The sequence below is a fragment of the Oncorhynchus nerka genome, linkage group LG22, assembly GCF_034236695.1.
Source record: "Oncorhynchus nerka isolate Pitt River linkage group LG22, Oner_Uvic_2.0, whole genome shotgun sequence".
NCBI lineage: Eukaryota > Metazoa > Chordata > Actinopteri > Salmoniformes > Salmonidae > Oncorhynchus > Oncorhynchus nerka.
This window is the reverse complement of record NC_088417.1, coordinates 96,841,563-97,057,489: the sequence shown is the minus strand read 5'-3', so window position 1 is coordinate 97,057,489 and position 215,927 is coordinate 96,841,563. Positions and strand designations below refer to the sequence as shown.

At 44.5% G+C, this 215,927-nt stretch overlaps 5 protein-coding genes across 8 annotated transcripts in view; 2 read left to right on the top strand and 3 right to left on the bottom strand.

Moving 5' to 3' along the window:
• Nucleotides 1-42,259, bottom strand: part of LOC115122490 (protein Shroom3-like) — a 166,312-nt gene extending 124,053 nt beyond the window's left edge. The window contains exons 1-3 of the mRNA XM_065007629.1: nucleotides 42,209-42,259; nucleotides 41,410-41,617; nucleotides 3,284-3,438 (exon numbers count right to left, since the gene is read on the bottom strand). Coding sequence (XP_064863701.1) covers nucleotides 3,284-3,438; nucleotides 41,410-41,553 — 299 coding nt within the window. The 5' untranslated portion in view covers nucleotides 41,554-41,617; nucleotides 42,209-42,259. The remainder of the gene's footprint in view (nucleotides 1-3,283; nucleotides 3,439-41,409; nucleotides 41,618-42,208) is intronic.
• A 15,997-nt stretch (nucleotides 42,260-58,256) lies between these two features.
• Nucleotides 58,257-68,380, bottom strand: stbd1 (starch binding domain 1). Of its 2 annotated transcripts, none has more exons than XM_029651904.2 (2): nucleotides 67,860-68,380; nucleotides 58,257-60,928 (listed from the first exon to the last, which is right to left on the bottom strand). In XM_029651904.2, the coding sequence occupies exons 1-2, from the start codon at nucleotides 68,287-68,289 to the stop codon at nucleotides 59,283-59,285; spliced, it is 2,076 nt and encodes a 691-aa protein (XP_029507764.1). In that variant the 5' UTR covers nucleotides 68,290-68,380; the 3' UTR covers nucleotides 58,257-59,282. The 2 variants fall into 2 exon arrangements, with proteins under 2 accessions (XP_029507764.1, XP_064863700.1); XM_065007628.1 differs by lacking the exon at nucleotides 67,860-68,380 and adding an exon at nucleotides 67,583-67,659.
• An 18,586-nt stretch (nucleotides 68,381-86,966) lies between these two features.
• On the top strand, nucleotides 86,967-124,344 carry scarb2c (scavenger receptor class B, member 2c). Its single transcript, XM_029651906.2, has 12 exons — nucleotides 86,967-87,183; nucleotides 89,243-89,400; nucleotides 90,036-90,180; nucleotides 94,048-94,239; nucleotides 94,569-94,660; nucleotides 97,139-97,258; nucleotides 98,824-98,993; nucleotides 99,263-99,381; nucleotides 106,020-106,093; nucleotides 116,143-116,194; nucleotides 122,190-122,342; nucleotides 123,319-124,344. Exons 1-12 carry the CDS (start codon nucleotides 87,061-87,063, stop codon nucleotides 123,355-123,357), a joined length of 1,437 nt encoding a protein of 478 aa, XP_029507766.2. The 5' UTR covers nucleotides 86,967-87,060; the 3' UTR covers nucleotides 123,358-124,344.
• Nucleotides 124,345-124,785: 441 nt separating this feature from the next.
• On the bottom strand, nucleotides 124,786-159,929 carry LOC115122673 (liver-expressed antimicrobial peptide 2). 3 transcript variants are annotated; one of them, XM_065007626.1, is made up of 3 exons: nucleotides 159,828-159,929; nucleotides 126,759-126,898; nucleotides 124,786-126,612 (listed from the first exon to the last, which is right to left on the bottom strand). In XM_065007626.1, the coding sequence occupies exons 1-3, from the start codon at nucleotides 159,888-159,890 to the stop codon at nucleotides 126,576-126,578; spliced, it is 240 nt and encodes a 79-aa protein (XP_064863698.1). In that variant the 5' UTR covers nucleotides 159,891-159,929; the 3' UTR covers nucleotides 124,786-126,575. The 3 variants fall into 3 exon arrangements, with proteins under 3 accessions (XP_064863698.1, XP_064863699.1, XP_029507765.1); XM_065007627.1 differs by lacking the exon at nucleotides 159,828-159,929 and adding an exon at nucleotides 127,309-127,423 and having other exon boundaries at nucleotides 126,759-126,892; XM_029651905.2 differs by lacking the exon at nucleotides 159,828-159,929 and adding an exon at nucleotides 127,309-127,418.
• A 1,747-nt stretch (nucleotides 159,930-161,676) lies between these two features.
• Nucleotides 161,677-214,690, top strand: LOC115106038 (lysosome membrane protein 2-like). The gene is made up of 12 exons (XM_029628636.2): nucleotides 161,677-162,236; nucleotides 180,342-180,499; nucleotides 187,746-187,893; nucleotides 187,978-188,169; nucleotides 188,632-188,723; nucleotides 192,883-193,002; nucleotides 196,680-196,858; nucleotides 205,533-205,651; nucleotides 206,312-206,385; nucleotides 206,760-206,811; nucleotides 206,934-207,086; nucleotides 213,884-214,690. Exons 1-12 carry the CDS (start codon nucleotides 162,114-162,116, stop codon nucleotides 213,989-213,991), a joined length of 1,518 nt encoding a protein of 505 aa, XP_029484496.2. The 5' UTR covers nucleotides 161,677-162,113; the 3' UTR covers nucleotides 213,992-214,690.
• The last annotated feature ends 1,237 nt before the right edge of the window (nucleotides 214,691-215,927 follow it).

Below are 215,927 nucleotides of genomic sequence, written 5' to 3'. Positions count from 1 at the left end.
GTACAGAAGGTTAGATGTACCTGTGACAGACAGCTCTAGTCTAGTGGGTACAGAAGGCCAGCATGAGTTCCTATTTTTACCCTCTGCAGGGTGTCAATCATATCACAGAGCTGCTGTTGTGGAGATAACTTAAGAGCCTGGGAGTTTATCCATGATCCCTTCATCCAGCGCACGCACGCACGCACGCACGCACGCACGCACACCAGACCCCAGCAACACCCCCTGGCCTGTTATCGTTAGTGCTGAAGCATGACCACTTTTGACATCAGGGCAATATGAGACTAAGGAGCTGAGGGGGGTGAGGTCATTATAGACATCAGGACAATATGAGATGAAGGAGTACTGTCAAAGGGAACTGTTGTATGGTACTGTTGTATGGTACTGTTATATGGTACTGTTGTATGGTACTGTTATATGGTACTGTCGTATGGTACTGTTGTATGGTACTGTTGTATGGTACTGTTATATGGTACTGTTATATGGTACTGTTATATGGTACTGTTGTATGGTACTGTTATATGGTACTGTTGTATGGTACTGTTATATGGTACTGTTGTATGGTACTGTTATATGGTACTGTTGTATGGTACTGTTATATGGTACTGTTGTATGGTACTGTTATATGGTACTGTTGTATGGTACTGTTGTATGGTACTGTTATATGGTACTGTTGTATGGAACTGTTATATGGTACTGTTGTATGGTACTGTTATATGGTACTGTTGTATGGTACTGTTATATGGTACTGTTGTATGGTACTGTTATATGGTACTGTTGTATGGTACTGTTATATGGTACTGTTGTATGGTACTGTTATATGGTACTGTTGTATGGTACTGTTATATGGTACTGTTGTATGGTACTGTTATGGGTACTGTTGTATGGTACTGTTATATGGTACTGTTGTATGGTACTGTTATATGGTACTGTTGTATGGTACTGTTATATGGTACTGTTGTATGGTACTGTTATATGGTACTGTTATATGGTACTGTTATATGGTACTGTTGTATGGTACTGTTATATGGTACTGTTGTATGGTACTGTTATATGGTACTGTTGTATGGTACTGTTATATGGTACTGTTATATGATACTGTTATATGGTACTGTTATATGGTACTGTTATATGGTACTGTTGTATGGTACTGTTATATGGTACTGTTATATGATACTGTTATATGGTACTGTTATATGGTACTGTTATATGGTACTGTTGTATGGTACTGTTATATGGTACTGTTGTATGGTACTGTTGTATGGTACTGTTATATGGTACTGTTGTATGGTACTGTTATATGGTACTGTTGTATGGTACTGTTATATGGTACTGTTGTATGGTACTGTTGTATGGTACTGTTGTATGGTACTGTTATATGGTACTGTTGTATGGTACTGTTGTATGGTACTGTTATATGGTACTGTTGTATGGTACTGTTGTATGGTACTGTTGTATGGGGACTGTTGTATGATACTGTTATAGAGGGACTGTTATATGGTACTGTTGGATGAGGGACAGACGTTGTATGGTACTGTTGTATGGTACTGTTGTATGGTACTGTTGCATGGTACTGTTGTATGGTACTGTTGTATGGTACTGTTATATGGTACTGTTGTATGGTACTGTTGTATGGTACTGTCGTATGGTACTGTTGTATGGTACTGTTGTATGGTACTGTTATATGGTACTGTTGTATGGTACTGTTATATGGTACTGTTGTATGGTACTGTTGTATGGTACTGTTGTATGGTACTGTTATATGGTACTGTTGTATGGTACTGTTATATGGTACTGTCGTATGGTACTGTTGTATAGTACTGTTGTATGGTACTGTTATATGGTACTGTTGTATGGTACTGTTATATGGTACTGTTGTATGGTACTGTTGTATGGTACTGTTGTATGGTACTGTACAGACAGAGAGGGACAGATGGAGAGGGACAGAAGGAGAGGGACAGATGGAGAGGGACAGACAGAGAGGGACAGGCGGAGAGGGACAGACGGAGAGAGACAGGCGGAGAGGGACAGACAGAGAGGGACAGATGGAGAGGGACAGACAGAGAGGGACAGATGGAGAGGGACAGACAGAGAGGGGCAGAAGGAGAGGGACAGATGGAGAGAGACAGGCGGAGAGGGACAGACAGAGAGGGACAGATGGAGAGGGACAGACGGAGAGGGACAGACGGAGAAGGACAGATGGAGAGGGACAGACGGAGAGGGACAGATGGAGAGGGACAGACGGAGAGGGACAGATGGAGAGGGACAGATGGAGAGGGGCAGAAGGAGAGGGACAGATGGAGAGAGACAGGCGGAGAGGGACAGACGGAGAGGGACTGAAGGAGAGGGACAGACGGAGAGGGACTTGATGGAGAGGGACAGACAGAGAGGGACAGACAGAGAGGGACAGACAGAGAGGGACAGACGGAGAGGGACAGATGGAGAGGGACAGACAGAGAGGGACAGACGGAGAGGGACAGACGGAGAGGGACAGACAAAGAGGGACTGATGGAGAGGGACAGACAGAGAGGGACAGACGGAGAGGGACAGACGGAGAGGGACAGACAGAGAGGGACTGATGGAGAGGGACAGACGGAGAGGGACAGACAGAGAGGGACTGATGGAGAGGGACAGACGGAGAGGGACAGACAGAGAGGGACTGATGGAGAGGGACAGACAGAGAGGGACTGATGGAGAGGGAGGAGAGGGACAGAGAGAGGGACAGACAGAGAGGGACTGATGGAGAGGGACAGACGGAGAGGGACAGACGGAGAGGGACAGACGGAGAGGGACTGATGGAGAGGGACAGACGGAGAGGGACAGACAGAGAGGGACTGATGGAGAGGGACAGACGGAGAGGGACTGATGGAGAGGGACAGACAGAGAGGGACAGACAGAGAGGGACTGATGGAGAGGGACAGACAGAGAGGGACTGATGGAGAGGGACAGACAGAGAGGGACTGATGGAGAGGGACAGACAGAGAGGGACTGATGGAGAGGGACAGACAGAGAGGGACTGATGGAGAGGGACAGACAGAGAGGGACTGATGGAGAGGGACAGACAGAGAGGGACTGATGGAGAGGGACAGACAGAGAGGGACTGATGGAGAGGGACAGACAGAGAGGGACTGATGGAGAGGGACAGACAGAGATGGACTGAAGGAGAGGGACAGACAGAGAGGGACAGAAGGAGAAGGACAGACGGAGAGGGACAGAAGGAGAAGGACAGACGGAGAGGGACAGATGACCCCGGCATGAAAGAGGTATGGTGGTTTGTGTTATTTACCTGCGGACAGTGAGTCGGAGAGTCTTGTAGGATCCTTTGACCAATGAGACGGCTTCCTGCCTGAATCCACTGAGTTCCACGTCGTTAATGACAACCACCTGGTCCCCTGGCAACAGGGGGTGTTCCAACAGATCTGCCTTCCCACCTCCCTCAACCTGGAGAAGAAAGAAGAATACATTTTCACTATACACATCTAGTCATCTCCATGAAGCTGTCACTCATAAAGCTGTTTACACTGTATAAATTAGTCATCACTATAATACACACCATCCATACAGCCATCCATACAGCCATCCATACAGCCATCCATACAGCCATCCATACAGTATGGTATTTACATGGTTTTGGTGAAACTGAACTAACAGACGCTCAGTTGGTGGACATGTTTTCATTCTCCAGTCATTTCAGATAGTTTACATAGTGTACATGCTCCAGTCATTTCAGATAGTTTACATAGTTTATATGCTCCAGTCATTTCAGATATTTTACATAGCTTACATGCTCCAGTCATTTCAGATAGCTTACATGCACCAGTCATTTCAGATAGTTTACATGCTCCAGTCATTTCAGATAGTTTACATGCTCCAGTCATTTCAGATAGTTTACATAGTTTATATGCTCCAGTCATTTCAGATAGTTTACATGCTCCAGTCATTTCAGAGAGTTTACATAGTTTACATGCTCCAGTCATTTCAGATAGTTTACATGCTCCAGTCATTTCAGAGAGTTTACATAGTTTACATGCTCCAGTCATTTCAGATAGTTTACATAGTTTATATGCTCCAGTCATTTCAGATAGTTTACATGCTCCAGTCATTTCAGATAGTTTACATAGTGTACATGCTCCAGTCATTTCAGATAGTTTACATAGTTTATATGCTCCAGTCATTTCAGATATTTTACATAGCTTACATGCTCCAGTCATTTCAGATAGCTTATGCTCCAGATAGTTTACATGCTCCAGTCATTTCAGATAGTTTACATGCTCCAGTCATTTCAGATAGTTTACATAGTTTATATGCTCCAGTCATTTCAGATAGTTTACATGCTCCAGTCATTTCAGAGAGTTTACATAGTTTACATGCTCCAGTCATTTCAGATAGTTTACATGCTCCAGTCATTTCAGAGAGTTTACATAGTTTACATGCTCCAGTCATTTCAGATAGTTTACATAGTTTATATGCTCCAGTCATTTCAGATAGTTTACATAGTTTATATGCTCCAGTCATTTCAGATAGTTTACATGCTCCAGTCATTTCAGATAGTTTACATAGTTTACATGCTCCAGTCATTTCAGAGAGTTTACATGCTCCAGTCATTTCAGAGAGTTTACATGCTCCAGTCATTTCAGATAGTTTACATGCTCCAGTCATTTCAGATAGTTTACATAGTTTACATGCTCCAGTCATTTCAGAGAGTTTACATGCTCCAGTCATTTCAGAGAGTTTACATGCTCCAGTCATTTCAGATAGTTTACATGCTCCAGTCATTTCAGAGAGTTTACATAGTTTACATGCTCCAGTCATTTCAGATAGTTTACATGCTCCAGTCATTTCAGATAGTTTACATGCTCCAGTCATTTCAGATAGTTTATATGCTCCAGTCATTTCAGAGAGTTTACATGCTCCAGTCATTTCAGATAGTTTATATGCTCCAGTCATTTGTAAACTGTCATCTAACACCCAAGCTGAATTGACCTTCAGACAGAATATAACTGGAGCATGCATTATAGCTATTTCGAAGTTACAGTTCATATCAGGAAATCAGTCAATTGAAATAAATTCATTAGGCCCTAATCTACGGATTTCACATCAGTGGGAATACAGAGAAGCATCACAGATGCATTAAAAAAATGTTTGGGTGTGGATCAGAAAACCAGTCCGTATCTAGTGTGACCACCATTTGCCCAACACTCCTTCACATAGAGTTGATCAGGGAGGTTTTTTTTAACCTTTATTTAACTAGTAAAGAACAAATTCTTATTTTCAATGACGGCCTAGAAACAGTGGGTTAACTGCCTTGTTCAGGGGTAGAACGACATATTTTTTCCTTGTCAGCTCAGGGATTTGATCTTGCAACCTTTCGGTTACTAGTCCAACGCTCTAACCACTAGACTACCTGCCGCCCTTCATTTTTGTGTGTGGAATGTTGTCCCACTCCTCTTCAATGGCTGTGCAAAGTTGCTGGACATGGGCTGGAACTGGAACACGCTGTCGTACACGTCGATCCAGAGCATCCCAAACATGCTCAATGGGTGACATGTCTGGTGTGTATGCAGGCCATGGAAGAACTGGGACATTTTCAGCTTCCAGGAATTGTGTACAGATCCTTGCGACATGGGGCTGTGCATTATCATGCTGAAACATGAGATGATGGCAGCAAATGAGTGACAAGACAATGGGCCTCAGGATCTTGTCATGGTATCTTTGTGCATTTAAACCGCCATCAATAAAATGCAATTGTGTGGTTGTCCGTAGCGTATGCCTGCCCATACCATAACCCCACCGCCACCATGGGGCACTCTGTTCACAACGTTGACATCAGCAAGCCACTCGCCCACACGACACCATACACACTGTCTGCCATCTGCCCGGTACAGTTGAAACCAGGATTCATCCACGAAGAGCCCACGATTACGACGGCGAATTCAGGTCAAGGCCCGGTGAGGACGATGAGCACTTTGAGGTTGACGAGCACTGTGAGGATGATGAGCACTGTGAGGATGATGAGCACGCAGATGAGCTTCCCTGAGACGGTTTCTGACAGTTTGTGCAGAAATTCTTCAGTTGTGCAAACCTAGTTTCATCAGCTGTCCGGGTGGCTGGTCTCAGACGATCCCGGAGGTGAAGAAGTCGGATGTGGAGGTCCTGGGCTGGCGTGGTTACACTTGGTCTGCGGTTGTGAGGCCGGTTGGACGTACTGCCAAATTCTCTAAAACGACGTTGGTGGTGGCTTATGGTAGAGAAATTAACATGTAATTATCTGACAAGAGCTCTGGTGGACATTCCTGCAGTCAGCATGCTCCCTCAACACTTGAGACATCTGTGACATTGTGTTGTGTGACAAAACTGCACATTTTAGAGTGGCCTTATACTGTCCCCAGCACAAGTTGCACCTGTGTAATGATCATGCTGTTTAATCAGCTTCTTGATATGCCACACCTGTCAGGTGGATGGATTATTTTGGCAAAGGAGAAAAGTTCACTAACAGGGATGTAAACAAATTTGTGCACAACATTTTAGACAAATAAGCTTTTTGTGCCTATGGAACATTTCTGGGATCTTTTATTTCAGCTCATGAAACATGGGGCCAACACTTTACATGTTGTGTTTATATTTTTGTTCAGTGTACATAATTGGCGTTTTGACAGAATATTGCAATTGAAAACATGGAATATTTTGAATAATCAGAGAAGCAGGCATATTTTATTTATTTAACTAGACAAGTCAGTTAAGAATAACTTCTTATTTTTAATGTCGGCCGAGGAACAACACTTCCTTCGTGGTAAATAGAGAAAAGGCCAGGGGGGATTTTCTGAACTTAAAAGTGTCTTAAAAGACTACAGATGCTGCCAAGGTTCTGACAATGAACCTATCAATATGGTCTTCCTCCCAAAGGGCACCCTATTCCCTATATAGTGCACTACTTTTCACCAGGGCCCATAAGGCTTTGGTCAAAAGTAGTGCTCTATATAGGAAAGAGGGGTGCCCTTTGGGAGGCTACCATGGACATGAACAAAAATACTCATTCTCTTAACCTTTCCTGAGCCCTCTTCTTCTATCAGTCCCAGGTTAGGCGAGACAGCATGTCTGAGTGCCAATACACTGTCCACAGTACACTGTCCACAGTACACTGTCCACAGTACACTGTCAACAGTAATGGCCTTCAGTAACAACCACATAAAATATAAACTTGCTGTATTGGGTATCTATTATCTTTAAGTCTGTATTGGGTATATTTTCTCCTTCAGTCTGGATTGGGTATCTATTCTCATTCAGTCTAGATTGGGTATCTATTCTCCTTCAGTCTGGATTGGGTATCTATTCTCCTTCAGTCTGGATTGGGTATCTATTCTCCTTCAGTCTGTATTGGGTATCTATTCTCCTTCAGTCTGGATTAGGTATCTATTCTCCTTCAGTCTGTATTGGGTATCTATTCTCCTTCAGTCTAGATTGGGTATCTATTCTCCTTCAGTCTGGATTAGGTATCTATTCTCCTTCAGTCTGGATTGGGTATCTATTCTCCTTCAGTCTGGATTGGGTATCTATTCTCCTTCAGTCTGGATTGGGTATCTATTCTCCTTCAGTCTGGATTAGGTATCTATTCTCCTTCAGTCTGGATTGGGTATCTATTCTCCTTCAGTCTGGATTGGGTATCTATTCTCCTTCAGTCTGGATTGGGTATCTATTCTCCTTCAGTCTGGATTAGGTATCTATTCTCCTTCAGTCTGGATTGGGTATCTATTCTCCTTCAGTCTGGATTGGGTATCTATTCTCCTTCAGTCTAGATTGGGTATCTATTCTCCTTCAGTCTGATTGGTATCTATTCTCCTTCAGTCTGGATTGGGTATCTATTCTCCTTCAGTCTAGATTGGGTATCTATTCTCCTTCAGTCTGGATTGGGTATCTATTCTCCTTCAGTCTGGATTGGGTATCTATTCTCCTTCAGTCTGGATTGGGTATCTATTCTCCTTCAGTCTGGATTGGGTATCTATTCTCCTTCAGTCTGGATTAGGTATCTATTCTCCTTCAGTCTGGATTGGGTATCTATTCTCATTCAGTCTGGATTGGGTATCTATTCTCCTTCAGGCTGGATTGGGTAAGTCTGTCTGGATTGGGTATCTATTCTCCTTCAGTCTGGATTGGGTATCTATTCTCCTTCAGTCTGGATTGGGTATCTATTCTCTTTAGTCTGGATTGGGTATCTATTCTCCTTCAGTCTGGATTGGGTATCTATTCTCCTTTAGTCTGGATTGGGTATCTATTTCTTTTAGTCTGATTGGGTATCTATTCTCCTTCAGTCTGGATTGGGTATCTATTCTCCTTCAGTCTGGATTGGGTATCTATTCTCTTTTAGTCTGGATTGGGTATCTATTCTCCTTCAATCTGGATTAGGTATCTATTCTCCTTCAGTCTGGATTGGGTATCTATTCTCCTTCAGTCTGGATTGGGTATCTATTCTCTTTAAGTCTGGATTGGGTATCTATTCTCCTTCAGTCTGGATTGGGTATCTATTCTCCTTTAGTCTGGATTGGGTATCTATTCTCCTTCAGTCTGGATTGGGTATCTATTCTCCTTCAGTCTGGATTGGGTATCTATTCTCTTTTAGTCTGGATTGGGTATCTATTCTCCTTCAGTCTGGATTGGGTATCTATTCTCCTTCAGTCTGGATTGGGTATCTATTCTCTTTTAGTCTGGATTGGGTATCTATTCTCCTTCAGTCTGGATTGGGTATCTATTCTCTTTTAGTCTGGATTGGGTATCTATTCTCCTTCAGTCTGGATTGGGTATCTATTCTATTTTAGTCTGGATTGGGTATCTATTCTCCTTCAGTCTGGATTGGGTATCTATTCTCCTTCAGTCTGGATTGGGTATCTATTCTCCTTCAGTCTGGATTGGGTATCTATTCTCCTTCAGTCTGGATTGGGTATCTATTCTATTTTAGTCTGGATTGGGTATCTATTCTCCTTCAGTCTGGATTGGGTATCTATTCTCTTTTAGTGTGGATTGGGTATCTATTCTCCTTCAGTCTGGATTGGGTATCTATTCTCCTTCAGTCTGGATTGGGTATCTATTCTCTTTTAGTGTGGATTGGGTATCTATTCTCCTTCAGTCTGGATTGGGTATCTATTCTCCTTCAGTCTGGATTGGGTATCTATTCTCCTTTAGTCTGGATTGGGTATCTATTCTCCTTCAGTCTGGATTGGGTATCTATTCACTTTCTTCCCTCTCTCCATTTGTTGCTTTTCAGACTAGCCGAGCTTTTGGTGCTGACATTCCTCTCTTTCTCACTCTTATTCTCTCTCTCTCTCAGTCTGCTTCTCTCTCTCTCTCTGGATTGGGTATCTCTTCTCCTTCAGTCTGGATCTCTCCCTCTCTCTCTCTTCCCTCTCTCCATTTCTTTTCAGACTCTCAGTCTTTTTCTCTTCTCTCTCTTTCTCTCTCTCTCTTCTCTCTCTCTCTCTTTCTCTCTCTCTCTCGGTCTCTCTCTCTCAGTCTCTCTCTCTCCCTCTCTCTCTCTCTCTCTCTCTCTCTCTCTCTCTCTCCCTCTCTCTCCCTCTCTCTTTCAGTCTCTCTCTCTCTCTCTCGGTCTCTCTCTCTCTCTCTCTCAGTTGCTCTCTCCCTCTCTCTCTCCCTCTCTCTCTCTCTCTCTGTCTCTCACCCTGCCTCTCACTTTCTCCCTCTCTCTCTTGTACTCTAGCCAGAAACCTGGGCTACATTCTAGATTGCACTCTTGCCCGGCTTTATAAGAGGTTGTGTGGGGGCTGTGGGCACAGAACAGCAAGGGGCCTGGATAGAGAGGCTTGATGTCTTGGCACATTCAAATCTGATGAACAAAGCCTACCAAGAAGGGGCATCACAATAGCTGGACACACAGTACAGCACCAGCAGGCAGCTAGCCATTTCTGACCTATACCACACAAGACTAGTATGCCTAGCTCTCTGACCTATACCACACAAGACTAGCATGCCTAGCTCTCTGATCTATACCACACAAGACTAGTATGCCTAGCTCTCTGACCTATACCACACAAGACTAGCATGCCTAGCTCTCTGATCTATACCACACAAGACTAGCATGCCTAGCTCTCTGATCTATACCACACAAGACTAGCATGCCTAGCTCTCTGATCTATACCACACAAGACTAGCATGCCTAGCTCTCTGATCTATACCACACAAGACTAGCATGCCTAGCTCTCTGATCTATACCACACAAGACTAGCATGCCTAGCTCTCTGATCTATACCACACAAGACTAGCATGCCTAGCTCTCTGATCTATACCACACAAGACTAGTATGCCTAGCTGTCTGATCTATACCACACAAGACTAGCATGCCTAGCTCTCTGATCAATACCACACAAGACTAGCATGCCTAGCTCTCTGTTCTATACCACACAAGACTAGCATGCCTAGCTCTCTGATCAATACCACACAAGACTAGCATGCCTAGCTCTCTGATCAATACCACACAAGACTAGCATGCCTAGCTCTCTGATCTATACCACACAAGACTAGCATGCCTAGCTCTCTGATCTATACCACACAAGACTAGCATGCCTAGCTCTCTGATCTATACCACACAAGACTAGCATGCCTAGCTCTCTGATCTATACCACACAAGACTAGCATGCCTATCTATACCACACAAGACTAGCATGCCTCTGATCTATACCACACAAGACTAGCATGCCTAGCTCTCGGATCTATACCACACAAGACTAGCATGCCTAGCTCTCTGATCTATACCACACAAGACTAGCATGCCTAGCTGTCGGATCTATACCACACAAGACTAGCATGCCTAGCTGTCGGATCTATACCACACAAGACTAGCATGCCTAGCTCTCTGATCTATACCACACAAGACTAGCATGCCTAGCTGTCGGATCTATACCACACAAGACTAGCTCTCTGATCTATACCACACAAGACTAGCATGCCTAGCTCTCTGATCTATACCACACAAGACTAGCATGCCTAGCTGTCGGATCTATACCACACAAGACTAGCATGCCTAGCTCTCTGATCTATACCACACAAGACTAGCATGCCTAGCTGTCGGATCTATACCACACAAGACTAGCATGCCTAGCTGTCGGATCTATACCACACAAGACTAGCATGCCTAGCTCTCTGATCTATACCACACAAGACTAGCATGCCTAGCTCTCTGATCTATACCACACAAGACTAGCATGCCTAGCTGTCGGATCTATACCACACAAGACTAGCATGCCTAGCTCTCTGATCTATACCACACAAGACTAGCATGCCTAGCTGTCGGATCTATACCACACAAGACTAGCATGCCTAGCTGTCGGATCTATACCACACAAGACTAGCATGCCTAGCTCTCTGATCTATACCACACAAGACTAGCATGCCTAGCTGTCGGATCTATACCACACAAGACTAGCTCTCTGATCTATACCACACAAGACTAGCATGCCTAGCTCTCTGATCTATACCACACAAGACTAGCATGCCTAGCTCTCTGATCTATACCACACAAGACTAGCATGCCTAGCTCTCTGATCTATACCACACAAGACTAGCCTAGCTCTGATCTATACCACACAAGACTAGCATGCCTAGCTCTCTGATCTATACCACACAAGACTAGTATGCCTAGCTCTCTGATCTATACCACACAAGACTAGCATGCCTAGCTGTCGGATCTATACCACACAAGACTAGCATGCCTAGCTCTCTGATCTATACCACACAAGACTAGCATGCCTAGCTGTCGGATCTATACCACACAAGACTAGCATGCCTAGCTGTCGGATCTATACCACACAAGACTAGCATGCCTAGCTCTCTGATCTATACCACACAAGACTAGCATGCCTAGCTGTCGGATCTATACCACACAAGACTAGCTCTCTGATCTATACCACACAAGACTAGCATGCCTAGCTCTCTGATCTATACCACACAAGACTAGCATGCCTAGCTGTCGGATCTATACCACACAAGACTAGCATGCCTAGCTCTCTGATCTATACCACACAAGACTAGCATGCCTAGCTGTCGGATCTATACCACACAAGACTAGCATGCCTAGCTGTCGGATCTATACCACACAAGACTAGCATGCCTAGCTCTCTGATCTATACCACACAAGACTAGCATGCCTAGCTCTCTGATCTATACCACACAAGACTAGCATGCCTAGCTGTCGGATCTATACCACACAAGACTAGCATGCCTAGCTCTCTGATCTATACCACACAAGACTAGCATGCCTAGCTGTCGGATCTATACCACACAAGACTAGCATGCCTAGCTGTCGGATCTATACCACACAAGACTAGCATGCCTAGCTCTCTGATCTATACCACACAAGACTAGCATGCCTAGCTGTCGGATCTATACCACACAAGACTAGCTCTCTGATCTATACCACACAAGACTAGCATGCCTAGCTCTCTGATCTATACCACACAAGACTAGCATGCCTAGCTCTCTGATCTATACCACACAAGACTAGCATGCCTAGCTCTCTGATCTATACCACACAAGACTAGTATGCCTAGCTCTCTGATCTATACCACACAAGACTAGCATGCCTAGCTCTCTGATCTATACCACACAAGACTAGTATGCCTAGCTCTCTGATCTATACCACACAAGACTAGCATGCCTAGCTCTCTGATCTATACCACACAAGACTAGCTCTCTGATCTATACCACACAAGACTAGCTCTCTGATCTATACCACACAAGACTAGCATGCCTAGCTCTCTGATCTATACCACACAAGACTAGCATGCCTAGCTGTCGGATCTATACCACACAAGACTAGCATGCCTAGCTCTCTGATCTATACCACACAAGACTAGCATGCCTAGCTGTCGGATCTATACCACACAAGACTAGCATGCCTAGCTGTCGGATCTATACCACACAAGACTAGCATGCCTAGCTCTCTGATCTATACCACACAAGACTAGCATGCCTAGCTGTCGGATCTATACCACACAAGACTAGCTCTCTGATCTATACCACACAAGACAGCATGCCTAGCTCTCTGATCTATACCACACAAGACTAGCATGCCTAGCTGTCGGATCTATACCACACAAGACTAGCATGCCTAGCTCTGATCTATACCACACAAGACTAGCATGCCTAGCTGTCGGATCTATACCACACAAGACTAGCATGCCTAGCTGTCGGATCTATACCACACAAGACTAGCATGCCTAGCTCTCTGATCTATACCACACAAGACTAGCATGCCTAGCTCTCTGATCTATACCACACAAGACTAGCATGCCTAGCTGTCGGATCTATACCACACAAGACTAGCATGCCTAGCTCTCTGATCTATACCACACAAGACTAGCATGCCTAGCTGTCGGATCTATACCACACAAGACTAGCATGCCTAGCTGTCGGATCTATACCACACAAGACTAGCATGCCTAGCTCTCTGATCTATACCACACAAGACTAGCATGCCTAGCTGTCGGATCTATACCACACAAGACTAGCTCTCTGATCTATACCACACAAGACTAGCATGCCTAGCTCTCTGATCTATACCACACAAGACTAGCATGCCTAGCTCTCTGATCTATACCACACAAGACTAGCATGCCTAGCTCTCTGATCTATACCACACAAGACTAGTATGCCTAGCTCTCTGATCTATACCACACAAGACTAGCATGCCTAGCTCTCTGATCTATACCACACAAGACTAGTATGCCTAGCTCTCTGATCTATACCACACAAGACTAGCATGCCTAGCTCTCTGATCTATACCACACAAGACTAGTATGCCTAGCTCTCTGATCTATACCACACAAGACTAGCATGCCTAGCTCTCTGATCTATACCACACAAGACTAGCATGCCTAGCTCTCTGATCTATACCACACAAGACTAGCATGCCTAGCTCTCTGATCTATACCACACAAGACTAGCATGCCTAGCTCTCTGATCTATACCACACAAGACTAGCATGCCTAGCTCTCTGATCTATACCACACAAGACTAGCATGCCTAGCTGTCTGACCTATACCACACAAGACTAGCATGCCTAGCTCTCTGATCTATACCAAATCAAATCAAATCCAATTGTATTTGTCACATACACATGGTTAGCAGATGTTAATGTGAGTGTAGCGAAATGCTTGTGCTTCTAGTTCCGACAATGCAGTAATAACCAACAAGTAATCTAACTAACAATTCCAAAACTACTGTCTTATACACAGTGTAAGGGGATAAAGAATATGTACATAAGGATATATGAATGAGTGATGGTACAGAGCAGCATAGGCAAGATACAGTAGATGGTATCGAGTACAGTATATACATATGAGATGAGTATGTAAACAAAGTGGCATAGTTAAAGTGGCTAGTGATACATGTATTACATAAGGATGCAGTCGATGATATAGAGTACAGTATATACGTATGCATATGAGATGAATAATGTAGGGTAAGTAACATTATATAAGGTAGCATTGTTTAAAGTGGCTAGTGATATATTTACATAATTTCCCATCAATTCCCATTATTAAAGTGGCTGGAGTTGAGTCAGTGTCAGTGTCAGTGTGTTGGCAGCAGCCACTCAATGTTAGTGGTGGCTGTTTAACAGTCTGATGGCCTTGAGATAGAAGCTGTTTTTCATTCTCTCTGTCCCAGCTTTGACGCACCTGTACTGACCTCGCCTTCTGGATGATAGCGGGGTGAACAGGCAGTGGCTCGGGTGGTTGATGTCCTTGATGATCTTTATGGCCTTCCTGTAACATCGGGTGGTGTAGGTGTCCTGGAGGGCAGGTAGTTTGCCCCCGGTGATGCGTTGTGCAGACCTCACTACCCTCTGGAGAGCCTTACGGTTGAGGGCGGAGCAGTTGCCGTACCAGGCGGTGATACAGCCCGCCAGGATGCTCTCGATTGTGCATCTGTAGAAGTTTGTGAGTGCTTTTGGTGACAAGCCGAATTTCTTCAGCCTCCTGAGGTTGAAGAGGCGCTGCTGCGCCTTCTTCACGATGCTGTCTGTGTGAGTGGACCAATTCAGTTTGTCTGTGATGTGTATGCCGAGGAACTTAAAACTTGCTACCCTCTCCACTACTGTTCCATCGATGTGGATAGGGGGGTGTTCCCTCTGCTGTTTCCTGAAGTCCACAATAATCTCCTTAGTTTTGTTGACGTTGAGTGTGAGGTTATTTTCCTGACACCACACTCCGAGGGCCCTCACCTCCTCCCTGTAGGCCGCCTCGTCGTTGTTGGTAATCAAGCCTACCACTGTTGTGTCGTCCGCAAACTTGATGATTGAGTTGGAGGCGTGCGTGGCCACGCAGTCGTGGGTGAACAGGGAGTACAGGAGAGGGCTCAGAACGCACCCTGTGGGGCCCCGTGTTGAGGATCAGCGGGGAGGAGATGTTGTTGCCTACCCTCACCACCTGGGGCGGCCCGTCAGGAAGTCCAGTACCCAGTTGCACAGGGCGGGGTCGAGACCCAGGGTCTCGAGCTTGATGACGAGCTTGGAGGGTACTATGGTGTTGAATGCCGAGCTGTAGTCGATGAACAGCATTCTCACATAGGTATTCCTCTTGTCCAGATGGGTTAGGGCAGTGTGCAGTGTGGTTGAGATTGCATCGTCTGTGGACCTATTTGGGCGGTAAGCAAATTGGAGTGGGTCTAGGGTGTCAGGTAGGGTGGAGGTGATATGGTCCTTGACTAGTCTCTCAAAGCACTTCATGATGACGGAAGTGAGTGCTACGGGGTGGTAGTCGTTTATCTCAGTTACCTTAGCTTTCTTGGGAACAGGAACAATGGTGGCCCTCTTGAAGCATGTGGGAACAGCAGACTGGTATAGGGATTGATTGAATATGTCCGTAAACACACCGGCCAGCTGGTCTGCGCATGCTCTGAGGGCGCGGCTGGGGATGCCGTCTGGGCCTGCAGCCTTGCGGGGGTTAACACGTTTAAATGTCTTACTCACCTCGGCTGCAGTGAAGGAGAGACCGCATGTTTTCGTTGCAGGCCGTGTCAGTGGCACTGTATTGTCCTCAAAGCGGGCAAAAAAGTTATTTAGTCTGCCTGGAAGCAAGACATCCTGGTCCGTGACTGGGCTGGATTACTTCTTGTAGTCCGTGATTGACTGTAGACCCTGCCACATGCCTCTTGTGTCTGAGCCGTTGAATTGAGATTCTACTTTGTCTCTGTACTGACGCTTAGCTTGTTTGATAGCCTTGCGGAGGGAATAGCTGCACTGTTTGTATTCGGTCATGTTACCAGACACCTTGCCCTGATTAAAAGCAGTGGTTCGCGCTTTCAGTTTCACGCGAATGCTGCCATCAATCCTTGGTTTCTGGTTAGGGAATGTTTTAATCGTTGCTATGGGAACGACATCTTCAACGCACGTTCTAATGAACTCGCACGTTCAGAACTACTTCCGGCGCCGACAGAGATGGCCGACTCGCTTCGCGTTCCTAGGAAACTATGCAGTTTTTTGTTTTTTTACGTGTTATTTCTTACATTAGTACCCCAGGTCATCTTAGGTTTCATTACATACAGTCGAGAAGAACTACTGAATATAAGATCAGCGTCAACTCACCATCAGTAAGACCAAGAATATGTTTTTCGCGACGCGGATCCTGTGTTCTGCCTTTCATACAGGACAACGGAATGGATCCCATGCAGCGACCCAAAAAGAAAATACCACACAAGACTAGCATGCCTAGCTGTCGGATCTATATCACACAAGACTAGCTCTCTGATCTATACCACACAAGACTAGCATGCCTAGCTCTCTGACCTATACCACACAAGACTAGCATGCCTAGCTCTCTGATCTATACCACACAAGACTAGCATGCCTAGCTGTCGGATCTATACCACACAAGACTAGCTCTCTGATCTATACCACACAAGACTAGCATGCCTAGCTCTCTGATCTATACCACACAAGACTAGCATGCCTAGCTGTCGGATCTATACCACACAAGACTAGCTCTCTGACATATACCACACAAGACTAGCATGCCTAGCTCTCTGATCTATACCACACAAGACTAGCATGCCTAGCTCTCTGATCTATACCACACAAGACTAGCATGCCTAGCTCTCTGATCAATACCACACAAGACTAGCATGCCTAGCTCTCTGATCTATACCACACAAGACTAGCATGCCTAGCTCTCTGATCTATACCACACAAGACTAGCATGCCTAGCTCTCTGATCTATACCACACAAGACTAGCATGCCTAGCTGTCGGATCTATACCACACAAGACTAGCTCTCTGACATATACCACACAAGACTAGCATGCCTAGCTCTCTGATCTATACCACACAAGACTAGCATGCCTAGCTCTCTGATCTATACCACACAAGACTAGCATGCCTAGCTCTCTGATCAATACCACACAAGACTAGCATGCCTAGCTCTCTGATCTATACCACACAAGACTAGCATGCCTAGCTCTCTGATCTATACCACACAAGACTAGCATGCCTAGCTCTCTGATCAATACCACACAAGACTAGCATGCCTAGCTCTCTGATCTATACCACACAAGACTAGCATGCCTAGCTCTCTGATCTATACCACACAAGACTAGCATGCCTAGCTCTCTGATCTATACCACACAAGACTAGCATGCCTAGCTCTCTGATCTATACCACACAAGACTAGCATGCCTAGCTCTCTGATCTATACCACACAAGACTAGCATGCCTAGCTCTCTGATCTATACCACACAAGACTAGCATGCCTAGCTCTCTGATCTATACCACACAAGACTAGCTCTCTGGCCTATACCACACAAGACTAGTATGCCTAGCTCTCTGATCTATACCACACAAGACTAGCATGCCTAGCTCTCTGATCTATACCACACAAGACTAGCATGCCTAGCTCTCTGATCTATACCACACAAGACTAGCTCTCTGATCTATACCACACAAGACTAGTATGCCTAGCTCTCTGATCTATACCACACAAGACTAGCATGCCTAGCTCTCTGATCTATACCACACAAGACTAGCATGCCTAGCTCTCTGACCTATACCACACAAGAATAGCATGCCTAGCTCTCTGATCTATACCACACAAGACTAGCATGCCTAGCTCTCTGATCTATACCACACAAGACTAGCTCTCTGATCTATACCACACAAGACTAGCATGCCTAGCTCTCTGATCTATACCACACAAGACTAGCTCTCTGATCTATACCACACAAGACTTGTATGCCTAGCTCTCTGATCTATACCACACAAGACTAGCATGCCTAGCTCTCTGATCTATACCACACAAGACTAGCATGCCTAGCTCTCTGATCTATACCACACAAGACTAGCATGCCTAGCTGTCTGACCTATACCACACAAGACTAGCATGCCTAGCTCTCTGATCTATACCACACAAGACTAGCATGCCTAGCTCTCTGATCTATACCACACAAGACTAGCATGCCTAGCTCTCTGATCTATACCACACAAGACTAGCATGCCTAGCTCTCTGATCTATACCACACAAGACTAGCTCTCTGATCTATACCACACAAGACTTGTATGCCTAGCTCTCTGATCTATACCACCCTGTCATGGTTCTGTCTCTGGCCCTGTCATGGTTCTGTCTCTGGCCCTGCTCTCTGGCCCTGTCATGGTTCTGTCTCTGGCCCTGTCATGGTTCTGTCTCTAGCCCTGCTCTCCGGCCCTGTCATGGTTCTGTCTCTGGCCCTGTCATGGTTCTGTCTCTAGCCCTGCTCTCCGGCCCTATCATGGTTCTGTCTGTGGCCCTGCTCTCTGGCCCTGTCATGGTTCTGTCTCTGGCCCTGTCATGGTTCTGTCTCTAGCCCTGCTCTCTGGCCCTGCCATAGTTCTGTCTCTGGCCCTGTCATGGCCCTGCTCTCTGGCCCTGTCATGGTTCTGCCTCTGGCCCTGTCATGGTTCTGTCTCTAGCCCTGCTCTCTAGCCCTGTCATGGTTCTGTCTCTGGCCCTGCTCTCTGGCCCTGTCATGGTTCTGTCTCTGGCCCTGTCATGGTTCTGTCTCTGGCCCTGTCATGGCTCTGTCTCTGGCCCTGTCAGGGTTCTGTCTCTGGCCCTGCTCTCTGGCCCTGTCATGGTTCTGTCTCTGGCCCTGTCATGGTTCTGTCTCTGACCCGGCTCTCTGGCCCTGTCATGGTTCTGTCTCTGGCCCTGTCATGGTTCTGTCTCTGGCCCTGCTCTCTGGCCCTGTCATGGTTCTATCTGTGGCCCTGTCATGGTTCTGTCTCTGGCCCTGCTCTCTGGCCCTGTCATGGTTCTGTCTGTGGCCCTGCTCTCTGGCCCTGTCATGGTTCTGTCTCTGGCCCTGCTCTCTGGCCCTGTCATGGTTCTGTCTCTAGCCCTGTCATGGTTCTGTCTCTGGCCCTGCTCTCTGGCCCTGTCATGGTTCTGTCTCTAGCCCTGCTCTATGGCCCTGTCATGGTTCTGTCTCTGGCCCTGCTCTCCGGCCCTGTCATGGTTCTGTCTCTATCCCTGTCATGGTTCTGTCTCTGGCCCTGCTCTCTGGCCCTGTCGCGGTTCTGTTCTGGTCCTGCTCTCCGGCCCTGTCATGGTTCTGTCTCTGGCCCTGCGCTCTGGCGCGGTTCTGTTCTGGTCCTGCTCTCTGGCCCTGTCGCGGTTCTGTTCTGGTCCTGCTCTCCGGCCCTGTCATGGTTCTGTCTCTGGCCCTGCTCTCTGGCCCTGTTGCGGTTCTGTTCTGGTCCTGCTCTCCGGCTCTGTCATGGTTCTGTGTCTGGCCCTGCTCTCTAGCGCTGTCATGGTTCTGTCTCTGTAACTGTCATGGTTCTGTCTCTGGCCCTGCTCTCTGGCCCTGTCGCGATTCTGTTCTGGTCCTGCTCTCTGGCCCTGTCACGGTTCTGTCTCTGTGCTCCCCCGGGCTTCTCTGCTGTGTAGCCGCCTGGGGAAGCATGTCTCTGTGTGGCTGCCCTGACCCGGCAGAGCTGCTACTGCGGCTGGTGAGAATGGTAGTGCTGACACAGGAGGCCCCACAACCCCTCCTGCAGTAAAGCAGATTAGTAGTGCTGACACAGGAGGCCTCATACCCCTCCTGCAGTAAAGCAGATTAGTAGTGCTGACACAGGAGGCCCCACATTCCCTCCTGCAGTAAAGCAGATTACTAGTGCTGACTCAGGAGGCCCCACAACCCTCCTGCAGTAAATCAGATTAGTAGTGCTGACACAGACGACCCCACAACCCTCCTGCAGTAAAGCAGATTAGTAATGCTGACACAGAAGGCCCCACATTCCCTCCTGCAGTAAAGCAGATTACTAGTGCTGACTCAGGAGGCCCCACAACCCTCCTGCAGTAAATCAGATTAGTAGTGCTGACACAGGAGGCCCCACAGCCCTCCTGCAGTAAAGCAGATTAGTAGTGCTGACACAGGAGGCCCCACAGCCCTCCTGCAGTAAATCAGATTAGAAGTGCTGACTCAGGAGGCCCCACAGCCTAATCCACACCCTCTATCCCTCTACCACACAACCTCTATCCCTCTACCACACACCCTCTATCCCTCTACCACACAACCTCTATCCCTCTACCACACAACCTCTATCCCTCTACCACACAACCTCTATCCCTCTACCACACAACCTCTATCCCTCTACCACACAACCTCTATCCCTCTACCCCACACTCTCTACCCCACCCTCTAACCCTCTACCCCACCCTCTATCCCTCTACCCCACCCTCTAACCCTCTACCCCACCCTCTAACCCCACCCTCTACCCCACACCCTCTATCCCACAACCCCACACCCTCTCTATCCCTCTACCCCACACCAGCTATCCCATGACCCCACACCCTCTCTATCCCTCTACCCCACACCCGCTATCCCTCTACCCCACCCTCTAACCCTCTACCCCACACCCTCTAACCCACAACCCCACACCCTCTCTATTCCTCTAACCTCACCCTCTATCCCTCTACCCCACACCCCTATCTTTCTACCCCATACCCTCTAACCCTCTACCCCACACCAGCTATCCCATGACCCCACACCCTCTCTATCCCTCTACCCCACACCCTCTATCCCTCTACCCCACACCCTCTATCACTCTACCCCACACCTCTATCACTCTACCCCACACCCTCTATCACTCTACCCCACACCCCCTCTAACCCTCAATCACTCTACCCCACACCCTCTATCACTCTACCCCACACCCTCTATCACTCTACCCCACACCCCCTCTAACCCTCACCCTCTATCACTCTACCCCCCACACCCTCTATCACTCTACCCCACACCCCTCTAACCCTCACCCTCTATCACTCTACCCCACACCCTCTATCACTCTACCCCACACCCTCTAACCCTCTACCCCACACCCTCTATCACTCTACCCCTCACCCTCTATCACTCTACCCCACACCCTCTATCACTCTACCCCACACCCTCTATCACTCTACCCCACACCCCCTCTAACCCTCACCCTCTATCCCTCTACCCCACACCCCTATCTTTCTACCCCACACCCTCTAACCCTCTACCCCACACCAGCTATCCCATGACCCCACACCCTCTCTATCACTCTACCCCACACCCTCTATCACTCTACCCCACACCCCCTCTAACCCTCACCCTCTATCCCTCTACCCCACACCCCTATCTTTCTACCCCACACCCTATAACCCTCTACCCCACACCAGCTATCCCATGACCCCACACCCTCTCTATCACTCTACCCCACACCCCCCTATCACTCTACCCCACACCCCCCTAACCCTCAATCACTCTACCCCACACCCTATCTCTCTAACCCTCACCCTCTATCCCTCTACCCCACACCCCTATCTTTCTACCTCACACCCCTCTAACCCTCTACCCCACACCCTCTATCTCTCTGCCCCACACCCTCTACCCCCTCTATCCCTCTACCCCACACCCTCTATCTCTCTGCCCCACACCCTCTACCCCCTCTATCCCTCTACCCCACACCCCTATCTTTCTACCTCACACCTCTATCTCTCTGCCCCACATCCTCTACCCTCTCTCTCCCCTCTACCACGCACCCACCCTCTCTCTCTCTCTCTCCCTACCCCACACCCTCTCTCTCTACCCCACACCCCCTCTATCTCTCTACCCCACACCCCACACTATCTCTCTACCCCCCACACCCTCTACCCTCTCTCTCCCTCTCTACCACGCACCCACCCTCTCTCTCTCTCTCTCTCCCCACACCCCCTCTCTCTCTACCCCACACCCCTCTCCCCACACCCTCTCTCTCCCTCTACCACACCCCTCTCTCTCTCTCTACCACACCCCCCTCTCTACCACCCCCCTCTCTCTCTACCACACCCCTCTCTCTCTCTACCACACCCCTCTCTCTACCACCCCCCTCTCTCTCCACCACCCCTCTCTCTAACCCACACTAGAGGTCGACCAATTAATCGGAATGGCCGATTAATTAGGGCCGATTTCAAGTTTTCATAACAATCGGTAATCAGCATTTTTGGACACCGATCACAGCCGATTACATTGCATTCCACGAGGAGACTTCCTGTTACTCCACGAGGAGACTTCCTGTTACTCCACGAGGAGACTGTGTGGCAGGCTGACTACCTGTTACTCCACGAGGACTGTGTGGCAGGCTGACTACCCGTTACTCCACGAGGACTGTGTGGCAGGCTGACTACCTGTTACTCCACGAGGACTCTGTGGCAGGCTGACTACCTGTTACTCCACGAGGACTGTGTGGCAGGCTGACTACCTGTTACTCCACGAGGAGACTGTGTGGCAGGCTGACTACCTGTTACTCCACGAGGAGACTGTGTGGCAGGCTGACTACCTGTTACTCCACGAGGACTTCCTGAGGCTGACTACCTGTTACTCCACGTGTGTGGCAGGCTGACTACCTGTTACTCCACGAGGAGACTGTGTGACTACCTGTTACTCCACGAGGAGACTGTGGCAGGCTGACTACCTGTTACTCCACGAGGAGACTGTGTGGCAGGCTGACTACCTGTTACTCCACGAGGAGACTGTGTGGCAGGCTGACTACCTGTTACTCCACGAGGAGACTGTGTGGCAGGCTGACTACCTGTTACTCCACGAGGAGACTGTGTGGCAGGCTGACTACCTGTTACTCCACGAGGAGACTGTGTGGCAGGCTGACTACCTGTTACTCCACGAGGAGACTGTGTGGCAGGCTGACTACCTGTTACTCCACGAGGAGACTGTGTGGCAGGCTGACTACCTGTTACTCCACGAGGAGACTGTGTGGCAGGCTGACTACCTGTTACTCCACGAGGAGACTGTGTGGCAGGCTGACTACCTGTTACTCCACGAGGAGACTGTGTGGCAGGCTGACTACCTGTTACTCCACGAGGAGACTGTGTGGCAGGCTGACTACCTGTTACTCCACGAGGAGACTGAGTGGCAGGCTGACTACCTGTTACTCCACGAGGAGACTGTGTGGCAGACTGACTACCTGTTACTCCACGAGGAGACTGTGTGGCAGGCTGACTACCTGTTACTCCACGAGGAGACTGTGTGGCAGGCTGACTACCTGTTACTCCACGAGGAGACTGTGTGGCAGACTGACTACCTGTTACTCCACGAGGAGACTGTGTGGCAGGCTGACTACCTGTTATGCGAGTGCAGCAAGGAGCCACGGTAAGTTGCTAGCTAGCATTAAACTTATCTTATAAAAAACAATCAATCTTCACATAATCGCTAGTTAACTACACATAGTTGATGATATTACTAGTTTATCTAGCTTGTCCTGCGTTGCATATAATCGATGTGGTGCCTATAATATTCTCATTGAATCACAGCCTACGTCGCCAAACGGGTGATGATGTAACAAGCGCATTCGCAAAAAAAGCACTGTCGTTGCACCAATGTGTACCTAACCATAAACATCAAAGCCTTTCTTTAAAATCAGTTAATATTGCCTGCTAACATGAATTTCTTTTAACTTGGGAAATTGTGTCACTTCTCTTGCGTTCAGTGCAAGCCTAGTCAGGGTATATGCAACAGTTTGGGCAGCCTGGCTCATTGCGAACTGTGTGAAGACCATTTCTTCCTAACAAAGACCGTAATTCATTTACCAGAATTGTACGTAATTATGACATAACATTGAAGGTTGTACAATGTAACAGCAATATTTAGACTTATGGATGCCACCCGTTAGATAAAATACGGAACGGTTTCGTATTTCACTGAAAGAATAAAACGTTTTGTTTTCGAAATGATAGTTTCCGGATTTGACCATATTAATGTCCTAAGGCTCCTATTTCTGTGTTTTATTATATTATAATTAAGTCTATGATTTGATAGAGCAGTCTGACTGAGCAGTGGTCGGCAGCAGCAGGCTCGTAAGCATTCATTCAAACAGCACTTTAATGCATTTGCCAGCAGCTCTTCACAATGCTTCAAGCATTGTGCTGTTTATGACTTCAAGCCTATCAACTCCCGAGATTATGCTGGCAATTAGAACACCTATTAGAACATCCAATAGGGTGGCAATTAGAACACATATTAGAACATCCAATAGGGTGGCAATTAGAACACCTATTAGAACATCCAATAGGGTGGCAATTAGAACACCTATTAGAACATCCAATAGGGTGGCAATACTATAGTGCCTATAAGAACATCCAGCCTAATGGCAGGTGTAACCGATGTGAAATGGCTAGCTAGTTAGCGGGGTGCGCGCTAATAGCGTTTTAATCAGTAACGTCACTCGCTCTGAGATTTGGAGTAGTTGTTCCCCTTGCTCTGCAAGACTGCAGCTTTTGTGGAGCGATGGGTAACGATGCTTTGAGGGTGGCTGTTGTCGTTGTGTCCCTGGTTCGAGCCCAGGTAGGTGCGAGGAGAGGGACGGAAGCTATACTGTTACACTGGCAATACTATAGTGCCTATAAGAACATCCAATAGTCAAAGGTATATGAAATACAAATGGCATAGAGAGAAATAGTCCTATAATTCCTATAATAACCTCAACCTAAAACTTCTTACCTGGGAATATTGAAGACTCATGTTAAAAGGAATCACCAGATTTCATATGTTCTCATGTTCTGAGCAAGGAACTGAAACGTCAGCTTTTTTACATGGCACATATTGCACTTTTACTTTCTTCTCCAACACCAAATTGAACATGTTTCATTATTTATTTGAGGCTAAATTGATTTTATTGGTGTATTATATTAAGTTAAAATAAAAGTGTTAATTCAGAATTGTTGTAATTGTCATTATATCGGCCGATTAATCGGTATCGGCTTTTTTTGGTCCTCCAATAATAGGTATCGGCGTTGAAAAATCATAATCGGTCGACCTCTACCCCTTCACCCTCTCTCTCTCTACCATGCACCCTCTCTCTCAACATCCCTGTAGTCTTACCATCACCCCTTCCCGTAGCCTTACCATCACCCCTTCCTGTAGTCTTACCATTACCCCTTCCTGTAGTCTTACCATCACCCCTTCCTGTTTCCTTACCATCACCCCTTCCTGTAGTCTTACCATCACCCCTTCCTGTAGTCTTACCATCACCCCTTCCTGTAGTCTTACCATCACCCCTTCCTGTAGTCTTACCATCACCCCTTCCTGTAGTCTTACCATCACCCCTTCCTGTTTCCTTACCATCACCCCTTCCTGTTGTCTTACCATCTCCCCTTCCTGTAGTCTTACCATCACCACTTCCTGTAGTCTTACCCTCACCACTTCCTGTAGTCTTACCATCACCACTTCCTGTAGTCTTACCATCACCACTTCCTGTTATCTTACATCACCACGTCCTGTAGTCTTACCATCACCACTTCCTGTTATCTTACCATCACCACTTCCTGTAGTCCTACCATCACCACTTCCTGTTATCTTACCATCACCACTTCCTGTAGTCTTACCATCACCACTTCCTGTAGTCTTACCATCACCACTTCCTGTAGTCTTACCATCACCACTTCCTGTAGTCTTACCATCACCACTTCAACTGTATGTCAGTCTTCTGTTGTTTGAAAAGATGAAATGACTTGCAAACAGAAAAGTGTTCTGTATTGAAACAACACGGACACTAGCAGAGCAAAACACTAGATAAGATTCACAAAGGAAAAATAGAAGACCCTCCATAGCCTCTCTGTGGAGTTCATACTCACGGAGGAGTTATCTTTGTAGGTCAACTGTCCTCATGTGCCAAAGAAGACAGTGCACAGTGTACAGTGCAGAAGGCAGTGCACAGTGTACAGTGCAGAAGGCAGTGCACAGTGTACAGTGCAGAAGGCAGTGCACAGTGTACAGTGCAGAAGGCAGTGCACAGTGTACAGTGTACAGTGCAGAAGGCAGTGCACAGTGTACAGTGTACAGTGCAGAAGGCAGTGCACAGTGTACAGTGTACAGTGCAGAAGGCAGTGCACAGTGTACAGTGTACAGTGCAGTCTCATGTCATATTTGAATGCTTTTCTAACAGAAATGTAAATGTGACTCCAGCCCTGCCTGTTATACTGTTCAAGCCTGATTTAAAATTAACAATAGAATGAGATCCTCAAAACCTACTGACAACTCAGATGACAAAGTGTTGTCCATCACATGCATTGTTGTGATAGCTCAGATCAGACACATACAGTATCCTCATTGTCCAGTATTAGATATGGGTCTATATCCTCATTGTCCAGTATTAGATATGGGTCTATATCCTCATTGTCCAGTATTAGATATGGGTCTATATCCTCATTGTCCAGTATTAGATATGGGTCTATATCCTCATTGTCCAGTATTAGATATGGGTCTATATCCTCATTGTCCAGTATTAGATATGGGTCTATATCCTCATTGTCCAGTATTAGATATGGGTCTATATCCTCATTGTCCAGTATTAGATATGGGTCTATATCCTCATTGTCCAGTATTAGATATGGGTCTATATCCTCATTGTCCAGTATTAGATATGGGTCTATATCCTCACTGTCCAGTATTAGATATGGGTCTATATCCTCATTGTCCATTATTAGATATGGGTCTATATCCTCATTGTCCATTACAGTATTAGATATGGGTCTATATCCTCATTGTCCAGTATTAGATATGGGTCTATATCCTCATTGTCCAGTATTAGATATGGGTCTATATCCTCATTGTCCATTACAGTATTAGATATGGGTCTATATCCTCACTGTCCAGTACAGTATTAGATATGGGTCTATATCCTCATTGTCCAGTATTAGATATGGGTCTATATCCTCATTGTCCAGTATTAGATATGGGTCTATATCCTCATTGTCCAGTACAGTATTAGATATGGGTCAGTATTAGATATGGGTCTATATCCTCATTGTCCAGTACAGTATTAGATATGGGTCTATATCCTCACTGTCCATTATTAGATATGGGTCTATATCCTCATTGTCCAGTATTAGATATGGGTCTATATCCTCATTGTCCAGTACAGTATTAGATATGGGTCTATATCCTCATTGTCCAGTACAGTATTAGATATGGGTCTATATCCTCACTGTCCATTATTAGATATGGGTCTATATCCTCATTGTCCAGTATTAGATATGGGTCTATATCCTCATTGTCCAGTACAGTATTAGATATGGGTCTATATCCTCATTGTCCAGTATTAGATATGGGTCTATATCCTCATTGTCCAGTACAGTATTAGATATGGGTCTATATCCTCATTGTCCAGTACAGTATTAGATATGGGTCTATATCCTCATTGTCCAGTATTAGATATGGGTCTATATCCTCATTGTCCATTTAGATATGGGTCAGTCCAGTATTAGATATGGGTCTATATCCTCATTGTCCAGTATTAGATATGGGTCTATATCCTCATTGTCCAGTATTAGATATGGGTCCAGTATTAGATATGGGTCCTCATTGTCCCTCATTACAGTATTAGATATGGGTCTATATCCTCATTGTCCAGTATTAGATATGGGTCTATATCCTCATTGTCCAGTATTAGATATGGGTCTATATCCTCATATATCCTCATTGTCCAGTATTAGATATGGGTCTATATCCCCATTGTCCAGTATTAGATATGGGTCTATATCCTCATTGTCCAGTATTAGATATGGGTCTATATCCTCATTGGGTCTATATCCTCATTGTCCAGTATTAGATATGGGTCTATATCCTCATTGTCCATTACAGTATTAGATATGGGTCTATATCCTCATTGTCCAGTATTAGATATGGGTCTATATCCTCATTGTCCAGTATTAGATATGGGTCTATATCCTCATTGTCCAGTATTAGATATGGGTCTATATCCTCATTGTCCAGTATTAGATATGGGTCTATATCCTCATTGTCCAGTACAGTATTAGATATGGGTCTATATCCTCATTGTCCAGTACAGTATTAGATATGGGTCTATATCCCCATTGTCCAGTATTAGATATGGGTCTATATCCTCATTGTCCAGTATTAGATATGGGTCTATATCCTCATTGTCCATTACAGTATTAGATATGGGTCTATATCCTCATTGTCCAGTATTAGATATGGGTCTATATCCTCATTGTCCAGTATTAGATATGGGTCTATATCCTCATTGTCCAGTATTAGATATGGGTCTATATCCTCATTGTCCAGTATTAGATATGGGTCTATATCCTCATTGTCCAGTATTAGATATGGGTCTATATCCTCATTGTCCAGTATTAGATATGGGTCTATATCCTCATTGTCCAGTATTAGATATGGGTCTATATCCTCATTGTCCATTACAGTATTAGATATGGGTCTATATCCTCATTGTCCAGTATTAGATATGGGTCTATATCCTCATTGTCCAGTATTAGATATGGGTCTATATCCTCATTGTCCAGTATTAGATATGGGTCTATATCCTCATTGTCCAGTATTAGATATGGGTCTATATCCTCATTGTCCAGTACAGTATTAGATATGGGTCTATATCCTCATTGTCCAGTATTAGATATGGGTCTATATCCTCATTGTCCAGTATTAGATATTAGGGTCTATCCTCATTGTCCTCATTGTCCTCATTGTCCATATATTAGATATGGGTCCATTACAGTATTAGATATGGTTCTATATCCTCATTGTCCAGTATTAGATATGGGTCTATATCCTCATTGTCCAGTATTAGATATGGGTCTATATCCTCATTGTCCAGTATTAGATATGGGTCTATATCCTCATTGTCCAGTACAGTATTAGATATGGCTCTGCATCTGTTTAGGAAGCTGAACTGACCAAGAAAGAGACAGAGGCTTTGTCCCAAAAGAGTACCCTATCCCCTACATAGTGCACTACTGTTGACCAGATCCCTATGGAACCCTATTCCTTATATAGTGCACTACTTTAGACCAGAGCCCTATGGAACCCTATTCCCTATGTAGTGCACTACTTTAGACCAGAGCCCTATGGAACCCTATTCCTTATATAGTGCACTACTTTAGACCAGAGCCCTGTGGGCTGTTGTCAAAAGTAGCATGCTAAATAGGGAATAGGGTGCCATTTGGGACGCAGTCCAAGGCATTTTCTCAGGGCATAAAGCCCTAATAAGGCTGGTGGAGAGAGAAGATGGTATGCTACGTATTTCCCTCTCAGTCTAGAGTCTGGCCTTTCAGATCAATTACATTATCCCATTATCTGGTGGGAATGAACTACACATCACCCATCTGGTGGGAATAAATTACACATCACCCATGTGGAGGAATAAACTACACATTGCCCATCTGGATGAATAAACTACACTACACATCATCCATCTGGAGGAATAAACTACACTACACATCACCCATCTGGAGGAATAAACTACACTACACATCACCCATCTGGAGGAATAAACTACACATCACCCATCTGGAGGAATAACCTACCCACCTAGAGGAATAAACTACACCATACCCATCTGGAGGAATAACCTACCCACCTGGAGGAATAAACTACACCATACCCATCTGGAGGAATAAACTACACATCACCCATCTGGAGGAATAAAGTAGTGTACATAATGTGAAATGCACTTGAAATAAAACTTGATTTGATTTTGATTTATACTCAGTCTGTCTGTTTGTCTGAATGAATAAATAAACAACACACTATCTTGATAAAGGGAAGTAGGAAAACTTGGGCTGAAGTAAGTTTGTGGTACGCTCAGCCCGAGTGAATAAACCATTCACGGGCAACAATGCACAGAACTCATAGAGGGAAGTAGGAACTAGGAAGAGTAATGTCATGTCATTATGGACTAAACACATCAATGCCCATAATCATTCCTTCTGCATCAAACACACAGTAGCATTGTCAATCAGCATGTTCTTCATGTGGGAAGGAATGTGGAAAGCCCAAACAGTACCCTATTCCCTATGTAGTGCACTACTTTCAACCAGGGCCCCATAGGGCTATAGTAATGGAGACGCAGGGCGTTAGGAAGCAGGTGTAGTTGGAGAGTTTCATATAAATGAACATGTAATGATACAAAAACAAGAGACACGTTTGGACATGAGAGTCTCTTCTTTCTGTAGAGGGGTCATAATATTTTTGATGGCCAAACCGTTTGAACGATACAGGCGATTCTGTGAGAAGACTGATTTTTGGGATGTCTCATGGTCTGACAAACACAGCTCTAGCTCTGTCACCTTTCACAGCAGATGGGTGGTCTCATGGTCTGACAAACACAGCTCTAGCTCTGTCACCTTTCACAGCAGATGGGGTGTCTCATGTGGTCTGACAAACACAGCTCTAGCTCTGTCACCTTTCACAGCAGATGCAGAAGTGCGAAATCGGGGGATGCGGTGGATTGAGACGTATCCAATGCAATAAGATACCTCCAATATAACTGATTGATTTTTATGGGGATTTTTTTATAATGCGAATTGAAATTTCCACTGGGGAGCAGACATCGACTCTAGGGGTTTTTAAAGATACTATAGTCGTCGCATTTCACATTGGTTTTTATCAACTACAAAAAGGTAAGATGTGTTTTTAAGTCTGGTTCCGCTCTGCACACACAAGCTTGTTAGCTAGCTAGCTCTGGTCTAGCTTTCGAAAACATTATGTGTAATGGAATGGAATGGAACTGAGAGTCATGATCAAGGGCTAGCTCTGGTCCAACGTTAGCTAGCTCTGGTCCACGTTAGTTAAGACAACTCTCTGAAGTTCAAAGACATTTAATGTTCCTTCATAGAAGCCGCTCCTCTGTAGGTATAATTCTGTGGGACTAATTCAGATAATGCATGTCATAACAACAAAATGCCGAGCGCTTCATGCCCAGTGTGTTTTTTTCTGGGTTTGAACCGGTTCAGAACTTAGTTTTTCTGGTCGGAACAGGGAACAGAAACAAAGAAAAATATTGGTTCTGTTCAGAATGAAACTATTGAGAGTTATTGGTAATAAGTGTTAGTGTTACCATGTTTGTGTAGCCAAACATTGACATGCCTCCAAGATGATCAAATTGAATCAGTTGCTCCACTGCAGAGCAGAATCCGTTCCACACCCTTCTGGAAGAGGTCTTACAGAGAACTCTGGATTGGAGCATCAAATTTCTGGTTTAATAACTATTCTCCAAACTTTGGCAACTCCCCTTAACTCACTGACCTCTATTCCCGAAATCAAAGAACATATCACACCCTTCGACAAATCAGATCTGCTCCTCCCCACCTATAGACAGAAATTAAAGCCAGAAGCAATCGTGGTATGTTCTGTTCAATGTTGGTCTGATCAATCGGAAATTCATGCCACACGACTGTTTTGATCACGTGGACTGGGATACGTTCCGGGTCGCCTGCACATTGACGACTACACTGACTGTTACATCAGAAAGTGCACTGAGGATGTTGTTCCTACAGTGATGATTAGAATAGATCCAAACCAGAAACCAAGATGGCAGAATTGGCTCAAAACTGAAAGCGTGAACCACCACATTGAACCACAGGACGGTGACTGGGAACATGGAGGAGTACAAACAGACCAGCAATGACCTCCGTAAGTCAATCAAAGATGCAAAAAGACATTACAGGGCCAAATGGAGTCACATTTCAATGGCTCAGAAATGAGATGCATGTGGCAGGGAATTCAGACAATCACAGATTATAAAGGGAAAACCAACCACCTCCCAATCTCTGTAGCCGACTTGAGTAGGTCTTTCAAGAGTGTTAACCTTTTTGGGATGGGGGCAGCATTTTCACTTTTGGATGAATAGCGTGCCCAGAGTGAACTGCCTCCCAGTCTGTCCCAGATGCTAATATATGCATATTATTATTAGAATTGGATAGAAAACACTCTGAAGTTTCTAAAACTGTTTGAATGATGTCTGTGAGTATAACAACTCATATGGCAGGTGAAAACCTGAGAAAAATCCAACCAGGAAGTGGGACATCTGAGGTTTGTAGTTTTTCAAAGCTTGGCATACCGAATACACATTGAGATATGGGTAAAGTTGCACTTCCTACGGCTTCCACTAGATGTCAACCGTCTTTAGAAACTTGAATGAGGACTCTACTATAAAGGAGGAGCTCATGGGACCTCTTTGAGTCAGTGGTCTGGCAGAGAGCCTTGGTCTCATGACGCGGGCTCCCGACAGAGTTACCTCTCGTTCCAGTGCTTTTCTTCAGACAAAGGAATCCTCTGGTTGGAACATTATTGATGTTTTATGTTAAAAAACATCCTAAAGATTGATTCCATACATCGTTTGACATGTTTCTAAAGGACTGTAAAGGAACTTTTTCAGTTTTTGTCTGGACAAAGTGCCTACGCCTCATGAAGATGGATTACTAGGCTGAACATGCTAACAACAAGTGGCTATTTGGACATAAACAATGGACTTTATGGAACAAATCAGTCATTTATTGTTGAACTGGGATTCCTGTGAGTGCCTTCTGATGAAGATCATCAAAGGTAAGTGAATATTTATGGTGTTATTTCTAACTTTGTTGACTCCAAAATGGCAGATATTCCACTGGCTGTTTTGGGTTCTGAGCGCGGTTCTCAGAATATGCTTTTTCCGTAAAGTTTTTTTTAAATCTGACACTGGCATTAAGGAGAAGTCTATCTTTAATTATGTGAATAACAGTTGTATCTTTTATCAATGTTTATTATGAGTATTTCTGCAAAATCACTAGATGTTTTGGAATCAAAACATTACTGCACGTAACGCGCCAATGTAAACTGAGACTTTTGCATATAAATATGCACATTATCGAATAAAACATACATAAATTGTGTAACATGATGTCCTATGAGTGTCATCTGATGAAGATCATCAAAGGTTAGTGATTAATTTGATCTATATTTCTGCTTTTTGTGACTCCTATCTTTGGCTGGAATAATGTCTGTGTTTTTTGGACTTGGCTATGAACTAACATGTTGTGCTTTCGCTGTAAAGCATTTTTGAAATCAGACACGATGGGTAGATTAACAAGATGTTTATCTTTCATTTGCTGTATTGAAAGTTACATGTTCCTAAAAAATCGCTTTTGAATTTCGCACGCTGCCTTTTCAGCGGAATGTTGTCGAGGGGTTCCGCTACCTGCCCTAGAAAGGTTAACACACCTATCTCCAGGCCATCAGACTGTTAAACAGCTTCTATCACCAGGCCATCAGACTGTTGAACAGCTTCTATCTCCAGGCCATCAGACTGCTGAAAGCTTCTATCCCCATTAAGACCGTGTCTGTGCCTCGTTCTAGGTTGGCCAAAACTAAACATGGCGGTGTTCGCTCTAGCAATCTCACTGGAATAAAGACCTCCTCCATTCCTGTCATTATTGAAAGAGATTGTGATATCTCACATCTCAAAATAGGGCTACTTAATGTTAGATCCCTCAAATCCAAGGCAGTTATAGTCAATGAACTAATCACTGATCATAATCTTGATGTGATTGGCCTGACTGAAACATGGCTTAAGCCTGATGAATTTACTGTGTTAAATGAGGCCTCTCCTCCTGGTTACACTAGTGACCATATCCCCCGCGCATCCCGCAAATGTTGCTAACATTAACGATAGCAAATGTAAATTTACAACAACAACAAAAAATACAGCATTTTCGTCTTTTGAGATCCTAGTCATGAAATCTATGCAGCCTACTCAATCACTTTTTACAGCTACTGTTAACAGGCCTCCTGGACCATATACAGTGTTCCTCACTAAATTCCTATCGGACCGTGTAGTCATGGCAGATAATATTCACTTTTTTTGTGACTTTAATATTCACATGGAAAAGCCCACAGACCCACTCCAAAAGGCTTTCGGAGCCATCATCGACTCAACATGTATCCGGACCTACACACTGCCACAGTCATACTCTCAACCTAGTTTTGTCCCGTGGAATAAATATTGTGGATCTTAATGTTTTTCCTCATAATCCTGGACTATCGGACCACCATTTTATTTACGTTTGCAATCGCAACAAATAATCTGCTGAGATCGCGCACCAGCGACTCCTGTGGCGGGCCGGGCGCAGTGCATGCTAACCAAGGTCGCCAGGTGCACGGTGTTTCCTCGGACACATTGGTGCGGCTGGCTTCCGGGTTGGATGCGCGCTGTGTTAAGAAGCAGTGCGGCTTGGTTGGGTTGTGTATCGGAAGGACGCATGACTTTCAACCTTCGTCTCTCCCGAGCCCGTATGGGAGTTGTAGCGACGAGACAAGATAGTAGCTACTAACAATTGGATACCACGAAATTGGGGAGAAAAAGGGGGTAAAAATTCGACAAAAAAAATAATAATAACAATCTGCTCAGACCCCAACCAAGGATCATCAAAAGTCATGCTATAAATTCTCAGACAACCCAAAGCTTTCTAGATGCCCTTCCAGACTCCCTCCACCTACCCAAGGACATCAGAGGACAAAAATCAGTTAACCACCTAACTGAGGAACTAAATTTAACCTTGCGTAATACCCTAGATGCAGTCGCACCCCTAAAAACAAAAAACGTTTGTCAGAAGAAACAAGCTTCCTGGTATACAGAAAATACCGAGCCCTAAAGCAAGCTTCCAGAAAATTGGAATGGAAATGGTGCTACACCAAACAGGAAGTCTTCTGATTAGCTTGGAAAGACAGTACCGTGCAGTATCGAAGAGCCCTCACTGCTGCTCGATCATCCTATTTTTCCAACTTAATTGAGGAGAAAAAGAACAATACAAAATATATTTTTGATACTGTCGCAAAGCTAACTAAAAAGCAGCATTCCCCAAGAGAGCATGGCTTTCACTTCAGCAGTGATAAATTCATGAACTTCTTTGACGAAAAGATAATGATCATTAGAAAGCAAATTACGGACTCCTCTTTAAATGTGTGTATTCCTCCAAAGCTCAGTTGTCCTGAGTCTGCACAAACTCCCAGGACCTAGGATCAACGGAGACACTCAAGTTTTTTAATAGTATATCTCTTGACACATTGATGGAAATAGTCATGGCCTCTAAACCTTCAAGCTGCCTACTGGACTATATTCCAACTAAACTACTGAAAGAGCTGCTTCCTGTGCTTGGCCCTCCTATGTTGAACATAATAAATGGCTCTCTATCCACCGGATGTGTACCAAACTCACTAAAAGTGGCAGTAATAAAGGCTCTCTTGAAAAAGCCAAACCATGACCCAGAAAATATTAAAAACTATCGGCCTATATCGAATCTCCCATTCCTCTCAAAGAAAATTGAAAAAGCTGTTGCGCAGCAACTCACTGGCGTCTTGAAGATAAACAATGTATACGAAACGCTTCAGTCTGGTTTTAGACCCATCATAGCACTGAGACTGCACTCGAAAAGGTGGTAAATTACCTTTAATGGCGTTATACCAAGGCTCTGCATCTGTCCTCGTGCTCCTAGACCTTAGTGCTGCTTTTGATACCATCGATCACCACATTCTTTTGGAAACCCAAATTGGTCTACACAGACAAGTTCTGGCCTGGTTTAGATCTTATCGGACAGAAAGATATCAGTTTGTCTCTGTGAATGGTTAGTCCTCTGACAAATTAACTGTAAATGTCGGTGTTCCTCAAGGTTCCGTTTTAGGACCACTATTGTTTTCACTATATATTTTACCTCTTGGTGATGTCATTGGGAGACACAATGTTAACTTTCACTACTATGTGGACGATACACAGCTGTACATTTCGATTAAACATGGTGAATCCCCAAAATTGCCCTCCCTGGAAGCCTGTGTTTCAGACATAAGGAAGAGGTTGACGGCAAATCTTTCACTTTTAAACTTGGACAAAACGGAGATGCTAGCTCTAGGTCCCAAGAAACAAAGAGCTCTTCTGTTGGATCTGACCATTCATTTCTGATGGTTGTACAGTTGTCTCAAAAAAAACTGTGAAGGACCTTGGCGTTACTCTGGACCCTGATCTCTCTTTTGACGAACATATCAAGACTGTTTCAAGGACAGCTTTTTTCCATCTACGTAACATTGCAAAAATCTGAAACTTTCTGTCCAAAAATGATGCAGAAAAATTTATCCATGCTTTTGTCACTTCTAGATTAGACTTCTGCAATGCTCTACTTTCCGGCTACCCGGATAAAGCACTAGATAAACTTCAGTTAGTGCTAAACATGACTGCTAGAATCTTGACTAGAACCAAAAAATGTTACCATATTACTCCAGTGCTAGCCTCTCTACACTGGCTTCCTGTTCAGGCTAGGGCTGATTTCAAGGTTTTCCTGATAACCTACAAAGCATTACATGGGCTTGCTCCTACCTACTGTATGTCTCCGATTGGTCCTGCTGTACATACCTACATGTACGCTACGGTCACAAGACGCAGGCCTCCTTATTGTCCCTAGAATTTCTAAGTAAACAGATGGAGGCATATAGCTACATTTTTATGGAACGGTCTGCCTATCCATGTGAGAGATGCAGACTTGGTCTCGACCTTTAAGTCTTTATTCAAGACTCATCTCTTCAGTAGGTCCTATGATTGAGTGTAGGCTGGCCCAGGGTTTTGAAGGTGAACAGAAAGGCACTGGAGTGACGAAAAACCCTTGCTGTCTCTGCCTGGCTGGTTCCCCTCTCTCCACTCTGACCCTGTTACGGGGCTGAGTCATTGGCTTACTGGTGTTCTTCCATGCCATCCCTAGGAGGGGTGCGTCACTTGAGTGGGTTGAGTCACTGACGTGATCTTCCTGTCCAGGTTGGCGCCCCCCTAAGGGTTCATGCCGTGGGGAGGTCTTTGTGGGCTATACTCGACCTTGTCTCAGGGTCGTAAGTTGGTGGTTTGAAGATATCCCTCTAGTGGTGTGGGGCTGTGCTTTGGCAAAGTGGGTGGGGTTATATCCTGCCTGGTTGGCCCTGTCCGGTATTGTCAGACGGGGCCACAGTGTCTCCTGACCCCTCCTGTCTCAGCCTCCAGTATTCATGCTGCAGTAGTTTATGTGTCAGGGGCTAGGATCAGTCTGTTATATCTGGAGTCTTATCTGGTGTCCTGTGTGAATTTAAGTATGCTCTCTCTAACTCTCTCTCTTTTTCTCTTCTCTCGGAGGACCTGAGCCCTAGGACCATGCCATGAAAAGCCAACTGACATTTACTCTTGAGGTGCTGACCCGTTGCACCCTCTACAACCACTGTGATTATTATTATTTGACCCTGCTGGTCATCTATGAACCTTTGAACATCTTGACCATGTACTGTTCTAATCTCCACCCGGCACAGCCAGAAGAGGACTGGCCACCCCTCAGAGCCTGGTTCCTCTCTAGGTTTCTTCCTAGGTTCCTGCCTTTCTAGGGAGTTTTTCCTAGCCACCGTGCTTCTACATCTGCAGTTCTTGCTGTTTTGTCATTTTAGACTGGGTTTCTGTACAGCACTTTGTGACATCAGTTGATGTTAAAAGGGCTTTATAAATACATTTGATTGATTGATTGATCTCCAGGCCATCAGACTGTTGAACAGATTCTATCTCCAGGCCATCAGACTGTTGAACAGATTCTATCTCCAGGCCATCAGACTGTTGAACAGATTCTATCTCCAGGCCATCAGACTGTTGAACAGCCATCAAGCTATCTTCTGTAGTAAGAGACAAAGCTCCTCACTTACACAAATCACACATCATACACACCTCATACACAAGCTGACTCCTGTACTCACATATATATATACACACACACACACACACACACACACACACACACACACACACACACACACACACACACACACACACACCCATACTCACATACACACTCACACACACACTCACCTAGCCAACACTGCTGTCCCATGTATACAGAGACATTAAACACTGGACACTTCCTGTTTCTTTTATGAGTTTTTTTTATAGCTGTGTATTTATTTACTGTATTCTCACATAGCTCATTCTAATATATCTAATATCTATCTATCTGCATATTGTTACACTGTTTATACACACTGTGTATATACTGGATTCTTGACATAGCCCCCCGACGCTATTATATAATAGCGCCGGAGGGGATGGAAAGGGAAAGGGGGATACCTAGTCAGTTCTACAACTGAATGCCTTCAACTGAAATGTGTCTTCCGCATTTAACCCAACCCCTCTGAATCAGAGAGGTGCGGGGGGGCTTCCTTAATCGACATCCACGTCTTCGGCGTTCGGGGAACAGTGGGTTAACTGCCTGGGGTGGGTTAAAGCGACAATACAGGACTAAGATTGAATCCTACTACCCCGGCTCTAATTTTACAGACTACAAAGGGAAACCCATCCGCGAGCTGCCCAGTGACCCGAGCCTACCAGACAAGCTAAATGCCTTTTATGCTCGCTCTGAGGCAAGCAACACTGAAGCATGCATGAGAGCACCAGCTGTTCCGGACGACTGTGTGATCACGCCCTCCGTAGCCGATGTGATCACGCTATCCGTAAGACCTTTAAACATGGGTCAGACGGATTACCAGGACGTGTACTCAGAGCATGCCCGGTACGGTACCAGAGCTCCAGGTCTAGGACCAAAAGTCTCCTTAACCGCTTCTACCCCCAGGCCATAAGACTGCTGAACAATTAATCAAATGGCCACCCGGACTATTTATATTGACCCCCCCCTCCCATAGATTACATTTGGACTAGTGAAACAGTGTTATTTTGGTTATTCATTGGATTCGTTCTAACATTGTTGATTTCTTGTTTTATTTATTTGTGTACTTGTTTGACAGGAGCTAGTAACATCAGCATTATACTGCCCTGTTAGGAGCTAGTAACATCAGCATTATACTGCCCTGTTAGGAGCTAGTAACATAAGCATTATACTGCCCTGTTGGGAGCTAGTAACATAAGCATTATACTGCCCTGTTAGGAGCTAGTAACATAAGCATTATACTGCCCTGTTGGGAGCTAGTAACATCAGCATTATACTGCCCTGTTAGGAGCTAGTAACATAAGCATTATACTGCCCTGTTAGGAGCTAGTAACATAAGCATTATACTGCCCTGTTAGGAGCTAGTAACATAAGCATTATACTGCCCTGTTAGGAGCTAGTAACATAAGCATTATACTGCCCTGTTAGGAGCTAGTAACATAAGCATTATACTGCCCTGTTAGGAGCTAGTAACATAAGCATTATACTGCCCTGTTAGGAGCTAGTAACATAAGCATTATACTGCCCTGTTAGGAGCTAGTAACATAAGCATTATTCTGCCCTGTTGGGAGCTAGTAACATCAGCATTATACTGCCCTGTTAGGAGCTAGTAACATAAGCATTATACTGCCCTGTTGGGAGCTAGTAACATCAGCATTATACTGCCCTGTTAGGAGCTAGTAACATAAGCATTATACTGCCCTGTTAGGAGCTAGTAACATAAGCATTATACTGCCCTGTTGGGAGCTAGTAACATAGTTATACTGCCCTGTTAGATAGTAACATATTATACTGCCCTGTTAGGAGCTAGTAACATAAGCATTATACTGCCCTGTTAGGAGCTAGTAACATAAGCATTAACACACTGCCCTGTTAGGAGCTAGTAACATAAGCATTATACTGCCCTGTTAGGAGCTAGTAACATAAGCATTATACTGCCCTGTTAGGAGGTAGTAACATAAGCATTATACTGCCCTGTTAGGAGCTAGTAACATAAGCATTATACTGCCCTGTTGGGAGGTAGTAACATAAGCATTATACTGCCCTGTTAGGAGCTAGTAACATAAGCATTATACTGCCCTGTTAGGAGCTAGTAACATAAGCATTATACTGCCCTGTTAGGAGCTAGTAACATAAGCATTATACTGCCCTGTTAGGAGCTAGTAACATAAGCATTATACTGCCCTGTTAGGAGCTAGTAACATAAGCATTATACTGCCCTGTTAGGAGCTAGTAACATAAGCATTATACTGCCCTGTTAGGAGGTAGTAACATAAGCATTATACTGCCCTGTTAGGAGCTAGTAACATAAGCATTATACTGCCCTGTTGGGAGGTAGTAACACAAGCATTATACTGCCCTGTTGGGAGGTAGTAACATAAGCATTATACTGCCCTGTTAGGAGCTAGTAACATAAGCATTATACTGCCCTGTTAGGAGCTAGTAACATAAGCATTATACTGCCCTGTTGGGAGGTAGTAACATAAGCATTATACTGCCCTGTTGGGAGGTAGTAACATAAGCATTATACTGCCCTGTTGGGAGCTAGTAACATAAGCATTATACTGCCCTGTTGGGAGGTAGTAACATAAGCATTATACTGCCCTGTTGGGAGGTAGTAACATAAGCATTATACTGCCCTGTTGGGAGCTAGTAACATAAGCATTATACTGCCCTGTTAGGAGCTAGTAACACAATAATTATACTGCACATCTGCTACAATTCTGCTATCACATCTGCTAAACTGTCTAAACGACCAATAAACTTTGATTTGATTTAGATTTAGTTGACATACTTTTGTCTGCACCAGCAAAGAGGTTTACCAGGGAACCATGCAGGCATGGTGAATGGCCCCATTCTTCAACACTGGGTCAGAATTAAATAATCAACTGTGTTTGGTTAAGATTTATTCACTGGATCGGTATTCAGTCTGCTACTAACTAAAAACATGAATCTACTCTTGATGAGGCAGATGTAAAAACACACATCAATATCTGACTTATCAAGGATAGCGTTCCCTGTTATGATTTTGTTGGTACAGGTATTTGTTGCAACATGTAGTGCGGATTTGAATACTATTTGAATCAAAATTGCTCAACCTTCTTCTAGGAAAAAGCACATTTTATCAGACATTGTAACACTGTCACAAGACACTCTCCTGGGGAAGTAACAATGTTGCCCTCGGGGACTCTTCATCAATATTATAGACAGCTGTGTTCTTCATCAATATTATAGACAGCTGTGTTCATAGCAATATTATAGACAGCTGTGTTCATCAATAGCTATGAGCCATAGGCCTGAATGCAATATAAAAACTTAGTTAGGACGGAGGTGGTAGGCAACACCTGACACACACACACACACACACACACACACACACACACACACACACATACACACACACACACACACACACCTTTCTTACCTTTGAGATGATTAACTCCTCTCCATGTTCCAGACCTCCTTTGAGCTGAAACCCCCAGGGTGCCCCACCCAGGAGCCGAGCCTCCAGAAGCAGCGTCTTTCCTCGGTGTATGACTGTGCTGTAGCTTGGGAGACTGCTATCCATAATCACTAGCACCGCCGAGGTAGCCTAGCCTGGTGGCTCGGTCCTATTCAGTCCAACAGACCCACTGCATAGGGGAAATGAAGCCGATAAGATGGAAGAACCGATTTGTATCTTCTCCTTTTCTTAAAGTCTTCCCGAAGAGCATAGCAAGAGGGGAAAGTCCACTCCTGAAGGATAAATCATTTCCTAGCATCACCGAATATTAAGTCAGCAAATGAAACATGGTTTGCCAATCTAACGGCAGTCTAGTTTAAACAAGTTCACTTTCGTTCCAACAGTCAGCAACAAGTGATGAAAATTAAACAGCCCACAAAATAACATTAAATGGATAGAACAAACGACAAAAAATAGTCACGTTTACTTGAACATGTAAATAGATTCACTTTTGATCGTTTGTCAGCCCCTCTTCCTCCTCCGACACTACTTTAGCATCACAATAGAATTTGCTACAATCCACTGGGCTGGGAGAAAGGGAGCGCTCTTCCCTCGCCAGCGAGCTGGTAGCATTGCGATCAGGTCAATTTGCCCTGTCAGAAAACAACGTTTTGCGCACCAGACTTCGACACTTGATTTGCCTACTCTCTAAAACTACCCCAAGTTGATTCTCAGCAACCTTTAAATATAGAAGTCTACTTGTTGCCTTGATGCGCATTACCTCTCCACTCCAGTTCCATGGATGCAAGTTTTGCCTCCCACTCCTCTCTCCTCTCACAGTCAATGGATGAAGTAGGGTAGTGCGCATGTGTGGAGAGGAACGCCCTTCAGCAGGCTACGCGGCCCGTTTCTTTAAAAAGTCAAGCTCTGTCGAGACTGTGGCGAAACCAAATGACATACGCGCTTTGGTTCATTTAACACCATGAAAGGTCTCTTTAATTTAGCCTGACACACATACTGTGAAACGCAAACACGGCATCCCACGCCACGGCCATTCCGTCATTGTGTATTGATTACTTTACCGAAATTCCAAGTCAAGCACGTCAGGGGGGGATAAAATAATAAGAAACAACAGCTTCTGTAGGACTTAATCTAAATAAATGTGACACCTGACCCGATGTTACCCAAAACTATTTTCATGACCTCCCGATGAAGAAGAGAACTAGATAAGATGTTTCCTCAGGTCATTTCTGTCTTATTAAGGTCAGTCAGACATGTATGATATCTTCAGATGACGACAATGCTGGTTAGGCTATCACAGTTCACACACATTGCACCAGATTTCTGATTTAGACCGAGTAGGCCCTAGGCTATGTTGACACTAATCTGCATTCCTTCATTACCGTGTCGAAATGGAAGTCGTGAATCAGCTACAGTATATACCAATTGCCTTGCATCTAATAGTAAGATGTAGATAACCAATCAATTTGACAACAAACAAATATTTTACTATTAGACACTTATAATTATATTATTCTTGGGTAGATGACCAACACAGACAGGGCTTGATACACCTCTCAGTGGCTCAGATAGCCTCTGTCTGCTTGTCAGTGTTACTGTGTTGACGCAATGAAACATGAAGATGCTAAAAATGGAAGGCTGTGGGATTATGCACCTTGGCGATAAATACTCATCTTCATCCACTGTTAATGACCACTGTTAGAGGGCCTCTACACTCCTGGCTCCTGTACACACAGGATGAGGTCCTTATGCAGTCAGGAATTGTTCCTCACTGTGAGGTGGTAGATCTGAAGTCGGAACTTACTTACATACTTACATACATACACTGGTTCTTAAGTGGCGACTTAGTTGTGACCCACACTGCAAAAACAATGATGGGTTTTCTATTAATGCTTCTGTCACACATAGGCCTGTGTCTGAACAACAAGTACCGCTAGCTATTGGTGCCAGCAAACAACTTTGGAGTTTCAAGTTACAAATGCTTACTTGCAAGTTCCTTCTCGACAAATCAAATCAAATGTTATTTGTCACATGCAACGAATACAACTGGTGTAGACTTTACCGTGAAAATGCGTTGCTTTACAAGCCTTTAACCAACAACGCAGAGTTTAAAAATAAAAATAAAAAAGTAACACAAGAAGAATAAAATAAAATACACAAAAATGGAGCTATAAACAGGAAGTACCAGATCAATGTGGAGCTATAAACAGGAAGTACCAGATCAATGTGGAGCTATATACAGGAAGTACCAGATCAATGTGGAGCTATATACAGGGAGTACCAGATCAATGTGGAGCTATATACAGGAAGTACCAGGTCAATGTGGAGCTATATACAGGGAGTACCAGATCAATGTGGAGCTATATACAGGAAGTACCAGATCAATGTGGAGCTATATACAGGGAGTACCAGATCAATGTGGAGCTATATACAGGAAGTACCAGATCAATGTGGAGCTATATACAGGGAGTACCAGATCAATGTGGAGCTATATACAGGGAGTACCAGATCAATGTGGAGCTATATACAGGAAGTACCAGTACCAGATCAATGTGGAGCTATATACAGGGAGTACCAGTACCAGATCAATGTGGAGCTATATACAGGAAGTACCAGATCAATGTGGAGCTATATACAGGAAGTACCAGATCAATGTGGAGCTATATACAGGAAGTACCAGATCAATGTGGAGCTATATACAGGAAGTACCAGATCAATGTGGAGCTATATACAGGAAGTACCAGATCAATGTGGAGCTATATACAGGAAGTACCAGATCAATGTGGAGCTATACACAGGAAGTACCAGACCAATGTGGAGCTATATACAGGGAGCACCAGTACCAGATCAATGTGGAGCTATATACAGGTAGCACCAGTACCAGATCAATGTGGAGCTATATACAGGAAGTACCAGTACCAGATCAATGTGGAGCTATATACAGGGAGTACCAGATCAATGTGGAGCTGGGTACCAGTACCAGATCAATGTGGAGCTATATACAGGGAGTACCAGATCAATGTGGAGCTATATACAGGGAGTACCAGATCAATGTGGAGCTATATACAGGGAGCACCAGTACCAGATCAATGTGGAGCTATATACAGTGAGTACCAGTACCAGATCAATGTGGAGCTATATACAGTGAGTACCAGTACCAGACCAATGTGGAGCTATATACAGGGAGTACCAGTACCAGACCAATGTGGAGCTATATACAGGGAGTACCAGTACCAGACCAATGTGGAGCTATATACAGGGAGCACCAGTACCAGACCAATGTGGAGCTATATACAGGCAGCACCAGTACCAGATCAATGTGGAGCTATATACAGGAAGTACCAGATCAATGTGGAGCTATATACAGGGAGTACCAGTACCAGACCAATGTGGAGCTATATACAGGGAGCACCAGTACCAGACCAATGTGGAGCTATATACAGGGAGTACCAGTACCAGACCAATGTGGAGCTATATACAGGAAGTAGTACCAGTACCAGATCAATGTGGAGCTATATACAGGAGTACAGATCCAATGTGTACCAGATCAGATCAAGTGGAGCTATATACAGGAGTACCAGTACCAGATCAATGTGGAGCTATATACAGGGAGATCAATGTGGAGCTATATACAGGAAGTACCAGATCAGTATCAGATCAATGTGGAGATATATACAAGTACCAGAAATGTACCAGTACCAGATCAATGTGGAGCTATATACAGGAAGTACCAGATCAAGGTGGAGCTATATACAGGAAGTACCAGATCAATGTGGAGCTATATACAGGGAGTACCAGTACCAGATCAATGTGGTGCTATATACAGGAAGTACCAGTACCAGATCAATGTGGAGCTCTATACAGGAAGTACCAGATCAATGTGGAGCTATATACAGGGAGCACCAGTACCAGACCAATGTGGAGCTATATACAGGGAGCACCAGTACCAGATCAATGTGGAGCTATATACAGGAAGTACCAGATCAAGGTGGAGCTATATACAGGAAGTACCAGATCAATGTGGAGCTATATACAGGAAGTACCAGATCAATGTGGAGCTATATACAGGGAGTACCAGATCAATGTGGAGCTATATACAGGAAGTACCAGATCAATGTGGAGCTATATACAGGAAGTACCAGATCAATGTGGAGCTATATACAGGAAGTACCAGATCAATGTGGAGCTATATACAGGAAGTACCAGATCAATGTGGAGCTATATACAAGGAGTACCAGTACCAGATCAATGTGGAGCTATATACAGGAAGTACCAGTACCAGATCAATGTGGAGCTATATACAGGGAGCATCAGTACCAGACCAATGTGGAGCTATATACAGGAAGTACCAGACCAATGTGGAGCTATATACAGGGAGCACCAGTACCAGACCAATGTGGAGCTATATACAGGGAGCACCAGTACCAGATCAATGTGGAGCTATATACAGGAAGTACCAGATCAATGTGGAGCTATATACAGGGAGTACCAGTACCAGATCAATGTGGAGCTATATACAGGGAGCACCAGATCAATGTGGAGCTATATACATGGAGCACCAGATCAATGTGGAGCTATATACAGGGAGTACCAGATCAATGTGGAGCTATATACAGGGAGTACCAGATCAATGTGGAGCTATATACAGGGAGCACCAGATCAATGTGGAGCTATATACAGGGAGTACCAGATCAATGTGGAGCTATATACAGGAAGTACCAGATCAATGTGGAGCTATATACAGGGAGCACCAGATCAATGTGGAGCTATATACAGGGAGCACCAGTACCAGACCAATGTACAGAGGTATATACAGGGAGCACCAGTACCAGATCAATGTGGAGCTATACACAGGGAGCACCAGTACCAGACCAAAGTACAGAGGTATGAGGTAACTAGGCATCAGGATAAATAATAAATAATAATAGATAATATGAGTAAAATAAAGAACAGACTAGCAGCAGAAAATGATGAGTGTAAAAATGTGTGTGTTGTGTGTGTGTGTGTGTGTGTGTGTGTGTGTGTGTGTGTGTGTGTGTGTGTGTGTGTGTGTGTGTGTGTGTGTGTGTGTGTGTGTGTGTGTGTGTTCATTAGTTGACTATTTAGCAGTCTTATTGATATTTATAAATGGTGTGTATATATATGGATAAAAAAAGTTGAGTAAATCACAGTTCCATGGGTGTTTTCGTAACTCTTCAACAATGCATTAGAAAAGTGGGGTATATAAGCTACTGCCTTCCACAAGAGGATGGGAAAATTTAAATTATATTTGAAATAAACTTTTTAGATCTTGGATCATGATATTTTCAGATGGGGTGAGGGGGCAAATCGAAAGAAGTACGGGTTTTAATCGTATTATATCTGTAAAGGTCCAGTGGACGGGGAAAATGAGAACAATGTTTTTAAAGTTAACGGAGCCATTTGTTATTGTGTCTGAACTACAGCTGGGCTGAATTAGCGAGGAGCAAAAAGTCATATTTGATTCTTTTCATGTCCAGGGCTAGATGAAAGACTTGTCTTAGAGAAGAAAATATAAGACATGGGCCGTACCGATACACTGTTTAAACAACGGACAGATGGAAGGTTTATAATATGCATCTCTGTGCCAAAATTGCAATATTGTAGAAATGGACAACTTCTTGGGTTCCGTTTGTACATCTACATTCTGTCAATGCGTGTCTTCATGATATCACTATGCAACAATTATGTAAATAAACAGAAATACGTTTGTCTATGTTTTACAAATCTTCATAGAAAAAAAATACATAAAATACTGTTGCTGTATTGAATATTTTTCTATAAATACGGTTTTCCTTAAACATGCTATTAATTATTACAACGCTACTACCATGTTATTATCACAATTGGTGAAACAAAATATATATATTAACTGTATCCTCCGCTCAATGATGGCCACAGGGTGGCGGTGTTGAGTTACGTAAAGGAATCTCATGATTCATTACAATACCAAACCAGGATTTAGCCAGGGTCTGGGAATGCTGAAAGCAGACTTAAATGAAGTTCTATTGAATTACACATGCCAACATACATTTCGCACTGTTAGTATCAATCTACTGATATTCCCAATAAATGCCATCTCTGGCTGGTGCAGGAATGAAGGAATTCATCAACATTTTATGTTTTAGTATTCTATTGAATGACTCTGCCTGCTTTACGAATCGTGATGGCATTTACTGCACATTTATGTATTTCTGACATTCCTATTCAAAATGTTTATGTGATCTCAGAGCAGAGCAGGCAGTCTCCATTAAGGTATGTGAGGTAATCTGGCCACCTGGCCGACCAGACCAATCAGTCTCCATTAAGGTATGTGAGGTAATATTTCCGACCAGACCAATCAGTCTCCATTAAGGTATTTGAGGTAATCTGGCCACCTGGCCGACCAGACCAATCAGTCCCCATTAAGGTATGTGAGGTAATCTGGCCACCTGGCCGACCAGACCAATCAGTCTCCATTCAGGTATGTGAGGTAATCTGGCCACCTGGCCGACCAGACCAATCAGTCCCCATTAAGGTATGTGAGGTAATCTGGCCACCTGGCCGACCAGACCAATCAGTCCCCATTAAGGTATGTGAGGTAATCTGGCCACCTGGCCGACCAGACCAATCAGTCTCCATTAAGGTATGTGAGGTAATCTGGCCACCTGGCCGACCAGACCAATCAGTCCCCAGTACGGTATGTGAGGTAATCTGCCCGACCGGACCAATCAGTCCCCAGTACGGTATGTGAGGTAATCTGTCCGACCGGACCAATCAGTCCCCAGTACGGTATGTGAGGTAATCTGGCCGACCAGACCAATCAGTCTCCAGTACGGTATGTGAGGTAATCTGGCCACCTGGCCGACCAGACCAATCAGTCCCCAGTACGGTATGTGAGGTAATCTGTCCGACCGGACCAATCAGTCCCCAGTACGGTATGTGAGGTAATCTGCCCGACCGGACCAATCAGTCCCCAGTACGGTATGTGAGGTAATCTGGCCGACCAGACCAATCAGTCTCCAGTACGGTATGTGAGGTAATCTGGCCACCTGGCCGACCAGACCAATCAGTCCCCATTAAGGTATGTGAGGTAATCTGGCCACCTGGCCGACCAGACCAATCAGTCCCCAGTACGGTATGTGAGGTAATCAGTCCGACCAGACCAATCAGTCCCCAGTACGGTATGTGAGGTAATCTGCCCGACCGGACCAATCAGTCCCCAGTACGGTATGTGAGGTAATCAGTCCGACCAGACCAATCAGTCCCCAGTACGGTATGTGAGGTAATCTGTCCGACCGGACCAATCAGGCTCCAGTATAGCCACCTCAGCTGCCTTCCATTAGCCTTCTTCTCTATGCAGCTGCAGGTACCAGGGACTGCTAGGACATTTACCTTGTTGGTGGTCATAAGTATTGGCAGTACTGACAATGTGCCAATAGAATGGAGTCTATCGCTCTGTTGATCCCCTGTAGTGTCTTCTTTACGTCTTTCAGTGAGCCTTGTGACATCAATGTCTCAACACCAACATATTGGCAGCTACTTTGTAGTTTAGACAGTGCTCCAAGATACTGAAATGGTTCAATTTTGTTCGTTGAATCTAACAGATACACTAGTCTGTGTCCTACAAACAAGAAACTGTTTCTGAATACAAAACACATTTTATTCTATAATGTTGTACTTTCTGTGTGTGTGTGTGAGAGAGAGAGAGAGGGGGGGGGGGGTCAGAGGGACTCCCAGACTGTCTCTGGTGCTAGGTTGTTCTCAGAATCACACATTTACCACTTTTAAACTGTACTTGTTGCTAAAACTGGCTATTTATAGCATTACATTAAAGGTAAGATATTAACATGGAATGGAATATGGAACCAATGGAATTGTTTGTGATTCTATTTCTGTGTTCTGGATTCCCTTCCTTACTTTCCAGAAAGGACCTTTTATAGACTGTCCCCACTGAAGGTCAGTGGTAGCCATAGCGACATCACAGACAGTAGGAGGAGTGGTATGTTTTATTAATAGCATGAGAGAGTCACAGGCAAACAGGCTCCACAGAGGTACACAAAGAGATAGGTTACTCTTAACAATGACAGACAGACGGTAACCTACGTGAATGGAATTATACCCGAGTGGTCTGTCATAGAGATATAGGGATGTGTTTTAACTTCCATTACATTGGGTCTGTCATTTTGTCATGTCAATTTAACTGTCATCTCCAACACTAGATACAAGAGTTTGGATATCCTTCCCACCTTGTGCCAGATAAGGGCCCCTTATGAAAACTGAGAAGGGGTCAGCATGGTGAGACGGGTCACATGGTCACATGCCTCATGCTTAAGATGAAGGCCACTGTCCTGTCAATCAAGCCATGTAGGAAACAGAGACACGATGTGTTGAAAGTCAGGGTCGTGTTTATTACTAAATGGGAAAACATGGACTGAAACAGGGAGGGAAACACTCATTATATTTTTTAAATATATTTTGTTAAAGTTTTGCTACAGTGCCCCCTACTGAACACAACCAGGGTTTCACTGTCCTCATGTGACAGTCACACGCTGTAGTCTGCCTGTCAAATAGAAAACAGTCAGTTACTCAGCGTTAAGACCTCTGCCTTAGCAAGGAATGAGCGCTGATCCCAGTGCAACTTACCTCTGTGTGAAGTCCTGTAAATAAAGGATTACTCTGAGCCTTGAGGAGGAAGTTAGAGCATAGACACTTTTCATTTTCACATTAACACTAAAGATTGGGATTTTTTTCCTGCAAATGATTAATAAGTACACACTGTACTTCGCAGTGTCTTATATATAGGAATTTTTGATTTGACAATTCAAAACAAATCAAATGTTACATCGGGCAAAAGATACCAAAATTGTGGATGGTACATACACAAAACATTCAAGAGATCTGTTTCCATTGAGGTCCTCTATAAAGCTGCAGGGAGAAATCAAGTGTCATGGGCACTCTGGTGTAGACTGATTCATTTGATGGTTATGCAATCATTTTCAGTATGTGATCCCAATGGAAATTAGGCCCACAACCTCTTCTGGAAACTGGAAACCACATATCCTGAGACCGCATTTATTGTAGCTGGGGATTTTAATAAAGGAAATCTGAGGAAAACGCTACCGACGTTCTATCAACACATTCATTGCTTGTAGCTTCAAAAACTCTCGACCATTGTTACTCTCCCTTCCGGGATGCCTACAAGGCCCTCCCCAGCCCTCTCTTTGGCAAAACAGATCACGACTCCATTCTGCTGCTCCCTTCCTATGGCCGGTGTGTTTACGGACATATTCAATCTCTCCCTATCCCAGTCTGCTGTCCCCACTTTCTTCAAGATGTCCACCATTGTTCCTGTACCCAAGAAAGCTAAGGTAACAGAACTAAAATGACTATCGCCCCGTAGCACTCACTTCTGTCATCATGAAGTGCTTTGACAGGCTAGTTAAGGATCATACCACCTCTACCTTACCTGACACCCTAGACCCACTTCACTTTGCTTACCACCCCAATAGATTCACAGATGATGCAATCGCTATTGCACTACACAATGCCCTATCTCATCTGGACAAGAGGAATACCTATGTAAGAATGCTGTTCATTGACAACAGCTCAGCATTCAACACCATAGTACCCTCCAAGCTCGGTGCCCTGGGTCTGAACCCTGCCCTGTGCAACTGGGTCCTGGATTTCCTGACGGGCCACCCCCACGTGGTGAATGTAGGAAACAACCCCTCCACTACGCTAATCCTCATGACAGGAGAAGTACTCCAGATATAACAAACTGACCCTAGCCCCCCGACACAACCTACTGCAGCATAAATACTGGAGGCTGAGACAGGAGGGGTCAGGAGACACTGTGGCCCCATCCGATGATACCCTGGACAGGGCCAAACAGGAAGGATATAACCCCACCCACTTTGCCAAAGCACAGCCCCCACACCACTAGAGGGATATCTTCAACTACCAACTTACCATGCTGAGACAAGGCTGAGTATAGCCCACAAAGATCTCCGCCATGACACAACCCAAGGGGGGGCATCAGTGACTCAACCCACTCAAGTGATGCACCCCTCCGAGGGACGGTATGAAAGAGCCCTAGTAAGCTAGTGACTCAGCCCCTGTAATAGGGTTAAAGTCATAGAATCCCAGTGGAAAGAGGGGAACTGGCCAGGCAGACAGCAAGGGCGGTTCGTTGCTCCAGAGCCTCTGTTCACCTTCACACTCCTGGGCCAGACTAGATTCAATCATATGATCCACTGAAGAGATGAGTCTTCAGTAAATAATTAAAGGTTGAGACAGAGTCTGCGTCTCTCACATGGGTAGGCAGACCATTCCATAAAAATGGAGCTCTATAGGAGAAAGCCCTGCCTCCAGCTGTTTGCTTAGAAATTCTAGGGACAATTAGGAGGCCTGCGTCTTGTGACCGTAGCGTACGTGTAGGTATGTACGGCAGGACCAAATCAGAGAGATAGGTAGGAACAAGCCTATGTAATGCTTTGCAGGTTAGCAGTAAAACCTTGAAATCAGCCCTTGCCTTAACAGGAAGCCAGTGTAGGGAGGCTAGCACTGGAGTAATATGATCAAATTTTGTGGTTCTAGTCAAGAGTCTAGCAGCCGTATTTAGCACTAACTGAAGTTTAGTTAGGGCTTTATCCGGGTAGCCGGAAAGTAGAGCATTGCAGTAGTCTAATCTAGAAGTAACAAAAGCATGGATACATTTTTCTGCATAATTTTTGGGCAGAAAGTTTCAGATTTTTGCAATGTTACTGTCACGGTCGTCCTCCTCTTCATCTGAAGAGGAGAGGCGAGAAGGATCGGAGGACCAAAATGCGGCGTGATATGTGTTCATCATGAATTTTAATAAAGAAAACACTGAAACACTACACAAAAACAGTAAACAAAATAACAACCGTGAAGCTAATGCGAGCTGCGCTGAAACAAGCCATCAACATAGACAATCACCCACAAACAAACAGTGCAACCCAGGCTACCTAAGTATGATTCTCAATCAGAGACAACTAATGACACCTGCCTCTGATTGAGAACCATACTAGGCCGAAACATAGAAATACCCAAATCATAGAAAAACAAACATAGACTGCCCACCCCAACTCACACCCTGACCATACTAAATAATGACAAAACAAAGGAAATAAAGGTCAGAACGTGACAGTTACGTAGATGGAAAAAAGCTGTCCTTGAAACAGTCTTGATATGTTCATCACAGTTTTATTTGAGACAACTGTACAACCATTAAGATTAATTGTCAGATTCAACAGAAGATCTCTTTGTTTCTTGGGACCTAGAACAAGCATCTCTGTTTTGTCCGAGTTTAAAAGTAGAACGTTTGCAGCCATCCACTTCCTCACTTGGGGAATGCTGCTTTTTAGTTAGCTTTGCGACGGTATCAAAAATACATTTGGGATTGTCCTTATTTTCCTCAATAAGTTGGAAAAACAGGATGATCGAGCAGCAGTGAGGGCTCTTCGATACTGCACGGTACTGTCTTCCCAAGCTAGTCGGAAGACTTCCAGTTTGGTGTAGCAGCAGTGAGGGCTCTTCGGTACTGCACGGTACTGTCTTTCCAAACTAGTCGGAAGACTTCCAGTTTGGTGTAGCAGCAGTGAGGGCTCTTCGGTACTGCACGGTACTGTCTTTCCAAGCTAATCGGAAGACTTCCAGTTTGGTGTAGCAGCAGTGAGGGCTCTTCGGTACTGCACGGTACTGTCTTTCCAAGCTAGTCGGAAGACTTCCAGTTTGGTGTAGCAGCAGTGAGGGCTCTTCGGTACTGCACGGTACTGTCTTCCCAAGCTAGTCGGAAGACTTCCAGTTTGGTGTAGCAGCAGTGAGGGCTCTTCGGTACTGCACGGTACTGTCTTTCTAAACTAGTCGGAAGACTTCCAGTTTGGTGTAGCAGCAGTGAGGGCTCTTCGGTACTGCACGGTACTGTCTTTCCAAGCTAGTCGGAAGACTTCCAGTTTGGTGTAGCAGCAGTGAGGGCTCTTCGGTACTGCACGGTACCGTCTTTCTAAACTAGTCGGAAGACTTCCAGTTTGGTGTAGCAGCAGTGAGGGCACTTCGGTACTGCACGGTACTGTCTTCCCAAGCTAGTCGGAAGACTTCCAGTTTGGTGTAGCAGCAGTGAGGGCTCTTCGGTACTGCACGGTACTGTCTTTCTAAACTAGTCGGAAGACTTCCAGTTTGGTGTAGCAGCAGTGAGGGCTCTTCGGTACTGCACGGTACTGTCTTTCCAAGCTAGTCGGAAGACTTCCAGTTTGGTGTAGCAGCAGTGAGGGCTCTTCGGTACTGCACGGTACCGTCTTTCTAAACTAGTCGGAAGACTTCCAGTTTGGTGTAGCAGCAGTGAGGGCACTTTTCGGAAGCTTGCTTCAGAGCTCGGGTACTGTCTTCCCAAGCTAGTCGGAAGACTTCCAGTTTTTAGGTGTCTGCAGCAGTGAGGGCTCTTCGGTGGTTACTGCACGGTACTGTCTTTCTAAACTAGTCGGAAGACTTCCAGTTTTGGTGTAGCAGCAGTGAGGGCACTTCGTTGGGGTCTGCACAGTACTGTCTTTCCAAGCTAGTCGGAAGTCTTCCAGTTTGGTGTTAAGATCGCCATTTCCGTTCCAATTTTCTGGGTCCAAGCTTGCTTCAGAGCTCGGTATTTTCTGTATACCAGGGAGCTAGTTTCTTATGAGAAATGTTTTTAGTTTTTAGGGGTCTGCAACTGCATCTAGGGTATTGTCACAAGGTTAAATTGAGTTCCAATAGTTAGGTGGTTAACTGATTTTTGTCCTCTGAGGTCCTTGGGTAGACAGAGGGAATCTGGAAGGACATCAAGGAATCTTTGTGTTGTCTGTGAATTTATAGGCCTGTAAACAGACTTTTGATGCTCCTTCGTTGGGGTCTGAAACAGAGCTTATTTGTTGCAATTGCCCAAAAACGTAGCTATAAAATGGTGGTCCTGATAGTCCAGGATTATGAGGAAAAACATTAAGATCCACAACATTTATTCCATGGGACAAAACTAGGTCCAGAAAGTATGACTGTGACAGTGAGTAGGTCCAGAGACATGTTGGACAAAACCCATTGAGTCTGCATGATGGCCCAGGAAGCCTTTTGGAGTGGGTCTGTGGACTTTTCCATGTGAATATTAAAGTCACCAAAAATTAGAATATGACTACAAGGTCCAATAGAAATTCAGGGAACTCATTGAGGAATGCTGTATATGGCCCAGGAGGCCTGTAAACAGTAGCTATAAAAAGTGATTGAGTAGGCTGCATAGATTTCATGACTAGAAGATCAAAAGAGGAAACGTTTAAAAAAAAAAATGGAAATTGAAATTTGCTGTCGTAAATGTTAGCAACACCTCCGCCTTTGCGGGATGCACGGGGGATATGGTCACTAGTGTAACCAGGCGGCGAGGCCTCATTTAACACAGTAAATTCATCAGGCTTAAGCCATGTTTCAGTCAGGCCAATCACATCAAGATTATGATCAGTGATTAGTTCATTGACTATAACTGCCTTTGAAGTAAGGGATCTTACATTAAGTAGCCCTATTTTGAGATGTGAGGTATCATGATCTCTTTTAATAATGGTAGGAATGGAGGTCTTTATCTTAGTGAGATTGCTAAGGCGAACACCACCATGTATAGTTTTGCCCAACCTAGGTCGAGGCACAGACACGGTCTCAATAGGGATAGCTGAGCTGACTACACTGACTGTGCTAGTGGCAGACTCCAATATGCTGGCAGGCTGGCTAACAGCCTGATGCCTGGCCTGCACCCTATTTCATGGCCTGCCCCCACCTGTACTCCCTGTTCACACAACAGTAGAAAGCCAGATTACTAGACAACCTACAGGGAGGAGGTGAACTTAGTCACTGTCACTAGTTGGCTACCGCTCGGTTACTCAACCCTGCACCTTAGAAGCTGCTGCCGTATGTACATAGACATGGAATCACTGGTTACTCAACCCTGCACCTTAGAGGCTGCTGCCCTATGTATATAGACATGGAATCACTGGTTACTTTAATGTTTACATACTGTTTTACTCATTTTATATTCTAGTCAAGGCCATCCTATTCAACTATTGCTATTATCTATACTATTCTATCCTACATATTCTACAGATACACTAAATATTCTATCCACATACTGACCATGTCTTTACATCACATATACATACATATATAAACAGTACCAGTCAAAAGTTGACACTTCTACTCATTCAAGGGTTTTCCCTTATTTTTACTATTTTCTAGATTGTATAATGATAGTGAAGACATCAAAACTATGAAATAACACAGTAACCAGAAAACCAGCCCATCTGTAAATAGCCCACCCAACTACCTCATCCCCATAGTGTTATATTTTTTGCTCCTTCGCACTCCAGTATCTCTACTTGCACATTCATCTTCTGCACATCTATCACTCCAGTGTTAATTGCTAAATTGTAATTATTTCACCACTATGGCCTATTATTTTGCCTTACCTCCCTAATTACATTTGTACACACTGTATATAGATTTTTCTATTGTGGTATAAACTGTACGTCTGTTTATCCGATGTGTAACTCTGTTGTTGTTTGTGTCGCACTGCTTTGCTTTATCTTGGCCAGGTCGCAGTTGTAAATGAGAACTTGTTCTCAACTAGCCTACCTGGTTAAATAAAGGTGGGAAAAAAAGTGTAATAAATATCTATACACCAGACTTTTAAATTGCTCGTACTAATATTTATATATTTCTTAATTCCAGACTGCTTTGTGATGTCATAGTCATAGGGAATGGACTGCATTGTGATGTCATAGTCATAGGGAATGGACTGCATTGTGATGTCATAGTCATAGGGAATGGACTGCATTGTGATGTCATAGTCATAGGGAATGGACTGCATTGTGATGTCATAGTCATAGGGAATGGAGTGCATTGTGATGTCATAGTCATACACATTTACATTTACATTTAAGTCATTTAGCAGACGCTCTTATCCAGAGCGACTTACAAATTGGTGCTTTCACCTTATGACATCCAGTGGAACAGCCACTTTACAATAGTACACCGGGCCAGCTGGTAATCACAGGTCTTGCCCCTGCACACCAACCTGAGGCACACTTGCTGCAGCCGGAGTGACAGCAGTCGCAGCAACTTTCTTTCTGAAAACTGGTGCATGCAGTTGGAGTAATTGCAAAATCCAGTTTTGCAGGATTCACAAGGATCCCTTTTCCAATTCTTGATCTCCCTTTATCCGAATGGACCGCAGTAGTTCGGCAGGGTCTCAGCGGTGTGTTGTCAGCTTTCATTCTTGATCTGTGTGTATTGTTGTGAATTGTTAGATATTACACCCACAATAACATCTGCTAAATATGTGTATGTTAATCAAATTTGATTTAAACTAGGCCAATGGGCACTAGGTCACTGAACTTCCGTTTTGAAAGTCACTGAAAACCTTTTGATCACACCAGCTGTGGCAATAGCTCTGCTTGACCACTGGACTATGGACAGACTTCTCAGTGCAATGAACGCTGAACCCTCTACGTCCCAGTCATGGGGGAGGGTTATTAGCTCACAGAACGTGACTGCAGCACATTAAAAAAAGTCTGTCCTTGGTTGCAACACTCACTGAGTTCCAAACTGCCTCGAAGCAACATCAGCACAATAATTGTTGGGAGTTTCATGAAATGGGTTTCCATGGCCGAGCAGTTGCACACAAGCCTAACATCACCATTTTTTATTTTACCTTTAACTAGGCAAGTCAGTTAACAATTTGTTATTTACAATGACAGCCTAAGAACAGTGGGTTAACTGGCTTGTTCAAGGGCAGAACGACACATTCGTACCTTTTACCAGTGTGATTCAATCTTGCAACCTTTCGGTTACTAGGCCAACGCTCTAACCACTAGGCTAGAGTGGTGTAACGCTTGCCGCCATTGGACTCTGAAGTAGTAGAAACGCGGTCTCTGGCGTGATGAAATCACACTTCACCATCTGGCTGTCAGATGGAAAATGTGGGTTTGGCGGATGCTCAATCGAACACTACCTGCCCCAATGCATAGCACCAACAAAAGTTAAGGAAGAGTTAATGGTCTGGGGGGTTCGTGCTTGGCTTAGTTCCAGTGAAGGAAAATCCTAATGCGTCAGCATTCAATGACTCTAGACAATTCTGTGCTTCCAACAACAGTTTGGGGAAGGCCCTTTCCTGTTTCAACATGACAATGCCCTCGTGCACAAAGCGAGGTCCAAACAGAAATGGTTTGTTGAGATTGGTGTGGAAGAACTTGACTGGTCTGCAGAGTCCTGACCTCAACCACATCAGGATGATGTAGAACAGACTGCGAGCCAGGTCTTAAATAAAAAAATGTCCAACAGTGCCCGACCTCACTAATGTGCTTGTATGGAAACAAGTCACAGCAATGTGCCAACATCTAGTGGAAAGCCTTGCCTGAAGAGTAGAGGCTGTTATAACAGCAAAGCAGGGGGGCAACCAGACCAATGAGCAGGATTTTGAAAGGAGACAGTCAACACACAAAAAAGTATATAATTAGGCAATAAAGCCCAAGGGGATGTCGAATGTTGGCCAATATAACTTGACCCCCCAGTCACTAATTTCTACTATGAACTTCCCAAAGTAAGTTTGCGTCATACTCTAGGTGTATTGTCTGATATTGGCAGAGGTGGCTTTTCAGCTGTGTATAACATCCAAGACCCAAACCACACAGTTTATAATGGCCTCAAATCCATTGTAACAGGCTTTGGGATGAGTCTGGAAATACTTTGGGATGCCTACAATAAGAATGAGTCTAGGAAGGACTGCATTCCAGGAGAATATGTTTATTGGGTAATAAGACAGAACACTACTTAAGCTAAATATAACAGAGGTACGTTAACCACATTGCAATCATAAGACATTTTATTATTAAAAGATTAGAACCAAGACGCCATCAATTGTGCTAAAATAAAATCTAAGTAAACCAAACCAAAGTGAATAAACATGTCAAAAACATTCATGAACACTGATAAATGTATTATCAAAAAGGTTAAGGGACCTGGTGAAGCTATATACAAATATAATTCAAGAAAGCTAAGATCTGATGTAGAGATATGACATTTAAAATTCCAGCATCACAGTATTTGCATAATAACAATTCACTGACCTATATCGGTTGACGGTTACGAGTACACTTCTATTTCTGGTAAATATAAACAGCCCATTTCACAATCACAAAAAGACAGCCTGAGTAACTGCAGTAAAACATGTAAAATACTTGGATAACACTTATTGCAGTGATTATTGCTATACTGCCACAGCACAAATAATGCTGGTGTCGAAGCCCAACGTAGTACAGAGCTGCTCTAGTCAAAGTAGTGAATCATCATCCTACATTGGACAATATCCAAGCGCCATACTAAATTGACATTCATCCAACTCTACCTTTGCATTACGCCATTGACTTAAGACGTGTCCACTTGATTAATAGTTGTGTTGCTATAATGCAGTACATAAAAGGACCAGAGAGAGCCCTGATTACACTTTTGGTAAAGTATCTACACTCAATTACTTCCCTGTGAAAAGGATCAGGGTATGGAATATGTTGGAAACTGCTTTTTAAAATGCAAAGAGAAAAAAAAAAAAAGTGAATTAGTGCACAGGGTGAAGGGTAAGAAATTGGGACGCAACCAAGTCCTCTATGATCGACCCCTTGCGCCAGTCAGTCCTCTTCCTATGCAAGAGCCACACACTGCTAACACCACTTAGAATAGATTACTAGTACACTTCTTAGAATGCTACGAAAGAGAATGACCACTAGTGCCATCCACTTCTCCTCCCACTGGTTGCTCACTCAGAGGATGCCCCACCACCTGTTGAGGTTCACCACGCCGCCGCCATGACCCGTTTCCAGGTGTCTATTCTCACTCTCCTCCCAGCGTTGGATTTCTCCATTCTCCACCAGAACGAACTTCCACTCCACCAGTTTCTCCGCAGGGAGGGCGACCCAGCTGGCCCAGAACCCGTCCTGGCCCCTCTCCAGCGGAACAAAGTCCTTCCAGCTCCCCAGCTCCGGTTGGTTCCCAGTCACAGCCAGTTCCTGCCGAGGAGACAGGGTGTGATAGTGGATACAGAACCTCACCTGTACTGCATGGGGTTCGTTAGGAAACACAGCTGCCATTTTATTCTCCTGCAGGTCTCCATCTAGTGATACAGGTGTGGTTTCAGCTTCTTTGACCTTTGATGTGGGCGTTTCAGTGATTGTTGAATCGTCTGCATTGTGCTGCGTTTCTGTGGGATGATGATGCTCCGCCTCGGCAGAGCAGTCGGAAGAGTGGCTTATCCTCACCCGGGTAGTGTCAGCGTTACCCTCTGCATCTGTGACACTTACAGTCATCCATTCATTGTAGTCCATAGTGGCTTCCATGATGTTTATTTCAACTTCCTGACAACTGCTCTCTACCCGTGTGTCCATGCTCTTATCAACCCCCTCTCCCTTCCGCTCAGAAATCACATGGGTGTCTCGAGCTTCCGTCGGCTCCCTGCTTAACCCTTCCATTGCGTTGTCACGAAGAACACAGTCTCTGTTGGGATCAGTGCAGAGACTGTCTGGCTGTTGGTCAAACAGTTCCTGGGGGTTGCTCGTCATCCTCGCTGTAGGGTCAATCCCTGTTGTATTCCAGCTTTGAGCCGGTTGTCGAGCGTTTTCACGGTCATGGAGATCGTCTCTTTTCGCCACCCATGCATTTGCCACGTCACAATATTCGAAACCTGCTGAACGATCGTCCACTTGCGGGAAGTGACTGTAGAGATCCTCAACCATCGCTTCCATGTCATCCTCCATGGTTCTAGACTTCTCATAGTCCGCCACATGGCTGGTCATCATGACAGCGCCTGGGCATTTCCCTTCCTGGATCTCCGTAACAGACAGTTGGTCAGGTTCTTGTAGACCAGAGTCAGTCAACATGTCAGGGAGAGTTTCATTGACTTGTGGAGCTTCCTGAGAGTTGTTGGCAAAGGTAAGTGGATGGCTAGCCACAGACTCCTCGGTGCGCTGACAATCATTCCTCAGTTCAACTTCCTTCAAACCCTCCTCTACCGGGTTATACAAGTCTGTAGCCTTCGTCTGTCCAGATTGACTGTTTATGTCACTGAGGGAATGGTGACTGGTAGCCTGTTCCTCCTCATCCAGGGTATTGTCAGTCCGAGACCGTGTGTCATCCTGACACGAACCTCCGCAGACCTGACATAGGCCTTCATAATGATGACATAAGCCTCTGTGGTCTTCAGGTGGAGAGCAGAGGTGAAACTCAGCATAAGGACCGTCGCTCTTCTTGTCCGTTCTTCTCCGTCTAAGGGTTTGTAGATCGTCATTGGTTGTTGGGATACCCTCAATGGGTTCTACATCCTCAACGATTGTTGGAATCCGTACCATGGGCTCCCTCTTCCATCCCTCGCCATCCCAGCTCTCCAGTGCCTCTGGAAACACCTCGGTCTCCTCTAGAATAGAAGCAGATGCAAAATGAGTGATCAGTCTACATCCTCACATTCTAAAAACACCCATCGAATTAGGAATACAATGACAGGAACCTTCAGGACAGTATTTAAAACATTTATTTTTATAAAGTCAGCCGTTTTGGTAAGGGAGTTGGTCAACATTTACATTTAACATTTAGCAGACGCTCTTATCCAGAGCGACTTACAAATTCTGGATGTATATAAAAATAACAAATTATTCAAACGTTGAACTCAATTGTTATGCATGAACGGTTATGATAACTGACTAGTTAATGCTAAGTACTAACCAACTGGAGACTAACCACCGATGTAGACCATTTGTCTTGCGCAAGGATTTAATGACGGAAACAAAACCTACGAAAAATGTAAAATGTTGGTTGTGAATTTCTTAAACTGCTGCATTGTCCAATTGGAATTAATATCATTCTAGTGGTGTCCTATTATATGAACATACTAGAATATAATTAATAAATTAATATGATACTAACATTGTACTATTATATTAACATTATACTTTGTATTTCTGTTCCTAGGCCGTCATTGAAAATAAGAATTTGTTCTTAACTGACTTGCTTAGTTAAATAAAGGTAACAAAATAAAAAATACATTTAATGTTATAATATTATACTCATTTATATGATTTACTCATCCGGGGTGAGGATAGTAGCCTAGTGGTTAGAGCGTTGGACTAGTAACCGGAAGGTTGCAAGTTCAAATCCCCGAGCTGACAAGGTACGAATCTGTCGTTCTGCCCCTGAACAGGCAGTTAACCCACTGTTCCCCGATAGGCCGTCATTGAAAATAAGAATTTGTTCTTAAATGACTTGCCTGGTTAAATAAATCAACCATGGTCAGCCAGTGCTGTGATAAGATCACGTCGAACAACAAAGTCAAAGATTATGTGCACTGTGTAGTAAGAGAACCAACCAGTGAGGAATGATCATTTTCAAAAACAACATTCCGTTCAAACAAGGCCATCAAACCAGTCATAGTGGATGAAAAAAATCAGATAAGACTTAGACAAGTTGTAAATGCAACAAGTACTTTATTGTATCTATACTGAACAAAAACTATTTCAGATTTGAAAGTGTTAGTTCTTAAGGAACTAAAATAAATGCATTAGGCCCTAATCTACAAAATGCACATGCCTGGGAATACAGATAGGCATCGGTTGGTCACAGATGCCTTTAATAAAAAAACAAAAAATAAATGTTTTAAAGGGACGTGGATCAGAAAACGAGTCAATATCTGGTGTAACCCACATGCAGGGAGACATCTCCTTCACAGAGTGGATCAGGCTGTTGATTGTGGCATGTGGAATGTTGTGGGATGTTAGTGGTAACTGGAACACGCTGTCGTAAACGTTGATCCAGAGCATCCCAAACATGCTCAATGGGTGACATGTCTGGTGAGTATGCAGGCCATGGAACTAGGATAGTCCGCTTCCAGGAATTGTGTACAGATCCTTGCGACATGGGGCCGTGCGTTATCATACTGAAACCCGACGGCGGTGGATGAGCGGCACGACAACAGGCCTCAGGCTCTCGTCACAGTATCTCCGCATTCAAAAAAATTGAAGTGTGTTGGTTGTCCATAGCTTATGCCTGCCCATACCATAACCCCCAGCATGGGGCACTGTTCACAACGCCCGGTTGGACGTACTGCCATATTCTCCAAAATGACGTTGGAGGCTTATGGTAGAGAAATTAACATGAAGTTCTAGCAACAGCTCTGGTGTACATTACTGCAGTTACCATGCCAACCGCACACGCCCTCAAATCTTGAGACATGTGGCATTTCAGAGTGGCCTTTTGTCCAACACAAGGCTTATGTGTGTAATGATCATGTTGTAATGACTTGTTGATATGCCACACCTGGTCAGCTGGATGGATTATCTTGGCAAAGGAGATATTATAACTAAAACATGGATGTACACAAATGTGCGCAAAATTGAATTAAGCTCTCTGAGAAAATCATATATCAGCTCATGAAACCAACACTTTACATTTTGAGTTTATATTTCAGTGTAATAACTCAGCTTCCAAGAGACGTTTATGGTCTGAGAGATTGCCACCAATAGATTATACTGCAGAAAAGTGGTATTAAACAAACTATAATTATAAGACAATTTTAGGCTGACAATTCTATTACACTTCTGATATGTAACATGCCTTTGTTTATAGCACCTGTCCAGGGATATTCACAAGTCAAAGCCTGGAGGGCCACAGTACCGCTGGTTTTCTATTCTAACCGGTGTCCCAGGTCTGAATTAGTCCCATTATAAACGCTATTAAGAAAGACAGAAATGAAACTGTCTACACGGGATTTGAATAACCCCGACCACGCCTCTGCCATTCACTCCAATTAGACTGGTTTGGAGCATGCGTCGATATAGCTGCGACCTAAAATACAATCTATTCTAGTAGAACGGGATAATTCTAAACTCAGCAAAAGAAACGTCCCTTTTTCAGGACCCCATCTTGCTAAGATAATTAATAAAAATCCAACTTCACAAATCTTCATTGTAAAGGGTTTAAACACAGTTTCCCATGCTTTTTCAATTAACCATAAACAATTAATGAACATGCACCTGTGGAACGGTCGTTAAGACACTAACAGCTTACAGACGGTAGGCAATTAAGGGCACAGTTATGAAAACTTAGGACACTAAAGAGGCCTTTCTACTGACTCTGAAAAACACAGAAAGATCCCCAGGGTCCCTGCTCATCTGCGTGAACATGCCTTATGCATGCTGCAAAGAGGCATGAGGACTACAGATGTGGCCAGGGCAATAAATTGCAATGTCCGTAGTGTGAGACGCCGACGGACAGCTGATCGTCCTCGCAGTGGCAGACCACGTGTAGCACCTGCACAGGATTGGTGCATCCGAACATCACACCTGCAGGACAGGTACAGGATGGCAACAACTGCCGAGTTACACCAGGAACGCATAATCCCGCATTCAGTGCTCAGACTGTCCGCAATAGGCTGGACTGAGGGCTTGAAGGCCTGTTGTAAGGCAGGTCCTCAGACATCACAGGCAACAACGTCGCCTATGGGCACAAACCCACCGTCGCTGGACCAGACAGGACTGGCAAAAGTGCTCTTCACTGACGAGTCGCGGTTGCGTCTCAGCAGGGTAATGGTCGGATTCGCGTTTATCGTCGAAGTAGTGAGCGTTACACCGAGGCCTGTACTCTGGAGCGGGATAGATTTAGAGGTGGAGGGTCTGTCATGGTCTGGGGCGGTGTGTCACATCATCGGACTGAGTTTGTCATTGCAGGCAATTCCAACACTGTGCTTTACAGGAAGACATCTTCCTCCCTCATGTGGTACCCTTCCTGCAGGCTCATCCTGACATGACCTTCCAGCATGACAACTCCACCAGCCATACTGCTCATTCTGTGTGTGATTTCCTGCAAGACAGGGCTGTCAGTGTTCTGCCATGGCCAGAGAAGAGCCTGGATCTCAATCCCATTGAGCACATCTGGGACCTGTTGGATCGGAGGGTGAGGGCTTGGGCCATTCCCCCCAGAAATGTCAGGAAACTTGCAGGTGCCTTGGTGGAAGAGTGGGGTAACATCTCACAACAAGAACTGACAAATCTGTCCATGAGGAGATGCACTGCAGTACTTAATGCAGCTGGTGGCCACACCAGATACTGACTTACTTTTGACCCCCCCTTTGTTCAGGGACACATTATTCCATTTCTGTTAGTCACAGGTCTGTGGAAGTTCAGTTTGTGCCTCAGTTGTTGAATCTTGTAATGTTCATACAAATATTTACACATGTTAAGTTTCCTGAAAATAAAACGCAGTTGACAGTAAGAGGTTGGTTTTTTTTTTGTTGCTGAGTTTAGTTGGGGGTCATTCTGGTGGCTAAACAGAGTCTTACACCCTAGTTTCCACTTCACCAACAAAAACAGTTAAATGAAAGTTTAAATATAATCTCTAGGAAAACTACTTGCCAGTCGTCGGGTAAAACGTGTCCATCGCTGTCAAATATACGTTGGAATCCAACTTGTCCACACCACACTCCTGCTGTGTTAGGCAATGGAATGACATTAGGAGGAGACTCCTGCGGCGCGTGGTCTACGACGTAATCTAGCACGAGCGACACAGCAAAAGGGTAAATCTATTTGAATTCAAATCACTGTTAGACAGCACCCCTTTCGACTTTTAGCAAAAACCTTCTGTATGTATTTGCCCGTTTTAGAAGTGCTCAGGAAGTGACTTTGGACCTGAATGCTCAAACAGTCATGGGATAAAAAAGGGGGCTCAAAGTTGACCTAACGTTTTGCATACCCCACCATACCATGAGTCACTGCCCACTTCATGTATGAAAAGTTGTTTAAATCAAAAGGGAGTCAAGTGATTGAATTCATATGGATTTACTCAGGAATGCAGTGTGGCTCAGACAAAATTTGGGAGTCAGACTTGTCTCTTGCTTTCAAATAAACATTTGACAGCCGATAGTGTTGAGATTATAGATATGAATTTGTTGACAGGAAAAACTAATTTACAGTTTAGGCAGACACTAATTCAGGGTTGTTTCGTTTGCCAGCCACCAGAACCACCCGCAACACTCAGCCGATTATGTTTTCCATTGATGAAGTCTCATGTCTATGTTGCTTTCCCAACCACAGTTGCTCAAAGACCCAACGCTTTGGTCAGGTCCAATAAGTTGTGATTTATACAAATATTTATGGATGGTTTTGTTCAAATCAAAAAACAGGTGCTGTCAAAGTGTGAATAAATTCAAATATATTTATTCCCCCAATTGAATGATCAAATTGATTTCAAGTGGACTATGTAGCCTATAATGTATTTGTCTTCATCCAATCTTGGTTATTTATTTGAAGCATATTTTTTAATCCTTTGATTGTGTAACAATTGCAGACACTGGCAACTTTGTATTTGTAGTCTACTTCAGAACGAAGTTATCTGCAGTCAGAGACCGAAATCTTGATACCGTTTAAAGTGAAGCAGAACGGCAAAAAAAAACGTACTCAATTAGCTGTTCACAAGTCGCCCGAGGAAAATCGGTAACTAAGCGTTTAAGTGCAACATTATTAAAGATGGTTTGGGGAAACAGCGTGGAGATTTAACGATACGCCTACAGTCTAACGATGATCTTTGCCTTAAAGATGCTGTCGGGAATCCGGGACCTGGTCAGTTTGCCAAATATTTAAAATGTATCCTACACTTTATTTTATTTAACTAGGCAAGTAGGTTATGAACAAATTCTTATTTTCAATCACGGCCTGCCTTGTCAAAATCTGTCATTCTGCCCCTGAACCTTGTCAGCTCGGGGATTCGATTTTTGCAACCGTTCGGTTACTAGTCCAACGCTCCAACCACTAGGCTACCTGCTGGTTACTAACTAGTCCAACGCTCCAACCACTAGGCTACCTGCTGGTTACTAACTAGTCCAACGCTCCAACCACTAGGCTACCTGCTGGTTACTAACTAGTCCAACGCTCTAACCACTAGGCTACCTGCTGGTTACTAACTAGTCCAACGCTCCAACCACTAGGCTACCTGCTGGTTACTAACTAGTCCAACGCTCTAACCACTAGGCTACCTGCTGGTTACTAACTAGTCCAACGCTCTAACCACTAGGCTACCTGCTGGTTACTAACTAGTCCAACGCTCTAACCACTAGGCTACCTGCTGGTTACTAACTAGTCCAACGCTCTAACCACTAGGCTACCTGCTGGTTACTAACTAGTCCAACGCTCTAACCACTAGGCTACCTGCTGGTTACTAACTAGTCCAATGCTCTAACCACTAGGCTACCTGCTGGTTACTAACTAGTCCAACCAACCACTAGGCTACCTGCTGGTTACTAACTAGTCCAACGCTCTAACCACTAGGCTACCTGCTGGTTACTAACTAGTCCAATGCTCTAACCACTAGGCTACCTGCGGCCAAAAGTTTGGTATAGAGATGCGTTTTTATACATTTTATTAATGACATGGTACAACCTTTGGTAGGTAGGCTGCTGGCAGGCTTCGGCACAACGAAGTAAATATTTTTGATTCTGATGGGGTACAATATTTGATATTTTTTATAAACAAAAAAGGTTTAGTTCACCCAGACTATACATTGGTTTAGGGTCAATGGACAGGGTAAAACATTACTTAATGCTTTGGCTTAGTTTCCCGGACACCGTTTCCACATGCTAACATTGTAGAATTTGTAGAGAATTATTAACACATACACACCTAACAATCCCATGTGGCACAAAGTCCATTCACGGTATGACCATTAGCATTTCCCCCCCACATGTCCAGTCCAAATCATCCAAAAGTATCTGAAATTGATTGAAGCTCAGTCACTTACAGATAAATTGTACATGATGCGAAAAATACTAATAACCAAACACAACATTAAATGGGATTTGTGCCACAAATGCTAAAAGTGCCAGGGACACTGAAGCAAAGCGTGGACTGTTATCATATCGTGTCCATGGACTCCTTACAAGGTAGTCTAGCGGTTAGAGCGTTGGGCCAGTAACCGAAAAGGTTGCTAGATACAATGTCCAAGCTGACAGGGTAAAAAAATAAATGAATCTATCGTCGTTCTCCCCCTGAACAAGGACGTCATTGTGAATAAGAATGTTTAACTGACTTACCTGGTTAAATAAAATGACTAAAAAGTAAAAAATGTAATTTGGGTGAACCATCCCGTTAGTTCAGTCTCATGCGCACTCAGTTGAAGGAGACCTGCGCACACGTGTGTTTGTAGGCATGGCTGTAGCAGGAATCTATAGCATCATGGAGGGTCTTTCAAATAACATACCGCAAAACAGAACGAGCAAGATAATCTTACTATACGAATGGTTGCTTATTTGTCTTAATTCAAATCATGACCGATCAGAAAATGGGAACACAAATAAAATGTTGATTTACCTGTTGACTCGACACAAGAGAGGGGTGCTTCTTCGGTTGTAGTCTCCTTTCCGTCCTTTTCAGTTTCATCTTCAACCTTTCTTCTCGGACCTTTCAGTGTCTGTATAGATCTGTATATGATCAGTGTAGCCCATACAGACATCATGGCAATAATAGCGAGAACCACTGCAATCATCCAATCACTCATACAATACAACGCAGTTAAATCCCCAGCACGGTTTTCAAACGCGACGGTTTTACTTTTCTTGATAGTCATTTCTGAAGCTTCGGTCATCGATAGGAGAGAGCCAGGTACAAGCAACGTGATCGCATATAAACACGCGTGTGTGTTCTTCTCCACTCGCGTTCCAAATGACCTCTTATTGCGGCACAAACACATCTCAGATCTGCAATCAGGTGAGCCCGCTGACAATTGGCTGATTCGAATCATGGGCTGCGTTTACACAGACGGACAAATTCTGATATTTTTTTGTTTTTGTTGAGTAATTTGACTTTTGACCAATAAGATTAGCTCTGAAAAATATCTGACGTAAAAAGATCTAATGTGATTTGTCAAAATACCAATTAGTGGGGGGGAAAAAATATCAGAACTGGGCTGACTGTGTAAACGCAGCCTAGGGTAGGGTTTCCCAAACTGGGTCCTGGGCGTTGATCAAGGGAGGCAATCCAATCAAAATATTGCACATTTCTTTCGCTCAAGCACCTCCTCAATTAGCCTGTATTTTAAACCAAAATGATACAACATAAATCAATCAATCAAACAACAACACAATTAATTGCAGACAGACACACCTTGAAAATAGTTCAAACAATATTTTAATGATTGTGTGTTGCATTGGTCATGTTGTATGGAAATTGATGCTTTGTGATATAAATTGATGCCTTTTTTTGTATTATAGTGGACCTGCTCACACGTATGTAAATATGCATTATTAGTGTGTGGGTGGTATGGGCCTTGATCATGAATAATCCAGTATAATCGGGATCTTATTGTTTGACATGACCATTTATTTCAATTACTCACAATTGAGAACTCGTTCCTTTCCAGCATGTCAACATTACTCATACTGTAAATGAAATGCACGAATCTCCTGCCATCTAGTGGAATAAAGGGGTAGGTTCCACAATCCGTGTATTTGGTTTTAATAGGTCTACTGAACTGTAAAACAAATATATACAAATGTATCAAGGATAAATCATTGACCAGAATCCAGTGTCGGACATTCATACGTGAATGCGTCATTTGTTTATCTGTATTATTGCGTCAGTATCATCATGTGATGAAAAGCCAATCGTTTTTCTGTTTACCGGTAGTTTTGTGTTTGATATCACTCTGGCATAATCCAAAGTAATCTCGATGGGTCATTATTGACGTTTAGCGTCGGCGGGGACAGAGTCCTCTGTTTTTTTTAAACAGACTGTTGTTGTAATCGACATTCTCTTCAAATTAGGACACTTTGTTATTACTCTTGAGTAAATTAGATACTTTAAATCGAATCTTATTTACCAGTCAATCGATGGTGGAGTCTGTGCATGCGCTGCAGTTGTACATCTCGTTCAGAGAAGTATTATTTGCAACTGTGTCAAACTAGCCACGATAGTTCAAGCTGGGGGCCAACACCCATTAACATCAGTGACGTGGACACCAAGGAATTTGGAAGTTCTTGACCCTCTCCACTGCAACCCCGTCGGTGTGGTGGGGGCGTTCTCCCGCTCTTTTCTTGCACTCCACGGTCAGCTCCTTGGTCTTGCTGACTTTGAGGGAGAGGTTGTTGTCCTTCCGCCACACTGCTAGTTCTCTGACCTCCTTGTAGGCTGTCTCGTCGCCGTTGGTGATCAGTCCTACCACTGTCCTATCGCCAGCAAACTTGACGATGGATTTGGAGTCCTGCGTGGCTTCACAGTGGTAAACACTAAACCCACTTTAAAACTGATCTAAATGACACAAATATTGGAATAATGCCATATGTGGACTACATAAAGTTAAACAATGTTGGAATGATGTTACATTACATTTACATTTACATTACATTTAAGTCATTTAGCAGACGCTCTTATCCAGAGCGACTTACAAATTGGTGCATTCACCTTATGACCTCCAGTGGAACAGTAGTGCATCTAAATCTTTTCAGGGGAGGGGGTGAGAGGGATTACTTTATCCTATCCTAGGTATTCCTTAAAGAGGTGGGGTTTCAGGTGTCTCCGGAAGGTGGATTGACTCCGCTGTCCTGGACGTGAGGGAGTTTGTTCCACCATTGGGGGGCCAGAGCAGCGAACAGTTTTGACTGGGCTGAGCGGGAACTGTACTTCCTCAGTGGTAGGGAGGTTAAAAATAGACTTTTCCTAGAGCAGGCCAGAGGTGGATGAACCAGTGCCCTTGTTTGGGTGTAGGGCCTGATCAGAGCCTGGAGGTACTGAGGTGCCCAGTTCCCCTCACAGCTCCGTAGGCAAACCATGGTCTTGTAGCGGATGCGAGCTTCAACTGGAAGCCAGTGGAGGGAGCGGAGGAGCGGGGTGACGTGAGAGAACTTGGGAAGGTTGAACACCAGACGGGCTGAATGAGTTGTAGGGGTTTAATGGCACAGGCAGGGAGCCCAGCCAACAGCGAGTTGCAGTAATCCAGACGGGAGATGACAAGTGCCTGGATTAGGACCTGCCTCCTTCCCTGTGTGAGGCAGGGTTTCCATGTGAAACAGGATGTTGTAGAGCATGAACCTGACAGGAACGGGCCACCGCCTTGATGTTAGTTGAGAACGACAGGGTGTTGTCCAGGATCACGCCAAGGTTCTTAGCGCTCTGGGAGGAGGACACAATGGAGTTGTCAACCGTGATGGCGAGATCATGGAACGGGCAGTCCTTCCCCGGGAGGAAGAGCAGTTCCGTCTTGCCGAGGTTCAGCTTGAGGTTTGAAAACATCCACACGGATATGTCTGCCAGACATGCAGAGATGCGACGCCACCTGGTCATCAGAAGGGGAAAGGAGAAGATTAATTGTGTGTCGTCTGCATAGCAATGATAGGAGAGACCATGTGAGGTTATGACAGAGCCAAGTGACTTGGTGTATAGCGAGAATAGGAGAGGGCCTAGAACAGAGCCCTGGGGGACACCAGTGGTGAGAGCACGTGGTGTGGAGACGGATTCTCGCCACGCCACCTGGTTAGGAGCGACCTGTCAGGTAGGACATTGAATCCAAAGCGTGGCGTAGATGATTAGATGCCCAACTCGGAGAGGGTGGAGAGGAGGATCTGATGGTTCACAGTATCGAAGGCAGCCGATAGGTCTAGAAGGATGAGAGCAGAGGAGAGAGAGTTAGCTTTAGCAGTGCGGAGCGCTCCGTGATACAGAGAAGAGCAGTCTCAGTTGAATGACTAGTCTTGAAACCTGACTGATTTGGATCAAGAAGGTCATTCTGAGAGAGATAGCGGGAGAGCTGGCCAAGGACGGCACGTTCAAGGGTTTTGGAGAGAAAAGAAAGAAGGGATACTGGTCTGTAGTTGTATGACATCGGAGGGATCGAAGTGTAGGTTTTTTCAGAAGGGGTGCAACTCTCCTCTCTTGAAGACGGAAGGGACGTAGAAGCTGTCAGGGATGAGTTGATGAGCGAGGTGAGGTAATAGGAGGTCTCCAGGAAATGGTCTGGAGAAGAGAGGAGGGGATAGGGTCAAGCGGGCAGGTTGTTAGGGCGGCCGAAGTCGTCCTCAAGACGAGATTTCATCTGGAGAGAGAGGGAGAAAGAGTCAGAGCACAGGGTGGGCTGGTGAAGTCAGAACCAGCCAGTGATCGTTTGACTTAGCAAACTGAATCGGATGTCTGTTCGACCTTCTATTAAAATGGTTGATAGAAGTCTGTCTGCAGAGAGGGAGGAGGGGGAATAGGAGGAGGATTCAGGAGGGAGGAGAAGGTTGCAAAGAGCTTCCCCCAGGTTAGAGGCAGATGCTTGGAATTTAGAGTGGTAGAAAGTGGCTTTAGCAGCAGAGAGAGAAGAGAAAATGTTCCCCCAGAGAGGAGGGAGTGAAAGGATGTCAGGTCCGCAGGGGAGATCTAGTTTTCTCCATTTCCGCTCGGCTGCCCGGTAGATCTGTTCTGTGAGCTGGAATGAGTCTGTTCGAGCCACGGAGAGGGGAGGACTGAGGCTGGAATAGGGGACATAGAGAGTCAAAGGATGCAGAAAGGGAGGAAGGAGGGTTGAGGAGGCAGAATCAGGAGATAGGTTGGAGAAGGTTTGAGCAGAGGGAAGAGATGATAGGATGGAAGAGGAGAGAGTTTCGGGGAGTAGATCTATTACTGGGACTGGAATAGATACCATCCGAGTAGGGGCAGTGTGGGCTGTGTTGGATGAGATCTATTACTGCGAGAGGGAAAAGGATACAAGGTAGTGGTCGGAGACTTGGAGGGGAGTTGCAACGAGGTTAGTGGAAGAACATTATTTATAAATACAATAATTTATTAATTTGACAATAAACAGTCAAATCCCAGGTCAGAGAGATAATATCAACATAATATTCAGTGCTCTCCACTTTCAGTACAATTGAAGCCTGTTTCTTTGTGATGTTTTCTGTCCTCATGGAAAGCTGTGAAAGTCTGTTTGCAGATGAAGATTCGACATGCTAATGAATGTCCCAAGAGACTAAGGGGCCGTTTTGCGGACACAGATTAAGCCCAATCCTAGACTAAATTGCACTTTTAAACGGGACACATTGAAATTGCATTACTCAGACATGGTTTAAAATAGACTCAGAATTTCCCTAGTCTAGATTTAAAAAGTCAGATTTCAGGACGAGTTAATTTAGATCTAAGTGAAGGATTGAATTAAACCTGGCCTGAGTCAGTTTTGACTTCAGATTAATAGATATAGGTCCCCAGGTTGACCTTGACCATGGAGGAAAATGGTTGACCTGGACTATTTCAATGACTATCAAAGAGCACCACCAAGGGCAGACAGAGGGGCGGTTATAGACAGGAGTAACCCACTGAATGATTTGGTTTATATCAATTTCCTTGACCATGTCCACATGTACAAAGAAAATGCAGCTGATATTTGTTTTCTTCAGCCAAGGCTTTGATCTGACATCCTCGGGGAAGGCCCATCCCTCCTTCCCTACTGATCACCTTGAGGTTTTTGGCATCTGGAACTTTCCATCGTGAAACAGGAGATTTGTGTGGTGTAAATGAACTGACTGTATGCAGAATAGTCCACAAGGTCTGCAATGCTATATACATGTATATATACACACAGTACCAGTCAACATTTTGGACATACTTACTCATTCCAGGGTTTTTCTTATTTTTTAAAACTATTTTCTACTTTGTAGAATAATAGTGAAGACATCAAAACTATGAAATAACACAAATGGAATCATGTCGTAACCAACAAAGTGTTAAGCAAATCAGAATATATTTTAGATTCTTCAAAGTAGCCACCCTTTGCCTTGATGACAGCTTTGAAAAGTCACTGAAATTCTTTGAATATTTTCTTTGACATCCGTCCGTTGTTTGGTTTAGGTGACTTGCTCCAAGCCCACAACAATGCTTATGTATTAGTGTCCTTAAAGTGGCTAGTGATACATGTATTACATAAAGATGGCAAGATGCAGTAGATGATATAGAGTACAGTATATACATATGAGATGAGTAATGTAGGGTATGTAAACATTATATTAAGTGGCACTCCCTAGTCTAGAACTAATTAATCTGAAGTTAAGGATCGTCTCAGAAAGGCATTTTTTAAAATCTGGATTAATTGAAGTAGAATTCGTCTCGCCTTCGTCCTGACTTGAATTAAACTCTGTCTGCGTAACCGCCCTTAAGGGTATATCCTATACGTCATGGGTTATATGTGTAGGCCTACCTATGTTAGCAAATGTATACAAAAATACAGTTAAACATCACACACAATGTATTAACCTATCACAATTGGAGCAGGATAACCCTGCTGGTAGTCTGCTGGGTGCAGGGTTCTGTTTCAGCCCAGCAATAACACACCTGATTCAACTTATCAAATCTAATTTATTTTATAATCAAGTGTGCTATTGCTGGGCTGGAATAGAAGTCTGTTCCTCCAGTAGATATATTACTGGGCTGGAATAGAAGTCTGTTCCTCCAGTAGATATATTACTGGGCTGGAATAGAAGTCTGTTCCCCCAGTAGATCTATTACTGGGCTGGAATAGAAGTCTGTTCCCCCAGTAGATCTATTACTGGGCTGGAATAGAAGTCTGTTCCTCCAGTAGATATATTACTGGGCTGGAATAGAAGTCTGTTCCCCCAGTAGATATATTACTGGGCTGGAATAGAAGTCTGTTCCTCCAGTAGATATATTACTGGGCTGGAATAGAAGTCTGTTCCCCAGTAGATCTATTACTGGGCTGGAATAGAAGTCTGTTCCTCCAGTAGATATATTACTGGGCTGGAATAGAAGTCTGTTCCCCCAGTAGATCTATTACTGGGCTGGAATAGAAGTCTGTTCCTCCAGTAGATATATTACTGGGCTGGAATAGAAGTCTGTTCCCCAGTAGATCTATTACTGGGCTGGAATAGAAGTCTGTTCCCCAGTAGATCTATTACTGGGCTGGAATAGAAACCTGTCCTCCAGTAGATTATTACCTGAATAGAAGTCTGTTCCCAGTAGATCTATTACTGGGCTGGAATAGAAGTCTGTTCCTCCAGTAGATATTACTACTGGAATGAGTCTGTTCCTTTACTGGATCTATTACTGGGCTGGAATAGAAGTCTGTTCCCCCAGTAGATCTATTACTGGGCTGGAATAGAAGTCTGTTCCTCCAGTAGATCTATTTCTGGGCTGGAATAGAAGTCTCTTCACCCAGTAGATCTATTACTGGGCTGGAATAGAAGTTTCTTCCCCCAGTAGATCTATTACTGGGCTGGAATAGAAGTCTCTTCCCCCAGTAGATCTATTACTGGGCTGGAATAGAAGTTTCTTCACCCAGTAGATCTATTACTGGGCTGGAATAGAAGTTTCTTCACCCAGTAGATCTATTGTTGGGCTGGAATAGAAGTCTGTTCCCCCAGTAGATCTATTACTGGGCTGGAATAGAAGTCTGCTCCTCCAGTATATCTATTACTGGGCTGGAATAGAAGTCTGTTCCTCCAGTAGATCTATTACTGGGCTGGAATAGAAGTCTGTTCCTCCAGTAGATCTATTACTGGGCTGGAATAGAAGTCTGTTCCTCCAGTAGATCTATTACTGGGCTGGAATAGAAGTCTGTTCCTCCAGTAGATCTATTGCTGGGCTGGAATAGAAGTCTGCTCCTCCAGTAGATCTATTACTGGGCTGGAATAGAAGTCTCACACCCAGTAGAACTATTACTTCAGTGGGCTGGAATAGAAGGTTATTTCTTCCCCCAGTAGATCTATTACTGGGCTGGAATAGAAGTCTGTTCCCCAGTAGATCTATTACTGGGCTGGGTCTAGAAGTCTGTTCCCCAGTAGATCTATTACTGGGCTGGAATAGAAGTCTCTTCACCCAGTAGATATATAACTGGGCTGGAATAGAGAGTCTGTTCCTCCAGTATATATATTACTGGGCTGGAATTCTTCTTCACCCAGAGATATATAACTGGGCTGGAATAGAAGTCTGTTCCTCCAGTAACATCTTTTGCTGGGCAGGAATAAATCTCAATCACCCAGTAGATATAAACTGGGCTGGAATAAAGTCTGTTCCCCCAGTAGATCTATTGCTGGGAGGGAATAGAAGTCTGCTCCTCCAGTATATCTATTGCTGGGCTGGAATAGAAGTCTGCTCCTCCAGTATATCTATTACTGGGCTGGAATAGAAGGACTGCTCCTCCAGCAAATCAATTACTGGGCTGGAATAGAAGTCTGAAACCCCAGTATATCTATTACTGGGCTGGAATAGAGAAGTCTGTTCCCCAGTAGATCTATTACTGGGCTGGAATAGAAGTCTGCTCCTCCAGTATATAATTGCTGGGCTGGAATAGAAGTCTGTTCCTCCAGTATATCTATTACTGGGCTGGAATAGAAGTCTGCTCCTCCAGTATATCTATTACTGGGCTGAATAGAAGTCTGTTCCCCCAGTAGATCTATTACTGGGCTGGAATAGAAGTCTGCTCCTCCAGTAGATCTATTACTGGGCTGGAATAGAAGTCTCTTCCCCAGTAGATCTATTACTGGGCTGGAATAGAAGTCTGTTCCCCCAGTAGATCTATTACTGGGCTGGAATAGAAGTCTGTTCCTCCAGTATATCTATTACTGGGCTGGAATAGAAGTCTCTTCACCCAGTAGATATATAACTGGGCTGGAATAGAAGTCTGTTCCTCCAGTATATCTATTGCTGGGCTGGAATAGAAGTCTCTTCACCCAGTAGATATATAACTGGGCTGGAATAGAAGTCTGTTCCCCCAGTAGATCTATTGCTGGGCTGGAATAGAAGTCTGCTCCTCCAGTATATCTATTGCTGGGCTGGAATAGAAGTCTGCTCCTCCAGTATATCTATTACTGGGCTGGAATAGAAGTCTGCTCCTCCAGTATATCTATTACTGGGCTGGAATAGAAGTCTGTTCCCCCAGTATATCTATTACTGGGCTGGAATAGAAGTCTGTTCCCCCAGTATATCTATTACTGGGCTGGAATAGAAGTCTGCTCCTCCAGTATATCTATTGCTGGGCTGGAATAGAAGTCTGCTCCTCCAGTATATCTATTACTGGGCTGGAATAGAAGTCTGCTCCTCCAGTATATCTATTACTGGGCTGGAATATATAACTGGGCTGAAGTCTGTTCCCCCAGTATATCTATTACTGGGCTGGAATAGAAGTCTGCTCCTCCAGTATATCTATTACTGGGCTGGAATAGAAGTCTGTTCCCCCAGTATATCTATTACTGGGCTGGAATAGAAGTCTGCTCCTCCAGTATATCTATTGCTGGGCTGGAATAGAAGTCTGTTCCTCCAGTATATCTATTACTGGGCTGGAATAGAAGTCTGTTCCCCCAGTATATCTATTACTGGGCTGGAATAGAAGTCTGCTCCTCCAGTATATCTATTGCTGGGCTGGAATAGAAGTCTGCTCCTCCAGTATATCTATTACTGGGCTGGAATAGAAGTCTGCTCCTCCAGTATATCTATTACTGGGCTGGAATAGAAGTCTGCTCCTCCAGTATATCTATTACTGGGCTGGAATAGAAGTTTCTTCCCCCAGTAGATATATAACTGGGCTGGAATAGAAGTCTGTTCCTCCAGTAGATCTATTACTGGGCTGGAATAGAAGTCTGCTCCTCCAGTATATCTATTACTGGGCTGGAATAGAAGTCTGTTCCCCCAGTAGATCTATTACTGGGCTGGAATAGAAGTCTGCTCCTCCAGTATATCTATTGCTGGGCTGGAATAGAAGTCTGCTCCTCCAGTATATCTATTACTGGGCTGGAATAGAAGTCTGTTCCCCCAGTAGATCTATTACTGGGCTGGAATAGAAGTCTCTTCACCCAGTAGATATATAACTGGGCTGGAATAGAAGTCTGTTCCCCCAGTAGATCTATTACTGGGCTGGAATAGAAGTTTCTTCCCCCAGTAGATATATAACTGGGCTGGAATAGAAGTCTGTTCCTCCAGTAGATCTATTACTGGGCTGGAATAGAAGTCTGCTCCTCCAGTATATCTATTACTGGGCTGGAATAGAAGTTTCTTCCCCCAGTAGATCTATTGTTGGGCTGGAATAGAAGTCTGTTCCCCCAGTAGATCTATTACTGGGCTGGAATAGAAGTTTCTTCCCCCAGTATATCTATTACTGGGCTGGAATAGAAGTTTCTTCCCCCAGTATATCTATTACTGGGCTGGAATAGAAGTCTGTTCCTCCAGTATATCTATTGCTGGGCTGGAATAGAAGTCTGCTCCTCCATTAGATCTATTACTGGGCTGGAATAGAAGTCTGTTCCCCCAGTAGATCAGGGATCAGTGGAGTAAGGTTGTCCATTGCTGTTATGGAGTTTTCTTTTGTTCACCTGAATTTATGCTTTAGTAATAATAGCCTACTTTGTTACTACTCAAATGATCTATTGTTGTTTAGACCAAGATGTCTTATCTTTACATACCAGTTAGCTTATTTGTACATTTGTTTAAAGTGATGAAGTGTTGATTCTTTGAAGGGAAGTGTTTAAACTGTTTTAATTGTTAAACTATTATTAGAAATGAACTAGTGTGAATGTTGATTTACATATCCCAGTCCTGCAATAAAGAGGGGGAGGAGTTATTCCGTCTGTAATGTGTCTGTGTTTCTGTGTTGTATTCTCAAATCAACAGTTCCTTTTTTTGCCTAGTTGTAAGATATTATATTTGCTTGTCTCTCTCTCTCTCTCTCTCAGTATATCAGCTATGTGAATCCATTTGGCAGTTTATCATATGGCATGCACCGCCAATGCAACCATAGATCTACAGTATGATGGCATTGCTAGCCTTGTGGGCATCTGTCACCTGAAGCGGAGAATAGCTAAGCTCACACGTCGTTTATATGTTGAGATATACCCTGAGTGTACAAAACATTAAGAACACCTGCTCTTTCCATGACATCGACTGACCAGGTGAAAGATATCATCCCTTATTGATGTCACTTGTTAAATCCACTTCGATCAGTGTAGATGAAGGGAAGGAGACAGGTTAAAGAAGGATTTTTAAGCCTTGAGACAATTGAAACATGGATTGTGTATGTGTGCCATTCAGAAGGTGAATGGGCAAGACAAAAAAATCTAAGTGTCCTTGAACGGGGTATGGTAGTAGGTGCCATGCGCACCGGTTTGAAATGCAACGCTGCTGGGGATTTCATGCCCAACAGTTTCCCGGGTGTATCAAGAATGGTCCACCACCCAAAGGACATTCAGCCAACTTGACACCTTGACAACTGTGTGAGGCATTGTAGTCAACATGGGCCAACATCCCTGTGGAACGCTTTTCGACACCTTGTGGAGTCCACGCCCAGACGACTTGAAGCTGTTCTGAGGGCAAAAGGTGGTGCAACTCAATATTAGGGAGGTGTTCCTAATGTTTTGTACACTCAGTGTATGTTCACAATTTAAAATAATACTTGTAGACAATGTATATGAGGCAATCCATTTACCAGATCTTGTACATGCCTTTTAAGTGTTGACATATCAAATTGTTTAATGCAAATCCAGCCCTTGTAATTTAGCTACTGTATTTTTTAAACATTTTATTTCACCTGTATTTAACCAGGTAGGCTAGTTGAGAACAAGTTCTCATTTACAACTGCGACCTGGCCAAGATAAAGCAAAGCAGTGAGCAGACAACAACACAGAGTTACACATGGAATAAACAAACATACAGTCAATAACACAATAGGGGGGGAAATAAATTCTATATACAGTGTGTGCAAATGGAATGAGGAGGTAAGGCAATAAATAGGCCATAGTAGCGAAGTAATTACAATTTAGCAAATTAATACTGGAGTGATAGATGAGCAGATGGTGATGTGCAAGTAGAAATACTGGTGTGCAAAAGAGCAGAAAAGTAAATAAAAACAATATGGGGATGAGGTAGGTAGATTGGGTGGGCTAATTACAGATGGGCTATGAAAATAAGGAGATGACAATTAAGTTACAGGATATTTTTTTTTTTTTTTTAATTTTACCTTTATTTAACCAGGCAAGTCAATTAAGAACACATTCTTATTTTCAATGACGGCCTGGGAACAGTGGGTTAACTGCCTGTTCAGGGGCAGAACGACAGATACCTTGTACCTTGTCAGCTCGGGGGTTTGAACTCGCAACCTTCCGGTTACTAGTCCAACGCTCTAACCACTAGGCTACCCTGCCGCCCCATGATGATCATTACAGGAAACATTTAGGCTACAGGAGATGATCATTACAGGAAACATTTAGGCTACAGGAGATGATCATTACAGGAAACATTTAGGCTACAGGAGATGATCATTACAGGAAACATTTAGGTTACAGGAGATGATCATTACAGGAAACATTTAGGCTACAGGAGATGATCATTACAGGAAACATTTAGGCTACAGGAGATGATCATTACAGGAAACATTTAGGCTACAGGAGATGATCATTACAGGAAACATTTAGGCTACAGGAGATGATCATTACAGGAAACATTTAGGCTACAGGAGATGATCATTACAGGTAACATTTAGGCTACAGGAGATGATCATTACAGGAAACATTTAGGCTACAGGAGATGATCATTACAGGAAACATTTAGGCTACAGGAGATGATCATTACAGGTAACATTTAGAGGTTCATTTAATTTAATTCATTTTAGCTATGTTGCTTGCAAAATGATTGCAGTTTTTCCCATAGAGAAACAGAACATGGTTGCTCTATGTACAGTATCGCTGACCCTGGATAAGTTAGCGACTGAGCTAACACAGCTAACCTTTTTAGGTCAATAATATTCCGTTTTTATTTTTAAAAAATTGTTGGCTTTATAATCGTGAGAGAAAGTGAACTAGTTAGTAACTAGCTATTTAGTTATACCTAGGTAGCTTAGCACGTTAGCTGACTTTTCTTAAAACAAACCTCATTGTGGCTAGCTACTTATCCCTCATGCTAGCCTTTACAGCCAAATATCACTTCAGAAACATCAACATTTGAAATATTGATACAGTCAGCATTGTAGACCATTTCCCCCCTCTTGCTGCAGCTTTAGTTCATTTAGAAACAACAAAGAAATGTTGTGAAAACCAGCGTGCTGCAAACGTTCTAAAATAGTTTGTCACCAGTGGTAGTTTTGTTTAGTCCTCTGTTGCTCCTACGGCACAAATCTGCTGAGCAATTTTGGAGCTCCGCCTAAGCAAGGCATTTCATTGGTTTGACGTGTTGCGAGGCGTGACTGATTTACACCAGGTTCCGACCGGTTTTTAGCTGATTTCTGCCATGGAACTTGTTCTTCTATGATATGCCGCAACCTACTGTGCTGTAGTGTGCAATCAATCATGGTCTTCCTAATTCTGTACCACTAAGAAAATTTAATTAAAAAAACTGGATAAATCCCTAACAGGACCAGCAGATGCACTACTAAACCCACTGTTCCCAGGTTGTCACGCCCTGACCTTAGAGATCCTTTTAATTCTCTATTTTGGTTAGGACAGGGTGTGACTAGGGTGGGCAATCTAGTTTTCCTATTTCTTTGTTTGGCCTGGTATGGTTCCCAATCAGAGGCAGCTGTCTATCCTTGTCTCTGATTGGTGATCATACTTAGGCAGCCCTTTTCCCACTTTAGTTTGTGGGATCTTGATTCTGTATAGTTGCTGTGTAGCCTGCAGAACTGTACGTTCCTTTTGTATTTTGTTGTTTTTCGGTGTTCATTTGAATAAAAGTAAGATGTTCGCCTACCATGCTGGTTGGTGGAGCCAGGTTTCAGACCAGAACCAACTCCCCGCACTCGCTTAAAGGAGCATGTGACCGTTCAGGCACCATGTTATGCGGTGATACGCACAGTCTCCAGTGCGCATTCACAGCCCGGTGCGCTTGGTGCCATCTCCCCGCACTTGCCGTGCGAAAATGAGCATCCAGCCAGGACGGGTTGTGCCGGCTCAGCGCTCGTGGTCTCCAGTACGCCTCCTCGGACCAGGATATCCTGTGCCGGCTCTACGCACTGTGTTTCCAGTGCATCTCCCCAGCCTTGTACGCCCTGTGCCAGCGCCATGCACTTGCCAGGCTAAAGTGAGCATCCAGTCAGGACGTGTTGTGCCAGCTCTACGCTCCAGACCTCCAGTGCGCCTCCACGGCCCAGTATATCCTTTGCCAGCTCCACGCACCAGGCCTCCAGTGCGCCTCCGCAGTCCGGAGCCTCCTGTGAGAGTTCCCAGTCCGAAGCCTCCAGTGATGAATCATGGGTCGAAGCCTCCAGTGATGATCCATGGCCCGAAGCCTCCAGCGATGATCCATGGCGCGGAGTCTCCGGCGTTGGTCCCCGACCCGGAGCCTCCGGCGACGATCCCCGGTCTGGAGTCCCCGGCGACGATCCCCAGTCCGGAGTCCCCGGCGACGATCCCCGGTCCGGAGTCCCCGGCGACGATCCACGGTTCGATTCCTCCGGTGATGATTCATGGTCCGGAGCTTCAGGCGACGATCTCCGCACCAGAGGCGCCACCGAAGTTGCCGGAGCCACGAGAGGAGCGGGGTCTGCGTACCGCACCGGAGCCACCACCGAGGGTAGATGGGGGGGTACTGTCACGCTCTGACCTTAGAGATCCTTTTAATTATCTATTTTGGTTAGGTCAGGGTGTGACTAGGGTGGGCATGACTAGGGTGGGCAATCTAGTTTTCCTATTTCTTTGCTTGGCCTGGTATGGTTCCCAATCAGAGTGTCCCGTCATCCCAGGATCAGATAGGGCCAAGTAGTGGAATAGTGGTGAGGTTTTAATGGGTGTAGGGTTAGTTGGTATCGTGTTGAGGTTTTAATGGGTGAAGGGTTAGTTGGTATAGTGTTGAAGTTTTAATGGGTGTAGGGTTAGTTGGTATAGTGTTGAGGTTTTAATGGGTGAAGGGTTAGTTGGTATAGTGTTGAAGTTTTAATGGGTGTAGGGTTAGTTGGTATAGTGGTGAGGTTTTAATGGGTGTAGGGTTAGTTGGTATAGTGTTGAGGTTTTAATGGGTGTAGGGTTAGTTGGTATAGTGGTGAGGATTTAATGGGTGTAGGGTTAGTTGGTATAGTGTTGAGGTTTTAATGGGTGTAGGGTTAGTTGGTATAGTGGTGAGGTTTTAATGGGTGTAGGGTTAGTTGGTATAGTGCTGAGGTTTTAATGGGTGTAGGGTTAGTTGGTATAGTGGTGAGGTTTTAATGGGTGTAGGGTTAGTTGGTATAGTGTTGAGGTTTAAATGGGTGTAGGGTTAGTTGGTATAGTGCTGAGGTTTTAATGGGTGTAGGGTTAGTTGGTATAGTGCTGAGTTTTAATGGGTGTAGGGTTAGTTGGTATAGTGTTGATGTTTTAATGGGTGTAGGGTTAGTTGATATAGTGCTGAGGTTTTAATGGGTGTAGGGTTAGTTGGTATAGTGCTGAGGTTTTAATGGGTGTAGGGTTAGTTGGTATAGTGGTGAGGTTTTAATGGGTGTAGGGTTAGTTGGTATAGTGTTGAGGTTTTAATGGGTGTAGGGTTAGTTGGTATAGTGCTGAGGTTTTAATGGGTGTAGGGTTAGTTGGTATAGTGTTGAGGTTTTAATGGGTGTAGGGTTAGTTGGTATAGCAGTGAGGTTTTAATGGGTGTAGGGTTAGTTGGTATAGTGTTGAGGTCTTAATGGGTGTTTAATGGGTGTTTAATGGGTGTAGGGTTAGTTGGTATAGTGGTGAGGTTTTAATGGGTGTAGGGTTAGTTGGTATAGTGGTGAGGTTTTAATGGGTGAAGGGTTAGTTGGTATAGTGGTGAGGTTTAATGGGTGAGGTTTTAATGGGTGGGTGTAGGGTTAGTTGGTATAGTGCTGAGGTTTTAATGGGTGTTTAATGGGTGAAGGGTTAGTTGGTATAGTGCTGAGGTTTTAATGGGTGTTTAATGGGTGTAGGGTTAGTTGGTATAGTGGTGAGGTTTTAATGGGTGTTTAATGGGTGTAGGGTTAGTTGGTATAGTGGTGAGGTTTTAATGGGTGTTTAATGGGTGAAGGGTTAGTTGGTATAGTGGTGAGGTTTTAATGGGTGTTTAATGGGTGTAGGGTTAGTTGGTATAGTGCTGAGGTTTTAATGGGTGAAGGGTTAGTTGGTATAGTGGTGAGGTTTTAATGGGTGTTTAATGGGTGTAGGGTTAGTTGGTATAGTGGTGAGGTTTTAATGGGTGTTTAATGGGTGTAGGGTTAGTTGGTATAGTGGTGAGGTTTTAATGGGTGTTTAATGGGTGAAGGGTTAGTTGGTATAGTGCTGAGGTTTTAATGGGTGTAGGGTTAGTTGGTAGAGAAATGTTTCTTCCCTTTTCTCCATCCTCTGTCCCTTTCCTTTTTATGTCAAGGTAATTTAGATTTTTAGATTTATTAAGATCCCCATGGCGACAGCTAGTCTTTCGTGGGGTTCGACACATAACAAAAAAGGCAATAGAGACAAAAGAAGATGTGGCAAAGAATTTACATACATTTAAAAACATGAATGTGTGTGTGTGTGTGTGTGTGTGTGTGTGTGTGTGTGTGCGTGCGTGCGTGCGTGCGTGCGTGCGTGCGTGCGTGCGTATATCAGTTACGCATAAATATCAGTACATACACACAACAAGTAGGTCACATAGGGGACAGGCAGTGTGCCGTGAGGTGTTGCTTTATTTGTTTTTTGATAGCAGGTTTGCTGTTCACTTGCACTATATAAGAGGGAAGGGAGTTCCTTGCACTCATGACTCTGAATAATACTGTACACTTCCTTGAATTTGTTCTGGACCTGGGGACTGTGAAAAGAGTTGACTACGCAAAAAATGTGGCATTTCTAACACAATGTTTAAAAAAAAATAAAAACAAGAAGTGACTCAGTCAGTCTTTCCTCAACTCTCAGCCAAGAGAGACTGGCGGCATAGTATTAATGTCAGCCCTCTGATTACAGTCAGTCTTTCCTCAACTCTTAGCCAAGAGAGACTGGCGGCATAGTATTAATATCAGCCCTCTGATTACAGTCAGTCTCTCCTCAACTCTTAGCCAAGAGAGACTGGCACGCGTAGTATTAATGTTAGCCCTCTGATTACAGTCAGTCTCTCCTCAACTCTCAGCCAAGAGAGACTGGCGGCATAGTATTAATGTCAGCCCTCTGATTACAGTCAGTCTCTCCTCAACTCTTAGCCAAGAGAGACTGGCGGCGTAGTATTAATGTTAGCCCTCTGATTACAGTCAGTCTCTCCTCAACTCTTAGCCAAGAGAGACTGGCACGCGTAGTATTAATGTCAGCCCTCTGATTACAGTCAGTCTCTCCTCAACTCTTAGCCAAGAGAGACTGGCGGCGTAGTATTAATGTTAGCCCTCTGATTACAGTCAGTCTCTCCTCAACTCTTAGCCAAGAGAGACTGGCGGCGTAGTATTAATGTTAGCCCTCTGATTACAGTCAGTCTCTCCTCAACTCTTAGCCAAGAGAGACTGGCGGCGTAGTATTAATGTTAGCCCTCTGATTACAGTCAGTCTCTCCTCAACTCTTAGCCAAGAGAGACTGGCGGCGTAGTATTAATGTTAGCCCTCTGATTACAGTCAGTCTCTCATTTACATTTACATTTAAGTCATTTAGCAGACGCTCTTATCCAGAGCGACTTACAAATTGGTGCTTTCACCTTATGACATCCAGTGGAACAGCCACTTTACAATAGTGCATCTAGGTCTTTTAAGGGGGGTAAGAAGGATTACTTTATCCTATCCTAGGTATTCCTTAAAGAGGTGGGGTTTCAGGTGTCTCCGGAAGGTGGTGATTGACTCCGCTGTCCTGGCGTCGTGAGGGAGTTTGTTCCACCATTGGGGGGCCAGGGCAGCGAACAGTTTTGACTGGGCTGAGCGGGAACTGTACTTCCTCAGTGGTAGGGAGGCGAGCAGGCCAGAGGTGGATGAACGCAGTGCCCTTGTTTGGGTGTAGGGCCTGATCAGAGCCTGGAGGTACTGAGGTGCCGTTCCCCTCACAGCTCCGTAGGCAAGCACCATGGTCTTGTAGCGGATGCGAGCTTCAACTGGAAGCCAGTGGAGAGAGCGGAGGAGCGGGGTGACGTGAGAGAACTTGGGAAGGTTGAACACCAGACGGGCTGCGGCGTTCTGGATGAGTTGTAGGGGTTTAATGGCACAGGCAGGGAGCCCAGCCAACAGCGAGTTGCAGTAATCCAGACGGGAGATGACAAGTGCCTGGATTAGGACCTGCGCCGCTTCCTGTGTGAGGCAGGGTCGTACTCTGCGGATGTTGTAGAGCATGAACCTACAGGAACGGGCCACCGCCTTGATGTTATTTGAGAACGACAGGGTGTTGTCCAGGATCACGCCAAGGTTCTTAGCGCTCTGGGACGAGGACACAATGGAGTTGTCAACCGTGATGGCGAGATCATGGAACGGGCAGTCCTTCCCCGGGAGGAAGAGCAGCTCCGTCTTGCCGAGGTTCAGCTTGAGGTGATGATCCGTCATCCACACTGATATGTCTGCCAGACATGCAGAGATGCGATTCGCCACCTGGTCGTCAGAAGGGGGAAAGGAGAAGATTAATTAACTCTCCTCAACTCTTAGCCAAGAGCCCTCTGATTACAGTCAGTCTTTCCTCAACTCTTAGCCAAGAGAGACTGGCACGCGTAGTATTAATATCAGCCCTCTGATTACAATGAAGAGCAAGATGTGTCGCTCTGTTCTGGACCAGCTGCAGCTTAACTAGGTCTTTCTTTGCAGCACTTCACAACATGGCTGGACACTAATCAAGATAAGATAAAACTAGAGCCTGCAGGACTTGCTTAGTGGAGTGTGGTGTCAAAAAAGCAGAACATCTCTTTATTACAGACAGACCTCTCCCCATCTTTACAACCACTCAATCTACAGTATACAGCAACACCTCCCCCATAAACATTCCTGTCTCTTCTATAGATGTTATAACCTTGTATTGCTACTGCTGTAGCAAAGTAATTATCTAGGTGAGATTCAGAAATGGCTAATGTATTAATGTTATCTTATGTTAGCAAGTTGTAGATTTCATTGACCTTATTTCCAAGGCTACATATATTAATATGGGCTATTTTCAACCCTTTCCTGGGCAGCTTCTCAGAGACAGACATATATGCGTTCAGCAGTCCATTAATCAGTTGGTGTGTGTGTGATGCGGGGGTTAAAGCTACAAACCCATAGGCAGTTGTTCCAAACCTTTTTTGGTTACTGTACCACCAACTGAATTTGTCTGTGCATTTTACCAGTAGGCATATAAACTCATGTCTTCTCAAGTACCCCTGTGGATATGCCCGGCACCCTCAGTGGTCTGCGTACCCCTGGTTGGGAACTACTGGTGTAATGAATTCACACTCCAGTACAGTAGGCAGAAACACTGGACGAGATAAGAGAAATATATTAAAAGGGGGAGCCTCACACTCCAGTACAGTAGGCAGAAACACTGGACGAGATAAGAGAAATAGATTAAATGGGGGGCCTCACACTCCAGTACAGTAGGTGGTGGTATATCCACCTTTCAGTTGGTTGCAATTCGACAATACACAGTTAAAGAAGAAGAAGTGGTTAGCAAGAGAAAGATATCTGGCTATCGTTGGACATATCGGTAACACTTGAAGTTGATCAATCATGTCAGTGAAATCGTGTTGTATTTACAGTACGGGAGTGATTTCTATTCTAACTTTAATAGCAGGCATAGTTCTGGTGCTTTCGCAGGTGTTTCAAAATATCCTCAACGCGAAGATAAAAAAGGTAACGTTAATGCTAGCCAGCGGCAAGCTAGTTAGCAGGCCAACTTGGTTGTCCAACCAACTAACTAAACAGAGGCTAATTGTATTTTAATTTTAACGTCCAGTAATCTAATCTAATGCAGCTAACAGTACCGTAGTTTGGCAGTTTAAGCTTGCTTGCTATTTAACTCGTTGTAGCCTACTAACGTTAAAATACTGTAACGACCCTGGGTAACCCTGGGTCGTTACAATACTTTGTTTACCATAAGCTTAGGCCGATTGTTTTTTTTTGTGTTGTTGTTTTTTAGTCACTGTGAACGTAACAAGCTATTATTTTTGTCTGAATTGGATGCATTGACATAAATATCCAGTCAAAATATGAATGTTGTTTCAATATACAGTACCAGTCAACATTTTGGACACACCTACTCCAGGGTTTTCCCTTTATTTGTACTATTTTCTACATTGTAGAATAATAGTGAAGACATCAAAACTATGAAATAACACATATGGAATCAAGAAGTAACCAACAAAGTGTTAAAAAAAAATCTAAATATATTTAATATCTGAGATTCTTCACAGTAGCCACCCTTTGTCTTGAGGACAGCTTTGCACACCAATGGCATTCTCTCAACCAGCTTCATGAGCCAGTCACCTGGAATGAATTTCTTTACGCCTTAATGTGTTTGAGCCAATCAGTTGTTGTGACAAGGTAGCAGTGGTATACAGAAGATGGCTCTATTTGGTAAAATACCAAGTTCATATTATGTCAAGAACAGCTCAAATAAACAGAGAGAAACGACAGTCCATCATTACTTTAAGACATGAAGGTCAGGCAATACGGAACATTTCAATAACTTTGAAAGTTTCTTCAATTGCAGTTGCAAAAACCATAAAGCGCTATGATGACACTGTCTCTCATGAGGACCGCCAGAGGAATGGAAGACCCAGAGTTAACTCTGCTGCAGATTATAAATTCATTAGAGTTACCAGACTCAGAAATTGCAGCCCAAATAAATGCTTTAGAGTTCAAGTAACAGACATCTCAACATCAACTGTTCAGAGGAGACTGTGAATCAGGCCTTCATGGTCAAATTGCTGCAAAGAAACCACTACTAAAGGACACCAATAAGAAGAGACTTGTGTGGGCAAAGAAACACAAGCAACGGACATTAGATTGGTGGAAATGTTGTCCTTTGCTCTGGAGCCCAAATTGGAGATTTTTGGATCCAACTGCTAGGTGAACGGATGATCTCTGCATATGTGGTTCTCACCGTGAAGCATGGAGGAGGAGATGTGATGGTGTGGGGGTGCTTTGCTGGTGACACTGATTAGTTTAGAATTCAATTCACACAGCATTCTGCAGTGATACGCCATCCTGTCTGGTTTGGGCTTAGTGGGACAATCACTTGTTTTTCAACAGGACAATGACCCAACACACCTCCAGGCTGTGTAAGGGCTATTTGACCGAGAAAGAGAGTAATGGAGTGCTGCATCAGATGACCTGGGCTCCACAATCATCCGATCTCAACCTAAATGAGATGGTTTGGGGTGAGTTGGACCGCAAAGTGAAGGAAAAGCAGCCAACAAGTGCTCAGCATATGTGGGAACTCCTTTAAAACTGTTGTAAAAGCAGAAACACTGGACGAGGTGAAGCTGGTTGAGAAAATACCAAGAATGTGAAAAGCTGTCATCAAGGCAAAGTGTGGTAACTTTGAAGAATCTGAAATATAAAATATATTTTGATTTAACGCTTTATTTTAGAAAAACATTTCTTTGGTTACTACATGATTCCATATGTATTATTTCATAGTCTTCACTATTATTTTACATTGTAGAAAATAGTAAAAAATAAAGAAAAACCCTTAAATGAGTAGGTGTCCAAGCTTTTGACTGGTACTGTATGCTATGTTGTAGTTAGGCGGACAAACAAATGTTTTAAGTTGACTACTACTACTGTTCACGGTAGCTACCTGGTTCAATCATCTGTCATGGGATTCAAGCTTTCATATTGGCTTTTGTGGTCACAAGTACTTGATCTAGCTATGTGTTTACTAACCAGTGCACGTTGCACCCTTCAGGAGAATGTGCTCAGGAATGGCACACATGCATTTGATGTGTGGGAAAACCCACCTCCTCCAGTCTACATGCAGTTCTACTTCTTTAATGTGACCAACCCGGCAGAGGTACTGAAGGGAGAGCGGCCTGCTGTTCTCGAGGTCGGACCTTACACGTACAGGTGAGATGTGGAGCAATTCATCGACAACGAGGAAAACTGTCACAGGCTATTAGATGAGATGCAATCGGAGGAAAAGATGACCACATCCTAAGCCATTTAAAAAATACAAAAAATCTGTTCTGACAGTTGTCATGTGATAGTTGTGTGATAGTCCTTGTCAATAAATAGGAAGGAACTCAGCTGATGTTGCCGTAACTGGTGACATCATGTCATGTCCTAACTTAACAGGATCAGGGGGTTTTGTTCTAAATGTGTTCCTCTGTGAATGAACCCAGCTTCGGATAGGAGGCTTTGTTGGCCTCTCTCTTGGCAGCATTGAACCCTAGCCCCGATAAGACGGTTATTACTGAGGCGATCGAGTCAGCACTAGGCCTTGGTCTCTATGGCTGTGTTTACACAGGCAGCCCAATTCTGATCTATTACCCTGTTATTTGTCTTTTTGACCAGTCAGATTAGATCTTTTGCCAACAACTGGCATGATAACACAAACAGATCTAGGACCAGGCTAATGTTTCCTTACACTTTTATCGTAACATCTTATCTGGCTTGCCCTCACCAGACATATCTTTGTCTTCAGCACATTCTTCACGGCTCTTGCCATCACTCACTGTGTTTTGTAATGTTTCCTTGCTCAGGGAGTTTCGTCCAATGGAGCGAGTGAATTTCCTGGAGAATGGAACCAAAGTGTCAGCTGTCAACACTAAGACCTATGTGTTTCAGTCTGACATGTCCAAAGGACCAGAGAGTGACCTGATCAGAACAGTCAACATCCCAGCTATGGTAGGCTACAACACAAACACACTTCCCTAGTCAGAAAAATCAAGGCCCTGGCTGTGGTAAGGTTAGCTATAATAAATCAAACTGCCTCTTTTGTGTATGGAACTTAGAGAGAGTGTTCTGATTGAAGAGAGTTGTAGCAGAGGCACCACGACGAGATTTACATAGTACAGTATATTCATCAACGTTTCAATTTACATTAGCAACGGAATGTCATGCGCTGAGAGAGGGTTCGTGGGCTTAGCTCAAATTTACCGTAAATATTCCAACGGAATGTCATGCGCTGAGAGAGGGTTCGTGGGCTTAGCTCATATTTACCGTAAATATTCCAACGGAATGTCATGCGCTGAGAGAGGGTTCGTGGGCTTAGCTCAAATTTACCGTAAATATTCCAACGGAATGTCATGCGCTGAGAGAGGGTTCGTGGGCTTAGCTCAAATTTACCGTAAATATTCCAACGGAATGTCATGCGCTGAGAGAGGGTTTGTGGGCTTAGCTCAAATTTACCGTAAATATTCCAACGGAATGTCATGCGCTGAGAGAGGGTTCGTGGGCTTAGCTCAAACTTACCGTAAAGATTCCAGTGTAGCCAGTAAAGCTCTCTGCAATGTCTCTCTGCAATGTCTACGCAAACGGATCCGCAACAGCTCGGACGGCGCTCCGTTTTCGTAGCTCTCTACGTAGTTCTACATACTTTTTTTGTGGCTTAATTTGTTTGGAACATGATACAAAGGGAGCTCCATTTGCGTAGACTGTGAAATCACTACGGAGAGCCCTTAAACATGCTTTTAACAAACTATTCAACTATGCAGCAAATATTCATCCTAACCATATTACACTTTTGAATAATGCAACGATTCACAGGCATGTGCAGATAATTAAAGGGTTTATTTTCTCGTCTGTACATTTCAGCTTCAGTATAAAAGCACAGAGCTAGCTAAAACTAACACGCTTCATCAAGTAACGTTAGTGATTTTTATTTATTTATTTTTGCAATTCGTTCCAATTATTGGCAGCAGAGAACTGGAAGGAAAGGTGGCCAAAGAAGGTGTTGGCTTTGCGGATGACCAGTGAAAGATACCTGCTGGAGCAGGTGCTACGGGTGGGTGTTGCTATGGTGACCAGTGAGCTGAGATAAGGCGGAGCTTTACTGAGCAAAGACTTATAGATGACCTGGAGCCAGTGGGTTTGGTGACGGCGATGTCATTTACAAAATTCAAAGTCTAGGATCGGTAGGATTGGTAGGAGCCAAGGATTGGAAGGAGCAGTCCAGAGTAGTGATGCTAGGCGGGCGGGCGGGTGCGGGCAGCGATCGGTTGAAGAGCATGCAGGATTTTGAGTCACGGAGTTGGTAGGTGTTCAGACTTCAAGTTGAAGTTTTATTGTCACATGCAGAAGTACAGTGAAATGCTTAACTTGCCTGTGCTACCCAGTAATCAATATAAGCATAGTATAACCAGGGCTCTAAAGATCGACAAAGTATTTCGCTGTGCGACCAGGAATTTTATTTTGGGAGCACTTGTCGATTTATGACAAAAATCTTCCAGATCATAATTGTTGTAATGATAAGGCTTCGTTGTTTTAGAGTGCCCCAGAGAAACAAGCGAGTGCATATTAGTTATCGTCATGGTTGCACCATGACCACAGCGAAAACGTCTTCCTTCATTCATTCATGCATTTATCTGCCGAAAAAGCAGAAAAAAATCATTTAATTTTAATTTTACCCCGTTTTCTCCCCAATTTCGTGGTATCCAATTGTTAGTACTTACTATCTTGTCTCATCGCTACAACTCCCGTACGGGCTCGGGAGAGACGAAGGTTGAAAGTCATGCGTCCTCCGATACACAACCCAACCAAGCCGCACTGCTTCTTAACACAGCGCGCATCCAACCCGGAAGCCAGCCGCACCAATGTGTCGGAGGAAACACCGTGCACCTGGCAACCTTGGTTAGCGCGCACTGCGCCCGGCCCGCCACAGGAGTCGCTGGTGCGTGATGAGACAAGGATATCCCTACCGGCCAATTCCTCCCTAACCCGGACAAAGCTATGCCAATTGTGCGTCGCCCCACGGACCTCCCGGTCGCGGCCGGTTACGACAGAGCCTGGGCACGAACCCAGAGTCTCTGGTGGCACAGCTGACTAAAACGTGTTTTTTAACCACTCCACAAATTTCTTGTTAAAACTATAGTTTTGGCAAGTCGGTTAGGACATCTACTTTGTGCATGACAGAAGTAATTTTTCCAGCAATTGTGTACAGACAGATTATTTCACATATAATTCACTGTATCACAATTCCAGTGGGTCAGAAGTTTACATACACTAAGTTGACTGTGCCTTTAAACAGCTTGAAAAGTCCAGAAAATGTCATGGCTTTAGAAGCTTCTGATAGGCTAATTGACATAATTTGACTCAATTGGAGGTGTACCTGTTGATGTGTTTCAAGGCCTACCTTCAAACTCAGTGCCTCTTTGCTTGACATCATGGGAAAACCAAAATAAATCAGCCAAGACCTCCACAAGTCTGGTTCATCCTTGTCAGCAATTTCCAAACGCCTGAAGGTACCATGTTCATCTGTACAAACAATAGTACGCAAGTATAAACACCATGGGACCACGCAGCTGTCATACAGCTCAGGAAGGAGACACTTTCTGTCTCCAAGAGATGAACATACTTTGGTGCGAGAAGTGCAAATCAATCCCTGAACAACAGCAAAGGACCTTGTGAAGATGTTGGAGGAAACGGGTACAAAAGTATCTATATCCACAGTAAAACAAGTCCTATATCAACATAACCTGAAATGCCGCTCAGCAAGGAAGAAGAAACTGCTCCAAAACTGCCATAAAAAAGCCAGACTACTTTTTGCAACTGCACATGGGGACAAAGATCGTACTTTTTGGAGAAATGTCCTCTGGTCTGATGAAACAAAAATAGAACTGTTTGGCCATAATGACCTTCGTTATGTTTGGAGGAAACAACATCTCAAGACCTTAGTCAGGAAGTTAAAGCTTGGTCGCAAATGGTTCTTCCAAATGGACAATGACCCAAAGCATACTTCCAAAGTTGTGACAAAATGGCTTAAGGACAACAAAGTCAAGGTAGTGGAGTGACCATCACAAAGCCCTGACCTCAGTCCTATAGAAAATTTGTGGGCAAAACTGAAAAAGTGTGTGCGAGCATGGAGGCCTACAAACCTGACTCACGTACACCAGCTCTGTCAGGAGGGATGGGCCAAAGTTCACCCAACTTATTGTTGGAAGCTTGTGGAAGGCTACCCAAAACGTTTGACCCAAGTTAAACAATTTAAAGGCGATGCTACCAAATACTAATTGAGTCTATGTAAACTTCTGACTCACTGGGAATGTGAAAGAAAGAAAAGTTGAAATAATTCATTCTTTACTGTTATTCTGACATTTCACATTCTGAAAATAAAGTGATGATCCTAACTTACCTAAGGCAGGGAATTTTTACTAGAATTAAATGTCAGCAATTGTGAAAAACTGAGTTAGCTAAGGTGTATGTAAACTTCCGACTTCAACTGTACATCAAATCAAATCAAATGTATTTATAAAGCCCTTCGTACATCAGCTGATATCTCAAAGTGCTGTACAGAAACCCAGCCTAAAACCCCAAACAGCAAACAATGCAGGTGTAAAAGCATACAGGGCTCCAGAGTGGCGCAGCGGTCTAAGGCACTGTATCTCAGTGCAAGAGGCGTCACTACAGTCCCTGGTTCGATTCCAGGCTGTATCACATCCGGTCGTGATTGGGAGTCCCATAGGGCGGTGCACAATTGGCCCAGCATCATCCGGGTTAGCTTGTGAATGATGAATCATTCTGTTCGGACTATTTTCTTTCTCTCTCTGTTCCCAGACGGTGATGGAAAAATTCAAGGATACGTCAGTTATTGCCAATATCATCTCATCTTACATGAAGTCGGTGAATGAAGGCCTGTTCACTACACACACTGTGGGAGAACTGCTTTGGGGCTATGAGGATGGCCTTCTCAAAGCTCTGAAAGTAGTGGACCCTACATTAGATGATGTGTTTGGACTCTTCTACAAGGTTTGATTCTCACTCACTACTCAATATGGACTGTATGATTGGTTGTAATATGTTGATTGATGTTAGATATTTGTAATTGTGCGTTTTTTAAAAAGTGGTTGGTTATTTAAGTGCTGTGGTAATGTTTTGTAAATAGTCACTTCCATAAATCAAGTATAGAATTAGTTCTATGAAAGCCTTGTCATGTAAATGTCTATAGAAAACATTGTTTCAGAGTCAACACACTGTTTTACATGTCAACGATTTTTGAGTCTCTAGATCAGTATTCTGTTTTTATGAACTCACGAAGGAGGTGGGCGTTTCATGGTGGTTCTGTTTTTGTATTTCAGCAAAATGCTACAGATGACGGAGAGTATGTGTTTCTGACTGGTCAGCAGAGTTATAAGGACTTTGCCGTTATAGATCAGTGGAAAGGTCGAAGGTAAGCCTTCTATAGAACATTCCACACCGTACTATGTTATAAACATATAAATACGAAAGTATTCGGCCTCCTATTGTCAAGGATGACCATAAACACAAACTCATTTCATCTGTAATCTAATTGTTCAGTTTGTGTACAGACCCCTTGACTTTTTCCACATTTTGTTACGTTACAGCCTTATTCTAAAATGGATTAAATATGATTCCCCCCCCCCCCCCTCAACAATCTACACACACTATCCCATAATGACAGCACAAACAGGTTTTGGGATTTTTAAAAACAAAAAACGGATACCTTATTAAATAGCCACCTGTTAAATAGCCATCACTAGCACAGAGTGGCTGCTGCCTAAACATACACTACTGGTCAAAAGTTTTAGAACACCTACTCATTCAAGTGTTTCTTTTTTTACTATTTTCTACTTTGTAGAATAATATTGAAGACATCAAAACTATGAAATAACACATGGAATCATGTAGTAACCAAAAAAGTGTTAAACAAATCCAAATATATTTGAGATTCTTCAAATAGCCAGCCTTTGCCTTGATGACAGCTTTGCACACTCTTGGTATTCTCTCAACCAGCTTGACCTGGAATGCTTTTCCAACTGTCTTGAAGGACTTCCCACATATGCTGTGCACTTCTTGGCTGCTTTTCCTTCACTCTTTTGGTACAACTGATCCCAAACCATCTCGATTTGGTTGAGGTCGGGGGATTGTGGATGCCAGGTCATCTGATGCAGCACTCCATCACTCTCCTTATTGGTCAAATAGTCCTTACACAGCCTGGAGGTGTGTTGGGTCATTGTCCTGTTGAACAACAAATTATAGTCCCACTAAGCCCAAACCAGATGGGATGGCATATTACTGCAGAATGCTGTGGTAATCATGTTGGTTAAGTGTGCCATGAATTGTAAATCATTCACCGACGGCGTCACCAGCAAACCACCCACACACCATAACACCACCACTTCCATGCTTCACAGTGGGAAATACACATGCGGAGATCATCCGCTCACCCACACCCTCACAAATACATGGCATTTGGGACCAAAAATCTCCAATTTGCTCTGGAGTCCAAACGACAGATTTCCACTGGTCTGATGTCCATTGCTCGTGTTTCTTGGCCCAAGCAAGTCTCTTCTTATTGGTGTCCTTTTAGTAGTGGTTTCTTTGCAGCAAATTGACCATGAAGGCCTGATTCACACAGTCTCCTCTGAACAGTTGATGTTGAGATGTCTTTTACTTGAACTCTAAAGCATTTATTTGGGCTGTAATTTCTGAGGCTGGTAACTCTAAAGAACGTATCCTCTGCAGCAGCGATAACTCTGGGTCTTCCATTCCTCTGGCGGTCCTCATGAAAGCCAGTTTCATCATAGCGATTGATGGGTTTTGCGACTGCAATTGAAGAAACTTTAAAAGTTCTTGAATTTTTCCGGATTGACTGACCTTCATGTCTTAAAGTTATGATGGACTGTCGTTTCTCTTTACTTATTTGAGCTGTTCTTGACATAATATGGACTTAGCTCTATTTGGTAAAATACCAGATTCTGTATACCACCCCTACCTTGTCACCACACAACTGATTGGCTCAAACACATTAAGTAGTAAAGAAATTACACAAATTAAGGTTAGTGCTGTCTAGGTTAGTGATGTCTAGGTTAGTGCTGTCTAGTTTAGTGATGTCTAGGTTAGTGCTGTCTAGGTTAGTGCTGTCTAGGTTAGTGATGTCTAGGTTAGTGATGTCTAGGTTAGTGATGTCTAGGTTAGTGATGTCTACACACAGGCTACTGTCTAGGTTAGTGATGTCTAGGTTAGTGATGTCTAGGTTAGTGATGTCTAGGTTAGTGCTGTCTAGGTTAGTGATGTCTAGGTTAGTGATGTCTAGGTTAGTGATGTCTAGGTTAGTGATGTCTAGGTTAGTGATGTCTACACACAGGCTACTGTCTATGTTAGTGATGTCTAGGTTAGTGATGTCTAGGTTAGTGATGTCTAGGTTAGTGATGTCTAGGTTAGTGATGTCTAGGTTAGTGATGTCTAGGTTAGTGCTGTCTAGGTTAGTGCTGTCTACACACAGAGGAGTTACTCATTCGGCGCATCTCATTATGAATGAAGACAGGGTGCCGAACTTAAATCAAAAGGAATATTTAGTCTCTAGTGTATTGTACCGCACCTGTTATCCACAGCTTCTGAGGTTGCCGTGGAGATTGGCTGAGTGCACTGTAATTAACTAATAACTGTCATTTTAGATGGCCGTTTCTTAGCCTCGTTAAACCTGATCTCACGTTTTTTTGTTTTTACTTCGGGTGAAACAATGTGAGTGTTCTGGTCAGTGTGGTTTCGCAAGGCTAAATGTGAGTGTTCTGGTCAGTGTGGTTTCTCAAGGCTAAATCTGATCTAGATTTCACAGAAGCCGAATACAGTCAGAATCCATTTGGAGTGATAACCCGTGATAACGATGTGTTCTCTCTGCGTGCAGCTCTCTGACTTGGTGGACCACAGATGAGTGTAACATGATCAATGGGACCAATGGGGCCTCCTTTCATCCAATCGTCACCAAGAACGAGACCCTCTACATGTTTTCCTCTGATCTCTGCAGGTTGGTTTTGGGTCTGAACTCTCATGTCTCCTGTCACGGGTGCTTCCTCTACGTTTACATTATTTTCAGAGTTTGTCATCACAAGTTACTATTATTCAGCCTGTTTGCTAATTAAATACATTGAACTAAAATGCATGAGTTGAGTATAGGCCTGTTACGGGGGTTTGTATTACCGCCACACCGGCGGTCACGTGTCATGGCCGCAGTCAATTTCCACGTGACCGTTTTAGTAACTAGACTTCTCCAAGCTCTGATGCTGCTGATGGTCATTAGTAGTCTACCAAACTAGCAAAGTCAGCACTCTATTGTCCCTCTAATCACTCGGACAGCTCATGTTGCGCAACATTTCTATAGGCTATGCAATTGAGTGAGAATCCAGTTTTGATGGCCTCTATTAAAAAGAAGAGGCTCCTATCAGCTTTCTATAGGCTAGGCCGACTATTTCTATTTCTCAACTTTCCTAATATTTAGCACATTGCTTCTCTTTACAACAGGAGTATAGCCTACCTGACTGGCATTAAAATTAACCACGGGCTATTTAAGTGCATAGATGACATGTATTTTTTGCCCCTGTTTCGAGAAAGGTGCATGATAATGGTCCATTCCAAATCAATACAAATTCACACATATAGTAGTATATGTACAGACAAGATGAAATCAAGAATCGTAGGGTGGGTGACAATATTAGCCTATCACTTGTGAATGATATATTATCGCTTTTGAACGATGCCCAGCTTGTGTGCAGTAAGGCAGGAAACGGCGCATGCCGGTTCCTCTAACATCAATATGCGCCCCGGAATTCAATAAGGTTGTGCACAGTTGCGTCTCCGACATGTCTGTCTTCACTTGTAGCCTGTGAGAAAGACCTGATCACTTGAAGGCTAATATGAGTTCCTGAGAGAGCCATGTGAGGTGAGATGTCCGCCGGAGCACGCAGTCCCGTGTGTCTCAGTTGGTAGAGCATGGCACTTGCAACGCCAGTGTTGTGGGTTCAATTCCCACGGGGGACCAGTGCGAAAACAAATATGAATATGAAGTCTAGTGGTTAGAGCGTAGAGGCGGCGGGTAGTCTAGTGGTTAGAGTGTAGAGGCGGCGGGTAGTCTAGTGGTTAGAGTGTAGAGGCGGCAGGTAGTCTAGTGGTTAGAGCGTAGAGGCGGCAGGTAGTCTAGTGGTTAGAGCGTTGGACTAGTAACTGAAAGGTTGCTAGATCGAATCCCCGAGCTGTCAAGGTAAAAATCTGTCCTTCTGCCCCTGAACAAGGCACTGTTCCTCGGTAGGCCGTCATTGACGATAAGAATTAACTGACTTGCCTGGTAAAATATCTATTTTTTAAATCAAGTTCTGGTTTCACAGGACAGTCTGTACAGAGTTGTCCCAACAAAGTTACTTCTCTCAATAGCTTTCATGTTTCAGAATGCTTTTAATGAGGTTTACATTCCACTAACACTCCTACAAAATCTTGCATGAGTTGGCTAGCTTGCTACTCCATGTGTTTGTAAACATTTATGTATCTCCTCTTTCACAGTAGATTAATCTGTTCTCTGTTCATTGTCCTCTTTGTCAGATCTATCTATGCCATCTATGAGGAGGAGAGCAGTGTGATGGGTGTCCCAGGCTACAGGTTCTCTCCACCCAGCAAGGTATTTGCCAACACAACAGAGAACGCTGGTTTCTGTTCCCCACCAGGGAACTGTCTGGGCTCTGGCGTGCTCCAAGTCAGTGCCTGCAAACAAGGTAATAATATACAATGTCTTTTCTGTGCCACTTGGCACTCAATTTTATACATTGAGTGCATATGTTTTTTATGTGATCCCTACAGGGGGTTGAACCCACAACCTTGTCGGTACTAGTCAATGCCACACTCTTATCAATTGAGCCACTCCTAGTCAGGACTGTAACCATATGGATTCAAAACAGCATCTGTCTGAGGTCCATTATTAATTAACCCAATGAGGTGGGGGAAAAAACGTCATCTCAATGTTGTGTCATATTTCCCATCCTAGATGCTCCGATCGTCATGTCCTCTCCACACTTCTACCAGGCAGATGAGAAGTTTGTCAAAGACATCTTCGGGATGAAACCAAACAAGGAGCAACACGAAACCATCATAGATATCAACCCGGTATGTAAACTGAACAAAAATATAAATGCAACATGTCACAATTTTTTAAAAGATTTTTTACTGAGTTACAGTTCATATAAGGAAATCAGTCAATTTAAATAATTGTGTTAGGTCCTAATCTATGGATTATCACATGAATGGGAATACAGATATGCATCTGTTGGTCACAGATACCTTTAAAAATAATACAAAATAAAAAAGTAGTGGTGTGGATCAGAAAACCAGTCAGTATCTGGTGTGACCACCATTTTGCTTCATGCAGCGTGAAACATCTCCTTCACACAGAGTTGATCAGGCTGTTGATTGTGGCCTGTGGAATGTTGTCCCACTCCTCTTCAGTGGCTGTGCAAAGTTGCTGGATATTGACGAGAACTGGAACACGCTGTCGTACACGTCGATCCAGAGCATCCCAAACATGCTCAATGGGTGACATGTCTGGTGAGTATTCAGGCCATTGGAGAACTGGGACATTTTCCGCTTCCAGGAATTGTGTACAGATCCTTACAACAGGGCTGTGCATTATCAGGCTGAAACATGAGGTGGCGGATGAATGGCACGACAATGGGCCTCAGGATCTCGTCACGGTATCTCTGTGCATTGAAAGTGCCATTGTGTTTGTTGTCTGTAGCTTATGCCTGCCCCATACCATAACCCCACCACCACCATGGGGCCCTCTGTTCACAACGTTGACATCAGTAAACACCATACCATAACCCCACCTCCACCATGGGGCCCTCTGTCCATACCATAACCCCACCACCACCATGGGGCCCTCTGTTCACAACGTTGACATCGGCAAACCGCTCGCCCACACGTCTGTCATCTGCCCGTACAGTTGAAACCTGGATTCATCCGTGAAGAGCACAGTTCTCCAGCGTGCCAGTGGCCAAAGGAATGTGAGCATTTGACCACTGAAGTCGGTTAAGACACCAGTGAGGACGACGAGCACACAGATGAGCTTCCCTGAGACGTTTTCTGTGCAGAAATTCATGTCCGGATGGCTGGACTCAGACAATTCCGTTGGAGAAGAAGCCGGATGTGGGGAGGACCTGGGCTGACGTGGTTACACGTGATCTGTGTGTGAGGCCAGTTGGATGTGCTGCCACATTGTCTAAAATAATCTTGGATGCGGCTTATGGTAGAGAAATGAACGTTCTCTGGCAACAGCTCTGGTGGACATTCCTGCAGTCTGCATACCATTTGCACACTCCCTCAAAACTTGAGACATCTGTGGCATTGCGTTGTGACACAACTGCACATTTTAGTGGCCTTTTATTGTCCCCGGCGCAAGGTGCACCTGTGTAATGCTGTTTAATCACCTTCATATGCCATACCTGTCAGGTGGATGGATTATCTTGGCAAAGGACAAATACTCACGAACAGGGATGTAAACACATTTGTGCACAGAATTTGATAGAAATAAGCTTTTTGTGCCTATGGAACATTTCTGGGATCTTTTATTTCAGCTCATGGAACATGGGACCAACACTTTACATATTGCGTTTTATATTTTTGTTTTGTGTATAACCTTTTGCCAAAAGTACCTTACCTCTGGCATCTGCATGTTTTCAGTTTGACCACTAGAGGGAACACTATTACCACTTCAGTAGAACACGTCATAATTTTCAGAGCATTTTATTCTGGGTGATACAAGGATCATTTTTATTTTATTTTTTACTACAGAAGGATAATCTCACTAATTCACACAAAGTGGACACACACATATACTATGATGCTCAGGAGACAAATTACAGTAACTACCTAAATCTAGCCAGTAAGAAAAGCTTGGTTTTTCATTGCAAAATGTTTTGCAACGGTGTGCCCTAATGAACACGACCCAGTGCTCTTCCTGAGCCAAGACCAGTCAGAGGCAGTGTGTATAAAGTCCTTCCTGTTGATAAGCTGTTGTTTATAGAGCTGTTTGTGGTGCAGTTGGAGTGGCTTAGTACCAGGCGTAGAGACACTAAAGATAAGAGACTAGGGTTGTGTCCCAAAATGGCACCATATTCCCTATATAGTGCACTACTTTAGACCAGAGCCCTATGGAACCCTATTCCATATATAGTGCACTACTTTAGACCAGAGCCCTATCAAACCCTATTCCCTATATAGTGCACTACTTTAGACCAGAGCCCTATGAAACCCTATTCCCTATATATTGCACTACTTTAGACCAGAGCCCTATGGAACCCTATTCCCTATATAGTGCACTACTTTAGACCAGAGCCCTATGGAACCCTATTCCCTATATAGTGCACTACTTTAGACCAGAGCCCTATCAAACCCTATTCCCTATATATTGCACTACTTTAGACCGGAGCCCTATGGAACCCTATTCCCTATATAGTGCACTACTTTAGACCAGAGCCCTATCAAACCCTATTCCCTATATAGTGCACTACTTTAGACCAGAGCCCTATCAAACCCTATTCCCTATATATTGCACTACTTTAGACCAGTGCTCTGCAGGGCAGACTACAGTTAGAGCTGGGTGGGTGTTGTTGGTTTCTTGTAATGTTCTGCTTGTGTCAGAAATGACACCCTGTGTGTGTGTGTGTGTGTGTGTGTGTGTGTGTGTGTGTGTGTGTGTGTGTGTGTGTGTGTGTGTACTACCTTTAAACAGAGCCCTATGTTTCTGGGAAACAGGCCCATAATGTATAAACACATTTTTGCCTAATATATCTTGTTTTAAAATAATATGTTTTATATATAACTAGGCAAGCCAGTTAAGAACTTTCTTATTTACAATGACGGTCTACACCGGTCAAACCCGGACGACGTTGGGCCAATTGTACGCCGCCCTATGGGACTCCCAATCACGGGCGGTTGTGATACAGCCCGGTATCAAATCAGGGTCTATAATGACGCCTCTAGCACTGAGATGCAGTGCCTTAGACCGCTGCGCCACTCAGGAGCCCAGATGAATACTAATACTAATCAGTGATTATTGTCTGAGTGGGTAGAGACCTGTGGATGGGCATAAAACATTTTGCCAGCTTGAGTTACCTGATTTGGAAGAGTTCCGTGTATATTTCTGTGTGTTTCCGAGCCTCTGTTATGGACTTAGGAACTGTGAAGAGACCCCTGGTGGAATGTCTTGTGGAGGGTATGTAGCTATATGTTAGCTGTTTGAACAGACAGTTCTGTGCTTTCAACACGTCAATACCTCTCACAAAGACAAATAGTGTTGCAGTCAATCTGTCCTCTACTTTGAGCCAGGAGAGATTAACACAGGAGGAAACGTCCTCTCACTGTTAACTGTGTTTATTTTCAGCAAACTTAACATGGGTGAATATTTGTATGAACATAACAAGATTCAACAACTGAGGCACAAACTGAACAACTTCCACAGACATGTGACTAACGGAAATGGAATAATGTGTCCCTGAACAAAGGGGGTGGTCAAAATCAAAAGTAACAGTCAGTATCTGGTGTGGCCACCAGCTGCATTAAGTACTGCAGAGCATCTCCTCCTCATGGACTGCACCAAATTTGCCAGTTCTTGCTGTGAGATGTTACCCACTCTTCCATCAAGGCACCTGCAAGTTACTGGACATTTCTGCGGGAAATGGCCCTAGCCCTCACCCTCCGATCCAACAGGTCCCAGACGTGCTCAATGGGATTGAGATCCGGGCTCTTCGCTGGCCATGGCAGAACATAGACATTCCTGTCTTGCAGGAAATCACGCACAGAACGAGCAGTATGGCTGGTGGCATCGTCATGCTGGAGGGTCATGTCAGGATGAGCCTGCAGGAAGGGTACCACATGAGGGAGGAGGATGTCGTCCCTGTAACGCACAGCATTGAGATTGACAGCAAGCTCAGTCCGATGATGCTATGACACACCGCCCCAGACCATGACGGACCCTCCACCTCCAGATCGATTCCGCTCCAGAGTACAGGCCTCGGTGTAACGCTCATTCCTTCGACAATAAATGCGAATCCAACCATCACCCCTGGTGAGACAAAACCGCGTCTCATCAGTGAAGAGCACTTTTTGCCAGTCCTGTCTGGTCCAGCGACGGTGGGTTTGTGCCCATAGGTGACGTTGTTGCCGGTGATGTCTGGTGAGGACCTACCTTACAACAGGCCTACAAGCCCTCAGTCCAGCCTCTCTCAGCCTATTGCGGACAGTCTGAGCATTGATGGAGGGATTGCGCGTTCCTGGTGTAACTCGGGCAGTTGTTGTTGCCATCCTGTACCTGTCCCGCATTTGTGAATTTCGGGTGTACTGATCCTGTGCAGGTGTTGTTACACGTGGTCTGCCACTGCAAAGACGATCAGCTGTCCGCCCTGTCTCCCTGTAGTGCTGTCTTAGGCGTCTTACAGTACAGACATAGCAATTTATTGTCCTGGCCACATCTGCAGTCCTCATGCCTCCTTGCAGCATGCCTAAGGCACGTTCACGCAGATGAGCAGGGACTGAGCATCTTTCTTTTGGTGTTTTTCAGTAGAAAGGCCTCTTTAGTGTCCTAAGTTTTCACAACTGTGACCCTAATTGCCTACCGTCTGTAAGCTGTTAGTGTCTTAACGACCCTTCCACAGGTGCATGTTCATTAATTGTTTATGGTTCATTGAACAAGCATGGGGAAACAGTGTTTAAACCCTTTACAATGAAGATCTGTGAAGTTATTTGGATTTTTTTTCGAATTATCTTTGAAAGACAGGGTCCTGAAAAAAGGGGATGTTTCTTTTGTTTCTGAGTTTATATGTTATTGATATTAGCCCTCCTTGTATATTTAATGACCAGCCGTACTGCTCTGTTCTGGGCCAACTGGAATTTGTTGTGTATTTCCCTCTTTGCTGCCCTTGACCATATAACTGGGCAGTAGTCCAGGTGTGATAAAACTAGGGCCTGTAGGACTTGTTTAGTTGATTGTGATGTCGAGAAAGCAGAGCAGCGCTTTATCACGGTCGGACTTATCCCCATCTTAGCAGGTCGGACCTATCCCCATCTTAGCAGGTCGGGCCTATCCCCATCTTAGCAGGTCGGGCCTATCCCCATCTTAGCAGGTCGGGCCTATCCCCATCTTAGCAGGTCGGGCCTATCCCCATCTTAGCAGGTCGGGCCTATCCCCATCTTAGCAGGTCGGGCCTATCCCCATCTTAGCAGGTCGGGCCTATCCCCATCTTAGCAGGTCGGGCCTATCCCCATCTTAGCAGGTCGGACCTATCCCCATCTTAGCAGGTCGGGCCTATCCCCATCTTAGCAGGTCGGACCTATCCCCATCTTAGCAGGTCGGACCTATCCCCATCTTAGCAGGTCGGACCTATCCCCATCTTAGCAGGTCGGACCTATCCCCATCTTAGCAGGTCGGGCCTATCCCCATCTTAGCAGGTCGGGCCTATCCCCATCTTAGCAGGTCGGACCTATCCCCTTCTTAGCAGCCGTTGCGTCATGTTTTGACCATGTCAGTTTCCAATCTAGGTTTACCAAGTTTAGTCTCTTAACTGCCACATTATTCATTACCAGATTTAGATGGGGTTTAGTGAGTGATTTTATTTTTCTCGCAAATATAATGCTTATAGTTTTGAAATACACTACATGACCAAAAGTATTTGGACACCAGCTCGTTGAACATCTCATTCCAAAATCATGGGCATTAATATGGAGTTGGTCCCCCCTTTGCTGCTATAACAGCCTCCACTCTTCTGGGAAGGCTTTCCACTAGATGTTGGAACATTGCTGCAAGGACTTGCTTCCATTCAGACACGAGCATAAAGTGAGGTCGGGCACTGATGTTGGGCGATTAGGCCTGGCTTGCAGTCGGTGTTCCAATTAATCCCAAAGGTGTTTGATGGGGTTGAGGTCAGGACTCTGTGCAGGCCAGTCAAGTTCTTCCACACCGATCTGGACAAACCATTTCTGCATGGACCTCGCTTTGTGCACTGGGGCAATGCCATGCTAAATCAGGAAAGGGTCTATTGCCACAAAGTTGGAAGCACGGAATCGTCTTGAATGTAATTTTACCGTTTCTTCTTTGGTTTATTCACACAAGTTCTCAATTTACAGTATGTTTGCCAGGAGTCTGTGCATCCAGACATATTTGTCATTCCTTTTTCCTCGTCCCTCGTCATAAATCCACAGGGATTTAGCAGTTCTAACAGACAGTTTCTTAACAGGTGCATGCTTATCAATAACTGGAAGAAGAATGTGCCATATGATTGCTCCTCACATGAATCACTACAGAACCTCTGGAATGATCTCTTACACTATATTAGGCCCAACCTTTGGAACTTTGGATTTCATACATATTGCTACCATGTTATGACCACTAGATCCGATGGGTGTGGATACTGCTTTAGAGGACATTTCTGCAGCGTTAGTAAAGATGTGATCAATACATGTGGATGATTTCATTCATGTGCTGTTTGTAAATCCCCTGGTAGGTTGACTGACAACCTGAACCAGGGGATTTCAAACTGAACTGGTTACAGTTTGAAGCTTCTTGATTGGACAGCGTGATGAAAACCAGTCAATATTTAGGTCACCCAGAAAATATACCTCTGTTGACATCACATACATTATCGAGCGTCTCACACACATTATTCAGATACTGACCGTTCGCGTTCAGTGGTCTAATAGAATAGGCAACCTGAGAAGTAGTATTAATTCATAACCCTGATTTGTTTCCACAGCTTACAGGCATCGTACTTCAGGCTGCTAAGAGACTTCAAGTGAATGTGTTCGTGGAGAAGATTCCTGTGTTTAGGTAAGCAAAGACTATCTCAAACCAAACCATTCCCTAACGGTTATATCTTCACATTTTACTCACGGCAGGGTAGCCTAGTGGTTAGAGCGTTGGACTAGTAACCGGAAGGTTTCAAGTTCAAATCCCCGAGTTGACAAGGTACAAATCTGTCGTTCTGCCCCTGAACAGGCAGTTAACCCACTGTTCCTAGGCCGTCATTGAAAATAAGAATTTGTTCTTAACTGACTTGCCTAGTTAAATAAAGGTAAAATAAAAAAATAAAAATAAAACACACTTTAATTTGAACAGGTACAATGTACACCAAAATCATAAGTCTCAGTACACTCGGTACACTTGGTAAAATATCTTTGTACCATATTTAGCCAACAGCTAATTTCCCAGGCAGGTGAACATACACAATACATTTGTAAAGTATTCAGACCCCTTGATTCTTTTCCCACATTTTGTTACGTTGCAGCCTTATTCTAAAATTGATTAAATAGTCCCCCCCCCCCCCCTAATCAATCTACACACAATACCCCATGATGACATCACAATACCCCATGATGACAAAGCAAAAACAGATTTGTATGAATGTATAATAGTTTGAAATGCACCAGTTAAGATTTTAATTTTGATTTCAACGTGAGCATAGACTCTCGTTCAGGGATCTACTAGATTCAGCAGCGGAACTATTTTTCTTGGGGGGGGGGGGGTCTGAACATAATTACAAATCATTTGTAAACAGCAAATTTACCGCAAGAAGCCCAAACGGATATATTTGACTAAAACACAATGTCAAACCTTGCTTACCTTTTTGTATACGATCACACACAGTATATCTCTCTCTGTCTCTCATGTGTGGGATTACTTTGGAACAGATTTCCAAAATGTAAAATCATTTGGAGCTGCTTTTATATCCAACAAATATATATATATTTTTTTAAGATATAGATTTTGTTAAATAAAATCACCCGCGGGTCGCTAGTTGGGGAATCCGGATGTAGTTGTTTTAACAGAATAGCTGAGCTCAGATTTACTCAAAAGGGCATAGGCCCTCAATGCAGTGTAGGCATAGGCTATAGGACTAGAGTTTTTTAAATATTTTCTTTAACTTTTTAAAAATGTATTCAATGGGGTTCACAGTGAGGACGGAACACCCCCTAGAAGCCTGCTATCTCCTTTCTCAGTGTTCTGTGATCCCTCCTGTTTCTCAGATATAATCGCCTGTAAGATATGATAAACACTTTAATGACATGGTCCGCTACTTTCGCAACTAAGTTTTATTGTTATAATATATATATATATATATATATTCTTTTTTTAAATTAAACCTCCTGCGTTTGGCCATATGTGTCTGTGTATTTCGCACGTGCGTAATCTATGAGCAGAATTACTGGCATGCCTCGATTAGCCACAAAATCCCTATTTTGAAAGAGCCTGTTTTCTTGAAGATGTGTCGTACCATTTTCTCTACAGCCCCCTAGTAATCTTGAGTTCTAGCCAATGAACTTCAGTCCCTCTAATTTGAGTGACAGCAAAAGGCCTGGCCAGCGTTATCCAATGAGGTTACAGGGCAGGCCCAACAGAGGGGGACCGCTTTTTGCTACTTTCAGAACTACTGGCTGAAAAGTATACAAAAGTAGCAGAGATTCTCTTTAAATATAAAGTTTTCCTAATCTATTTCTCAGCTTTAAAAAAAATAAAATGTTTGTTTATTTTTTATAAATCTTTGTGGAGAGAGAAGTGAAACTTGTATGTCAGACGTCCTCATCTGCTGTGGCCCAATTTAGTGATCAGTTACACTGTTTAAACACACTAGTTAGCTAGTTACAGCAGATCCTGTGTGTGAACAAGCATTGTGTGTATGTGTGCGAGCAGTGTGGTGTGTGTCCTTGCCAAGTGCAGTTACTGCAACAGATGGACTTTTGACAGAGGAGAGGGGGAGGAAGTAAATATATCCCACTAAATATATCCCAGATTACAGAACAGTGTTGGAAACTAATGACTCCAGCCCCCCCAATGTACAAGAAACAACATGTAGGATATTATAAATGCCATATTAGTAGAGGAACAAAATGACCCCAATTTGACCCCAGAAAGACCTCAAAGGAACCTGCAAGTAAGCATTCCATTGGACGATGTATACCATGTTTATCCTGTACTTACTTGAATTGAACCTTGAGCATTACTGGGAGGTCTGTGGTTGACATTGCACTAAGGGGATGTGAGTAAACCAAATTGCCTCCTTAGTCATTTGGCGTTTTCACTGAGTGTGAGCTAACAACCCCACCCACCTATTGACTCTATAGATAAGTCATGTATGCATACCAGAAAGCATACCCAACATTTAACAAGGTATGGGGTCAGAATGCAGACCCTGGCTGAGTGGTACTTTTTTTTCAAGCCTTTTAGATGTAGCCTAAAATATTTCACACGTACCATATTTATATACATGTGTGAATTGGAAATGTGTTATATATATATATATATATATATATACACCAAGTCCCCGTGAAACACCCTCGGAGAGTGGGGTCACGGCCAGGGTCAGTCATTATCAACGGCGACCGTTGAGCAGTTCCTTACTTGACAGATTTCTCATCTTGTCGGCTCTGGGGTTTTGAATTCGCCACCTTTCAGTTTACTGGCTCAACACTCTAATCGCTAGGCCTCCCGGCAGGATGCTCACACAAGCTTCCTGTAGGTAGTCTCTTCCGACCAGTCTGACCTGTTTTTTTTTAAATAAAAAAACTAAATTACCAATCAATTAAAGTGATTTTCTCCAACCACAATAACAATGCCGACAGTCATCAGACTACAACGTATAGCCTTTAGTAGAGACGGACTGTGCCAACACTTCCTGAAGAATTGTTAATTACGCTGTTATCATTACTCCATTGGTGACCTTCGGTCAGTCAAAACTCATCAACATCTGACATGGTCACCAGGGTGTGAACAAAAGTATGTAAGTCTGAAGTGCACTCTGACTCTGCCCTGTACACCCGTACAGGTGCTCTTTCCTCACATCATTGATTGTGATGAGGATTTGATATGCACGTACTGGTTGTATCATCGTGTGGATCCTTGTTAGCTCTGATGGTCCATCAGACCTGGGTTCAATTACATTAAAAAAAATAAAAATAATAATAATCTTTTAACCCTAACCCTACGATATTACCGGCATAATACACAAGGGGGTGCTAAAATCATAAGAAAAGCCCACTGGGCCTCTATTACCACAATTAGCACAAACTAATAATAGCGCTACTAGGTGTTTTCTTCTTCTCTCTTCTTCTCCGCGTACACATGCTGCTCTTCCTTCAGAAAATCATGCATCACAACTTTGTTCATTTGCACAATTTACCTTGTTCTCTTTCACTTGTAAATGTCCACGGCCCAACATTTAGTAGTAAGTTGCATATGTGTAGTTTCATCACCTCGTGTGCTGCACCACAGAGACTCTCCGATAGATATAGAACTCTATGGATTCACCAGCTCCCTCTTTCTACTGTTGTACTATTTACTAACTAACACGTGACTGGCTCAACTTTACTGGGGGGGAACTATGGTAAGCTTCATAATGTGACTGGCTCAACTTTACTGGGGGGACTATGGTAAGCTTCATAATGTGACTGGCTCAACTTTACTGGGGGGGGAACTATGGTAAGCTTCATAATGTGACTGGCTCAACTTTACTGGGGGGAACTATGGTAAGCTTCATAATGTGACTGGCTCAACTTTGGGGGAACTGGGGGGGGAACTATGGTAAGCTTCATAATGTGACTGGCTCAACTTTACTGGGGGGGAACTATGGTAAGCTTCATAATGTGACTGGCTCAACTTTACTGGGGGGGAACTATGGTAAGCTTCATAATGTGACTGGCTCAACTTTACTGGGGGGAACTATGGTAAGCTTCATAATGTGACTGGCTCAACTTTACTGGGGGAACTATGGTAAGCTTCATAATGTGACTGGCTCAACTTTACTGGGGGGGAACTATGGTAAGCTTCATAATGTGACTGGCTCAACTTTACTGGGGGGGAACTATGGTAAGCTTCATAATGTGACTGGCTCAACTTTACTGGGGGGAACTATGGTAAGCTTCATAATGTGACTGGCTCAACTTTACTGGGGGAACTATGGTAAGCTTCATAATGTGACTGGCTCAACTTTACTGGGGGAACTATGGTAAGCTTCATAATGTGAACTTTACTGGGGAACTATGGTAAGCTTCATAATGTGACTGGCTCAACTTTACTGGGGGGGAACTATGGTAGTTTCATAATGCTCAACTTTACTGGGGGACTGGCTCAACTATGGTAAGCTTCATAATGTGACTGGCTCAACTTTACTGGGGGAAACTATGGTAAGCTTCATAATGTGACTGGCTCAACTTTTACTGGGGGGAACTATGGTAAGCTTCATAATGTGACTGGCTCAACTTTACTGGGGGGGACTATGGTAAGCTTCATAATGTGACTGGCTCAACTTTACTGGGGGGGACTATGGTAAGCTTCATAATGTGACTGGCTCAACTTTACTGGGGGGGACTATGGTAAGCTTCATAATGTGACTGGCTCAACTTTACTGGTAACTTCATAATGTGACTGGCTCAACTTTACTGGGGGACTATGGTAAGCTTCATAATGTGACTGGCTCAACTTTACTGGGGGGACTATGGTAAGCTTCATAATGTGACTGGCTCAACTTTACTGGGGGACTATGGTAAGCTTCATAATGTGACTGGCTCAACTTTACTGGGGGGACTATGGTAAGCTTCATAATGTGACTGGCTCAACTTTACTGGGGGGAACTATGGTAAGCTTCATAATGTGACTGGCTCAACTTTACTGGGGGGGACTATGGTAAGCTTCATAATGTGACTGGCTCAACTTTACTGGGGGGGAACTATGGTAAGCTTCATAATGTGACTGGCTCAACTTTACTGGGGGGTAAGCTTCATAATGTGACTGGCTCAACTTTACTGGGGGGGGACTGGTAAGCTTCATAATGTGACTGGCTCAACTTTACTGGGGGGACTATGGTAAGCTTCATAATGTGACTGGCTCAACTTTACTGGGGGAACTATGGTAAGCTTCATAATGTGACTGGCTCAACTTTACTGGGGGAACTATGGTAAGCTTCATAATGTGACTGGCTCAACTTTACTGGGGGGGAACTATGGTAAGCTTCATAATGTGACTGGCTCAACTTTACTGGGGGGGACTATGGTAAGCTTCATAATGTGACTGGCTCAACTTTACTGGGGGGGACTATGGTAAGCTTCATAATGTGACTGGCTCAACTTTACTGGGGGGAACTATGGTAAGCTTCATAATGTGACTGGCTCAACTTTACTGGGGGGGAACTATGGTAAGCTTCATAATGTGACTGGCTCAACTTTACTGGGGGGAACTATGGTAAGCTTCATAATGTGACTGGCTCAACTTTACTGGGGGAACTATGGTAAGCTTCATAATGTGACTGGCTCAACTTTACTGGGGGAACTATGGTAAGCTTCATAATGTGACTGGCTCAACTTTACTGGGGGGGAACTATGGTAAGCTTCATAATGTGACTGGCTCAACTTTACTGGGGGAACTATGGTAAGCTTCATAATGTGACTGGCTCAACTTTACTGGGGGGCTATGGTAAGCTTCATAATGTGACTGGCTCAACTTTACTGGGGGGGACTATGGTAAGCTTCATAATGTGACTGGCTCAACTTTACTGGGGGACTATGGTAAGCTTCATAATGTGACTGGCTCAACTTTACTGGGGGGGAACTATGGTAAGCTTCATAATGTGACTGGCTCAACTTTACTGGGGGGACTATGGTAAGCTTCATAATGTGACTGGCTCAACTTTACTGGGGGAACTATGGTAAGCTTCATAATGTGACTGGCTCAACTTTACTGGGGGAACTATGGTAAGCTTCATAATGTGACTGGCTCAACTTTACTGGGGGGGAACTATGGTAAGCTTCATAATGTGACTGGCTCAACTTTACTGGGGGAACTATGGTAAGCTTCATAATGTGACTGGCTCAACTTTACTGGGGGAACTATGGTAAGCTTCATAATGTGACTGGCTCAACTTTTACTGGGGGGGGAACTATGGTAAGCTTCATAATGTGACTGGCTCAACTTTACTGGGGGAACTATGGTAAGCTTCATAATGTGACTGGCTCAACTTTACTGGGGGAACTATGGTAAGCTTCATAATGTGACTGGCTCAACTTTACTGGGGGGGACTATGGTAAGCTTCATAATGTGACTGGCTCAACTTTACTGGGGGAACTATGGTAAGCTTCATAATGTGACTGGCTCAACTTTACTGGGGGAACTATGGTAAGCTTCATAATGTGACTGGCTCAACTTTACTGGGGGAACTATGGTAAGCTTCATAATGTGACTGGCTCAACTTTACTGGGGGGGAACTATGGTAAGCTTCATAATGTGACTGGCTCAACTTTTACTGGGGGGAACTATGGTAAGCTTCATAATGTGACTGGCTCAACTTTTACTGGGGGAACTATGGTAAGCTTCATAATGTGACTGGCTCAACTTATGGTAAGCTGGGGGGGGAACTATGGTAAGCTTCATAATGTGACTGGCTCAACTTTACTGGGGGGGGAACTATGGTAAGCTTCATAATGTGACTGGCTCAACTTTACTGGGGGGGGGAACTATGGTAAGCTTCATAATGTGACTGGCTCAACTTTACTGGGGGAACTATGGTAAGCTTCATAATGTGACTGGCTCAACTTTACTGGGGGGTAAGAACTATGGTATGGTAAGCTTCATAATGTGACTGGCTCAACTTTACTGGGGGAACTATGGTAAGCTTCATAATGTGACTGGCTCAACTTTACTGGGGGAACTATGGTAAGCTTCATAATGTGACTGGCTCAACTTTACTGGGGGGGAACTATGGTAAGCTTCATAATGTGACTGGCTCAACTTTACTGGGGGGAACTATGGTAAGCTTCATAATGTGACTGGCTCAACTTTACTGGGGGGAACTATGGTAAGCTTCATAATGTGACTGGCTCAACTTTACTGGGGGGGGAACTATGGTAAGCTGGCTCAACTTTACTGGGGGGGATGTGACTGGCTCAAACTATTTACTGGGGGGGGGAACTATGGTAAGCTTCATAATGTGACTGGCTCAACTTTACTGGGGGAACTATGGTAAGCTTCATAATGTGACTGGCTCAACTTTACTGGGGGGGAACTATGGTAAGCTTCATAATGTGACTGGCTCAACTTTACTGGGGGGGAACTATGGTAAGCTTCATAATGTGACTGGCTCAACTTTACTGGGGGGGGGAACTATGGTAAGCTTCATAATGTGACTGGCTCAACTTTACTGGGGGGAACTATGGTATTCATAATGTGACTGGCTCAACTTTACTGGGGGGGGAACTATGGTAAGCTTCATAATGTGACTGGCTCAACTTTACTGGGGGGAAGCTTCATAATGTGACTGGCTCAACTTTACTGGTATGGTAAGCTTCATAATGTGACTGGCTCAACTTTACTGGGGGGGACTATGGTAAGCTTCATAATGTGACTGGCTCAACTTTACTGGGGGGGGGGGGACTATGGTAAGCTTCATAATGTGACTGGCTCAACTTTACTGGGGGGGAACTATGGTAAGCTTCATAATGTGACTGGCTCAACTTTACTGGGGGAAACTATGGTAAGCTTCATAATGTGACTGGCTCAACTTTACTGGGGGAACTTCATAATGTGACTGGCTCAACTTTACTGGGGGGGAACTATGGTAAGCTTCATAATGTGACTGGCTCAACTTTACTGGGGGAACTATGGTAAGCTTCATAATGTGACTGGCTCAACTTTACTGGGGGGGTAATAATGTGACTATGGGGGGGGGGGAACTATGGTAGCTTCATAATGTGACTGGCTCAACTTTACTGGGGGGAACTATGGTAAGCTTCATAATGTGACTGGCTCAACTTTACTGGGGGGGACTATGGTAAGCTTCATAATGTGACTGGCTCAACTTTTACTGGGGGACTATGGTAAGCTTCATAATGTGACTGGCTCAACTTTACTGGGGGGGACTATGGTAAGCTTCATAATGTGACTGGCTCAACTTTACTGGGGGGGGACTATGGTAAGCTTCATAACGTGACTGGCTCAACTTTACTGGGGGGGAACTATGGTAAGCTTCATAATGTGACTGGCTCAACTTTACTGGGGGGGCTATGGTAAGCTTCATAATGTGACTGGCTCAACTTTACTGGGGGGGACTATGGTAAGCTTCATAATGTGACTGGCTCAACTTTACTGGGGGGGAACTATGGTAAGCTTCATAATGTGACTGGCTCAACTTTACTGGGGGGGACTATGGTAAGCTTCATAATGTGACTGGCTCAACTTTACTGGGGGGGAACTATAGTAAGCTTCATAATGTGACTGGCTCAACTTTACTGGGGGGACTATGGTAAGCTTCATAATGTGACTGGCTCAACTTTACTGGGGGGGGGACTATGGTAAGCTTCATAATGTGACTGGCTCAACTTTACTGGGGGGGAACTATGGTAAGCTTCATAATGTGACTGGCTCAACTTTACTGGGGGAACTATGGTAAGCTTCATAATGTCACTGGCTCAACTTTACTGGGGGGGTAACTATGGTAAGCTTCATAATATGACTGGCTCAACTTTACTGGGGGGAGCTATGGTAAGCTTCATAATGTGACTGGCTCAACTTTACTGGGGGGAACTATGGTAAGCTTCATAATGTGACTGGCTCAACTTTACTGGGGGGGACTATGGTAAGCTTCATAACGTGACTGGCTCAACTTTACTGGGGGGGGGGAACTATGGTAAGCTTCATAACGTGACTGGCTCAACTTTACTGGGGGGGACTATGGTAAGCTTCATAATGTGACGGGTGAAATGAGGAACGCAATCTGCTTTTTCTCCTAAAGGTATTACACAAGTTGACTGCAGGTTTAAGTCACTACAAATATTCAAATTGTTTTGAAAATCTTCAAAAAGTTCTGAGGGTATTGAAAAACCATCCTGTGGCTTTTCCCAAATACCACGGTATAACGCCCAAACCTAGTAACAAGCAGGTTCTAACATTACAACCGAGTAAATGCATTCTGAAAATAGATTTGCATAGTGCGGAATATACGTCCATTCTTAAAGTGATTTCATGCAATGATCATACAGGGACAAACTAAGGGGATGTGACTGCCTGGAAAACTACAGTTGAATTTCCTCATTTGCTTAAAATTAGGTCAATGTTAGGGGTTAAAGTTCAGGTTGGGGTTGGGGTTAAGGTCCGTTTCAAATCAAATCCAATGTTATTGATCCCTTACACATACTTAGCAGATGTTATTGATCCCTTACACATACTTAGCAGATGTTATTGATCCCTTACACATACTTAGCAGATGTTATTGATCACTTACACATACTTAGCAGATGTTATTGATCCCTTACACATACTTAGCAGATGTTATTGATCCCTTACACATACTTAGCAGATGTTATTGATCCCTTACACATATTTAGCAGATGTTATTGATCCCTTACACATACTTAGCAGATGTTATTGATCCCTTACACATACTTAGCAGATGTTATTGATCCCTTACACATACTTAGCAGATGTTATTGATCCCTTACACATACTTAGCAGATGTTATTGATCCCTTACACATACTTAGCAGATGTTATTGATCCCTTACACATATTTAGCAGATGTTATTGATCCCTTACACATATTTAGCAGATGTTATTGATCCCTTACACATACTTAGCAGATGTTATTGATCCCTTACACATATTTAGCAGATGTTATTGATCCCTTACACATACTTAGCAGATGTTATTGATCCCTTACACATATTTAGCAGATGTTATTGTGGGTGTAGCGAAATGCTTGTGTTCCTAGTTCCAACGGTGCAGGTTTGGGATTTGACGTCGGAATGTCTGTAAGTCACGTCCCTTTTGTCTCACCATGATCAAACAATGGCTTTAGATTCTAAAGTTGTTCTAACATTTTGTCCTCCATTCTCTTTGCAGCCAATCAGGTGATATCAGGACTCTGGTGTTTCCTGTACTCTATCTCAATGAGGTAAGCTGGGCGTGGTCATTATTTCACGCAATGTATCTACTATTTACATACATCTTCATACATTGTGCCTACTGGCAGATTGACAACACCTCTGATGGCCCAACATATAGCTTCATTTAGTTCAGTTCCCCTTGTGCTGTTGTTTTCGAGTATGTTTTGCGGTGTCCACGTTCGTATAATGTATTGATGTTCTTTTTAGTTTGGCATGTGATTTAACTAATTATCTGAATAAGCGATTGTTCCCCACTCGGTCAAAGTTTTTAAAATCCTGATCCAAAAACATAAATAGAATGACACATGGCTCACAACAATGCTGAACATTTTAGATGAGAAAACATGATACTTGCTCAGCCAGGAATGTCCTTAAGTCTTACACCAGTTATCTGGAGCAAAGGTAACTGAATAGCAGACCACTCCTGCATCAGGCTTCATAACATTTGTTATGACCATCTTATGTAGGCCTTAAACACTCTGTCACTTTAGGGAACTAAGAAGGTTCACCATTCGTGCCGTCTCATCAGTGCTAAGAAACATATTTGAACAGAGGGTTTTTTTAGGGGGAAGCTTTGAATAGGTCAGTAGTAAAATGAGAAGAGTGCAGTTGCTGAACTTATGTAGATACGCTAGATTACCAAAAGTATGTTCGTCAAACATCTCATTCCAAAATAATGGGCAGTAATATGAAGTTGGTTACCCCCTTTGCTGCTATAACAGCCTCTACTTTTCTGGGAAGGCTTTCCACTAGATGTTGGAACTTTGCTGCAGGGACTTGTGGGTGATTAGTCGGCGTTACAATTTATCCCAAAGGTGTTCGATGGGGTTGAGATCAGGGCTCTGTTTGGCCAGTCAAGTTCTTCCACAACGATCTCTGCATGGACCTCGCTTGGTGCATTGTCATGCTGAAACAGGAAAGGGCCTTCCCCCAAACTGTTGCCACAAAGTTGGAAGCACAGAATCATTTAGAATGTCATTGTCTGCTGTAGTGTTAAGATTTCCCTTCACTGGAACAAGGGGCCAAGGCCCCAACAATGAATAGACATACAGTTGTTTCTATCTTCCACTACACAATAAGTTTTAACAAATGTAGGGTCTGGATTTTAGGCCGGTAGCAACCACCACAAGGTGTCCGTTGAGAACACGAGGAAAACCAAAACAAATTTGGGGTCTTGGAAAGGAGATGAGCATTTTTACAGAGAGTGAGAGTGGAAAACCGCAGGACAAGTGGCCATTTGATTAATTGTTCAGCAGTCATCAATCAAATGTATTTATAAAGCCCTTCTGACATCAGCTGATGTCACAAAGTGCTGTACAGAAACTCAGTCTAAAACCCCCAAACAGCAAGCAATGCAGGTGTAGATGCACGGTGGCTAGAAAAAACTCCCTAGAAAGGCCAGAACCTAGGAAGAAACCTAGAGAGGAACCAGGCTATGAGGGGTGGCCAGTCCTCTTCTGGCTGTGCCGGGTGGAGAGGAACCAGGCTCTGAGGGGTGGCCAGTCCTCTTCTGGCTGTGCCGGGTGGAGATTATAACAGAACATGGCCAAGATGTTCAAATGTTCAGAGATGACCAGCAGGGTCAGATAATAATAATCACAGTGGTTGTAGAGGGTCCTCAGGAGTAAATGTCAGTTGGCTTTTCATAGCCCATCATAGAGTATCTCTACCGCTCCTGCTGTCTCTAGAGAGTTGAAAACAGCAGGTCTGGGACAGGTAGCACGTCCGGTGAACAGGTCAGGGTTCCATAGCCACAGGCAGAACAGTTGAAACTGGAGCAGCAGCACGACCAGGTGGACTGGGGACAGCAAGGAGTCATCAGGCCAGGTAGTCCTGAGGCATGGTCCTAGGGCTCAGATCCTCCAGGAGGGGAAGGAGAGAGAGAATTAAGAGGGAGCATACTTAAATTCACACAGGACGCCAGATAAGGCAGGAGAATTACACCAGATATAACAGACTGGGCCAACCAGGCATGATATAACCCCACCCACTTTGCCAATGCACAGCCCCCACACCACTAGAGGGATATCAACAGACCACCAACTTACTACCCTGAGACAAGGCTGAGTATAGCCCACAACGATCTACTTCACCGCACGAGCCCGAGGGGGCACAAAACCGGACAGGAAGATCAAGTCAGTGACTCAACCCACTCAAGTGAACCCCCCCCCCCCCCCCCTCCTAGGGACAGCATGGACGACCACTAGTAAGCCAGTGACTCAGCCCCCGTAATCGGGTCAGAGGCAGAGAATCCCAGTGGAGAGAGGGGAACCGGCCAGGCAGAGACAGCAAGGTGCGGTTTTTCGCTCCAGTGCCTTGCCATTCACCTTCGCACAGACTACAATGGGCCAGACTACAATCAATCATAGGACCCACTGAAGAGATGAGTTCCATAAAGACTTAAAGCATCTCTGTTTTTTTTATTTTTTTTTTATTATACATTTTCAGGGTCAAGAAAAATGTTAAATATGTCAAGGTTTGGCTTTTTCAAGAGAGGCTTTATTACGGCCACTTTTAGTGAGTTTGGTACACATCCGGTGGATAGAGAGACGTTTATTATGTTCAACATAGGAGGGCCAAGCACAGGAAGCAGCTCTTTCAGTAGTTTAGTTGGAATAGGTTCCAGTAGGCAGCTTGAAGGTTTAGAGGCCAAGACTATTTTCATCAATGTGTCAATAAATACAGGATTATAAAACTTGAGTGTCTCCATTAATCCTAAATCCTGGCAGTGTTGTGCTGACTCAGGACAACTGAGCTTTGGAGGAATATTCATATTCAAAGAGGAGTCCGTAATTTGCTTTCTAATTATATTTTCATCGAAGAAGTTCATGAATTCACTGCTGAAGTGAGCCATCCTCTCTTGGGGAATGCAGCTTTTTAGTTAACTTTGCGACAGTATCAAAAATAAGTTTAGGATAGTTCTTATTCTCCTCAATTAGGTTGGAAAAATAGGATGATCGAGCTTCAGTGATATTACACGGTACTGTCTTTCCAATTTTCTGGAAGCTTGCTTCATGGCTCGTGTATTTTCTATATACCAGGGAGCTAATTTCTTGTGGAAAATGTTGTTTTATTTTTAGGGGTGCGACTGCATCTAGGGTATTTACGCAAGGTTAAATTTAGATCCTAGGTCTGATCAGATTATTTGTTGTGATTGCAAAAGTAATAAGATGGTGGTCTGATAGTCTAGGATTATGATGAGAAACACACAGATCCACAATATTTATTCCACGGGTAAAAACTAGATTCAGGGTATGACTGTGGCAATGACTTGGTCCGGAGACATATTGGACAAAACCCACTGAGTCAATGATTGTTCCAAAATCCCTTTGGAGTTGGTCTGTGGACTTTTCCATGTGAATATTGAAATCACCAAAAATTAGAATATTATCTGCCATGACTACAAGGTCCGATAGGAATTCAGGGAACTCTGCGAGGAACGCTGTATATGGCCCAGGAGTCCTGTAAACAGTAGCTATGAAAAGTGTTTGAGTATGCTGCATATATTTCATGACTAGAAGCTGAAAAGATGAAAAAGCAGTCATTTGGGGGGGGGGGGCTAAATTGAAATTGCTATCGTAAATGTTAGCAACACCGCTGTTTTTGCGGTAAGTACGGGGGATATAGTAACTAGTGTAAACAGGAGGAGAGGCCTCATTTAAACACAGTCAATTCATCAGGCTTAAGCCATGTTTCAGTCAGGCCAATCACATCAAGATTATGATCAGTGATTAGTTCATTGACTATAACTGCCTTTGAAGTGAGGGATCTAACAGTAAGGGGCCCTTTTTTGTTTTTAGATGTGAGAGATCACAATCTCTTTCAATAATGACAGGAATGGAGGGTCTTTATTCCAGTGAGATTGCTAAGGCGAACAGCGTCATGTTTAGTTTTGCTCAACCTAGATTACGGCGCAGACAGTCTCAATGGGGATAGCTGAGCTGACCTCACTGACTGCTAGTGTAGTGGCAGACTTCACTGGCTGTCTCATTGTGGTGGTAGAGGAATTTGAGCCCTGTCTATGTTGATAAGATGAGAGCACCACTCCAGCTAGGACGGAGTCTGTCCCAGAAAGAGGGCCATTTATCTACAAGTGCTATATTGAGGGAGGGGCAGAAAAGTTTTCAACCAGCGATTGAGTTGGGAAACTGCTGTAGAGCTCATCACTCTCCTTAACTGGAAGGGGGCCAGAGACAATTACTCGATGTCGATACATCTTTCTAGCTAATTTACACACTGAAACTATGTTGCGCTTGGTGACCTCTGACTGTTTCATCCGAACATCGTTGGTGGATAACAATATCTCTATACTCTCTACACTCACTAGTTTTATCTTTAACCATCACCGTCTTCAGATTAGCCTTAACGTCAGTAGCCCTGCCCCCTGGTAAACAGTGTATGATCGCTGGATGATTCGCTTTAAGTCTAACACTGTGGGTAATAGAGTTGCCAATGACTAGGGTTTTCAATTTGTCAGAGCTAATAATGGGAGGCTTCGGCAGCTCAGACCCCATAACGGCTGGAGGAGAGACCAGAGAAGGCTCAGACCCCGTAACGGCTGGAGGAGAGACCAGAGAAGGCTCAGACCCCATAACGGTTGGAGGAGAGACCAGAGAAGGCTCAGACCCCATAACGGTTGGAGGAGAGACCAGAGAAGGCTCAGACCCCGTAACGGTTGGAGGAGAGACCAGAGAAGGCTCAGACCCCATAACGGTTGGAGGAGAGACCAGAGAAGGCTCAGACCCCATAACGGTTGGAGGAGAGACCAGAGAAGGCTCAGACCCCGTAACGGTTGGAGGAGAGACCAGAGAAGGCTCAGACCCCATAACGGTTTGTAGGAGAGACCAGAGAAGGCTCAGACCCCATAACGGTTGGAGGAGAGACCAGAGAAGGCTCAGACCCCATAACGGTTGGAGGAGAGACCAGAGAAGGCTCAGACCCCATAACGGTTGGAGGAGAGACCTGAGAAGGCTCAGAGCCCGTAACGGTTGGAGGAGAGACCAGAGAAGGCTCAGAGCCCGTAACGGTTGGAGGAGAGACCAGAGAAGGCTCAGACCCCATAACGGTTGGAGGAGAGGCCAGAGAAATCTCAGACCCCGTAACGGTTGGAGGAGAGACCAGAGAAGGCTCAGAGCCCGTAACGGTTGGAGGAGAGACCAGAGAAGGCTCAGACCCCATAACGGTTGGAGGAAAGACCTGAGAAGGCTCGGCCTCTGACTCCGACTCGTTGCTTAATGGGGAGAACCGGTTGAACGTTTCTGTCGGCTGAATGAACGTCACCGGTTGAACAGCATTTCTTTCCAGAATCCTTGAGAAAGTTGTCCGGCTGCGGGGACCATGCGAGGGGATTTATACTACTATCTGTAGTTACTGGTGGCACAGACACCGTTTCATCCTTTCCTACACTGAAATTACCCTTGCCTAACGATTGCGTCTGAAGCTGGGCTTGCAACACGGCTATCCTCACCATAAGGCGATAGTTCTCCTGTATATGAGTACAGCGACAATTAGATGGCAAAGTGTTAATGTTACTACTTAGCTTCGGCTGGTGGAGGTCCTGTAGAACCTTGTCCACATAAAGTGTCCGGGGTGAAGAGGTTGGTAAATGTGTTAAATCTATATTTTTATTAAAAGTAAAAAATAAAATAAAAAGTTTGCAAGTATCAACAAACAGCCTTAGCAGCACGGAGACAAGTCCGGAAGACGTGACTGTGTCACCATGATCTCTGTGGTTTTGTCAACAGAACATCACAGGTTATCTTGCACACAGACACACTTGATTATGTTGTTTGTTAGCACATCGCCTGACCAGTTATAACTCAACTCTGCCTCAATATAAGAGAACAGAGTTGAGCGTTCCTCAGCTATTTAACTCTTGACCTGTTACCTCTTACGTGTTACATTTTAGCCTGCAGGTATAATGCATTATGATCCAGTTATAATGCATGGTATGACTTGACATAAGCATGTATGACCCCATTATGTCTTCTCTTCTCTCCACAGAGTGTTGTGATCGATGAGGTATCGGCCAAACAGCTGCAGGTGATCGTGGCGGAGGGCAACATAGTGGTCAACATACCCTTTATGCTGATTGGCTTAGGCATCCTCCTGGGCGTGATCTTCATGGTGGCCCAGTGTCGTCAACGGATCCCAGAGGTGAGAGGTCATAGGTCATTCATGTGTCGTAGGGCTCAGGTCCAAAGTAGTGCACGTTTTTTTTTTTTTAACAAGGTAAGTCCGTTAAGAAAAAATTCTTATGACGGCCTAGGAACAGTGGGTTAACGGCCCACAGGTGACATCTTCATGAAGTCATAGGCTACGTCAAGGTTTCCCAAACTCTGTCCTGGCCACCCCTCCGGGTGCACGTTTTGGTTTTGCCCTAGCACTACACAGCTGATTCCAGTAACCAACTCCTTATCAAGGTTCATTATTTGAATCAGCTGTGTAGTGCTACGGCAAAAACCAAAACGTGGCCCCGAGGGGGGCCCAGGACAGAGTTTGGGAAACCTGACGTAGTCTATGACTTCATGAAGATGTCATCTGTTACATAACTACTCCCAAAATGGAAGTCATTAACAACTCCACCCTGTAGCTACATGTTAGTGTAATAATACCAGGAAACTGGAGGAAGAGAAGGCTCCCGACACGTTATCAGGGGCTGTTCCCACAAAGAACTGTATTCAGCCAATCAGAATCGAGTATTCAATCATGTTTCGGTATAAAAAAAATAAAAAGTAACCTTGGCAGCATCCGGAGAACTCCCACACAACTTTCTATGATGGATGCATGTTCCCCACTCAGGATGTTATTAAAACAATATGTGCTTAAAGAGAGTCATTACTAGGTATAGCTGGCTGGCTGTTGGTCTGTTTTCTTATCTAACGATGTACAAGGGCGAAATCAACCATCAAGAACACATGTAGGTCTCGTCAGTCAAACTTCTAAGTCAGAGTTGAGTCCCTAGACCCTTGCGTAAAACTCAGCCCTTCATACTCAAGTCCTTTTTTCTCGAGCCAAGTCCTTTTATACTTGAGTCCTGGGGTACACAACATGTAAGGCTCGTTATCTGAAAACAGATCTGAAATCAGATCGGACTAAATATTGATTTTTTTTTTCTTAATGTTCTCCTCAGAGCTCTTCTGCCGAACGCCAGCCCCTTCTGAAGTCCTAGTCCCACAAGAAGTAGAATTCGCTCCACCGGAAGTGGTATCCTGGGAGGACAGGATTAGGATTTCCATCCATGTTTTGTTAACAATATCAAGGGTTCTGACTGTGTACTATCTCCACTTTACCAGATTTAATCAGCTTCTACCCTGTTAACCATAACCTCACTATTGACTCTACTGTAAGGCTAGATCAGGAAGCGGATTGAGAATGTTTTTTAATCTTTGAAAATGAATAGTTAAAATCATTTCTAAAGTCTGACATTTTAATCTGTTTTTTTTAAAATTTTTATCCAAAATTGTGTTTTTTTTTTTTTTTTACATGAGTTACACGGAAGCTGACTGTACATTTGATTTAATATTTTTTCTTGCTTTTAAATGTTGTGTTTTAGGGTCACCCAGAGAGATGGAACACTGATAGTAGGGAATGGGAGAGGATAGAACCTCGGGCAGATTGCCAAGATCATGTCACCCATTGAGAGGCTGTTGAAAAGAATTGCAATATTATTATAATCTATCGCTGTCATTATTAGGATTCGGAATGTTGTAAAACTTCAATTAATAGCCTGGGTGTTTATTTGCTTAAATCACTTAACACAACAGATGTATATTAGAGACAGGCTTCTATTTGAGCCAGGCGTCTATTTCCTTAATGCACACAACTTTTGTTAATTTCCATAGTTAATTGTTTAATTCCAGAATTCACTTCCAGCATTCTAATCATTTACATACTGTCAAGTTTATTTTCTGTTAGTATGCCTTTTATTTAGAAAAAAAAATGTTTCCTTGATAGAATAATGATTATCTTCTTTGACTGTGCATTTTCAGAAGTTCTTACTTTCACCACTAACTAGAGGGCGATCTGACCGGGGGTCTGTACTCCCGAAGTTGTTGACTGTTTTTGTGCTTGCCAGTTAGTTAGCAGTTCTCAGCTGTTAGCAGCCAAATGCTAGAGGTTTCTTTTAATGGCGATTAAAAACGGATGATTGCTATAATTTGAGTCGTTACTGAATTGTTTAATTGTTTAAGTCAAACCTCGTAAACAATTAATGTCAGAGCCCATTTGAAATGGACGTTTATTTGCTGAGATATGTGTCGTCGCCCATTACATTAAATGGCAGACGTTTATTTGCTGAGATATGTGTCGTCGCCTGGCTATTAAAAGGGACAGGTGGCTATTTGAGACTTTTAATTGAAGTTTTACAGGTGTCTCCGGAAATTGACATCCCCCTGGCGTCGTGATTTGTTCCACTGCTGAGCGCGAACAGTTTTGACGCAGGGGAACTTATTCTTCTAGTGGTAGGGAGGCACCCAGAGGTGACATTGTCACTTTTTGGGTGTATATGTTTTTATGCCGTTCTGCTGGTCTTGTCGGCCTGGCTATTTGAGACTTTTAATTGAAGTTTTACAGATCTTTCTTTGGCTGACGCCAGCGCCTTCTATTACACACCCCGGTGACATTGTCACTTTTATATATGTTTTTATACTGCTTGTCGGCCTATGAGGAATGATCTTTCTGGTCGGCCTATGAGGAATGATCTGTCTGGTCGGCCTAAGAGGAATGATCTGTCTGGTCGGCCTATGAGGAATGATCTGTCTGGTCGGCCTAAGAGGAATGATCTGTCTGGTCGGCCTAAGAGGAATGATCTGTCTGGTCGGCCTATGAGGAATGATCTGTCTGGTCGGCCTATGAGGAATGAGCTGTCTGGTCGGCCTATGAGGAATGATCTGTCTGGTCGGCCTATGAGGTATTATCTGTCTGGTTTGTGTGAAATAAGAGCTACAGGGTAGGGGTCAATTCCATTTAAATTCAGGTGGTTAACTTTAAAAATATATATATATATAAAAAATCTGGGTTGACTGAATTGAAATGGAATTTTCCCCACTTCTGATTATAACTACATACCTACATACGTATAGAGGGATGTTATCAACATTTTATCAAACAGATCAGTGAATCTACATACATTAGGACATGTATTTAGTCAGCAGGCATTGGAATCCACTGTTAAATATATCATTGCTAATTGATACCGTGTCAAAACAGTACTAAGTAAGAGTGTAGACGCATGAGAAAATACTGGATATTTGCATGACAACAATGTTCAGCTGCCTGGGCTTGTGATCACTGAGACAAGTGGCAAAACATATGCTGATATTCCTGCTTCCGGAATCTGCATTTGAAAACGTTGTTTCCAATTTCTTTATTTTTGTGATGAACCAGTTTCACAGCGGACAGGAATGTGTATTCTTGTCTATTTTAACTTTATAAAAGAGTATCGGTAACATTCAACTAGCAATCTACTAACCCTAAACTTTATCCTAACCCTAAACGTAACCCTTACCCTAAACTGTATCCTAACCCTAAACGTAACCCTTACCCTAAACTCTTAGTCTAAACCTAGTTAGTTAACACTAACCTTAGCAAGCAGTTATAACCTTAGCAAGCAGTTGCTTATCAACAGATGGTATATCAACAGGTAGTTTGTTGATAGTATGACCATCTGTGGAGCATCCCAAGTAATGTTCACAACTCTATGTTCCGATCACTGGTATGCATAGTTGCAGACTACTTTTTTCATATTCATTTTTCTGTCCTTCATCTGAACTAGTATGAGTTATAAATGTTATTGGACATGTGTATTATTATTTTTGCTCTATGAGAGAGCGAGAACCTGCATGGGTTTTGTTGTTGTTGTTGTAAGAAACAATAAAATACTTTCACTACCATGTCACAAAAAAATTCAATAATATATTTTAACATTATTTACATTGTGTGTGTGTGTGTACAAATAAATAATGTACAAATAAATAATGGCTCCATGGCATTGTCACAGTTTTAAACATATCTTCCACAAACTTTTTCTTCTCGTCAATAAACTGCTTCATGTTGGTTGAGTGCATCGTCTGTATTTTGTTTTAAAACATTTTGTTGATTGGATAGATGAAGTATCTCCAATGGGAATGCTATTATCTGATTGGACATACTGACACAGGGTTCACGTAACTTTACAACATTTACAGCTTACTTACTGTACCTGGTACTTTTTTTTATTTTTTTTATCAGTTAGATAGTGGTTATCGAGCTGTTTTTACCAAATATTTGGCAAGCCAATTAAAATCCTGTGACATCAGTTTGTACAGTTAGGCATTCCATTGACAGGCTCCATTGATTGTTGCTTCTCCATTGATTGTTCTGGCCGTGTCCAGAGTTATATATTTCAATTCAAGATATAAAAACCTGGAACGAACAGATCTTTTTCCTGTAAAGAAATGGGACAAAAATATCCAAAGATTAAAAATATGTTAAAAATGGAAAGAATTGTTTTGAATAGGAGCATAGCGCTGGAAATTAGTATAAACTAGTGTTATGGTTTGATTTATAGCTCTCCCTATTCAAATCCAGTACCTGCAGTATTTGGTCCCGCACTCGTCGTGCTCTCTGCAGCTTGTGCCAACGGGCTTCAGAGTATTCCATCGCCAAAGGAGAGAGCGCTTGGCTCGGGTGATCAGGCCCGTCCAATCCTCAGGCACAGGAGCAGTCTGCACCTTAGGAAGGTGGAGGAAGGCATAACGTCATTCTCCTTTATAAACAAATGCAGTGTGCAGGATTTTCTTTTCAGTCTCATTGAAACATGGCTCGTTGACTCAAACAGCCTGACGGAAGTCATTCTGTAGATCGTCTGTTACAACACAGACAGACACTGAAGCTACAACCTGCAGTAATCTGAACCTGCAGCAATGCTAGCAAAATTTCCCAATACAATTTTAGACCTTGATCCAAAAGGCAAAATTCTCCCAACATTCCAGGGAGAGTGAATGAGGACTAAATAAACGTCATGTTAATGCCAAGCTGATATAGCATCAGATCAGATATAGGCTAACCTCTTCCCAGGCTCCATTGTGTATTGCATAGAGTGAACCGGCTGGTGTACAAGATCAAAGACCTAGCATCCTACCTGGATTGGGCAGAGCAGAGTCAGGAACATGAAGAGGGCAATGTACTGTGCTGTCCTCATGTTGAAAAGAGCAGAGACTAGACTCCTGAATTCCGTGTAAACTAGAGGAACCTCGACCGGCCACTTATATTAGAGGTGCTAATCTATCTGATAAGGGTTGCCAAGGGCAACGATCATCGGTGTGGGGGGGGGCGTGTTCTAAGAACACTTTACCCGGGGTCAAAATGAGGGCATCTCCACGTCTGCAGGGTAGGTCAATGACACCCTTTTACCATGCTATGTCTCCTATCCTCTCGGAGTTGGGTAGGTCACTGACACCCTTTTTACCATGCTATGTCTCCTGTCCTCTCGGAGTTGGGTAGGTCACTGACACCCTTTTTACCATGCTATGTCTCCTATCCTCTCGGAGTTGGGTAGGTCACTGACACCCTTTTTACCATGCTATGTCTCCTATCCTCTCGGAGTTGGGTAGGTCACTGACACCCTTTTTACCATGCTATGTCTCCTATCCTCTCGGAGTTGGGTAGGTCACTGACACCCTTTTTACCATGCTATGTCTCCTATCCTCTCTGAGTTGGGTAGGTCACTGACACCCTTTTTACCATGCTATGTCTCCTATCCTCTCTGAGTTGGGTAGGTCACTGACACCCTTTTTACCATGCTATGTCTCCTATCCTCTCTGAGTTGGGTAGGTCACTGACACCCTTTTTACCATGCTATGTCTCCTATCCTCTCTGAGTTGGGTGGGTCACTGACACCCTTTTTACCATGCTATGTCTCCTATCCTCTCGGAGTTGGGTAGGTCACTGACACCCTTTTTACCATGCTATGTCTCCTATCCTCTCTGAGTTGGGTAGGTCACTGACACCCTTTTTACCATGCTATGTCTCCTATCCTCTCGGAGTTGGGTAGGTCACTGACACCCTTTTTACCATGCTATGTCTCCTATCCTCTCGGAGTTGGGTAGGTCACTGACACCCTTTTTACCATGCTATGTCTCCTATCCTCTCTGAGTTGGGTAGGTCACTGACACCCTTTTTACCATGCTATGTCTCCTATCCTCTCTGAGTTGGGTAGGTCACTGACACCCTTTTTACCATGCTATGTCTCCTATCCTCTCTGAGTTGGGTAGGTCACTGACACCCTTTTTACCATGCTATGTCTCCTATCCTCTCTGAGTTGGGTAGGTCACTGACACCCTTTTTACCATGCTATGTCTCCTATCCTCTCTGAGTTGGGTAGGTCACTGACACCCTTTTTACCATGCTATGTCTCCTATCCTCTCTGAGTTGGGTGGGTCACTGACACCCTTTTTACCATGCTATGTATCCTATCCTCTCTGAGTTGGGTGGGTCACTGACACCCTTTTTACCATGCTATGTCTCCTATCCTCTCGGAGTTGGGTAGGTCACTGACACCCTTTTTACCATGCTATGTCTCCTATCCTCTCTGAGTTGGGTGGGTCACTGACACCCTTTTTACCATGCTATGTCTCCTATCCTCTCTGAGTTGGGTGGGTCACTGACACCCTTTTTACCATGCTATGTCTCCTATCCTCTCTGAGTTTGGTGGGTCACTGACACCCTTTTTACCATGCTATGTCTCCTATCCTCTCTGAGTTGGGTGGGTCACTGACACCCTTTTACCATGCTATGTCTCCTATCCTCTCTGAGTTTGGTGGGTCACTGACACCCTTTTTACCATGCTATGTCTCCTATCCTCTCTGAGTTGGGTGGGTCACTGACACCCTTTTACCATGCTATGTCTCCTATCCTCTCGGAGTTGGGTAGGTCACTGACACCCTTTTACCATGCTATGTCTCCTATCCTCTCTGAGTTGGGTGGGTCACTGACACCCTTTTACCATGCTATGTCTCCTATCCTCTCGGAGTTGGGTAGGTCACTGACACCCTTTTACCATGCTATGTCTCCTATCCTCTCTGAGTTGGGTAGGTCACTGACACCCTTTTTACCATGCTATGTCTCCTATCCTCTCTGAGTTGGGTAGGTCACTGACACCCTTTACCATGCTATGTCTCCTATCCTCTCTGAGTTGGGTAGGTCACTGACACCCTTTTACCATGCTATGTCTCCTATCCTCTCTGAGTTGGGTAGGTCACTGACACCCTTTTTACCATGCTATGTCTCCTATCCTCTCTGAGTTGGGTAGGTCACTGACACCCTTTACCATGCTATGTCTCCTATCCTCTCTGAGTTGGGTGGGTCACTGACACCCTTTTTACCATGCTATGTCTCCTATCCTCTCGGAGTTGGGTAGGTCACTGACACCCTTTTACCATGCTATGTCTCCTATCCTCTCTGAGTTGGGTGGGTCACTGACACCCTTTTACCATGCTATGTCTCCTATCCTCTCGGAGTTGGGTGGGTCACTGACACCCTTTTTACCATGCTATGTCTCCTATCCTCTCGGAGTTGGGTAGGTCACTGACACCCTTTTTACCATGCTATGTCTCCTATCCTCTCTGTTGGGTGGGTCACTGACACCCTTTTTACCATGCTATGTCTCCTATCCTCTCGGAGTTGGGTAGGTCACTGACACCCTTTTACCATGCTATGTCTCCTATCCTCTCTGAGTTGGGTAGGTCACTGACACCCTTTTACCATGCTATGTCTCCTATCCTCTCTGAGTTGGGTAGGTCACTGACACCCTTTTTACCATGCTATGTCTCCTATCCTCTCTGAGTTGGGTAGGTCACTGACACCCTTTTTACCATGCTATGTCTCCTATCCTCTCTGAGTTGGGTAGGTCACTGACACCCTTTTACCATGCTATGTCTCCTATCCTCTCTGAGTTGGGTAGGTCACTGACACCCTTTTTACCATGCTATGTCTCCTATCCTCTCTGAGTTGGGTGGGTCACTGACACCCTTTTACCATGCTATGTCTCCTATCCTCTCTGAGTTGGGTGGGTCACTGACACCCTTTTTACCATGCTATGTCTCCTATCCTCTCTGAGTTGGGTAGGTCACTGACACCCTTTTTACCATGCTATGTCTCCTATCCTCTCTGAGTTGGGTGGGTCACTGACACCCTTTTTTACCATGCTATGTCTCCTATCCTCTCTGAGTTGGGTGGTCACTGACACCCTTTTTACCATGCTATGTCTCCTATCCTCTCTGAGTTGGGTGGGTCACTGACACCCTTTTACCATGCTATGTCTCCTATCCTCTCTGAGTTGGGTAGGTCACTGACACCCTTTTTACCATGCTATGTCTCCTATCCTCTCTGAGTTGGGTGGGTCACTGACACCCTTTTACCATGCTATGTCTCCTATCCTCTCTGAGTTGGGTAGGTCACTGACACCCTTTTACCATGCTATGTCTCCTATCCTCTCTGAGTTGGGTAGGTCACTGACACCCTTTTTACCATGCTATGTCTCCTATCCTCTCTGAGTTGGGTGGGTCACTGACACCCTTTTTACCATGCTATGTCTCCTATCCTCTCTGAGTTGGGTAGGTCACTGACACCCTTTTTACCATGCTATGTCTCCTATCCTCTCTGAGTTGGGTAGGTCACTGACACCCTTTTACCATGCTATGTCTCCTATCCTCTCTGAGTTGGGTGGGTCACTGACACCCTTTTTACCATGCTATGTCTCCTATCCTCTCTGAGTTAGGTGGGTCACTGACACCCTTTTTACCATGCTATGTCTCCTATCCTCTCGGAGTTGGGTAGGTCACTGACACCCTTTTACCATGCTATGTCTCCTATCCTCTCTGAGTTGGGTGGGTCACTGACACCCTTTTACCATGCTATGTCTCCTATCCTCTCGGAGTTGGGTAGGTCACTGACACCCTTTTACCATGCTATGTCTCCTATCCTCTCTGAGTTGGGTAGGTCACTGACACCCTTTTTACCATGCTATGTCTCCTATCCTCTCTGAGTTGGGTAGGTCACTGACACCCTTTTTACCATGCTATGTCTCCTATCCTCTCTGAGTTGGGTAGGTCACTGACACCCTTTTTACCATGCTATGTCTCCTATCCTCTCTGAGTTGGGTAGGTCACTGACACCCTTTTACCATGCTATGTCTCCTATCCTCTCTGAGTTGGGTAGGTCACTGACACCCTTTTTACCATGCTATGTCTCCTATCCTCTCTGAGTTGGGTGGGTCACTGACACCCTTTTACCATGCTATGTCTCCTATCCTCTCGGAGTTGGGTAGGTCACTGACACCCTTTTACCATGCTATGTCTCCTATCCTCTCTGAGTTGGGTAGGTCACTGACACCCTTTTACCATGCTATGTCTCCTATCCTCTCTGAGTTGGGTAGGTCACTGACACCCTTTTACCATGCTATGTCTCCTATCCTCTCTGAGTTGGGTAGGTCACTGACACCCTTTTTTACCATGCTATGTCTCCTATCCTCTCTGAGTTGGGTAGGTCACTGACACCCTTTTACCATGCTATGTCTCCTATCCTCTCTGAGTTGGGTAGGTCACTGACACCCTTTTACCATGCTATGTCTCCTATCCTCTCTGAGTTGGGTGGGTCACTGACACCCTTTTACCATGCTATGTCTCCTATCCTCTCGGAGTTGCAGGTCACTGACACCCTTTTACCATGCTATGTCTCCTATCCTCTCTGAGTTGGGTGGGTCACTGACACCCTTTTTACCATGCTATGTCTCCTATCCTCTCGGAGTTGGGTGGGTCACTGACACCCTTTTTACCATGCTATGTCTCCTATCCTCTCGGAGTTGGGTAGGTCACTGACACCCTTTTACCATGCTATGTCTCCTATCCTCTCTGAGTTGGGTGGGTCACTGACACCCTTTTTACCATGCTATGTCTCCTATCCTCTCGGAGTTGGGTAGGTCACTGACACCCTTTTTACCATGCTATGTCTCCTATCCTCTCTGAGTTGGGTAGGTCACTGACACCCTTTTTACCATGCTATGTCTCCTATCCTCTCTGAGTTGGGTAGGTCACTGACACCCCTTTTTACCATGCTATGTCTCCTATCCTCTCTGAGTTGGGTAGGTCACTGACACCCTTTTACCATGCTATGTCTCCTATCCTCTCTGAGTTGGGTAGGTCACTGACACCCTTTTTACCATGCTATGTCTCCTATCCTCTCTGAGTTGGGTAGGTCACTGACACCCTTTTTACCATGCTATGTCTCCTATCCTCTCTGAGTTGGGTGGGTCACTGACACCCTTTTACCATGCTATGTCTCCTATCCTCTCTGAGTTGGGTGGGTCACTGACACCCTTTTACCATGCTATGTCTCCTATCCTCTCTGAGTTGGGTAGGTCACTGACACCCTTTTTACCATGCTATGTCTCCTATCCTCTCTGAGTTGGGTGGGTCACTGACACCCTTTTACCATGCTATGTCTCCTATCCTCTCTGAGTTGGGTGGGTCACTGACACCCTTTTTACCATGCTATGTCTCCTATCCTCTCTGAGTTGGGTGGGTCACTGACACCCTTTTACCATGCTATGTCTCCTATCCTCTCTGAGTTGGGTAGGTCACTGACACCCTTTTTACCATGCTATGTCTCCTATCCTCTCTGAGTTGGGTAGGTCACTGACACCCTTTTACCATGCTATGTCTCCTATCCTCTCTGAGTTGGGTGGGTCACTGACACCCTTTTTACCATGCTATGTCTCCTATCCTCTCTGAGTTGGGTAGGTCACTGACACCCTTTTTACCATGCTATGTCTCCTATCCTCTCTGAGTTGGGTAGGTCACTGACACCCTTTTACCATGCTATGTCTCCTATCCTCTCTGAGTTGGGTGGGTCACTGACACCCTTTTTACCATGCTATGTCTCCTATCCTCTCTGAGTTAGGTGGGTCACTGACACCCTTTACCATGCTATGTCTCCTATCCTCTCGGAGTTGGGTAGGTCACTGACACCCTTTTACCATGCTATGTCTCCTATCCTCTCTGAGTTGGGTGGGTCACTGACACCCTTTTTACCATGCTATGTCTCCTATCCTCTCGGAGTTGGGTAGGTCACTGACACCCTTTTTACCATGCTATGTCTCCTATCCTCTCTGAGTTGGGTAGGTCACTGACACCCTTTTACCATGCTATGTCTCCTATCCTCTCTGAGTTGGGTAGGTCACTGACACCCTTTTTACCATGCTATGTCTCCTATCCTCTCTGAGTTGGGTAGGTCACTGACACCCTTTTTACCATGCTATGTCTCCTATCCTCTCTGAGTTGGGTAGGTCACTGACACCCTTTTTACCATGCTATGTCTCCTATCCTCTCTGAGTTGGGTAGGTCACTGACACCCTTTTTACCATGCTATGTCTCCTATCCTCTCTGAGTTGGGTGGGTCACTGACACCCTTTTACCATGCTATGTCTCCTATCCTCTCTGAGTTGGGTGGGTCACTGACACCCTTTTTACCATGCTATGTCTCCTATCCTCTCTGAGTTGGGTGGGTCACTGACACCCTTTTTACCATGCTATGTCTCCTATCCTCTCTGAGTTGGGTAGGTCACTGACACCCTTTTTACCATGCTATGTCTCCTATCCTCTCTGAGTTGGGTGGGTCACTGACACCCTTTTTACCATGCTATGTCTCCTATCCTCTCTGAGTCACTGACACCCTTTTACCATGCTATGTCTCCTATCCTCTCTGAGTTGGGTAGGTCACTGACACCCTTTTACCATGCTATGTCTCCTATCCTCTCTGAGTTGGGTGGGTCACTGACACCCTTTTTACCATGCTATGTCTCCTATGCTCTCTGAGTTGGGTAGGTCACTGACACCCTTTTTACCATGCTATATCTCCTATCCTCTCTGAGTTGGGTGGGTCACTGACACCCTTTTTACCATGCTATGTCTCCTATCCTCTCTGAGTTGGGTAGGTCACTGACACCCTTTTACCATGCTATGTCTCCTATCCTCTCTGAGTTGGGTAGGTCACTGACACCCTTTACCATGCTATGTCTCCTATCCTCTCTGAGTTGGGTAGGTCACTGACACCCTTTTACCATGCTATGTCTCCTATCCTCTGAGTTGGGTAGGTCACTGACACCCTTTTTACCATGCTATGTCTCCTATCCTCTCTGAGTTGGGTAGGTCACTGACACCCTTTTTACCATGCTATGTCTCCTATCCTCTCTGAGTTGGGTAGGTCACTGACACCCTTTTTTACCATGCTATGTCTCCTATCCTCTCTGAGTTGGGTGGGTCACTGACACCCTTTTTACCATGCTATGTCTCCTATCCTCTCTGAGTTGGGTAGGTCACTGACACCCTTTTTACCATGCTATGTCTCCTATCCTCTCTGGAGTTGGGTAGGTCACTGACACCCTTTTACCATCCATGCTATGTCTCCTATCCTCTCTGAGTTGGGTGGGTCACTGACACCCTTTTTTACCATGCTATGTCTCCTATCCTCTCTGAGTTGGGTAGGTCACTGACACCCTTTTACCATGCTATGTCTCCTATCCTCTCTGAGTTGGGTGGGTCACTGACACCCTTTTTACCATGCTATGTCTCCTATCCTCTCTGAGTTGGGTAGGTCACTGACACCCTTTTTACCATGCTATGTCTCCTATCCTCTCTGAGTTGGGTAGGTCACTGACACCCTTTTACCATGCTATGTCTCCTATCCTCTCTGAGTTGGGTAGGTCACTGACACCCTTTTTACCATGCTATGTCTCCTATCCTCTCTGAGTTGGGTAGGTCACTGACACCCTTTTTACCATGCTATGTCTCCTATCCTCTCTGAGTTGGGTAGGTCACTGACACCCTTTTTACCATGCTATGTCTCCTATCCTCTCTGAGTTGGGTAGGTCACTGACACCCTTTTTACCATGCTATGTCTCCTATCCTCTCTGAGTTGGGTGGGTCACTGACACCCTTTTACCATGCTATGTCTCCTATCCTCTCTGAGTTGGGTAGGTCACTGACACCCTTTTACCATGCTATGTCTCCTATCCTCTCTGAGTTGGGTGGGTCACTGACACCCTTTTTACCATGCTATGTCTCCTATCCTCTCTGAGTTGGGTAGGTCACTGACACCCTTTTACCATGCTATGTCTCCTATCCTCTCTGAGTTGGGTAGGTCACTGACACCCTTTTACCATGCTATGTCTCCTATCCTCTCTGAGTTGGGTGGGTCACTGACACCCTTTTTACCATGCTATGTCTCCTATCCTCTCTGAGTTGGGTAGGTCACTGACACCCTTTTTACCATGCTATGTCTCCTATCCTCTCTGAGTTGGGTGGGTCACTGACACCCTTTTACCATGCTATGTCTCCTATCCTCTCTGAGTTGGGTAGGTCACTGACACCCTTTTACCATGCTATGTCTCCTATCCTCTCTGAGTTGGGTAGGTCACTGACACCCTTTTACCATGCTATGTCTCCTATCCTCTCTGAGTTGGGTAGGTCACTGACACCCTTTACCATGCTATGTCTCCTATCCTCTCTGAGTTGGGTAGGTCACTGACACCCTTTTTACCATGCTATGTCTCCTATCCTCTCTGAGTTGGGTAGGTCACTGACACCCTTTTACCATGCTATGTCTCCTATCCTCTCTGGGAGTTGGGTGGGTCACTGACACCCTTTTTACCATGCTATGTCTCCTATCCTCTCTGAGTTGGGTGGGTCACTGACACCCTTTTTACCATGCTATGTCTCCTATCCTCTCTGAGTTGGGTAGGTCACTGACACCCTTTTTACCATGCTATGTCTCCTATCCTCTCTGAGTTGGGTAGGTCACTGACACCCTTTTTACCATGCTATGTCTCCTATCCTCTCTGAGTTGGGTAGGTCACTGACACCCTTTTTACCATGCTATGTCTCCTATCCTCTCTGAGTTGGGTGGGTCACTGACACCCTTTTACCATGCTATGTCTCCTATCCTCTCTGAGTTGGGTAGGTCACTGACACCCTTTTACCATGCTATGTCTCCTATCCTCTCTGAGTTGGGTAGGTCACTGACACCCTTTTTACCATGCTATGTCTCCTATCCTCTCTGATCACTCACCCTCTGCTATGTCTCCTATCCTCTCTGAGTTGGGTCACTGACACCCTTTTTACCATGCTATGTCTCCTATCCTCTCTGAGTTGGGTGGGTCACTGACACCCTTTTTACCATGCTATGTCTCCTATCCTCTCTGAGTTGGGTAGGTCACTGACACCCTTTTTACCATGCTATGTCTCCTATCCTCTCTGAGTTGGGTGGGTCACTGACACCCTTTTTACCATGCTATGTCTCCTATCCTCTCTGAGTTGGGTAGGTCACTGACACCCTTTTTACCATGCTATGTCTCCTATCCTCTCGGAGTTGAGGTCACTGACACCCTTTTACCATGCTATGTCTCCTATCCTCTCTGTCACTGACACCCTTTTACCATGCTATGTCTCCTATCCTCTCTGGAGTTGGGTAGGTCACTGACACCCTTTTACCATGCTATGTCTCCTATCCTCTCTGAGTTGGGTAGGTCACTGACACCCTTTTTACCATGCTATGTCTCCTATCCTCTCTGAGTTGGGTGGGTCACTGACACCCTTTTTACCATGCTATGTCTCCTATCCTCTCTGAGTTGGGTAGGTCACTGACACCCTTTTACCATGCTATGTCTCCTATCCTCTCTGAGTTGGGTAGGTCACTGACACCCTTTTTACCATGCTATGTCTCCTATCCTCTCTGGAGTTGGGTAGGTCACTGACACCCTTTTTACCATGCTATGTCTCCTATCCTCTCTGAGTTGGGTAGGTCACTGACACCCTTTTTACCATGCTATGTCTCCTATCCTCTCTGAGTTGGGTAGGTCACTGACACCCTTTTACCATGCTATGTCTCCTATCCTCTCTGAGTTGGGTAGGTCACTGACACCCTTTTACCATGCTATGTCTCCTATCCTCTCTGAGTTGGGTAGGTCACTGACACCCTTTTACCATGCTATGTCTCCTATCCTCTCTGAGTTGGGTAGGTCACTGACACCCTTTTTACCATGCTATGTCTCCTATCCTCTCTGAGTTGGGTAGGTCACTGACACCCTTTTTACCATGCTATGTCTCCTATCCTCTCTGAGTTGGGTGGGTCACTGACACCCTTTTTACCATGCTATGTCTCCTATCCTCTCTGAGTTGGGTGGGTCACTGACACCCTTTTTACCATGCTATGTCTCCTATCCTCTCGGAGTTGGGTAGGTCACTGACACCCTTTTTACCATGCTATGTCTCCTATCCTCTCTGAGTTGGGTGGGTCACTGACACCCTTTTTACCATGCTATGTCTCCTATCCTCTCTGAGTTGGGTGGGTCACTGACACCCTTTTTACCATGCTATGTCTCCTATCCTCTCTGAGATTGGTGGGTCACTGACACCCTTTTTACCATGCTATGTCTCCTATCCTCTCTGAGTTGGGTGGGTCACTGACACCCTTTTTACCATGCTATGTCTCCTATCCTCTCTGAGTTTGGTGGGTCACTGACACCCTTTTTACCATGCTATGTCTCCTATCCTCTCTGAGTTGGGTGGGTCACTGACACCCTTTTTACCATGCTATGTCTCCTATCCTCTCGGAGTTGGGTAGGTCACTGACACCCTTTTTACCATGCTATGTCTCCTATCCTCTCTGAGTTGGGTGGGTCACTGACACCCTTTTTACCATGCTATGTCTCCTATCCTCTCGGAGTTGGGTAGGTCACTGACACCCTTTTTACCATGCTATGTCTCCTATCCTCTCTGAGTTGGGTAGGTCACTGACACCCTTTTTACCATGCTATGTCTCCTATCCTCTCTGAGTTGGGTAGGTCACTGACACCCTTTTTACCATGCTATGTCTCCTATCCTCTCTGAGTTGGGTAGGTCACTGACACCCTTTTTACCATGCTATGTCTCCTATCCTCTCTGAGTTGGGTAGGTCACTGACACCCTTTTTACCATGCTATGTCTCCTATCCTCTCTGAGTTGGGTAGGTCACTGACACCCTTTTTTACCATGCTATGTCTCCTATCCTCTCTGAGTTGGGTGGGTCACTGACACCCTTTTTACCATGCTATGTCTCCTATCCTCTCGGAGTTGGGTAGGTCACTGACACCCTTTTTACCATGCTATGTCTCCTATCCTCTCTGAGTTGGGTGGGTCACTGACACCCTTTTACCATGCTATGTCTCCTATCCTCTCGAGTTGGGTGGGTCACTGACACCCTTTTTACCATGCTATGTCTCCTATCCTCTCGGAGTTGGGTAGGTCACTGACACCCTTTTTACCATGCTATGTCTCCTATCCTCTCTGAGTTGGGTGGGTCACTGACACCCTTTTACCATGCTATGTCTCCTATCCTCTCGGAGTTGGGTAGGTCACTGACACCCTTTTACCATGCTATGTCTCCTATCCTCTCTGAGTTGGGTAGGTCACTGACACCCTTTTACCATGCTATGTCTCCTATCCTCTCTGAGTTGGGTAGGTCACTGACACCCTTTTTACCATGCTATGTCTCCTATCCTCTCTGAGTTGGGTAGGTCACTGACACCCTTTTTACCATGCTATGTCTCCTATCCTCTCTGAGTTGGGTAGGTCACTGACACCCTTTTACCATGCTATGTCTCCTATCCTCTCTGAGTTGGGTAGGTCACTGACACCCTTTTTTGCCATGCTATGTCTCCTATCCTCTCTGAGTTGGGTGGGTCACTGACACCCTTTTTACCATGCTATGTCTCCTATCCTCTCTGAGTTGGGTGGGTCACTGACACCCTTTTACCATGCTATGTCTCCTATCCTCTCTGAGTTGGGTAGGTCACTGACACCCTTTTACCATGCTATGTCTCCTATCCTCTCTGAGTTGGGTGGGTCACTGACACCCTTTTTACCATGCTATGTCTCCTATCCTCTCTGAGTTGGGTGGGTCACTGACACCCTTTTACCATGCTATGTCTCCTATCCTCTCTGAGTTGGGTGGGTCACTGACACCCTTTTTACCATGCTATGTCTCCTATCCTCTCTGAGTTGGGTAGGTCACTGACACCCTTTTTACCATGCTATGTCTCCTATCCTCTCTGAGTTGGGTAGGTCACTGACACCCTTTTTACCATGCTATGTCTCCTATCCTCTCGGAGTTGGGTAGGTCACTGACACCCTTTTTACCATGCTATGTCTCCTATCCTCTCTGAGTTGGGTAGGTCACTGACACCCTTTTTACCATGCTATGTCTCCTATCCTCTCTGAGTTGGGTGGGTCACTGACACCCTTTTTACCATGCTATGTCTCCTATCCTCTCTGAGTTGGGTAGGTCACTGACACCCTTTTTACCATGCTATGTCTCCTATCCTCTCTGAGTTGGGTAGGTCACTGACACCCTTTTACCATGCTATGTCTCCTATCCTCTCTGAGTTGGGTGGGTCACTGACACCCTTTTACCATGCTATGTCTCCTATCCTCTCTGAGTTGGGTGGGTCACTGACACCCTTTTACCATGCTATGTCTCCTATCCTCTCGGAGTTGGGTAGGTCACTGACACCCTTTTTACCATGCTATGTCTCCTATCCTCTCTGAGTTGGGTGGGTCACTGACACCCTTTTTACCATGCTATGTCTCCTATCCTCTCTTGGGTAGGTCACTGACACCCTTTTACCATGCTATGTCTCCTATCCTCTCTGAGTTGGGTCACTGACACCCTTTTACCATGCTATGTCTCCTATCCTCTCTGAGTTGGGTAGGTCACTGACACCCTTTTTACCATGCTATGTCTCCTATCCTCTCTGAGTTGGGTAGGTCACTGACACCCTTTACCATGCTATGTCTCCTAGTTGGGTAGGTCACTGACACCCTTTTACCATGCTAGTCTCCTATCCTCTCTGAGTTGGGTAGGTCACTGACACCCTTTTACCATGCTATGTCTCCTATCCTCTCTGAGTTGGGTGGGTCACTGACACCCTTTACCATGCTATGTCTCCTATCCTCTCGGAGTTGGGTAGGTCACTGACACCCTTTTACCATGCTATGTCTCCTATCCTCTCTGAGTTGGGTAGGTCACTGACACCCTTTTTACCATGCTATGTCTCCTATCCTCTTGAGTTGGGTAGGTCACTGACACCCTTTACCATGCTATGTCTCCTATCCTCTCTGAGTTGGGTAGGTCACTGACACCCTTTTTACCATGCTATGTCTCCTATCCTCTCTGAGTTGGGTAGGTCACTGACACCCTTTTTACCATGCTATGTCTCCTATCCTCTCTGAGTTGGGTAGGTCACTGACACCCTTTTTACCATGCTATGTCTCCTATCCTCTCTGAGTTGGGTGGGTCACTGACACCCTTTTTACCATGCTATGTCTCCTATCCTCTCGGAGTTGGGTAGGTCACTGACACCCTTTTTACCATGCTATGTCTCCTATCCTCTCTGAGTTGGGTGGGTCACTGACACCCTTTTTACCATGCTATGTCTCCTATCCTCTCGGAGTTGGGTGGGTCACTGACACCCTTTTTACCATGCTATGTCTCCTATCCTCTCGGAGTTGGGTAGGTCACTGACACCCTTTTACCATGCTATGTCTCCTATCCTCTCTGAGTTGGGTGGGTCACTGACACCCTTTTTACCATGCTATGTCTCCTATCCTCTCGGAGTTGGGTAGGTCACTGACACCCTTTTTACCATGCTATGTCTCCTATCCTCTCTGAGTTGGGTAGGTCACTGACACCCTTTTTTACCATGCTATGTCTCCTATCCTCTCTGAGTTGGGTGGGTCACTGACACCCTTTTTACCATGCTATGTCTCCTATCCTCTCTGAGTTGGGTAGGTCACTGACACCCTTTTACCATGCTATGTCTCCTATCCTCTCTGAGTTGGGTAGGTCACTGACACCCTTTTTACCATGCTATGTCTCCTATCCTCTCTGAGTTGGGTAGGTCACTGACACCCTTTTTACCATGCTATGTCTCCTATCCTCTCTGAGTTGGGTGGGTCACTGACACCCTTTTTACCATGCTATGTCTCCTATCCTCTCTGAGTTGGGTGGGTCACTGACACCCTTTTACCATGCTATGTCTCCTATCCTCTCTGAGTTGGGTAGGTCACTGACACCCTTTTACCATGCTATGTCTCCTATCCTCTCTGAGTTGGGTGGGTCACTGACACCCTTTTTACCATGCTATGTCTCCTATCCTCTCTGAGTTGGGTGGGTCACTGACACCCTTTTACCATGCTATGTCTCCTATCCTCTCTGAGTTGGGTAGGTCACTGACACCCTTTTTACCATGCTATGTCTCCTATCCTCTCTGAGTTGGGTAGGTCACTGACACCCTTTTTACCATGCTATGTCTCCTATCCTCTCTGAGTTGGGTGGGTCACTGACACCCTTTTTACCATGCTATGTCTCCTATCCTCTCTGAGTTGGGTAGGTCACTGACACCCTTTTTACCATGCTATGTCTCCTATCCTCTCTGAGTTGGGTAGGTCACTGACACCCTTTTACCATGCTATGTCTCCTATCCTCTCTGAGTTGGGTGGGTCACTGACACCCTTTTTACCATGCTATGTCTCCTATCCTCTCTGAGTTGGGTAGGTCACTGACACCCTTTTTACCATGCTATGTCTCCTATCCTCTCTGAGTTGGGTAGGTCACTGACACCCTTTTTACCATGCTATGTCTCCTATCCTCTCTGAGTTGGGTGGGTCACTGACACCCTTTTTACCATGCTATGTCTCCTATCCTCTCTGAGTTAGGTGGGTCACTGACACCCTTTTTACCATGCTATGTCTCCTATCCTCTCGGAGTTGGGTAGGTCACTGACACCCTTTTTACCATGCTATGTCTCCTATCCTCTCTGAGTTGGGTGGGTCACTGACACCCTTTTTACCATGCTATGTCTCCTATCCTCTCGGAGTTGGGTAGGTCACTGACACCCTTTTTACCATGCTATGTCTCCTATCCTCTCTGAGTTGGGTAGGTCACTGACACCCTTTCTACCATGCTATGTCTCCTATCCTCTCTGAGTTGGGTAGGTCACTGACACCCTTTTTACCATGCTATGTCTCCTATCCTCTCTGAGTTGGGTAGGTCACTGACACCCTTTTTACCATGCTATGTCTCCTATCCTCTCTGAGTTGGGTAGGTCACTGACACCCTTTTTACCATGCTATGTCTCCTATCCTCTCTGAGTTGGGTAGGTCACTGACACCCTTTTTACCATGCTATGTCTCCTATCCTCTCTGAGTTGGGTGGGTCACTGACACCCTTTTTACCATGCTATGTCTCCTATCCTCTCTGAGTTGGGTGGGTCACTGACACCCTTTTACCATGCTATGTCTCCTATCCTCTCTGAGTTGGGTGGGTCACTGACACCCTTTTTACCATGCTATGTCTCCTATCCTCTCTGAGTTGGGTAGGTCACTGACACCCTTTTACCATGCTATGTCTCCTATCCTCTCTGAGTTGGGTGGGTCACTGACACCCTTTTTACCATGCTATGTCTCCTATCCTCTCTGAGTTGGGTAGGTCACTGACACCCTTTTTACCATGCTATGTCTCCTATCCTCTCTGAGTTGGGTAGGTCACTGACACCCTTTTACCATGCTATGTCTCCTATCCTCTCTGAGTTGGGTGGGTCACTGACACCCTTTTTACCATGCTATGTCTCCTATGCTCTCTGAGTTGGGTAGGTCACTGACACCCTTTTTACCATGCTATATCTCCTATCCTCTCTGAGTTGGGTGGGTCACTGACACCCTTTTTACCATGCTATGTCTCCTATCCTCTCTGAGTTGGGTAGGTCACTGACACCCTTTTTACCATGCTATGTCTCCTATCCTCTCTGAGTTGGGTAGGTCACTGACACCCTTTTTACCATGCTATGTCTCCTATCCTCTCTGAGTTGGGTAGGTCACTGACACCCTTTTACCATGCTATGTCTCCTATCCTCTCTGAGTTGGGTAGGTCACTGACACCCTTTTTTACCATGCTATGTCTCCTCCTCTCTGAGTTGGGTAGGTCACTGACACCCTTTTACCATGCTATGTCTCCTATCCTCTCTGAGTTGGGTAGGTCACTGACACCCTTTTTACCATGCTATGTCTCCTATCCTCTCTGAGTTGGGTGGGTCACTGACACCCTTTTACCATGCTATGTCTCCTATCCTCTCTGAGTTGGGTAGGTCACTGACACCCTTTTTACCATGCTATGTCTCCTATCCTCTCTGAGTTGGGTAGGTCACTGACACCCTTTTTACCATCCATGCTATGTCTCCTATCCTCTCTGAGTTGGGTGGGTCACTGACACCCTTTTTACCATGCTATGTCTCCTATCCTCTCTGAGTTGGGTAGGTCACTGACACCCTTTTTACCATGCTATGTCTCCTATCCTCTCTGAGTTGGGTGGGTCACTGACACCCTTTTTACCATGCTATGTCTCCTATCCTCTCTGAGTTGGGTAGGTCACTGACACCCTTTTTACCATGCTATGTCTCCTATCCTCTCTGAGTTGGGTAGGTCACTGACACCCTTTTTACCATGCTATGTCTCCTATCCTCTCTGAGTTGGGTAGGTCACTGACACCCTTTTTTACCATGCTATGTCTCCTATCCTCTCTGAGTTGGGTAGGTCACTGACACCCTTTTACCATGCTATGTCTCCTATCCTCTCTGAGTTGGGTAGGTCATGACACCCTTTTTACCATGCTATGTCTCCTATCCTCTCTGAGTTGGGTGGTCACTGACACCCTTTTACCATGCTATGTCTCCTATCCTCTCTGAGTTGGGTGGGTCACTGACACCCTTTTACCATGCTATGTCTCCTATCCTCTCTGAGTTGGGTAGGTCACTGACACCCTTTTTACCATGCTATGTCTCCTATCCTCTCTGAGTTGGGTGGGTCACTGACACCCTTTTTACCATGCTATGTCTCCTATCCTCTCTGAGTTAGGTGGGTCACTGACACCCTTTTACCATGCTATGTCTCCTATCCTCTCGGAGTTGGGTAGGTCACTGACACCCTTTTTACCATGCTATGTCTCCTATCCTCTCTGAGTTGGGTGGGTCACTGACACCCTTTTTACCATGCTATGTCTCCTATCCTCTCGGAGTTGGGTAGGTCACTGACACCCTTTTACCATGCTATGTCTCCTATCCTCTCTGAGTTGGGTAGGTCACTGACACCCTTTTTACCATGCTATGTCTCCTATCCTCTCTGAGTTGGGTAGGTCACTGACACCCTTTTTACCATGCTATGTCTCCTATCCTCTCTGAGTTGGGTAGGTCACTGACACCCTTTTACCATGCTATGTCTCCTATCCTCTCTGAGTTGGGTAGGTCACTGACACCCTTTTTTACCATGCTATGTCTCCTATCCTCTCTGAGTTGGGTAGGTCACTGACACCCTTTTACCATGCTATGTCTCCTATCCTCTCTGAGTTGGGTGGGTCACTGACACCCTTTTTACCATGCTATGTCTCCTATCCTCTCTGAGTTGGGTGGGTCACTGACACCCTTTTTACCATGCTATGTCTCCTATCCTCTCTGAGTTGGGTGGGTCACTGACACCCTTTTTACCATGCTATGTCTCCTATCCTCTCTGAGTTGGGTAGGTCACTGACACCCTTTTACCATGCTATGTCTCCTATCCTCTCTGAGTTGGGTGGGTCACTGACACCCTTTTTACCATGCTATGTCTCCTATCCTCTCTGAGTTGGGTAGGTCACTCACCCTTTTTACCATGCTATGTCTCCTATCCTCTCTTTGGGTACCACTGACACCCTTTTTACCATGCTATGTCTCCTATCCTCTCTGAGTTGGGTGGGTCACTGACACCCTTTTTACCATGCTATGTCTCCTATGCTCTCTGAGTTGGGTAGGTCACTGACACCCTTTTACCATGCTATGTCTCCTATCCTCTCTGAGTTGGGTAGGTCACTGACACCCTTTTTACCATGCTATGTCTCCTATCCTCTCTGAGTTGGGTAGGTCACTGACACCCTTTTTTACCATGCTATGTCTCCTATCCTCTCTGAGTTGGGTAGGTCACTGACACCCTTTTTACCATGCTATGTCTCCTATCCTCTCTGAGTTGGGTAGGTCACTGACACCCTTTTTACCATGCTATGTCTCCTATCCTCTCTGAGTTGGGTAGGTCACTGACACCCTTTTTTACCATGCTATGTCTCCTATCCTCTCTGAGTTGGGTGGGTCACTGACACCCTTTTACCATGCTATGTCTCCTATCCTCTCTGAGTTGGGTAGGTCACTGACACCCTTTTACCATGCTATGTCTCCTATCCTCTCTGAGTTGGGTGGGTCACTGACACCCTTTTTACCATGCTATGTCTCCTATCCTCTCTGAGTTGGGTAGGTCACTGACACCCTTTTTACCATGCTATGTCTCCTATCCTCTCTGAGTTGGGTAGGTCACTGACACCCTTTTTACCATCCATGCTATGTCTCCTATCCTCTCTGAGTTGGGTGGGTCACTGACACCCTTTTTACCATGCTATGTCTCCTATCCTCTCTGAGTTGGGTAGGTCACTGACACCCTTTTTACCATGCTATGTCTCCTATCCTCTCTGAGTTGGGTGGGTCACTGACACCCTTTTTACCATGCTATGTCTCCTATCCTCTCTGAGTTGGGTAGGTCACTGACACCCTTTTTACCATGCTATGTCTCCTATCCTCTCTGAGTTGGGTAGGTCACTGACACCCTTTTTACCATGCTATGTCTCCTATCCTCTCTGAGTTGGGTAGGTCACTGACACCCTTTTTACCATGCTATGTCTCCTATCCTCTCTGAGTTGGGTAGGTCACTGACACCCTTTTTACCATGCTATGTCTCCTATCCTCTCTGAGTTGGGTAGGTCACTGACACCCTTTTTACCATGCTATGTCTCCTATCCTCTCTGAGTTGGGTAGGTCACTGACACCCTTTTTACCATGCTATGTCTCCTATCCTCTCTGAGTTGGGTGGGTCACTGACACCCTTTTTACCATGCTATGTCTCCTATCCTCTCTGAGTTGGGTAGGTCACTGACACCCTTTTTACCATGCTATGTCTCCTATCCTCTCTGAGTTGGGTGGGTCACTGACACCCTTTTTACCATGCTATGTCTCCTATCCTCTCTGAGTTGGGTAGGTCACTGACACCCTTTTTACCATGCTATGTCTCCTATCCTCTCTGAGTTGGGTAGGTCACTGACACCCTTTTACCATGCTATGTCTCCTATCCTCTCTGAGTTGGGTGGGTCACTGACACCCTTTTTACCATGCTATGTCTCCTATCCTCTCTGAGTTGGGTGGGTCACTGACACCCTTTTTACCATGCTATGTCTCCTATCCTCTCTGAGTTGGGTGGGTCACTGACACCCTTTTTACCATGCTATGTCTCCTATCCTCTCTGAGTTGGGTAGGTCACTGACACCCTTTTTACCATGCTATGTCTCCTATCCTCTCTGAGTTGGGTAGGTCACTGACACCCTTTTTACCATGCTATGTCTCCTATCCTCTCTGAGTTGGGTAGGTCACTGACACCCTTTTTACCATGCTATGTCTCCTATCCTCTCTGAGTTGGGTAGGTCACTGACACCCTTTACCATGCTATGTCTCCTATCCTCTCTGAGTTGGGTAGGTCACTGACACCCTTTTTACCATGCTATGTCTCCTATCCTCTCTGAGTTGGGTAGGTCACTGACACCCTTTTACCATGCTATGTCTCCTATCCTCTCTGAGTTGGGTGGGTCACTGACACCCTTTTTACCATGCTATTTCCTATCCAGTTGCTATGTCACTGACACCCTTTTTACCATGCTATGTCTCCTATCCTCTCTGAGTTGGGTGGGTCACTGACACCCTTTTTACCATGCTATGTCTCCTATCCTCTCTGAGTTGGGTGGGTCACTGACACCCTTTTTACCATGCTATGTCTCCTATCCTCTCTGAGTTGGGTGGGTCACTGACACCCTTTTTACCATGCTATGTCTCCTATCCTCTCTGAGTTGGGTAGGTCACTGACACCCTTTTTACCATGCTATGTCTCCTATCCTCTCTGAGTTGGGTAGGTCACTGACACCCTTTTTACCATGCTATGTCTCCTATCCTCTCTGAGTTGGGTGGGTCACTGACACCCTTTTTACCATGCTATGTCTCCTATCCTCTCTGAGTTGGGTGGGTCACTGACACCCTTTTACCATGCTATGTCTCCTATCCTCTCTGAGTTGGGTGGGTCACTGACACCCTTTTTACCATGCTATGTCTCCTATCCTCTCTGAGTTGGGTAGGTCACTGACACCCTTTTACCATGCTATGTCTCCTATCCTCTCTGAGTTGGGTGGGTCACTGACACCCTTTTTACCATGCTATGTCTCCTATCCTCTCTGAGTTGGGTAGGTCACTGACACCCTTTTACGATGCTATGTCTCCTATCCTCTCTGAGTTGGGTAGGTCACTGACACCCTTTTACCATGCTATGTCTCCTATCCTCTCTGAGTTGGGTGGGTCACTGACACCATTTTTACCATGCTATGTCTCCTATCCTCTCTGAGTTGGGTAGGTCACTGACACCCTTTTTACCATGCTATGTCTCCTATCCTCTCTGAGTTGGGTAGGTCACTGACACCCTTTTACCATGCTATGTCTCCTATCCTCTCTGAGTTGGGTGGGTCACTGACACCCTTTTTACCATGCTATGTCTCCTATCCTCTCTGAGTTGGGTAGGTCACTGACACCCTTTTTACCATGCTATGTCTCCTATCCTCTCTGAGTTGGGTGGGTCACTGACACCCTTTTTACCATGCTATGTCTCCTATCCTCTCGGAGTTGGGTAGGTCACTGACACCCTTTTTACCATGCTATGTCTCCTATCCTCTCTGAGTTGGGTGGGTCACTGACACCCTTTTTACCATGCTATGTCTCCTATCCTCTCTGAGTTGGGTAGGTCACTGACACCCTTTTTACCATGCTATGTCTCCTATCCTCTCTGAGTTGGGTGGGTCACTGACACCCTTTTTACCATGCTATGTCTCCTATCCTCTCGGAGTTGGGTAGGTCACTGACACCCTTTTTACCATGCTATGTCTCCTATCCTCTCTGAGTTGGGTGGGTCACTGACACCCTTTTTACCATGCTATGTCTCCTATCCTCTCGAGTTGGGTAGGTCACTGACACCCTTTTACCATGCTATGTCTCCTATCCTCTCGGAGTTGGGTAGGTCACTGACACCCTTTTACCATGCTATGTCTCCTATCCTCTCTGAGTTGGGTAGGTCACTGACACCCTTTTTACCATGCTATGTCTCCTATCCTCTCTGAGTTGGGTAGGTCACTGACACCCTTTTACCATGCTATGTCTCCTATCCTCTCTGAGTTGGGTGGGTCACTGACACCCTTTTACCATGCTATGTCTCCTATCCTCTCTGAGTTGGGTAGGTCACTGACACCCTTTTTACCATGCTATGTCTCCTATCCTCTCTGAGTTGGGTAGGTCACTGACACCCTTTTTACCATGCTATGTCTCCTATCCTCTCTGAGTTGGGTGGGTCACTGACACCATTTTTACCATGCTATGTCTCCTATCCTCTCTGAGTTGGGTAGGTCACTGACACCCTTTTACCATGCTATGTCTCCTATCCTCTCTGAGTTGGGTAGGTCACTGACACCCTTTTTACCATGCTATGTCTCCTATCCTCTCTGAGTTGGGTGGGTCACTGACACCCTTTTTACCATGCTATGTCTCCTATCCTCTCTGAGTTGGGTAGGTCACTGACACCCTTTTACCATGCTATGTCTCCTATCCTCTCTGAGTTGGGTAGGTCACTGACACCCTTTTACCATGCTATGTCTCCTATCCTCTCTGAGTTGGGTGGGTCACTGACACCCTTTTACCATGCTATGTCTCCTATCCTCTCGGAGTTGGGTAGGTCACTGACACCCTTTTACCATGCTATGTCTCCTATCCTCTCTGAGTTGGGTGGGTCACTGACACCCTTTTTACCATGCTATGTCTCCTATCCTCTCTGAGTTGGGTAGGTCACTGACACCCTTTTACCATGCTATGTCTCCTATACTCTCTGAGTTGGGTGGGTCACTGACACCCTTTTTACCATGCTATGTCTCCTATCCTCTCGGAGTTGGGTAGGTCACTGACACCCTTTTTACCATGCTATGTCTCCTATCCTCTCTGAGTTGGGTGGGTCACTGACACCCTTTTACCATGCTATGTCTCCTATCCTCTCGGAGTTGGGTAGGTCACTGACACCCTTTTACCATGCTATGTCTCCTATCCTCTCGGAGTTGGGTAGGTCACTGACACCCTTTTACCATGCTATGTCTCCTATCCTCTCTGAGTTGGGTAGGTCACTGACACCCTTTTACCATGCTATGTCTCCTATCCTCTCTGAGTTGGGTAGGTCACTGACACCCTTTTTACCATGCTATGTCTCCTATCCTCTCTGAGTTGGGTGGGTCACTGACACCCTTTTTACCATGCTATGTCTCCTATCCTCTCGGAGTTGGGTAGGTCACTGACACCCTTTTACCATGCTATGTCTCCTATCCTCTCTGAGTTGGGTAGGTCACTGACACCCTTTTACCATGCTATGTCTCCTATCCTCTCTGAGTTGGGTGGGTCACTGACACCATTTTTACCATGCTATGTCTCCTATCCTCTCTGAGTTGGGTAGGTCACTGACACCCTTTTACCATGCTATGTCTCCTATCCTCTCTGAGTTGGGTAGGTCACTGACACCCTTTTACCATGCTATGTCTCCTATCCTCTCTGAGTTGGGTGGGTCACTGACACCCTTTTTACCATGCTATGTCTCCTATCCTCTCTGAGTTGGGTAGGTCACTGACACCCTTTTACCATGCTATGTCTCCTATCCTCTCTGAGTTGGGTAGGTCACTGACACCCTTTTACCATGCTATGTCTCCTATCCTCTCTGAGTTGGGTGGGTCACTGACACCCTTTTTACCATGCTATGTCTCCTATCCTCTCGGAGTTGGGTAGGTCACTGACACCCTTTTTACCATGCTATGTCTCCTATCCTCTCTGAGTTGGGTGGGTCACTGACACCCTTTTACCATGCTATGTCTCCTATCCTCTCTGAGTTGGGTAGGTCACTGACACCCTTTTACCATGCTATGTCTCCTATACTCTCTGAGTTGGGTGGGTCACTGACACCCTTTTACCATGCTATGTCTCCTATCCTCTCGGAGTTGGGTAGGTCACTGACACCCTTTTTACCATGCTATGTCTCCTATCCTCTCTGAGTTGGGTGGGTCACTGACACCCTTTTACCATGCTATGTCTCCTATCCTCTCGGAGTTGGGTAGGTCACTGACACCCTTTTACCATGCTATGTCTCCTATCCTCTCGGAGTTGGGTAGGTCACTGACACCCTTTTACCATGCTATGTCTCCTATCCTCTCTGAGTTGGGTAGGTCACTGACACCCTTTTTACCATGCTATGTCTCCTATCCTCTCTGAGTTGGGTAGGTCACTGACACCCTTTTTACCATGCTATGTCTCCTATCCTCTCTGAGTTGGGTGGGTCACTGACACCCTTTTTACCATGCTATGTCTCCTATCCTCTCGGAGTTGGGTAGGTCACTGACACCCTTTTTACCATGCTATGTCTCCTATCCTCTCTGAGTTGGGTGGGTCACTGACACCCTTTTACCATGCTATGTCTCCTATCCTCTCTGAGTTGGGTAGGTCACTGACACCCTTTTACCATGCTATGTCTCCTATACTCTCTGAGTTGGGTGGGTCACTGACACCCTTTTTACCATGCTATGTCTCCTATCCTCTCGGAGTTGGGTAGGTCACTGACACCCTTTTACCATGCTATGTCTCCTATCCTCTCTGAGTTGGGTGGGTCACTGACACCCTTTTTACCATGCTATGTCTCCTATCCTCTCGGAGTTGGGTAGGTCACTGACACCCTTTTACCATGCTATGTCTCCTATCCTCTCGGAGTTGGGTAGGTCACTGACACCCTTTTACCATGCTATGTCTCCTATCCTCTCTGAGTTGGGTAGGTCACTGACACCCTTTTTACCATGCTATGTCTCCTATCCTCTCTGAGTTGGGTAGGTCACTGACACCCTTTTTACCATGCTATGTCTCCTATCCTCTCTGAGTTGGGTAGGTCACTGACACCCTTTTTACCATGCTATGTCTCCTATCCTCTCTGAGTTGGGTAGGTCACTGACACCCTTTTTACCATGCTATGTCTCCTATCCTCTCGGAGTTGGGTAGGTCACTGACACCCTTTTTACCATGCTATGTCTCCTATCCTCTCTGAGTTGGGTGGGTCACTGACACCCTTTTTACCATGCTATGTCTCCTATCCTCTCTGAGTTGGGTAGGTCACTGACACCCTTTTACCATGCTATGTCTCCTATCCTCTCTGAGTTGGGTGGGTCACTGACACCCTTTTACCATGCTATGTCTCCTATCCTCTCGGAGTTGGGTAGGTCACTGACACCCTTTTACCATGCTATGTCTCCTATCCTCTCTGAGTTGGGTGGGTCACTGACACCCTTTTACCATGCTATGTCTCCTATCCTCTCGGAGTTGGGTAGGTCACTGACACCCTTTTTACCATGCTATGTCTCCTATCCTCTCTGAGTTGGGTAGGTCACTGACACCCTTTTTACCATGCTATGTCTCCTATCCTCTCTGAGTTGGGTAGGTCACTGACACCCTTTTACCATGCTATGTCTCCTATCCTCTCTGAGTTGGGTAGGTCACTGACACCCTTTTTACCATGCTATGTCTCCTATCCTCTCTGAGTTGGGTAGGTCACTGACACCCTTTTACCATGCTATGTCTCCTATCCTCTCTGAGTTGGGTGGGTCACTGACACCCTTTTACCATGCTATGTCTCCTATCCTCTCTGAGTTGGGTGGGTCACTGACACCCTTTTACCATGCTATGTCTCCTATCCTCTCTGAGTTGGGTGGGTCACTGACACCCTTTTTACCATGCTATGTCTCCTATCCTCTCTGAGTTGGGTGGGTCACTGACACCCTTTTACCATGCTATGTCTCCTATCCTCTCTGAGTTGGGTAGGTCACTGACACCCTTTTACCATGCTATGTCTCCTATCCTCTCTGAGTTGGGTGGGTCACTGACACCCTTTTACCATGCTATGTCTCCTATCCTCTCGGAGTTGGGTGGGTCACTGACACCCTTTTACCATGCTATGTCTCCTATCCTCTCTGAGTTGGGTGGGTCACTGACACCCTTTTACCATGCTATGTCTCCTATCCTCTCTGAGTTGGGTGGGTCACTGACACCCTTTTACCATGCTATGTCTCCTATCCTCTCGGAGTTGGGTGGGTCACTGACACCCTTTTTACCATGCTATGTCTCCTATCCTCTCGGAGTTGGGTGGGTCACTGACACCCTTTTTACCATGCTATGTCTCCTATCCTCTCTGAGTTGGGTGGGTCACTGACACCCTTTTTACCATGCTATGTCTCCTATCCTCTCTGAGTTGGGTGGGTCACTGACACCCTTTTTACCATGCTATGTCTCCTATCCTCTCGGAGTTGGGTGGGTCACTGACACCCTTTTTACCATGCTATGTCTCCTATCCTCTCGGAGTTGGGTGGGTCACTGACACCCTTTTTACCATGCTATGTCTCCTATCCTCTCTGAGTTGGGTAGGTCACTGACACCCTTTTTACCATGCTATGTCTCCTATCCTCTCTGAGTTGGGTGGGTCAGACTTCGGTTCAAATAGTATTTGGAGTTTTTTTTTTTTCATCAAATTTGTTGCTTTATTGAGTCTGCCTGGAGTTCCAGATAGATGGTGTTTGTACTTTTAGGACTAGACTATTCCATTGCACCAGACAACCTCCGTGAATAGCAGCTAAATTATTTGTAACAAATCAATTACTATTTGAAACCAGAACTGGTGTAGACAGAGCTGGTGTAGACTCTCACATATGCAGGACTGAGGAGCACAGTGGTCTCACATATGCAGGGTTCAGGAGCACAGTGGTCTCACATATGCAGGGTTCAGGAGCACAGTGGTCTCACATATGCAGGGTTCAGGAGCACAGTGGTCTCACATATGCAGGGCTGAGGAGCACAGTGGTCTCACATATGCAGGGTTCAGGAGCACAGTGGTCTCACATATGCAGGGTTCAGGAGCACAGTGGTCTCACATATGCAGGGCTGAGGAGCACAGTGGTCTCACATATGCAGGGTTCAGGAGTACAGTGGTCTCACATATGCAGGGCTGAGGAGCACAGTGGTCTCACATATGCAGGGTTCAGGAGCACAGTGGTCTCACATATGCAGGGTTCAGGAGCACAGTGGTCTCACATATGCAGGGCTGAGGAGCACAGTGGTCTCACATATGCAGGGCTGAGGAGCACAGTGGTCTCACATATGCAGGGCTGAGGAGCACAGTGGTCTCACATATGCAGGGCTGAGGAGCACAGTGGTCTCACATATGCAGGGCTGAGGAGCACAGTGGTCTCACATATGCAGGGCTGAGGAGCACAGTGGTCTCACATATGCAGGGCTGAGGAGCACAGTGGTCTCACATGAATTCAGCAGCAGTACTGTATATTGGGGGTGGTTCAGTTTATAGTCTGGTGTGTTAGTGGAAGACCCAACCATGCAGAGATATATGATTGTGGTCAGTCCCAGATAAAAGTCCATGGTTCAGTGCTAGGGGTTTGGTCTAGTTCTGCCAAACACAGACTATATTCCATGCTTGTAGCTTCGTCCATTGGTGTGATTTTAGCAGACAATCCTACAAGTGTAGGAGGATTTTTTTTTAAATATATAGTTTTTTTAAATGTAACCTTTAACTAGGAAAGTCAGTTAATGAACCAATTCTTATTTACAATGACCCTGGCCAATTATCTGTTGCCCTATAGGACTCCCAATCACGGCCGGATTTGTTTTAAATGTTACCTTTATTTAACTAGGCAAGTCAGTTAAGAACAAATTCTTATTTTCAATGACGGCCTAGTGGTGCAGAATGACAGATTTGTAACTTGTCAACTCGGGGATTTGAACTTACAACCTTGCGGTTACTAGTCCAACACTCTAACCACTAGGCTACCCTGCCACCCCTGGAGTTGAAGAATTAAGAGGTATCATTGTGACACAGAGAAAGGAAAAGTTCCTGAATCAACAAGCTACTTAACACCTTCTGTTGCAGTATAATAGATTAGGGGTCAAGACGGGGGTCATGGTCTGGTGCAACAGCTCTAGTCCTCTCTCATCATCCCCATCCTGTTATTCACATACAGTACAGTAAACCAACCTATGTGGTCATCTAGCCTGGTCCTAAGCCTGATTGTGCTCTTGCCAACTCCAACTCCATCGCTGTCATTTGTCATCGCTGCCAAACATGGCGGCCTGGTTAGTAGTCATCCGTGTCAGCCACAGAAGGTGAGCCAAGACTTGGAGCTTGGGGGTCTGACTAACAATATGAACTAGTGAATGGAGCATTCCTCAACACTGTGGGAAAACTATCACCCCCAACCTCGTCTTTTGTTAATCACCATTTGTGACATTCGGAAAGTATTCAGACCCCTAGACTTTTTTTTCACATTTAGTTATATTACAGCCTTATTCTAAAATGTATTAAATAGTCGTCCCCCCGCCACCTCCCATCAATCTACACACAATAACCCATAATGACAACGCAAAAACAGGTATTTGGACATTTTGCTAATTTATTAAAAAGATCACATTTACATAAGTATTCAGACCCTTTACTCAGTACTTTGTTGAATCACCTTTGACAGAGATTATAGCGTTGAGTCTTCTTGGGTATGACGCTACAATCATGGCACACCTGTATTTGGGGAGTTTCTCCCATTTTACTCTGCAGATTCTCTCAAGCTCTGTCAGAATGATGGGGAGAGTCGCTGCACAGCTATTATCAGGTCTATCTAGAGATGTTAAATCAGGTTCAAGTCCAGGCTCTGGCTGGGCCACTCAAGGACAATCAGAGACTTGTCCCAGAGCATCTCCTGTGTTGTCTTGGCTGTGTGCTTAGGGTTGTTGTCCTGTTGGAAGTTGAACCTTTTCCCCAGTCTGTGGTCCTGAGCAGGTTGTCATCAATCTCTCTGTACTTTGCTATGTTCATCTTTGCCTCGATCCTGACTAGTCTCTCAGGCCCTTCCGCTGAAAAACCTCTCCACAGCATGATGCTGCCACCACATGCTTGCCTGCAGGGATGGTGCCAGGTTTCCTCTAGAAGTGACACTTGGCATTCAGGCCAAAGAGTTCAATCTTGGTTTCATCAGATCAGAGAATCTTGTTTATCATGGTCTGATAGTCTTTAGGTGACTTTTGGAAAACTCTAAATAGCCTGTCAAAAAAATAAATAAATGGTACCCTCCCCCAGATCTGTGCCTCGACACAATCCTGTCTCGGCACAATCCTGTCTCGACACAATCCTGTCTCGACACAATCCTGTCTCGGCACAATCCTGTCTCGGCACAATCCTGTCTCGGCACAATCCTGTCTCGGCACAATCCTGTCTCGGCACAATCCTGTCTCGACACAATCCTGTCTCGGCACAATCCTGTCTCGACACAATCCTGTCTCGACACAATCCTGTCTCGACATCCTGTCTCGACACAATCCTGTCTCGGCACAATCCTGTCTCGGCACAATCCTGTCTCGACACAATCCTGTCTCGACACAATCCTGTCTCGGCACAATCCTGTCTCAGCACAATCCTGTCTCGACACAATCCTGTCTCGGCACAATCCTGTCTCGACACAATCCTGTCTCGGCACAATCCTGTCTCGACACGCCACAGACACATCCTTTGACCTCATGGCTTTGTTTTTGCTCTGACATGTACTGTCAAGTGTGGGACCTTATATAAACAGGTGTGTGCCTTTCCAAATCATGTCCAATCAATTGAATTTACCACAGGTGGACTCCAATCAAGTTGTACATTTACATTTACATTTAAGTCATTTAGCAGACGCTCTCTTAAGGATGATCAATGGAAATAGGATGCACCTGAGCTCATTTTTGAGTCTCATAGCAAAGGGTCTGAATACGTATGTAAATAAGGTATTTCTGTTATTTATTAATTTTCAGACATGTCTAAAAACCTGTTTTCACTTTGTCGTTATGGGATATATGTGTGTAAATTGCTGAGGATTTAAAAAAAATCCAATTTAGAATAAGGCTGTGATGTAACAAAATGTGGGACAGTATGTGTGTTTGGAGTTCCATCGTTGTCAGGGGAGATAGGACAGTAGTTCTGTTCCAAATAACAACCTATTCCCTATGTAGTGCACTACTTTCACTAAGGCCCCCAGGGCTCTGGTCAAAAGTAGTGCACTATATAGGGAATAGGGTGCCATTTGGGGCACTGAGAGTAGTTGTTGACAGAGATAGCAGGGTGGTTCGGGACCTGTAATAACAACAGCTCCAGATTTCTTTTAGCCATGTTCCAAAAACCACACGAGGATGCATATGTAGTCCTACCGGGGAACAGTGGGTTAACTGCCTTGTTCAGGGTCAGAACAACTTTTTTTTTTTTTACCCTGTCAGCTCTGGGATTCAATCCAGCAACCTTTTGGTAACTGGCCCAACGACCTAACCACTAGGCTACCTGCCACCCCTCCACTCTAACCACTAGGCTACCTGCCGCCTCTACACTCTGAACCACTAGGCTACCTGCCGCCTCTACACTCTGAACCACTAGGCTACCTGCCTCCTCTACACTCTGAACCACTAGGCTACCTGCCTCCTCTACACTCTAACCACTAGGCTTCCTGCCGCCTCTACACTCTAACCACTAGGCTACCTGCCGCCTCTACACTCTAACCACTAGGCTACCTGCCGCCTCTACACTCTAACCACTAGGCTACCTGCCGCCGCTACACTCTAACCACTAGGCTACCTGCCGCCTCTACACTCTAACCACTAGGCTACCTGCCACCTCTACACTCTAACCACTAGGCTACCTGCCACCTCTACACTCTAACCACTAGGCTACCTGCCACCTCTACACTCTAACCACTAGGCTACCTGCCACCTCTACACTCTAACCACTAGGCTACCTGCCACCTCTACACTCTAACCACTAGGCTACCTGCCACCTCTACACTCTAACCACTAGGCTACCTGCCACCCCTACATACTTTGGCTGATTTTGTTATGGACAGGATACAAATGAATCAATTTAAGAAATTGTGCAAAAAAAAATTATCCGGAAAGAAAAGTCAGCAGCAGATATGTGGTGATACCAGGAATTTCACACCTGCCCTGTTTTGATACACAGTAGGCATCACTAGCTACTGTAGTGGGTAACATGTACCTCTTTTCGTCAGAAGACATGTCATGTGTTGTGCAGTCCACTAGATGGCGTTTACCTTGTTTACTGTAGTCTCACTGACCAGACAGTGTTGCTCCACACAGCAGTGGTGGGAAGAACACATCTTACACTATTGGCCAGGACAGATCAGAGGCTCCTGTTAGCCGTGTTAAGGGATGGGGTCCATATTGATTAACCCTTTGTGCTGATACTCTCACTAACCACGAGGCTAATTTGACATTTACAAGAGTTCCCAGTTCCAACCCTAAATTTCCCCTATAGTTTGATCGTTGACACTTCATTTTAAGACATCTTTATTACAGTGTAATGAATTTAGTGGACACTTTTGCCCGTTGATGACGGTCATGGTAACAAGCATAGATCGTCCAATTTAGTGTTTAGTTTCTTCTCAGCTGCATCCGATTTAGTAATAACTGTCACAAGGTTGTAATGTCTTGTGGACAGATTTGCTGGGTGTCCGAGATTAAAGTTTAGAGGCTCAAAAGGATCTAATTGCCTAGCCGTGAATGCCCACTCTTCATAATATCCACTCAATGTTGTTGCTAGCACTTGTGCCCCAAAAAGTCTTCCATTTGGGTTAAACCTGGTTGAATTGACAAAACCAGATCAGATATAGGTTAACCTCACTGACAGGGGTCAACCATACGGGTGCCATCCCAGATTCTTTATTATTATTATTATTATTATTATTTTAAAACATAGGATTAATGTGTACGTTACCCATTAGGACAACCTGAACCTCGTTGACATCCAAGTGAAAGGCTAAACCCGCTATAGTACATCGCAGAGTACATGTAATGTCTGTCAGCATAAGTACAATGTGCTCACTTGGTGTGTTACACCAGTTAAAATGAAGTGTATCTTCAGGACTACTTGTAAATCAATAGTGTATTTAATGTGTATTTATATAGTACATTACCCATCCTGACCACTTGGTCCTTATTTTATGGCTTCTGGAAGCTCCATCCAAGTGACAAAATAAATCACATTAGTACGTCACAGAGTACATGTAATATCTGCACAAGTACAATGTAATTACTAGGTGTTTACACAGGATTTAGCTAGTTAAAATTAAATGCATCTTGCGGTGTACTTACTTGTAATTATTGTGTACCTACAAAGTACGTTACCCATTCTGACAATCTAATCATCTGTTTCTAAAGGGAAAGGGGGAAACCCAGTCAGTTGTACAACTGAATGCCTTCAACTGAAATGTGCCTTCCACATTTAACCCAACCCCTCTGAATCAGAGAGGTGTGGGGGGGGGCTTCCTTAATCGACATTCATGTCTTCAGTGCATGGGGAACAATGGGTTAACTGCCTTGCTCAGGGGCAGAACGACAGATTTTTACCTTGTCAACTTGGGCATTCTAGACTACTTGTCGCCTCTACACTCTAACCACTAGGCTACCTGCCGCCTCTACACTCTGAACCACTAGGCTACCTGCCGCCTCTACACTCTAACCACTAGGCTACCTGCCACCTCTACACTCTAACCACTAGGCTACCTGCCACCTCTACACTCTAACCACTAGGCTACCTGCCACCTCTACACTCTAACCACTAGGCTACCTGCCGCCTCTACACTCTAACCACTAGGCTACCTGCCACCTCTACACTCTAACCACTAGGCTACCTGCCACCTCTACACTCTAACCAATAGGCTACCTGCCACCCCTACACTCTACCCACTAGGCTACCTGCCGCCTCTACACTCTAACCACTAGGCTACCTGCCACCTCTACACTCTAACCACTAGTCTACCTGCCGCCACTACACTCTAACCACTAGGCTACCTGCCACCCCTACACTCTACCCACTAGGCTACCTGCCGCCTCTACACTCTACCCACTAGGCTACCTGCCGCCTCTACACTCTACCCACTAGGCTACCTACCGCCTCTACACTCTAACCACTAGGCTACCTGCCGCCTCTACACTCTACCCACTAGGCTACTTGTCGCCTCTACACTCTAGCCACTAGGCTACGTGCCGCCAAAAACAGAGCCATAAACACAGTAATACACCACAGAGTACATATTTGTAATATCTGCATAAGTACAAGGTTGTCACTACTTGTTGCACAGGATTTATGACTATGAAGACTATGAAGTACCTAGTTGGTACTGTAGGCCAGCTAACGTTTGCTACCTACAGTTAGCCAGCTAGCGAACACTAGGCTAGTTAACTACCAATGCTAAATCGTCCAGCAGAGTTCATGTATCCCCCCCAAAAAAGATAATAAAATTGCATGGAAAACTTACTTTCCCTCTCCTGTGTTGAAGTTTTGGACCTACAAGACTGTTTCTTTCACAGCAATCTTTCATGTCTGGATTTTTCACAATGACCTTCTTCTCGACCCCTTTCTTTTCTCCCTGTTTACATGACGTCAGTGTAAACACACGGGCTTCTTCGAGGTCATCGTTATTTGGAGCAGATTTATGACATGATGCCTTGCACCAATATATCCCATCCAAAAGTGAGGATGTTCCCTCGAAAGTGAAAACCCTTGCAAGGTTACATTATGGAATAAGAGTGTGCCTCATGATCATTTTAGGTGCATTTATAAACCGTCATTCAACCAAGCTTATTAGAATTTGGCAAGCACTAATGACTATCTCACAATTGTTACCATCGCTTTTTTATGTGTCAATATTATTTTCATTGATGGTTAATGTAATTGATCCATTGTCAAAAGCATCGTAAATGTATTTAACAATTTAAAGTATATTTTTTTCATGCGAACAGTTTGTGAGCACGTTTTTGCCATTGAGCCTGGGCATCGGAATCCGGAGCTCTAGCTCTTTATTGCAGGGTCCGTGCTACCTGGAATCCTTGGGATGTCCCTACCAGAAACCCTAACCTTCATTTTTAGTCAAAAACAACTTTATATCGAAAGTAGTGCGTTTGTTTTGACGGCCTGCACATGCGCAGTTCGGCACTAGATGACAGTTAGACCCGGATGACTTATTTCTACACATCAACTAAGCTAGCCAATGTCGCCATGACATCACCTACAAGTGTCATCTGAGATTTCTATAGAGCTCGTTAGCTTGTAGTCTGGTTCGTCCAGCCATCCCTTTGCGAAAAACGTATGGGGAAAGAATAGGGTTTTGGAATGAACACAGAAAATAAGGTCTGAGGTTAACACAGGCTTAGGAGATCTTATAAGTTTTGTTCTATGAAATAATAGCACTCAGTTAACACAACCTGTCATTTAGTAGACGCTCTTATCCAGAGCGACTTACAGTAGTGAGTTGATACATTTATTTTTGATCTATATGAATTATGAAGCCTTTCTGTTTTTTTACGTGATTTTATTATGACTCAAATTCTTCAGAATTCACAAAAATGGATGAAGATGAACTCAAAGAACAACCCAAAGTTTGCGAGTTCGAATCTCATCCATGAACATTTTAGCCAATTCATTTTCTTTCAACTTCATACTAGTTTTTTTTAGCTACTTTGCAAATAGCTACTTAGCATGTTAGCTAAACCTTGCCCTAACCCTAACATTAACCCGTTTAGCTAAGCCATTCCCCTAACTTTAACCCTTTAATCTAACTCTTAAACTTAACCCTAACCACTAGCCTAGCTAATATTAGCTACCTAGACACCTAGCTAGAATTCGTAACATATAGAATGTTTAGAAAATTTGTAACATATTGTGTGTTTTTCTAATTCGTAACATATTAATAGAAATACATTCCATTCAAAACGTAACATATACTGAATGGAGTGACTTGGATTGACATAGCCTACAGAATAATACGACCACAGCCTGTTTAGCAAATTCATAAAATATAATTAGGCTACAATTTGTATTATATATTACGTATTGTAGCCAAATTCGTAACATATTATATGAAATGGGTGATGGACATCCACAAAGTAATTACATACCATAGGAAACGTCATACTAAATGGAGTGTCTCGGATGTATGTACAGAATAATACGACATGCTCTGAGACCACAGCCCCAGCCTGTAACAGCACTGACACACGTGTTGAGGGGAGACAACAGCCGTTAAAGTTGTGACCAATCAACATTCGCTAACGCACGGAGGGCACAAGTGTGACCTTGTAGGACGCTACAAATATCCACTGGCATGTTTTATACAGCTTACTACACCTTCACCACCCCGGACTGCAGCCCAACTCCTTTTGCTGTGAAATATCTTTTACATTATTAACCAGAAAGCGGATGGTTAATTAAAGTTAGCTTAATTCCCCTTTCTTGGACCGCCTATAAACTAAGAAGAATAAAGAAACGATTACCGTTATTATTCATTTTGTTGACTAAAAAACGGTCGCTCCTGCAGAATAGAAGTTCTGTCACATCTTGCAGAAACCATCGGAAAAACGGACCACAAAGATCAGTCAACAAGGTCAACTTTGAATAAGTTTCTTTGTTACTGTTTGCACAGTGAAGGGAACTTGCAGATAAAAACACAGCAGGCTCAGTAGCCACGTTTCAACGGCATCATCCTCCGCTTCTTCTACGCAGTGGTCGAACTTTTACGCACTGTTGTCTCGGAGTCACCTTTATCATGACGCGAAGATCTTGTGCGATATATGGAGTCGGGATTGTTTGCGCCAGTCTACTGATCATCGGGATTGGCTTGGTTGTGACTCAAGTATTTCAAACTTTGATCCATAACCGGTTAAAAAAGGTAAATTAATTTATTATACAAAAGTTAAGTCATTTGTATTTGATATTTTATAGTGTTATAACAATGGTTTAAGTCACGAGATGTTTTCATTCATAGGCCTACACCTTCAGTGGAAATAATATTTGTAGAGACTGAAAAGCCTCTGGTCAGAGTAAAAACATTGATGAAAGTGTTGCTGTTCACACGGCTTCTGCATGAACTAGGGTCTGCCTCTCTCTCATATATCAGCCCAGGGTAGCTATGGTACATCAGCTCTGTACTGAAGAGCGAAAAATAGGCGTCAACATTTATCTCTGCAGGGAACGAGCAGTATCCTATACTATTATTTACACAGATGATGTTGAAATGATACTGTATGTTGACAACTATTATGATTTTAGACATCATGGAGGGCACCTTGTTGTTGAACAAGAGGGTAGCTAGGTACATGCATGTGAATATGCATTATATGCCCTTTATCATCATTACATTGTCCCAGTTTTCAGTCAATCTTGTCACAAAGGGTGTATAATTTGACACACTAAACTATCCAGGAAGCCTAACAAGCAAAACATTGACTTATCTTTATCTAATTCAATAATACAGATTTGAGTCCTTTGTTTACAATAGCATTCAGTCCCTATTGATATGATAAACATTCTAAACTTCTATAAGATTACATGATATATCATCACTTTGTTGTTATTGTTGTTGTTGTTGTGATTAGTGCTACTGTTCAATGCTATCACGTTTCAAGACCCAGATGCAGACAACGTCGAAGTATCAACAGTTTATTAATCCCACAAGGTCAGGCAAAAGACAGGTCAAGGGCAGGCAGGGGTCAGTCATCCAGATAGGTGGGGCAAAGGTACAGGATGGCGGGCAGGCTCAGGGCAGGCTCAGGGCAGGGTCAGGCTCAGGGCAGGCTCAGGCTCAGGGCAGGCTCAGGGCAGGGTCAGGGCAGGCTAAGGGTCAGGGCAGGGTCAGGACAGTCTCAGGGTCAGGGCAGGCTCAGGGTCAGGGCAGGCTCAGGGTCAGGGCAGGCAGAAATGGACAACACCGGGAAAACAGGAACAATCGAGAGACAGGAACAGAGGGAAAAACGCTGGTAGGCTTGACGAAACAAACCTAACAGGCAACAGACAAACAGAGAACACAGGTATAAATACACAGGGGATGATGGGGAAGATGGGCGACACCTGGAGGGGGGTGGAGACAATCACAAAGACAGGTGAAACAGATCAGGGTGTGACAAATGCCACTGATATGCATTTTCCATGCTCTCATTGAAGAACCTCAGTCAGAAGCGTTTTCCTGAGCTGGATAAGGACGAGCATCTTCTCTGTGCATCCCCAAATGGCACCCTGTTCCCTATATAGTGCACTACTTAATATCAGAGCCCCTATGGAACCCTATTTCGTATATAGTGCACTACTTTAGACCAGAGCCCTATGGCACCCTATTCCCTATAGTGCACTACTTTAGACCAGAGCCCAATGGGGTCCTGTTTAAAAGTAGTACACTATGTAGGGAATAGGGTGCCATTTGGGAGGCAGTCTGTCTCACATGTGGCAAACAGCATGGCATTATATGTACAATTGTCCACCTGTTGTTCGTGCGTGCGTGTGCGTGTGTGTGTGTGGTCAATCACATAATACTGCATGTTCCTTTTCACAATTCAACCTCTTGTAGTTGAAGAACTATACAATGACAACATTTCATATAACTTAGAATACGTTTACAGTAATGCCTTTTCTTAAAACCATTTTACAGTTTTTAGTATGGGATGTAGAGAATGAGAGTGGACAGTTCTGTGTTCCAAATATTTATGATTCTAAGGTGATTTAGTTTAAATCTGTTCATACAACTTTCCCCATGTGTCAGAGGAGGTTCCTTGCAGTTGGTTGCAAAGGATGGATTCCACAGCTAAGAATAACTAACCGTGCCTTAGCCCATGCAGACAACCCTATGGTGCTCCAACCCAGAGCTAGGCCACTGCCCAAACAAATTACTTTTAGGCAGTGGGAGGCAGAGGGAGGCAGTGGGAGGCAGAGGGGGGCAGAGAGAGGCAGAGGGAGGCAGAGAGAGGCAGTGGGAGGCTGTGGGAGGCAGAGAGAGGCAGTGGGAGGCAGTGGGAGGCAGAGGGAGGCAGTGGGAGGCAGAGAGAGGCAGAGGGAGGCAGTGGGAGGCAGAGGGAGGCAGAGGGAGGCAGTGGGAGGCAGAGAGAGGCAGTGGGAGGCAGAGGGGGCAGTGGGAGGCAGAGGGGGGCAGAGGAGGCAGAGGGAGGCAGAGAGAGGCAGAGGGAGGCAGAGAGAGGCAGAGGGGGCAGAGGGAGGCAGAGGGAGGCAGAGGGAGGCAGAGGGAGGCAGTGGGAGGCAGAGGGAGGCAGTGGGAGGCAGAGGGGGCAGTGGGAGGCAGAGGGAGGCAGAGAGAGGCAGAGGGGGCAGTGGGAGGCAGAGGGAGGCAGAGGGGGCAGTGGGAGGCAGAGAGAGGCAGAGGGAGGCAGAGAGAGGCAGAGGGGGGCAGAGGGAGGCAGAGGGGGCAGTGGGAGGCAGAGGGGGGCAGTGGGAGGCAGAGGGAGGCAGTGGGAGGCAGAGGGGGACAGAGGGGGGCAGTGGGAGTCAGAGGGGGCAGAGAGGCAGTGGGAGGCAGAGGGAGGCAGAGGGGGCAGAGGGAGGCAGAGGGGGCAGAGAGGGGCAGAGGGAGGCAGAGGGGGCAGTGGGGGGCAGTGGGAGGCAGAGGGAGGCAGTGGGAGGCAGAGGGGGCAGTGGGAGGCAGAGGGGGCAGTGGGAGTCAGAGGGGGCAGAGAGAGGCAGTGGGAGGCAGAGGGAGGCAGAGGGGGTAGTGGGAGGCAGAGGGGGCAGAGGGAGGCAGAGGGAGGCAGAGGGGGCAGAGGGAGGCAGAGTTTTGCCTGGTTTTGTGGATTGGGGTGTGGGGTAGGCGACTAGATTCCACAGAGACTTCCTGCCTGTTTTTGTGGATTGGGGTGTGGGGGTAGGCGACTAGATTCCACAGAGACTTCCTGCCTCCTGGTTTTGTGGATTGGGGTGTGGGGGTAGGCGACTAGATTCCACAGAGACTTCCTGCCTCCTGGTTTTGTGGATTGGGGTGTGGGGGTAGGCGACTAGATTCCACAGAGACTTCCTGCCTCCTGATTTTGTGGATTGGGGTGTGGGGGTAGGCGACTAGATTCCACAGAGACTTCCTGCCTCCTGTTTTTGTGGATTGGGGTGTGGGGGTAGGCGACTAGATTCCACAGAGACTTCCTGCCTCCTGGTTTTGTGGATTGGGGTGTGGGGGTAGGCGACTAGATTCCACAGAGACTTCCTGCCTCCTGGTTTTGTGGATTGGGGTGTGGGGGTAGGCGACTAGATTCCACAGAGACTTCCTGCCTCCTGGTTTTGTGGATTGGGGTGTGGGGGTAGGCGACTAGATTCCACAGAGACTTCCTGCCTCCTGTTTTTGTGGATTGGGGTGTGGGGGGTAGGCGACTAGATTCCACAGAGACTTCCTGCCTCCTGGTTTTGTGGATTGGGGTGTGGGGGTAGGCGACTAGATTCCACAGAGACTTCCTGCCTCCTGGTTTTGTGGATTGGGGTGTGGGGGTAGGCGACTAGATTCCACAGAGACTTCCTGCCTCCTGGTTTTGTGGATTGGGGTGTGGGGGTAGGCGACTAGATTCAGCCACGGGCCGTGTTTTTGGTTGGAACAAATAGTCAGTGGGACTGGAAAATAATTGTAATAATTTGTACACTGCAAATTGACCACAACTTAGATCGTATTAGAAAATAAGAATCATTTCACACCTTGACACGATCACATCTCTTTTGATTTGTGTTTATTTAACTGGGCATGTCAGTTAAAAGCTCATCGTTATTTACAATGGCAACCTACCCCGGCCAAACCCGGACAACAGGTTTCCTAAATTATTTCGATTTTTTTTGCTGAATCCCTAAGTGATTTTATATTTTTTTGACCAAAAACTCAAATAAAAAAAAATTACAAATAGATGACACATTTTGGGGTAGAGGGCAAAAACAATCCCTCGCGGACCCACCTGTTACCGACCCCTGGAGGATTTCTTGGCCTTGTTACAGAAGTCATACGTCAGTCACAGTTGTAAAACAGTGGATGTACAAGGTCAAAGATAGCTTTTAACTGTACATAAATAAATTAATATGAGTATAACCTTTTGTGCTTTACTCACATACACAATGACCTTCTCACTCCTTTAAGTGCCAAACCAGCTGGATGTGACAAGTGATTTGTAACGGTTAGTAAGCAAGTGAGAAACGGTTCCTGGAAAATCTTTGGGAGAAAACTAGAGTGTAGGACATGTTTAATAAATAATTGAATTCAGAGGTTAAATTGTAACATATTCCACTAATCTCTGCACACCTAATCTATTGAAATATACTGTACTGTATATATGATACAGAAAGGTTTAGCATAAACTATTTTGCTTTTTACTGTACAGAGTACCTTCATAAACAACTGTCATCATTAATCACAGTAAGATAAATACAGTAACGTTCTATCTTCAGGACATCTCTGTTTGTTGGTGTGAGAAGCCCAGGAAATTCTGTTTCCAGTAACGTTCTCTCTTCAGGACATCTCTGTTTGTTGGTGTTAGAAGCCCAGGAAATTCTGTTTCCAGTAACGTTCTCTCTTCAGGACATCTCTGTTTGTTGGTGTTAGAAGCCCAGGAAATTCTGTTTCCAGTAACGTTCTCTCTTCAGGACATCTCTGTTTGTTGGTGTGAGAAGCCCAGGAAATTCTGTTTCCAGTAACGTTCTCTCTTCAGGACATCTCTGTTTGTTGGTGTTAGAAGCCCAGGAAATTCTGTTTCCAGTAACGTTCTCTCTTCAGGACATCTCTGTTTGTTGGTGTTAGAAGCCCAGGAAATTCTGTTTCCAGTAACGTTCTCTCTTCAGGACATCTCTGTTTGTTGGTGTTAGAAGCCCAGGAAATTCTGTTTTCAGTAACGTTCTCTCTTCAGGACATCTCTGTTTGTTGGTGTGAGAAGCCCAGGAAATTCTGTTTCCAGTAACGTTCTCTCTTCAGGACATCTCTGTTTGTTGGTGTTAGAAGCCCAGGAAATTCTGTTTCCAGTAACGTTCTCTCTTCAGGACATCTCTGTTTGTTGGTGTTAGAAGCCCAGGAAATTCTGTTTCCAGTAACGTTCTCTCATCAGGACATCTCTGTTTGTTGGTGTTAGAAGCCCAGGAAATTCTGTTTCCAGTAACGTTCTCTCTTCAGGACATCTCTGTTTGTTGGTGTTAGAAGCCCAGGAAATTCTGTTTCCAGTAACGTTCTCTCATCAGGACATCTCTGTTTGTTGGTGTTAGAAGCCCAGGAAATTCTGTTTCCAGTAACGTTCTCTCTTCAGGACATCTCTGTTTGTTGGTGTTAGAAGCCCAGGAAATTCTGTTTCCAGTAACGTTCTCTCTTCAGGACATCTCTGTTTGTTGGTGTTAGAAGCACATGACTTCAGAAAACACAGTGCTTTTAACATACAATGTTATCATTATACATATTTGACACACATTGATGCTGTGCACGTTCATTTATACAGTAAATATCATTCTGCACACCCTTACCTGGGATTTGAACTCACAACCACTTGGTTTACGGCATTCCGATCCTCCTGCCTCGCCACCATGCCCATGTCAGTTATCAGTTATTCTGACAGTTTCCTCAGTTCCAAACTGCCTCTGAAAGCAACGTCAACAAAATAACTGTTCGTCGGGAGCTTCATGAAATGGGTTTTCATGCAGCCTAAGATTACCATACGCAATGCCAAGAGCTTGGCTGGAGTGGTGTAAAGCTTGCCGCCATTGGACTCTGGAAGCAAGCATTTTGCTACACCCGCAATAACATCTGCTAAACACGTGACCAATTGATTTGATTTGATCAGTGGAAACGCGTTCCCTGGAGTGATGAATCACGTTTCACCACCTGGCAGCTCGACGGACTAACCTGGGTTTGGCGGATGCCAGGAGAACGCTTCCTGCCCCAATCCATAGTGGCAACTGTAATGTTTGGTGGAGGAGGTATACTGGTCTGGGGCTGTTTTTTTGTGGTTCGGGCTAGGCCCCTTAGTTCCAGTGAAGGGAAATCTTAACGCTACAGCATACAATGACATTCTAGATGATTCCAACTTTGTGGCAACATTTTGGGGAAGGCCCCTTCCTGTTTCAGCATGACAATTCCCCCGTACACAAATCGAGGTCCATTTCAGAAATGGTTTATCGAGATTGATGTGAAAGAACTTGACTGGCCTACACAGAGCCCTGACCTCAACCCCATTGAACACCTTTAGGATGAATTGGAACACCGACTGCGAGCCGGGCCTAATCGCCCAACATCAGTGCCCGACCTCACTTTATGCTCGTGTCTGAATGGAAGCAAGTCCTTGCAGTAATGTTCCAACATCTAGTGGAAAGCCTTCCCAGAAGAGTCGATGCTGTTATAGCAGCAAAGGGGGGACCAACTCCATATTAATGCCCATGATTTTGGAATGAGATGTTTGACGAGCAAGTATCCACACACTTTTGGTTATCTTGTGTATGTAGTTTGAAAATATTGTATGTTAAAAGCAGTGTGTGGGTGCTACTCACAACATTTTTAACTACATTTTCTCAAGTTGGAGCTAAATTTGTGCCAACTAAACATTTAAAACAAAACAAAAATGCCCGTGGAACCCATTACTAAATAATAGTTAGTTGAATCAACCAGATCATTTTTGACAGTGTTTGTTGGTGTGAGAATCCCTTGAGATTCCGTTCCCAGTGGTGTTCTATCGTCATGGCAGGGGTTCTAACCTGCATCATAAGATAACTACTTTGTTGCCTTTCTCACATTGAGATCACACTCAAGGTTGTGATTATGGCCACATGCAGTGTGTAACAATACACATTGTCACAGTTCTCCCACCGAATGGAATGTCATCCCATTTATTAAACTGTCTAGTACTGTGCCTTCCATATAGGGAGAAAGAGTGAGAAAGGAAGACAGAGAGAGGGAGAGATCCTGAGAATTTAACACAATATGAATAAAATATACTGTATTAAAGGATTAAATACTGTTATGTGTCCAGCAGTACTAATCTGTTGTGTCCAGCAGTACTAATCTGTTATGTGTCCAGCAGTACTAATCTGTTGTGTCCAGCAGTACTAATCTGTTATGTGTCCAGCAGTACTAATCTGTTATGTGTCCAGCAGTACTAATCTGTTATGTGTCCAGCAGTACTAATCTGTTATGTGTCCAGCAGTACTAATCTGTTATGTGTCCAGCAGTACTAATCTGTTGTGTCCAGCAGTACTAATCTGTTATGTGTCCAGCAGTACTAATCTGTTATGTCCAGCAGTACTAATCTGTTGTGTCCAGCAGTACTAATCTGTTAGCTGTCCAGCAGTACTAATCTGTTAGCTGTCCAGCAGTACTAATCTGTTAGCTCCACCACCTCTACCTTGTTTATCAGCTCTGAATACATTATAACCCTCAATATCCGAGTCCAGAATGTCCAGATTCCTCTGCATAGTCTAGCTCTTGATGTAGTCAGTTCAGGAAGTGTGCTCCTAATATTCAGATACATCAACCCAAGTCCTTTATGATTTTTAAAGTCACATGGAGTGTACGTCTCAAATAAACTACGTTCAATATGCAGATGCTGGCCCTGTCTGATGGTTGATATTGATATACACTTGAAGTCAGAAGTTTACATACACCTTAGCCAAATACATTTAAACTCAGTTTTTCACAACTCCTGACATTTAATCCTAGTAAAAAAATCCCTGTTTTATGTCAGTTAGGATCACTACTTTATTTTAAGAATGTGAAATGTCAGAATAATAGTAGAGAGAATGATTTATTTAAGCTTTTATTTCTTTCATCGCATTCCCAGTGGGTCAGACGTTTACATACACTCAATTACTATTTGGTAGCATTGCCTTTAAATTGTTTAACTCGGGTCAAACGTTTTGGGTAGCCTTCCACAAGCTTCCCACAATAAATTGGGTGAATTTTGGCCCATTCCTCCTGACAGAGCTGGTGTAACTGAGTCAGGTTTGTAGGCCTCCTTGCTTGCACACGCTTTTTCAGTTCTGACCACAAATTTTCTATAGGATTGAGGTCAGGGCTTTGTGATGGCCACTCCAATACCTTGACTTTGTTGTTCTTAAGCCATTTTGCCACCACTTTGGAAGTATGCTCGGGGTCATTGTCCATTTGGAAGACACATTTGCTACCAAGCTTTACCTTCCTGACTGATGTCTTGAGATGTTGCTTTAATATATCCACGTAATATTCCTCCTCATGATGCCATCTATTTTGTGAAGTGCACCAGTCTGTCCTGCAGCAAAGCACCCCCACAACATGATGCTGCCACCCCCGTGCTTCACGGTTTGGATGGTGTTCTTCGGCTTGCAAGCCTCCCCCTTTTTCCTCCAAACATAACGATGGTCATTATGGCCAAACAGTTCTATTTTTGTTTCATCAGACCAGAGGACATTTCTCCAAAAAGTACGATCTTTGTCCCCATGTGCAGTTGCAAACCATAGTCTGGCTTTTTTATGGCGGTTTTGGAGCAGTGTCTTCTTCCTTGCTGAGCGGCCTTTTAGGTTATGTCGATATAGGACTTGTTTTACTGTGGATATAAATACTTTTGTATATGTTTCCTCCAGCATCTTCACAAGGTCCTTTGCAGTTGTTCTGGGATTGATTTGCGCTTTCCACAGGTACACCTCCAATTGACTCAGATGATGTCAATTAGCCTATCAGAAGCTTCTAAAGCCATGACATAATTTTCTGGAATAATCTACACTATGTAAAGACACAGTCAATTTAGTGTATGTAAACTTCTGACACTCAATGGCAGTATAGACAACAGTGCGACGATAAAGCTTAGAAGGAGGGATGGGGGGTATTACCTGAGTGGTGCTTGGTCTATCTTTGAGTGCATAATGGGTCATCTGTGTTTGGTATACTCCCACTGGACATGTGATTAAATGGGTTGTGGTTGCAAAGATCTCAGAAACAACACCTTTCTCTTGCTGTTTCCCTAATGGGTAATTAGTCCTTCTGTAATTTGCAGTTATCAGCTTGTGCTTTTTGTCAAAATATTTTAAAAACTCCTCAACTATAAACCTATAGGGAGGGAGGGTTTGGCCAGTAGGGATATCCTTGTCTCATCGCGCACTAGCCACTCCTGTGGCGGGCCGGGTGCAGTGCACGCTAACCAAGTTGCCAGGTGCACGGTGTTTCCTCCAACACATTAGTGCGGCTGGCTTCCGGGTTGGATGCGCGCTGTGTTAAGAAGCGGTGCGGCTTGGTTGGGTTGTGTATCGGGGGACGCATGACTTTCGACCTTCGTCTCTCCCGAGCCCGTACAGGAGTTGTAGCGATGAGACAAGATAGTAAGTACTAACAATTGGATACCACGAAATTGGGGAGAAAACGGGGTAAAATTAAAATTAAATGATTTTTTAAAGAATGTCAAAGGTCACCTTGATTGAGCTTTTAGATTGACCATAAGGATTGCCTCATGCCACCTGAGCAGAGCCACATTGTGACAATCAGCTAACACAGTCCAAAATACAGTCAGATAATTCAATCCAGAATACAGTCAGTTAATACAGTCCACAATACAGTCAGATAATACAGTCCAGAATACAGTCAGTTAATACAGTCCACAATACAGTCAGCTAATACAGTTCAGAATACAGTCAGTTAATACAGTCAGTTAATACAGTCCAGAATACAGTCAGATAATACAGTCCAGAATACAGTCAGATAATACAGTCCAGAATACAGTCAGTTAATACAGTCCAGAATACAGTCAGATAACACAGTCCAGAATACAGTCAGATAATACAGTCAGATAATACAGTCAGTTAATACAGTCAGCTAATACAGTTCAGAATACAGTCAGTTAATACAGTCCAGAATACAGTTCAGAATACAGTCAGTTAATACAGTCCAGAATACAGTCAGATAATACAGTCAGATAATACAGTCCAGAATACAATCAGATAATACAGTCCAGAATAGAGTCAGATAATACAGTCCAGAATACAGTCAGATAACACAGTCCAGAATACAGTCAGATAATACAGTCCAGAATACAGTCAGTTAATACGGTCCAGAATACAGTCAGACAATACAGTCCAGAATACAGTCAGATAATACAGTCCAGAATACAGTCAGTTAATACAGTCCAGAATACAGTCAGATAATACAGCCCAGAATACAGTCAGAACACAGTCCAGAATACAGTCCAGAATAGAGTCAGCTAATACAGTCAGCTAATACAGTCCAGAATAGAGTCAGCTAATACAGTCAGCTAATACAGTCAGCGAATACAGTCCAGAATACAGTCCAGAATACAGTCAGTTAATACAGTCCAGAATACTGTCTTCTAATACAGTCCAGAATACTGTCCAGAATACAGTCCAGAATACAGTCCAGAATACAGTCAGTTAATACAGTCCAGAATACAGTCCAGAATACAGTCATCTAATACAGTCCAGAATACTGTCCAGAATACTGTCCAGAATACAGTCCAGAATACTGTCCAGAATACAGTCCAGAACACAGTCCAGAATAGAGTCAGCTAATACAGTCAGCTAATACAGTCCAGAATAGAGTCAGCTAATACAGTCAGCTAATACAGTCAGATAATACAGTCCAGAATACAGTCAGATAACACAGTCCAGAATACAGTCAGATAATACAGTCCAGAATACAGTCAGTTAATACGGTCCAGAATACAGTCAGACAATACAGTCAGATAATACAGTCCAGAATACAGTCAGTTAATACAGTCCAGAATACAGTCAGATAATACAGTCCAGAATAGAGTCAGCTAATACAGTCAGCTAATACAGTCAGCGAATACAGTCCAGAATACAGTCAGTTAATACAGTCCAGAATACAGTCAGTTAATACAGTCCAGAATACTGTCTTCTAATACAGTCCAGAATACTGTCCAGAATACAGTCCAGAATACAGTCCAGAATACAGTCCAGAATACAGTCAGTTAATACAGTCCAGAATACAGTCCAGAATACAGTCCAGAATACAGTCATCTAATACAGTCCAGAATACTGTCCAGAATACTGTCCAGAATACAGTCCAGAATACTGTCCAGAATACAGTCCAGAACACAGTCCAGAATAGAGTCAGCTAATACAGTCAGGTAATACAGTCCAGAATAGAGTCAGCTAATACAGTCAGCTAATACAGTCAGCTAATACAGTCCAGAATACAGTCAGTTAATACAGTCCAGAATACAGTCAGTTAATACAGTCCAGAATACTGTCTTCTAATACAGTCCAGAATACTGTCCAGAATACAGTCCAGAATACAGTCCAGAATACAGTCCAGAATACAGTCAGTTAATACAGTCCAGAATACAGTCCAGAATACAGTCCAGAATACAGTCATCTAATACAGTCCAGAATACTGTCCAGAATACAGTCCAGAATACTGTCCAGAATACAGTCCAGAACACAGTCCAGAATAGAGTCAGCTAATACAGTCAGGTAATACAGTCCAGAATAGAGTCAGCTAATACAGTCAGCTAATACAGTCCAGAATACAGTCAGTTAATACAGTCCAGAATACAGTCAGTTAATACAGTCCAGAATACTGTCATCTAATACAGTCCAGAATACTGTCCAGAATACTGTCCAGAATACAGTCCAGAATACAGTCAGTTAATACAGTCCAGAATACAGTCAGTTAATACAGTCCAGAATACAGTCCAGAATACTGTCCAGAATATAGTCCAGAATACAGTCTAGAATACAGTCCAGAATACAGTCATCTAATACTGTCCAGAATACTGTCCAGAATACTGTCCAGAATACAGTCCAGAATACTGTCCAGAATACAGTCCAGAATACAGTCCAGAATACAGTCAGTGAATACAGTCCAGAATACAGTCAGTTAATACAGTCCAGAATACAGTCATCTAATACAGTCCAGAATACAGTCATCTAATACAGTCCAGAATACAGTCAGAACACAGTCCAGAATACAGTCCAGAATACAGTCAGATAATACAGTCCAGAATACAGTCCAGAAAACAGTCAGCTAATACAGTCCAGAATACAGTCCAGAATACAGTCAGATAATACAGTCAGCTAATACAGTCCAGAATACAGTCAGCTAATACAGTCCGGTGGCCTGACATGCTTCCACTCAAAGTTACCTGACCTCTCACCCCATGTTCCGCGAGCTCTTTCAACGACCTAGACCAAGTTGCTCAAACAAACCGACCCATAACCCACATTATCTGGAGTGGTGATGAAGTAGTGCTCCCCAGGGTTCTAGATCTCAAGAGTCAGCCAATGAGGCCACAGACAAGGGTTCTATATCTCAGGAGTCAGCCAATGAGGCCACAGACAAGGGTTCTAGGACTTAGTAGTCCGCCAATTGCGAGACAAGCATGAAATAAACCAGATGTGACTAACTGGTAACGGTTGTGCCACCCTGACATCATGACATGCCATCCTAGGTGCATCTGTCTTTCCATAAACACACCAGTAGAACAGACTTGGGATCAGTACTTAAGTAAAAAATACTTTAAAGTCCTACTTAAGTAATTTTTTGAGGTATCTGTACTTTACTATTTATATTTTTTTTACTACTTTTACTTTTACTTCACTACATTCCTAAAGAAAATATTGTACTTATTACTCCATACATTTTCCTTGACACCCAAAAGTACTCATTAGATTTTGAATGCTTAGCAGGACAGAAAATAGTCAAATTCACACACTTAATATAAGGAATTTGAAATGATTTATATTTTTACTTTTGATAAACCAAATACTTTTACACTTTTACTCAAGTATAATTTTACTGGGTGACTTTTCTATTAAGGTCTCTTTACTGTTACTTATGAGTAAAATCTTTTTCCACCACTGCTTGGGATATTTCCCAAATGGCACCCTATTCCCTATGAGTAGTGAACTATGTAGGGAATAGGGTGCCATTTGGGAAACAGTATTGCCAAACTGTCTTCTGAGCAGACCGAGACAGTTGTGTTTAGTCTTCGCGGGGTTACGTGTTCTCTCATGGCTTCCTATACAAACGCTTTAGCCAGCAACTATATAAATATTGATAACTAAGAATAAATGCCAGCCAGGCAAACAAAGGTCCTTCCCTCACTATCCTGCTGTGAGACACAGAAGCACACACACACACACACACGCACACACACACACACACACACACACACACACACACACACACACACACATAGAGACACACACACACACACATAGAGACACACACACATAGAGACACACACACGCACACACACACGCACGCACACACACACATAGAGACACACACACGCACACACACACACGCACGCACACACACACACATAGAGACACACACACACATAGAGACACACACACACACACACACACACACACACACATAGAGTCACACACACATAGAGACACACACACACACACACACACATACATAGAGACACACACACATAGAGACACACACAAATAGAGACACACACACACACACACACATACATTGAGACACACACACACACACACATAGACACACATAGAGACACACACACACACACACACACATACACAGAGACACACACACACACACACACACACACACATACATACATAGAGACACACACACACACACACACACACAGACAATCCTGATGTGACTGACCCGGTCCAAAAATAGAACACACAAATCAGGACTTATATGTCATGACAGTATCTTACAAAATATAGATGTTGAAACAACTGATCTTTATTTAGCCTAGTTTTAGTATTTGTTTAATTAGGTTACTTATTAAAGGTGGCTTCATCCCAAATGGCACCCTATTCCCTATATAGTACACTACTTTTGACCAGAGCCCTGTGTTTATGCACTAAAAGTGCACTATATAGGGAATAGGGTGCCATTTGGAATGCAATCAGTGTATCTTGTAACTGTGTGGCCCCCTTGTCCCATTTGTTGGACATGTATTACCTAACATGGGGTTTGAACTGATGAAAGACCCTGAGTCAACTTGATTTGAATGAGTTGTCTGCCATTACAGTGACAAAGCCATTCCTCGCATCAGGGTTAATGTGGCCATAATGTGAAGCGGGCAATTCCATGGTAACAGAATGACACTGAGACTCATATCTCTCGCTTTAAAATGTCTGTCAAACCAAAAAAAAAACAATTATCGCAAAGTTAAACAAACCATGCAACTCTATGCACAATGACTACTTTCAACTATTTACACAGAAAATGTTCTTTAAGACACATTGACTTGAAGAAGAGTGGACATGCAAAGTTTGTTTTCCACCATAATTTGCAAATAAATTCATTAAAAATCCTACAAAGTGATTTTGTCTGTCATAGTTGAAGGGTACCTATGATGAAAATTACAGGCCTCTCTCATCTTTTTAAGTGGGAGAACTTGCACAATTGGTGGCTGACTAGATACTGTTTTACTGTATATTTAAATATATAGATATAGATAGATGTAGATATATATATATATATATATATATATATATATATATATAGATAGATAGATAGATAGATAGATAGATAGATAGATAGATAGATAGATAGTGCAGCTTTGCTTGACATCATGGGAAAATGACAAGAAATCAGCCAAGACCTCAGAAACAAAAATGTAAACCTCCACAAGTCTGGTTCATCATTTTGAGCAATTTCCAAACCCCTGATGGCATCATTAGGACGGAAAATTATGTGGATATATTGAAGCAACATTTCAAGACATCAGTCAGGAAGTTAAGCTTGGTCGCAAATGGGTCTTCCAAATGGACATTGACCCCAAGCATACTTCCAAAGTTGTAGTTCACCCAACTTATTGTGGGAAGCTTGTAGAAGGCTACCCGAAATACAACCATTTAAAGGCAATGCTACCAAATACTAATTGAGTGTATGTAAACTTCTGACCCACTGGGAATGTGATGAAAGAAATAAAAGCTGAAATAAACAATTCTCTCTACTATTATTCTGACATTTCACATTCTTAAAATAAATTGGTGATCCTAACTGACCTAAGACTGGTTAAATAAAGGTGAAAATAAATAAATAAAATAAGACAGGGAATTTTTACTAGGATTAAATGTCAGGAATTGTGAAAAACTTTGTTTAAATGTACTTGCCTAAAGTGTATGTAAACTTCCGACTTCAATTGTATATATATAGATATTTGTTAATCATATAGTAATACCAACTTTCAGGGCCAGTTTCCTGGACACAGATAAGCATAGTCTTGGACTAAAAAGGACTTTCAATGGAGATTTTCTGTTGAGCTTGCTTTGTAGTCCAGGACTAGGCTTAGTGTGTGTTCCGGGAAACTGGCCCTAAATGTGTAGAGTATAGATTAACACAAGATTATTCTCAGCGTGCAAAACTGGTGGAAACATCATTAAAACCAGTTAGTTTACTACCAGAGCTGGTAGTAACCAGGTAGTAACTTGGTTGTAACCAGGTAGTAACCAGGTAGTAACTTGGTTGTAACCATGTAGTAACCAGGTAGTAACCAGGTAGTAACTTGGTTGTAACCAGGTAGTAACTTGGTTGTAACCAGGTAGTAACTTGGTAGTAACCAGGTAGTAACTTGGTTGTAACCAGGTAGTAACCAGGTAGTAACTTGGTTGTAACCAGGTAGTAACCAGGTAGTAACCAGGTAGTAACTTGGTTGTAACCAGGTAGTAACCAGGCAGTAACTTGGTTGTAACCAGGTAGTAACCAGGTAGTAACCAGGTAGTAACTTGGTTGTAACCAGGCAGTAACCAGGTAGTAACTTGGTTGTAACCAGGTAGTAACCAGATAGTAACTTGGTTGTAACCAGGTAGTAACTTGGTTGTAACCATGTAGTAACCAGGTAGTAACCAGGTAGTAACTTGGTTGTAACCAGGTAGTAACCAGGTAGTAACTTGGTTGTAACCAGGTAGTAACCAGGTAGTAACCAGGTAGTAACTTGGTTGTAACCAGGTAGTAACCAGGTAGTAACTTGGCGCCATTTCATCCTCTTTATCTGTTGGCGTGGGTTAAGATAAGGTGAGTGATAGCCATGACAACATGCTGGAAAACATTCAACAGGTGCACAGACACACACAGACACACACACACACACGCACACACACACACACACACACACACACACACACATGTACACACACACACACACATGTACACAGACACACACACACACACACACACATGTACACACACACACACACATGTACACACACACACACACACTTTTGTTGTTGTCTCTGACCTCTCGGCATAGCAGAGTCAGACCATTCCTCACATCACCTCATGGCAGGACAGAGGGTTGTCTCTCAAATGGCATCCTATCCCTTATACTGTATAGTGTACTACATTTGACCATAGCCCACTGTCAAGGGAATAGGTTGCTATTTGGGACAGATTCAAGCTCATTACTGAAACCACAGAACTCAGCAGCAGGCCCTCTTTGTGTGGTAAGCCTCAGAGCATGGCAGGCAGGCTTATTGGGTAACAGTGAGAGCTGGTCTACATTCCAAATGGATCCCTATTCCCTATGTAGTACATTACTTTTGACTGGCGCTCATAGGGACCAGTGCATCTGGTCAAAAGTAATGTACTACATAGGGAATAGGGTTCCATTTGGAATGCAGGCCTGAAGTGTTTTGCAACTCCACCGCTTCTATCTGGGTCACTGTAGTAAAGGGTCACCACAGGTGACCTTGGCCAGACCAGAACAATGCCTTCCAACACTTTAGAGACGGCTGTGTAGCAGCAGGACTGGCGTATGCTATGAACAACCTTGGTTTCAACCTCTAGCAACGTGCCTGTGTAGAAATAAGTATGTCCTCGCTAATGAAAACATCAACGCCTAAATGTTTCCTCCTGCACCTGCAAATGCTGTGTCTTTGTTGTTGTGGAAAGTGGCTTAGAAATAACAAAAGTGTAAGCATACTGGTATGCTATAGGTGGAGAGTTAACTTCTCATCTTCCACACTGGAAGTCTCCAGTCTCTGTGCTCCTTCTATTTAAGATGACAGGCACATTGTCCCAAGCTACTCAGCTGGACATTTTGTCGTTGGAGAGGCTGAGAGACTGATCTCTTAACCCCTCACACGCCACCCCTTCCTCAGGCCCCCTGGTGGCTTGGGTCTTTGTCCCTGTGCTGGGGTCTTTGTCCCTCTTTCTCCCCACCCCTTCTCTCTCTCTCTCTCTCTCGCTCTTGCTCTCCCTCTCTCTCTCTCTCTCTCTCTCTCTCTCTCTCCCCTCTCTCTCTCTCTCTCTCTCTCTCTCTCTCTCTCTCTCTCTCTCTCCTCGCTCTCTCTCGCTCTTGCTCTCCCTCTCTCTCTCTCTCCCCTCTCTCTCTCTCTCCCTCTCTCTCTCTCTCTCCTCTCTCCCTCTCTCTCTCTCTCTCCTCTCTCTCTCTCTCCCCTCTCTCTCTCTCTCTCTCTCTCTCTCCCCTCTCTCTCTCTATGTGCTCAGCCCTGAGGAATGTGTTCTGATCATGAAGATCAGTGCCATGAATAACGGGTGGCCAATAAACTCACTAATCAATCACATGATCAGTCTCTACACACACACACACACACACACGCACGCACGCACGTGCACACACACACACACACAGTTATTGTCTCAACAGGGTTGGAGAGCCTTGCCATAGACAAAGAGAGGTTCTTTCCTATTCATCTACGCCCCCTCATCCTTCCCTCTCCCTCTATCCATCCCCCCCCCCCCTCCATCCCACATCCCCAACTCCCCAGGCAGGCATGTTTTTGTTCTCCTGTGAGAATTAATTGTATGCAATCCTAAACCCTCATTCACTATTTTCTATAGTATTCTTTTTGAGTGAATGTCTCTTGTAAATGCCGAGCACACACAAAATTTGGTTCTGGTGTCCGAGACCAAGAGAAATGGAATTTAGAACAGAAACCTGATAAACCAAACAATTCTAATCAACCTGAATGATGTCATAAAGAACACTAATGTCATCCACCAGCATTTCTGTCCAGCATCTGTCTATAGATTGGTGGTGGGGGGGGGACAAGGTGAAGAGAATACTAACTGATGTGGTTCTGTTTCTAGGAGATAACTCTGACAGAGGGTAGTCGTGTGTTTGAGACATGGAAAAACCCTCCTCCTCCCGTCTTCATGCAATACTTCTTCTTCAACGTTACCAACCCAGATGAGTTCCTGGATGGAGCCAAGCCTATCGTCTCTCAGGTCGGCCCTTACACATACAGGTAGGACTACGCACCTAACAGGTACTTCCTGGATGGAGCCAAGCCTGTCGTCTCTCAGGTCGGCCCTTACACATACAGGTAGGACTACGCACCTAACAGGTACTTCCTGGATGGAACCAAGCCTGTCGTCTCTCAGGTCGGCCCTTACACATACAGGTAGGACTACGCACCTAACAGGTACTTCCTGGATGGAGCCAAGCCTGTCCTCTCTCAGGTCGGCCCTTACACATACAGGTAGGACTACGCACCTAACAGGTACTTCCTGGATGGAGCCAAGCCTGTCCTCTCTCAGGTCGGCCCTTACACATACAGGTAGGACTACGCACCTAACAGGTACTTCCTGGATGGAGCCAAGCCTGTCCTCTCAGGTGAAAAAAGTACCCAAATGGTAATACTTGAGTAAAAGTAAAGATACCTTAATAGAAAATGACTCAAGTAAAAGTGAAAGTCACCCAGTAAAATACTACTTTTACTGTGTATCTGTTTTTAAATATACTTAAGTATCAAAAGTAAAAGGAGCTGCAGTAGATATCTCAGACAGGGGGGAATGAGACCTATGTGTCACGCGTGCTCCCTCTCCGGCCTCTAGGTCACCAGGCTGCTCGTTATGGCGCACACCTGTCACCATCGTTACGAGCATCAGCGCATTATGACACTAACCTGGACTCCATCACCTTCTTGATTACTTTCCCCTATATAAACTCAGCAAAAAGAAGAAATGTCCTCTCACTGTCAACTGTGTTTATTTTCAGCAAATTTAACATGTAAATATTTGTATGAACATAAGATTCAACAACTGAGACATAAACTGAACAAGATCCACAGACTTGTGACTAACATAAATGGAATAATGTGTCCCTGAACAAAGGGGGGGTCAAAATCAAAAGTAACAGTCAGTATCTGGTGTGGCCACCAGCTGCATTAAGTACTGCAGTGCATCTCCTCCTCATGGACTGCATCAGATTTTCCAGTTCTTGCTGTGAGATGTTACCCCACTCTTCCACCAAGGCACCTGCAAGTTCCCGGACATTTCTGGTTACCCTCCGATACAACAGGTCCCAGACGTGCTCAATGGTATTGAGATCCGGGCTCTTCGCTGGCCATGGCAGAACACTGACATTCCTGTCTTGCAGGAAATCACACACAGAACGAGCAGTATGGCTGGTGGCATTGTCATGCTGGAAGGTCATGTCAGGATGAGCCTGCAGGAAGGGTACCACATGAGGGAGGAGGATGTCGTCCCTGTAACGCACAGAGTTGAGATTGCCTGCAATGATAACAAGCTCAGCCCGATGATGCTGTGACACACCGCCCCAGACCATGACGGAACCTCCATATCGATCCCGATCCAGAGTACAGGCATCGGCTCATTCCTTCAACGATAAATGCGAATCCGACCATCACCCCTGGTGAGACAAAACCGCGACTCGTCAGTGAAGAGCACTTTTTGCCAGTCCTGTCTGGTCCAGCGACGGTGGGTTTGTGCCCATAGGCGATGTTGTTGCCTGTGATGTCTGGTGAGGACCTGCCTTACAACAGGCCTACAAGCCCTTAGTCCAGCCTCTCTCAGCCTATTGCGGACAGTCTGAGCACTGATGGAGAGATTGTGAGTTCCTGGTGTAACTCGGGCAGTTGTTGTTGCCATCCTCTTCCTGTCCCCGCAGGTGTGATGTTCGGATGTACCGATCCTGTGCAGGTGTTGTTACACGTGGTCTGCCACTGCGAGGACGATCAGCTGTCCGTCCTGTCTCCCTCTAGCGCTGTCTTAGGCATCTCACAGTATGGACATTGCAACTTATTGCCCTGACCACATCTGCAGTCCTCATGCCTCCTTGCAGCATGCCTAAGGCACGTTCACGCAGATGAGCAGGGACCCTGGGCACCTTTCTTTTGGTGTTTTTCAGAGTCAGTAGAAAGGCCTCTTTAGTGTCCTAAGTTTTCATAACAGTGACCTTAATTGCCTACCGTCTGTAAGCTGTTAGTGTCTTAACGACCGTTCCACAGGTGCATGTTCATTCATTCATTAAGCATGGGAAACAGTGTTCATACCCTTTACAATGAAGATCTGTGAAGTTATTTGGATGTATACGTATTATCTTTGAAAGACAGGGTCCTGAAAAAGGGACATTTCTTTTTTTGCTGAGTTTGTCACTCCCTTTGGTTCCTTCCCCAGGCGTTATTGCAAATCTAATGGTCCGATCCGTAACTACAGAAAACATTTGGTTGAGGTTATTATGGGGCGGCAGGGTAGCCTAGTGGTTAGAGCGTTGGACTAGTAACCGAAAGGTTCCAAGTTCGAATCCCCGAGCTGACAAGGTACAAATCTGTTGTTCTGCCCCTGAACAGGCAGTTAACCCACTGTTCCTAGGCTGTCATTGAAAATAAGAATTTGTTCTTAATTGACTTGCCTAGTAAAATAAAGGTAAATAATTACTGCCAAAGGAGGGTCAACCAGTTATTAAATCCAGGGGTTCACATACTTTTCCCACCCTGCACTGTGAATGTTTACACGGTGTGTTCAATAAAGACATGAAAACGGAAGTCAGTGTCTATTGTTGTGACTTAGATGAAGATCAGATCAAATACGATGACCAATTTATGCAGGACTCACAGGTAATTCCAAAGGGTTCACATACTTTTCCTTGCCAATGGACTCCCATTAAACCAGACGAATGCACTTCTCATGCCTCTACTGTAACTGATGATTATTTCTATGTTTCGGCCTAGTATGGTTCTCAATCAGAGGCAGGTGTCATTAGCTGTCTCTGATTGAGAATCATACTTAGGTAGCCTGGGTTTCACTGTTTGTTTGTGGGTGATTGTCTATGTTAGTTGCTTGTGTTCAGCACAGTTCTCATTATAGCTTCACGGTCGTTATTCGTTTATTGTTTTGTATAGTTTGTATTCAGTGCTTTCTTTAATTAAAAACTTCATCATGAACACATACCACGCTGCATTTTGGTCCGTTCCTTACGACGATCGTGACACAATGTTTAAAAGAACCCATCAGTCCCGCTTCTTGAACATTAGCCTCCTACTGTTCAACTTACATAAACTTGGAAATTACTTTTAAATGGACAAATGATAATAAAACATTCATAAAAAATCTACGTGATTTTAACATTCACAGTGAGGTTTACAAACGCAGAGACTTTATGGCCTCTGTTCTATAATCACACCCAATGCACACTCTTATATCCATTCATCATAGATCACTGATAATAACGTGTCCACTGGAGCTGTCCACTTCTTCCATTTCAACTTTCTCCCTTCTGGTTCCTAAGAGAGTGACAGCACAAGTGTCACGGCTTTCTTCCTGGGAAGGAGAGGCGGACCAAAACGCAGCGTGGTTAGAGTTCATGGTAATTTAACAAGGTAACTCGAACATGAACAGGATATAAAACAATAACCGTGAAAACCGAAACAGCCCTATCTGGTGCAGAAAACACAAAGACAGGAAACAACCACCCACAAAACAGGCTACCTGAATATGGTTCCCAATCAGAGACAATGACTGCCTCTGATTGAGAACCATATCAGGCCAAACATAGAAATAGACAAACCAGACACACAACATAGAATGCCCACCCAGCTCACGTCCTGACCAACACTAAAACAAGGAAAACACAAAAGAACTATGGTCAGAACGTGACAACAAGACTTGAAAAGCAAAGAGAAACACAAAGCATAGCAATACTGTGTTAATAAGCTATGCATAATTATATATCAAATCAAATTTGTTTATATAACCCTTCGTACATCAGCTGATCTCAAAGTGCTGTACAGAAACCCAGCCTAAAACCCCAAACAGCAAGCAATGCAGGTGTAGAAGCACGGTGGCTAGGAAAAACTCCCTAGAAAGGCCAAAACCTAGGAAGAAACCTAGAGAGGAAACAGGCTATGATGGGTGGCCAGTCCTCTTCTGGCTGTGCCGGGTGGAGATTATAACAGAACATGGCCAAGATGTTCAAATGTTCATAAATGACCAGCATGGTCAAATAATAGATCTGGGACAGGTAGCAAAGAACAACCAAAGTTTGATAACATGACAATTCCTACTCTCTCTTTGCCTGACTCTATGCTTTCAGGATTACATTCCTGCTGGATTCCACAAAAATGAAGGCCCTAAAAAAAAAACTCATGCTTTCACCCAGTCTTCTCCTTTCCGACCACAGGCTTCGAGAGGTGTTCCCAAGCCATGTCATTGTCACTTTGCTGCCCTTCTCTATCATAACCATCAGATATACATTTACGCTGGCCTATAGCAACTTTACCTCATCTCAATACGTTTCAACATCAATGCCCTCATAAAATGTATATCCCAATAATGCTACTAAAGAAACCCCTGCTACTACTGACACTGCCCATGACGCATACCTCAAAATCTCTCATTTGCAGCATAGTCCAATTCCACGCTGTTCCTATTAGCCTCTTTCAGTTACCGTCCCTACAGCGACTACCGTGATAATAACTACTGCATGGAATCTGTCTCCTGCTCTTCTATTGTCATGGTTCACTGACAGATCTACGACTGACCCTTTCAGATCCTCTTTACCTGTCTCACAACTCATACCCGGTCCCCATCGACCTCCTGTCCTGTGGATAATACTCTCTCAGTGTGCTCAGGATAGAAACGGTAGAGAGAGACGTTGGAAGAGTATCCAATCGAACAAAATTCTTGGGTCAGAGGTTTCTTGAAAGTTGACATTAGTGTCTGCTATGCCAACCCTATCTCTCTCTCTCTCACCATGATCTGGGCCTGTGTTAACGTTTAATGTAATGTTCATAATAGTCTCTATATTGTGCACAGTTAGCTGTCCTCCCTCTCCTACAAGCTATCTCCTGTAACAATATACAGTGGGGCAAAAAAACGTATTTAGTCAGCCACCAATTGTGCAAAAGAAATCCTACAATGTGATTTTCTGGAGAGAAAAAAATCTAATTTTGTCTGTCATAGTTGAAGTGTACCTATGATGAAAATTACAGGCCTCTCTCATCTTTTTGAGTGGGAGAACTTGCACAATTGGTGGCTGACTAAATACTTTTTTGCCCCACTGTACATAGAGGAATGGTATCATCAAATCAAATTTTATTGGTCATTTTATTGGTAACGGCTGTTGGTGGAAGAAGGTGAGGACCAAGGTGCAGCGTGGTAAGTGTTCATGATATATTAGTCGAACTGAACACTGAATAACAAAAAACAACAAAGAGAACAACCAAAACAGTTCTGTCTAGTGCAGACACAAAAACAGAAAGCAAATATCCACAAAAACCCTGTGGGGAAAAGCTACCTAAGTATGGTTCTCAATCAGAGACAACAATAGACAGCTGTCCCTGATTGAGAACCATACCCAGCCAAAAACAAAGAAATACAAAAACATAGAAAAAATAACATAGAATGCCCACCCTAGTCACACCCTGGCCTAACCAAAATAGAGAATACAAACCCCTTTATGGCCAGGGCGTGACACATACACATGGTTAGCAGATGTTATTGTGAGTGTAGCTTCTAGCTCTAACAGTGTAGCATTATCTAACAGGTAATATCTAACAAATCCACAACAAAACCTAATATCTAACAATTACACAACAAAACCTAATACACACAATCTAGTATAGGAATGCGATAAGAATATATAAGTATAAAATATATGGATGAGCAGTGACAGAGTGGCTAAGATGCAATAGATAGTAAAGAATAGATAGTGATGGGTACATTATACATATGAGATGAGTAATGTGAGATATGTAAACATTATTAAAGTGACAGGTGTTCCATTTATTAAAGTGGCCAATGATATCAAGTCTGTAGGTAGACAGCCGCCTCTCTGTGCTAGTGATGGCTGTATAACAATCTGATGGCCTTGAGATAGAAGCTGTTTTTCAATCTCTCTGTCCCAGCTTTGATGCACCTGTACTGACCACGCCTTCTGGATGGAAGAGGGGTGAACAGGCAGTGGCTCGGGTGGTTATTGATCTTTTTTCCTACCTGTGACATCGGGTGTTGTAGGTGTCCCCCAGAGAGGTCCCCCAGAGGTATCATCCCCCAGAGACTATCACCCCAACCTTAATTTATGAGTCTTATGTAAACATTCTGTCTCAAAGACAGGCCTCGTATGTACCTCGTCTCCTGCTACAAATACATTTGCACATATAGCATTCCATCTAACCCATAACACAATAGTCTCTATTTAGTCCATTTTTTAAAGTAGATCGTCATTTCATCATCAATGATGAGAGAAGTGGGTTACTGCTGTTAATGCACCAAAGGACGATCTCTTAAACAAATATCAACGTCCATGGCTAGAGCAAAAAACATCAGTTTTACAGCAGGCACACTTGATGTCAGGATAATCTGGTTTATTAACCTAACCTAATTACCTAGTCAGGATAATCTGGGTTCTTAACCTAACCTAATTATCTAGTCTGGATTATCTGGGTTCTTGACCTAACCTAATTACCTGGTCAGGATAATCTGTCTTCTTAACCTAACCTAATTACCTAGTCTGGATCATCTGGGTTCTTAACCTAACCTAATTACCTAGTCAGGATAATCTGGGTTCTTAACCTAACCTAATTACCTAGTCTGGATAATCTGGGTTCTTGACCTAACCTAATTACCTGGTCAGGATAATCTGTCTTCTTAACCTAACCTAATTACCTAGTCTGGATCATCTGGGTTCTTAACCTAACCTAATTACCTAGTCAGGATAATCTGGGTTCTTAACCTAACCTAATTACCTAGTCTGGATAATCTGGGTTCTTAACCTAACCTAATTACCTGGTCAGGATAATCTGGGTTCTTAACCTAACCTAATTACCTGGTCAGGATAATCTGTCTTCTTAACCTAACCTAATTACCTAGTCAGGATAATCTGTCTTCTTAACCTAACCTAATTACCTGGTCAGGATAATCTGGGTTCTTAACCAAACCTAATTACCTGGTCAGGATAATCTGTGTTCTTAACCTAACCTAATTACCTAGTCAGGATAATCTGGGTTCTTGACCAAACCTAATTACCTGGTCAGGATAATCTGGGTTCTTAACCTAACCTAAAAACCTAGTCTGGTTTATTCGATTTGTGATGTAATATGTTGAAATAAGTATGCATTATATTGCAAAAAGTGGATGTTGGGTAAATTTGGCAGTTGCTTTGTCAAGTTGTACAGGCCCAAAGAAAATGTGACGTTCTACGTTCGTAGAGACTGACTTTCCCCTTGTCTGCTCTTGTCTGCTCTGTTCCAGGGAGTACAGGCCCAAGGAAAATGTGACGTTTGTAGATAATGGGACCAGAGTGTCTGCCTACCAACCCAAGTCATTTGTGTTCCTGCCAGAGCGCTCTGTAGGTGATCCTGATTATGACATGATCACAACCATCAATATCCCAGCTGTGGTGAGTAACCGGGTTTTCAGTGTTTTCAGGTTGTGCTGAGTAAACAGGGTTTTCAGGTTCAAATCTCCCCCTCCCCTCCCTCAGGCGGTGATGAACAAGGTGAAGGATAGTTTCTGGAAGAGTTCGATGGTATCTATCTGGATGAATTCACTTCATGTCGGCATGTTCATGACGCGCTCCGTCAACGAGCTGCTGTGGGGCTTCAAGGACCCTCTGTTGTCCCGCATCCATCCCATGAACCCAGAGATCGACGAGTACTTTGGCCTCATGTACAAGGTAGGTGTCCACGGAGTCAATACAAAATGAAGAATTTGACCTACTAAGTTCTGTAAATACGTTTTTGGTTAAGTTTTCACCTACTGTAGCCTCAGGGCGGCAGCGTAGCCTAGTGGTTAGAGCGTTGGACTAGTAACCGGAAGGTTGCAAGTTCAAACCCTCGAACTGACAAGGTACAAATCTGTCGTTCTGCCCCTGAACAAGGCAGTTAACCCACTGTTCCTAGGCCGTCATTGAAAATAAGAATCTGTTCTTAACTGACTTGCCTGGTTAAATAAAGGTAAAATAAAAAGGACTTGTTGGACTTACAGAACATGATATATTGTCAATGGTCACTGTAACCTGTTGTGTCTGCTGGGGGTTGCCATGGCCACCTAAAGTCCTGTGTGGTGATGAAATAATAATTTGAGAAAATAAAATACAGTGCTTTAAAAGGATTTCCATTCTTTTCCCACTCTGCAGAAAAATGGAAGCAATGATGGTGAATTTGTTTATCATACCGGGGAGGAGGACTTCATGAACTACGGCAGGGTAGCCACGTTTAAAGGAGAAAGGTACCGAAACATATTGGCCCACGATGACACACACATTTCTGTGTTGAGAACTTAGACAATAGACAACGTGATGCTCACTCACAGATCATCTTTCAAAAAAAAGTGGAGAGCTGGATCCTCTTAAGGAAGTGACTCCAAAAGATAGAGGATGTGCAGGTTACAACACAGCACTAACTGTCTGCTACATTACATACTGTACCTGCACACCAGAACACACCCTAGATTAACACTTGTATTTGATGATGAGAAACGAGAAACCCATGATTGAGTAACTCTCTTGTGTAAAAGACTGGAACGGAACAGTCCACCGGTTTCCTAAGACCTTCTACGTACTGCGAGAGAGTAACAGAGGACAGGGCTTGCATCCCAAATGGCACACTATTCTCTATGTAGTGCACTACTTTTGACCGGAGCCCCTATTGGCCCTGGTTCAAAGTAGTGCCCTGTATAGGAAATAGGGTTCCATTTGGAATGTGGACCAGGAGTCTGCAGCACCAGAGAGAGAGAGAGAGAGAGACTCCCCAGAGGCCCCTAGCCAGAACACAGAGCCGTGTGACTGCCACATTCTGATATTTGGCCCCCCGTTAGAAAAGACTCAATGAGAACTCCTCGTTAGCTATCTTCTCACGTCCTGCTAGAGTGTCAGTATCTACGCAGGCAGCATCTCATACCTCGCCTTTGATTAGATTGTTGGCTTCAGACTTCTAAACTTGAAATGTGAAATCTCCTTGTACATGGTGCGGAGGGAGAGAGAGAGAGGGGAATGCAGAACTTTTACGTTCTGTCGGAACATGTTATTGTTATGACAACGGGTATCGTATGGAAAGGAAAAGGGAACACAGCCATTAACTTCTGGTGTAGAAACCAGACTATCTGTAGGATGTTTGTATATCCTGAGGTTAATTCAGGTTGGATATGAACCAAGGGAATGTACTGAGTAAAGGAAAAGCATTCACATGGTTGCGGCCACTCATAATGGTGGAGAGCTGTGGAGTAGTGAGGAATGAGGCACGAGGTCAGGTCAGGTCAGGTCAGGTCACATGGTTGCAGTCACTGATAATGGTGGAGAGCTGTGGAGTAGTGAGGCTCGAGGTCAGGTCAGGTCACATGGTTGCGGCCACTGATAATGGTGGAGAGCTGTGAAGTAGTGAGGAATGAGGCACGAGGTCAGGTCAGGTCACATGGTTGCGGTCACTGATAATGGTGGAGAGCTGTGGAGTAGTGAGGAATGAGGCACGAGGTCAGGTCAGGTCACATGGTTGCGCCCACTGATAATGGTGGAGAGCTGTGGAGTAGTGAGGAATGAGGCACGAGGTCAGGTCAGGTCAGGTCACATGGTTGCAGTCACTGATAATGGTGGAGAGCTGTGGAGTAGTGAGGCTCGAGGTCAGGTCAGGTCACATGGTTGCGGTCACTGATAATGGTGGAGAGCTGTGGAGTAGTGAGGAATGAGGCACGAGGTCAGGTCAGGTCACATGGTTGCAGTCACTGATAATGGTGGAGAGCTGTGGAGTAGTGAGGCTCGAGGTCAGGTCAGGTCACATGGTTGCGGTCACTGATAATGGTGGAGAGCTGTGGAGTAGTGAGGAATGAGGCACGAGGTCAGGTCAGGTCAGGTCACATTAAGAGAGAAGGAATAGTTCACATCACTTAACATCCTGCCTATATATACCACACCTAAAGTGGGGTATATATAGTTGTGCTGGTGGAAACATGTCTTTGTCTGTTCAGCTGTCTGACCCATTGGGTGAATAAACTTGGTTCAAGCTTTCCCTAGTTGACCGTTAGGTTCTATTACAGAGTTTAAAAAACTAACAAGATAAAGCACAAACGCGTATTAACATTCTATCTCAAGGCCATCAGACTGTTCAATAGCCATCAGACTGTTCAATAGCCATCAGACTGTTCAATAGCCATCAGACTGTTCAATAGCCATCAGACTGTTCAATAGCCATCAGACTGTTCAATAGCCATCAGACTGTTCAATAGCCACCAGACTGTTCAATAGCCACCAGACTGTTCAATAGCCATCTGTTCAATAGCCATCAGACTGTTCAATAGCCATCAGACTGTTCAATAGCCATCAGACTGTTCAATAGCCATCAGACTGTTCAATAGCCATCTGTTCAATAGCCATCAGACTGTTCAATAGCCATCTGTTCAATAGCCATCAGACTGTTCAATAGCCATCAGACTGTTCAATAGCTATCAGACTGTTCAATAGCCATCAGACTGTTCAATAGCCATCAGACTGTTCAATAGCCATCAGACTGTTCAATAGCCTTCAGACTGTTCAATAGCCATCTGTTCAATAGCCATCAGACTGTTCAATAGCCATCAGACTGTTCAATAGCCATCAGACTGTTCAATAGCCACCAGACTGTTCAATAGCCTTCAGACTGTTCAATAGCCATCAGACTGTTCAATAGCCATCTGTTCAATAGCTATCAGACTGTTCAATAGCCATCAGACTGTTCAATAGCCTTCAGACTGTTCAATAGCCATCTGTTCAATAGCTATCAGACTGTTCAATAGCCATCAGACTGTTCAATAGCCATCAGACTGTTCAATAGCCATCTGTTCAATAGCTATCAGACTGTTCAATAGCCATCAGACTGTTCAATAGCCTTCAGACTGTTCAATAGCCATCTGTTCAATAGCCATCAGACTGTTCAATAGCCATCAGACTGTTCAATAGCTATCAGACTGTTCAATAGCCACCAGACTGTTCAATAGCCCTCAGACTGTTCAATAGCCATCAGACTGTTCAATAGCCTTCAGACTGTTCAATAGCCTTCAGACTGTTCAATAGCCATCTGTTCAATAGCTATCAGACTGTTCAATAGCCATCAGACTGTTCAATAGCCTTCAGACTGTTCAATAGCCATCTGTTCAATAGCCATCAGACTGTTCAATAGCCATCAGACTGTTCAATAGCTATCAGACTGTTCAATAGCCACCAGACTGTTCAATAGCCCTCAGACTGTTCAATAGCCTTCAGACTGTTCAATAGCCATCAGACTGTTCAATAGCCATCAGAATGTTCAATAGCCATCAGACTGTTCAATAGCCATCAGACTGTTCAATAGCCATCAGAATGTTCAATAGCCATCAGAATGTTCAATAGCCATCAGACTGTTCAATAGCCCTCAGACTGTTCAATAGCCATCAGACTGTTCAATAGCCTTCAGACTGTTCAATAGCCTTCAGACTGTTCAATAGCCATCTGTTCAATAGCTATCAGACTGTTCAATAGCCATCAGACTGTTCAATAGCCTTCAGACTGTTCAATAGCCATCTGTTCAATAGCCATCAGACTGTTCAATAGCCATCAGACTGTTCAATAGCCACCAGACTGTTCAATAGCCCTCAGACTGTTCAATAGCCTTCAGACTGTTCAATAGCCATCAGACTGTTCAATAGCCATCAGAATGTTCAATAGCCATCAGAATGTTCAATAGCCATCAGACTGTTCAATAGCCATCAGAATGTTCAATAGCCATCAGAATGTTCAATAGCCATCAGACTGTTCAATAGCCATCAGAATGTTCAATAGCCATCAGACTGTTCAATAGCCATCAGAATGTTCAATAGCCATCAGAATGTTCAATAGCCATCAGAATGTTCAATAGCCATCAGACTGTTCAATAGCCATCAGACTGTTCAATAGCCATCAGACTGTTCAATAGCCATCGCTAGCCGACTACCACCCAGCTAGTCAGAGGCTGCTGCCCTCTATACATAGACTAACTGGCCACTATAATAATGGGAACACTAGTCACTTTAATAATGTTTACATATACTGCTTTACTCATTTCATATGTATATACTATATTCTATTCTACTGTATTTTAGTCAATGTCACTCCGACATTGCTCGTCCTAATACTAATGTATTTCTTTATTCCATTCTTTTACTTTTAGATTTATGTGTATTGTTGTGAGTTGTTAGATATTACTGCACTGTTGGAGCTAAGAACACATTTCGCTACACCTGCAATAACATCTGCTAAATATGTGTACGTGACCAATAACATTTGATTTGATTTAATACATTGTTGGATAAGTCATATAAACCTAAACAATCAAACATGGTGCTTAGACGGCATTAGATTCTTCCTTTAATTGAGTTACATTTAGAAATAAATATTGTGTTTCAGTAAACTGAGCCTGTGGACGTCTGAGCAGAGTAATATGATCAACGGTACAGATGGCAGTGCCTTCCACCCCCTGTTGTCCAAGACGGAGAGACTGTACATCTTCAGTCCTGACCTGTGCAGGTAGGCTACAGCGCAGAAAACTGAGTACGCATCATGTCAGAACGAAACAGATGAAAACACTATGTGAAAGGTCACTAAAACGCACCATTTTAAAACAGGAGTCGATTCCAGTTTTTGGGAGTCGATTCCATTTCAATTCAAGTCAATACAGGAAATACTGCTTTTATATAAGGAAGTAGAATTGCCCCCCCCCCCCAACTCTGCTAAATAATATCATAGGTCACTGGAACTTCCACGACACACAGTCTCCCTGTGGTAGAAGGATCCCACCAGAATGTTGTCTCTCAGCCTCTCACCAATGGCCTGATAGAGCTCTTCTCATGGTTGACTTTTCAGCTGGTTAGGAGGATGTGAGTGCTGATAAGGTTAGTGGGACATCAGAGCAGAGTAACCAGTGCCTTCCATCTCCTGCTGTTCAAGAGGGAACGAGTCTTCACCACTTACCTCTGCAGGAAAACAGTACAAAGTACAGAATTCAGATTACGTCTGAACAAGAACAGATGCTTTACTTAAACGTTAGGATTTGGATAAATTCAATTTTCTGATTTAGTAAAAACAATCAAAAGCTTATACATACTTCATTCATTGAAATGTTATTGACCCCAAAACAACTGTATACCAAAGGCCACTGAAAACAAATGTACCACTTTTAAGTGTACTGTTCAGTACAGTTTCGCTGTGTTAAAAGCATCTCTCTAGAACAGCGATGTTTCATATTGAGCAATGGCCTGTGTTCTTCTGACCTTTCACACAGTCAGGATGTGAGTGCTGATGAGGTAGCGGGTTATTCTGGGCCCTACAACCTCGCCTCAGCATAAGGGGAAGTCATATTTTATTAGTGTCAGGGGAATAATGTGTCTCACATGACAGGGATCTTGTGAGATGGTTATCATCATAACATCCTGGTAACTTGCACACTGCTACAGCTAGCTTTACCTCCCTTTGGCCCTCGTCCAGCTAGCTTTACCTCCCTACGGCCCTCGTCCAGCTAGCTTTACCTCCCTACGGCCCTCATCCAGCTAGCTTTACCTCCCTTTGGCCCTCGTCCAGCTAGCTTACCTCCCTACGGCCCTCGTCCAGCTAGCTTTACCTCCCTTTGGCCCTCATTCAGCTAGCATTACCTCCCTACGGCCCTCGTCCAGCTAGCTTTACCTCCCTACGGCCCTCATCCAGCTATCTTTACCTCCCTTTGGCCCTCGTCCAGCTAGCTTTACCTCCCTACGGCCCTCGTCCAGCTAGCTTTACCTCCCTACGGCCCTCATCCAGCTAGCTTTACCTCCCTTTGGCCCTCGTCCAGCTAGCTTTACCTCCCTACGGCCCTCGTCCAGCTATCTTTACCTCCCTTTGGCCCTCGTCCAGCTAGCTTTACCTTCCTTTGGCCCTCATTCAGCTGGCATTACCTCCCTACGGCCCTCGTCCAGCTAGCTTTACCTCCCTACGGCCCTCATCCAGCTATCTTTACCTCCCTTTGGCCCTCGTCCAGCTAGCTTTACCTCCCTACGGCCCTCGTCCAGCTAGCTTTACCTCCCTACGGCCCTCGTCCAGCTAGCTTTACCTCCCTACGGCCCTCGTCCAGCTAGCTTTACCTCCCTACGGCCCTCGTCCAGATAAACTTTAACTCCCTACGGCCCTCATCCAGCTAGCTTTACCTCCCTACGGCCCTCGTCCAGCTAGCATTACCTCCCTACGGCCCTCATCCAGCTAGCATTACCGCCCTACGGCCCTCATCCAGCTAGCTTTACCTCCCTACGGCCCTCATCCAGCTAGAATTACCGCCCTACGGCCCTCATCCAGCTAGCTTTACCTCCCTACGGCCCTCGTCCAGCTAAACTTTACCTCACTATGGTCTAATATAAATTTGTAGGATGAGTATTATTCCAGTGAGCTCCGCCCCGAAACAATACCCAGTGTTCTTTGCAGTTCATTTGTCATGTTCCATTTCACATCTACATTTTGTTAATTTAGTAGACATTCTTATCCAGAATGACTCGCTCAACTAAGGTGTTAAACAACAACATATCACAGTCACAGCAAGTCAAATGTTTTTGTAACTGTTACTGAGAACGCTGTTGGGCCAGCTACTTACACATGTATTTTTTTGTATTTTAAAATACAAAATACGTGTATTTTAATTAAATACGTTTATTTTGATACATTGATCTTTATGGTATTTTTGATCTGTATTTAGACATTTTTACCATCCCTGAGTGTATGTTGACACACCCAATTAACCTCTTTGTATCTCTATATGACTTTTCACCTAAATATATGAGACTATCGCCTTGTTGTTGATTGGTGGAGTATGTGGGTGTGGGGGGGTCGGTCTATTTTAGCTGGGAACCTTGACCTAAAAAAAACAGGGACATGGTGACTACTTGCGAACTTCCTCCCCCCTTTGTTCAGGACAGGCGGAAATAATCTGCTAGATTGGCATGTGCATCTGCCATTTTCATCAAGAGCAACAGGTTTAACTCGTCAAAACCTCCAATGAATGTTTGGGAAAAAAACCTTTCACCTTCTTACACACATAAGTAGCAGTGACCAAACGACTGGTCATCTGTGTTATTGTAGCCGAAGGGGACATCCCACCTTCCACTGGTTACATCCCAAATGGCATCCTATTTCCTACATAGTGCACTATTTAACCTTTGGGAAGCAGCCACGGCTCCCAGCCCACTTCCTGTTCTTTGTATCATATTTAAAATAGGAAGTTGTTGTTCCAGTCATTATTCATGTCCAACAACCTTTATAAACACATTGTTTATACACACATTGTTTACACATACATTGTTTATACATACATTGTTTTGAGTATTACAGAAGAGCTGATGCACATCGGCAGAAAGACCTTTGGCAATGATCCAAGGGGCAAGTCAACTGGAGGTACCAGTTTTGGTGTCAATTCCTTCTGCAATTTCACTTAACTTCCAAAGTTTATGCACTATGTTCCACTGGGGGAATGTTAATCTCATGAAAAAGGTTTAAACATATGTCAATTTACTTAAATAGCTAGCTAGTGCACAATTTGAGATGGTGGGTGGTAATATTAGGGAATTCTGGGTGGTGAGATTAGGGGATTCTGGGTTGTGAGAATAGGGGATTCTGGGTTGTGAGATTAGGGAATTCTGGGTTTTGAGATTAGGGGATTCTGGGTTTTGAGATTAGGGGATTCTGGGTTGTGAGATTAGGGGATTCTGGGTTGTGAGAATAGGGGATTGTGGGTTGTGAGAATAGGGGATTCTGGTTTGTGAGATTAGAGGATTCCGGGTTGTGAGATTAGGGGATTCTGGGTTGTGAGAATAGGGGATTCTGGGTTGTGAGAATAGGGGATTCTGGGTTGTGAGAATAGGGGATTCTGGGTTGTGAGATTAGGGAATTCTGGGTTGTGAGATTAGGGGATTTTGGGTTGTGAGATTAGGAGATTCTGCGTTATGAAATGACATAATGATCAACTGGAGGTACCAGCAGGGTTTGGGTCAGTTCCATTCAGAATTTCAGTTTCCTTCCTGAATTGAAATGCAAAGAAGTAGGAACTGTATAAAGTATGAAATGCGAAATATGAATCTAAAAACTGTAATATTTCTCCGTTCTTTGTTTCTTTTCAGACAGTAACATCATGGTTTGTTTATTTGGTTGGTTGGTGGATTATTTAATTGATTGTTTGTTGTGATCCTCAGGTCCATCTTCATGGAGTTTGAGAAAGATGTGAAGGTGAAGGGGCTCCCTGCGTATCGTTTCACCCCTCCTCGTGATGTCCTGGCAAGCAAGGAGGAGAACCCAGCCAACGAAGGATTCTGTGTCTCCCCCAAAGAGTGCCTGGGCACCGGCTTGCTCAAAGTCAGCGTATGCCGAAAAGGTAGGTGCACCTCCACTACACCCCTATATACCTGCCTACCTCCAGGGGTAGTAGGGTCTACCTCCTCCTCCTCTCTCCTCTCCTCCAGGGGTAGTAGGGTATACCTCCTCTCTCCTCTCCTCCAGGGGTAGTAGGGTCTACCTCCTCCTCTCCTCCAAGTGTAGTAGGGTCTACCTCCTCTCTCCTCTCCTCCAGGGGTAGTAGGGTCTACCTCCTCCTCTCTCCTCTCCTCCAGGTGTAGTAGGGTCTACCTCCTCTCTCCTCTCCTCCAGGTGTAGTAGGGTCTACATCCTCCTCTCCTCCAGGGGTAGTAAGGTCTACCTCCTCCTCTCCTCTCATCCAGAGGTAGTCTGGTCTACCTCCTCCTCTCCTCTCCTCCAGGTGTATTTGTATTTATTATGGAGCCCCATTAGATGCTGTCAATGCAGCAGCTACTCTTCCTGGGGTCCAGCAAAATTAAGGCAGTTTATACAGTTTTAAAAATATTACAATACATTCACAGATTTCACAACACACTGTTTGACCTCAGGCCCCTACTCCACCACTACCACATATCTACAGTGCTAAATCCGTGTGTGTGTGTGTGTGTCTGTACCAATGTTTGTGTTGCTTCACAGTCCCCACTGTTCCATAAGATTTTTTAAATCAGTTTTTTAAAATCAAATGTTACTGCTGCATCAGTCACTTGATGTGGAAATAGAGTTCCATGTAGTCATGGCTCTATGTAGTACTGTGGAATAGAGTTCCATGTAGTCATGGCTCTATGTAGTACTGTGGAATAGAGTTCCATGTAGTCATGGCTCTATGTAGTACTGTGGAATAGAGTTCCATGTAGTCATGGCTCTATGTAGTACTGTGGAATAGAGTTCCATGTAGTCATGGCTCTATGTAGTACTGTGGAATAGAGTTCCATGTAGTCATGGCTCTATGAAGTACTGTGGAATAGAGTTCCATGTAGTCATGGCTCTATGTAGTACTGTGGAATAGAGTTCCATGTAGTCATGGCTCTATGAAGTACTGTGGAATAGAGTTCCATGTAGTCATGGCTCTATGTAGTACTGTGGAAATAGAGTTCCATGTAGTCATGGCTCTATGTAGTACTGTGGAATAGAGTTCCATGTAGTCATGGCTCTATGTAGTACTGTGGAATAGAGTTCCATGTAGTCATGGCTCTATGTAGTACTGTGGAATAGAGTTCCATGTAGTCATGGCTCTATGTAGTACTGTGGAATAGAGTTCCATGTAGTCATGGCTCTATGAAGTACTGTGGAATAGATTTCCATGTAGTCATGGCTCTATGTAGTACTGTGGAATAGAGTTCCATGTAGTCATGGCTCTATGTAGTACTGTGGAATAGAGTTCCATGTAGTCATGGCTCTATGTAGTACTGTGGAATAGAGTTCCATGTAGTCATGGCTCTATGTAGTACTGTGGAATAGAGTTCCATGTAGTCATGGCTTTATGTAGTACTGTGGAATAGAGTTCCATGTAGTCATGGCTCTATGTAGTACTGTGGAATAGAGTTCCATGTAGTCATGGCTCTATGTAGTACAGTGGAATAGAGTTCCATGTAGTCATGGCTCTATGTAGTACTGTGGAATAGAGTTCCATGTAGTCATGGCTCTATGTAGTACTGTGGAATAGAGTTCCATGTAGTCATGGCTCTATGTAGTACTGTGGAATAGAGTTCCATGTAGTCATGGCTCTATGTAGTACTGTGGAATAGAGTTCCATGTAGTCATGGCTCTGTGTAGTACTGTGGAATAGAGTTCCATGTAGTCATGGCTCTATGTAGTACTGTGGAATAGAGGTCCATGTAGTCATGGCTCTATGTAGTACTGTATGCCTCCCACAGTCTGTTCTGGACTTGGGACTGTGAAGAGACCTCTTGTGGGGTATGCATGGGTGTCCGAGCTGTGTGCCAGTAGTTTAGACAGACAGCTCGGTGCATTCGGTGCATTCAACATGTCAATATAAATTAATCTCTCCTCCACTTTGAGCCAGGAGAGGTTGATATGCATATTATTAATATTAGCTCTCGGTGTACATCCAAGCCGTGCTGCCCTGTTCTGAGCCAAATGCAATTTTCCTAAGTCCTTTTTTGTGGAACCTGACCACACAACTGAACAGTAGTCAAGGTGCGACAAAACTAGGGCCTGTAGGACCTGCCTTGTTGATAGTGTTAAGGCAGAGCAGCACTTTATTATAGACAGACTTCTCCCCATCTTAGCTACTACTGTATTAATATGTTTTTGATCATGACAGTTTACAATCTAGGGTTACTCCAAGCAGTTTAGTCATCTCAACTTGCTCAATTTCCACATTATTTATTCCAACATTTGGTTGAGGTTTAGGGTTTAGTGAGTTTTGTTCCAAGTACAAGGCTTTTAGTTTTAGAAATATGTAGGACTAATTTATTCCTTGCCACCCACTCTGAAACTAACTGCAGATCTTTGTTGAGTGTTGCAGTCATTTCAGTTGCTGTAGTAGCTGACGTGTATAGTGTTGAGTCATCTGCATACATAGACACTCTGGCTTTACTCAAAGTCAGTGGCATGACGTTAGTAAAAATTGAAAAAGCAAGGGGCCTAAACAGCTACCCTGGGGAATTCCTGATTCTAACTGGCTTCCATTAAAGAACACCCTCTGTGTTCTGTTAGACAGGTAACTCTTTATCCACATTACAGCAGCGGATGTAAAGCCATAACACACACATTTTTCCAGCAGCAGACTATGAACGATAATGTCAAAAGCTGCACTGAAGTCTAACAAGACAGCCCCCACAATCATTTTGTCATCAATTTATCTCAGTCAATAGGGTCTACCTCCTCCTCTCTCCTCTCCCCCAGGTGTAGTAGGGTCCTCCTCTCCTCTCCACTAGGTGTAGTAGGGCCTTTTCATTTTACTCCAGGTCAGTTCAGGAGACAAATTTAAATATGATCAATATATGGATTGGTTTAATATTTCATACGTATAAATATGATGTAACATTACAATCTCACTCATATCTCCCCCAATGTCTTCTGTTGTCCTCCCAAACCCCAAACCCCAGAACACACACACACACACACACACACACACGTGATTCAGCTCCCCTCTGACTCTACCCCCCCAAAACCACCTGACCAGGCCTGACCCACTAACTGAGTAGGCTGGTTGCTGGGCGGGACGGCGGTAAGCCCTGTCACCTGACTGTGGTTCGGGAAGGAGCAGTTGGCCCTTCTAATCTCCTAGGGTGCACTACATTAGACCAGAGCCCAATGGAACCCTATTCCCTATATAGTGCACTACATTAGACCAGAGCCCAATGGAACCCTATTCCCTATATAGTGCACTACATTAGACCAGAGCCCAATGGAACCCTATTCCCTATATAGTGCACTACATTAGACCAGAGCCCAATGGAACCCTATTCCCTATATAATGCATTACTTTAGATCAGAGCCAATAGTAGTGCACTATGTAGGGAATAGGGTGTCATTTCAGACACAGGCCTCGTGTCCACGGTTGTGTCTGCCCAGTAAGTGTCTCGCAGGTGATTGACTGGATGCGTTAGTGCGTTGCCAAGGTTAACATGCCAAAGGAAACAAACACACTCACTCACTCATCTACGTTTAAGAGAGCATTTCCTTTAATTGACCCGTGTGTGGATCGGCGTCCGTTCACCATCAGGCCTGTCTAAATACTTTATCTGAGCTTGATTGAGCTTGCCTGGCTTAAAGGGACACCTCAGATTTGATCCCGAGTCAGATGAACTCGTGGTTACAATTTTTATGTCACTGCATGGAATATGAAGGGGCGGCAGCATAGCCTAGTGGTTAGAGTGTTGGACGAGTAACCGAAAGGTTGCAAGTTCAAATCCCCGAGCTGACAAGGTAAAAATCTGTCGTTCTGCCCCTGAACAAGGCAGTTAACCCACTGTTCCTAGGCTGTCATTAAAAGTAAGAATTTGTTTTTAACTGACTTGCCTAGTTAAATAAAGGTAAAAAATATAAATAAATAAAGGAAGTTGAAGGTAGTTTTGCGAGCCGGAGCACTGACTGGAAGTCTATGGAATTTGCTAGCAACTTCCTTCAGAGACATGAAAAGGGTATCTACAATTTCATCTGACTCTGGGTATAATAATATAGATAATGGGCCTCGTTGTCAAAATCCCGAAGTATCTCTTTAATGGGACCAATAGAATAGTCTCAATTGCTGATCAGGCAAACTAGCGCGAACGGTCAAGTATTTGAACGATTTCAAACCGTATTTGAACCCAGGTCTGTCCACCAAGTCAGCTTTCTCCTACTTGTGTTTAGTTCATATCATGATCACCGGGCAAGGACAGGGGAAGTGAGGGGGGCATAGGTATTTGACCTTGTCAGCGTCCCAAATGGCATCCTATTCTATTATGTAGTGCACTACTTTTGACCACCACCCATAGGGCTCTGGTACAACGTTGTGCACTATAAAGACGAATAGGGTGTCATTTGGGACCCAGGTTGTATGATGAGGTTGAATGTGTGTTGCTATGCTAATGCCATCTCTGTCAGGTGACTGTTGCCACAGCTTACCAAAACATCAACTTTGTTCTACTTCCCCCACACGTACTGGTAACGTAAACACACAATCCACCTGGACTCTCCAAGTGGCCTCCTATTCCCTATATTGTGGCATAGGACTCTGGTTAAAAGTAGTGCACTATATAGGGAATAGGGTTCCATAGGGGTCTAGTCTAAAGTAGTGCACTATATAGGGAATAGGGTTCCATAGGGGTCTGGTCTAAAGTAGTGCACTATATAGGGAATAGGGTTCCATAGGGCTGTGGTCTAAAGTAGTACACTATATAGGGAATAGGGTTCCATAGGGCTCTGGTCTAAAGTAGTGCACTATATAGGGAATAGGGTTCCATAGGGCTGTGGTCTAAAGTAGTACACTATATAGGGAATAGGGTTCCATAGGGCTCTGGTCTAAAGTAGTGCACTATATAGGGAATAGGGTTCCATAGGGCTCTGGTCTAAAGTAGTACACTAGATAGGGAATAGGGTGCCATTTGGGAGGCAGTCCTATTGTACCACACAGTGGACTCATTGGAGGGAAAGTAGACTAGAGGAACTAGCTGTCCCCTGAGGGGAGAGGGACTAGCTGTCTTCTGAGGGGAGAGGGACTAGCTGTCTTCTGAGGGGAGAGGGACTAGCTGTCTTCTGAGGGGAGAGGGACTAGTCCTCTGAGGGCATAGGGATTATAACTTCCGCCGCCGACAGAGATGGCCGCCTCGCTTCGCGTTCCTAGGAAACTATGCAGCTTTTAGTTTTTTTTACGTGTTATTTCTTACATTGGTACCCCAGGCAATCTTAGGTTTCATTACATACAGTCGAGATGAACTACTGGATATAAGAACAACGTCAACCATCATTATGACCAGGAATACGACTTTCCCGAAGCGGATCCTGTGTTTTGCCCACCACCCAGGACAATGGATCGGATCCCAGCCGGCGAACCAAAACAAAGTCGCCGTAAAATGGGCAGACGAAGCGCTCTTCTGGTCAGTCTCGGTAGACAGGCACATAGCACACCGCTCCTGAGCATACTACTCGCCAATGTCCAGTCTCTTGACAACAAGGTTGATGAAATCCGAGCAAGGGTAGCATTCCAGAGAGACATAAGAGACTGAGACATAAGAGACTGTAACGTTCTTTACTTCACGGAAACATGGCTCACTCGAGACACACTATCGGAGTCAGTACAGCCAGCTGCTTTCTTCACACATCGCGCAGACAGAAACATGCATCTTTCTGGTAAGAAGAGGGACGGGGGTGTATGCCTTATGATTAACGAGACGTGGTGTGATCATAACAACACACAGGAACTCAAGTCCTTCTGTTCACCTGACTTCAATCAAATGCAATCAAATGCTAACTGCATTATCTACCAAGAGAATTCTCTTCGATTATAATCATAGCCGCATATATTCTCCCCCAAGCAGACATATCGACGGCCCTGAACGAACTTTATTTGACTCTATGTAAACTGGAATCCACATATCCTGAGGCTTGTAGCTGGGGATTTTAACAAGGCTAATCTGAAAACAAGACTCCCTAAATTCTATCAGCATATTGATTGTGCTGCCAGGGCTGGTAAAACCCTGGATCATTGTTATTCTAACTTCCACGACGCATATAAGGCCCTCCCCCGCCCTCTTTTTGGAAAAGCTGCCATGACTCCATTTTGTTGCTCCCAGCCTATAGACAGAGACTAAAACAGGAAGCTCGCGCGCTCAGGTCTGTTCAACGCTGGTCTGACCAATCTGATTCCACGCTTCAAGATTGCTTCGATCACGTGGATTGGGATATGTTCCGCACCGCGTCAAACAACAACATTGACAAATACGCTGATTCGGTGAGCGAGTTTATTAGCAAGTGTATCAGCGATGTCGTACCCACAGCAACGATTAAAACATTTCAAAACCAGAAACCGTGGATTGATGGCAGCATTCACACGAAACTGAAAGCGCGAACCACTGCTTTTAACCTGGGCAAGGTGACCGGAAACATGACCGAATACAAACAGTGTAGCCATTCCCTCCACAAAGCAATCAAACAAGCTAAGCGTCAGTATAGAGACAAAGTAGAGTCGCAATTCAATGGCTCAGACACAAGAGGTATGTGGCAGGGTCTACAGTCAATCACGGATTACAAAAAGAAAACCAGCCCCGTCGCGGACCAGGATGTTCCGCTCCCAGACAGACTAAACAACTTCTTTGCTGGCTTTGAGGACAATACAGTGCCACTGACACGGCCCGCTACCAAAACCTGCGGGCTGTCCTTCACATTTAAACGTGTTAACCCTCGCAAGGCTGCAGGCCCAGACGGCATCCCCAGCCGCGTCCTCAGAGCATGCGCAGACCAGCTGGCTGGTGTGTTTACAGACATATTCAATCAATCCTTCACCTCTAGTGAATCAACACTGCTGTGGGTATCTCTAATGAATCAACACTGCTGTGAGTACCTCTAGTGAATCAACACTGCTGTGAGTACCTCTAGTGAATCAACACTGTTGTGGGTACCTCTAGTGAATCAGCACTGCTGTGAGTACCTCTAGAGAATTAACACTGCTGTGGGTACCTCTAGTGAATCAACATTGTTGTTAGTACCTCTAGTGAAGCCACACTGTTGTGGGTACCTCTAGTGAATCAACACTGCTGCGAGTACCACTAGTGAATCAACACTGCTGTGGGTACCTCTAGTGAATCAACATTGCTGTGAGTACCTCTAGTGAAGCCACACTGTTGTGGGTAACTCTAGTGAATCAACACTACTGCGGGTACCTCTAGTGAATCAACACTGCTGTGAGTACCTCTAGTGAATCAACACTGCTGTGGGTACCTCTAGTGAATCAACACTACTGTGAGTACCTCTAGTGAATCAACACTGTTGTGGGTACCTCTAGTGAATCAGCACTGCTGTGGTTACCTCTAGTGAATCAACATTGTTGTTAGTACCTCTAGTGAAGCCACACTGTTGTGGGTACCTCTAGTGAATCAACACTGCTGCGAGTACCACTAGTGAATCAACACTGCTGTGGGTACCTCTAGTGAATCAACATTGCTGTGAGTACCTCTAGTGAAGCCACACTGTTGTGGGTAACTCTAGTGAATCAACACTACTGTGAGTACCTCTAGTGAATCAACACTGTTGTGGGTACCTCTTGTGAATCAACACTACTGTGAGTACCTCGAGTGACTCAACACTCCTGTGAGTACCTCTAGTGAATCAACACTGCTGTGAGTACCTTTAGTGAATCAACACTACTGTGAGTACCTCTAGTGAATCAACACTGCTGTGGGTACCTCTAGTGAATCAACACTGCTGTGAGTACCTCTAGTGAATCAACACTGCTGTGAGTACCTCTAGTGAATCAACACTGCTGTGAGTACCTCTAGTGAATCAACACTACTGTGAGTACCTCTAGTGAATCAACACTGTTGTGAGTACCTCTAGTGAATCAACACTGTTGTGGGTACCTCTAGTGAATCAACACTGCTGTGAGTACCTCTAGTGAATCAACACTGTTGTGGGTACATCTAGTGAATCAACATTGCTGTGAGTACCTCTAGTGAAGCAACACTGCTGTGAGTACCTCTAGTGAATCAACACTACTGTGAGTACCTCTAGTGAATCAACACGGCTGAGGGTACCTCTAGTGAATCAACACTGCTGTGGGTGCCTCTAGTGAATCAACACTACTGTGAGTACCTCTAGTGAATCAACACTGTTGTGAGTACCTCTAGTGAATCAACACTGTTGTGGGTACCTCTAGTGAATCAACACTGCTGTGAGTACCTCTAGTGAATCAACACTGCTGTGAGTACCTCTAGTGAATCAACACTGCTGTGAGTACCTCTAGTGAATCAACACTGCTGTGATTATAGTGTTCTACCATTTGCTGAGAACTACCCAGGAGTCACCTGTGTGTTCTTGTAGTATTAGCTAATCCTCAAGGGGTTGTTCCTTTCTGTTTCTGCCCGTTCACATTTGACATACTCAGATCATATATTGCAAACAAGATTATCCAATCACATTCCATTTCTTCTTCTCTTAGCTTTGAACAGAGTTCACATCCCTTAGCCTCTCGTCTTTCCCCGTCTTCACAGAGTTCCAGTCACATTAACTTCTCCTCCCTGTCTCTCCAGGTGCTCCAGTCGTGACGTCCTTTCCTCATTTCTACCTGGGAGATGAGAAGTACTCTAACGCCATTGAAGGACTGGATCCTGTCAGAGAGCATCACCAGACCTACCTGGACCTGAACCCGGTACACTACCCTCTAGTGTTCACTTCTCCGGTCCAATAGATCATCCACTAGATCATCCAATAGATCATCCACTTTAATATTCCAATAGTGTTACATTTGTGTAATTGGGAATTGCACCAACTGCGAAGGATTATAATTATAATTACCAGGTTATAATTATTGATGTTTAACCTAGACGTTACCAGGTTATAGTTATAGATGTTTAACCTAGACATTACCAGGTTATAATTATTGATGTTTAACCTAGACGTTACCAGGTTATAGTTATAGATGTTTAACCTAGACATTACCAGGTTATAATTATTGATGTTTAACCTAGACATTACCAGGTTATAATTATTGATGTTTAACCTAGACGTTACCAGGTTATAGTTATAGATGTTTAACCTAGACATTACCAGGTTATAATTATTGATGTTTAACCTAGACATTACCAGGTTATAATTATTGATGTTTAACCTAGACATTACCAGGTTATAATTATTGATGTTTAACCTAGACGTTACCAGGTTATAGTTATAGATGTTTAACCTAGACATTACCAGGTTATAATTATAGATGTTTAACCTAGACATGAATCAAATATCCAGTACATTGAGCGTTACACCTGCAGTTCACATTGCTCATCAAAACTGTGCCTGTGTTGATCTACACTTCCAGACCACTGGTGTTCCTATCCGGGCCAGTAAGAGAGCTCAGATCAACATCCTCATCAACAGAATCGGTGGCTTTCCGTGAGTATATACAGTCTATGGTTTCTGAATGATTTCCATCTCACAACCACCACTCAAGTCCAGCTAGCTAAAGACATACAGTCTATGGTTTCTGAATGATTTCCGTCTCACAACCACCACTCAAGTCCAGCTAGCTAAAGACATATAGTTTCTGTTTCTGAATGATTTCCATCTCACAACCACCACTCAAGTTCAGCTAGCTAAAGACATATTGTTTCCGTTTCTGAATTATTTCCTTCTTTTGTTTAATGATTTCTGTCTCACAACCAACACCCAAGTTCAAGTATCAATAATAAAGCTCATAATCTTTATGATATCTATATTATTACCTTCCATTGTTTAAGGATTTTCTTACTATCTATTTTCCTTCACAGGAAAACCAAATCCCTGAACGAGACCATCTTCCCTGTCATGTTTATCAATGAGGTGAGATAATCACCATTTCATTTGACTCCACGAAAATACACAACTTTTGTAGAATATGACATTTCAATTCAGAAAATGTTCATTTAAATCCGAGTGTTAATCGCATTAAGTGTTTTGTTCAGACGGTAGTGATTGACGACGTGTCGGCGGCGAAGCTCCACAAACTGTTGCTGATGGTGATGCTGGTGTCCAACTCCCCTCTCGTCCTGGTTGGTCTGGGGGCCATCCTGCTGCCGGTGTTCATCGGCCTCATCGTCTGCGAATACAAACAGAAGGTTTGACCACGACCATGTTTCTTCCCGTTTTTATTTGACCTTTATTTAACTAGGCAAGTCAGTTAAGAACAAATTCTTATTTTCAATTACAGCCTAGGAACAGTGGGTTAACTGCCTTGTTCAGGGGGCAGAATGACAGATTTGTACCTTGTCAGCTCTGGGATTCGATCTTAGCAACCTTTCGGTTACTGGTCCTACACGCTAACCACTAGACTACCTGCCGCCTCTACACTCTAACCACTAGGCTACCTGCAGCCTCTATACTCTAACCACTAGGCTACCTGCCGCCTCTACACTCTAACCACTAGGCTACCTGCCACCACTACACTCCAACCACTAGGCTACCTGCCGCCTCTACACTCTAACCACTAAGGTACCTGCCGCCTCTACACACTCTAACCACTAGGCTACCTGCCGCCTCTACACTCTAACCACTAGGCTACCTGCCGCCTCTACACTCTAACCACTAGGCTACCTGCCGCCTCTACACTCTAACCACTAGGCTACCTGCCGCCTCTACACTCTAACCACTAGACTACCTGCCGCCTCTACACTCTAACCACTAGACTACCTGCCGCCTCTACACTCTAACCACTAGACTACCTGCCGCCTCTACACTCTAACCACTAGACTACCTGCCTCCTCTACACTCTAACCACTAGGCTACCTGCCTCCTCTACACTCTAACCACTAGACTACCTGCCTCCTCTACACTCTAACCACTAGACTACCTGCTGCCTCTACACTCTAACCACTAGACTACCTGCCGCCTCTACACTCTAACCACTAGGCTACCTGCCTCCTCTACACTCTAACCACTAGACTACCTGCCGCCTCTACACTCTAACCACTAGACTACCTGCCGCCTCTACACTCTAACCACTAGACTACCTGCCGCCTCTACACTCTAACCACTAGACTACCTGCCACCCCTTTTCTTAGTTCCCCTTGCTTTTGTATATATATATATTTTTTTTATATAGAACAGTGAAAGACTGGTGGGAAAGTTCGGCAGGGAGGGGAGCGGGTGTGTTAGAATAACAGTGGGTCTTAATCAAACCCACGCTCACACAGGCAGATATATTCTGTTGGCAGTGGATTAGACCTCCCCAGGATACTGACCTGTGTTTCTCTGGGAAGATAGTGTGTTGAGGGCCTGTGTCAGGGAGGAGCAGGACAACACTGTGTTTCTCTGGGAAGATAGAGTGTTGAGGGCCTGTGTCAGGGAGGAGCAGGACAACACTGTTTTTCTCTTTTTCAATAAACTATAGTTAGAGCCCAGAGCGGTTCCTGTTCAAGTCAAGAATAAGTCCTGGCCTGGCCCTCAACTATAAAGTACTTTAAAATGGCAGCAAGAAATGTCACAAATGGGGAACGTGAAAGTCATGTTGTAGACAGAATAGGTACGCCAACTAAATTTATAGAGATCCTATTAAAAGACGAGAGGCTAGGTTATGAACCCTAAAAGATGGCTGTTACTAGGTTACCCGATGTCCATTCCAGTGTTCCTATATCTTTTTCTATGAGGAGACACAGAAGAATAGAGAATACTGTAGAACTTAAGGCTGTGGTTTGGTTGGTCACAAGACACTTCTTCTCTCAACATGCGTTCGTTGTAACGAGGAGACCAAGGCTCAGCGTGATGAGAATAATTTCCTCTTTATTAAAGGAAGAATGAATGAAACAAACAGACCGTGACGCTATAAACACTGGTGCTGACACAGGCAACTTTACATAGACACTAACCCACAAAATACCCAAGGAATATGGCTACCTAAATATGGTTCCCAATCAGAGACAACGATAAACAGCTGCCTCTGATTGAGAACCAATCTAGGCAACCATAGACATATATAAACACCTAGACTTGAAAACCCCTAGACATATATAATCCCCTAGACATATATAAACCCCTAGACATATATAAACCCCTAGACATATATAAACCCCTAGACAATACAAAAACCCCTAGACATATATAAACCCCTAGACTAGAAAACCCCCTAGACATATATAAACCCCTAGACATATATAATAAACCCCTAGACATATATAAACCCCTAGACATATATAAACCCCTAGACATATATAAACCCCTAGACTAGAAAATCCCTAGACATATATAAATCCCTAGACATATATAAACCCCTAGACATATATAATAAACCCCTAGACATATATAAACCCCTAGACATATATAAACCCCTAGACATATATAAACCCCTAGACATATATAAACCCCTAGACTAGAAAATCCCTAGACATATATAAACCCCTAGACATATATAATAAACCCCTAGACATATATAAACCCCTAGACATATATAAACCCCTAGACATATATAAACCCCCTAGACATATATAAACCCCTAGACATATATAAACCCCTAGACATATATAAACCCCCTAGACATATATAAACCCCTAGACATATATAAACCCCTAGACATATATAAACCCCCTAGACATATATAAACCCCTAGACATATATAATCCCCTAGACATATATAAACCCCTAGACATATATAAACCCCTAGACATATATAAACCCCTAGACAATACAAAACCCCCTAGACAATACAAAAACCCCTAGACATATATAAACCCCTAGACTAGAAAACCCCTAGACTAGAAAACCCCCCTAGACATATATAAACCCCTAGACATATATAAACCCCTAGACAATAGTTCAATGTTTTGTTCGCTAGATTGGTACTATAACTAACCACTCTCGACCTCTCTCCCATCTGTCTCCCTCCTTCAAACATAAAGATATAAAACTGTATTTTTTTGTGAAGAATCAACACAAGTGGGACACAATCATGAAGTGGATCCATTTATTGGATATTTCAAACTTTTTTAACAAACAAAAACTGAAAAATTGGGCGTGCAAAATCAGCCCCACTTTGTCTCCTTTTGCTCCAGCTGTAAGTCACTCTCTATCAGTTTTGCACTGTCTTTTTCCCATATCCCTGCAAAACTCTCCTCCATTTGTGAACAGCAGTTTTCAGTTCTTTCTACAGATTCTCGATTGGATTCAGGTCTGGACTTTGACTTGGCCATTCTAACACCTGGATATGTTTATTTTTGAACTCCAGATTTTGCTTTATGTTTTGGATCATTGTCTTGTTGGAAGACCTCTACCCAGTCTCAGGTCTTTTGCATCCATCTTTCTTCTCCTGTACTTTGTCCATCTATCTTCCCATCAATTTTAACCATCTTCCCTGTCCCTGCTGAAGAAAAGCCCCAAACCATGATGCTGCCACCATGTTTGACAGTGATGAGCTGTGTTGCTCCGTTTTGCATTGTTGCCAAAAGTTCAATTTTGGTTTCATCCACCTTCTTCCACATGTTTGGTGTGTCTCCCAGGTGGCTTGTGGCAAACTTTAAACGACACTTTTTATGGATATCTTTAAGAAATGGCTTTCTTCTTGCCACTCTTCCATAAAGGCCAGATTTGTGCAATATACGACTGATTGTTGTCCTATGGACAGAGTCTCCCACCTCAGCTGTAGATCTCTGCAGTTCATCCAGAGTGATCATGGGCCTCTTGGCTGCATCTCTGATCAGTCTTCTTGTATGAGCTGAAAGTTTAGAGGGACGGCCAGGTCTTGGTAGATTTGCAGTGGTCTGATACTCCTTCAATTTCAATATTATCGCTTGCACAGTGCTCCTTGGGATGTTTAAAGCTTGGGAAATCTTTTTGTATCTAAATCCGGCTTTAAACTTCTTCACGACAGTATCTCGGACCTGCCTGGTGTGTTCCTTGTTCTTCATGATGCTCTCTGCGCTCTTAACGGACCTCTGAGTCTATCACAGTGCAGGTGCATTTATACGGAGACTTGATTACACACAGGTGGATTGTATTTATCATCATTAGTCATTTAGGTCAACATTGGATCATTCAAAGATCCTCACTGAACTTCTGGAGAGAGTTTGCTGCACTGAAAGTAAAGGGGCTGAATAATTTTGTTTTTCAGTTTTTGATTTGTTAAAAAGTTTGAAATGATTCTTCACCCAAAAATCTCCATCCCTAGACTCAAAAAACCAAACACACCACCCTTGTCCTCCACTGTCTCCATCCCAACATCTCTCCCTCCACTGTGACTCTATCCATGATGACAACATGATGACAACATGATGACTGAAGACAACATGAAGACAACATCCACTGTGACTCCATCCACAACATGTCTCCATCCATGATGACAACATCTGATGACTGAAGACCCTCCACTGTCTCTAAAGGCGACATCCATAAGGCGACATCTCATCGACATGAAGGCGACATCCACTGTCTCCATCAACATGATGACAACATGATGACAACATGAAGACAACATGATGACAACATGAAGACAACATGATGACAACATGATGACAACATGATGACAACATGATGACAACATGATGACAACATGATGACAACATGATGACAACATGATGACAACATGATGACAACATGATGACAACATGATGACAACATCAACATGAAGACCATGATGACAACATCCACTGATCAACATCCATCCATGAAGACAACATGATGACTGAAGACAACATCCATGATGACAACATGATGGCCATGATGGCTGTCAACACAACATGATGACAACATCAACCAACATCAACATGATGGCTCAACACAACATGATGACAACACTGATGACAACATCTATCCCAACATCAACATGATGACAACATGATGACAACCCTCCATGAAGACAACATGATGACAACATGAAGACAACATCAGCATGATGACTGTCTCCATCCATGATCTCATGATCACAACATGAAGACAACATGAAGACAACACAACATGATGACTCCATCAACATGATGACATCATCAACATCAACATGAAGACTCCACAACATGTGACAACATGATGACCATCCATGATGACAACATGAAGACAACATGATGACAACATGATGACAACATGATGACAACATGAAGACAACATGAAGACAACATGATGACATCATGAAGACAACATGATGACAACATGATGCGGCAACATGATGTTCTTTACTGTTCTCTTTCTGACCAGTTGTTAACTCTTTCCATTTTTTTTTTTTTTATAAAGGTCCCTGCATCTCATTAAACCAAATCCACTGTCTCTATCCATGATATAGTGACTGTATTAACAAGTGCATTTGAACCCATTCTAACAGTCCGGTATGCAAGACTTCCTTTGTGTTTCTGTTCAGAATTAAGTTTAATGTATTCTTTAAGCCTAGTCCTGAAGACCACTGTTCTCTAACATCCCTCAACTGTCTCCATCCCATGATGACCTAACCACTCCACTGTCTCCATCCTCCCTGTCCCATCCACTGTCTCCATCCCTCCCTCCCTCCACTGTCTCCATCCCTCCCTCCCTCCACTGTCTCCATCCTCTCTCCCTCTCTCCCTCCACTGTCTCTATCCCTCTCCCATCCCTCTCTCCCTCCACTGTCTCCATCCCTCTCTCCCTCCACTGTCTCCATCCCTCTCTCCATCCACTGTCTCCCTCCCTCCACTGTCTCTATCCCTCTCTCCCTCAACTGTCTCCATCCCTCCACTGTCTCCATCCCTCCCTCCCCCTCCACTGTCTCTATCCCTCTCTCCCTCCACTGTCTCCATCCCTCTCTCCCTCCACTGTCTCCATCCCTCTCTCCCTCCACTGTCTCCATCCCTCTCTCCCTCCACTGTCTCCATCCCTCTCTCCCTCCACTGTCTCTATCCCTCTCTCCCTCCACTCTCTCCATCCCTCTCTCCCTCCACTGTCTCTATCCCTCTCTCCATCCACTGTCTCCCTCCCTCCACTGCACTGTCTCCCTCCCTCTCTCTATCCCTCTCTCCCTCAACTGTCTCCATCCCTCCCTCCCATCCACTGTCTCCATCCCTCCCTCCCTCCACTCCACTGTCCCTCCATCCCTCCCTCCTCCCTCCACTGTCTCTATCCCTCTCTCCATCCCTCTCACTGTCTCCATCCCTCTCTCCCTCCACTGTCTCTATCCCCTCCCTCCACTGTCTCCCCTCCACTGTCTCCATCCCTCCATCTCCATCCCTCCCTCCCTCCACTGTCTCCATCCCTCTCTCCCTCCACTGTCTCCATCCCTCTCTCCCTCCACTGTCTCCATCCCTCTCTCCATCCACCCTCTCTCCCTCCACTGTCTCTATCCCCTCCCTCCACTCTCACTGGTTCTATCCTCTCCACTGTCTCCCTCCCTCACTGTCTCTATCCTCTCTCCCTCAACTGTCTCCACCCTCCCTCCCTCCACTGTCTCCATCCCTCCCTCCCTCCACTGTCCACTCTCTCCCTCCACTGTCTCCATCTCCCCTCCACTGTCTCCCCCTCCACTGTCTCTACCTCTCTCCCTCCACTGTCTCCATCCCTCTCTCCCTCCACTGTCTCCATCCCTCTCTCCCTCCACTGTCTCCATCCCTCCCTCCACTCCATCATCTCTCTCTCACTCTCACTCCCTCTCCACTGTTCCTCCCTCTCTCTCTACTCTCCCTCCACTTCCTTCCCTCCACTATCTCTCACCTCTCCCTCCCCTCCCCCTCCCTCCCTCCCTCCCTCCCTCCCTCCCTCCACTCTCTCTTCTCTCTCCACTCTCTCTGTCCCTCCACTCTCTCTTCCTCCACTATCTCTCTCTCTCCCTCCACTCTCTCTCTCCACTCTCTCCTCTCTCGCTCTCTCACTCCACCTTCTCTCTCTCTCCAATTCTACTCTCTTTCTCTCACTCCACTCTTGCTCTCTACTCCATCCTCCATTCTCTCCATCCCTCCGCTGTCTTCATCTATAGAAGTCAACAAAGGAAGACACATCTTATTCCCCCGTGAGCAACAAGGAGGGTGACGAAAAAAATGGCAGCAGCTACGTTGCCTTGACTCCCGTTATTGACAAGTCTTGAGGAGGGAATGGGGAGGGTTTATGGAGAGACAGATGTAGGATCTTAATATGAACCAGTTTGCTACAGCAGTAAAATAATCCTGCTGCAACAGGAAATGTGAATTATGTGGATTATAATTAATGGACATTTTTGTAGGGTTTTTAAAAGTCAAAAACACTGCAAGTTTGCAATTCTCAGAAACAAAAGAGTGATCAAATTACGATCCTACATCTGTATATCATATATATCAGTGTGAGTTGCTATTCAGGGCTGGATCGTTGTAAATCATTGTGGCACTAGTTAGACTACTTTGATATGTCTTCGTTTTTTGTTTTGTTACTTTGTTTATTTGGATCTGGTTCAACCCACAAAATGGGGCTAATCTTCCCGAAGTCCCTGTTAACCCACAAAATGGGGCTCATCTTCCCGAAGTCCCTGTTAACCCACAAAATGGGGCTAATCTTCCCAAAGTCCCCGTTAACCCACAAAATGGGGCTAATTTTCCCGAAGTCCCTGTTAACCCACAAAATGGGGCTAATCTTCCCGAAGTCCCTGTTAACCCACAAAATGGGGCTCATCTTCCCGAAGTCCCTGTTAACCCACAAAATGGGGCTAATCTTCCCTGTTAACCCACAAAATGGGGCTAATCTTCCCGAAGTCCCTGTTAACCCACAAAATGGGGCTCATCTTCCCGAAGTCTCTGTTAACCCACAAAATGGGGCTCAGTCTCTGTTAACCCACAAAATGGGGCTCATCTTCCCGAAGTCCCTGTTAACCCACAAAATGGGGCTCATCTTCCCGAAGTCCCTGTTAACCCACAAAATGGGGCTCATCTTCCCGAAGTCACTGTTAACCCACAAAATGGGGCTCATCTTCCCGAAGTCCCTGTTAACCCTCAAAATGGGGCTAATCTTCCCAAAGTCCCTGTTAACCCACAAAATGGGGCTAATCTTCCCTGTTAACCCACAAAATGGGGCTAATCTTCCCAAAGTCCCTGTTAACCCACAAAATGGGGCTAATCTTCCCGAAGTCCCTGTTAACCCACAAAATGGGGCTCATCTTCCCGAAGTCCCTGTTAACCCACAAAATGGGGCTCATCTTCCCGAAGTCCCTGTTAACCCACAAAATGGGGCTAATCTTCCCAAAGTCCCTGTTAACCCACAAAATGGGGCCAATTTTCCCGAAGTCCCTGTTAACCCACAAAATGGGGCTAATATTCCCAAAGTGTTGACATACAGTACATGGCCAATTTGACCAGCTGTTTCAAACATTATATAAAATATAAACTGTTTGATACCTTTTATTCAACATTTTGTAAAAAAAAAAGGCTTTATAAATACATTTGATTGATTGATTGATTGATTGACAGATCTAATGCAGTTCCACCCCCGACACCCTCAAAACAAATGCTATTAGGATGTTGCCTAAAGTGGAGCTGATTGAATTGAACCCTTAATCTGTATCTGGGAAACCACCCCTGGGTGTGTGTCCTAAAGATGTGTCCTTAAGATGTGTCCTTAAGATATGTCCTAAAGATGTGCCCTAAAGATGTGTCCTTAAGATGTGTCCTTAAGATGTGTCCTTAAAATGTGTCCTTAAGATATGTCCTTAAAATGTGTCCTTAAGATATGTCCTACATTTAACATTTACATTTAAGTCATTTAGCAGACGCTCTTATCCAGAGCGACTTACAAATTGGTGCTTTCACCTTATGACATCCAGTGGAACAGCCACTTTACAATAGTCCTAAAGATGTGTCCTTAAGATGTGCCCTAAATATGTGTCCTAAAGATGTGTCCTAAAGATGTGCCCTAAAGATGTGTCCTTAAGATGTGTCCTTAAGATATGCCCTAAAGATGTGCCCTAAAGATGTGTCCTTAAAATGTGTCCTTAAGATATGTCCTAAAGATGTGCCATAAAGATGTGTCCTTAAGATGTGCCCTAAAGATGTGTCCTA

Coding starts and splice junctions, on each gene's coding strand:
- stbd1 (XM_029651904.2), bottom strand. CDS start 68,289: ATGATTCGAATCAGCCAATTGTCAGCGGGCTCACCTGATTGCAGATCT. Junction 60,929..67,859: donor CTCTTGTGTCGAGTCAACAG/GTAAATCAACAT, acceptor CTTCTATTCTAG/AGGAGACCGAGGTGTTTCCA.
- scarb2c (XM_029651906.2), top strand. CDS start 87,061: ATGTCAGTGAAATCGTGTTGTATTTACAGTACGGGAGTGATTTCTATT. Junction 90,181..94,047: donor CAGTCAACATCCCAGCTATG/GTAGGCTACAAC, acceptor CTCTGTTCCCAG/ACGGTGATGGAAAAATTCAA. Junction 94,661..97,138: donor GATCAGTGGAAAGGTCGAAG/GTAAGCCTTCTA, acceptor CTCTGCGTGCAG/CTCTCTGACTTGGTGGACCA.
- LOC115122673 (XM_065007626.1), bottom strand. CDS start 159,890: ATGAAAGATTGCTGTGAAAGAAACAGTCTTGTAGGTCCAAAACTTCAA. Junction 126,899..159,827: donor TTCAACACAGGAGAGGGAAA/GTAAGTTTTCCA, acceptor CACCTTCCTAAG/GTGCAGACTGCTCCTGTGCC. Junction 126,613..126,758: donor TGCGGGACCAAATACTGCAG/GTACTGGATTTG, acceptor ATTTCTTTACAG/GAAAAAGATCTGTTCGTTCC.
- LOC115106038 (XM_029628636.2), top strand. CDS start 162,114: ATGACGCGAAGATCTTGTGCGATATATGGAGTCGGGATTGTTTGCGCC. Junction 188,170..188,631: donor ACTTTGGCCTCATGTACAAG/GTAGGTGTCCAC, acceptor CCCACTCTGCAG/AAAAATGGAAGCAATGATGG. Junction 193,003..196,679: donor TTCAGTCCTGACCTGTGCAG/GTAGGCTACAGC, acceptor TGTGATCCTCAG/GTCCATCTTCATGGAGTTTG.